Genomic DNA, 221595 nt, shown 5'->3' on the forward strand with positions numbered 1-221595 from the left:
AAATAAATTTTACATCATTATTTACAGAATCCGAAAATAAGTAGAGGAAGAGACACAAGCAAATGTCTGTGTATAAATAATTCATATCTTTATTTATTCGACATTCACTCGTTGAAGATGTATAAATATAAAGTTTAACGCTGGACACAACAAACGTCTCAAACAGGCAATATTAAATACACAATTATGTTTGTTCGTTTCTCCGTGTTTTTTTTTTTTAACAAAAACCGCTCTTATATACACATGTACAAAAATGGTCCTCTAATTTTCATATCTGCAGTGGTTATTCTCTGTAAATAATTAGGAAATAATAAAAGATGAAAGTGACAGAAAGTAGTCTCAAAAAGAAAGGGAAAAATATGGTCACATATGGCAATACTGACATTATTATATAAATAAGCTGAGTTAAGAAACTGACTTCTGTAGAGCCACGATCATAATGGAATTGGACATTTTCTAGAAAGAAAGAAAGAAAGAAAGAAAGAAAGAAAGAAAGAAAGAAAGAAAGAAAGAAAATCTAAAGCATTTTTTCTTCTGTTCTCCAACTTCTGAACAGTTTTGTGGTAGTTTGTTTTGTTTTTTCTCAGTTCATGACAGGAGTAGTAGTCCTCATAAATGGTGGCTGGTTTACATCGTCCCTCATGTTCTCTGAAATGTTGTGGATGTGTGTATGAACGCGTTTCCTCCTTCCTGTTCAGAGCACTTGATAGATGGGGTCGTGGGTCGGACCAGACGGGCTGCAGGTGTCATTTGGGGATGGTACGCTTGTGTCGGGAGAAGAGCCGGCGACTCCTTCACACAGCTCCGGCGCAGGGAGCGAGGAGGCGGCGGGAGACTCGGTGGAGATCCTCTCCACGATACTGGACAGACAGTCCAAACTCGACACCACCGGGTTCTTATTACTCCTTACATCTCCTAGAAAATCCACAATTGAGAAAAGGGTTAATATTTCATTACAGCTTATACAAACAGTTTATTTGTCAGTATTACACTGAAGGGCATTCGTGTTTGCGCATGTTTACGCATTGACCTACCATTTGGAGTTTCGTTGAAGTACGAATTGTCATAGCTGTTTCGTCTTCCGGACGGGCGAGCAGGGCCATTAAAATCCATCTAGAAGACAACATAAATCATTTTAATTCATAATTTTACAATAATCTCACAACGAGCTAAATAACCTGAATATATTAATGAGAGAAGCCGAATAAACATCTGTAAATATTCTACTGAAGGAATGTCAAAGTTGTAGAAAGTTCTTACCATGCCATCTGAGCAGTTGGACCTGGGACTGGAGGCGTCTGAATCACCGCTGTATTGTTCCAGAACCGGGTAGTAGTTCTCCTCTTGACTTCTGAGTAAGGCCTGGAGAGACTCGATGTAACTGATAGCGTTTCTCAGGATCTCCACCTTGGGCAGCCTCTGATTAGGGTTAGTAGACGTGCACCTCTTCAGGGTTTCGAAAGCATCGTTGACCTTGCTCAGGCGTCTCCTCTCTCTCATGGTTGCGGCTTTGCGCCTGTCCGCGTTGGTGGTTTTCCTCTTGCATGCTTTACACGCCCACAGGAGACACCTGCCCGCTTGGTGGTGCCCGCTCGGCGCCCGGATGTGTTCGTCCTCCATGTGGTTGTGTTCGTCCGACTTGAGCAAGCTTACGTGCACCAGCCTAGGGTCCAGGTCTTCGAAGAAGTGCATGTCGCTGGTGTTGAAGCAGGGGTCATCATAGAAATCATCGGCCGAGGGGATGGGGAAGGGAATATCCGACAGCTCCATCTTTTCTTTAAAAAACTGATTCAACTTTATGAGTAAAAAAAGATGCAGATCAGAGTTTAGCGTGCCTCTAGAGCGTCCGTCAAAGTTGAAGGTAATGTTTCGTAAGATTCTTGAAATGACAAGACAGTAAGGCCAGGTTGGCTTGAACGCACTGTTCTGTGCGGACCCTTCCAGGCACTTGTTGCTGAGGAGGTTTTCTGACACCTTATATTCTAGTCCAGCCAAATGGGGACGTGTCCTGTCACTTTCCGAATGACCAATAGAAATGTAGGCAGGGGCAGAGTGGGCGGAGCTTCGTTCTAGCTGCACGAGACCTATTGACTGTAATAACAATGAAGGTTACAGTCATAAATTCATTTCTAAGTCAAAAATCACAAATGCGTCATTATAAAAAAAGAAAGTTAATGTGAATAACACGATATAGAGCCTTTAAATGTTTAACAGATAATTTATCAGACCTAGCCTACTTCCAATGGTTTACAGATGAATTACTAAAAAAATGACTGAACCAAATGTGGAAGCAATAAAAGAAACTTTGTTGTTTGCTGTCATTAGTAAAGCTACATCTACATATTTATTTTAATACTTTAAATACTTGTGATTTATTTTGCTATTTTCTTTCTTCTTTCTTTTCTTTTTCTTTCTTTGCTATTTTCTTCAAAACAGAAGCGTAAAAATCATTCTGTTATTATGCATCTGTATATATATATATATATATATATATATATATATATATATGTATGTATGTGTGTGTGTGTGTGTGATACATTAGGTGTTTTAAATTAAATAAATTAAATAAACTCACATTTTATTATGCGACAGTTACTATACATTGTAGTGATCATCAAAAATATCCTATCATCATAATAATCCTTACCACGTAAAAAAGGTGTTTTTTTTTTGTGTGTTTGTTTTTTAAAGAAAATCCTGAAGCATCAATTCACATTAGATTACAAGTAGGAAAAAGTTTCATTTTTGGATTCATTAATTTTAACTTCAAATTTCTATAAAATGAATTTCGATTTTAATAAGTATTATCTATTATCTGAGGTAAATAAATGCTGTTGAGACTATTTCATAATGTTGCTTTGTTTTTGTTGTTGATATTTTTGTTTTTGTTGTTGTTGTTGTTTTGGGCATGTCGGTAACAAACCCAGCATGATATCAAATGGACCACTTCAGCGCTTTGGATAAGCAAATACACTCCATGAGTCAAACCCAATAAATTCATATTCATTCGCGGGACATGAGTTCGTTTGGTTCATACAATCTATTTCCACCATGTACTTTATTTAGTTTCACACAAAAATAGCCACCGCTGGAATTGAACCTACACCAACAGAGGGCAGAAAAGTGCCAAAGAGCTACGAGACTCACTTTGCCTAACTGGGCTGTGTGTGTGAGATTGTGAGCGCACGCGCATATGTATACTCATTGTCCACTTTATTAGGACCACATATACACCTGAACATTCATGCAATTATTAAATCAGCCAATCATGTGTCAGGAGTGCACTGCAAAAAATCATGCAGATACAGGTCTAGAGCCTCGTTGATAATACAGGTCAGTGGAAAATCGCAAGAGTGATTCGAGCTGCTCTTTAAAAAAGGGGCAACCAGGAAATCATCTCACAATTCACCAAACATTCAAGTATATGGGCTACAACAGCAGAAGACCACTTCAGGTTCAACTCCTTTTAGCCATGAATAGACTCTGCTATTATGAGCAACGACTCAGAAACTGAAGATTAGGGAGGAAACCTCACTGTTTCCAGGGCTTCAGATTCTTGTTCTCTGGGCTGTCAGGAGTGGAACCTGATGTGTGTTGTATGTGGTGAGATGATATTCTTCTCACCAAGAATGCTTATTTGAGATACTATATCCTTCCTGTCAGCTCAGACCTGTCTGGTCATTGTCCTCTAACAAAGTATTTTTGTGTAAACTCTAGATATTGTTGTTTGTGAAAATCCCAGGTTATCAGCAGAATCTAAAATACTCAAACCAACCAACCAAACACTCAATACTCATCACCAAGAACTATGCCACAGCTACACTCACAAAGATCACACTTACCCAAAGATTGTGACCTGTACCTGCAAGGTTTTTTTTGCATTGAGCTATGGCTGATGACTGTATAAATTAGCAGGTGTGTACAATGATCAAGACTGCTAAATAGTGCAATAAGGAAAACACTTTGACACAAAATAAACAGAGCACACATTTAATAGAAGAGAATTTCATGGTAATATACATGATAGGGTACATGGCAAAAAAAAGCGCATTAGTAACAAAGAGCAAGAACGTTCAATTCACATAACTCACATGTGTTTACATCATCAATAACTTATTATTTATTTGTATACAAAATAGAATGGCTTTGTTTAATGAAGTCACATTACCAAGTTCAAAAGCTAGAATAGAAGCCATTTCTATTCTATAATGCTGGTCAGGTTTTAATTGCATCCCAAGGGGGCTTTATTATTAGCAGAAAATTCAGCTCAGTTCCTTGTAAAGCTGGTCGATGAGATATTCTCCAAAACCTCCGGTACTGTCATTGGTGCATCCCACTCTACGAGCATTTGTCAATAAGTCACCCAAAAGCTTGATCTTTGAGACAACTGGATTGAGGAAGTGGCGTTTGACCACACTGATGGTGTGAGGGTCCTCATGCTCATGTGCTAGCTGACACAGTCCCACCATGATGGCCATCTCCTCCTTCCACTGGCCCAACATGAGCTCCAGAGAAGGGAGCAGTGCACACACCTGCTCAGTACCTGGTTTCTGCAAGCATTCATATGTACGTACACACACACACACACACACACACACAGGACAACAGATCAAACTGTAGTAACAACTGTAAACATCCAAAATATACCTAAGAAAAGAAAGAAAATATAGAATAGATATGAAGTTTGTTACCCCACTTTTGGTGTTTTGACAGTTAAATTACTTGGAAATTGATTCCCACCAATGGGTTTCTCCGATCTGAATCTACAGTAAAATAATGTGTGCATATATAATGTTCATGCTACAATCTGTTTGGAATAAATTTACGTCATTTTAAATGAAAAGTCCCAAAGTTGAAACCGAACTTGTGACATTTAATGTAACTATTTAAAAAATAAACAGAGAAAAAAACAGTTGTAAATATTTCTATAGCTATAACTAGGTTTCAGCAAGACCATGATAAGATTATTAATTTACAATTAAAGGACTGACTTGGCCGCATTTAAACATGCACATGCCTTAGTCTCCATGCATCAGCGGATAACAAGGTGTTCCAAATCGCTGCTGATGGACCCTCACCAGCCTCACTCTGGATCAATTTTACATGAGTCATAAAACTAGGGAAGAGGAGGAGGTTGAACAAAAAAGGGCAAAAAAAAAAAGAAGTCCCAGGCTAAAGTGGCAGCAGAACCAGTGCCACAGCGTACATCTGGAACTACAATTAATGCACTGTCCTTCCGCTTTCACATTAATCTCCCCAATTTTCCGGAACTCAGGGGAAACGTATACCCTGACAGGCATTAGAGAAGAGATCCCCGCAAAGCCCATAGGGGTTTTAGCTCTCTCTCTCTCTGACCCCTTCCCCCCTAAACCACTGCCCTTGCCTGCCAAGAGCCCCTCTAAAAAAAAATGAGATTTTAAAGGTATATAGGGAGACATGGATGCCTCGGGTAATACGATGAGGATATCGTTTTGGCAATAACTGCAGGCACTAAAATAGCACAAAATATCTATGAAAAATTCTCTTCCCTACAATTTGAGCCAGAGGCATATCAAACTGTACCTCTATTAGTTTAGTAACACAAGTGGGCAACACTATAATGCAATGCAGAACAGGTCTTAAGTCAACTGATGGAGATATGGCAATGTTACCTGAATAACTTTGTTGCAGTACTGTCCTCCACGATCAGACATGTACTGTAGCATGGCCTCGGCCTGCGCCTGCTCCCTTGAAGACTCCTGATGGAAAAACGCAGCTACACGGGACAAGGGCAGATCATCCTGCTCAAAGATCTTGGCCTACAAAACACAGGCACAAATCATCACTTCAAAACACCAGAAAAGGTTGTACATATTAAAAGTGAGTAACGTCTAAAACGTTCTAGTGATTAAATAGCAACTAGATTCAAAAGCCTCCAAACTGCCAAAACTTTAGGTCCTAACACCACTCAGATATTCTTTCTGATATGCATTATATCATAACAATTGATTATTTTCTGTACTTTACTGCTAATTATACAGAACATCACATACCTAATCTCAGGAAGTGCATTGTTGGTCTTTCTTCACTTATTCTGAAAAGCAAAACATTTCTAAAACCTAATCTTATACAAACCTTTGTGGTAAACCTCAATTCAAATGAACAGATTTATTATATTGCTTACACTAAGGTTTTTCTTTGAGCTAAAATTTAATAGTAAACTAATATGCTAAGGTTCAAGCAGACTGATGAAATAATATAGAGTCTATGTACAGTGCAGTATACAACAATAATGAATAACAATGCATATAAAAATGGACTACTAAGTAATACAGATAAGAGATGCTGGCTGAAGGATTTGTTGTCCAAAAGTAGGGAAACGGAAATGAATGAATTCATATGAAAACGTCTGCCCTCATGTCTGTTTGTAGATAAGACTTCAGGTTGTGCTTGAGCCCATTTGTAAAACTAATTGTGAATGATTATGCGCCATGTTTTTGTGTGATAACTCTTTACGTTTGTTTACATATACTCTGTGTGATATATATATATATATATGAGAGAGAGAGAGCGAGAGAGAGAGCTTCTTTCTCAGATCTGTCAGTTCAGTGTACATGGTTTTCTGTGACTCTTCTGTTTGGGTACACAACACATTCCTGCCTTAGACCAGTGTTTCATAAAATGGGGTCCGTGAAGCACTGTAACAATATTTCACAATTTATATTACGGTTATATTATGGTTTGAGAACCCATGCTTTAGAGAGACACAGGATTTTCTTTATTTACACTAAAAACCCAACACCACAGCAAAAACCTATTGCAATAAAGCACGAATATGGTTTACTGCTACATATGGCTCTGTACCCACGTGGTCTGCTTTATGTAACCTTATCTGTTAAAAGGTCTTATTATAGGTTATAATCTCCACAACTCACATGCACAGGCATACTTGCATGAAAATAAACACACTTACACAAATCGAACCATGTCCCTGTAAAGCATGAGGCATGTTGTAGCTTTCTATTGCGCAATATTTGGGGTTTGTTTACTTTGTAGCTACTGGATAAAGTCTTACCAACGCTTCAAGTCGGTAGGCAAACTCCATCACTGAAGTTGAAACTCCACATAAACCTTCTTCAACGGCTGTAGGGAAATTCTGCTTCGCTTTACTGCCCACCAAAACGCAGTGTGCTTTACACAAGGGTACATTAGTTTTCAGCTTCTTCCCGACTGGTTCCGACATCTTGGAGCTGAGAAGTTACAGCGAGGAAACGGTTACTCTTCCGACGCTGCCGCTTTGTTTCTGTACAGCTAGGCGCTCTTCCTCACTCATGTGCCCACAAAACGCCTAGTTTTGATCTAATAAAGCGGATTATTGTGCAGAAATAAAGTATAAAATGTCCGCGCTGTCTTCACCACACTCGACTAGGGGAAGTCGTTTCCACGTCATGCAGAAGTTCAGCTGAAACACGCAGGCGAATGAAACACTAACAGCAGATAGAAGGGGGGAAATAGTGCCTCGTTTAATTTGTGTTTTCACATAAAATAAACAAACAGGTTTCGACATACTCGTGCTAGAAATTGCAAACGCTGACATTTTCACTGATTTCTTGATAGGTAATTCCTCTTACTACTGGGGTGCCATTATTATTATTATTATTATTATTATTATTATTATTATTATTATTATTATTATACATAGGTAAAGTGTCCTGAACACAACCCACGTGCGAACTTGCCTTTCCCAGTCTAATACGATTACACTTTAGTTTAAAATATTATTATCATTAAAATATCTTTTTTTTTTTTTTTTTTTGCACAAATGTGTGACAGCTTGTGATAGAAATAATTGTGAAAAAATGTACGATTTGTCTCACACAACGTCCACTCTACCTTGTTACCTAAAGGTCACGTGTTCAACAGGAAGTTGGATCATCTGAAGATGCTTAGCTGAAGGGCCTTGGATGAGGGGATGCTTTCTGTAGTTTGTGGACACTTATGGTTCAAAACAATTTTCACCTTTTACATTATTATGTCTGGTGCAAACACGTTGTCTTGTTTTATGAATAAAACATATATTTACCTGGAAAGAAAATAAGTGAAATGTTGAAACATGACCATATAACAGCTTAAAATCAAATCAAATCAAATAATTTTTTTCTTCTTTATTTGATACATAAATGATAAAAAAAATGACTTATGCTTATGAACATAAAGAAAAGTTTGTTTGTTTGTTTACTTACTTCCGTAATGCGTAATGTCTGTCTGTACAGGATGGTTATGAATCAGTTTAGGCAAACATGATCCTTTCACTGTTTTACCCACCTGGACACAAGCCACAGTACATGGCAAATGTTGTCTAAGGTACTGGCTAAGTACCATGAGGCCAAGTACCTCCTGATCTTGTCTGAAAACTTGCTGATGACAGGAGTAACCAACAGGTGGGTTCTCCATCACTCCTGCCTCGTGACTTTTTTCTTCAGACCTGGTAAATCTATGGAACGTCACTTGACAGCAATGGATAGCTCCTAGTCACACGTCAGATTGACTTGCCCCTCATTACTTTGTGTCCTGCCATTGACAAAACAGCAGCAGGCCTTTACTTGTTTTTAATACTGCAGTAAATAATATCATTTAAAAAGGAATTGTGTGAATTTACATGGACAGAATAACATAACCTAACTGCACAGAATAACATTTTTAATAAGTTTCTTTTAAAAGCAGGGTAAGTAGTAACACAGCGTTACAGCATGCTCCCTGTGCAGAACTGAGATTCGGACCTGACTAATCAATTCTGGAGGCTATATAAGTATTCAGAGATTATGTAGGATTACAACTGAGAGATTATCAATTAATATTGTATTAAAATAGCCTGGTTTAAAATTAACAGTAAACACAGAGCTGTTGATCTTATAAAAATTGTTTGAATTTTGGTGTGATTTTTTACGCACAGTATTGGTATGGCAATCAGTGAATACAGGAAGGTTTGTCATACCAGAGTATGTGTCTCTGTGTGATATTTGACTGATGAGGACGCTTTGAAAGTACAACCCTATTACTCATATCATAGCCTGAAAATAAGTGGTCAGTCATGCCATAAGATTTGGAATTCTTACAAAGAAAAAAAACTATTTGTGTACTAATAACCAGACACTAAACAGGCCAGCCAATGAAAACAACAACAGCTGATGACAGAAACATTGGGAGCGCTGTGAGGAAAAGCCATAAAACAGCAGTCAGTGACATCAACAACAACTCCACAGGGTAGGGGTAAGTGTGTTATAATATACTGTTTCAAGAAGCCTTGTGGTGTATTGACCATACAACAAGATTCAAATCACTCATCAGCATAAGACCAGACTGTAATGTGCAAAGAAATACTGAATGAGGTAAAAAGCTGTGCTCTACCGAAGCTGAACCTCTACCAAAGTGAAAGAAAGGCCAAAGTGTGGAGAAAGAAAGGATCTGCTCATGATCCAAAATGCACTTGCTGTGTCATGACTTGGGTTTGCATGGCTGCTCTGGTACAGACTATACAGAATATTTACTGACGATGTAACTCATGATGGTAGAAGCAGGATTCATTTAGAAGTCTACAGAAACATTCTATCTGTCATATGCAGAGAAATGTATCCAGTCTAATTAGGAGGTACTTTATCAAGCAGCAGGAAAATTATTATGGAGAAAAGTGTTTGAGTCAGAAGTGTTTAAACTGGCCAAGTCAGTTACTACACCTAAATCCAACTGAGCATCATTGCATCTCCTGAACAGGAGACTGAAGGAAGAAACCCCCTAAAACAAACAACAACTGAAAGAAGCTGCAGTGCCAGCCTGAAAAGCATCACAAATGAAGAATGCAATAGTTTTCTGATGTCATTATCTTAATGCAGTTGCATTTGATATGCAACCAATTATTAGCTTACTTTAAGACTATCTGTTGCTATACTTTTGCTCACCTAAAAACTGGGTGGTCTGCCACCAAAGGTGCCATAGTCTTGTTGTTAACACATCTAGATGTGACTATCATGGCACCATTTATACAATTTCTGGAACTCTACTGGAAGGATGAATATTATTCTCCCAAAAGATTGGTGTTTTGATGGTGGCTGGAGAGTGCAGTATAACAGATCAGTCCAAAATGTCCCATAGGAGTTGAGATCTGGTGACAGGGTAGTTTATTATTTATACCATTTTCATACTTTTTACTGTTGTCTCATCCTAGAATAGACCACAGGATAGAATTTTTTTTATCATAGGATAGAGGTTATCAAATCAAATGCCTCCATATTCTTAGTCACCCGAAGAACAGTGATGACTCTTACATGCTACACTAATGCTTAATCATAAAATTTCCAATCCTATGTATGGTCATTCCCATCAATTACAATTCAGATGGCAGTTTTGTTTCTGTTCCGATTAAATCATTACTCAGTTGAGCAGTCTTTATGGCTGAACTTCCTGCCATCTGTGCACAGTAAATGCATGTGACTGTTACATAATCTTATTTTTTATGTCCCAGATTATGCTTAATGTTTTTTAACTGTCAGTTTAGTTTTTTGTCCATTACAACTTGTGCTGATCAACAATCATTCTCCTGTTTTATACTGAAAGCTGTTTCAGTAACTTCATGGTGTTCTTCATGTGTATAGATTCTAGAAATTAATGTAATGACTTTTGGAAGCTTCTGATTGGCCAGCTGTTATAATTAATTGTTAATTGTGTGGGTATAAAAGGGAATCTTTAGACTCAATACCTTATGACCTTTGATAACACTGAAAATCCATGCAACCCAGTGACAAAAAATCATCTGTGGACCTCAACAGCTCCATTTTCATTCTAGAAGTAATTTCCAAACAACTGAAGCTATAATTATGTCATCATTCATGAAAGAAGCACAAAAAACTGTAAGGGATGAACAAACTTCATGAACTGGTCCAAAACGGTTGTACTGGACCACAAGATAACAAGAACTGGTGAGGTAGTTTGAAGCATCAGGTACCAAAATATGTACGTCTACCATCCTACATCTCCATGGCACGAAGGACTGTTGTGCTAGGAAGAAGCCCCTACTCCAAGACTAGCAACAAAAAGGCAGACTAAGATCACAAGGATATGTGCCTTCTCTTTTGGTGGAGTATTCTCAAACAGTTTAGTCAACTGTTTGGTCACAGTAAAAAGAGTGAGGTTTTGGGGAGGGAGTTTTTTTGCAGTAATTTAATGGATAATGGAAACTAATTTGTCTCACAGACATTCCATAATATTATATGCATGCATCATTCTAGAGTAAAACAATTTATAATTGTTACCAATTTTGAAACATGCTATTATTGTAAAATAATTAAAGCCCCTGCTTCATATCTGGCTGCATCCCGTTATCTCACCCTCAAAGTGACCTTGTCACCCTGCTCTGCCTCCAAGAATTAGTGCCAAATATCAATAAATGGTTGTTATAATCATGAATCTTTGTTGCCATGAGTTGTCAGGCCTCATGTTTCACCAAAAAATGTCCATTCTCCCAAAGCTTGGACACACACTGATTTGAGATACAATAAGTTATAAAGGAGCACACCCTTCACCCATGATACCTAAATATAATATACTTCTGTAACACTTGCCCTAAGTTTCCTGACCGTTCCCCCAGCAGATTCCTCTCTTGTTTCAGACATGGCCCATGTCTCCTTGCTCTCCTTGGACTGGATGATGGACATGAGGGACTGGCCAGCCCCTGGGGGCCCGTTGGGTCTGGAGGGAAGAAAGGAGAACACCCAGCTTATGGTCAACCCTGGGTCACCAAGACCTGCACCCCTGACTTGACCTCTGCTCCTTTAAACACGTTTATAATCACCTTGTCCAGATTTATGTAAGTGTAACAAATTGCACACCCAATGCAGGGACACAGCTTTGATGGCTTGTTCTCAGTGAAATTAGTTAAAACATTGATAATTGGACTTAGAATACCTGAGATGACATTTCACACAAACACTATTTGTGTGTGTGTGTGTGTGTGTGTGTGTGGGTGCATGTTTGTCTGTCTTGTGGTATGCACAATTGTGTTTTTCCTAAAGAACAGAGTGACAAAGTTTGTCAAACGTTTAGGAAGCTTGCCATAGACCTCCCTATAGACCACCACCTGCCTTTTGTCCATGTTTTGTCTTTGGCTGAGCTGGAGAAGTGTGTCTCTGGGTGCAGCTGTCTAGAGATTTCTAACATTTTTAACCAGTCATTTTGGGGGGTGTTTTTTTTCACTGTAGACTCTTTCATGTTTGCAGGTTTTGGAATATTTTCAAAAGGTTGTCATATAGAAAGAAAAAGCAGTGAAGATCTAAGATAAATGAAATTCATGGACAGTATATCATGATACATGTTACGCTTGAATTAATGCTTGCTTTTAAGTGAAATGGTAAGACAAATCAAACCTTGGCATTAGGTTTTTAAAAAATTTTTTTTTAGGATTTAACATCATAAAAGTGTTATTTACATACCACTGACCATATGTGAGAAGTTTTGCACTAAAATAAAGTGGAAAATTTGTTGCATTGACCATATCAAAAGTAAAGGGCTCAATATTGCAAAATCAAAGTATTGTCTTATAAAATTATGCCATTTTTCTATTCATAGGCTTCAGTTCAGTGTTTCCTTTTGAGTCAGATTAAGAGAGACATTTTAAAATGGATTATATGCAGTATAAACTAGATAATTTGAAAGAGAGTGAGCATACAGAGGCAGATTCCTAACAGAGCTGTATTGAGGATTTGGGTTTAGGCATTAATGAGTTAATTGGCTCAACAACCCAAAAATAACCCAGGTCAGTAGAGTATACACACTGCTTTACCGTGGCTATGAGTGATGGCAAGAGTCTTTCTTCACACCTGCTTTAGGCTGTAAAGATGCAGACCCTCCTTGAAGCACCACTGTGACTACAAGCCAAGCTCTGTGCTGGAGCAGCCTGGACTCCAGATTACATTACAGTTAAGCTCTGGACAATATTGAAAAGGACATGGGGACTGCAGTGGTGTAGGGATTATTGGTCCAAGCCCAGATTTATGTTTATGCTGTTCAGGAATCAGTCAGAGGAGCTGTTTAACTTGCCTAACCTCTGCTCTGAAGGCTTGCACCGCAGAGGCCTCTGCTCACAATGTCTGCCCTGCCTAACAGAGTCACAGGATTGTCTTTTCTTATTGATAATCTGCTATGACTCATAGTGGCTAGACATCCCTTCTCTTAATGCTATCCAAACATACCCGGGTTAGACAGAGAGGCTTTGCTGCTTTTCCCTGCGGGATATACTTTTCTGTCCAATCATAAGATGCTGCCATTGAGTTTCAATGGATTTAGCCAGCTTCTGTTTGGCCATGGGCACTTTTTCGTTTTGAAAATTATTTTTCTAGCATCTGTATTGCCTTATAGTTGCAGCTTGTGACTTCAAGTACTATGAAGCCATGATAGAGTGGAAATTAACCCATTAGAATTCCAGCTTATTATTCACATATTCATTTTAAAGCATTATATTCAATAACTACTATGAGTTATTTATTAATTACAGTGAAGGAGCTATTGCTGAAAGTCACTGGTACTCTAGACAAATTAATTTTCTCTCCCAGTTCACTCACATTCACAGTTTAACCTTTTGAAAGAATGTGAGCCATATAAATATGTGACTGTAATTTGTAGCCTGTCTTCTTGGGGTTATTATTTCATTTGTTGCACTATTTTTGTCAACGTTGATTGCAGGCATCAGCGAGTGTTTGAGTGTGTACATTCTCAGTACGCCGGTGTCAGAATGTGGCCTTTTCTATTTTAATACCACCTCTTGCTGTGAGAGTCAGAAAACAAAATTTAGCTCATGCGTAAGCAGAGGCCTTTAGATCCCCTTGGTGCTCATTGATGGTGGAAACTATGAACAGTAGTTTTTATATGGGCTAGTTTCAATTGATATCTAAAATTCAATGGAATTTAGTGTCATGGTTTTGGGAGATACTTTTCAACGATTAGAAGAAACAATGTTTTGGAGAAACTGGCACGATTAGATTGAGAATAAGAGATTACATTTTAATAAGATGCTATATTTTGTCTGTGCTCTTATACCTGAGGGCACAGATGAGTGGCATTATGATGAGAACTTATAATCATTGTAAATGGTGGGAGCACAGTTGTTTATATATCTTTGTCAAGTTGACAAATCTATTAAGTAAAATTGCTACAAATCATGCACAATATGAAAAGATACTGCATATCAAGTCAGGGTCGAGCCTATGAAAGAGCACGAGAGGCCGCCCAGGGCTTACAAGCGCAGCTGGTAAATACATCAATGGGCCTTTGCTTTTACCATGACCAGCAGCTGTCTGCTAGCAATGTGCAGTAACGTCACTGGCACAACTTAACACAATCTTTAATTGCTGCCCAAACTGGGTAATGAGATGAGCAAAGGAAAATACAAAGGAGATCAAAACACAAAAAGTTGGAAAGTTGATCCCTCTCTTGAACCTTGTAGGCAGTACCTGACACCTTTGCTAGAATGATCTGCAGTGGACTGACTATGTTATTGGGTCCTTTACTGTTGTATAAGGGGATTTGGAGTGTGCCCTTCAAACTATTTATTTGGCTTTTGTAGTTCTGCTAAAGTTGTTGTTAAAGTGCTGTGAATGAGCTGTGTTACGCCTTGTTGACACCCAGCATGTGTGTAAGGGTATTCTGTGTGTGTGTGTCTGTGTGTGTATACTGGCCAGAGCACATTTGTCCCAGGCAGTGCGATTAAAAAGAAGCCCCCTGGAATGCTAGCCCTCATTAAAGGGACAAATATAGCATGCTGCTTTGGAGTATGTGTAACATAATAATGTGTTTTATGAAGCATGAATTGAAGAATGCTAAATCACAATTGTTATTGTTGATGTTGGAGGCAATGAGGTTGATAAGGTTGAAGCTACAGAATTGTTTTTAGAGTTCGGCGGAATTAGTCGTGGTTGTTTTCTGAGCAGTGTCACTTTCTCTAGAAACATTTTAATGAAATCCTTGAAATCTAATACCTAATTTCATCTAAAAAAAAAAAAAAAGTGATCTAAACCTGAGATTTTCAAAGGATCAAAAGTCTGATCAGGTTTGTTGTCCTAAGCCTGCATTCTGGTGCAATATTCAGATGTGAAATGTTTCTAATAAATAAATAAATTTTAAAAAATCCCCAAAGGTTCTACAGAGCATAAAAAAGTCAGAGGTTTTAAGCTTTTTATCCAAAATGACTGAGCTGAGCAATTAAGGGTTAAGGGCCTAACTAAGGGTTCAAGATTGGCAGCATAGTGGGTCCAAGATTCAAATTCTCCACCTTATGATTGGGAGTGCCAAGCCCTGAACACTGATCCACAACGTAAGCAGATGATGCTTAAGAGCTGATAACCATATAGTTACAAGTTCAGAGCCTTAACCACTGAGCCACCCATTAAAGAATTATATATAGTGATATACATACTTGATACTATGTAGACGAAGTGCTACATCAAGTTGGCTGTGAAACTGAACAGGAGGTTCCAGCCTCCTGATGTTGTATAAAATGTATGTCATGCCACGTGCCTGATGCTACAAAGTAGGAGAGTGCAGCAATGAGTAGACCAGGGCTGGTGTGAATGCTTGGGATGCAGTGCAGTGGCATGGCTGCCAGCTTGGGTTTCAGGTTGCTCATGTTTTCTGTCAGGGGTAGTAATGATCCTGGCAACATGCGAAAGTCAGCATGGTTTTCTTTTCAGTCTGTGTGACGACAGACTTTCCGGAACTTTCTACCACACTTCTCATGTATAGCAGTACCAGTATGAATTACCCAACTTTTACCGTTTTATTTAACTGTTTTCACTATGTGTCAACCCCTCGGCTATGAATAAGTATCAAGCCTAACCCTGTTCTTGTTTTGCAATGAAATTTCTACTTGTATTCATAATGCACATTAGTAAAATTGTACAGAAGGGTGGTTTCGAACCTGAACGCTTTCATTCTTGAATTAAAAAAAGCTATATACAGAGTCCCACCAAAGACATCCGTACATAAAAAATAATATGCGGCCAGTGTTAGTAAGAATGAAGATCTCTGTGAAAATTATGCAAGGAAAAATAACCTCTTTAATAAAGAAGAGTTTCAGTTATGACTGATTAATAAATAATAAATAATAATAAATAAGATAAATTTCAGTAAAGTCTCAAAGAGTTCATAGTTAATGTCATACTTAATAGAATAGAGATTACTACATTAAGATGTTTATTGTTTGCATGTTACACATGATTTACACAACATTGTGTTATTTTAATTTATCTAACTTATTATGAAAAAATGAATAATCGATTCTGAGAAAAAAAAAGATGTTATGTACAGTAATTAAATAATAAATTATGAGTGTAAATTACTGAAGTGTATAGAGCCAAACTAAAACAAACGAGCTGCAGTTTTCCCAATTTTCCCAATTTTCTGTAAAACTATTCTATATCTATTATTGGTTGATGGACAAGAAACAATGACAACACCATGACCACAATGACCGCAATAAGTTTTCCCTCCTAATAACAATTAGTGGCCATGACTTTATGATCTCATTTCTGCGACTTGTTGATCTATTCATTCAATGCCTTACTTATTTGTGTCCACATGTTAATTAGCAGTGGCCGTGCATTATTTTGTAAGTAGGGTTGTCACCAGTGGGGCTACGTACCTCTGAAATAATTTATATATTATTGATATTGTATAACTCCAAAGCAGTTAAATCATGATATAGTTACCAAAGTGGCTTATGGCATCAGGTATTAAAAGAAATTTGGCACCTTGGATGACAGGTGAGTATGTGAAGTTTAGCCGATATATAAAGTGTCTGTGTTTGGATCTGTGTTTTTCAGATGGTCAGAATGTGTCTCTGAGTGGACTGAGATGGGGTGATGTGGCATCTAAGAGCAATTTAAAAGGGCAATGTAATTCTATGAGATACAGACCTGAAATTGAATCCTGCATAAGAGTGAGGGTCTAAGCAGCAGGAGGCTGCTGAGGTGCACTCTTATGGGGGTGTGGTGGGGGACTTCTGCTGTGTCCACTGTGGAGGGCTTGACACTAACCACATATAAGTGTTTGTGAGTGTGTGAGAAAGAGAGAGAGAGAGAGAGAGAGAGATTGAGAGAGGGAGAAATTGAGTGCCATGGCCTGGGTCTCCCCATAAACACTTTGAAGAAGAGCCCTTTAAACCAACAAGAGCAGTCATTAAGGCACACCTTTACCCCAGCCCACCCAGTCTTAAGTCACTGTGTGTGTCACTCACATTAACATGTAATCTAAAATTTCTAATTAGTTATGAAATGTGACATCAACTATAAACATTTTTGTTAGTTTACTCATTAGTATTGATAGTCTTGTATGATTATATCTGCAAAAAACCACACCAAACAAGGTAATAGCTTTGTCTGTGTTTGCAGACATAATATGATGCTAAATCTGCCATCTCTGACATGTCTCTTTAGTCATCACTTCAATCCTGTGCAATTATTTAGAAAAAAATGGCTCCATTTTAATTTTTTTTAAATAAATGTGAAAAAATCCTAATGAGACTCAGATTACACTACAGGTTATTTAGAAGGTCAGGCAAAGTGCGGATGTGCATTTGTAAATGTGTACGTGTGTGTGTGTGTGTGTGTGAGTTGGGGGGTACTCTCTGTGTGGTCTGTTTGACTCTCATCAGTCCCAAAGCTATGGGACCTCCAACACTCTTCGCATCAGCTCCGTCAGTGAACCCCAAATGGAGCAATATATTACCACACATTTTTACCAATTATACCTACATTATCTACATGCTGGACAGAGGCACTGCAGCTGCTGTGGTGTCCATCACTTAGTTAGAGCAGCCTAACTGTTTAAGAGACAGTCTGTGTTGTGACCGAGTTGTTCCACATTTATCTGTAACTTTGGTCCTTTTGTACCTTTGACCATAGACTATTTCCAGAATTTTTAAGTCTGCATTTATGTATTCTTAGCTAGTGACCAAAATAATTTAACCTTCTGATTTTCATAATTTGTTGGCAGTCCCCAGCCGTGGTGGACCTTGTCGAAACATTGCTGATGCTTTAGCGCCTGGGGCAGGATCACAGCTCAACAACGTTATCATAGTCTTGTGGCTTTGATCTCTCTGTGTTGGCTCGCATCCTGGGGCAGGAGTTCCAGGAGGACACACACAGACACAGTCGTGTGACAACAGGACGTTAAGACACTTGCCCAGAGTTTGGGACTGTCATGGTGACGGGAGAGGCAGGTGTGAGAACCAAGTAGAAGACAAACCGACTTCTTCCAAATTTTGCTGAAATTTGGGGGTGGGGTGTGTGTGTGGAAGGGGGGGGGTCACCATAGTGTATCTTGCGTCCTGAAACCTCCCATGCGTTGTGGCTTTTGTCTTGGTGGTCCTTTTCGCTACATTTTTGTCACATGCAAATGGTCAATGTTTGAGGTGCATGGTGGCCCAAATGTAGTGTATCGTTAGTGAATGTGAAGTGTAAGGAATGTGCTCTGCCACCAATGCTTCAAGCTTGTCATCAAGCTGTCATGACTTTGAGACCCAGAAAAGAGGAATTATTTCCAAGAATAAGTCAAATAGATAAACACCATCTTAAATATAGTATAACACAGGGGTCATCAACTAGCAGAGTGTAGTTCAGATACCCAATGTATTTCAAGTGACAGATGAGCACTTGAGAAAATATTGTAAATACTATATATATGAAAACAAACTGTCTATTGTTCAGTGACTCTAGGTTTGTAATTATGAGTCAGCTTGGCATCTGTACCAAGGCTATAATCAAGTCAGAAAATGAGAATTTACTAAATTTTTCTTTTTCTTTTCTGGTCTGATTAGTTAAAAAAAAAGTCATGGTGAAATGAATTATGAGTAGTTAAGTTATGAAATGAACACAAAGGGACAAAGAAATTTTTATTTATTCTCCCAGTGTCAAATTCATAACAGACGTATATTATGTGTACAGAGTCAATGACTAGTCAAAAGTGGGTATGTGAAGCGGCACTACAAATCAAAATATAGCCCTTTTTAAACAAAACAAAATGCATAACCATAAACTAAACATTCATGATCAAGCATTTAAAAGTATCTGTTGTCTGCATTGTGTCATATTAGCTGCTTATCTGGGCCATCAAAAAGGTATTTTATAAAACAAGACCTTCATGAATTGTAGTTGAATACATCTAGATATGTAGACAATGTTTTCTTTTTATTTCATTCTGGAAAAGAGGACTGTATGTCCTAAATTCAGTAGCCTTCTGTCACGTCTTGAAATATGCTCGTTACCTAAACAATTTAGAGCATTACCACATTAAAGCTAAAGGCTATCGAGTCCTGGTGTAAAAACAGAAGGCGTTCCTTGCTAATTATACTCATTTAAGGTAATTAGTGAGGGTGCCACATGCTTTTATTCTCTGCCTGTCAACAGGCAGGATTTAAGTGCTATATTGAGGTGTTGCTGCCAGACAAAAGACCCAAAGACCCCCTGCCTCTCCAAAGACCTCCAGCCAGATTCAAGCTTTGTGAAACCTAGTGATTTAGAATGATCTGATTCATGCCATTAGTTTATACTGAGCTCCAAAACAGTAGCCTGACAATAGCCTACATTATATTACATTTAGTTTGTTTATTTGTTTGTCTGTTGAAGCAGACAAACTGTGTATTGACTTCTCTATGATAATGTTTTATCTATAAACTCTATAATATAAAGTTTATGTGATGATTTCTGTAAGTTTTAATGTTGTATAATTTATATATTATATTCTCGTGCATTTAGTTGTAAACTGAGAACTTATACAGTTAACAGTCACAGCTTTGTGTCTCCTAAATCACATCCATTTTACCTCTTAATTCCTCAGGTTCCTTCTCTTGCCCTTTCTGTGTCCATTTGACTGAGTTACTACCCCAAAATCATAATGCTAATGTGAAGCATAGCTGTGACGAAGGTGCTGGAATGTGCTGTCTGTGGACACTTAAGTGCTTACCTTGGTGTTTATAGCCAGGGTGATGCAGTTCTGTTTCTAATGGGAGGTGCCAGGAGCCCTGTAACACTGCCGGATAGAATTACACAAGAGAATGCACTGAGACCTTGACCATGGTGACCATGGTGAGAAGAAAAGTTTTGATACGAAATAGTTTTATATATATATATATATATATATATATATATATATATATATATATATATATATATATATATATATATATGTATATATATATATATATATATATATATATATATATATATATATAGAGAGAGAGAGAGAGAGAGAGAGAGAGAGAATTGGATCATGTTGAGCATTGAGCACTCATAATTCTACACAATGAAGACTAACAAGGTATGATGTTTATTTGATTTATTGAAAGTAATGTCTCTCATATAATACACATGACTACAAATCATTGTTCAGCGACATTATTTTATTCCCTGCAATTGTTTCGCATGCTACTAAAGAAACATTGGAGCACATATGGAAATTTGACCTCCTTCATGTCTTGGGCACCTAGCTAACTTTGAACCTCAGAGTTGCCATTATTGAAAGTTTTGGTGTGCATGCATGGCGTTATGGCATATGTCCTATCAGCACCTGTGTCCCTGCCAAGTTTCTCCAACTGGCTTTGGTCAAATAGGCATTTTAAAATCCTCTGTCCACCCTGCTACATTAAAGTAAAACCCCTAAACTCTAGAAGCACCGTTGGGGCTCTGAGAGACGAAATCGGAACCTTTGTTTTTCCAAAACAAAATTATCTAGAAAGGGGCAAAAGAGTGGGTTGGAAATGATGTTATTAGCATGTTGTGTTGGAGAGCTGGAGAACATGCAACCGTAGAAGGAGGTTTAGTGTAAGGGGCTTTAGGCTCTGGCCGTGAAGCATATTGGGTTCTTTGGCAGAACTACTCTGTTTCCTATGACACCACCATTTGGCTTGTCTCATGCTCTCTCCATTTCGCATAAAATGCCATGCAAAGTATCTCATCACAGCAGCTTCCCAGCAGTCCCAAGCTTCAAAACATTCTCCTTCTCTCATCAAGTTTTTTATTATCATTTCAGAATCTTTTCAAATATGTAAACATAATCCAATGCCTTCAATTAGATCGGATGTCTTACAGCACTGAGAAACATTTTAGGTTCCTCTGTTTTTATTGGTCATTTCATGCCCATGCCAGGTGCGGGTATAGCTCTCGTTCCAGGTCTGGATCTATTCCCAAGTGCTGGGCCTTAAAGAAAGTATACTACTATACTGAGCTTAAAATCCACACAAAAATTGCTTCCCGCGCCACAGCCTTTAAAGAACTATACCAAGTAATCCCAACTCCCATAGCCTTGTGAAACATTAAAGCACAGGCGCCACCCTGCCTGTCCTGCACTTAACTCCGGCACTGTGCCAGCCCCAGGGTGGGAGGTCCAAACCACTGGCACTGAGCTTGGAAAATAGGAGCATGATGTACTCAGAGAGAGGAGTGTAAGCACAAGAGATGATCAGACCCAAATGATGAGAGATAGTGAGAAGGTGTGCAAACCCCCCTTGACACTCAGCTTACTGTTTCTCTGTGATCACTGATTAACTTTTGAACCATAAACTAGTTACAGGAATAAAGCAATGGCTAGGCATATAATAATATTACATCACACTGATTAAAGACATAACCCAAAGAAATATTTACTATTACTATTATAACTTTTAATAATAATAAATGAATACATTTTATTTAATCAAATATAGTCTTGCATGGTACTTTGCTAATGACATCTTGCATTGCAATAATTAGGAAAGTAGCTGTGAACTACTGACAGTGGGCTGTCAATGCCTTGCCCAATCCCATAGTCCATGCTGCATTCATTAGCAAGTGGGATCATCACTGCCCTCTCCTGCCTCATGTCCTCCAAACACAGGCAGCTGTAGGATACTGGTCATCTTTCATCTGTGCTTATTTTATTGTATTAATTATCCAATATTAGAACACTAGCAACAGAATACTTATTTTTGGCAGAAATTTCTAGTCTGATAATTGCAATCTATTACTACATGGTAAATCTATAACCATAAAAATTTCTTCAGCATGTCCCTGTGGAAATACCAACATAGGTCCTTTATACAATCTTTAATGCTTTTGATTCCAAAAGAACCCTTAGGTTCTATTTAATATTTGAAAACAGCTAGTGTTTATGTATATTATTAACATTTGATTCAATCTGAGAGAACCCTGAAGTATCTAATTTTACAGTTTGTAATGAAGTTTAGAATTCAAAAACAGCTTTTCAGTGTGAGAGATTCCTTAGGCTCGGTAAATATTTCTACAACATAAATTAAACTTTATAATCATCACTACCTTCATTCAGAGAACCCTTCATTTCTGTTTAAAACTTTTAAAACTCTAAGAGAAAATCCACTTTAGAAAGTTAGAACCCTTAACCATTCAAATAACATATAAGAAGCCATTTTGTTCTGCTATGGTTCCCAGCATACCATTTTAATTATCACTGCTCAGACAAGAATTTGTTATGATTAACAGGAAGAAAACCTCCTCCACACTGTTTTGTTTTAAAAGTAATGTGATTCATTTTTCATTATAGTGCAAACTGACAAAACAAAATTATTCACTACAAAATAGTGTAAAGTTAACTACTAGATACTTAATACAAAGAATTAGCCCATTGTTTGCAGACTTGTGCTGGATAACAAAGCAGTGCAGTTAAATTTCAGTGGACTTAACAGCTCTGAACTGACCTGGCTGGCTGGCTAAACTGTAGCTCATATCAGATTTTATAAAAAAATAAAAAAATAAAAAAATATCTCTGCAGGTTCTGTGCTTCTAAAGAGCGTGGAATTGTGGCCTTGGCCCTTCCACTACAGGAATCAGAGCAAGTGTGAATAATTGCACTGTATCCAGGTGTATTTAGTCAATGTGGCAGACAGGGTTGTAAATTGGTTGGTCTGGGCAGTGGGGCATTCTTTGCTCTGTCCTAAGACCCATATAAAAGATGGATAAAATATCCAGATGTTGGACTATGGGGGGAAAAAAACTTGCCTGTACTGGATACACTTTTGTCTTCTTTTTTTTTTGGAAGAATTTTAAAGGGCATCTTGGTGTGAATTTTCTGCTATATCTAATTTTAAAGAATTAAATTAAATTAAAAAGCCAGAGACCACAGAAAGATTTAAATATAAAATATAGGTTATGCAATACAGGGTAAATTATGTTAAACTTTAATCAACATTTGACATTGACTTATTATCAGGCTATTATTAATACATAACCTAGTTACTATGTTGCTGAGCTAAGAGTTAGTACAAGCTGTTAGAATTCATTTCACTAAGACGACTTTTTGGCTCCAGTCATTTTGCTATCTGCTTATTGTTTTGACTTCATGTTTATCACATACCACTATGGTCTCTTTAGCAAAGGTGCTCCCAGCACCAATTATTCATTTTTAACAAATATTAGTCAAAATAATAGTCAATAGTCCAAGGTATAACATTACACCAACTCAATTATTCATCCTAATTAACCATGTCAACAGTTGGATATTGTTTTCCATAAATGTGTTCAGGGATTCCATTAGCCGTGTAAGTCAGACTGCACTCATTATTCTATATATACGCTCAATCAGTGTGACCCCGTAAAAACATAAGCATAATGCTGGAAATTGTGGAGCAGTTATTGTTACTCACATTATATACATTAAGGCTTCGCATAACTGTAACACAAAAAATACAATCATCATTAAATTCAGTTTATTTTTATTTTCTACATTTCACATGTACATTATATTGTAAGGTTATTCCTTTTTTATTCTTTTTAAAAGCTCTCAACAGTTGCCCTAATGGTGAATGCTGCTTTCAGGTTCCACACTGTAAATTATTTTCTAGAGTCAATGCATTATATTCTCATGAAGCACAACTGAAGTAATCTACCACATTGAGCTCTCTCTAAACAAATCTGTGACCCTGATTAGTGTACCCTCAGAAGCTTAGAAGTGTGTTCCCCGTGGGAGTTTATGTCCTAAGGCCTTCCCAATCCCAAAACAGCTGAATGGAGACAGCAGAGATACAATTGTTCTCTTAGTGCTGATCTAAGAACAGCTTTACAGCATTTCATATGGTGAGATTTTAGGATCTGAGCTGACCTTAGATCAGTGAGTAAGTGCAGTGTAAGTGGGGGCTCAGAGCGGACATGTACTGACATGCTGTTCCCGCCTGGGTGTTAATCACACTGGACTGTCCCCACTCTACCCAGGCTCTACAGGGGGTACGAGGAGAGGTCTGGGGGGCTTCAGTAAGGTGGAGTTAGATGTGCTTTCCAGATGATCTAGGGGGTTTCTCCCACTGTAGTCTTGTTATTCTTGCTTGGCATGGTGTAATTCATGCTAAAAGTATGCTGTCAACATGGGCAGCATGGTAAATATTGTATATTATCAGGAACATATCTAGGCGATTGATCAGTCTGTTCAGTAATATTAATTATATAATATTCATTGATCACCTACATGTGCAGTCCTCTCCTCTTCACCCTTGACCTGGAGTGTATTGTACTTTGTTTCTCACTGGAAGGCACAGTGACCTTCCTGGGCAGGTTATCCTGAAACAGGAAAAGCAAGCAGGTGGCCTGACCACTGAATGACCATCTGCAAAACACATACTGGGCACAATATAAGTAACGCAGTCCAGATTTACTATGGCATAGAATCAGTAATAGGTCACTTTTTTGATATATAGAAGACGTTTTAGTACAGCACTTCTGAATTCTCTTTTCTGTTGAAGGTGCTCAACAATTTTTCAATAACAACATGGCTGGGACTATAGTTCTGCACTGTTTATAGTAATGTGCTCACTGTAATATGTTGTCATTTCTATAGTAACAACATGCATGGCAGACCAACAACAAAAATGGAATCAAACCAGGTATAACTGTTTATATGGCAAGAAGTTTATTTACATTTTGGAACGGGGTCTCTAGTCATTAATAACAGCTAGAGGTAAAGTTATTAAATTATTAATATAAGTTATTAAGTTATATAGTTATTAAGACGGAGGGCTTTTTGTGGTTTCTCAGTCACATATCAAGCTGCATTGTTTGGGCTAAAATTCAAGATAAAGGGAAAAAAAGAAAGCCTGGTGAGGGAATGACTGCTTATATTTGCTACAACACAAGCGAATATAAGTAACAAGGGCAAACTTGTTTTGTTGATGTTCCACAACATTAAATGTAAATACAAATAGATAAATCATGACTTGTTGTTCTTTGATAAATTAAAGATGGTAATCTGTACAAAATTGCCATGGTATAAGAGAAATAAACTTTTCAGGATCTACTGGAAAATAATCAGCTTTATGCTAGTTGACACTAACTCTGCTTCATATCTAGCCACATCAGACCACCCTGTTATGATTATTTTCCTATAACAGGAAGTAACCCATCTTGTTTTGCTCCTTAAATTTTAAAGTCTGCATTACGATGTTTAACGGTTAAGTTTTGATAGCTTATCATACTTACCTATATGGCTTTATAAATAACCCCACATATAGCAGTTCTGATACAGTATACTAATGATTAACAGTAAAAGTTAAAACACAACTGAATGTGTGGTCATATATGAAGCTAATCATTTCTGTGCTCAGAGATTTTCCCCTAAATAATTTTACAGAAATTCATTTGAATAACATAAGTGCTGACTGTAGTTTAACATAAGTAACATTATGAGTAATATTGTGCTGGGATTATAAGATGCCATTTATGACACCAGAACTAAAATATCTGGCACAATGATTGCTTAACACTATTATATTACTATATGTAATGCAAGAGATCATGTGTCATAATTATTAATTATATATTGACTATTTTAGTCTTTGCCTATTATAGGTCTACTGAACAGGTGGACTTTTTGGGGTGTGAAATAGCTGAAATTGGCACTCTTTGCCTCTAAATTACACTTTTGCTTCCTGTGTCTCGACCTCCAGGTCCCTGACCCACAACTGCAATGTATTTTGTGTGACTAACAGCTGTAATTCCCCAATTATCACGCTGTGTTGTCCAACTGCGCACAGGTTTAGTTACCAGGAGGCCGCAGCCAAGAGCTGGAGCTCTGGGTGGATCTCCCACCAGGAAGAGCCGGTCTTCCTCATTGCCCCCTGCTCGCTGCCTGGTGCTCTGCTCTGCTTTATATGGATTCTTCAACCACATGTCCAGCAACAAGTGAGATAATGCTAAGAGAACTACAATATGTGGTCTACTGTAAAACTGCTTATGATCTTAAACTTATTTGTAGTGGAACATACCAATGTAAAATATTAGCATGCTCAAAATCAATTGCTGTTGTATAACTCGTAGACGTCTGCAGTAAATTCTGTGCATTTCACTGAGCTTTACATCTCATGCAATTACAGGGTTATAAATAAGAACAGATATCATTCTTAATAAGAATGTTTGATGTTTGACATTTGCGAGTGACATGTTCTCTTACTGTGTAAATGCTTATTCAATTATTTATTTAAAGCACATTATTCCATAACTATGTTATTAAATAAAGCAAATGGTGAAGTTCTGTATAGTTCAGAGGGATGAAGTATTTGAGGCTGGTCTTCAATATGTCCTGAAAGATAAGGAAGTTATTATTTTTTTAAATGAGAAACCAAATTAGTTAGTTGTGCATTATTGCTGTAGATGTTTAGTCGGACTTTTTTGTTATATGTTAATACATGTTCTAATAAAATACACATAATAATAAAACACATTATTAGAACTCTAAACTTGACAAAGCAAAAAAAAACCTTCATAACTTTTATTATATGTTTCTATAATTCTGTAAAGCTGCTTTGAGAAAATGTCCAGTGTAAAAAGCACTATACAAAAAAAGTTGAAAATCTTTTAAAAAGTGAAAAATTGTTCATTAAGTAGTTGTTCTAATTTTATACTGCACATGTCCTTAATCTGCTAATAAGACCTTCCAAAAGAGCAAACCCAGAAAGCTACACCCCTCACCCTCTTCCTCAACTTTAGACCCCTCAATCTCAGTTGTCCCCTGGGTATGACGAGAACCATGACATTACACAGCCTTCTCTCTAATTAACCAGTGACTTTCTCCAGGACATCAATCTGAGTCAGTCTAGCTCAAAACAAAAAAGCCAAAGATCCTATTAACTGTCAACGGCAAGGCTGCCCTTGGCCCTGAGCGGCTAGACACAGGAGGGCAAAATGCAGTAGAACCTGATGAAAACACCATTTACACTGCCAGCCTGCTACATATGGCTATTCCATTTTTAAGCAGGACTCTTTTAACACTTGGAACGAAGGTGTGAAAGAAAAGTTACCTTCGGAGGTACAGGACATATTATAAATAGGTCCCAGGAGTATGTTTCCAAATGATGCGGTCCAAGCCCATATTGCTTTGGGATAGGATTTTGGTGCATCTTCGTAGTTAGGGGTCTATAGTGATCTGTTGACTTTTTTTTTTTTTTTTTTTAAATGGATGGACATGACTATATCCCAATAAATATTTCATCAAACCTCACAAAAGTGCAGGTTTGTTAGTGAAAGAAATATTAGTGTGGCTAAAGTACCTATATGGGCAAAGTAATCTATTTGTAATTTTATTTTATTTATTTATTTATTTATTTATTTTTTGCTATACATAAGTGAATAGTCTGGTCTAATTAAAGTCTTTGTGTTTCTATTTGACTCTAAAAGAAGAGAAGGGATTCAAATTAACCTAGCTTAACATTACTCAGGCAAGCAACTAGGATCAGGTCAACCTTTGATATTCAAGAGCTTGATTGGTAGTGATACACTAAAATAACAGCAGTCACCCAGTCCTCAAAAAATACAAATATCAGTGGCCACAAGTCAGTTCAGAGTGATGGCAGAGATGAAATGAGGGGTCAGTCATCCTGTCAGGACCTAGACCAGCATGAAAATCTGTGTAATCTACTAGCATCCAGAGGCTTCAGGTTTGTGGTTATAGAGAGAAAGAATGAGAAGTTTAAGAGCAGCATTGAGTGTAACAAATCTTCAATTAGTCTTCATGCTCATGAGATAAAAATATTGCTGAAAATAATGTTGCAGCTCTGATGACAGGTAGACCTACTGCCTAAAAAGTGGGTGTAAAGGAAAACCATTTCCCTCTAGGAGGGATTCTGATACCTGAGTGTCTGGCTGCTGATATGCTCCTTTCTGTGTCTCACTGTTATGAATGTTTATCTTTAGGTAAGCATAGTCGTACCAAGTCTTAAGCATGAAAATCGATACGGCAGGATGATCATGGTCACTATTTACTCAACTGCTGTGCCCTAACCTTATGTCTGTGACTGGGTCTTGACATGATCCGTGCTAATACTGACAAATGACCCTCTGACTAGGAAGTTTGCAAACCATTGATATGGGGATAGCATGGTACTTGAAGGACTTGAAGGAACTGTAGTTTGACCAGAGAGAATATAGAGAGAATATAGAGCACATTACCCTGATAAATTACATTACAAGTTTATCTTTAATGTAGTAAAGTAAGGTCGCAGTTCATAAATGTGTAGACAGAAATGTAGTTTTAAGCTACAGCAGTGCTTTTCTATTTAACAAACTCAAAAGCCAGTAATAAAATGGTGGGAAACTCAGAGTCTCCCTGTGATTATGCTCTAATGCCATTGGAGTGAGAGCAGCATGGGCTTGATAACAACTCATATCATATTATTGTCAGTGATGGTGCTGTTTCAGCTGTCACGGATCATGCTATGTTTTTATTCTCCCTAAATTAAAATCACCAGTTATTGTCCTTATTACCCAAAGGATTATATAGATAAGTCCTGTATTTAGCACTATAAAATTGTATCCTCTTTCAAGAAGAAAGCTGTAGTAACTGATTGGGTGGCATGGTGTGCTTTGCCTCAGAACATTCTCTCAGATCAAGAGTATGCATAATGCAATGGCTTCCAAAATGGCCTAAGGGCTGTCTCCAAGTTCTGAGCTAAGGTGGACAATGTCTTCATATGCACACTGTATTTAAGGAAACCTTCAGTCAATTAATGGCACATATGGATCAGCTAGTATGGCTGCATTTGAGGAATAGTATACACATTTAAACCCTTTATTGTTGTGTGGGCGACACTCTTCATAGAGTGATTTTTAAATAGAGGCGAAGAATGTGCATGGGCAGACCCAAGTCCTTATATTCAAAGCATTAAATCAGCTTTGTGAAATGTTACAATGGCAGCTGGACAACCTGAGTATGTTGTAAGTAATGACTCTTCATGCAAGTAGCTATCAACTGTCCCATAAATTTACAACATTAACTGACCTTTGCCAAAACAGAAGAACAAAGCATTCATTGCACACTTCTGTCCTTCAGCTGGTCAAAGCCTTGGCATACCAAATGTAACCTTTAAAGTAGTTTAAGGACAATCGACAGTACTGAGTCTGCAAGAACAGGGCAAATGCCTTTTTCCAAAAAATGTAAGTCCTAGTAGTGATGTACTTAGTTGTAATGTAGTAGTGATTAAATGGAAAAAGCCCTGGTCTTGGTATGTAGTAAATACACAGAATAGTGCCTCAGTAAACAAAACAGCAAAATATGAGTGTGTAGTCAAAGATTGGAATTTGTCCTTTCTCAACCTTTTCTCTGTGTTTATCATTTATTTGAGTATAATTGTGCGTGTTGGCCTCAAGCCCCTCATAAGGCCCTCTCTTCCTGAATCATTAGTATTGAATTTCCCAGTCCAGCTTCCTTAATGGAGCCCCAGTTTCGGCCAGCACTCCGTGTGATGTTGGAGAAGGACCAGATGGGCTGTCTAAAGCACACTTCTGTATTGCCCTGTTCCCTAAAACCTCCATATCCAACTCATAGTGACAGAGTCTGTCATAGGCTGTCAGCACTGACAGTGGTTTAATTGCACACATCATCAGACACACATACAAAGAGCAGGGGGCCACTGTGACCTCCCACAAATGGAACCGTGATTCGGCCTCTGAAATGTATCAACAAATTCATTGCTGCAATACAGATAGGCACTTTTGTAGCATATTCAGGGCATATACTTTACAGTCACTCCAGAGCTAAGAAATGGATATACTAGTCATTAGAAAGATGGTGAAAACTAGCTAGGATCTGCCTAATTTTGCCAACTGATGATGTTTGTACTTTTGCCAACTCAATATTTCAATGAATTAAATGTGTATTGTTTTATTCTTTTTAAATATTGCAAATATGCTTGAGATCCAAAATAAACAAATTGACTATTTGTACATAAAACTAGTTCTGCAAACATCAAAAGCTTTTCCATTCACACAGATCATCATTGCCAGTTTCTCTGTCAAAGAAGTTAGTTAAGATGACCCAGACTCAAAGCAACTTCTTGTGTGGGTGTGTAAGAGGTGGCAGGTCACTTCCTCCAGAGGTAAATAGGGGACAAATGTCATGCTCTCTGGTTCCTGTCACATGGTCAATCAGAGGCTTTTCCTTCCCTTGACGCTGCATGTGCCAGCTCTATATTGCTAACTGCTGCTCATGCTAGTGTCATTAAAGAGGCTCCACCTGATTCTGACATTAGGAGGAGTTTCCCACACCTCCCCCTTGAACAGATCAACAAATAACCCCAATCAGCCATTTTTAGGGCCTGGGAAGAGGGCATGCGACAGTTAGGTCATCGTGGAGAGAAGTAGTTTTCTCGGCTACCTTAAATGTAAATAAAGTTATTAATCATTTACACCGACTCTATATGAGTCGTATTAAAGTGTTATATTTACGGAGATGCTAGTGATAAAATGCTGGCATTGCTTTGAATGATTTTTATAGCTTTGGGCCTTTAAGTAATATGAAAGGAAATACTGCATACATATACATATAAAACTAATAATGCTGACCTTTTGAGGAAGAATGTATTGTTTGTTATCACTTACATCTTTGGGCGTCTTTTACATAAGCTGTTCATTTATAGTGTACAGTTACAGCTGGATGGACCGGAGGCTCAGAAGATTTATGGAAGGTTTAGCAGCAGCGGGCCATGTCCAGCTGCTGTTATAGTCACGGGAATCAGAGGGAGCAGTGCACTCCTCTGTCTTAAACAATGGAGCAATGAGTGCCAGGGAAAAAAAAGTTAGAGAGAGAGGGGTGCTGGGATCCTGAGGCTGCAGTAAGGGTAAGAGTCCAAGGTTCAGAAGCGTCTGTGGAGTAGATCAGGCTCGGTCAGGGCGGGAGAGCTCTGCCCTTATCGTTATCGTTTAGGCAGGTGCAGGTTGTGTGTATGTGTGTGTGTGTGTGTGTGTGTGTGTGTGTGCGTGTGTCAGAGAGAGAGAGAGAGAGAGAGAGAGAGAGCTGGTGTAATGGTTTCAGTAGTGTTGTTCTCAAAGTATTGTGTTGTTCTTATAATATAGTTCCTACAGATTCTCAAGTATTTTTCTGCTAAGGCTAGCATTAAACTGTGAAGACCTTAATGTAAAATTTCTCAGGTTGCATCTTATAATAATATTTATTTAACTTATCTGAGCAAAAATTTTGGGAACTTTTTTAAGAAAATTCTTGCATGATTCACAATATCCTCTTTATGATTCATGACTCTGTTTTTTTGCTGACCCAAGCACAATTTGCTGATGTTTTTTATTTTGGTTGGATGCAAACCAACATTTTTGTTGCTATTTTCATGGTCATTGGTAGAGAAGCACCAAAGGGGATATGGCATGCAAAATCAGCTGATGGAGGATACATTTCGGTCCAAAAAACTTGCATATACTGCCATTTCCCATGATCCCCTCTTACCACAGATGCAGGGATAAGACTGCATTTTATTTCTTGGGGCATTTTTGAACACCCAGTTTCATACATAGTCACTACTTGTCACCCCTTTCTAACATAAAAAGACCCCTTCACCAGATAGCTAACTAAATACAGGCATATTAATTTTATCCCTAACCAATAAGAACAAAAAGAAAAAAAATGGGATTTAAATTCCAACACAACTCTTTTACAATTAACAAATTAATGGAAGAAATAGGGAAAAGAGGTAAAAGTGGCCAGATGAGATTTCTACTTCCTTTTCTAATTTTGGTGGTTATTTAATGATGCTGTAGCCAATATATTACTGTATCAATAAAATCTAGTCGTGGCAGTGTTAGACGACCTATACAGTGTCATTCTTCGAAAATGTGCGAAACTGTAAAACACAAATTTAGAGCATCCTAAATTTAAAATTAATATTATAGAATTTCCATAAGATTGAAATTGCAGAAATTACATACAATGCATACAGTTAGTATTTGGATTATGTATTCTATTTATGCTGAACAGAAGGGACATAAATAGTCGACATACACTAAATGGGACAGAATTTATAAACATCATTTAATTCCTGTGTCTGGGCAATTTTTGGTTTAAAAAAGTGTTGAAAATCTCATTGTTTTTAATGCCACACTACCTTCTGTGGCTCACAATTTAACCACAAAAGTAGCAAGAGAGCACAGATGCAATTAGACCAACAAAATTAGCAAAATATTAGTGCTAGCCAACAAATTATGATTAAGTTACCACAAAAATAGGGTCACTGGAATCTGATTGCTGCTGATTGTTTATTGTACTCAAGTACCTGCTGGAAAAAAACTAATTAGATTGTGTCCGTGTCCTTGTGGCTTCCATTAAATACTTTCCCAACAAGATCTAATGCTTTATATAATCTTATGTGTAAGTTAAGTTGCATTTATTTGTCACATATACATTACTGCACAATGAAATTCTTTCTTCACATATCCCATCCTTTGGGGTTGGGGTCAGAGCATAGGGTCAGCCATGACCACTGGAGCAGGGTGGGTTGGCGGCCTTGCTCAGGGGCCCAACAGTGGCAGCTTGGCAGAGCTGGGGGTTGAACCCTGATCTTCCGGTCAACGAACCAGCACCTTACCTACCACCACCCCTGTAGTTACAGAGCTGAAAACTATTGATATATCTGCCAATGCCAGTGCTATATAGATAACTATAGGTGTTCATCAGGGCTTTCCTAAATCAAAGGAAATATTACAGAGCAAATATTACAAATTTAAAACATTTACAACCATTAACCAACTGGAACCTTTTTTTCAGCAACATCCTGCATGCTTTATATGATAGTAAGCACATAGACTATAGAGAGAGCATGCTGAGGACTGACTTGGTACTTTATAAACTTTATAATCTTATACTTTTTCTACTTTTCTATGTTTTTCACTTGTGAAAAACCAAGACCAGGGTCTCCCAACTGCTGTTCTTTATATTTTATGTACTATACCTCAGGTTTAATGATCAGATATTTTTTGTTCTGACCATGAACAATGCTGACTTTAATTTTCCTCTTTTAAGCCTTACATATTCTTTTTTAAATAGTTTAAAACAAGGCTTATTGTACTGCATTTATCATAGTTTTAAGGCTGACACACAGTTTCAGTATTTCCTGATGTCATGATGACAATGGGTGTGCCCTATAACATTCACAGAAACTGAGGAAGTGCCAGGATGTATATGAGTGACATGGTGCCATGCTCTGGCTTGTCCTGCTGCAGATTCTGGAATGGTGTTTACTGTTCAAAGCCAACTGGGCCTTCCAGTTCTCGGCCACTTGATCGTGTTCAGCACAGCAAAGCTCCCCCCTCCAGAACAGCACTGCTCCTCATTGGCCACTTGTGTCGTCACGGAGACAACAGCTGTCTCTGGGATGAAGAAGCTACTTTTGGGGTGCCAGCCAGTCTGACTGCCTGCAACTGGAGAATCCCAAAGTCCCTCATGGCCTTCAAAACACACGCTCACAGGAGAGCACTTGGCATGTAGAAAGAACAGTGCCCTCTAGGGGCCTGGAAAAATACCCAAAGAGTTGTCTACTGACCACTTTCAGGATTAGAAATACGTTTTAAATATTCTATTAAAATGAGTATTATTATCAAAAATTCTTTGTCAGTATGTGTACATACCAGCCTAAATTGTATTATAACATATCCAATTAAAACTAGAATGAATTTCCTGGTTACATGATTTCGCTTTTTGACCATATAGTACACAGTTATAGTAGGGAATTATTTATAATCTGGTGTCACCCAGAGAAGTTCCTCTCAAGGTTTCTTCCTAATATCATCTTGGGTCACCTCTGGCATGCTCATTATGGATACATTTAAAATTCATAACCTGAATTTAAATATTTTCCATAAAACCGCTATGTCCATTGTTAAAAGCAGGATACAATACATCTTATGTGTATGTCCAGGTCAGTTTGTTACTGTATATGTCAGGTTGTCAGTGTGTGTGAGGCTGTGTGTGTGTCCATTCTGTGAGACAGTTGAGCTGCCCATCATACTCCATGTAGAAGACCATTCCCTAAGCTGCACCTGCTGCTTGCCCAGCAAATTAACCCAGCCGTCTGGTCCAGGCTCTGTATAAGAGTCGGCACAGCCGCCCCACTGGGGATGACACACCCTGGCCTACGGCAGGAGAGGACGCCAGCTTTCACAAAACCATGGATGTATGAACAGAATATTGAGGATTACCCTTGGAGGAGGAGGAGGAGTAGGAGAGAGAGGAGGAAAGGCCTGAGAGTCTGTGTTTGACCTCTGATTTAGATCCTGGATCATCAGTCTATTTGGATTGTATTGTTTTCAAGAAGTATGTTTTGGAAAGTAATATTGCTAATTGGATGTTTATAACTATATGAACATATAACTAAAGGTTATGATAAGTGCAAAGTTTTTGAAATAGTATATCCTATTACTAGTTTGACTATTAGTTAAATATTTTGCTATGTTTTACAGGTTTTTGCTGATCGAGTTGTAATGCAGTAGACATATAGATTTAATGTTTCAGATTTCTGGGAATTGATTTAGCAACTGCATTTACTGAGAGCTGTAATATTAGATGTCTTATAATAACACACTATACTTGTGTCGGCTTAGGTTTTTTTTCTTTCTAATTCCATCATCAGAAAAGATACTTTCATGAAGACAACCAGATATTTAAATATGTATGTATGTAAATATGTAAGTATGTAAAAAATACTATAATAAGAAAAATCAGTTATAATATGTTTCTACCCTCCTACAAACCAGCAGCCAGAGCAGGCAGGGCAGGTTATATATAAATAGACAAGCGGTTTAGGTTTCATTCCAGGTCACCATGAGACAGATCTCCAGTAAAGAAATCCAATGCAGAGTAGATATGATTTGTGTTGTCACTGTAGGCCTGAGACATGCTATGATGCTCTATTCACTTCATACTTGGGTAGGATCTCTCTCTGTGTTTCTTTCTCTCCCTCTCTGTTGATTGACAGGCAGGGCAGGTGTGGGTTGTCCCACAATCTCCTGAACTCCCCACCTGTTCACCGCACACGCTCCTCAGCCCTTGACCAGATGACCAACTTTTTTTTTTATTCCCCCAGAAGCCTGCAGCAGCAACTGTGTCCCTTCATAAATAATGACTCGTCCAAACACACTTACCTGACACAGACTCTCTCTGTATGAACGGTTAACTGCAGTTTATTATTGGTGTAGACCCTGCTCATGACCCCTGACTCCTGACATCGTATTTTAGCTCATTGAAATGTATTGGGTATGAGCATGGCTGAAAAAACACCAAGAGTTTTTGTTTTATGTCTAGAAAGAGCGACTCGTGTGCATAAATTCAACTGTGTATGCATATTCATACAGATTATCACCAATATCACGTTTAGAATCATTTGAATTTGCATGAGCTACATATAGCATGGATGCACAAGTAGTCTAATGTGGGTAATTGCTTTGTTAGTGAATATTTGACCCCACTTTAATTACTTTTTATCACTACTGTAATTAGCTTTATCATCAATGAGCTCAGTGAAAGTTGTCATTAAAACCCATATCATATTTGTCATACTTTCACTCACTTACCAGAAACCCAAGCATACCAGCTCTTTCAATAAGCCAATTGAGACACAAGCTATGATGACACATTATGGTCAGACATTAGTCATTGTAACACTGATATAGCAACGATTAATTTTAATCCCTATCTATTTCTACTCAATTAAATCGGGGACAGAAATCTTAACAGACAAACAACATACTGATGAATAAACAAAGGATGTCACCACTCAAATCGCAAATATTTATCATGATACCGAGACTAATATGTTAAGAATGTCCTGCATGCGGCACCTCTTATAGTCCTGGTGTCTGCCTACAGATTTAAGCACACAATGTGTGCCCCGGATGTAAAACAGACCCTAGGAGATAAATTTGGGTTCCCCTGAATAAACAATAGAAAACTATGAAAGTAGATCTTTGCAAACACAGCAGTGCCAGTTGGAGTCAAGTTTGGCCCTCTGAGGGTGGCCTCATTACGATTTGAGAACTAAACTGGAAAGAATGTCTCTGTTGAACAAGCCAGTTTCCTCACCGTGCAAAATCAAGTGAGGTAATTCGCACTTTAACAAGCGATGACACTATGCGCAAAGTATGAGAACAGTCATGGCCACTTTCGATGACAGGCAAAAGGGATTTTTACCCTTAGATTACAGACAGTGCTGTTCACACATTTTAAAGATGCGCCGATGCTCCGAACACTAGATCTTTTTTTTTTATTTATGTCAAAAGAATCTGACAGATTTGTGTTTTTACTATAGGGCCATCACTGTAATTTTAGAAGGTGAGGAGTTCATGAGACATCCAGTCAGGCAACAGCACAGTGCTGGATGCATACTCTCTGAATCTATGCTCAGTTTTTGAGTCAAGGCTCATTCATGCTGACATATTATACGCCATGACAAGACAGTCATGCTCTTAGTCATTTGTATCATACTGAAACTGAAGAAAGCATACTTTTAAACCAAAATATGATTTGGGCTTATTCATACATGAATGAAAATTATTAAAACAAAAATCCATATATATAAAGTAATCATTTAGAAACCTGAATTACAAAAGTACCCCATAATAAATATACTTAAGCCTCTTTGAATGCTATTTCCAGTTATAACATGCTTATTTGCTTGAAATTTGTTAACATTGTTTCAACTAAGACTTTCTTATTAGTGGTGTCAGAAATAACTTCCACAGTTTTAGACTAAAATCATGTGCAAGATTACAGGATAAAGTGGCAGTTTTCAGTAACAGACCCAGCATTTTGTGTTAGCCAGCTATATAACATGGCTAATATTAGTGATTAACAAAAAAAGATTGAGATTGTTCTATGTATAGACAGAAATAAAATGTATATATGGAAGGCACACCCACATGTACATGTGCACTACTTGATTGTATTTAGCTGTTTGGGACAATAGAGTCTGTGCAAATTGTAGATCTATGGGGCATATTTGGATTTCACAAGATTTCTCAGCATAACCTTTAAAAAAAAAAAAAAAAACTTACAATAAAACCAAGAAAAACAAGGATAGAGAGTCCCTGTTTGACTGACAGGCTTTCTTGAATTTCTTAAAAACATAAAGCAATTTGTTTAAGTTTAATGGTTAAATGAATTCTTCATATTATGTACTAACTACCTAACTACCTAATTACATTAAATTTACATTGTTTGTATTACTTAGTTTCGTTATTACTTAGTATTACTTATTACTTAGTCTTGTGTGTCTGTAAGAGAATAATAGATACTAACTGGAAATGTGTATACTAATGTTTTACTGGTATGAGCTCTGAGAGTGCATGACTCCCTGTCTATCTGGGTTTGGAGTCTGAGTCTGCCATACTGGAATTCTGTTCTTCCAACATGCCACAAAGCCTCACTACACAGGGATTATCCAGCCAGTCTGAAAAAGATGTGTGAAATTGTGATGAGCATGGAAATAATAGAGGAAAGTGTGTGTGTGCGGGGATGGGGGGTGGGGGTGGGGGGCTTGCTGTGGGTGCGTGCACGCATGTGTAACGTATGCCGGGTGTCGCACGCTAGTGTGTAAGCTGATATGTGAGTGTGTGCATGCCAGTGTCATAGGTGTAATGGTAGAGCTTCAACATGTTCCTTTTATTCCCCTGGGCTTTACTGAAAGATGCATAATAAAATGTTTTAGCTGATTAGTTCACCTATTATTTATTTATTTATTTATTTATTTTTAATAAAACTTTATAGAAGATTTAAAAAAGTGTCCTAACTGCAAGCTGATTCAGTGGGAGGTGGTGACTAGCTAATATTATTAATCAGTCTATGCACAGTATGCTAACTGGTAGACCAGTGGCTAAGGAGGCTGTGCACTCACTGCAGCCTGGATTTGATTCCTGGGTAGTGAACCAACCCTGCTACTGGGGGTTACCCAGACCAGTGTACTCTCAGTGCCAGTCCCAACCCCAGTGAGTTGCATCAAGAAGGGCATCTGGTGTAAAACCAGAGGCAAATTAAATATTTGGACTTGTGATCTGACCAATGAGCGACCCCTAATGGGAGCAGCTGAAGGAAGAACGGTCTATATGCAGTATATGTGCCTTAAAAAGCAATGAGATTTTTATAGTTGCAGAGAGAAAAGACATGTTAACATTTTAGAAGCACATATCTTAGTGTTACAAGAAACAAGTGGCATAGTGTGATAACTTTATGCCTTTCTGGTATGGTGACAGATACCAGAAAGATAGGAAACATAACATTTTCTGTGAGTAAATGAGAGGTTTTCTGTAAGCAGACATTAATTTATCATTGATAGAAGTCTCCAGCAATAGTCGGTAAGCTTTCTTTCACAGGTGGAAAACTATGCACTTTGTGGGGTTTTTTTGTGTCTTATTAACTAGGAAAAACAAGGCTACATAAAATGAAAGTGATGACTAGCTTGTTTGTTTGCAGTGAACAAAGGTTTTTACCCTTGACTATTATACTTGACCTCTTTTTCTTTGAATATTTTCTCTTGGTGTATTAAAAAGTGAATTTCTTCATGAAATATCATTTGTCACATCCTGAAAGCAGAAGCTATAGCTTCAATTTACAGTCTACACAAAGTTTTTTTTTTTTGCTTTTGTCAAAGAAACATTTCCAGAGCTGTAAAGCTGTGCTGCTGACAGATCACTGTTTAATTAAAGGAAAGCTTGATTTCGTGTGCCCATAACTACATGTCTAACACAGGATGTCCTGTACATATAGCCTTACCCTTATACCTTACCGCAGGAAGATCTGAGGGTTTCTCACACAGCTGGACTTCTTGAGAGTGGCCATTCTGCAGGCAGCTAATTGGGCTGCTGTGTGTACAATCCTCAAGTGACTTTTAATCATGACATTTTCAACTTATTTCCTCATTACATTTCAGATAGAGGACTGATGATAAAAGTAAACATCTAAATAAATAGAAAATATCCAATTATAATGCTTGTGCTCTGCATACGTGTGTGTGTTTTCTTTTAATAATTTCTGCAAATATCCTTCATTGGATAAGGACCATGTTGTGGTGTGACCTGTTAGAGCCACAGGATTAACTGTATGTGTATTTTCCTTGGTTAACCTGTCAGGACCAGTGTTTTGATCAGAGAGGCAGATTAAAGGATTGCAGTGGAATGTAAACTCTAATTGGCCTTGCAGCAGGAGGGTGAGAAAAACCTCTGGACAACAAGCTCAGTTGAAAAGAAAAATAAATAAAATGCTGTATTATAAGTGAAGCAGTTCAAAAGTAATCTAGCCTGGATGTGAATAAAGAAAAATGTGTACCAGTTTCTTAACATTCCTAGTTCAAACTGTTGTATTGTTTATAATCTTTCTGTTGAATGAATGCATGCATACACAGATATGAACACACACACACACACACACTAGGAGCTGATGCAAGTTGTTTTATTTCAAAAACCTGTCAGCAGCCACTAGAAAATCCAGTTGAACATCTGTAGCTTCTCAAACATGGCTGCTTTTTTTCCTGGGCAATAAGTCTCTCTCTCTCTCTCTCTCTCTCTCTCTCTCTCTCTCTCTCCCCTATAGTCTTCTGATGGGCCAACACAGCTTTCATTTCAAAAAGCTGGTGAAAATGGTCCCATGGTCTACAGCTGGTCCAGAGGACCTTACTTTGAAATCAGAGCTGGCTTTCGAGTTGTTTGCATACCACATGTAAGCAGTGTGCTGGTTCGAGGAACCACATTAATTAATGGACAGGATCATGCCTGTGCCCCCAAGATACCCAAACTCTCTCACTTGACTTTCTGTGAATGAACCCAAATAAGAAAAATATTCTCTGCATTTTCAGAGGAAGTTGATTATTTATTTTTTATAACAATTTTTTAACTACCTGAAGACACATAATGTAACATTTGATTTGTGTAACTGTCTTTTTTTGTGCTAACCTTTATCAGGAGAATTTTGGTTGCCCTTGTAGGCTGACTGCAAATGTATCCCTTGATCAAATGCCTCCACCAAACCAACAGTAGCTCCTGTGAATTAGAGGTGAGCGTATTCAAGGTGTGGATCCTGTTTCCCCTCTCAAGCTCCTCTGGAGTTCCTCTAACAAATGGGGCTTCCCCCTTAATCACGTATTAGTAGCTCATTAGCATCCTACTGAGAGTTCTTCACACTCTAACTTTTTCCACTTCTGATTATCTGGCATATGCCACTTATTCTTAAAGCCCACCACAAGCCCACCCTCCTTACATCCCCTAAACACTTTAGTTACTCAGTGTCAGGAGAATTAGAGGTCCTGCTCTAACAGACCAAGTGTGATATCCAACAGTTTGTCCCCCACTTTCTTTCTCTTCTTTTCTCTCTACCCCCAGAATGAGGTTAGCGTATTAAACCATTCATTCCTTCCTTTGGTTCTCTTAAAACATATTTTCATCTATTCTTCAAATCCCTTTATCATGGTTGTGCACAGGAGATTCCGCTGATCTGAAATATGTATTCACTTTTCTTTCTCATTCTCTTCTTCTATGTTTAGGACAGATGCCCAATGTCTGAAGTGTCACAACACTTCCCAGCCATCTCTCATTATCCCATGCAGATGTTAAACAGCCAGCCAGTGTGAGTATTAAATGGCCTCAAATCTAATCGATATCAAAACCCTATTAAGACTCAAGGGAAAGCCTAAGCCCTATGCTAGTTCTCATATTTCACCCACTCGTAAAATTCTAGCTTTTTTTTCTTTTTCAAAAGCCATTGCTGCACGGATCACACACTTGTCCTGACTTCAAAGCTGATTTGGCATCAGAGGGCTGTGCTTCCACGGCCTCGGACGGTCTCAGTTCCACGTATTCTCTCTGCGTTAGCATCCCTAGATAGTCTAGCTGGTCTGTGTTTGAAGTGTATAATCAAGAGAATCACGCTTTAGCTTTTATCTCACTGTGGGGCCTTTTGTTTTGGACCTCTGAAAAAAAAAAGCATTAATAAAACCCATTGGCAAACAGTGAGTCCATCACGGGAAAGTGATTCTGGACTGTTATTACAAAGGCACGGTTAAGGGGAATTGAAAGATTAAGTGATGGTTGTGTCCATAATGACTTTAAAGCAGTTAATCCTGTACATCTGGGTCTGGCAATGGTTGATCATCAGGCTTATTTGGTCTGTTATTTATGAATGGAATGGAAGGGAGAATACTTGTGGGTTTTTATTGATTTATTTATTTTATTTTGTTCTCTTTTTTGTTAGACAGAACTGCAAAGGGATGTCAAAGGATCATTTGGAGCAGACATATTAAGCTGGACAGTCAGACTCAATGTGTGATAGATAGTGAGAGAGTATGGAGATAGGGAGAGTGTTTTTCACAGCAGAGCAGAACTCTGCTGAGAGTTTATATCTGTATGAAATATGAGTATATTCCCCCTTTCAGCTTGCTTCTTTTAACACTGCTAGATCATGAATGTGTTAATTAGCCATTGTTATGATTGACCTTTCTCTGGCTTAGTTCATGGTTGAATCTAACATTCATCATACTTAATGGATCTGCAAAGTAGTCTACACAACATTCTTAAGACTTTTTCCTGTATGACTCTTGATACCAGGGTATTTCGCCGTGTGCGTCACTGCATGTGTCTCATGGCTGATGGCTCTACAAGACTCCACCTTTAGCCCATTTATATGATGGATGGGTTTATGGCTCTATTCTTGACTTCAGTGTCAGTGGGAATCCAGCCATGTAGAACTGAGTAGATGACCTTTCTTTCTTTCTCTCTGTTTGTTATTTTTAAATAGGTGACTTGTATAAGATGGCAAAGGATAAGATGACCCGCTATATTCAGTATCATTTAAAATAGCCTTTTGGCAGATTAGTCTGGTAGACTTGCCAGCAAATATAATAGTGTGCATGCTCATGGTTATTGCTTATAATTGTATATGGAAGTTGTGTCATTCTTGTTCCGTGTGATTCAAGAAATCTTGCATAGCTGTTGTAATCATTAAGAAAAAACTGATCATGCTTATTGACATTCATTTGATACATTCTGATGTATGTTTTAAATGCTTTTCATGTTTTTTTTTGTCCTCGCTGTACTTCATATGTACTTCTTACAGGTACATGACACTGTATAGAATAAAACCTGTCCACCAGAGGGCTCTGTGCAGCATCAGCAGACTGCATGTACACCTCTGAGTCTGAGAATGCTACTAAATATGCCATCTCCAGTTTTAAGTTAAAATAAAATCAACAACATGACAATAGCAGTGTGCAGGCTCAACCTGAAAGTCTAGCCAAACATCCCAAGCACTAAGAATCCACATGCATTCACATCCACAAACAAAACTATGAGCTATAAACAATAAAACAAACTTGATCCTAGAGACATTCAGTCTTCAGACAAGTGCTGACAGCAATCACTGCATGTTCAGGAGGCAAAGGCTTTAATGTTGGTGGAGTATTAACCATGTGGGGAAGAAAAAGGTGAGAGGTGACATAGTTGACCCTGTCTTGTAGTTTGCGTCCAATGAGCAGTACTGTGTTAACCTGGAAGTTATTGGCCATGCAGACCACCAAGGCCTGTGTGATGCTAAGCATTCAGAGATAATTATCTGATAATAATAATAATAATAATAATAATAATAATAATAATAATAATAATAATAATAATAATAATAATAATAATAATAGACAAATTGATTGATCTACATTACAATTAATCAATTGATTTGTCTATATAACACTAATTAAAGTTAAAAGAGCTCCCAAGAGAAATTATTAAAAGGACTAAACATTCTTAATAATAACCTTCTGAGAAACCCATATTAAGTTCCCACTCTAATAGTATATATTATATTAAAAAATAATTTAGATATTCTGCTCCATCCTTTACACATACATGTACTGGTAGGCTGTAGAGGAACGAGATTTAGTTCTGTGTGCCAGCATGAAGAAACTTGGCTCTCATAATCATCACAAGAAACTTAGCCATCACATGCTCTTTGTCTGCCATTAAATCTCTGAGGCTAAATCGTCACAGTGTGTTTTTCTTCTATTCGTTTTGGCTCTCTGCCTGTGCCGAGTAGCTAAATGCCAGTCAAGCCTCAGTCAGAACAGCAAGTTCACCTTACCACAGGTTAAAGCCGTGGACTCAAACCTACACAAGTCTAAAACATAATGCAACACTGAACAAAACCACCAAGGGAATATGAATTCAGGGCAAAATCAGAGTAAATAAACTACTATATAAAAAATCAGTAATAAATAATAAACAATAAGACTTGAAGTTGAAGTTGAAATTTAAATTTTAAATGAAGAGATTGGAATCTGTGTTCTCAATAATATAAATCCCACCTTGTTACAGATACATGCACAAAATAGATCTAGGCTTCTTAATATTTTTTTAAAACATTTGCTAACATTTTATAAAGGTTTTAGCAAAGGTTTTGTTTCTATGTGGATTGTGTTACCAAAAAGCAAAACACAGAATTATATAAATATAACAACTCAACTTGTACACTGTATTTCATTTTTTATTTTGTATATTGCTGGAACTCACAAGAAATGGCAACCCCCTGCTGTGCAAGGATCAAGTAACCGAAAGTAACAGACTTTATATAGGTAAGTAATGTGTAAATGGTTACATATAATTGGTCAAATGATTAAATTGTAGATGTTATTAAATTCTTAAATATTAAACCTACGTCATTTATGTGGTTGGATTTCTCAAAATTGTTTCAAGCCCAAAATTTTATTCATGTGAATAAGATGTAGATAAATACTGAACAATACACAGTCAAATATAATGCATTTATTAATGGAGCAGTAAACAATAAATAACAGATATTATAACTGAAACCAATATTTGTAATTAATCTATAATTGCATTTCATTTTTACATTACAATGTTTTTATCCAATATGATTTGTTAAAAAAGAATAATAATAATAATAATAATAATAATAATAAGAAGAAGAAGAAGAAGAAGAAGAAGAAGAAGTTACCATAGCCTTTCTGTCAGCTGAAACCACACTTTCCTCAAACCTTAATATTTTTCTGCTTAGAGAACTGCTGGATGGTTTTTGTTTTTTTGCACCATTCTGTGTAATCTCTAGACTGGGCATAAAAATCCCAGGAGGTCAGTAGTTTCTGAAATATTCTTTTCCTGAAATAATATTTTTCCCGGTTCTGATATTTGATGAACATTAACTGAAGCTTTTGACATGTTTCTTCATGATTTTATGCACTATGCTGCTGTCACATGATTGGCTGATATGTATTCACACTGACTGTCCACTTTAATAGGAACACTTGCACTTCTGCTCATTCATTCATTCATTCATTCATTCATTCATTCATTCATTCATCCAATTCATCCAATTATCCAATCAGCTAATCATGGTATAACAGAATAATGTTTAACAGACTGTCTTTCTTACCACACTATGAGAATTTTCAAATAAGAAAATTAATTTCTAATTTCTATTATACATGTCCTGTGTGTATTGCGGTGGTATCTGCTTTTATAACTGAAGCCCATGACAGGCCAGCTATACAGTGATACATAGCTATGACAGTATGACAATTCTTCGCTTTTCTGGCACCTGTAGCAATGAGCTGTCCTCTGCTGGTCGGGCGATTAGAAATGCTGATTAAGCATAGAGTCTCTAGGGAGAGCCACAGGCACTGTAAAGCCTCTCAGTGAACTCACACACGCACATGCACCCAGCCTGACGCCCCCATTTGCCAGTAATCCTTCACAGTTCAGCCAATGTAGGCGTTGCACGCGAAAGCCTCAACACCCCATGCCAACCACCTTTAACATCACTGACCTAAAAGCATGACACACATGCACACACACACACACACACATACACACACACACACACACACACACACACACAGACACACACACACACACCACATCACCCCATACACATGCAGGCCTTGTGTGGAGGATTTCTCTTCATCTCTCTTTTTTTCTCTCTTTTTTCATGGGGGCATCTTTTTTTTCATTTGCTCTATGACATTTGTTCATGCAGCTGAACATGTGCAGCACAATTTCTTGATTCTTCCAGGGGCAGACAGCTGCGGTGCAAATTACACTAAAGCCGTTTGCTTTGGAAGGATTAGGGCCATACAGTGTGTGTGGAGTGGAGGCAGGGGGTTCAGGCTTCCCCATGGGTCATATTAACCCCATCCAAGCCAAAAAAAACCCTCCTGCGTACTCGGCACCCTCAGTGAAGGCTGAGAGCAGGGTATGAGACTCTTACTGACCTTTATGAAGACAAGAGAATGGCCTAGATATCAATAAGTCAGTAAGATAATCAATAAATCATGATCAAATTGATTTCCTGTGACCTGCTATCTGGTATTTGCCCTCAAATATGTCTTATCTATGAATTTAACTACAAGTTTATACTGTATGGGTTTCTTGGCCCTGGAAGGGCAGATTTTCCGCTGCCACGCCACCCAAACCTTGAACATGAATCATTTTAGCACCGAAAATATATTGATTTTCACAGGAAGAAGTTAAAACCCCTGAAAAATTTTGTCGGTAATATGACGCCTTGCAGCAGAGAGAAGGGATTTTCGTTATACTAAGAGACTCTTGTGTGTATGACTCTTGCCCCCCTTCAATCTCTTCAAATTGGCAAACTGTGCCAAATAAGGAGCCTTTTATTTTGTCTTCTCATGACTGATGCATGGCCAGGAGTCTAATCCAACCGGACAAGGAGTATAATACATATGTTCTGTTGACAGACTTTGGTTAGATCTTTACTGACCTGAAAAATATGAAGAACATGTTGAAATTCTATTTTATTCCAAGTTAAATAGTGTGTATTTAATCAAAACAGTGTAGCAGATCAACCAGTTGTGTGTTTCCTGATTAAACAGTACCCCATTGAATAGAATGAATCATACAACAAATCTTTTCAAACTTTTAAAATTAAAAGATGATGTCACTATTACCAATGGTGAAGAGGTTTAAAAGCATTTGTAGTATCAAACAGATTGATATGTTTCCGTAAGTTTTACCAGGGGATATAACTCAGTCAGTAAGAATTCTTGCAGAGCACCATGTCATTGCATCTGTACGCCAATTTGGGTTTCTTCCTCTTACTAAGACTGAAAGAATTTGCTTCTCACCTATTGTAAAATAACAAAGGTCATTTTTTAGAAAATCAGTGTTAACAGACAGACTCCATGTGCTCTGGGGTCTGGGCCCTCGATTCTGTGCTTTACCAAAAGATCTTACTAGACCAGATGATGTACTTTGAAGGTCACCAACAGCCGGTACCAGATTCCTTGTGTGTGTGTAAGTACATACTTGGCCGATAAACCTGATTCTGATTCTGATGATCTGATGAAGGTTTCTGCCATTATTCAGTTGATCTCGGTCAGATTAACAAAGGTCAGTTCACATATTCTTGTTAACATTTTAAATATGTTTCTATTTATCCAAACATGTGTAGGCAGGTTGAGAAACTTCTGTGAATCTCTCACAGCTAAAGTCGTAGTGATGAATCACTACAAAACAACACTTTTCAAGAGGCTTATGGAAGATGTGTAGACAACACTTGACCTGGGCTCAAGCAGTGCGAAACCTTACACCACCTCTCTGGTGAAATGGAACCTGTTAGTACCCCATATCTGGGTCATGGCAAGTGTAGGTGGTGTGTACAGGGGTTCATGTTTGTGGTCATGTGAATGTGTGTGTTAAACCTGTATCACCTCAGTGATTAGAAAACCATCTGCAACTATCTGGGTGTCATTATTTCTTAGTGGGACTGTGCAGTTTTAAGTGGCAGTGCCCTGGCTGACACGTGAGTGTCTTTATGACCGCCCACACACGCAGATAGCTTACTCATATTTATTTGCTGTGTTTGAAGAAAGATGCCTTTCTTCATCACCTATGCTGGGATCTTTAATGATTCGCTGTCAGGGCTCAGGAATGGGAAGTATTTGGGGGAAATTAAATAAAGAAAATACATAAAACAGAAATGCAAAATAAATATGCAAAATGCTATTTGGTAATTTTGTCTTTCTTGGTTGTAAAAAGCAGAATGTAATTTGTAGTTAAAATGCTTTTTTATGTTCTGTATTTTTGTAATTTTACCATACAGAAAATGAAATGTTTGACCTTTTCATGTAATTGACGTGTATGCGATTCTGGTAGATCACTCCACAACTGCTCTATAGCAAGAATGAATTATGTGCAGCAAGTCCAGAACAGCACAGCAACCTCAAAATGTCAAAAAGTACATGGAAACGTGTTGACTTAATTGTTTCTTTTGAGCATGGCGCAAAATCCTTAACTTCTACAATTAATTTAAGTTCTGTTAGTAATAGCTATAACAGTATACATTATCCCAAAGCAACTTTACAGAAATCTAGGTCTAGATCTACACCCAATTAGCAAGCAAGAGCAAACAGAATGAGAAAGAAACCTTGAGAGGAATTAAACGCAAAAATCTTTTAAAAAGCTAATGGGGGTTTGGTAACCACAGGAAATACAATACAGGAAAAAAGGCTTACACTACTAAAAGTTAAGAATATGAACAATGTTAGGCATATTGTGCATAGGAGGCTTGACTCCAAGATAGATTTTGGTGGATTGCAATACAGTTTGTAAAAAGTGCAACACTGTAGGATACAGGTATCCATTTCAGTATGAAGGTAATGCAAATCAGGTCAGTTATCAGTAGTGTATATACACTTCAGCAGGCATCGTTATTTACAGCATAATTAAATGGAAGAAAAAGAAGAAACATCTCAATTTACCAAAACTCTTTATGCACAGAAACCACCAGCTCTTTACCTTTATATAAAAGAGGTTTTATTATATCATATTATTATATGGGGGAGCAGACTGTCTAATAAACAAGTAGACTAGACTTCAAGGCAGTAGCCAATCCCCAAAACTCAAACCTGTAAACGAACATGATATGCTCTAACTTTTGTTGTAGTATTTTGTCATGCAAAATAAAACTTCACTGGGAGCCAGGGCAGTGTCCTTAAGATGTAATCAAACCTTCTAGTTCAAGTAAAGACTCTGGTTACTGCATTCTAGACTAACCAAAAGTTCCTACTGTACCATCAGACATCAAGATATTACAATATTAACCTAGTGGTCATGAAGAAATAGAGATTTTCTTTTTGTGTTACATTTGATTTAGTGCTTTCATATTATTTTCATTAAATCTTTATCCACCAGCTTGCATATCACATTATGGTAAGTATTTAGCTATTATTATGTAACAACATTATATTTCATAGCTTCGCAAGTTTTGTGAAATGCAAAATGGCTGTCGTACTAAATGTTATCGAACAGGCAAGAGACTGGAGTCAATATGAATGTTCTCCAAACCGCAATGTATGAAGTCTGGTGTCATGAGTGAGATTTCTTTTAGTGAAGGAAGGACATTGCCATTGACCTTTACTGATAGGTGTCAGGCTGGTTTTCAGAGTGAGACACAGCGGCTGAGGGAAGCCAAACATTTCCTAACAAAGCCCCTCCACTGGGGAATTCAGCCTTCAGAGCAGCTGCAGAAACAAGAGCCCTACCTGCAGATGCACAGAACTCAATCTAGGAAAGAGCTAGCCTCTAATCCTCGAATGTTCCTTGGAGAATTGTCAACAACTTCAAACAGCACTACAAAAACCGAGGCCAGGATTTTATGTCTAGGGACTTTGTTGCCAAGATTTTTAAGGACATGCACATGCTTATGAAGTACAATAGAAGGAACAATGTCTTCAAATTGTTCTTTTAATATGTTTGTTTTCTAATTCTGTATAATATGGACATTCCTATTAGAGCCAAATCACAGTTATCAGCAGCTCAATTAATTTTCTTTCGTATTGCTTCTTAAATGTTAAGCATGAAGAGTATGTAATTAAATTTTATTAGCCATTTATAGAGTCATAAACTTGTTTTTACATAAATATTGAATGTCTGTCAGAATGATGCTAACCTACTGAAACATATCTAACCTTTAAACACAACTTTATTCCTCATGTTTAGATTTCTAACAGTTTTAGTTTGTAATCAATTTGAATGTCTATTTTAGAATTCCAAGATTTTCAGAAATTCCTAACAGCTATGAACAATATAGCCAGTGTCTATTGACACAAACACACACCTTTATTTATATTCATGGTGATCATAGATGTGCACAGCTGAGAGTGAACCAGCACCTATACGTTTATACTATAGTATAAATATTATTTACAAAACTGAAATATTATTATTAAGTCATCTACCAAAAAAAAAAGATTGTTCTGCAGTTAACACAAAATGGGTCATTTTGGGTCAAACAGTACATCCGAGTTAATGTGGGGTAGATAGTCTCCTGCTGAGGAACGGTTAGTGGTTTATGGTGTTGGAGGTGGTGGTGTGCGGCATGAAGCGTGCCATGGACAGGGCTGCAGTATCCTTGGTGACCACAGAAATGACAGCTGCAGGTGCCGACACAGGGCTTGGAGGAGAGTGGACGGCCCAGCGGCAACTGTTGGCCTAATGCTGCTGGGATAAATAATAAAACAACTGTTAGATAAGGACTCCTATTCAAGTCTAAAAAACTGGGACAGAAGCGGAGAGATGGGGGAGGTGAATGAAAGGCATAATCCATGGCAGAACCCTAAGTCTGGTCATCGCCGTTTGGCAAGAGAGATCATGGTTGAGGTTTAATTAAACAGATGTCTCGATGAATATTTCAACTTGGGAGAAACTGGATATGAAGCGAGGTGATGTAATTTACAGAGGGATCAGTAAATAAGGCCCAGAGCACGCGTAGATGGGGTGCTAAGGCTATGGTAGTGTCATGGTCCTCAGTGACCCCTTGTGTGTGTGTGTCTGTGTGTGTGTGTGTGTGTGTGTGTGTGTAGAAGAGTTTCACAAACAAATAAAACTGTCTTTAAGCAGATATTTGTGATGATAGTGTGATAATTGTGATAATTGTGTTAACACATGGAGACAGATTTATGTAAGCGAACACATATTTATGTAAGTGTGTGTAAATGACTAGTATGAGAGTGTTTATATGGATTTTTAAAGCTTTTTGTGTCATCTTAGACAATAGCTGACAATAGTTTTTAAGTAAGGTAAAGACATACACACATGCACAAACAGAGTCTGATGAGTACTATCTTTCTTGGTTTCATCAACAGACATGTATTGCTTTACATTAATAATACTATGTATAATACCACAATGACATCAAACCCAAACCTTTACCTTAGTACACTATACAATATTTTCCAATTGCTCCCTTCATCATGCAGATCTGAGGTCCCCAAAAAGAGGTAAATACATGTCCAGACAGACACTAATACTATCGCCCTCTCCTGGTTCTGAGATTGTCATGGCAAAGTCGTCGCTAGTATTAATTCAGTGTAAGAATGGTATGTGAAATAATACTTTTACTATCATTACTGCTACTACTTTTTCTACGTCTATTACTAGTATTAATACTGCTGCTAATTCTGCTAATACTTCTATTATTACTACAGTGGTACATTTACCTTCTACTGCTGCTACCTACCACTAGGGATAAGACCTTGAAGATTTTTACAAAGGCATTCAACCATGTTAGCACCAATTCCATTAAATACAGTAACCAAAAGGTACTCATGTGGTGGTGTAATGTGACCCTGTGATGTGGTGGATTCCAGAATTGTGGCAGTATCTTTCTGAACCTGTTGTAAATTTATGACCCAACTCTATGGCAGGCCAGATAAAGGAATCCTGTCTAGTCCAGTAAACATAGAGAAAATTTAGCACAGTGTTTAACATGCACCTAAATTAAGTTCTTGTTACACTTACTTCTCCTGAGTAACTGTACCTTAAATTATGATGCCCCACTTCTGGACATGAAGCTCCTCAGTGTAATTAGTGCTGTTTTTGAATAGGAAGGCAGAAACGTGATATTCTATCAGCACTCCTATTCTGAGATGTTTCGTGGCCTCAAATATTGTGTGCTGCTCTTGAAACAGTTTTGAAATGTACCTCTAAACATCTAGCCAACATGGACGAGACAGCACCAGCTCAGACTGATGAGCTTTCTCCACCTCCTCTGGGTTTCTTTCCTCGGTGGCCCAATATGCCTGGCATCCAGCGAGCTCAGCAAAGAAACTCTATCTGCTTTTTGCCTTGGGATTCTGGCCCTGAGTGTAACTTTGCCATTAACTAAAACAAATGCTGCCATATTTTTAGCCTCTGTAATTACCCTGCCTCAGCATCCTGGCTCTCAGAAGAAGCATATATATACCCTCCGCCGTCACCCTGCTAGCTTACCCCCTACCCTTGCTCGGACACATCTAACCCTCCCCGTAACATGAATCTAGAGTAAGATCATTAAAATGAAGTGGGGGCTGATGCCAATGTCCCTGCAATATAGAGGTGTGATTTTTCCACTTGGATCATATGAACATGTTCTAGGTATGATGACGATGACATATTATATAATGTCAGGTGTTTAAATTATGTGTGTTGTATGCTATGTTTGCATATTGTTATTAAAATGATTCATATAAGCATAATTTTAAATTATGTTATACAGCTGAAGTCATCTACCGATGGTCTTTAGCTTATAATGATCTGTAACATTACATCTCTAGTGTCAGAAAAGAAAGCCACACAAACAGTGCTTCAACTACACAACCGATTCATTTGAGCTGCTTCGACACAGAGCGAGCGTGTCATCCGTGTCCACTCATCTCAGAATCCCTGTGATTAAAGGCATTCTCTGTCCCTTAGAGGCCTCTTGGCACTGACAAAAGCTGTCATTCCTTTGCGAGGTCGGAGTGTGCCAGCCAACAGCTGCAAGGCTCAAGCCTATCCAGCAGAACTGCCGCCTGCCCATTAGTGCAATCCCAGCAGCCGCTGGGCCACCGGGTGGCCAGCGCCATGCAAGTGTTAGGCTCAGGAGCCTGAACCACCAGAGGCCAAACCAGTCAATACCTCCATTGTTTTCTGAGTGTGCACCCAGCTTCTGCAGCAAATCACACATTACTGAGATCCAACACATGGTACAATATTAATTTCACCATCTTATCAAAGTCAGTGAAAGCTCAGAGCCCAGTATTTACCATGATGTGATATTTAATTACATAGGGTGACTAAAGCTAGCTTGACAAAACCAGAAATGATTGATGCAAGCTGTTGGACGAAGATCTAATTAGTAAATTAAAGCACTAAATCAAAAAGATAGCTTGTCTGGTTATGTAAGGAATAAATTAAGGTTTATGCTTTTTTTTTTAGAACTTGAGAAGGTTATCTGACCACTCCAGTTAACTAATGCTTGTCACAGTATCAAGTCTAATGCAAGCAAATGCCAATGAGTCGAAGGTCTGTTGATCTTTGACCTGAAACTGACATGTGTGCAGTGCTTTAACAGAGCTTTTGTGGGTGTCACTGTGGTCCTCTGCATTAAAGACTGACAAAAGTGACATAACTCCTTCAGTTATGGTTTACAAGACATAAACTTGACAGCCATACCAAAGTAGCTATGGTATAAACTAGTTTGTAAACTATATTTTCTATTGTGTTGTCCCATAACAATTACTTATAAACAACACTCAGCGAGATTTGCTGTAGAACACCTCCCATGTTTAATGACCAGTACCCTTCTTTAAATTAATACATTTTTAGTATCACAATGACCATCTGAACATGTACTTTGTTATGCAGCGAGCTGGATGAGTGCTAAGATTTAGCATGCCATCTGATATTTCAGCTACAAGGAGCTGCTGTGAACGTGTCACTAAATACTGTAGCACACGTATCTTTACCGAGCTCTCAGTACACACATCTCCCACTCCCTTCACCCACTGCATTCTGACCTCAGAGCGAAATCAGGAAAATGCTTAATCAGTTGTCTAAAGATAACCTGGTATGGGAAAACACCTGAGACTTTTTAATTAGTATTTTTATTCATTTTTATTTTAAGATAGGTTAAGTGATCATGTTACAAAAAGTGCTTCCAAAGTATCCTGTTTAAATTTTGCTCTAAAGGTCAACAAGGTCTCATTTTTTGTAAATTTGTTACAGTTGACAACACTCACTCGGGTTAGCTTTATAAGGGTGGGATTAGAGCAGCATTGTTTTTCTTCTTTATTTGTATTTGTAAAAATAAATTCAACCAACCAACCGATCCAACAAAGCAAGGCAAACTAGTTTACTTTGAGAGAATGTGGTACATTGATATGCGAGTTCATGATTTTGGTGTAAAGGAGAGGAGTTTGAGGAATGTTATTACATTTTGAGTATTTTAGAAATCAGAAATGACTTTATTAAACATTTCCCAGTCACAGGCATTCATAAATACGGTGAATGAACATTCAATCCAGGAAAATACTGTGGAAAATACTGTTTCTTGTTGTAACTAAAATCTACACACATTTACTGACACCTAGAGGCTGAGTTCTGATTTGCAACAGTTTACAACAATGTCATTAAAAATAATTTTAAAATGACAGTATATACGCGGGGAGTGAGTAATGTTTTAACTAAAACTTAAACAATATGACATTCTTTATAATTAATGCATTTTTGATAAAACCTTTTGGATCAATAGTGACAATGTATGTGATTTACTTAGAAGTGTTGACTATCCAATAGAATAAATTCCTAATCTTGAACTCTATTTAAATAATATGAATAACTGAATTTACTGATAATGTTTTTTTTTCTTTCAGTATAGTAGGTTGTGTGTGTGTTTTGATGAGTGAGTTTATAGGATAGCATTACAGAGTGTAATCCTTCCCTGTGTACCCTGTGGGTCAATGCCCACAGCCTCCTCACCTCCCCCTAAAGCATTACACTACCAACAGCTGAATCAGCAGGGACAAGCCTGGCTGCTTTCTGTGCAAAAATGAGCACCCTGCTACACATGCACATGCTCTCTCTCTCTCTCTCTCTCTCTCACACACACACACACACACACACACAAAATAGGACTGACCTTTTATTTCTGTGTAAAGAAATAACTTTGTAGGGAAATGAAGCCAGGTTCAACGCTGCTGCTGCAAAACAATTGTTCCATGCTGCATTAAACACTCATATTCACACATGCTTACACAGACACTGTGGGTGGTCTGGGGATTTTGGTATGTCATGGTGGAAAATCTATGATAATTACATAGTCAAAACAGCTAGAAATATGTTAGAGCACACCCGGAAAAGAAGGAGATATGTTTTCAATATTCATTACAAACAATGGTTCATTTTAAAATGCAATTAAAGCCTTACTTTTACACATTTTATGCCATATTCCTTTAAAAATACATTTAGAAGATATATGATAATACTAGTGTCAAACTAACCCTTAATACTATTATTGTCCTCGACTACAGTTTTTTACATTTAAGTAAAGGAAATGTAAACTATATGCTCTGCAACATCTCCACTCAAAAATCACCATTAAAGGTATGTTTTGGGAGCCTTCTGCTTACTTGAATGTTACGTTAATATTGATATTTAATAATCTTTTGATCATTTTAAAATAAAATTTTGATTTTTGCAAAATCCAAACAAATGTGTTAATAGAAGACAATCTGTTACTGTTATACACTGTACTGAAGATGTTGCAGAAGTCCTGCATGGGTTTCTTAACATATTCAGTTAATATAATGTAGGCAAATAGGCCTACATTTACACATTCATTTATATTATTATGAGGTGTTAATTAAAACTTTTTAACTGGAACTAAAAGATATACAATCTATACAAGCTGGCAGGGACTGACCCAGACACTTTCACAGTCACTGCTCACTGCATGAAAAGAGCTGTATCCGGACAAACATGGGTATGGGAAATCCCCACTAAACTTCATGTTTGCCAGACGTATGAGGCAGAGTGCTTGGAAAGGTAGCATGCAAAAGTAAATTCCCTGAAACAACCAGATACCTTATGTATGTGGATGTATACGGAATCAGTGAAATTTCTAGGAATCCTCACTGTGAGGTGTAAAAGCCTTTTGTATGTTAATGACTAGCCGGCAGAGGTGCGGTCTTTGTTATCATAGCCGAGTGGGGGGATTAGCCATGGTGTGCCTTCTAGGACAGCACATACTTCATAATTGTACATAAAAACTGGATAAAACACCCTGTCTGTACAAATGTATTTACCAAATATGTTTATTATTAATATAGTTTAATTTGTATATTTGAGAAAATTTGTACATCATTCAAAATAACTGAAATTCAATAGACATGATTACCTTTTTTAATGTGTAAAAATTACTTTTTGTTATGTGTTCATGGATTATAGTAGTCAAGAGAAATGCAACAAACGTTGTTTCAGAATATCACAAAAAATGTTTATTGTAAAAGTTTACATTTACAGATAATGACAAAAAATAATGAAAATGCACAATAACAATATAAACAAACAAGGTTTTGTAATTACATTGGCCTAAATCTCAACCACTGTGCATAGTGGAATTACGACTGAGACCTTCTCTTTAGTGTGACCAAGTTCAGTCCATAACCTGAATATGTGCCTGGCTGTTCCAAGTAGATTATGCATTGGGTCAATGACAACAAATCTTATGGCATCATAATACTTAAGGTGAAAAAGTTCAGACCACCTGGCACCATATTGAGCTTTCAGTCTTTTTTGGGCTGCCTTTGTGGTTGCCTTCTCTGTCATTTTAGCATACAGCTTGTGCTCCTCTGAAGTGCAAGGGACCCAAGATGAGCGGTCAAAGCCAGAGAAGTCTGCCCCCCCCCAAAGGATGTTTTCTTGAATGTTTTCAGACATTTGTTACATCCTATAGAACACAAATACGACAATGAATGGATGATGTATCTTAAAAAACAGATGTACTTTTAAGTTTAAAACAACAGATGTAATGGCACAATAGCAGAAAACTAACCTCTTAAAGCTCCATGGCCCACTATGCCACCACACTTGTGTGAAACTGGAATGTCTGCTGAAAGGCACAGAAGAGCTGCTCTGTACACTTGGCACCCCAAAATTGAAGGATTAAATATGGGAACTCCATCCCAGAGCTCAGGAAGCTTATCCACCAAAGGGTCAAGATAAGTGTTAATGATGTTTTTCAGTTCTGTAGGTCCTGGTATAACTCCAACTAAAATTATGATCTCCTGAAAACGCTCCTCTCGTGGCAAATTCAAAATGGCCAGGTATATGACCCCTACTGAATTCTTGAAGGGTTGATACCAATCAACATTCATCATAAGAGCAAACCATTCCTGGCGATATGATAACACTCAGCAAGTGTATATGTGGACTTACACTTGGGACAGATAGCATATTCGCAGAAGTTGTCTCTGTTAATATTGGTCAATTTCCTTAGTGAATGTAAAGTCTTGGGAATCATATCAGCAAAACTGTTAAGTAAATCAGCAGAAAGAATATTTCCAATTACCCACATAAAGTGTCTGAGACATAGCAGCAATGCAGTGATGGCATTGTCTGATATGCTGAATACAGCTTGCCAGGTTAAAAGCATGAATGCTAGGAGCTTTACAAGTAGCTGCCTGGCGTCATCACCATTGGTTTTATCTGCTTCAGTGTTACCATCTTCTGCCAAATCCGAATCTTCATGGTCCTGCTCATCTGTAAAGACTGCCTCTTCACTGTCACTGTCATCATCTGAAGACTCTGTTTGACTGGGCTCCAGGAAAAGCCTGAGCTCATTGCTGTCTTCTTATCAAATGACAAAAAGAGAAACATTATTTTTTAAGCACAGAACAAACAAAAACAAGTGTAATAACACACTATATATATATATATATATATATATATATATATATATATATATATATATATATATATATATATATATACATACCATCAGAAACTGATGGTAAATTAAGCAGTCCTTCCGGTGAGTCTGGATTTTCATTGAAATGCATGTCTTCCTCAGGCATGCACAGATTTCCTTCTTCTAGGCTGCTAAAGTTCTCTGTAAAAAAAGATTATTTGTGTTTACAAGCTAATCAACCTAAACACCCAAGGATCACAATACCATTACAATCACAAAACCATGGTAATATGTATTGTCATGCATGACAATGTTCATCGTAGGTTACTGTTAACAGGCTTTCACTTAAATCATCTGGTAAACACCCCGCACTTCATCACTGCATTATCATATGTATGTGCTGATGGGCCATTCATAACAATAACTAAAGCTATTTGGTCAACAGCCATTACGTCTAATGGCCACATTAGCAAACCAAGATAGAAACAGTTTATTACCTAAGCATAACAGGATTCTTCTCTTTTTAACATTATTGTGCTCTTCAGTGCTCTAGATTTTATATAGTTTTATTGTACATTGTCAAATGTTGAAGATCATAACAGTTATATATTTATATAACGTATATCCTAAGTTATATAATATATACAATTTCAACAAATGGCTAATTATATATGCTATAAAAACAAGTTAACTATATTCTGAACATACACTGTTCCTAACAAAAAGAGCACATTACTGAATAAATGAAGTTCTTTTTGGGTAAGCTGTGACTCAAGCATCCTTAGGCCTACAGAAACAAACAGACTATATATCTGAATATTTTGTGCGAATTAAATCAAACATTTATAAATCATTTTGCTTGCTGACATTTTTATTTTATAAAATATATTCAATAACTTACCTAAGGGGACATCCCAGACTGCATTTTCCACTTCTGATGGATCAAGGCTTTCATCACGTGCATCTTCTAACTCAATATTTTTTTCCACTCGAGTTGTCTTGGGTTGTAGCATCTTTGATCCAAACTTCATCACGAAAAAACATTTTTTTGTGACGATAAAAATTGGCACGTGAAACAATATTGTTGCAGTGATCACAAAACCGCCGGGCTCTCTTTCTTCTCAACAGATCCACAGGCGACCTCAAACGCCCTTCCATGATGACAGGCAACATGTCCAGTATTATATTTTCCCCCAGAATAAATACAAACAATTCATTGACAGGGGTGGGCGGGGTGTCGTGGAAACCATCGAATGAGGAAGGTTGTTTTTGCAGTTCCGCGCATTATGTCGGCGACGTAAAGCGGGTGCAGCCAATGACATTACTGTGTTCTTTCACTCGCGCGAAAAAACAATTTTAATTTGTCAGCATTTTAATTTGTGCTGTTTTTTACATGCTATGTACGGGGTTTTACATAATCATTTTAAATGTAATTAATGATACTACTCTCTTTCCACACACAAAAAAAGTTCACCTCATAATCAGGCAGTGATTAAATATCTGCTGGAGGAATTAAAGACGACTTTTACAGATACAGACCCTGAGTGTATAAAGGGGAATCAGAAATTGTTACTGTAATTATTTTCATGTCCCTTTATTTTTGTCCATCTAATAATTTTAATTGTTTCTGTCACTTATCTGCATTATTATTTTTTTTTATTCAGCATGTTGCAGGACTTACTATGAGACATTGCGGAGGAAATACTCTTTGTCTCAGCCAGGAAAGTCCCAGCTAAGAGACTCCATTAAGGCAGGGGCTAAAAACCGACAAAGGAACAGAAGATTAAGTATAGAAATTCATCTATGTATTAAGTTCGGTACATGGAGTCCAGGACTGGGGTCATTCAAACAAATATAGAGAGAGAACTGTGGCAGACTGCAATGCTGGAACTGATGTCCGATGAGGAGGATGGCATGGTTTATGGAAGACTGGTGTGGGTTGTGAGGTCTCCACCTCACAGGAACCCACAATTGTTTGAGCTTTGCCAGCAGCTTCAACGCAGACTGGAGGCGGATATGCGCTACATTCTTACACCTTACTACCTTCAACGTGTAAGAGCTAATGGAACCGAGCCAGAAAGACATTCGTTTTTGGAACTCTAACATACTGGTGCATGTGTTTGTTTCAGTATTTCTTTTAATTTAATTGTAATTTGTTCATTTTTTTTTCTCATATTTTCTGTTTTTCCCTTATTCTTACTTTGCTTTTTATATTTATTAGTGTTTGGTTTAATTTTAATAAAAAATTTCTGAATCAATTCTGTTCTCATTTTTTGAAGGGTGTGGGGGATGTATAGTACAGTGGGGGGGGTGTGGATAGGGTCTATCTACATACCTGCCCAATAACCAATCAAGTCATGAAGCTATGAGGGCTTGGGTTGGGCTAAATAAAAAGTGTAATAATATAAATAAATAATATTAACAGGAAAGGGACTAGGTAATGTCCCACTAGACAACCAATCAATGTTGAGATAAAAGACCAATAGGGAATAGCAGAGTTGTGCAAAGGTGTAAAATGCAAAAGGGGTCTTGAGGTGTGAATGTCTCCTGTCAAAATCTTTAAGTGGATTACTTGCCATGGCAACAAATGGCTGTACCATGGTAGAATACCTCAGCAAGATACATCCGAATTGGTATCATTCTGGAAGTATCCTAGCTTGGTGGAATTTGATGTATACAGTCAGTGGTATTTGTAGATACTTCCGAAAATCAGTGGTGTATACAGGAGTTTCCTGGTACAGAGACACCTCTGTTCATGCAGTGGCTGAGGCTGGAGTTACTGTAAACATGACGGCTCAGCTGCTTGGTTGTTATCAGCCAGGAAGAATCTCCGAACATGACCGTAGATCATTAGTTTCATGACTAAAGCTAGGAAAGAAGGTTCACAAGTTGCTCAATATCATGTACAGGTAGACTGACCAGTGTTGAGGAAGCTACTTGACAATTGTAACTTGTCAAGCTTCCAACTATGTACAATTTAAAATATCTAAATTATTCCAGAAATAACGTTTTCACAAGAAGAAAACAAAAGAAAAAAAGCTGAAGCTACTTTTTGTTTTGGTGAAGCTTTGTCAGACTAAGAAAAAGCAACTGTGTGGTTTGTCCATTCTTTTAATGATAATGTTTTGTTCAGGATACAATGCTTAATTGAAAGGGGGAAAGTAACTGACAAAATGGTACTTGATTCTTGGTTGCTTATTCAGAGAAAAAAATCATTAATAGTTAGTGCTACATTAGTAAATCGTAGTTAGGTTAACAATCTCATGTTTGTACCATGCACACAGGCAAGAAGAAGATCCGGTGAAAAGGGCTGTATAACATTGGGTTCTTCACAAGAGGGAGCCAGAGAAGCGCTTATCATGGTGGAGCTGGAGCCTATCCCATAAACACTGGGCTTTGAGGTGGAAATCCACCCTAGATGGGATGCTAGCCTATCACAGGGCACCATGCATACACATCTGCATACTTTTTTTATTTAAAACAACACCTGATGCATTAGTACCACACTCCCTAATCTCACCCTGAAAATTAGTATATGCTCATCAAAAGAATTGCAACAAAATCTAAATCTTGCAAGATTTCTTTACATTGGTTAATAGATGTATACAAACTAGACTAAATAAAATTCAGCAATGGCCAGTTATTAATTTACTTGCTTTACTGCATTTTAGAACCAGCGATGTTTAGTTTTCCTTCCCCTAGAGTCTTAGGCATTTTCATTTTTATAATAAAATATGTAATAATGGAACAACATGTGAAGTGAGTTAATGCTATAGTGAACAAATGGAATATACTCAGAAAATAAAAAAGTAAATTAATAGTAAGGATCATGAATTGAAATACATTTTCCTTTGAAATGGTAATATGAATAAATGTAAAAAAAATTATATACACAGGAATTCCAATTACTGTTACTCCAGTTCTCATATTCATTGTGATTCTCGAATGGTTAGAAAAATTGGCTGTATGGTGATATATGTCTATTGGTTAAAGCCATTTAACTCTTCACATGCGTGGTTGAGCCACAAGGTGGAAGCATTGACTGTTGATCAAAAGTTTAAGCTAAGTTTATTACCATAGCACAATTATAAAGCCCAGGTCAATGATAAAAACTTTCCATTCTGCTAACTACAAAATGTATTCTCTTGAAAATAGTTTAGAATAGAATAAATACCACAGCGCGTTTGAATCTGGAATCTGATTGGTCAGAAGGTGTGGATTATTTTTGAATAACAGTACAGCTTGGAAAGTAGCTCCAGCTGTAAATTGAAAATAGTTTGTATTACAGATTATTATAAATGAAAGACTAATATTAATGCACTGTTTGCAATATGGTATTGTTTCTATAGTAAAAGCTCATTCACACAGACTTACACCGATCAGACATAACATTATGAGCACTGACAGGTGATTAACGCTGATTATCTCCTCATCATGGCACCTGTTAGTGGGTGGGATATATTAGGCAACAAGTGAACATTTTGTCCTCAAAGTTGATGTGTTAGAAGCAGGAAAAATGGGCAAGAGTAAGGATTTGAGGGAGTTTGACGAAGGGCCAAATTGTGATGGCTAGACGACTGGATCAGAGCATCTCCAAAACTGCAGCTCTTGTGTGATGTTCTGCAGTGGTCAGTATCTATCAAAAGTGGTCCAAGGAAGGAACAGTGGTGTACCGGTGACAGGGTCATGGGCGGCCAAGGCTCATTGATGCACGTGGGGAGGGAGTGAAGGCTGACCCATGTGATCCGATCCAACAGACGAGTTGCTCAAATTGCTGAAGACGTTAATGCTGGTTCTGATAGAAAGGTGTCAGAATACAAAGTGCATCACAGTCTGTTGTGTTTGGGCAGCAAAAGGGGGACCAACACAATATTAGGCCTGATTGGTGTATACAGGGACGAAGTAAATTATTGACGAAGTAAGTGTTTAACCAGATGGTTATAATGCACAGTTTCTATAGTAACCGCTATTATACAGGGACTTCTGTTATGGACATTTTACATAATGTAATCTAAGTGTAATTATCAGCGGAACCCCTATTTGTGGCTAAATAGAGCCCCAAACCTCATATGACCTTTACAAAGGGAAGCTTTGAACACAGTCATAACATTTGCCTAATGACAGCTCTGTGACCTTTTTCTCCATCAGGGAGTGAAATACAGCAGGAGTGTAAAGTGCAAGAGAAAGCGCCCTCTGGCCGCTGCACCTTCCGTCATTCATACCATCGAGTGAAAAACTGAAGACACACACACACACACACACACCGGAAAAACAAAAACATGGAGAGGAAAGTAGCTCGAGAATTTCGCCATAAGGTAAGTAAGTGATAGGTAAATTTTGTCTTCACAGATATTACAGTAATGTTTAGCCGATGAGGGAAAATGAGCTGTAGTTCTTTAAGAATGGCGGAAGAGTAACTGCGCACCTGATATAAGCTATCAAATGTTAAAAACGGAGCTGAAATTTGTTTCGTTGTGTACATTAGTGTAGAACGAAAGCATATTCAAATATCTTATAATTTAATGTATTTCGTGTCTTTGATATTTCCTGGCTTAACTCTGAGTTTGTGTTGGAAGTTACCGGTACACACCTTTAGCTTTACCTGAAGTCCATAACAGTCTCGTGACCGAGGATGACTTAGGTATGGTTTACAGTTGTTTTGTGTAGGTGTTTAGCTCGGTTATGACCATTTATTAAACAGTTTGAATACCACATGTCAAAATTTCTCTTAAAACTATAAGCAGGATCTCTAATGGTTAGGTAATGTGGTTTATGTCTGTTTTAGATAAGCATTTAAAGCTGATTTGTTTAATAAAAGAGTAACTATGAACATGTCATACTTTCCATAACAGGCGCATATGCACAGTATTAAGTTTAGAGGGGTTTCATTGTGAGCTGGGTGACCTATCATGTCCCATCTGCTGTGTGTGTGTGTTGTGAGACAGAGGGGGATGGATAGATGGAGTGTCAGACAAGGCCATTCAGGCGAACAGGATTGCTTCATTTTTCTTTTTCACTGTTCCTCTGAGTAGACCTGGGACCTGCAGTAAAAGCCTTCTGTCATAGTTTACTGTCTGCATGCAGATCTTCTATTCAGCTGTTGTGAATTCATCATTGTTTCCAGTGGTTATATCCATATTATTTAAAAAAAAATTCTCTAAGGACGTCGAAGACAGTAATGCACAAGTGATTCATGCTCTGAATTTCAGTTTTATTGGTTTATGGTGTCAAAGTCCAGGCTAAGGGACACATGGGGATTGTATAATACATATTTATAACACCATCAGTCCTCTCCACCCTAGCCATATCTTATCATGTACAGCTCTGATCTATTCTCTTCTACTACAATATATTGTATTAAAGTGTCAGGTCCGTCCAAATTTAATAAAAGGATATATTTGATATCAAAGATAGGAAGCTAGGAAAACCTATTCAGTTTTGTGTTAAGAAGCAAAGACTAACAGGGTTCACAGAACACTGCACCATTCATTCATTCATTCATTCATTCATTCAATCATTCATTCACTCATTTAGGCAGGAAGGCACCCTGAGTGCATCATCATTGCATCATCATCACACACACACACACACATATATATATATACACATATATATTTATTTTTATATATATATATATATATATATATATATATATATATATATATATATATATATATATATGTATGCATATAAATATTTTCTGTAGTATTAACAGCCTTTTGGGGAAAAAAATGTTGCATTTTGTATTTGACCCCTTTACCGAAAAACAGTTATACAGTTTAATTATACAATGAAAACAATTTAACATACACAAGAAAGAGAGTTATAATATTATAATGTGGACCTCACTCACAAGGTTTTAGGTTCTGTGATATTATGTCTCATATAAACAATTGTTGTGATGTACCATTGGCCATGCAAAGTCATGTAAACTGAGCCGCTCAGTGTGACAACATGGAGTGCAGGGGCATGAGCAAGTCTAGTGGAGCAGATCAGCACCCAACTATTTCCACTTGACCAAGAACAATAGCATGTGTCACATCAGTTCTCCTGGCCACTGAAACACACCTCCCACATCTCAACAGCAAAAACCTTTCTCTTTGCTGTTGTGTCTCTGAGAGAGATGTGTGGCATCATTGACTGGCCTAAACGGTTTCTTAAAATCTTTCTACAGCAGTTCAGTCACCACAAGGTGAGTATGATGGTTCCCACATTAAGCCTGATAAATGCAGGATTTTCTAATGTTTTTATGTGCTTTTTTTCTTTGCAGGTTGAGCTGCTGATTGATAATGAGGCAGAAAAGGATTACCTGTATGATGTTCTGCGCATGTATCATAAGTACGTTTCTTCATGATCTAGTGTATATCATTGATTGGTTGGCTTTCAATCTTTGGTTTTTCTATCATCCATTATAGATAGAAGAATCACATGCTTTAACACACATTAGTGTTTTGTTATTTCTCTATGATTCAGGTCCGACAGTTGTACTACACTCTAGTTTTGAACCTCTGAACATCCCTTGACATGACAGTCATTTTTCGCCTGTTTTATGCTTATGTTAATTTTCACATTTTTTGTGGAAATTTAAACAAAATGTGTCTACAACTAAATATTAGACAGAACAGTTTTAGATTTTCATAGAAATCTGTTTTTATAAGTTAATAATACATGAAAGTCGCAGAATAATGAGGTAAATTACATTGTTGCATGCAGTTGAATTATATATTGGGTTTCTTTTTATCTGAACAATAAGAACTAAATAGGTTTTTCCACTTGATCTTTGTGTGGTTGCTTTATTGGATCAGCAGCTAAAGGTTGTCCTATTGGATGGAGATCTGATAGTTTCCAATCTCCACCTGGTCACATGCAGCCATTCACAAAAGCCCCTTTGCTGCTGATATTTGAGTCAGGAGTGAAATACCGGTCATCAAAGTTTCATAGACCAGGGCAGAACACTAAATCCAAAAAGCATTATTTTTAAGGGTCAGGTGAGAAAACTAAATGCTGCAGCCAGCACAACATTTGGGAGTTCATGATTACTTTATGCCAAAATAAAACTTTAATAATGGAATGATGGCTTCAATTACTGCTCTCAGCAAATTATGTGTAGTTATGTTTTTGAGATCATCAGTATTAAAAACTATTAGAGCCTCAACAAAGTTGTTGTTTTTAATCACTAGGGGAAAGAATATTATTTAAGCTGTAGGACAGATTACTAAATTTATTTATGTTTCTGAACCGGATCATCAAGAATGTTGGTCTTGTTAATTTTTATTAAAGCATCGTTTTATATATCAAAAGGTGACCATTTTAGCTGTGCTACTTTAGACTTGCTCTATTGTCTCAAAGCCTATATAAATCCAGGTTTATGTAATAGACTTTATCCCTCTGCTTTCTATCAGGTCTATGGATCTGCCTGTCCTGGTGGGGGACTTGAAGCTGGTGATTAATGAACCAAACCGTCTGCCCCTGTTTGATGCGATCCGGCCTCTAATCCCCCTCAAACACCAGGTGGAGTATGACAACCTTACCCCAAAAAGATCCAGGTGAGAAGATGGTATAAATAAATTATTATAGATAAATGAAATGCTAACAAACAGAGAAAGAGAGAGAGGGAGGGGTGATCCACTCTGTCCTTTTACTGGGGTAATGTAATTGCTCTTTCTCAGGCTCAGTGAACCATGTCAGGAGGATGCTGGTTATAAACCCCAGGAGTGTAATCCAGTGTGACAAAGCTCTAATAAAGTAGAACCTGCTGGGTTTTCAGCTGTACTGAATACAATTATCTGAAATGTGCAGTCAAAGCTTTGAGATCTGGTGATTTGTAACTGAAATGCAACATAATGTTTGAGACAACATAATGTTTTAATTGATATTAAAATTTATATTAATTTATTTTCCAACTACCAGAGTATACATACTTATTAGTATATAGTACATAATGTACATCTTTTTTTATTATTATTTTTTATAACATATACCTCATTTCTGGCCAGCAGTGGTCAGTTGTGAGAAATGAGAACGTATCATATTAAGATTTGCATCCGTTGATCTAGTAGGTTGAATACACTATATGGGCAAAAGTTTGTGGACCCCTGGTCATCACACCCATATTTGATCTGTTGAACATCCCGTTCCAGATCTAGCCTTCCTTTGTTGTTATAATAACCTCTATTGTTTTGGGATGGCTTTCCACAAGATTTTTGGAGCGTGACTGTGAGGATTTGTTTCCATTCAGCCACAAAAGCATTAGTGAGCTCAGGCAGTGATGTCAGGCGAGGAGACCTGGTGTGCAGTCAGCGTTCCAGTTCATCCCAGAAGTTATTCAGTGAGGTCAGGGCTTTGTGCAGTTCTTCCACTCCTTGGCAAACAAAAAAAAACTTTGCTTTGTGCACAGGGGCATTGTTATGCAGGAACATATTTGGGTTCTCAACATTGCTACACTATGAATAGTTGAGCTCCTCAACAGCAATCTACCGCATGAGCTGCAGATTGTTCTCAACAGTCACGCGTTCATTGTTTACAAGCGTATGTCTGCAGGGGCAATCCAATCTTACTCAAATATAAACAGACCTTCAGAGATATTACATGTACCAAAGACCCCATTTACACTCAGTCACCTCATGGGTCTCACGTATCAGGATTATATCTGAATGGATATTATATACATGAAACTGTAAATTAATTTAATCTCAGATTTAAGATTTAACTTCAGGAGGTGGTCTGAGACACATTTTAGTCACAGACAGATACACATTTGAAAATGAAATGCCCTTCCAGTAGATGCACATGCTTCAGTGGAAGTAGTCAAATGTTAACATGCAAATCGAAAATTGATTTGCATATTAACAAGAAATCAGATTTTAGTCTGACCGCCCAGAAATTAAGTGTAATTGCTACAGTTCTTCTGTAGCAATCTTGTTGAGATGCAGTTCAAATACATACAGCTTCCTACTGTGCATACTTGACATAAATAGCTCTGGAAATCATTTGAATTCCCTGTGTGTATGCAGGAAGCTGAAGGAAGTGCGTTTAGACCGCAATCACCCTGAAGGCTTGGGCCTCAGTGTACGAGGTGGCCTTGAGTTTGGCTGTGGACTTTTCATCTCACAAATTGTAAAGGATGGACAAGCTGGAAATGTGGGCCTGCAGGTAAGAGAGAGAGAGAGAATTTATAAATCACAATATAAAGCATATCTCTCTGTAGACCCTGCATTTAAACAATAGTACAGTAATCCCCTGTTTATTGCCCACCCACAATAAACAAAAATCCACGATACACTGAAACCACCCCCAAATGCTTTTTTTTTATTGTTTAAGCCGTAAATGACCCTCCCACACTCTTTAAACACACAGACAACATTTGCAAGCATATAGTGAGATGAATGTGGAGTAAATTTGTAGGAATATCACATTTATAATGAGTACTGTATGTATGTATGTATGTTTCTTGCCAGAAGCCTTAGAAAGTGCAGAGCGTTTGGGTGATATAATAGGGCTTGCAGAAAAACCGTAAAAATACAGCATACACAGAAAAAATGAAACACTCGAGACAGTGACACGTAAAAAACTGGGATGCTGGAGAATTCTGCATCCCCTTCCCCAACTGCATGCATAGCCAGCAGCCAATCACAGCCAATTAAATGAATGGGGCATTCCGATTGGCCAGACTCGTTCCTCCAGCCGTATTGTATTTTGATTTTCAGCATCGCCGCACCACGCTTTTCTAAACAACGCTACGTGTTCTTGAGTAAATATGCTGTACAGTGTTTGATATATTAACATTTTACTTCATTTTAATTAATGTTTATATTTTTTAATTAATAATTATATTTTTTTTTAATAAATTACCTTATTCCAAAATAAAAATAGTTCACTATAAGATTTGCGGGAAACTCCGCAAAAAAAATCAGTTATGTTCCAAATAAAAATCCGCGATATACCGGGACCATGATATGTGAACTACGATATAGCAGGGGATTACTGTAACTTAATAAGAAAGACAGAATGTACAGCTGCATTGTATTGATGTAAGGACACCATCACACCACTAGGTGGAGTAAAAAACCATGAATCAGTTTTGCAAACCTTGCGGTGTTCTATTTTAATATAATTGCAGAGCTTTGAGGGTTCATAGACTATTCATGATTTTTTTTTTATGAGATTCATGAGTAATCTAGAATTTTGCATTTTTACTTACAGAAGAAGAGAGAAATTGTAATTCTCTAAGAAAAATATGTCAATTTGTATGCTGCACTGTATTCATTAAAATGTGTTTTGTATCTGTAAAAATGAATAATATTGAAGATTACTTAAACATTAATATCATTACCAGGATTTATGATTATGAAATCTAATAAAAGAAGCCAGTTAAAGCAAAATGTAAATGGACAGTCTGATCATCTGTTTAATTTTTAAATGCTAGATACTTCAGCGACTAAGCAGGAAGGAGAAGCTCCACCTTGGTAGTAATCATGCTATTTTGGCAGGTGGGAGATGAGATTGTGCGCATCAATGGCTATTCAATTTCCTCGTGCATCCATGAAGAGATTATCAGCCTTATCAAGACTAAGAAGACTGTGTCACTGAAAGTCAGACGTGAGTCAGGAGCATATGTTCTCGTAATTCATTAAATACAGCATTTAGTTTGATTTATTATTTAGTTTATACTGTATAAGTGGACTGTTTACCAGTTATATGGTTTCATTTACAGATGTGGGAATGATTCCAGTAAAGAGGTAATTTTACATGTCAGCATCTGCTTCCATGATCATGTCTTAAAACTTTAATGAACAATAGAGAGTAAGGTCTGTATTCATTACTGTTTGCTAGTAATTGGCCAGGGACATAGTTTATGTTGTTTTGGCTCTGTGCTCCAGGACACTGGATAGTTACAGAAACAGTGGATATAAAGTTAAAATGCTGCATATCAGCTTTATTCTTTTATTGAGATGTATACTGGGTGAACTTTCTTAGTTCTTAGTGAGTCATTTTTTCTATATTTTTTCTATAGTCATGTCTTTAGGAAGTGAAATGCTGGGTCGGTGGGTTTTACTTCTGATGACTAGTCAAGAATCACACAAAGAATAACTCCTTTCACAAATGATTTTTTGCTGCTACCAGCAGTCACATCCACTGCAGACAGCAAATACATCAGTTCCATTGGCAGCCTTGAGATGGAATGTTTTGGATGGTTAACCTTCCTCTTCCTGTCCCTCTGGAAACAATGCCATGAACAAAAAGACTTTTATTTCTTCTTGATCTACCCCATATGGACTTACATTATGTCAGACAGAAGAGGATTGGTGTTCTCTTTTAAGTATGGTTCCTCCCAAGTTTCTTCTTCATGCAGTATCAGTTGCTACTGTCTCCTCTGGCTTGATCATTGCAGCTCAAAGTACATCCAGATTTTACTATTGTTAAGTTAAATTGAATTGATTATACTCAAAATAAAACTGAAGTCTGCATTTTGATTTTATGTCCAGAAGTATGTGGATACCTGACAATCACACCCATAAGTGTGTGATTCCTGTCACTAAAACTAAGTGGCCCAAGCCACTAAACCACTGAAATGGAATGTTGAAAAACCACACATGAATATGATGGTCAGGTGTCCACAAACGGTTGGTATAGTGTATAGTGCCTATTCTGTGCTGGAGTACAGAACTAAAACAAATTTTGTGACACTGTTAAAAATGTAAAAATTGTTGTGCACTGATAAGATTAATAATTCCCAATGTCTATATCAGTTCCCCTGATGACCCTCTAAAGTGGCAGTTTGTGGATCAGTTTGTGTCTGAGTCAGGGGTAAGCCCTAACAATCTTTAAATCTCCTTTACTCTTAATTATGCAGTTACACAGTTATTACTGTTGATTCTCAGGAAAAGAAGAGCAGTGTTGCTGGCCTAGCATCCATTGGAGGGAAAGAGATCAAGGAGAAAAAAGTGTTCCTCAGCCTGGTTGGTACGAAAGGCATGGGCATCAGGTGAAACACAGTTTGCAATGTATCCTACAATTTTTCATTCGACAACAGGGGCAATGAAAAATTTGTTGCCAATGTTATGTAAGTGAATATAGTAACTGTTTTGTGTTATAAAGAAATCAAGAGGGCAGGAATAGGTGGTCTGTGGTCAGCAGAATGTTCTGTTTACGTTGCATGGAGCATGAAGCAGTCTTGTCTAATATATGCTAGAAGGATATGTGGTAAAGTTTTGCTGTCTGTGCCGGTTAGGGTTTCCTTGTTAGCAATGTTGACAGCTCTAGCACTAACTCTAACATTAAAAAATATGGTTTAGCAACATTTTTTATGAAGGCAGTACGTACCTCTGTTAAAGCTTCAATATAATAACTTCCTGATCTCTGTCATTTAAAATGAAGACCAAATTTATAACATGGTTACAATACTTACTGTTATTGGTGATATAATGTGTTATTAATATGGCTTTTAATGTAAATTGAGTTAATATTTCATAATGCATACTAAAGAAAGCTATAAATTCAATGAATTTTCATGAACAATTATAACAGTGTCTATAATGTCTTAGAAATTCATTTAACGTTATACGAATGTTTATAGTTATAAATATGATTGTTATACAAACTATTGCCTATGGTACTATATCAGGATATGTCAGGACATGCTAGAAAAAAAAGGCATATAAAACCCATTCATTATTGTTGTTTGCTGCAGTATCTCGAGTGGACCAACTCAAAAGCCAGGGATCTACATCAGCAATGTAAAGCCTGGCTCTCTCTCAGCAGAAGTGGGCCTGCAGGTATTCTAATCTCATTTGTTGCACAGAAGAAACCTCTTTAACAAGTCATTACTCATTTATTGTCTGAAGAGAGACACTGACAAGTTTATTGGCTTGGGGAATGTAGGTTGGTGACCAGATTGTTGAGGTCAATGGTGTGGAGTTCACTAATGTGGACCACAAGGAGGTAAGGCTTGTCAGCATGGCGTCATATCTCTCACACTAAAGTATGCTTGATTTTCATTTCTGAATTGTTAAATCAACATAAAATATTGTATTGTATTTGTAGGCAGTTCGAGTGTTGAAGAGCAGCAGGAGTCTAACTATCACAGTCCTCACCGGAGCTGTAAGTTAGTGTAATTCTGTCCACCTCAGGCACAGTTGGCTCATGCGGTTTTCTGCAGTGCTCTTTAGCACATAGCAAATCTGTAACTCGCAGAGGATTTCATTCTGCACAGTCATTCCCTACAGCTTCACACAAGGACAGGAAATTAAAGTGCCTGAGAAAGTGCTTTCTTACTCGTAGAGTTCAGGATTTGTCGAGCATTCCTGAAGACAAAGTGATAAAATCTGAGCTGTGTCCTTCTTCATTCCCTCAATGAATTGAGATGGTAGCAAGGTTATAAGGCCACCAAGGTATATTGTAGCAAGTCATGGCAGTGATTCAGGCGATAATGATTTTGTCTTTTTTCACTTTATTCTATTATGTTAATGTAATAAATCAAGCACTAATGTCAATAAATTTAAACTTTAGTTCTGATTGATAATTAAATAATTTAAAGTTACGGTAGATTTAAAAGATGAGTTTAGTAATAAATGTTTCTGTATGCATGTACGTGTTTGTGCAAGCCCTGATAAGTTATTTTATATGGATTTATTTCAGGGAAAAGAGTTGTTCATGACAGATGAGGAGAAGCTGGCAGTAGAAGCTCGGCGAGAGATTGAGCGGCAGGAGCTCATGAAACAGAAGAAAGTGGCGATGGAGACCAACAAAATCCTCAAAGAGCAACAAGAAAAAGAGCGCCTGTCAGTCAGAGAGCTTGATCATTCAGCCCACACCATCACAGTCTGCTCTAATACAGATTCATGCCAGAACTTTGCCTTAAATGACAGGAAACTGGATTTGTCAAATTTGTGATTTGTGTACCTTTATAATAGACCATAAGATTGTAATACATATAGACAAATGATATATTACATTCCTCAGAATAATCATAGGATTTCATGTTTAAAAGATAATAAATGGAGGTATAAATAATTCAGCACCCATCTGTGGCTTTAGAACACTGACGTGTGCATTTCATTTGCACATGTCTCATTTTTGACAGACTATTGGTTGGTGATCATTTCTGTTGTTTTTTTTTTTTTAATTATTATTTTATTATTTGTTCGATTGCAGAAGAAAGATGGAGATTTCACAGAAGGCTGCTGAGGAAGAGGAAAGATACAGAAAGGAGATGGAAAAGTATGTCTGCTAAGCATTAGGTTTAAGGTGCAGGCTGATTCAAGTCCTTGTTTTTATGTGTAATGTATGTGTTTTAGGATAGAGGCTGAAGAGAGAAAGCAGAACAGACAATGGGAGGAAGACTGGGGTTCCAGAGAGAAGTCAAAAAGTCCATCTCCTGTCTCTTCTTCACCTCCATCACGTTCTCCACCTCCATCAAAACCCAGGAGCTCAGGTACGATCATAGTACTGATACCCTGAAGCATGCTGATCCCTGTGTTACCATGCATGAATGTGAAGAGTGAAATCTTGCTGAAACCTTCCTCTTCTTCACTGATGATAATATGCTTACAGCATAAGTCATCTAGACATCTACTTATCTACTTACTTTACTTACCTCTCAGGATTGAATGTGCATTCAGTTTTTCTGAATGCAGTTTTCTCCTTTCTCCTTTTGTCTCTGTCTGTCTGTTTCTGCTGTTACTTGTACTCCTGACTTGTACAGCTGCAGAAGCTGACACTGATGAAGATGAAGAAAAAGAAGACGGAGAAGTGAGTGCAGCTGAACTGTTCTCTAAAGATAATGTTATGGTATATCGATTTCTGCATGGAATGGTTCTTCTTTGACAGTTCCCTCCTTTGCTTTCTTCTCTAATTCTGCATCACAGCACATAAAAGGATGCAAGCCCTTACACTTTATTTCTGTTGGTTGGGTCATTTTGGAAGCTGGTGAATTGAAATTGTATGGTTGGAACATCTCACTTCCTGTTTAATTCTTTTTTAAATCTTGATCCCATAGCTCGCAACTGGTTTTACCGCTATGAAGGAAAGTTTCCCACACTCAGAAAGGTACTTTGCGTGTTTGAATGAAGAGCAGTGTTTGTGATACAGTCCGTGTAATATCAGAAATGAGTCTTTAATTTAGTAACAGTAACGTGATGACATCATTGTGAAAACGTTCTATATAGTATCTGTTGTGTTTGGATGACAGCATGGGGTGGGTTTTTTGTGTGGTGTGCATTAAAAACCATGTAATATAGAAAAACAATCATTATAAATATTCAGAAAGGAAAAGAGACGAAGAAGAAGAAAAAGAAGATTTCCAAGACTGACACACTTCCGACAGAGAAAAAGAGCAAGAAAGAAATGGAGTTTGAGCTGAAATTGGCCAAGGAAAAGGAAGAGATACTTGAGCGAGAGAAACAGATGAAAATTAATCGACTTTTGCAAGAGGTACAATCTTTATTTAAGTGTAATTATAGTGTAATTACCAGAGTTTTATTTTGTTGTTATATTTTCCCTGATATATGTCCCTGAGGCTTGTTGTGGAAACTGTAATAGGTGAAAACAGCATTTGTCACATAAAGGGAAGCCGGTGGAATTGTCTGTTTAAGGTCTCTGAGGTGTTTCTGCAGCTCAGCATGTGTTGGTGTGAGCAGGTAACAGAGACCGAGCGGGAGGATCTGGAGGAATCAGAGAAAGTGCAATACTGGGTGGAGAGACTCTGCCAGACTAGATTGGAGCAGATTTCCTCTGTGGAGAATGACTCTCCCGAGGTAAAAGCGCAGCCTAGATGGAGATTTGCAGAGCATGTGTTGAGCTGAAGTTTATTTTGTGTGAATTTTGCAGTTACTGTGTATGAGTCTTATGAGTAGGTTGATTTGGGTTTGCAGTGCTTTTTGTGAGGTGGAGAGGTTATGATTTTTAACCAGATGAGTTGTTTTGTACAGATGAGTCCATCTCCCGTATCTACGGTGAAAAGATTTCCAGGAGGTTTTCAGCTTGCCACTACTGACCTCGATGACATCAACTTAGACGAGGTGGACCAGAGTCTAAGACAGCCTCTGAAAAAACTGGCCCCTACTCCACCCACATCCAATTTTTTTCCACCACCTTTACCTCTTCCTCCACCTTCACCCCACTTCTATCAGAAATCTGTCCCTATCCGCCCTTCTCCATCCCCGAGGCCGTCACTTACTCCCTCTTATCCTCCCCCACCATCACATCCAGCTCCACAGAGGCCACCTTCTCCCCCTGCTCCCAGAGTGCCTCCTGCTTCCATCAGTCGTGGACGGCCACCCCCTACAACCCCCAGAGCTCAGACTCAGGCCTCCTGGTCTACATCTTTCTCTCACCCCCCTCCACCACCACCTCCACCTCCTCCTCCTCCTCCACCACCTCCTCCACCACCTCCACCACCTCAACATTCAGATTGCCAAACCTTTCCTAAGAGCTACCATCGACCCCTCAACCCCTCAGAACATAGGAAGGAATGGGAGGAAAATGGCTACAGGCAGCGAGGTGGCGGCTACCATGCAAACAGCTCAAATGAACCCCCCTACCGTGGCAGTGCACAGGTAGCAATCATTGGTTCAATTAATCAAAACAAAGTGTCAGCTCCAGTTGAGTGCTCTTTGTTTGACTGGATTGTAATCTTGGTTAAGATTGTGTGTTTAATTTGCCGGTTAAAATGGCATGATTTTGGGTAGAATGATATGCTGTGTGGAGTTTGGGTGGTGTAACAGTGATGTTGATTTTGTTATATTGCTGTGTGTGCTGTTTGCGAAAAAACGATTGATTTGTTTAGAGGTGGACAAATCAGTGGACCTGGTGCCCAGTACAAGCACAGCATATGTCTGAGTAGGAGGCACAACTAGCATTACAAAATCAGTTTTCTTGCCAGTAAAATAAAACATTCTGGATGGAGAGCATTTGTATATAAAATTCTCCAGTGATTATATGAGTTATATTATGAGAGATGAAGTAGAAGCAGTCGTAGATCATGTGTACTCTACTGTCTTCACCCCCCATTGGTAGTCACTATTCAAAGTTGCTAAATATATATATAACAAATAACATATTTTCTTGAGACATGTTTTTATGAAACATATAAACATATATTTATTGAAACTCAAATTATTTATTTTCTTGAGGTCCTATGATGCACTACATAATCTTGTCAGATATCATATTAATCATAAGTGAGTTAAAGAATTTGTCCACGACGGGATTATGTTTTAATTTAGATTTGCTTCATGCTTTAAAATTTAGATTTGACCTTTTGTTAATATTATCTAGGTTATGAGAAACACTTCTAATGTTAGCAGGATATCAACCTCCAGCAGTCCTCTGGTGAGCTTGAACTATTCTTTTAAAAATCTTTTTCTAAGGACTGCTAGATGTTTGCTTTGTTTTCTCCATCCCATAGTCCCTTTTGTTTTGTGTTAATAGTGTGAAAAGCATAGGTCAAAGTTTACTTTGATTTTCACAAATTCCTTCTACACCATGATCATTCTGTAGCAAATAGCACCCAGTCCTCCTAATCAGAGGAGACAAATGAACCCAGTCATGTCGAAACCGGTCATGTTGCCCCAATCGAAGACCTCATACCGACCCATATTACGACCCGAGCCCACGGTAAGTCTGATCATATGTGTGCATGCTGATGGAAATAGCAAGGTGTTATCTAATGCTAACTGGATATTATTGTGGAGGTTACATTTCAATTCATGAGTGATGAAAGTGTGTCTGCAGGTAGTGCATCTTCTTGACTGCATTGATTTATGAGACCAGAATCTCAAAATTAGCATTTCTACCTTGAGGGAAATCAAGAGAGTAGAAGGCGGAGGGAGGGAGATCAAAACCTGTTGTGCACTTAATGAGTCTTTGCCTGCATTCTAAAGGCTGTTATTGATAGACTTTCTTGTTTCCGCCCCAGTCGCCTCATTCACACATCCACACGCCTTCCAGCTTTCTTTTATTAAATCACAGAAAAACACTACTTGCTTTGGCCTCCCTCTATTTCACCTTAGGGATTAGAGCTGTCAAACTGATAAGCCATAATATGAAAATCACTGAAAGGTCATGTGAATTACATTGATTTTCTCACTACAGTGCACATGTCAAGGGGTATAGGATATAGTAGGCAGCGAGCGAACAGTCAGTTCTCAAAATTGATGTATTGGAAGCATGAAAAATGGGCAAGCATAGAGATCTGAGTGACTTTGAGAAGGGCCAAATTAGGAAAGCGTAGACAACCGGGTCAGAGCATCTCCAAAACGACAGGTCCTGGTATGTGGTGGTTAGCACCTAGCAAAAGTGGTCCAAGGAAGGACAACCAGTGAACCCGAAACAGAGTCATTGGCATCCAAGGCTAACTGATGCATGTGGGGATCGAAGACTAGCCTGATTGGTCCAGTCCTACAGAAGAGTTACTGTATTATTAATTGCTGTAAATGTTACTGCTGGCTACGATAGAAAGGTGTCACAACACACAGTGTATCACAGCTTGCTGTGTATGGGGCTGCGTGGCTGCAGGCCAGTCAGAGTGCCCATGCTAACCCCTGGGCACCATATATAATTGCCATGTGAGCATCACAACTGGACCACTGAGCATGGTAAAAGGTGGCCTGGTTTGACAAATCATGTTTTCTGCTAAATCACGTGAATCACTGGATGTGTGTATTTTTGCTAGATACCTACATGAAATAAGAGACAGTTATAATGGTGAGCACATATTGCCCTGCGTAGTTTAATGTATTCATAGCTGCCAACATATCTGAAGTCTATCACAAATGTAAATGTAATTTAGATATTTACATCTAAATGTAATTTAGATATTTCCGAAAAAGTTAGGTATTTCCATGTTTTATACTGGATTTTCCCTACAAAGTGACATATTGAAGTGTCACTTCACAAACTGAAGTATTTTGTCTCTTTATGGTTATAGCTCTGAGGAAAATTCCATGTGTACATTTGAGTGTAAATGTGTGTGAGAGAGATTTATTTGTGTTTTTTAACACTGCTCTACATCTGGTTCTACATTGTAGTCACCACAGATGCTTAAGAGGATGGTGGTGTACAACACATCATTTAAGTCCAAGAAGAAACAAGTAATCAAAGACCAGTGACTGGTGCTTTCTCCATCCATCTGAGTGTTTCTGTGTGCTGCTTTTTGGTGTCTGGGTGATGTGTTCATAAAGACGTTTGTTTTTATATATATTTTTGTATATATATAAACTCCCTTGTACAAGATTTCGATTCTGGTTCCCTTTTATGAGGTTTCTCCTTGCCCATGTTAGCTCAAGATTGTTCATTAGCTATACAGAGCTGCTTTGCTGCAGCATATATTGTACACTCAACATAATCCAAAAAAAAAAACAATAATTAAATTGCATTCTGGGGAATCTGCTTGATTTGTACAAAGGGCTGTATTATACCAGCACTGCTTTGACTCTTTCCTGCTCATCTCTTTCTTCTTTTCTTTTTTCTTTACTGCTTTGTTTCTTTTTCTTTTTTGTTGGATTACTTACCTAACCACAGCTGAGCCTACACTATATCACTGGTGATGACCAGCTGTGGAATTTACACAGTGCAGTCTCTGTGTTGTCTTAGCACACAGAGCTATTGACCATTTGATAAATTACAGCACTCTGACTGTGTCCTGGATCAAGCTTGTAAGAAACCATTATGTTGTTAAACATTATCTCTTTGAACCCGGTAAAGACATACTAATCATGAAGCCAAGTGTCTTTCTGTCTACCGTATGGTGACAGTGATAATAAAATAGTATAAAATAGTTTATTTTATGTTTATATTTTAGAACTATTGATGCTGAATATAAAGAGCATCTCTCCTGCAAAAGGTTTTACTGAAGATTTATCATTCTATCTATTATGGGGTTTTTATTTTAAAGTTTAATATTATTAATTCCAGTAGCTTAAAGGACCTGCAGGTGACTGAGTGCTGCATTTTTATATTAACCTATACATATTTTATGTACGTAATTCAGACACCTCAGGTTTTACTGCTGTTGTTTGAAAACCCCTGTCACCTTATTTTACCTTCGAACTGTCAGTTGAAGCTTCTGTGCTGAATGTACCATCAACTGCAAAAGAAAGATTGTTGCTTACTTTTTCAGTTAAGGTATTTCTGAATTTCCTAATTTCTTCATTTTCTTTCTGAAACTCTATGTTTGTGTGAGTGTGTGTGGGTGTAATAAAACAGTTGTAATCCTTCACTGTGACAACGTGTAAATGTTACAGATTGCAGAATTCACTCTTTATTTGATGAACAGTTGTCACTGCCTTGTTCCCATTTGTGTTCCATATACCAGCACAAAGCTTCCAGTGATCCAACCAAACAAATTCCTTTAGGCTTGTTTTCCATTTTTGTCATATACTTAAAGATATTAATTGGGACATTAATCATATATAAGTACTACATTTACTTGTTTATTATAAATCTGAATCTGTGTATAATTGGTTTTAGTTTATAATAATAATAATCACTTTATTTTTTTATCTGAAAAATTAAGAGGTTTTCACTGGTGTTTCTTATTTACACTGGCTATAGACTACAACAGGCAATGCACAAACTAGGAAATTGATTAATGGGTGTGAAATGTGTTTAACCTCTAGCTTGACAATTTGTGCAGTTGAAGCAGGTGAGGAATAGTGATTAAGCAGAGGACAGACCTGTAACGTACGTGACATGTAAACTCAGAAATCAATACCCACTAGACTGTGTGTATTTTTCCTCAGGTATCCTTATGACACAGGATAATCAAGGATACCTAAACTGTTTCTTCTCTTATTTATTTAAACAGGGCTTTCAGAAATATGTGGACGACTTCGATCCCTATTCAATGGTACTGTATAGCTTTCCTGTTCTGCATAGTGTGAAAATACTGAACTGTCACTTTCATCACACTACTTACAACTCTCAATTCAGTGTCAGTTTAGAAAATATCATCCAGCAAAAGAATGAGTAATATTTGCTGAAATAATCTATTTAGAAGAAATGTCTAAGGGTTTTAGTACTATATTCTACCAGTCAAGATTTTACAATTGTATTAAACAGTGCTGCTGCTGAGCATCCTCTCAGATCTATAATTTTTAATGGTTGGAATAAAAGCCTGATGTAATTGTTATCATTTCTCTAATATAATGAGGAGATTTTGCTATTATGTTCAAAGCATTTTCCAAAGCAGCATAATGAAAGACATAAAATGAACCAGCTGTCAGATTATGTTCACTTGGTAAAAAAATATATTACATGCCATTTCTGTGCCACATGCCATTGTTCTTTTGGTGCATGCTCTGTCAACACCATTTGTGTATATGCATTACAGTTTACCCCTGAGCAGATAGAAGGAAAAGATGTGCGGTTGCTGAGAATTAAGAAGGTAACCTTATATCCTTATCAGTTTGATGCTTAACATTGCACTTGTTTATTTAAACAAGCTTCAGGAACGTGTAGATTTTTTAAACTATAATGCATTCTTGAGAGCTATCAGTAGAGAGGAAAGTGAACATGCCTTGGTACGATTTACACACTGTTATAGTACTGAACAGTACTTGGGTGATCTCTGATTTATGTTTTATGATCCAGAATATTTGTTGAAATGTGTAGAGTGTGATATTTTTAGCCAGGGTGTTTTAGATTTTCCAGGAAGGAGAGACATTATATGCTCTGGTTCTAATTTTCCATGTTGTAATCGCTAAAAAGTCTCTTGACTTATATTCAAACTAATGAACAGAAGGATGTCAGAAACTATACAGGGATGTGTCCTTCTAAGACTGAAATAATTTTCTGCTTTGTATGTTGTGTGTATTTTGTGCAGGAGGGCCCACTGGACCTTGTTGTGGAAGGGGGGATAGACTCTCCACTGGGAAAGCTTGTGGTTTCAGCCATTTATGAAGGAGGCTCAGCTGATAAGCATGGTGAGATGACTTAAATATCATTTCTGTGGTAATACGATCGGCTCCAGGTCTTCGTGCTGATCATCAGAACTTTGTTAAACGTGTGTAGTCTATTCATTGCTGTCACTAATTGCTAATTATTATGCATGGCTTTCTCAGGTGGCGTGGTGGCCGGTGATGAGATCATGGCAGTAAATGGAAAAATCCTGACAGATGTGACCCTGACTGAAGGGCAGAACTCTCTAGCTCGGGCCTGGAACAGTGGAGGGGTGAGAACCTTCAAACTTGCTGCTATAAATACTTCCCTCAAGGATATTTTGCCTACCTGTCTGGACACAAAATCTTTAAGGCCAGCTGTTTGTAGAGAAGCTTCGTACCAAACTGATTCAAAGGCTCTCCCCTGGTTGTAAACATATCATTAGTCTAGGAATGAATCAAATTAAACTTGAGAATATTTTAAATATTTACGAATGTCTAAAAATCAAGTAATAATAGTAATCTAATAATCAAGTAAATAATTTAGACATTTTTGGAATTGATTGCTAGTAATCAACTAATCAGCATTTATCAGTGGAACCAGTACAGTTCAGGAAACTTGTATAATCTATGTTGATGAGAATTGAAGCAGACACACACACACTTGTGTTCATTCAGATAAAAGCAGGTGATTGTGGGTTTATTGAATTTATGCAAATAAGTGTTATTTTACTTGTGTTTGAGGTTTTTTCTATTTATTGTAATTGGAATTGATTGAGTAGATTGAGGGAAGAAGAAATCAATAAGTTTCTCAGATTCCTCTAATGGATCCTGAGATATCATATAATATTCATTTTATTTTCAAAGTAAATAAGATAACAAGATCATATTTTTTTTACCTTGAGATATAATTATTGTTTTAATTATATTAATGTGACACTTACAAGTACATGTCTTTTTAGAAGTGTTTATTATTATAGTGTGTGTGTGTGTGTGTGTGTGTGTGTCTTCAGGACTGGATTGACCTTGTGATAGCCGTTTCTCCACCAAAAGAATATGAAGATGAAGTGTATGTACACTGTCTTTATTATTTATTCTTTCTAATGCCCCTACAGATGATTCCTCTATGAGATCTGAAACATTTAAATTTGCTTATTGAAGATCGATGAAAGCCTTTCAGATCTTCTTTGAGCCAATTTTGGTTTTACATTCTATTAGTCAATCTAATTTTTCCTCTTGCAGCGTCTTCCATGTTGCCGATCCAAAACTTTTCACTCATACTCATGTCTGTTGATAAAACCGAATTTAGCATCAAGGACAAATGTTCACAGCTTTATTGTGTGATGTAAAGCAAGCTGCCTGTAGTGTTGATGTGTCTGTGCTGAATGTGTGCCTGTCCCCTGTGCAACATGTCCAGCCCTAACGCAGCATCAGTCAGTTCTACTGCAAACAGAAAGGTTTTCCAGGGCAGTGCCTCTGTGTACAGGCAGGGCTATGTGCTACAGATGAAAACACCTCACACCACACCCTGATCACCTACACACACCTGGGTAACCCCTTTAACCCCCTTTTGAAGAGTGAGCGTATGCATCATGTACATGTGACGGTCTCTGACAGTCAAGAACACCATGTGTACCGTCCAGTTATTTCATGGTCTGTTAATAAAGCAGAAATGGTTAATGAAGCTTTCAGTCACTAATGTGCATTGTAAAGTGTGTGTGCACACCTAAAAGATCTACACACATCTTTTCATTTATTCTACAGACTAAATGATGGACCTGAATGGTCCTGTGTCCCAGCCAGGACCTTTAGCAGTCTTTCTGATTGATGTTGTTCAAAGGGACTGTTACATGTCATGACTCATACAGAAACCATAGTGTTGATGGACTGATCTCAGCCCTTGATGCAGCATGTTGCTATTTATTACTTTTAACACTAGAGAACACAAGAATCTCAAAAGAATGTAGACTCTATAACTAAAATGTAGTTTCTAGTAGAATGAATAGCTACTCGAAAATTACGATAATACGTAAAGTATGAAGATTCATCATTTCATTTAGCAACATGCTTTGCAGTTGAAGTGTTTCTATCCCTGAATCCTCTTCGGTGCCTCTGTTTTCAGAAATCTATATTTTCTTCACTGTTCTCTAAAGATGTGTGAAAGAGTGAAAAAAAACCCTCCTTATTTATAACATATTTTAACTGTAATCTGATTTCTATTTTGCAGGACATTCTTCTAAGATCCAAGCTCCAGGAAATTCTTTGAAAATCCAGTGTGCTTTTCATGCCTTTATACTCCAAGTAATTTTGTAAAATTTAATTGTATTCATAATGTTAAACCATGATGAATGAATATACAGCTAAAATATATACTGGTTAAGAAATATTGGCATAAAACATATTTTGTTCCATAAAAAGTCATCAAGCCACAAGCTACACAGTTGTGTCAAGAGAATTTCTAAGACCAATAAAAGATATAGTAATACTTGTGATTATGGTTTATCTGTCTGTTGTGTTGAAACACTTGGTTAAATGAACTGGAAAAGGCCTCAGAGATCTGCATAGAATAAGATCTGGAAGATGTTGTCTATTGTGTGAGCTATGTCTTTATGTCCTGTATCAGTAAATCACTCAATCCACTAAGGTCCTTTTTGTCTTAATCATTATGGATTTTTAAATTAGACAGTACAGTTTTCACATTGTGAGCTGTTAATAGTAGAAAAACTAAGCCATGCTTAAATATTGTATGTTGCTTTCCAGTGCATCTTAGCTGAGATAAATGATGGCTTCATAATTAATTGAAAATACCTTATCGAAGCCAAACCATCACAGGGGAGAACAGGAAGAAGGGGTTGTGAGAGGGACAATAGGTACATTTGCACCATCTACTGTCGGTACTAAAACTTTTTTTACAATTAATAATATTTTGGTGTTACTAACATTTGACTATGCATGTGTGAATAAAAGTCACAGTTAAACACCGCCTATTATGGTCCAAGGAACATGCCTAACTATACAAGAAACATTTAATGGTAATTGCCACACAACTTGAGAAAGGCTATTGATTGCAAGATTAAATTATTGATTTAATTTGTTTACATATTAAGTTTATAAATTACTCACATTCTTTCTGTTTATCTGACAATTAATCACATGCACAGTCAAATGTTTTACACTGTGCTTTACAGTCTCACCAATAAATATTTTTATTTGGATGAAAATTTTAATATCAGGCAGTGCAAATCTACATATTTTGCTGCCCACAACCCCTCCACCCTGTTCTAACCATGATGGTTTTTTTTGTTTACAAATTAAACATTGATTAAATGGTCAATGTGTCTCTTAATGGAAAAAAAAAATTAAGATCAAGCCTGAATGTCTCAGTGTTGAAGTTTTGTGCATAAAGCTGCCCAGCGATGGATACGACCATGTGAACCAGGTAAACCTCCAGGACTAGCTGTCAATCAAGTAAACCCTTACCTTAAAAAACATATCAGCCACGCCCAGACAATCATTCTATCAGTGCTCTAGTAAAAGTGGGGGCGTGGCTTCAGATGTCGATTTGCATATGGGTATTGGAAATTTTACTGTTCAACGTTATGGAAGAGCTGTATTAAATCCTTCTTGCTTTGGGTTAAATTTAGGACCTGTGAGTACTGTGTTACGAATTTTTAAATAGATTGGAATATACTTTGGAACATCAAAGTATCAACAATTTTTTCATCTAGTTCACCCTGTTCATGTTTCTGAGTTAATTGTATGGACTGTGCGTGTGGTGTACCTGACCTCATTTCCCCAGGTAGTGTTAATAAAAACAGTAAGAAAAAAAGTCATTAAATCGTTCAAAACTGTTGAAAATGTGAAAACCCATAGGATCAGAGATTATTGAAGGAAATTTATTACAAACATTACGGTTATTTATAGATTAGAAAACTGAACACGAAGGTGGATATATTGCCGCTGAGTCACCTTACAAACTGCACTACTGCACGCAGCCACTAGAGGTATTAATCGGTGCAATGTAGAGGTATCGATGCTATGCTGTCCCCTTATATACAGTCAAAATGTTAAAATCTGACTTTTTATACTTTAAATTATTAACCGCTTCGTTACTATTTAATAAACAAATACGTTACATGCTTGAGGCATAAACAATTCTGTACCCTATTCATCGCTACCTGAAGTTAGCTAGCTAAGAAAACCGACTATAAGACACACTGTTAGAGAAGCATGGTAGTCAGAAGATAATGCGAGAGGGTGGATTAGTGAATACAAATACGACAGTAGTAGTCTAAATATAATATAAATACAAAAAAGAATGGTGGCAGTGTAAAATGTATGGAAGTGCTGGTGCAGTATATCAGAAAATATTCCATTTGGAAAAAGAGCAGCGTGATAAATATTAAAGAACAACCATTTCAGCAAGAGTACACAAGAAATAACCAGGCTACTGACCAAAAAAAAAAAGTGTAATGCTATGTGTGTTTTTCCATGCATAATTCATTCACAGGTCCAGCTTTGAGATACAAACAGAAGAAGCACCACAGACACAGTTTAGTGGCGTGTCTTTCCAGCAGGTAGAAAGGTTAGAGCAACAGTAACCTGTAACTCTTTGCCTCATAAGTTTATTCATGAGCCCTCGCCTTTTTTCAGCACCATGGTCAGATCCAGCATGAACAAACACTGGCCATATGCCGCAGTAAATCTGTAACTCATGCATCATTTCGGCGCTGCTCACCTTTTCCGGTGGATAAGGGACAGTTTTATAGCCACACATCTAACAGACATCATGTAGTTAAGCTTTGTGCTTTTACGCGCTCGTTACAACTCTTGTTTTAAAAACTGCTCTGGAATAAACGAGTTTCGCTGTTAGGATGATTTCCCGCTACAGACCGGTATGTATATATATATAGATTTCTTATGCTGCTAGAGTTTAATTGTCAGTGATGAATAGCAAAACACTGTGTTTGAGATCAATCCAAACTTTTGAATGTCAGTAAGCGAGTGTGTCACAAGCTGCTCTGAGTACATTTGCCTCATTTGGCTGACTTACACTTGAGACAGAATGCTGAAGAGACTAGGTCTCTATTGTATCTTGCTTAAGTATAGAACAGTGGCATGGCCATGCTGATTTTTGAGGTCACAACCTTATGGTCTGCAGCCCAATGCTCTAAGCACTGCACCACCATTTTTGCATATTTTTGTGAATTTGATAGTTTTAACTGGATGATCATCTGTGCTGGAAATGGAGAAGGAGACGTTAGCTGAATTAATTTGTAAAGCTGTAGCTATATGGATGAGTGCTCATGGGAAGAGAGTCGTGCTTCATTGATGCACTGCCGTCAGATCAGATAATCAATTTTGCACACCAGGGCAGGGTTGCTTTCCTCATCATGCTTCATTACAGACGTGTGAGTATGTGTGCCTGTGTGAAACAATGACAGAGAGAAATTCTGAGTGAGGTTCACAACCAACAAGAAAGAAAGTAGATACAGATAGCATGCCAGATATCCAGGATGCTTCAGCTGCTCACTGGGTTTATAAATGACTCACAGTCAATCCTTCACCTTTGAACTCTAATTCCCTCTGAAGCCTAATAAAGTTCCTGTTTGGATGACACAAAGGTCATCATCCACCTCGCTCTGACACACAGGGACGTCAGAGATGGTGCTTATTGCGTAAAAGAAATCAAAGGGTTACACTTGTTTCTTTGCACTTCAACAATGTAGGATTTAATTGACATAATGACTGTGGTTTGGGAGGTTGTTTTCTTCTGGGCTTTCCATTGTTACAGCATTACTTTACCCATAATGGTGGTCAGAAGAAGAGTATTGTTTAATGATAAAAGTGACAATTGGCTGAGGTCTCACTTAACCTGATGACCAAGGAACATTAACAAGCTACTGTAAAAATAGCTTGACTGTAAAAGACTGTAGACGAGTGAAACTGGGAAGATTAGCCTATATAAAAGGAAACTGGAAGATCTCTACCACAATGTGAGAAGACCTTCTTAAAAAGCAGTTCTGACTTAAAATCACTTACACTGTTGCTTGTTCTTATTGATTATGTGGTGCAGTTATTTATAGCGTAAAGTTATCTTAAACGCTCAGATACTTCAAATGACTAAAAGCTTTCAAATCTTGTGTAAATATACTAACCATGACAAGAAGCAGGTGACTATTGTTATATAGACCGTTTCTTCACTCTGACATTCCAGTCCTTTTCATTCTATATGCTTAAAGAGAACAGGAGTAATTCATGTACTGTAATGTTTACTTAATATTGTTATAAATAACCTTGAAGCTGCTTTCTTATATGAGCATTTATTCAATGTCAAATCCGTGCATGTTTTGCAGAAATGACTGCTCCGGTAATAAAATAAATCTGACATTGTAAAACAAGGTCAGTCTCTTAAAAATGTAGGCTACAGGGAGATTGAGATTATTGAACTAAATCACTCAATCCTACTGAAAAAAATATCGAGCTTGGGATCAAAGCTGTGTTGCCATTGCCAGACAAATATAGCAGCATTGGGAGCAAATGCCATTCATTCACTGAATGAGTCATCCCAAACACAGTACATTGTGTGTATGTACCGTGTGCCTGTACCGCAAGTGTGTGTGTATGTGTATTTATATGTTACACCTCCTTCCACACTATCCTGTTACTTATACAGCTGCCTGATAGTCATGCCACTTTGTGTTAGTGTGCCTCTGTAGGAACAGTGGTTCCTATGCATGGGTTTTAGGTGCAGGACAGGAAGTGACGGGAAAGACAAGAAGAATGTGTGTGTCTGTGCACTGATTTCTGCATGGATCAGGTATACACAGACTGTAGAAATGTACTGTAAACTCGAATGAACTGTATGAACTGTTTATGTTTTAACATATTTGGTAACTCTAGTTCAGCTTACAATAAAATTTGAGAACATACAATTTGCTATATATCAACATAGCCTTAATATTAAAATTCATTGTGTGGAATTATGCATTATGGATTTACGCATAATCCATGCATTATGGAGTTAAATGGAATTATGCATTATGAAATTATGTGGACCAATCATTTAAGGGTTGCCAGTGTAGCGCTCCTATTCGGCTGTATTCTGTGTGTCCTACTTACCCAGCTCAGGAAGGGTCCACAGGGATTTGTGTAATACTTGTGTAATTTGCAGATAAGATTTTTTGGACGCTTTTCTTTTCAAACTGACAATCCTGGTTGATTCATCATGCCTGACACGTAGCACATGATGTGTGAACTGTTTTATGATGCTGGTGCTGTGTGCTCTCCCTCCCCCTCTCCTTCAGCACATGCTCTCTTTCTCTCTCTCTCTCTCTCTCTCTCTCTCTCTCTCTCTCTCTCTCTCTCACTCTCTCACTCACTCCCTCCTTCTAACCAGCCCTCCTTGTCATGTGAGCACAGACAGATGCACACACTCGAAGAGCATAGCACAGATATCCTCACAAGGTCAGCTTTGAGCTCTAATTGAAAGGAGCCCCGAGACCTGAGACATTTCTTTGTCCTTCTCAGCAAATGTGTATGTGCATCCATTTTTTTTTTTGCACTGAGGTTGAGCAGTTTTTAAAGGGATGTATTTGAGCTGTGCAGGTGCCGGGGAAATCCGATGCAGGAATGTCTCCGTGTGTATGCAGACCGTGAACTTACCTGCTCTCTGCTCTCCACCTGCAGCAAGGATGTAACAGCCTACGGATAAGATACGACACCTCCTGAGCATCTCTCCTTTCCTCCTCCCCCTCTCCCTCTGGTTCTCCTCACCCTCTCTTTCCTCTGCTGCTCCTGCAGAGCCCAGGCTCCACCATGTCCTTGTCCTTCTGTGGCAATGAGAACAACTCCGTCGCCTACAATGTGGACCGTGGCGTGCTCAATAATGGATGCTTTCTCGATGCACTCACTGTGGTGCCCCATGTCTTCCTGCTCTTCATCACATTCCCTATCCTCTTCATTGGTAAGTATTTGAAAAAAATGTGTACCAACCTTCAGACCACCTTCTGGTATAAATTTATTTTAGTGATGCAGGATATTTTTGATGTATTACGAAAGGCATGCTTTAAATTTAGTAACTAAAATTAAAACACTTACAGCTCTATGTCAAAGGTAATAAGAAGTGTGAATGTATTTTTTTAGAAATGTAACCATGTAGAAAAGGCATGAATTGACTTTAACTCTGGAATTTGAGGGACATAAGCTGAATGCATCAATGTGTGGGGCTTAGTTACAGTCTTGCTTTTAACTACAGCATGCATGGCATAGCATTATAGCGTCATACTGATCTCATCACAAATAATCAATATAGCTATCAGATTTTCAGACATCGGTGCCACAACCCAGCCAGACTAGGTTTTCTGTGTCAATGTATTACATGCTATCTATAGTAATTCATCTCATTAACAAATAATTCATTTAGAGTGATTCATATGAGAAGCAAATGTGATTAAATGAGATGAGATGACAAAGGAAGCTCTTAGAGCCTAGTAAGGCATGAGATAGAGAAGTTTCAGTTACATAGATAGACAAAGTGGAGCTGTAGTCCATGACTTACTCTCTCTAGGGTTAAACTCATCTCTTCACCTGGGAATGCCTCAGCCTTCCAATTACCATAATGTTATTGGCAGGTAAGTGGCCTTGGCACTAGAGTAAAGCATTGGCGCTCTATTCAAACATTACCAATCTAGTCAGCAGCCAAAACACAGTGAGCAATGAAGCTTTGTTCTTCAGGGACGTATCTGGATGTGATAAAGCTAAGTGACAGATGTTGTGCCCTGATGTCTGCATAATCCTGGCGTTAATATGCAAGAAAGTCTGCAAATTGCAAAATGCTATACCAGTAGGGAATCAATGCCCTGTGTATCTATTTGTAGGTTGGGGCAGCCAGAGCTCCAAGGTTCACATCCATCACAGTACATGGCTTCATTTCCCTGGACACAACCTGCGCTGGATCCTCACCTTCATCCTTCTGTTTGTGCTGGTGTGTGAGATTGCAGAGGGCATTGTCTCTGATGGGTGGGTTTTAACTCCTGACCTCCTGCTTACAGTGAAGGAAATTTAGCATAAATCCGTAACGATATGGCTAGTAAAAATCTATTGAGTCCATTAAACAATAATATTGACCGCTTTGTCCCTAGAAGCTAATCCCCATGCACCCACTCTAAATTAATTGCATTGAAGCTCTTCAGCATCAATCAGTGCTTTCTCTCAAGTGTAGGAGATCATATTGAGATACACCAGTCCATGAGGTTAAGCACATGTAGAATTAAAATGTACGTTCATTTTTAAACCAGTTTATGTGGATCGTCTGCTAGACATGTTCCTGTGAATTAACTGTTACTATAGAAACTGCATTAAAATAAATCTGTCATTTGACTTGCAGTCAGAACTGCCGTCAGAATTAATTGGCACCTTCTGACCAATCAGAGCTAAGAACTGTACAGCAGTCTGGTGTGAACTCTTATAACCCCTGTATGTTTTCTGTCACTGTCACAGGTTTACACAGTCTCTACATCTACATCTCTATATGCCTGCATCCCTGGCTTTCATGGCTGCAATCACTTCAATAATCTACTACCACAACATAGAGACCTCTAATTTTCCCAAGTTGTTGCTAGGTATATGCTTCGTTCACACCACATATCACACAATCACTTACTAGACAAAGCGAAAAAACCTCTTTATTGAATATTCTCATTTGATGCCTGCTCAGTTTCCCAGGCTGTTGATTTGACCTTATTGGACATGTGTAATGAGCCCCTAATTTGGCCAGGGTTCAGCAACAAAGCAAGCAATTGCCATCAATTGCTGTACATAGCAAGGGATTATATGGTTAGAGAGTTATTAATGCCAGTAAAAATATACATATCCTTTTCCTGTGAACTGGTGTTGTGGGGATGATTTACCACATTAGAGCAAATTCATAGTGCAGCATCTCCAATAAACATGAGCAACACTGGATAATTAGGATAATTAGATAAAAGCTGCAATAAATGATGTTTTCCATTCTGTAATATCCTTTCACCTGTATGTACATGAGTCAGCCCTGGATAATTCTGGACCATCTATGTGCAGTTTGTTATCTGTGAAAATCCCTTATAATCTATTTGAGTCAATACTGTATGTAGAACATTTATCAGTAAGTTATCATATCAGCACAATGTGTGCATAGTGCACATCGTGTATGTTTCATATCATGCATATAAGGCCACAAAATGTGTGAGATGTGGCCCTTATCCAAAAGACCAGAGAACATCTGGAGAGCTCTCATGGTGAATGCACCAAGTGGGAGGTATTAAATGGGTTTATAAATTATGCTTGGTTATCATCCCCTCATCATACTTCCAATGTTTGAAGAGTTATTTTTCATAGCTAACACTGATTAGAAAAAAAGCAGTAATTATTATTTATGGCTTAATCTGTTCGCAGCATTGCTTATTTATTGGATCTTGGCATTTGTCACTAAAACCATCAAGTTTGCCAAGTACACAGAGCATGGCATTGGAATGAGACAGTTGCGCTATTGCTTGACAGGCCTTCTCGTCCTACTCTACGGCCTGCTACTGACTGTAGAGTTCAACGTCATATTGGGGCGGGTAAGTGTTATACCAGTTCTGTTCTCTAGTAAAGAGGTTATTTTGGGCTCAAATGGCTTGACAGAGTCTTGAGCCTCTTTTTATCTAAAACTGTTATGCATACACACAGGAACATACACACACTCACAGAAAGATCATTTATAATAATAATAATAGTAATATTTAAGATCAAGCTTTCTAAGCCCATAATCATGCCTATCGGATTAACAAATAGAAAATCTGCCTTGACTATGCAACTATGCCTTCATTCTATTTAGTTTCTCCTTCAAAGGCATTTAAAAAAATTAAAAAAAAGTAATTCACCGCTTTCATGTTTATTGCAATTTTATTTAACAAGAGCCTTCTCACTCTCTAATTAAATTAGCTACAATAGATCTGTGTAACAATTAACAAATTTGTCAACAGTCTGGGCTACAAAGAAATCAGCCCCAGCCTGTACATTATATGTGTGTTTTGTTGGCTGATATTGCTATTATTGGTTTCACAAAAGTTACAAAAAAACATGAGGATGAATAGATAAGGATGAAGTTCAATAGGACGTCAAATTCTTTTTATTTCATTATTGATTGTTTCTTGAAAGATGGTATAACTAGATTCTGCTATTCATTTATTTGTAATATGTGGTTATTCTCACATTTTGGCAGCTGTCAAAAATCTGCTAAGGAGGAAAAAAATCTAGTCTCAAAGGGTCTCTAAATGAAGGGAAAATATAAATGATATGGACCTGCAAGCACAAGAATAGCCCTCTGTTTACCTGTCAGTCCTGTTTTTCACACTACAATTCAGGGGTATCTATCTTAGACAGCACACAGGTCTTTTGAGGACACAGATTTAAAGGGGCCACTCACGGCCCAGTTAGATTTGAAAGCAGTTAGATTTGACAACTAGCTATAGTGCCTATGACTGGCTGATTATATATTGGTTGACTATATATATACAGTATTTACACAGACACAAATGTGTGTGTTTGTGTGTCTGTGTGTGTTTATATCCCTTTTATCTCTCCCAGGAGTATATTTCAAAGCGTAAGTTTATTCCAGTGAGATGGACATTGTCTGTGTTTACACTGAATTCTTAGTCCTTGTGCATCTGCGTCCTCTCTGAGCGCAATCTAGCCTTTTGGCTTTTATCAACATCCTGTTTTTCCACATCAGCTCCTGGGACTCTCTCAGATTTTCCCCCTTGATTGCTCATTGCACTGATAAGTAAATGCTTCTTCTTAAGTCTTTTCCTCTAGTAAAGCCCCTAATAACATCATCTGGCATTGATGATGCACTGAAAGCTCAGCAGTTCAGATGTAATAGCATGAGTAATTACAGAGGTTGTGCTAAAGAATAGAGAATAAATGTAGACAGTGTATCTGTATACTCTAATCCAAACCCTAACACATTGCTAGATTGGGTCAAAGGTTTCCAGCACAGTAATAGTACAAAATTTCCCGAAAAGGTTTAATGGCAATACGCATCAAAAATATTCTGCTCCAGTAATGTGTACCTTTTCTAAATAGAAGTGAATGTTGCTTATGAAGTATTTTTAAGTAAGCATTTTTTGTCAGGGTTATTACTGTATTAAGGTTAGGGTTAGATATGTAGGCATAGCTGAACCACAGAAATAATTGACAGCGGAAGGTTGTTATAAGGAATGTGTGTTTAATGGGTCATATCATGGCCAACCAGCCTAAACATAATTTACAGGCACAGTCCAGGCAATAGTAGGTCAATCACAGAAATGGCAGCTGCTTAAAAATTGTATGATCTTCTGCCAGTGTATAACCTTCTAACTTCTGACTGCTGCTAGCTAAAATCAGTGATGCACACCAGAAAAGCGAAGACAGTGGAGTTTTTTGATGATAGATGGCTTCTATCTAATAGTATCATCTCTTTTTTTCCTATTCTGGCTTCTTTCATTTCTCTGTGCCTTACTGTCTTTTATCAACAGTATCATAGGTTTGTCTATAGGAGCACAGGGAAAATAAACTAGCACATCTGCTGATGTCATAGGAACATCTGTGCCTTGTTTTATTATCTCTAATGGTTTGGTTTGGTTTGGTTTGTTGACAGTATGCATAGTTTAATAGACATTGTTTATACTGCCTTCAGAAGCTATTTGCTCTTCTGTCAAACGCTGTTATATTTTGTAGACGATTTGTGTGATATTGCATAATTTGAAATATACTCAACATGCACTGTAATTCTGGTGGCTGATTAGATATTCAATGACTTCAGACTTTGGTATTTGTTCCTGCATGTCTTTTCTTATTTGTCCTGTGTTGCAGACTGATGCTCTTTCTTTGTCCTTGTGTGTACAGCGATATATGTGTTTTGCCCATCCCACTGAAGTAAAGCCTCCTGAAGACCTACAGGACCTCGGTGTGCGCTTTCTGCAGCCATTCGTCAATCTGCTGTCTAAGGGTACTTACTGGTGGATGAACACTTTTATCACCTCCGCTCACAGGCGTCCCATTGACCTGAAGGTCATCGGCAAACTGCCCATTGCCATGAGGGCACTCACTAATTATTTGAAACTGCGCAAAGCCTTTGAAGCTCAGAAGGTACCACAACTGCTGCATGTATGTCTGTCATTAATATTGAGAGGTTTATAAGGAGGATTGAATCTGAAAAAGGGCCAGTAGCTTACGTATGTCTTTGATATTGGTAATAGATGTCAGATGGTTTTAAGAGCTCACATTATAAGCTGTATGTATGAGTCATGATCGGAGGTTTTTATTTTCCATTTGCACTTTCTTCCAGTGGCTGGGAGAACAAAGATGTTGCACTGTGAATGCCTTGACATTTTGACCCTCTGTGGGGTGAAAGCACTCTGTCACTGTCTTTTCATGGGAATGAGGACGTGTGTATGTTTGTGTTAGTTTCTGTGTGAGGGAAGTGCAGGTAAATAAATGTGGCTGTGGTAATGCATCACTGCTCACATGCTTCAGGAGTAGCGTGATATGAGTCACGTTCCTGACCCTCCCCTCCCATTTTATTTATTTATTTATTTATTTGTTTGTTTTTATAAATAAATAAAATATATGTTTAAAATTCATCTTAATTTATATTATTCAGAATCTACAATCAATTATTCAGTAACAACAATAAAATAAAAGGTATTGTTCATACATACATGATTAATTATATACAGTAAAAACGATATGTTAAACCTGGGAAAGAAAATATTTTTTGAGAGCATTAATAAATTGTGAGGAATTTATAAAAAAAAAAAAACAGTAGCAAATGATTATTATTAAATTTTTTTGTAGAACAATATATTTGTAGAAGCAGTTAAGCTTGCTTATTCGTGTGGTGGAATAACAGCACAATAATGTTTTTGTATATTTATACAATATATTGATAAAGGAAATAGAAAATTTAAAACTAAAGAAGTCTTAAATATTTTAATTAATTTGTAGAGATTAATTTTTTTATGAGACTTTAATAATAATGACATAGAATTAGAGTGACTTTTATAGAATAATGAGACTATTATTCTGAATTACAATACCGCACTGTAATATTTGTATGAGACAGCGGAGAAGTAAGGGTTAAATTATATAATTTATTATTAATGCATAGTAATACTTTTCTGTGAAAATGAACAGCCTTCAGACCCATAAAAGCCTCATCTTTTATCCATATATATTATTGGCACATCTGGTGTATTTTAGGAATTTTATGGCATTCACTGCACTGTGGTACTGCATTACCAGAAAATGACTTTCTAAAGCTTTACTCATAAACCACCTTCACACCGTAGAAGCTTTTTGCACTTGTCAGGGCTCAAGCTGACTTTGTGTTTCAGTACAGCTCTGTATGAAGGTCTTCTGGGATTGCACATTGCCTGTTTCATTTTCTTTGTCTTCTTTTCCTGGTCATTCTCTGCAACAGAGGCCTGATGGCCTCCAGCCACAGGGACCTCAATGGATATGGAGGGCACTACGTGAGGCCTTTGGAAAGCCCTTAATCCTGAGCATTACCTTCCGTTTCCTGGCTGACCTGCTGGGTTTTGCTGGGCCGTTGTGCATCTCGGGTATTGTGCACCACATCAGCAAGAAGAACCACACCATCCAGGCGCCGGTAAGAGCTTCTCAACTGTATGTTCTTCAGATTGGCACACAATAGCTTTACTTACACATACTTATTTACTTACACTTAAATTATTAATCAGTGTAATTCAGTGATGCTAATTGGCCCTTTTCTTACTGAATAACCAATTCTTATTTCCTGTGCTGATTGTCCTGGTGCTGACTTCAGGGTCAAGCAATCCCCATCTTTGAGAGGGTCTTTGTAAGGTTGATTAGATTGCTGTGTCTGCTCTCATTCAGCTTGCGGGGATGCTTCGGTTCTGCATTTCACTGCCAGGACATTCTCATCCATCTTCATCAAATATTTACTTGATGAATAGAACGGTGGCAGGTTCTCAGATTTCCACCTGTTCATGCATCCAATATAATATCATGATCTATCTAGCACATTAATAATCACTTTCAATGTCTTGACAAAGGTTATGTCTCCTGCAAACTGTGATGTGTTGGGATCTTGCTCAGTATACAATGCTCACTCAGACGATTAAGACACAAATAATCTGGTACATTCCAATAATTGTTTGGTACATCTAGAACAATTAGAATAATAACTCAGACAGAAATACACCAAATGTGATTACTGCACGTTTTGAAGAATGCTGTTCTGTCAAGGTTTCTTGCTCATATGCATTTGTCTGGCAAGACACTGCAAAACAAAACAGGTCTGAATTATTAACAGCTCTACTTTCTAATTCACTTGTGGTTACTATTGTTGTCCCCTTTGCGGCTGTCCTCGCCTTCCCTCGATTATGTCTGGAGGTGGCAGGTCTTATTTAAATTGGAACCTTTGTTAAAGATCATATTTTGCATTTGAATTAAACTGCAGTTAAATCAGTTTCTTTACATTGAGGAAAGACACTCTACAGACAAAGGCATTGGCTAATTCTCTGGCAATCCTTGTTTTCTCAAATCAAGTACCCCTGCTGTTTAAAGGGATTAACTATCCATCCATCCATATTCTATAGAATGCAATAGAGTACATTCATTTCAAATCTTAGTTCAAGATTACTTTTAATGATTGTCAGTACACATGCAGTTAAAATGTGTGCCTTTAATTATTACTGTTGTAGAATAACAAACAAACAAACAAAGAAATAATTTAACAATTTAATAAATAAATAAATAAATAAATAAATAAATAAATAAATAAATAAATAAATAAATAAATAAATAAATAAATAATCTGTTTGTTTGAGCAGGAAGGCTGTGAACAGGATGACCTTGTAAAGCATTTAGTGGCACCAGGCCTATGATGCTGCATTTAACCTGAGATGTATTTTTTATCTTTTGTTTCAGGCACAGTTTTTGGGGGTTTATTTCATCTCCTCACAGGAGTTTCTTGCTAATGCCTATGTACTAGCTGTGTTGCTGTTCTTTGCCCTGCTTCTGCAGAGGACCTTTCTACAAGCCTCCTATTACTCAGCCATACAAACTGGCATCAACTTAAGAGGAGCCATCCAGGTATGTATAATTTTGTGTACTTGCAAAACATGCACTAAATAAAATAATATGTATATGGTAATCTTCCATTTCTAATCATTTATGCTAGCAGTGTGATGGCCTACATTTTTATGCATAGGTTTAGGGCACCCCTAGGCAAATCCCATAGTTTATTGATTTCTGAGGTGAAAAGAAGTAAACACCTTGGCAGCAAACTACTTTTAATGACATTTTACTGCAGATGTAAATTGACACTTACATTAGACTTGATAAACTGTATTACGTGAAAAGGAAATAAGAAGAAAAAGAAGAAAAGAAATATTTTTAATGTTTCTGAAATATTCTTAGGCTGTCTTGCATGCACTACAGGATCTACAAACAGATTTTCATTGATTTTTAAGTCAGGGGACTGGGAGGGAAATTCCAAAAGCTCCAGCTTGTCATCATGAAATGGATCGTTGTCTTGTATGCCAATCTTCTTTCAGCTTCTTTATCTTGACTGACTGTGTTGCATTTGCTACCAAAATTTGTTGATATTTTCTGGAATTCATTCTTCCATCTGTCTGTGCAAAATTTTCTGTCCCACTGGTTAGTAGAAAACCCCAAAGCATTATACATCCACCCACATGCTTAACAGTTTGTAAGATGTTCTTTTTTTTTTTATAAAATACTGCATCTTTTTTTTATACCTTTGGCAAATGTGGCCAGAGTTCAATTTTGACATCATCAGTCCACAGCATCTGATTCCAAAATACTTCTGGCTTATCTAGATATTGTTTTGATACTTCAATGTTGACCTTTGTGATTAAGCTGGAGGTAAGGTTTCTTCAGATGACAATTGCATGAGGATCATGTTTGTGCAAGCATTGCAGAATTGTAAAATGGAATATCACCCCTTCTGTGTCAGTTAAAACCTTCCTGAAGGTCCTTTGCTGTCATATTTTGCTTTGCATGGGCAGTTCTATCTGAAGGTTTTCTTAGTCATCCAGATCTTGCATGGATTTGAACTGCTATTTCTTAATGACTTTTCAAACAGTGGAAACTGTGAGATGGGAGTATTTAAATTTCTTTGTATAACCTTGCTCTGCTTTGTAGACATCAATTAGCTTAATTATTATTATTATTATTTTTTGCATCATTTAACTGCTTAGAGGAGCTCATGGTTGTTGAGTGTTGTTGAGGGTAGAGAATTGATTTATTAGTCATCAGCTAAGAATTTTTAATAGCTAATCTTGACCTGCCCAACAAGTCCTAATGAAGCAGTAAAAGCTTTTTCTTTTAAAGAGACTTTATGATAATATTTAGTAAATTTGACAAAAAAAATTATAATTATAGTTATAAAATATGTAATTTTGTGAGGGCTGCAATAGAAAGCTATAGAATGTTTGCGACAGGTTGTTGAGATGCGTCTTGAGAATGCTTCTTTTCCTTACATAGCAACATGTTGAATAATTTTTCAGTGTGGAAGATATGTAAGATAACTTTAACTTGGATTCCAATAGATTTACTCATAACTTACTTGCTTTTCTTGCCTTTGTGGTCATGTCTTCGGCAGACAAAGATTTACAATAAGATCATGCATCTGTGTACTTCAAACATGTCTATGGGAGAGATGACTGTGGGCCAAATCTGTAACTTGGTAGCCATAGACACCAACCAACTGATGTGGTTCTTCTTCCTGTGTCCCAACCTGTGGGCCATGCCAGTACAGGTATGTATGTAGTGCGTTCAAAAGAATTGCTTAAATGAAGCATTGCCTTGCTTTGTATTGACTAGTTACTCTTATTGTGTCATATCATGCACTGCAGAAACTTAACATCCCCCTATTACACTCACCTGATAAAAAAAAAAATCATTACTCTGTAGTGAACACTGGGGTCTTACTCATTTACTGCACACAGTTGAAACAAGTACTGTTACTGTTAAATAATGTTAATAAAACCCATATCAGAACTGTGAAAGATCTTTGAACAGCATATATTTTAGCATACTCTAAAACTTGACAATTTAGCCAAGGAATAGATTTGTCAATTGATAAATATTCACTGTATTATTACATATTTTGATACATTATTGATAGTTTTTTGACTGTTATCTATGTTTTTTTTTTATTTAGATCTGATCAGAAAAGGCCAAAATCTTTAGCACTCTAATTAGCCCATCACATATTTCTGTTTTACAATTAATTCTAACCCTGTCTATGAAAATTTTGTGCTTGATGGGCTTAATGTGTTTCTCTTCTAAATGAATAAAGCACTTGTTCGGTCCGATTAGGATCTGGGAGTGATAAATTCCACAGATTAATTACATAAAGATTTTGACTTTCCTTATGTAATTGCTATCCAGTATTATTTGTTTTGTCTGTGAATTTTTGGTATTTCATGTCTAACATCCTTACAAATGTAGTTGTCAGTAGAAAGGTTTATGTGTTCATTTTTATTCATTCTTATAATGTTTATTTTTATGCACTTCAGTCTATTTTCTAAGCAGAATTGAGCATTATCTTTGTTCTCCAGTCTTCTGGACTGCTTTTAAGACAACAGACTAATCAGAGTGCTTCTGTTGACTCAGTCCTGCCTTACGGCATTGGCCTTATCGCTTCTGTACTCTGTGCCTCAGTCAAATAGTTGACTTGGAGTCTTTCCTACATGGTATTACCTTTACCATTTCAAATTAGAAACAGTGCCTCAGTCAGATAGTGGATGACTTGGAGCCTTTCCTAAATGGTATTATCTATACTATTTTGACTTTGAAACATCACATAGATTATGGATAATTTATTTTATGGATATTTTATTTAATAAAATATCATTCAACACTTTTCTTAACCTTTACCTTTTATGGCTTTCTTGAATATTGGTCACAGCTACCTTCTTTGGGGTTCCAGAGAGGTGAATTGCCACAACACAACAGCAACACATTGTGGTTTATAGTTGTGCCCTCAAAGGCCTTTTAACCATCAAACGCAATTTCTCCTAATCTGGTTTCTGCTTCGCCTCCACTGAGGTTTGACAATGAAGAGTGACTGTATGCTCTTTATAATTTGAGTATAATTGTGTAAAAGTCTTACCATTTCCTCTGATTAAGCAATTACATTAACATTGATGTAGTGCGTAGCTATGTCTTACCTCCCACTTTTATAACAAGTGACTGCTGATTTGTTCTGGGAAACAAAATAGGTTTTTAGATATACATTCCAGACACAGTTATTGTTTACAAATTAAATGTTCTCTCTTGTACATTTAGAGATTTTTTAGAATTAGGCAGTGCTGTCACAGTGTTTAGGGCTTTGGGCTATTGATTGGAAGGTTGTGCATTTAAATCTTGCACTGCCTGTCTGTCAATATTAGGCCTCTCAGAAAGGTCCTTTCATCCCTTTACTTCTCATTTGTATCAAGTCACTTTGAATTAAACCATAGGCGAAATGAATAAATGTAAGTGTAAGTAATTCTCATTTTAAATTTTTATCTTATATGTCTGTATATGTAAGTTGTATTTGTAAGTTACTGCAAAGCTTCAGTAGGCAGGGAATACCACTGATGTTAGACAGGGGGCATAGTGGCTGAGAAGTTAGCCTGTTTGCCTCGCACCTCTAGGGCACCTCAAGTTTTCATGTTCTGGGGTGCTCTGGTTTCCACTGCCCAGTCCAAAGACATGGATTGTAGACTGATCAGCATCACTAAAATGACTGTACTGTGTGTAACAGTGCCATGTGAAATGTTGGCACCTCACTTTGTGAGTCTCCTGGGATAGGCTCCAGGTCTCCCTGTGACCCTGTGTAGAATTAGTACAGAAAATGGACGGATGGATGATGTTTGGCAAAATGTACAGAATCCACAAACATATAGTAAATACATGCATTGATAATATATTGACATTTATAATGTATTAGAGTTTTTCCAATGTCCAGTATATTCAGATACTTCCTTGGTGTATACCCATGTCCCTATTCCATTATTATGTAGATGATTTCAGCTAGCATGCATCTAGACCTACAGTATAATGGAAAACCTGTAGCTGCTGGAAGAATTGGTGTTTTGTAAAGAGACATTTGAGTTCTACAGTCATGTTGGTGGAGCTTTTTCTGGGTCCATGAGTGCCATGCCACCTGCTGCTCCATAATAGCCTGTTTTAACCTGCTGTCATTTATTCATTTATTAGTGCAGCATAGCAGAAAATACTCCAGGGACATGTGGGCTGGTGATAATGAAAGGAGTGGGGTGTGTCCTACAATCCATTCTAGTCATTAAGACCTTTAGTGCACTTTCTAGATAAAGAATGCATGGAAGTGAATTTCTAAAGCGGAATGGAAAATATATTTGTAACACTTTTACAGTTTTATTTCAAGATTCAGTAATAAATTATTCATAATCCCGAATGTAGCTCACACAAGTCTTTGTTAATATATTCAGAAGGATTGATAACACCATTAATCAACTCCAGTCCTAGGGAAAAGCTGTGTTTTCTTGTTTTATTTTTTGTCTTATGAAATGTTATTTAAATCAAACCTTTTTGGAAAGGTTACTCCATTATAATCCATTATTATATTAATTCACTATATAAAAGGTAGTTTAAACCTTAAGTTTTAATTTGTTCTCATTACTTGCCTGTAATTTGCTTATTACTAAACATTAAGGTATTTGGTATGTATTTCGTATGTATTTCGTATTTGGTATGTATTTCGAGTTCTCCATTATCTCAAATAAAATAATATGTATATGAACAATGTGTATTTATGGTCCTATTCTATGCAATTTTTCATTTTACAGCAGTTATGGGGGGAAAACCCATTACATAGAACAATATAAATGAGCCTCTGGGGTATCATTTGATCATGCATCATGTTCTTTTTCTTTTACTTTTCTTTGGAAATGCTACAAATATGTCTTCGAATAGAGTAGTAATCTCACTCACTAACCTTTTCTCATAATCAAATACATCAGTATAGAAATATTGTGATATTGTCTTGCAATGATTGAATCTTAACCAAACAAAGACTGAAAAATTAGATGTTTACTCTGTTTTAGATTATAGTTGGGGTGATTCTGCTCTACTACCTTCTGGGAATAAGTGCCTTGATCGGGGCAACCATCATCGCCTTCCTGGCTCCTGTGCAATACTTTGTGGCTACCAAATTGTCCCAAACACAAAAAAACACCTTGGTGAGTTATACCTACTGAACTGTCCAATTGTTGTCATTTAAATTGTAGAAATATAGAATAAATTTAAATCTAAATTCGGAAACTTAAATTATTTGTACAGGATTAGTTGTCGTTACTGAACGATATTTATAATGATAATGACCGATGTGAACAAGTGACCACAGATATGTTGCTGTGTACATAATGTACACACTGCTGGCTGAACATTTACTCACATGCCACATTTCCAGATTGTTTTGATCTTTATTTGACCTGTACAAGCTGCTTGTAGATAACAAGCATGCTATATTCTTATAGAATGTATGTAATGTATGTGCATAAGCTATTTCTCCCTGTTGTTTTATAGTGATCGATATAAAAGGTCAAAATCTAGTCAACGCAAATCTTTTATCAGCATTTAGCTTATTTTACATCCACCTAAAGATAACAACATTTACAAGTATGAGTACAGCCTTAATGCTAATCTCTGTAGGAGTACTCCAGTGAGCGGCTGAAGAAAACCAATGAGTTGTTGCGTGGTATCAAGCTGCTGAAGCTCTACTCCTGGGAGCATATCTTCTGTTCCAGTGTGGAGGAGACTAGGGGAAAAGAACTGACCAGCCTTCAGGCCTTTGCTCTCTACACCTCCATATCTAGTAAGAAAGACATTTTCTAATACAAATCCTATCCATGTGCAGGAAAAATGGAAAACACAACTCTCACTCATATTTTTTATTATTTTTCAGTATTCATGAATGCCGCTATACCAATTGCAGCAGTTCTTACAGTAAGTATGACTCTCTGGAAAGTGCTAAAAAGTCCAAAGTCCAAAAAACATTGTGGTATAAGAGGAATAAAGCACTCAAATGATATTATAGGAAAGTAATGACCTTAACATCTCAAATAAAATAATAATATGTATAAGAACATTATATCTTTACAGTGGTGTACTGTGCTACAATATAACGGGATGCATTACTGCATTTATGAAAAAATGTCATTAAAGCAATGTGAAACAGCCTCTGGGGCATCTGATAGTAGTTAAAATTTGCATAATAGAATAAGAGAGTTAAACTGTAGTTGCAGGCAAAAAAACCAAAACCATTAAAATGAAAACTGCAGCCATTTAAGTTTTAATATTTGTGTGTGTGTGTTTATAGACATTTGCAGTGCACGTGCATCTGTCAGACGATGCAGATCTATCCCCAGCTGTAGCATTCGCTTCACTCTCCCTTTTCCACATCTTGGTCACACCTCTCTTCCTCCTGTCCAGTGTGGTGCGCTCCACGGTCAAAGCCCTTGTCAGGTTAGTCGCTGACTGCCAGAGTCATATTTAACTTTTATAGTTGACCATGAAGTTTCTTTTTTCTGTGTTCCAAGTGGCAAGTTATAAAAATGTAGCAACATGATTCCATAGGTACTATATTTGGTTCTGAACATTACAGCTGTCTGTGAGGAAAATGGATTTGCTTTCAAATCATCGGGTTGTGATGGAAGTATCTATTCATTAAAGAGAAGTCAATCAGAAACATTTGCCTCTGCACATGAATTGCACCCAAAAAAAGTAATTTGGCTTATAAATGGTCAATTTATAAACATCAGTCAATATTCTCATTATTCTACCAATAATAAGAAGCAATTGGTAGCAATTCTACCATAATAAAATCTCTGAGGCTCTGGATTTACAATATTAGTGGTATTATATTATAGGGGTTAGTGTAGGGTAAAAGGAAATGGTCTTCCCATTTTTCTTTGCCAGTGTCCAGTAAATCCTTTTAGCATGCTGCTGAACATGCATTGCTGAGTGCTGATCACACATTGCTTTGAGGCCACAGGCTTCCTCTAAATAGAGAAATGGAAACCTCAAGCAGAGGTTATAGAACTTGGTTAGACCATAAATGCTATATTAGTAGCACACAGTTGCTGTTTGTAGAAAAAAAATAACCTAGCTTGTGTATCACTGATTAGATTGATGGACAGGATTTAAACTATTTTAACAAACAATTATCCGCCCTTAGGCGTAATTTGCTAATAAATATAACATTTTGAAATATATTAAAATTATGTACACATTATCCTTATTTCTTGCATGTAAATGAATAAAATAGGCCTATGCATTGTTATTCCAGCACTAGGCTGAAAGCATTAAGAACCTGCAGACCCTGTTTATTTGCCTTACAGAGAGCATATACAATACAATTGTGTTATAGTCACTGAGAGATTTATCACAATGCTCACACTGAACAATCTTTCAATCTTTGGGCCTTTATAGTGTACAATTTTAGATGTGTAATGATTTATAATGCCACTATCTGTCACCCAGAAGATTTCAGTTGTGGTTCGTCTCACAGTTTTTTTTTTTCTATGTAGTCTCAGGAAGTTTGTCATTGCCACTGTCACCTCTGGAAAGTTCATTAAAGATTTAATGAACTATCTACATTTTCTACATTTGTAAAGCTGCTTTGGGGCAATGTTTATACAAATCAAATTCAACTAAATTGAACTGAATAGTCAAAACTAAACAACGAAGCAAACAATGAAGTAAAAACACATTTAGCTTTTTTTTAAAAAAATAATATTTAATTGCATATTTTCTCTCTTACTTGCTTTGAATCCCAATGAATTTGAAATATCTGCTGTCCTTCCTTTACTCATCAGCCTAATAAAATAAAAGTATGCCATTTTCTTCCCTTATTCTCCGCTTTACACTTCATTTGTGGTGAGAAATTAGTTATTAAATTACACAGACTGACAGTAAGAGGAGCTGTAATTCCTACATGGGTGAGATATTTCACACTGTGATAAATATATAAGAAAGGACATTATGATGTACTGTTAAGTAACTAGACATGTTCTATATGACTTGCTTATAATAGGATAGGACCACATTAACTCTCCTATATGTTTTTTTTTTGGGGGGGGGATTAAAAAGTGTGCAGAAGCTAAGTGAGTTCTTCTCCAGTGATGAGATAGGAGAAGAGCAAGAGCCTAAGGCCACCGTTCCAACCATCTCCAGCAACCACAGCAATTACCAAGCACTTGTGAGGAGTCACTCTATTTCTTTCCCCGTCTTTCATTCTTAAATGATACATAACACTTTAAAAGACTCAGAGTCCTTGGTGTGTCTAAATGCACTGTATGTGTTCATAGCCACTGAAGGTTGTGAACCGTAAACGACCAGTGAGAGATGAGTGGAACAGCTTTGGGCTACAGAGTGAGCAGTGCGTAGATTCAGCTGCAGTGGAGGATGAAGATATCTGCATCAGAGTAAGTTATGATGAGCCTGAGGGATTGCTAGAATATGGATCAGCATTCATGAAGCATTTGATATCAGTGATATTTTTTTCCCATCTAAATGCCTTCATATAGAACGATATTTGAATAGCCAATAAATGACCTGATTCATTGCAACAGTTCAAGTGATGAAACCTGACTGATTTGCATTATCTATTGTTTTATTTGACAGTAAATAGACAGTAAACTACCCATAAACATAATATGTACAATCATACAGTATGTCTTTAATGATGACTGAAGTTAGTTCACAATTTTGTATAACACACAGTCAGGACTTTGATTTGCATGTCACTGTATAGACTATTTATGGATTATACATGTATGGTGGCATGTCTGTCATTCTCATCCATTCTCTGAAATAAAATCTGACTAGAATTAGACTGCTATGTATATACATTGCATTGTATTAAAGAGATGCTTTAGCATGGTAGTATTCATAAACATACAAAATATTTTATCTTGCACTTTTATCACTTTTCATGGTGTAGTTTGGGGTATGTTTCCTTGACAACACTGAAGAACAACACAAAATATGCCTATGAAGCATTTACATTTTATGCATATCTTTCACTGCTGAAGCAGAGGCAGACATCTGGAGCATTTGACTTTTTGCAACCATCATTTTTCAGCTTTGAATTTGGTCTATGATTTCTTTCCTTCAAAATCAGTCTGACTCTCTAATTGAAAACTGAAAGAGTGGTATTTTATTTGGAGTTACATATTTACACATTATCTGAACATTTTACAAAGCACATATCTTTTTCTTTTGCTTGTGCATCTGCTAAATCTCATCCTCCCTATTATCAAAGGAATAAGAATGCTTATATATCATGTAAAAATTGCATGTACAACTTTATATGAGGTAGTAATAACCCCTCCAGTGCAAATCAGCTGAAGATTTTTTTCTGTGGAATTTGCAGGACAATTTGAGTAGTTCTCATATTGTGTGAAAGAAGATGACTGTAGAAATTATCTTTAAAAGCACAAAAACCCACTAGTGAATATACTAAATGGCTTGTTACCACATGATATCCTTCTGTATATGGTTAAAGTTAAAAACCAGGATGTATATTTGTATGTATGTTTGTTTCAATTACATGAAATGAAATGTTCATCAATAACAAAATATAATGAATAACCCACTAAAATGAATTTACTGTATGTTATATCCTTTGTATAAAATATTAGAGTATTTGGGTAGTTGAGAGTAATTTTTAATTGCTTGACAGATAAGCAATGGCTATTTCAGCTGGACTGATGGTGCACCCACACTTTCCAACGTGAACATAAAGATTCCATTTGGTGAGTCTCCAATATCTATAAAATTGCAGTACAGCTGGATAATGTTTGAAATGTATGTTCTCCTTCCTTATTTGTGTGTGTGTGTGTGTGTCTGTATGTGTGTGTGTGGGGAGGGGTGGGTGGATGTGTGTGTGTGTTTTGTGTGCACATGTATGTGTGTGTGTGCATGTGTGGGTGTGTTTCCTACCAGGTCAGCTGACTATGATAGTGGGTCAGGTGGGCTGTGGAAAATCCTCTTTGCTACTGGCTACGCTGGGAGAGATGCAGAGGATCTCTGGAACTGTGACATGGAACAGGTACATATGTAGAACATAATGCTCATCAAACACATCTTGCTACAAATCAACATTTATTTCACCCTTTTGTCTTTTTGCCTATTTTGGTTACAGTCCTTCTCAAAAATGATAAACAGGACTGCATTTGTCTGTGTTTGTGCAAATGTTTATTTGAGTGCATTACACTGAGAACAGTGGTAGGCTTTATATAATTGAAATTCACAAAGATCTGCTAATTGAAAAGCAGGAATCGATGGATCTGTGACTCAGACAGGGTCGGATTCATTCAGTCGGTTCGTTTACGCGGAAAATGAAAATGAGAAATTGTGTATGCATCATTAACAACATCCGAATTTATAACTCATGTCTGCAGTATATTTTGTGCAATATTGTATTTCTTTGAGCACAGCTACATTTTAGGTGATTCATTTGCTGATATTATATTCTGCAGAGGTCTGCAAAACACCAGCTAAATATGTTTACACTGCAAAAAAATCCAAGTGAAAATGTTTAGCATATAATATAATGTAGTAACTTTCCACTATACCCCATCATGTTATAATAAATTAAATCAAATCTAAACCTTTTTTTAAAAGCTCCAAATGTTTTCTCTATTGGCAGATGAGTTTTTTTTTTTGAATAAAAGCTTAATGTAAGCAAATTTATCTACTGTAATAACACTAATATGCTGTAAATGAAGAAATCATTTATTTGATTTACAGTAATCTGATATTGATAAATAACACTATATAACACTATATTCAGTATATCTGTAACTCGCCTTATTAGTTTACAATGCAAACTACAAAAACAGGATAAAACTGGAGAATGCTTGTGCTAGACTTTTGAAGACCAACAGATTACCCGGTTCTGCAACTGCAATAACCTAAAATTCTATACAGAGAAGACTTTGTATTAAAAAAATAGCCTCTTCGTCTGATACTCAGTAGGCAACTAATTCTAAATGTTTGTATGCTTCTTCTGTGACCTTGTGGATAGTGGATATATATTTATATACTATTTAGACATACCTGTCTTGATCCTCTGAATGAGGCTTGACCTATGTAACCTGTAAAAGCTCGCATGAATTACTGCTTACATTACTAATTATTATTTATGTAATTGCAGTTCGTTTTGCAGACTCTGACTGACCTGCTTTTCCTTTGGAATTGATGAATTCAAATTGTTATATATATATATATATATATATATATAAGCTTTTTGTCTAAATATATGAGCTATATAATATCGTACTACTCACAGGCTGAAAGCTGGAAGCCTGTGAGTATTTACAGTTTGGAGCCATCCTGAGAAAATTATAACTATTCAGATGCCATTTATCTCCTTTATAATAGATTTAGAATTACTGATGTGATTATTTAATGGGTACTCAATATCCATCTGTCCTCTGATTACAGTATTCCAAATCTGGATTCCATGGGTGATGAAAGGTACACATCCCGCATTTACTCTCTAACACATATTGTATGTGTTTAAATGTTTTTGTTTTGTTGTATAGGTTTAAATGTTATATTGGAATAGGGTTTAATTTCAGTCAGCAGTATAGTACGATATTGCTGCACCCTGACAGGAAACCTCTCGTGTGTTTACATGCATGTGTGTGCATGTATTTAAGCATCATCCCCTGCAGTATGCTTCTCTCTGGAGGGTTCTAGAGGGTTGTAATCTTCTCTCTGCGATTGCATCTGCTGGTCTCTGTAATATCCTGACCCAGGTCCCAGGTCTAGTCCCACTCAAGCAGTGTATGCTCAGCTGCAGTCTTACTCCCACCTCCTCCTTTCCTGTCTATTCAGCCATACAATGTAGGATCTTAGGAAAGCTGGGCTAGTGACACCCCTAGGACTTTAGAAAATTGTTTTCTAAGCCATTTTGTCCTCTATAGTAGTATGGGTGACATCCTTGGAATGCCCTTTAAATTGTAAAAATTTTGAGATTTTCTGTTAGTACTGAAAGCTATATCTGAACTGAATTTTTGCATGGAAACAGAAGTAAAGTTATAGCATTTTAAAACATGGGGATTTTTTTTAATTACAGATTCCATTTGACCAACATTTGACAGGTTTATTCATTCATGATTCATTCATTTAGATGATTTAATTAGTTTTTTTAATAACCTCATTAAATTGGTCTACTACTAACATGACCTTGTTCAAAAATTTTGATATAGGACAGCTGTATTGATATGAAGTGCTTCAGATGTCATAAGTGGTTTAAAGCACTGGCTAAGAGCTTTGAAAATAGAATGCTAGGTTCTTTATTCATCGTGACTTCTGTGACCCTAACCTGAGACTGTACACATCCTCTCTCAGAAAGCACTGTGTGTGTGTGCACAGAAATGCCCTGTGCCTCTCACAAGTGTGTGTGTGTGTTTTGCCTTTCTCATAAACTAAGCTCTGGAACAAAAGCCAAGGACATACAGATCTTGTTATTATTAGCTGCTTTCTGGCTGTATGTCATTTTGAGGCTCAAGAGCTTCCAAACAAGGACACCTAAACAGAATGGACATTTCCTATTCATTTCAAGCCAAACCTGAACTCAGATTTTAGCTTAATGCCTACAATTTCAATATTATGCTTTAGCATAAATTATTTTGAACAATATACAGTACACTTCTTTGTAAAAAGGAAAGTACTTTTCAAATCTTAGCATTATTAATTAATCAAATTATGGCATAATGATATATATATATGTGTGTGTGTGTGTGTGTGCGTGCACTTCTGTTTGCAGTCCAGATGCATCCGGTGATGAAGAATTCCGGTATGTATACATACACTCTCACATATAAACACGTGAAAAAAAAAGTATGTGATTTTATTTATAGCCTTGAGCATCAGCTATAGATTTGAAAGGGATTTCTTCCAGTGTTATTTGATATTACTGTTTTGATTGTCAATATTTAGTGGTTATTCAGTTTGGCTGTAATTTATTAAAGAAAAAGAACATAGTTGTAAACAACTACAGTTTAGATTATATTTGTAAGTTACTGTCTGTATCTAGTTTCACATGATCTGTCTTGTCCGTGTGGGTTTCCTCTGGTTTCCTCCCATCTCCCAAAAGCAAACCAGTAGGTAGATTTGGCAAGAATAAATTGTCCTTAGGTGTGAGTGAATGGTGTCCTGGGATGTATCCCCAAATCATGCCCAGAATTCCCAGGATACAATGCAAATATGAACAGGACAAAGCAATTACCAAAGATGAATCAATCAATTGATCAATCAGTTACTCAACCAGTTAATTACTTGCATATTCTTAGTGAAATATATCCTAAATTAAAAAAAAAAAAAAAAAAGTTAAACTTGTATCATGGCTGGGTATATGCCATGAGAAGTGTGCTGCTCATCATGTATTGAAACCTAAATGATAAAATGATAATTAGCTACTAACGATAATCTGCATTGTGCTATGACAAACAATATTGACAAACAATCTCTCTCTCTCTCCCTCTCTCTCTCTCTCTTTCTCTCTCTCTCTGTCTGTCTATCTCTCTAACAGAAAAAGAGGTGCTGTTGCATACGCTTCCCAGAAGCCCTGGCTTCTAAACGCCTCTGTGGTAGAGAACATCACGTTTGAGATGCCTCTGATCAAACAAAGGTAAAGATTGCGTTAATCTCTCTAGTATGTTGGTGTAATATTTGAATGCTATTAGTGATGTCTATGTATTTTGTTCTGTAGATCTCAGACCTGACTTTGCATCACGCATATCAAATTGACAACCATATGTTGCTGTTTATCCACCTGGTTGCTGCTGGCAGGGTTTTCTCTTATCAGTCCTCCAAATGGCATTTTTAACAGACTCATTCAGGTTTATTATGGTGCTGTTACTAGCCTGTGCTTTTTAATGGCCTGTCAATCAAAAGACATTAAGCAGCTTCTGGCCTTCTGTTACTGTGGTGAAATTAAGCTAAAAGGACCAGTGTTTACCATCCCTTTCTTTCTGTCCCTTTTCCTCTTTCTGTGTCAGACTGTCTCTCTTTTTATTATTCAGTATAGGTCACTGACTCATTTCCTGTTCATCTGTAATTTGCTTTAACAATCGTGCAATCATGATTCAGAAATGCACCTGCCCCCCTTCTCTCGCTCTTCTCTTTTGTTATATATGCTAGCCTGGGCATACTTAAAAGATGTGAAAAAATCAGTCGATCATTTAAATTAAAGACTGTAACAGAACATTCAACCAGACTAATGAAACAGCAGTCCTTTACATGATTTTGATTTACATTTTTGTGTTAATATCACCAGTTTGATGCTAGTGGATTTAATGTGTGTTTCTATTAATCTTGTTTTATAATATTTTAATAGTTAGATGGAAATTCCATGCTACTCATCAGTTAACAAAATATAATGTTGAAGAAATTAAATGATTGAGTGTTGTGTTTGGTGTACAGTAGCACTGAGTGTGTTGTCTGTACAGGTATAAGACAGTGATTGAGGCATGCTCCCTGCAGCCGGATATCGACATCCTACCACAGGGGGACCAGACGGAAATTGGTGAAAGGGTGAGTGTGCTATTTATCACAACACTCTCCTACACTCTCTTATAGTAGACCATAAAACATAAGATCTAATACAAACATTTCTGTGATAGTATATATAAACAGAAATGTACAAATGTAAGCAATATGCAAATACAACATTGTTGCAGTCTCATGTTGTGTGAAAGCTTCTGTTGAGCATTGACTCCCTATTTACGGACTGCACTGTATATATTGTGTGCTCACTTGAAATTTTCAGAGGTTCATGTGTGCTTTCTCACTTGCTCAGTCTCTCACTCTCCCTTTTGCTCTATTTATCTCTGCTGTATGATTACAAAATGGGCTCACAAATAGCTGAGTTAACTGCCACTGGCCCACTCACAGAGCACTAAAGTAATCATGAAAAGAAGCCTTTGCCCTTATGAGCCTCCTTGGACAGTACTTGACAGAACTACCTTTAGCTGCAATTACAGCTGTAAGACTTCTTGGATTTGTCCGTATCAGCTATGCACATCTGGATCTTGATATTTTTGCCAAAGCATGTTTCACATCTTGCCACAGATTGTCAATCAGTTCTTCTTGGATTTGAACCACTCCAATGCACTTTTGGTTGCATGCTTAGGGTTGTTGTCTTGTTTGAAGGTGCCCCAATATCAGGTCTCAGGCAGAGTGGCTGTTCTTTTATTTCTGTTCTGTTATTTGAGCCTATTCCTCTTACCTTACCTTCAACATTGACCAGTTTCCAAGTCCCTGCTAATAACAAGCATCCTCACAACATGATGCTACCAGCAACATGCTTTACTGTGGGGATGTTGTTTTTAGGATAATTCCCAGCATTAGGTTTCCTCTGAATTTGATCCTTTGTTAAGTTAAATTTTCGTCTCACCAGACCAAAGACCTTTTTTTGCTTGTTGAGTCTCCAGGAAACATAGTGGGATACTCCAGGATACGAAAAAAAAGGTTTACTCAATATTGGCTTTTTTCTTAGCGTTTTTTTTTTTTTTAAATAAAGGTCAGCTTTGTGTAGAAATCAGGCTATTGTTACCCTGTGAGCAGTTTCTCATATCTGAATCGTGAATCTCGCCCGCACATTTAAAATATGCAGTTATAAATATATCAGACTGTCCAGCTTTTATTTTATGTGCTACACTGGAATGGACAAAAACTTTATCAGTTCAGTTGGGAAACAGATTCCAGCTTAAACAAATACCAATGCAATTCTTCCCTTTTCACTTTTGGTTAACTATACTTTAAAGTAAAAGGGAAGATGTATGATATACATTAATCTGTATTAATCTGATAGCTGTAGCATTACAATTTCCCTGCACTGAAATTTTCAGCATGACATTGCTCCTGTGCACAAAACAAGGTCCACAAAGATATTGTTAGCCAGCTTGGAGTAGAGAAACATGAGTGGACTGCACAGAACCTACTGAATAACTTTGGGATGAACTGAAAAATTGACTGCACCCCAGGTGTCCTCACTCAACATCAGTGTTGCGCTTGCTCTTGTTCTGGAATGAGCATAAAATCTCCACAGCCATGCTCCAATTTCTAATTGAAAGCCTTCCCAGAGTACAGTCTATTTTGGCCAAATGGGACAATCTGGTGGTCAGGTGTCCTCATACATTTGTCTATATAGTGTACATTAAATCAGCATGTCATACATTACAGTAATTGTCTTATGATGAACCTCTTTCCTCTCTTGTCAGGGAATCATCCTCTCAGGAGGCCAGAGGCAGCGTATCAGTGTGGCCCGTGCCCTCTATCAGACCACCAATGTAGTCTTCCTTGTGAGTCCAAACACCATTCCATGTACTCCAGTGTTAGTACAGACAGCTGCATACACCATGAGATTAGAATGGGTGAATCAACACTAAGATAGACTCCCCATAAAAGGGTTCTACTTAGAAATATCTCTGAAAGGGGAATCAGGACATTTGTTTTCAAGCTGTCACATGTTTTTCATGCTGTTGTTTGGAAATAGTGCCGTCTATATATTACTGATGGTACTAAATCCTATAATTAAAAACTCAACAATACACTCTTAGAAAACAGTAAAAATCTTTAGGGTTTCTTTAAGTGTTCTTAGCTCACTACAATGGTTTTATTCACTGATTCAGAAAAACACTGCCTTTAGGGTTTCCCCAGATGAACAACCTGAAGTACCTTATAGACTACTGGGTTTCAGACAGCATGCAGATTTGCTTTTAATCGTGGGGATTATATCGTCATGTCAGGCTAGATTTCAGTGCATTGTCATATCTTTTGCAGGACGACCCTTTCTCAGCACTGGATATCCATCTGAGTGATCACCTGATGCAGGAGGGTATTCTGAAACTGCTCCGGGAGGAGAAAAGGACTGTGGTTCTGGTCACACACAAACTGCAGTACCTGCCTCATGCAGACTGGGTATTGTCTTATCTTTGTTTATAGATGAAAATGGCTTTTATTTAGTGTTTTTTTTTTCTCAGTTTGGCTTTTCCAAGCTTGGATTGCCTCTATCCAACAAGTTCCAGACTGATAAATTAGAGGCAACACACTCTTGTTTAGTGAGTTGCATAATGAAAGGCTTGCTCCTACACTTATCTCCCTCCTTCTGTGCGTCTGATTGATGGCACTATGGCTGTTTACCGTTCCAAGAATGCCTATTACTCAGCTCTTAATTTGACACAGCAGACATCCCTTCTGATTTAGATAGATCTACATATATCACATTATATCCCATCTCTTATATATATAATAAAATAATAAGACTGTTTGATTGGGAATAAATGTGCTAACATATTGGAAATTTTCTTGGACTGTCTATAGATTATCGCAATGAAAGATGGTACGATCCAGACAGAGGGTACCCTGAAAGATATCCAGAAATCCGAACCTGAACTGTTTGAGCAGTGGAAAGCCCTCATGCATCGCCAGGATCGGGAATTTGAGAAGGTACAGCCCACAGATGAAGCAACTGCACTGTCTTAGATGAGGAAAGCTAAATGATTTGACAAGACTGGACATGTTCATTTTCAGTCCTAATGCACAAGTCTCTTCTGTTTAGCCAGCACAGCTTTCCGATTAAAGTTGGATTTAGTTTCACAAGAAGCTGATAATGGGTATAGACTCCTTCTTATGATATCTTCTGTTATATTAGTACATAGGAATAGGCACTAGGAGGGTTAGAGTTAGAGGCACAAGAGCCCCCTCATACCACTTATTGTGGTGTCTTAAAATACACTCTCAAGATAATGAAAAACCTCACAATTTCATAGTTTCAGAAAGCTAGTATTCCTGACAGAATGGTGTTCTGTTTTAAAACCCTTAACCTTAAACAGTTACCTAGCTTGTAATAATGGGTATTCCCAGATATTAAACTTGGAGATAACCCCAGAGGTGTTGGGGTAGATACAACTCTATTCAATTCTATTTAATTCAATTTGAATTATATTAATTATGGTGAATGTATGCCATAGCTCAAATTTCAATTCTGATTTGTCAGAATCTATTTTGGATTTGTATGGAACACAAACTAGTAACAAAAAATGTGCAAGTCTTTATATGGTGGCATTTTCTGTAGATATGTTTATTTAGCAGTTTTGGAAAAAGGCTCCAGTGTCAGCACTTTGCAAAAGTCAGAGGTAAAGCTGTTCCATTAAGTTTTATGGTGCTGCAAAGTATTCAGGACAGAGGATCATGTTTCTCAGTAACATTTTCTGTCTTATTAACTTCAAGAGAGAGAAAAAGAAAGTTGGTGATGGAACAACTAATTATAGCTGCTATAACATAAGTGAGAACCAGAACTAACTTATCTGTGTCTCTAATCTTATCTGCTCTGTCATGAAGCCCACATAGCCACCCACTTCCATATACACTAATTTTGCCAGCGTTTTCACTTATATGTACAAGAATATCAATAATGGTGTCTCTGCATTGTGCAAAGTGTGCATTTTCTTAGTGAATAAGAATACATGGCTGTGTTTTAGGAGACTGTAGCAGAGAGTATGACGGTATTGGAAAGGAAGAACCTGAGAAGGGCCATGTACTCCAGAGAGGCACTAAAGACAGAGGAAGAAGAGGAAGGTAGGAGGAAACACATTATAAAGTCTATACTAGCATATTTCTGTTGAACACTCCATCCCTGTGCTGTCAGCATTTGTGATATTTGTGTTTATGGTCTGCTTAAACTGGCATTGTGGTAAGACTGCATAATTTACAGAGAGCCTTGATTTAAAATGATCCGAGTAATAGTTTGCTTTCAAGTTGTCACATCTTTATTTAATGACTTCATCTCTACCCAACAGCCTGTTTAAGATTGGCCAACCTCCACATGCCCTTCTGAACTGGCATCTGCCATTACTGTTGTTACTCAATGTTGTGTTTTTGTCCTCGGTGAGGATAATGATCTTTGTGACACATCTTTAGATCAAGGACAAAATACGCTGGGTGACTGCTGGACGCCTGGCTTTCAGCCCAGCCATAGTAATCACTAATGGGGAATGTGCGACATGTCTGGGTCATAAAAAACAGGCAGAGCAATCTTTCCCCCTGAAAGATTCTTAATGCACACAGTGGAGAAAGATCTTTTAAATAAGATCTTTTCTTCAAACAGTAATAGCTGGCAGTGATTTGTCACATTCTGCCCAGGTTCTGATCCAAGCCCTGAATGTTTCTCTTTTCTACAGTGCAAAAATTATATCGAAAACGTGAAAATATTTTAAGTAAAGGAAATGTGTCTAATATTTCTCATTATGACAAAGATATTCTCATTATGACAAAGATAAGGTACAACAAATATTCAGCAAATATAAGTTAATTAAGCCTAATTATGTAAGCAGTTTACTAATTTCAAGCTTTAGATTGTCTTGTTCTATTGGCAGATCATTTTGCTTTTTTTTTTTTTATAACACTGCCAATAGAACAACTCGGAATTTGGATGGAAAATAAATCTAGAACTGTGTGTAATAACCTTATATCTATCAAATAATAAGCTCATAATGAAGCATACTGGCTATATCTGCCTTTATACAAATTATTTTCACTTGCTATTATTTTTGCAGCATTAAATAATAAGTAACACAGCTGTGTTTGCGCTTTTACACTTTAACCAGAAAACACATTATTTGTTTAAAGGTACCTGTGGTACATTGGGGTAAATAAACTCCTGACAGGCATTACATTTGGGACATTACCTATTTCCATCACTGTGGGTGAACTGCTGGAACAAATTTGACTGATTTACTGAGGCAGAACTCGGAACAACCTCATATCAGACCTCGACACGTTCATGCTACTTAAGTAGAACATTGTTTGGCCAAAGAATACTGTACGCCAGTTTACTGATCTAAATCAAATATACTATAAATATAAAAATATAAACATAAAATATGTTAAATATATAAATATAAAGTGTAATTTAATTTTGATGAAGAGAAATTGCTCTTTATATACTTATTTATTTATATTTAGATCTAGTCCATTTGGAACAGAGACTATTTTTATGCTGCCAAATGCTGTTTGCAGTATAATACAGTCCCTCTAGCTAGTTAATGAGGGATACAAACCAAAATAACCTTAGTTTGTTAATTGCTACTTTCTGACCTAGAGAAAACAACTAGAAGACTATTAGTGAATAGCATAGGTAGCTAACTAAATGTACCTTGCAAATTATTCTTAACTGCCACTCTAACCACTCCAATTGGCTAGCTTATGACAGATGCATAGATATATTCTTCAGGAACAGTGATTGCTGAATAAAAAGCTAAATAACCATGTAAAACTAATTAACATAATAGCTAATTAAATATCCGGTGCATGCTGCATACAAATAATAATACATTATCTATATTTACATTTACATTAATGGCAGATGCCTTTATCCAGAATGACTTTAGGAGTCTCTATTAATGAATGCATCGATATTGGTTCACTAGGTCATGGGCTAAGAATACCATCAGTCTAAAACACTCTTATTTGAGGTAACATATAAGGTTACTTATAACCACAATATGACTTCAAGGAGTATGCACAACTATCAACATAATATGACTATTTCATGACAATTCATATTTGTAAATGCTCGGAGTAATAGCTCCGAGCCCCGTTCATCAAAACTGAACACTGGACCACAGAACCGAACTGTAGGTGGAAAAAGATCAAATTTCCTGCAAAGCTACCCTTTACGCTGCTGTCAAATTGAGCCAAGATAAGGAACCATAGAGGTCAGCTGTCCTCCGAATGGGACAACGACAGTCTTTATCTTAAGAGCGTGTGAATGCGGCCCCAAAGTGCTGTTTTCCCAGTAGAAGGCACAAGAGTGATGGCACCACATTATTTATTCTGGGACTAGATAAAGAAAGTGGCCCCTTCACTACATGGCAGTCTGTATTAAAATGATGTTCCTCTTATATGTTGCTCATGTGGAGTGTTAGCAGGCTGTGTTCTCTGTCTCAATCTGATGAATGTTGCTGGTTCTCTGGTCTGTGTGTCCCTGCAGCACTGGGGACTGCACTCACAGGTGTGGGTGGACAATGGTTTGGTAACTGTGAATTGTGTAAAGCTTGTGTAAAGTGGTGCTGTGTGCTCTGTCAGTGGTCTTGGCTGCATGCATCCATCCATTCATGTAGAATAAAACAGCTCTTATAATATTCCACCTATAGCATGAGCAGTAAAAGCTATCTGCTTTTGTGCCACCATGAGTTTGATTATCTTTGTTTTTTGTTACGTTTATGCTTATCCACCCCCATGTATTATTTCTCTCTGTTTCCCTCCCACTCCTCTTCCAGCACTCTCTCCTATGCACTTAAAATTACAGCATGTGGTTGTGTCTAAATTTAGAATTGGGAGCGGGTAGAAGACCTTAATATGAGCACTTCTGTGCAGGTACTACTCACAGAAAGATATAAATCAACATTATATATCTGTCATGGAGTGAATGGGGACCCTGTGCCACATTGGCCCTCATTTTTAACCTCAATTTACACTCTGTTATTCATATTCTTATTTTTCCTCTGTGATTTGTTGCCAGATTTTCAGCCTGCATCCTGCTCTCCATTGTTTTTCTCTCTCTTCTTTACCCCTATATGTGACTAAACTGGCAGTTTGATTCATATAGTGTATCATTGCATCAGGGATCTGGTTCTTTATGTTGTATAGGTGATGTAGAGAGTACTAATTTATGAAATGCTGTGTATTTACAGCTTTGGAGTAGTGTGGGTGATGAGTTTTATGTAGTAAAGTTTATTCCTTGTTACTGCATAATATAAGCAGCTGTCTACAGAAAAATGCTTCTGCTGACAAGTGACAGAATCTTCATGCAGCTGGCAAAGGTAATAATAATAATAATAATAATAATAATAATAATAATAATAATAATAATAATAATACTCAATAACAATAATTATTTATTATCACCCAAAAGTCAAAAAGTTGAAAGTGCCTTAAGAGTTTAAAATATAAAACTAAATATTATTGATAAGTGATAGTTAACTGTCATTTAAAAATAATCATCAAAAGATATACAGATAAGAAGAAAAAATACCTAAAAACTATAACAACGGCAAGTTTAACAATTATATTTTTATCCTGGATTTACAAAAAAACACATATAGAGCTCACATTTCTAAACTGTTCTCTAAAATTATTCCAAAGTTTTGGCACGTTTGTGTATCATGAATCATCCGGTCAAGAATTGTTTGAAACTGCATGTCAGTGGGAGACGTGTGAATGCTGAGTGATAGCAGGCCAAGAACAAAACCATAGTGCACTTTTTGTTTCTCAAAAAAGTGCTTAGAAATTCAGTAGTTTTCATCACCAAATTAGTAATTGCTTGTAGAGACTCCTTCTAGAAAAGCTTGCTTACCCTTGCTGTATTTGCTTATTTTCATCAAGTGGCAGCCTATGCTATTCATCTTTAACAAAAAAAAACAAGCAACAGAGTCTGTGCCTCACCTCATGTTGTTGTGTACCTGCAGAGGAGTCAGTGGAGAGTGATGATGAGGAGAACCTCTCGCAGGCAATGAGGCACAGAGCCACCATCCCTTGGCGCTCATGTGGGAAGTACCTGAGCTCAGCTGGACTGCTGCTGCTGCCCCTACTGCTGCTCTCTCAGTTGCTCAAACACTCGTTCATGGTGGCCATCGATGTCTGGCTCGCTCACTGGACCTCTGATGTCATTCATGCCAAGATCAATGCTGTTCGACACAACTGCACACTAGTGCAGGTACAGAATAATTTCTTACTCTCATATTTTATATATATCCATATGTTCACATTTTCAAGAGTTTCCATATCCTTGAGTATCCTTGCACTGAAAAGTAAGATACATATTTAACACACTTTGCATGATTGATTTTGTTTATACAGATTGCTGACTGGGGATGTGGTAGCTAAGTGGTTAAGGTGTTGGATTACTGATTGGAAGGTTGTGAGGTTGAATCCCAAGTCAACCTGCCACTGCTGGGCCCTTGAGCAAGGCCCATAACCCTCAATATCTTGATTGTATAAAATGTAACTTGCATCTGCCAAATGCTGTAAATGGGCAGTTTAAATCGCCTCTAAAATTCACATTTTTTATTTGATTTTTAGTTAAAAATGAGGAAGAATCAAATTTTTTTAATTAAAGAAAAGAGTGATTCAGAGAATGTGTTGTTTGACCTTAGTTCCTAAACAAATTCACCAAATAGGTTATGGTTCTTTACTAGCCTGTAACCAAAACTGAACAGGTTTGGCTATGGTTATATACTGTGTCCACATTATATGTTATCTGTGAGAACAAGAGAGTGTGGTTAAGACAGATACTGAAATGCTTCTTGTGTCTATACAGGGGTTGGACAATGAAACTGAAACGCCTGGTTTTAGACCACAATAATTCATTAGTATGGTGTAGGGCCTCCTTTTGCAGCCAATAAAGCATCAATTCGTCTTGGGAATGACAGATACAAGTCCTGCACAGTGGCCAGAGGGATTTTGAGCCATTCTTCTTGCAGAATAGTGGCCAGGTCACTACGTGATGCTGGTGGAGGAAAACGTTTCCTGACTCGTTCCTCCAAAACACCCCAAAGTGGCTCAATAATATTTAGATCTGGTGACTGTGCAGGCCATGGGAGATGTTCAACTTCACTTTCATGTTCATCAAACCACTCTGTCACCAGTCTTGCTGTGTGTATTGGTGCATTATCATCCTGATACACGGCACCGCCTTCAGGATACAATGTTTGAACCACTGGGTGCACATGGTCCTCCAGAATGGTTCGGTAGTCCTTGGCAGTGACGCGCCATCTAGCACAAGTATTGGGCCTAGGGAATGCCATGATATTGCAGCCGAAACCATCACTAATCCACCCCCATGCTTCACTCTGGGCATGCAACAGTCTGGGTGGTACACTTCTTTGGGGCTTCTCCACACCGTAACTCTCTGGGATGTGGGCAAGACAGTAAAGGTGGACTCATCAGAGAACAATACATGTTTCACATTGTCCACAGCCCAAGATTTTCGCCGCTGGCACCATTGAAACCGACGTTTGGCATTAGCACAAGTGACCAAAGGTTTGGCTATAGCAGCCCGGCCATGTACATTGACCCTGTGGAGCTCCCGATGGACAGTTTTGGTGGAAACAGGAGAGTTGAGGTGCACATTTAATTCTGCAGTGAGTTGGGCAGCTGTGGTTTTATGTTTTTTGGATACAATCCGGGTTAGCACCCAGACATCCCTTTCAGACAGCTTCCTCTTGCGTCCACAGTTACTCCTGTTGGATGTGGTTCGTCCTTCTTGGTGGTATGCTGACATTACCCTGGATACCGTGGCTCTTGATACATCACAAAGACTTGCTGTCTTAGTCACAGATGCGCCAGCGAGACGTGTACCAACAATTTGTCCTCTTTTGAACTCTGATATGTCACCCATGTTGTGTGCAGTGCAATATTTTAAGCAAAACTGTGGTATTACTCTGCTAATTAAACCTTCACACTCTGCTCTTACTGGTGGAATGTGCAATCAATGAAGATTGGCCACCAGGCTGGTCAAATTTAGCCATGAAACCTCCAACACTAAATTGGCCAGTGTTTCAGTTTCACTGTCCAAACCCTGTATGTGACAAATATAAACTGGTAAACTAGCTATAGTTTCAGCTTGTAAGTCATACAAATAGATTTTGCTATTTTTAATGGAGTGTAAAATTGTAGAGATGTTCGAAAGCTATATTAAGTTCTTGGGCATTGAAAAATAAGCTTTCCATAACATTGAAATCACATATGCAAGAGTAAATGTAAACTGTTTATCACGAGTACTGTGTTATTCCAGCGTTCCAAAATGTCACTCAAGAGTGAAAATATTGCGAGAAAATCTTTTGAAGCTGTATCAGTGTGCATGGGTGTTACTGTGTCATTAACACATTAGAGACACAGCAGGTGGAAGGAGTTATCTGAGACTGAGGTATTCCAGTGCATCAGCTATACTAAGACATGACGGATACTGATCACATATCATGTGCTGTTGCAAGATACTTAATACAGCAAGTAGGGCCCTGTCTGACCTATTATAAGTGTGTGTGTGTGTTTGTGTGTTCCATCTCAAACTTGCATAATCCATTGCAATCCGGTGCGGTGATATAGTATTCTTTAAAAATAAATAAATAGATAAATAAAGTGTGTAAGTCCACGAGTGCAGTGTCCTTTGATCCGTCAGGCTTTTCACTTTACATGTTCACAACAAATCATTTTGATTTGTGCTCTACAGAGCAGGTGTGCTAAGAGAAAACAGAGCAAGCACTAAACTAATGGATAAACACATGCCTCAGTTAGACAGCAAGAGGTTTGTTATTGAAGCCACTAGTATGCCAATTATACAGCAAGAAAATTGAAGCTTGTGTTTTTATGACAATACTAAAAATACAAGAATGTACTGAAGAACTTAATAAAGCGATTGAAGCCATTTGCTTAAATGTTAACTGTATAGACCTGCAAATACCTGACTAATGGTTATTCAACTCATGACTAAACATTAATCCACATACATTAGCAAAAATTAAATGACATCACTTTTTTGTGTTGATATCTTATCAAACTCTGGGCTCTTATTAAGGTGTTGGTTCATGTTAGATATTGCTGAATTTTATTTGTTGGTGGTAAAAACTTTGGTTAATAGCTATACTGTTTCTTTTTTTTTTCACATGTAATTTGACCTAGTTACTTTGGTAACGTTATTTTGTATTAATGATATTAATGATATTAATGAAGTTAAGTAAGGTATAGCACATAACAGACTCTGCTGTTACACCAAATTAATCCATGCCAGGGTGGTAGGATATCCACAAAGTGGTTTGTTTTCATACAAGAGCACAGTCCAAAGTGTGTCTAAGATTACAATTTTTTACTTATTAATGAATGACACATCACAGTTTCTAACAGTTCATAGTAGCAATGAACGTTATGGAACAGCTGCAGGACAAGTTAGTTCTTGTCCCACTTACGAGCCACACGTGTTATTTCTATTAAACTTAATAAGAGAAAGATATTACAAACATAAACTCCTCTCTTCTGATGACTTCCCATGTGGGGAAATGTATTGATTACTGATTATTGTTACAGTGCAAACATCTGAGACTCCAAAAATGTTACACAGACATTTATAAGAAAGTTTGATTATATGTATTTTTTTAATTTAGTACACTATATATATGTTTCTTAATAGCCATAGATAATGTGGATCTTACAAAATATGTCCTTGTGAATGAGCTGTTTTTCATTATTATAGTTAAATATTATATTATAGTTGTTAAAAACAAAAAAAGAGGGCAATCAGTTTTAGACAAAACAGTATTCTGTATTTTAAATAAATTAATTTTTCAGAAATACTAGTCTAACCTGTTTGTGTAGCAGATTTTGCAGATATGGATGAGATTTTATTTATTTATTTATCCTACATTAGACTACATCATAAGGCCTGTGTAAATACATGCATTGATTGTTTTGGGACGTTGGCTGGATCATTAGTGCTGAGTCTTAAGCTCATTAAATTAATCCTCTACAGAGTCAGGGGTGCTTTGCTTTCATTAAAACTCTACTCTACTGATTATGCTGTTTTTCTATGTTTAAAACATTATCACAAAGTAACACAACACTACTTCACCACTCTCATTTTCTCTTAACATTCTTATTCATTCTCAGCCTTTCACATTTACACACGTTTGTAAGAAAAAAACAGATTGTATGTGCTGTCGATTGCAGGACTGCGGGTTCAGTCACTCATCATATCTGCTGGTGTTCAGTGTGCTGTGCTGCCTGGGCATTGCGTTGTGTTTGGTCACATCTGTGGCTGTGGAGTGGACAGGGCTGAGTGTGGCCAAAAAGCTGCACCATAATCTCCTTAATAACATCATACTTGCCCCCATGAGGTATGGACCTCTTCTGTTATTACTTCTCTGTTTAAGCTGTTTGAGTGAGTGTTATTGTGTTTATCTGTTTCCTTGGTGTGTGTGTGTGAGAGAGAGAGAGAGAGAGAGAAAGAGAGAGAGGAAGATGACAATAAAACCATTACCTTGTTGCATAGTCAGGCTCCACTAAGCTACTTGACTGATGACTGATGCATCCCATCTGCTTGAGCTCAGGACAGCAAACAATGCTTTTGCTTTTAGTTCCATGGCAACAGCACAGGGCTGGTGGGTAATGAGGAGGGTAATTACACACTGTGTGTGGTCAAGTGACAGATGATCTCTGACCCACTCACCCCTCATATGGTTTAGAGCCATTAGAGGTTAACCCAAGGCATTATTGCAGTGCAGATAAAGTACATTGTCATTACTCAAATCTAGGTTCAGAATGTAGAAAAATATTTGACAATGAAAAACACTTACCCCTGCTTTAGTGGCTAAATTCACTTGGACAGCTGCTGCTGTAATCATAGACTGTCTTGTGCTCATTCCCTTACTCCTATCACAATAACCTTTTTATCACATTATGTACAGTTTTCTTCTACATCTGTATACAGTAATGATTTTAAACCTACTAACAAATAAGAAAATATGTTGAAACTGAACTTTGCATTGGAAGCAGTATTTGCAAAATATATTTATTTTATGATTTTTTTTTTACCAGGCTCTTTGAGACAACTCCTTTGGGAAGCCTTCTGAACCGATTTTCAGCAGATACAAACACAATAGACCAGGTATGTTACTGGGTCACGGCTCCTGAGAGAACTTTCTCATCAAATACCATGTTGACCTTTTCTAACCAAATCCCTCTGCCTTTCTGGAACACTCAGTACTTGCCATGCAGCTGAAAACATTCGACATTTTACAGTCATTTTTGCTGTTATCTATTTTTATTTAATTCTCACTGTTTAAAACTTTCCTGTATGAATAAACCAGAACTTTGAAGGAAATTAGATTTCTCTGTTTTGACACTGTAATGCAATTGGTAAACTGAAACATGTATTTTGTTTATTGATGGCATATTTACTGAATTTATAAAATAAAAGGGGGTACAATTTAGAAACAGTGGGCATAAGATATCAAAGGATCAAATTCTTCACATCATGGACTCTTCTCAGCACAACACTGACTCTGATATGGTACTATGTGGGGCTGGTACTGGTCTCAGGCTCAGTAGTGATATTGGTAATTAATAAGCAGTGTGTATTATTATTACTGTCCATTTTATTAGGCAGACCTGCCTTGTTGGCAGTTAACTAATTTTTTTATGTACAGTGTTGATTTTCCACACACACACACATACCTTTATACATATAATACCTATTATATGGTCCCCTCTGAAAGTATTGAACCATCAAGGGCAATTCTTTTTTTTTTGTATAGTGAAGACATTTGTGAGTTCAAAAGTCACAGAGGAGGGGATAGAAAAAAAATTAAGCTTTCAGGATATTTCCTGATATTTACATCTAGATGTGTTTAAAGACTTAGAACAGGGCATCGTTGGTTGTTAGGCAAGCAAACAATTTTATAAAGCCTTAAAATAAATTAAAAATAAATATTACTTAACATTTGGTTATATATCCCTTGCTTGCAAAAGCCCAAGCTGGCAACCCAGTGACATGACCAAACATTCTACTTTTGTGATGCTTATCTTCAGCTTCTTTCAGTTGTTGTTTGTTTTGGGGGTTTTCCTCTTCAGTCTCCACTACAGTAGGTGAAATGCTTGGGTACAGGGCTGGTGATTGACTTGGCCAGTCAGTGTATTGTGTAACCATGTGTTTTGGTTCATTGTCTCACTGGATAATAAAGTTTGTTCCAATTAGACACACTAATTATTCGTAAGACAGTAGACTTCTGAATTAATTTATTCCATTGCTATAAACGTCAATAAATTTAGTGAGCCAGTTCAAAGAAGCAGCCATGCAAACCCAAGCCACAACACTAGCTACCTCTTAGACTGATGAGCTTGTATTTTTGGGTGAAAAAGGGAAGAATGCTTTTATACTTAGTGACATTAAAAGTAAACGTTCTTTACAAATTAATTTTATATGATAAATATAATCCAGACAATATGTGTTGTGCCACATGGAAGTCTGAAAGTTTATTTGGATGCAGCCCTTGGTCTGTCTGCTGGCCTTTTTATGTTATATTATTATATTATGTGGGGGTTTTTGTTTGCATTTTTAGTAGTAGTTTAAGTAAATGAGTAGATGGAAATGTCAGGCAGCCTTCTGTTACAAGCAAAAATACTCATTTTAATTTATAATCTGTAATGTCTTTTAACAAATTTACACTCACAAAAGCTAATTCTTTTTCCAGCTGGAACTCAGTCGCACCTAAAACGCTATGATTGTCCTTGGGTTTGAGCGATTTTGTGTGCTTCAGCTATTAGATAAATGGGTTTCAGTGACCTTGTTGCATCCAGATATTTCGACTATACAATAAAATGACACTGTGATTAATGTGTGTCTTTTTTTTCCTCCTTTTCCCTATCTCCCATCTCTCTCCCTCTCTAACTCTCCAGCATATTCCCACTACTTTGGAGTGTTTGATTCGCTCCACATTGCTGTGTGTGTCTGCACTGGGTGTTATCTCATATGTCACACCTGTTTTCCTCATCGCTCTCACTCCCCTCGCCATAGCCTGCTACTTCATCCAGAAATACTTCAGAGTGGCGTTCAAGTATGAGAAGCACTGCCTTTCCCATGAGATAGTCAGTATATTTATAGAAATAGAATGAAATAAAATATCAAGCTATTTAATGTTGCCATCTACTTTTAATACAACAGGGATCCATTTACAATCTAATCAGATAACATGAAAGATGAACTTAGTGATGTTCAGATATGTAAAATATTTTAATCTCAAAATGTCATATATCATTTCAATTAATCTTTAAGAAATGTTTATGTTGGATAATAGACTAAGTAATGAAAGTCGTTTAAAGGTGATCTATGTGTGTGTCCATCCAGAGATCTGCATCAGCTTGAGGACAGTACCCAACTCCCATTACTCTCTCACTTCTCTGAGACAGTAGAGGGTCTCACCACCATCCGGGCCTTCAGGTGAGGGTCCATTCCGGTGAGCTTATTACCAACAGAAGTGTCAATGAAATCACATTACTATTGTGAATAAAACAGTACAACCAGTGAAATAAATGATAATTCCTTATAACAATAATGAGTTTATCTGTATGATATACTGTAGGTATGAGGCCAGATTTCGGCAGAGACTGTTGGAGCTTACGGATGCTAATAATGTCGCATCTCTCTTCCTCACTGCTGCCAACCGTTGGCTGGAAGTCCGCATGGTGAGTTTCACTACTCACACACTCTAAGTGACCAGTAGCTTCAGCAAACATATTATCTATCAGTAATATCTTCCAGAGAGAAAACTCTGTTCAACTTTTCATCAGACTTCATTTCCTTCTGTTAGTCCATATGTAACCAATAATTACTTTTTGTGTCTATATATCATTTGTTTATGAGAACATACAGTAAATCCCAGTAAAGCTCAATCATGTAGATGTTTAGTATTGCTTATCCACCACTCTGTAAATCATTTGGGTCCAGTTTTAGTAAGAGATTGCGCCTTGTATACAATTTTAGAGAGAGGGTTACAAGTGGTGGATTGTTCAGGATTTTATATATTTTTGACTACCTCTGAAGCTGTTATTGCTTCTTTTATTTTTCTTCACTATCTCTATCAGGAGTATATTGGAGCCTGTATTGTCCTCGTAGCTGCTGTGGCCTCCATCACCAACAACCTTTACAACCATCTGTCTACTGGCCTGGTTGGGCTGGGACTAACTTACGCTCTGATGGTACACACACACACACACAAAGGACCTTCCACTGATAGAATTATTAAAGCAGCAAAATTTGCATTTTAAACAAACATTGCAATTGTTTTTTAATCATTGTAATTGTTTAAAAGGATCAGCTCCAAAACCCCTTACAAACATACATTTCAGATATTCCTATTGAAAATAGCAAATAGCAACACTCAGGTGGAGAGTAAGTGCACCCTGAGTATTTTTACTTCATCTGCCTTACCCAATAAAGGTGCCTTGTTACAAACCATGGCTTTCTATTAATAACATACTGCTGCAGTGAGAAAATCAATAAGGAAAAATCCTATCAAGTTGAATGTCAAGTTTAAACCAAAAAATGCACAGGCTTATGAAGAAAAATAATAAAGAACATATATAATATATATAGGTATAAATAAAATAATGAGATATTGAGATAAATATAAATAATGAGAACCTATGCTAAAATACATAAGAATGAAATGTCTTATAGCAGCTAACAAAATAAAAGAAATAAATGAAATAAAAACTAAATATATTATAAAAATCATAATTAAACCATAATGATTAGTCATCAGCACTGCAGTAAATTCTTTTTTTTGCATGCTTGGATTTGGGTAACAGCCCAAACTACCATTACCTATATATGTGTTGTTAGGTATCAAACTACCTTAACTGGATGGTGCGTAACCTGGCTGATATGGAGGTTCAGTTAGGAGCTGTAAAAAGGATAAACAACCTGCTGAAGACTGAGCCTGAGAACTATGAGGGGCTGCTCTGTGAGTGAAATTCCTGACACTGAGAGGCTGTTGATGCTGACTCACATCTACATCTTACACGCAGCCTACAAGCATTAACTGTTATTCACTACCTCTCACTACAAGAATACTATTACTGGCCTTATTCACACCTCTCACTCTCTTGTGAAGTATAATGCACTTTCTGTCTCTGGCCCACTTTCTTTTTTCTTTCTTCATTTTTCTTTTAATCTATCTCTGCCTTCTCCTTCTCTTCCTCTCTCTCAGCTCTGTCTCAGGTCCCTGAGGGCTGGCCACAGCGGGGTGAGATTCACATCCAGAACCTGAGTGTGAGGTACGACACCACGCTGAAGCCAGTGCTAAAGCATGCCAATGCCCACATCAAACCAGGACAAAAGGTACATGCATTCCTCTCTGGAATGGGATCAGATCCCTGCACAAACACAAGACTCAGAGTTAATCCTTGTTTAAATTTAGCCTAGCCTCTGCTCTATCAGAAATAGAGGTGTTATTGAGTGCACAGTGTGTATGTGTGTGTATACACATATACATGATACATGAGCTCAACTTCCTGTGGCTCTTTGCTGCAGGTTGGCATCTGTGGCAGGACGGGAAGTGGCAAGTCATCCTTCTCCTTAGCTTTCTTCCGCATGGTGGATGCCTTTGAGGGTACCAGTGTTGCTCACAGAATCACTTATCCTCTTTTTTTTTATCACCAAAGTGTCCACTAATGCACTCTTTTTATCCTTTCATTTAAAAGGACGGATAATCATAGATGATATTGACATAGCAAAGCTGCCCCTTCAGACACTGCGGAGCCGTTTATCCATCATCCTTCAAGATCCCATTCTCTTCAGTGGAACAATACGGTTAGAACCCATTTTTCATGGAACGAGACTAAATGATTGACATTATTCAAGGATTAATTCAGTTGAATTTCTAATTCTGGCCACAGTGAATGCAAATTGAGAGCCTTTAATCATTCTCACTCAAGTCATATACACTATGGACAAATTTTCTGTTTGTGTCCTTCAGATGACTTGGTTTATTTTAGTACTGCTCTGTTTCTTTAATGCCAAGTCCCTGGTTATGCCATATGCTATAGAAGGTTAAGGTCTCTGTGATGATCTTAGATGCATGAACAGTGAACAGGAAAGACAGCAGGTGTACTTCAATAATCACACCCCAGGCAATCTGCTACAAAATTGCTCTTTCTCCTTTAAGTATTAATCCCCCAACTGCTTCATTATGCTGCACTGTTTTCAGTAGTGTTGTTAGGACGCTTCTCATAAGAGGCTTTAAATCTTCTTCCATATTAAAACATTAAGTATCGATGACCTTGAAGGAAAGCAGGAAACCAAGCAAATTTAACTCGGTAAACATTTCTCTGAACTCATAATAAAATGCTCTAAACATCATTATTGTGTTCAGTTTTAATCTAGACCCAGAGATGAAGGCTACAGACAGCATGCTTTGGGAAGCTCTGGAAATTGCACAACTCAAACCAGTAGTACAAACCCTGCATGGGGGACTTGGTAAGTGAGATGGAAATGAATGGAAAAGACAGACTGAAATGACTTTGCTCTAGAACATAGCCAGTCGATGCATAACCAGTTAGGCTTTTAATAAAGCTTCTCTGTATTTATAAAATAAAATAAGATTATATGTAGGTCTTTTATCTATAGGCTTAACTGGTTTACCATCCAAGTACACCTTCCTAAAAAAATCACTTGTTTAAAGTCTGATGATGATGTAAGAGTTATTAGTAAAAGTTGTTTAACATTGTCCTTATTTTATTGCCATTATCTATCCTTTTAATTTCATCTGTGGCCCTAATTACTGAATAAGCTATATACTTACACTGACTATACACAGGAAGTAAAGCATCTATTTGAGATCATCCTTCAAATTTAATAAGTATAACATTTGGAAAGCCAGCAGGATTTTTAAAAAGGCATATCTTCAAGTCTATTTTTTTTATTTTTTTAAAAAAAAGCTACTATATAAACTGCCCTGAAACTTGCCATCACTATACAGAGCAGTGATAATGGCAGATATAAAACCTAAAACTGTCTTTTTTTGCTCCATTGTAGACGCCATGGTGACAGAAGGTGGGGAAAATTTCAGTCAGGGACAACGTCAGCTGTTCTGCCTGGCACGAGCGTTTGTGCGCAAAAGCAGTATTCTGATCATGGATGAGGCCACTGCCTCCATAGACATGGCAACAGTAAGAGACAGAGAACGGAAGAGATTGCATAGAGCCAGTTCTTTCACAGTGCCAATTACTCTAAGCATTTCACTATGTGCATGTGGAACATGGTTTCATTCAGTTCACTAAAGATAATTAATTGGTGGGCAAAAAAGCAGATTCACTACGAGATGTCGTGTAATATTATGAATCATCTCTATTCTTGTATTCCTTTGGACACAATGGTCTATTCAATTGATTTTACTGTCACTCATTTTAACATAAAATGTTCCCCATGAGTTAAGTAGTTTAATGGCAAATAGACCTCGAGAAATTAAAATGAATTAAAATATGGCCTCGATATATTCTTTTGTGACCACGCTTTATTAAAACATAATAGTCACTTTGTCAACCTAGTATCAATATGATTCAACATTCCTTTCATGTGTATACACAAAACAGGAAATATGCATGATTACAGTCTCTCATTTTGCACATTTGAACCTGTTTTTGCAGGAGAGTATTCTACAGAAAGTTGTAATGACGGCCTTCGCTGACAGGACGGTGGTCATTATAGCGGTGAGTGAGTAGCAATAAAGACCTTTATAACTTCAAGTGCATTTCTGATAAGCTACAATGAAAGGACTGTACAATACCTACTTACTACCACCTTATTACCAGCACTGGCAGCAAGAAAATCCTAGCAAGTGGAGAGAATAAAAACAACAAAACTCCAAAAATATGTTGGCAAATCGGCTGTATGCTAACATTAAGAATTATAAACAGTAATTTATTGCCCAGAGACCACAGTCCTAACCTTTTGGAATTCTATTGGCTCTCAAAACTGAGGTTTACAAATTCACAGGTCACATTTCACCCTGATAAAGTTATATATTATTTCTTTATATATAGAAATAATATAATATAAAGAAATGAACCAAGAAATAAAGATATACAAACATTTATGTTCTTTCCCAGTCAGTGAATGAGCTTCCACTAGGAAATTATGTTGATGTTTGGTCTGACTGATTCTTTTTTCTTATCAAAGAAAAGCATAGTTTTAATTGTTTCATGTATCACTATAGCGTGGGGTCAAAAATAAGATATGCTACTAGTAAATCATAAATTTTGCCATCTGTATATACATATTTACTGCACTGGTAGATTTCAGCTGACTTGTGCATGCTTTTAAACTCTGCAGCATCGAGTGCACACCATCCTGAATGCAGATCTGGTGATGGTGATGAAGAGGGGGGAGATTCTGGAGTTTGATAAACCTGAGGTCCTTCTCAGTTCAGAGGGAAGCGCCTTTGCCTCTTTTGTTCGGGCAGACAAATGACCACAGATGACCTTCCATTTAAAGTGCAATTGTACTATGTATTATTGTTTTATTTTTTACCATGTAACATATTTGTAAATATATAATACAATAAAAGACGGCTACTTATATATACAGATTATACATACACACTCATATTCTGAATTCTATTTGTTATATTTCTTCATATAAAAGTAACTATTTAAACAAATTTGTGCATTATAATTGCTTACACATTTTATACATTTTTTTTTAAAAGAAAAGTTGTTTATTGCAAAAACACATAGTTGAAGTAATGTAATCCACACTGCACGGACATAAATCATGAAAAAGTTATATTTTTGAATATTTTCAAAAATGAGACATTTATTTGCAATGTCACACAAGTGCAACTGATTCATCTGCAAATAAACTGGGTTAAACGCACAATGAAAAATGATCAAGATACAAAAATGTACCAAATATAGCACAAGTTGCTGCAATATGCATTACTGAAAGTTCCATCTGGAGAAAATCATTAAATCATCTGTCATAGTTTTGACAGAATTGATAGAAGATGTGAGGGAAAGTCATTCCCTAATTAAATAAGCAATGAAATAAAAAATAAAAAAAAGTTAACCAATCGCCATTGTAAATGGAAGTTATGTGATACCACTGTAATCAATATTTTACATTTATCAATATTTAGGATTTACACATCAGGGTTTTAATATTAAACAAAGTTAAGAATATGAAAAAGCACATTTTAGTACAATAAGATCTGTGTACAGTATTTTAAACTGTAACATGCTTGGAACTTATTATCTTGTGGGATTGGCTTAATAGTTAAGAAGGGTGCCATTAAATTGGATGAATGGGATGAGCCCAAGGGCCCCGAGTAACTGCAGGACAAAAGGATCTGACACATGAGGACTTTACCTGATCCATTACCTAGCAGAGGACCCATAATTCTTACTTGAGGTAGTATGTCACATTGCGATACTGTCGGGATATCTAGCTAACTAATTGGTTCATGTGGGATTTTCCTGGTAGCTGGATCTGAGCACCTTGACGGGTTTTTTTTCCAGTTCCCGTCTCAGCAAAGAGAGATCATGGATCTACTAGCTGCGTCTTCAACAACATTCCCCTCGAGCATCCCATTAAACAGAATTTTCTTGTGCGTAAAAGCGCCTTGTTTCTCTTGAGCAGCATTCTCAGTAGTGTTGAGCTCAGCGGAATACCTCAGTGGAGTGTTAGTTTGACTCCGTCCCTGGGTGAGGGTCATTGAAAGCAGGCCGTTGGAAATTAGCGCTAATCCCGGAGTTAGAGGAGACAGGAGCACACGAGTCTCGCGGTTAGTTCCCGAGCTCTCACGCGCACGTATCACAGAACACTGACGAATGGAAGCTAAAGGATGCTGGACAGAAATATCTTTTATGGAGTGATGGGCAGCACCAGCTGAGATATTGAAGGACTGTGTTGATAGGACGCCCGACTGGTTAACGAGCCCCGTGTCCGCTCCTACTTTCGTTGAGCAGAAGAAACCATGTTACAGGACATGTATGTTTTCGGATCCATTTTAATTCAATTTGGTAGGACAAAAATGTCATGGTGTTTCTAAAAAACAACTTTTGAACAGGACTGGACTGTAAATACTGAGTCCAATCTGGCAACCCAATCTCCTCGTGCCCATTGAACGCTGCGCCGTGTGTGCTTGGCAATCATCGAATGAAGTGTGGAGACAGTAGTATGGGATAGCAATGTTGTCCAGGGAAGGTATAATTCCTGACGATTATGTCCTGACCCGGTTGGCGGAGGACCTGCTGCAACCCAGATTCAAGTCGAAACAGAGGAACTCGCGCTTTGTTTCCAAGAACGGCACGTGTAATGTAGCGCACACGAACATCCGCGAACAGGGCCGCTTTCTGCAGGACGTGTTCACCACGCTGGTGGACCTAAAATGGCTTTATACGCTGATTATCTTTACCATGTCTTTCCTGTGCAGTTGGTTCCTGTTTGGCATGATCTGGTGGCTCATTGCTTTCGCGCACGGCGACCTGGACACGAACGCGGACGGATTTGTGCCATGCGTCACCGAAATACACTCATTCTCCTCAGCCTTTTTGTTCTCCATCGAAGTTCAAGTGACAATAGGTTTCGGAGGGCGCATGATTACGGAAGAGTGCGTGTCCGCTGTTATAGTTCTGATCATACAGAACATTGTGGGTCTGGTGATAAACGCGATCATGCTGGGTTGCATCTTTATGAAAACGGCGCAAGCGCGCCGCCGCGCTGAGACTCTGATCTTCAGCAAGCATGCGGTGATCTCGCTGAGGAACAGCAAGCTGTGCTTCATGGTGCGCATCGGAGACCTGCGCAAGAGCATGATCATCAGTGCTACAGTGCGCATGCAGTTGGTGCGCCGCAGAACCACGGAGGAGGGTGAAGTGATTCCGCTGGAGCAGATCGACATCCTGACAGACAACCCGGTAGGCGGAAGCAGCATCTTCCTCGTGTCACCGCTCATCATCAGCCACGTGATTGACAAGAGCAGCCCCATGTACGAGCTGTCAGCTGAGGACTTGCAGCGCGAAAACATCGAGGTGGTCGTCGTGTTGGAGGGCGTGGTGGAGACCACCGGCATCACCACACAGGCGCGCACATCCTACGTCTCAGAGGAGATCCTGTGGGGCCAGCGCTTCGTGCCCACTGTGTCCGAGGACGACGGCATATACGCCGTGGATTACTCCAAGTTCGGCAACACGGTGAGGGTACCCACGCCGACCTGCAGTGCCCGGAAGTTGGACGAGGATGAGGGCGTGGTTTGGTTTAAATCGCGAGACCTCACATCCGCCAGAGCTTCTTTGCGCAGGCGAGTAAAGCGGCAAGCGACCCATCACGATGAGTGAACCTAATTCTCGCTGGAAGATCATACTGATAGGGCTCCTACTTGCAATTCTTTTCTTTTTTTATCCTAGATTAATTCGGCTTGAGACTGATTTCATATTTTCGTTAACATTGGGATTTTGTATTGGCTTTTAATTCTATACAAATTATGCAGAAATGGAGTTAGGCAATAAGTGACAGACTGTGTAAAAGCATTACGACATACTATACGTGTCAGTAAATGATTATATACATGCACGATTGCATGGTATTTTTCTCAGGGGTTTCAATGTTCACATAATAGTATGCTATAGATAAATGCCCCCCCCCATACTGGCCTTGACATGCAAATAAACTGGATTGTTTTCATGACCTCTACTGCTCCTGTCCATTTTTACACATCACAGTGAAGGACATTGGAATGTGTACTGCAGTACATGCTACAGCTACAGCACTGTCAGTCCAGATGCAGATCAGTAAACTCCAGCAGCAGTGACAAAACCTCTAATACCATTAATCAACCATTTATTTAAAACAGCCTTAAAAGCTTTTTCTAAGCTTATCTAAGCTGGGTAGAGTGTGCTTTCTACATTCTGTTCCATGTTGAAATTTATGGCATTTTTATATTCTAGCATACCCTATTAATATAAATTATAAGCATCTGGAACATGTCTGTCTGCATACAAATTTTTGAAAACAGCAAGCCAAATCCTTTTATAAACCCTGCACCACGATGTAACATTTAATGGTTAAAGAATTATACATTTCATTTTAGTTTACTGATTTATATACTTACGTTTTTAGTCTATTAAAAACATTCAGTTAATTATTTTTGGAAAATGTCTTTGCGTTACTGTATTTATATGTGCTTAAGTCTTTTGCTCAGTAATACTTTTATACATCATAATCAATTCCTGATTTTCTTCATTTCTTATTTACTTCAGCAGGCAGTGGTTCAACATAGATCATTTAAAGATTTTTAACTGCTAAGCACAAACATACGATAAAGGTCTAGCACAACATTGTTTTCTTTTACAAGATCAGTGAAATGTTAAGACAGACGCATTGGAATCAGGTTGGCATTTTCATGTTTTATTAGATTATAATTTGCAGAGCTTAAAATAATAAATTGTTTTAACTTAGATCATTAAAATACATAAAAGGAAAGCCAGAACTTAGGAACCCTGCAAATAAACAGTCAAAATAAATAAAATGAAGGGGAATCAAAATCCCCCTCCCTGGAGGCGCTATTTTGACGTAACCCACCTGCGATTTCTTTATATAGTTATAATCTATTTTAATAAAAATGCAAGCAGAATGTGCATGTGCTACACACGTGTAGGCTGATATAATTTTAATGACCTCTGATAGCATAAGAAAAAAAGATTTTAAAAAACCCTGGAGGATGCATCCTCGGTATGATACAGCATATCGATTGCTTCCGTAATGGTGAACTCTGTTGAGATATTCTGTGCAGGCCTGTACCGTCTACATGCACATCAACAGTCTCACCAATAGCAACATCCTACAGCATCAAGCTGGACATTCATTTCTGCTGTTTAATTATTGCATGACCTCTCAAAAAAAGTGTAACTAAGGACAAGAGGAACTAAGAACAGGAGAACAGAATAGAAGGATACAAGGAGGTGCACATGAACAGAACTGGTCACAATGTGGAGCCAGGTCCCGGTCACGAAGTACTAAATGTCCATGCAGGACAGCTGGCACCTTTTTCAGAATATGTCTCTCCACATGGGGGCACTGGGGTACAAGACATTTCTTTACAACAGTCTAATATCAGGTGACTATGCTTTAGTCTCATGTATTAGACATTAAGGGCCAAATCAAACTCCCTGTTAAAAAAAAAAAAAAAAAAACCCAAAAAACAAAAAAAACATCCTTTAAGAATGTGAGCAAAAATAAATACAAATAAAAAGCAAAACATTAAAAAAAAATTGTTCTTAGACTGCAAAGAAGGTAGGTGGGGCTATTTTTCTCCCCACTAGTGCGTGCTGAACGGAGGCACTGCCATCCCCTCGGTTCCCCTTTGACTAGTTCTTATGGTGGTTAAATAATCACACATCAAAGGGTGCGTGAGTCCTGCAAGCAGCTCTGGCCCTCCTGAGGGCCGTCATTCTCAATTCATCCTCCTCTTCCTCACTCGGGGCTCATTGGCTGTGGCTCATCTCTCAGTCACGTGGTTCTGTTGGGGGGAGGAGGGCAGGGGAGCACACAGCACCTCAGACAGGTCGTCCATGATGCACATCTCCTTGGGGTCAACCAGATTGAATTCCCTCACAAAGACGATGAAATGTGTGTACAGCGTGTTTAAGTGTCCATGAAGATCTAAAACCACCGTCTCCTTAAAGTGCGCCCAGTAGATGTGTGCCAGCACATGAAACAGGTACCGGCAGATCTTCTTTACCAGAGACTCAAACGAGTTGGGGAACTCTTTACCTGCAGGAAGGGGACAGTGGAGATGACATTTTATTACATCTAGGACTGTTTGTTTGTTGTTTTCTTATGTCGTTTTTCATGTAAAGCTGCTTTGAGACAATGCTCTTTGTTAAAAGCGCTATACAAATAAATTGAATTGAAATTTCAACTCACTCTGGGTAAGAGAGGAATTCACATTGTATTTAGACAATATAGTGTTAAATAATTATTAGTAAGAGTGTATTGACAAGATGCTGACTCAAGATTCTTGCTCTGCTATAGCCACCAACTACGGCTATCAAAAGTTTCCAACGCTCAAATAAACTGGAGAACATTGCATTCATCAAACACTAGCAGGTGCTACTGTCCCCATGATTGGACAAGGAGGAAAAAAAATCAGTTTCCAGTCATGACCACAAGATGGCACTGATGTCCACTTACCATATTTTGTTGGGAAGATTTCTTCATCTGTGACAAGTTTCTGTGCTAGACTCATGACGAAGTCGACATACTGAGGTGCTGTACACTTGCTCTTCTTCCCCTTCTCATCATACCAGTAGTATATTCTGTGTGGGAAAAAAAAGCAAGACAAGGACTTTTTACATGATGGCAAATCAGCCAACACCTTTCCCTTTCTGCCAAGTTTCAGATTCAAAGAAACTGTTCGGCATTTTCTTTATGATCATGTGTCTAAAGAGGTAGGAACCACTGACTACTATCAAACACAACCATCCTCCCATCACCACACAGTCTGGGTGTTAAAAAAATGCAGTCTGCTAAGGAAGGTTCAGCTGAAATAATTATCAGCACTGAAAGGAAGAGGGAAGCTGCTAGTGCATAAACAATGCCCTCAGACTGAGACCTGCTGAACAGGCTGAACTACTGGCTTAAGTCCAGAAAATTTTTTCCAACTGCCATCTTCACACCTACACACAATCCTGACAGCGTCATCCAGAGCGTAACAATGCACCAATCTTATGTGCTGCTGAAAATAGATAGTGACAATAAATGATGTATTTCCTAAGAACACAATCCTGAGCTTGCATGTTATCTGAAAAGTTTGGCACAAAAAAAAAAAACACTTGGCAAATTTGTGCATTTCAGAAGCCTGAAGCTGAGATGTGATCATGTAATTGGATTTAATTATTTTCCTCACAAAATTCAGTGGAGAAAAACTGGACATTAATAATAAAAAAGCCTTTATTAGACAGATTTTGGAATCATGTCCCTTTTGTTTGCTTTTTTTTTTTTTTTTTTTTTTTTTACAGGAGTACCTTCATAAAAGTTCAGGAAAACTAAATAATTGCTGGCATAAATGAAGTGATACAAAAAAATTCCCCTATACCTCATGACAACATGTAAAAATGAAGCACTTGTTAAACTATTTCAAAAGATGTTAAAGTGTGTCACTGTATTACAAATCACTGACGGTATATGACTGGTCTATAAATATATATTAAACCACATTACGTTGTTATGAGTAAATGAGTCTTTGCCAGAAGTTGAGTTTTCTGAAGGACTAAAAGTGAAGCGGGGGTTTCAGTGGGAGATCAGGTTCTACAGGTGTGGTGATGAATCACCTTTACCTGCCATACAGGTATATGCTCAATACACAACGCCTTAAACACTAACACACAACACACAAAGCCTTTAACCCCAACAGTCTTGTTCTACCCAGACAGGGCCAACAAGTTAGGTGATGAATCTGAAAGTAGAAAAATCCAGCATCCACCAAGCTTTGCAGTTTACTGACATTTTTAGTGTAGAACATTTTTCCCCCAATGCCAAAACATTATTAATTATAAGCAATGTTCCAACATAAAGAATCAAAGACTAACGATCAGGATTATCTGGGTTTTTGATCTAAGGTTCAGAAAATTTCAGCAATAACATTGCTGACAAAGGCTGTAATCATTGGAATCCGGCTCCCCACCCGTCCGACCTCAAAAACACGTGACTTCAAACATAACCTGCCACTTCTGGTATTGCTTAATGATATGTGGAGGTGAATTTTTAGCAAATGTTCCATTACGAGATTTTCCCCAAAAAAGGTCTAGAGATTTTGAAAGTGGTGATGTGTACTATACACCCAGGACCTCTAAATGACCTCTAAAATGTTTTTTTTCTAAAACACAACTACATTTCTGACTTCTCAGATAGACCGTGAACACTATGGGAGCACGTCATAAGCAAAGCCAACAGGTCAGACATTAGTGCTGGGATTTTGTGGACAAATGGCAGAATAGGACTAATTTACATACATGCGAAGTTTAATAAGTAATAACAGTATTTAGTTATGAATTACACTATTGACGAAAGTACTGATGTCAGGTACTCACGTGTTACATGCTGTCATGGCTTGACATGTGTCACCAGTGCAAAACTCAGAGATTGTGCTATACTGCAGGTTGATGAGATTGAAGAATGTTGTTGCTGTGGAAGACAAAATTGAGAGTTTGGGGTAAACAATGAAGACCATGTAACCACCAACATTATCATGCAGCTGTTTTGCTAGTCATACTAGACAAGACCAGGCTGCTATCTACGTAAACAGAGAGTCTACTCTAAAAACCCAAAGCAGATCAATAAATAATTTAAAAAAAAATGATTTTAGATCACTGGAGAGATAAATGTAGATCATTTGTAGTCTTTGGCTCCAATAAGGCTAAAACATTTTCTAGGTTTCTCCAGTTACTGCACATACACCTTGCTCCACAAAATGCATGGCAGAGCCTTGACACCTTCAATTTTATTTACAGCAGTTTCTATAGAACCAATGATCATCAGCCCAGCAAAAAATAATTGTTAATTCTCAATCACCGACATATTTATGGACAATGGCTTGTGTATCCTATATGGCCAGAATGAAGCCATTTATGATTAACCCAGTGGTTCATTATTTAGTTTATTAAACTTGGACCTTAAATGTTTGTTAAAGTTCATAATCATCAGTCATGCTCATGATCTAAGCCAATATGAATTTAAACTGCTGCTGTTGTATACATTATGGAATAGGGAGCTCACATGTGGTCTGTTTTTACAGATAGCTAATTCACAACAAACTATATGCCTCTGTATTATCTTTATCATATCAAGCTGAGCTGTGAAGTTTAACTGCTTCTTTGGGCATGAAAAGAATATGATCGGAAAATGTGTCAATTATGAAAAGTTTCAGAACATTAATCAAAAACCAGTCTGGACCATCATAGAGACAGGCATCAGTGTGGGAATTTAACAGACCTGCCATTTTCCCAACAAGGCAACTGGCTCATAAATATAGCCATCGTGCTGAGTTACATGCTGTCTAATTCATATTTAAAGCAGTCTCTACTTTTTAAAGGATCTATCTGGACATCATGCAATATGCAAAAATGTTGAAGCCTTCTGGCTGTAATATTCCCTGTGATTATAAATGTGTTTGTTTATTGTTCTTTTAATGCCATACCAACATCAATGGCTATTTTCAGGACATGTAGGTAGGTCAAGGTAGGTAAAGCGAGATATTTTAGTTGTTGTTATAATATTACAACAAAATCTTACAGTATTTCCCCCCAGAGACTGGAAAAAATTTTGCACATAAGGAAGCTGGGTTTATCGGAAAGGTATTTCCTTCTTATCATAAGCAACCAAGGAAGCACCAGCTACCTAAAATAGTTTCATTTCAGCACTACCTGAGAAAAAAGAAACCAAACAACTAGAGTATTCAGTAACTCGCTTCCCAGAAAGCTGTTTGCTTATTAACTTGGCCAAATAAAAACTCAAAAAGACAAACAAATATTCCTGACTACTTTAAAGTGAGAACATACTGGGATCTGTTTATATGGTAGATCAGATAGGTGGGGTTTACTCACTGTTGCTGGCCAGCCATTCGTTAAGATCTATCTCTCTGGGCAGCACCACCAGGTCTTTAAGGTCAAAGTCCACCACCCGCACTTTAGTGTACTCTGGGTCCAGATAGTGCTTCTTCTCCTCGGCAGGAGGTTTCTTTCCATTAGGCTTCGTTTTGGACTTCCTGGAAAACACAGAAACGATCAAATTTTAAAACTCTGAACAAATAGGTAGACAGACAAATAGATAGGCTCTACACATTGCACCCCCAACGCTTGTTTGGCCTACAGTGGCATCTACAAGAGGAAAACGCATTCCATGCTATTTAAACCTCAAGTGTGAAAACAGCTTTATGCTTCCAGTGCTAGTTTTAAAGTGTAATGTTAAAACCACACAGTCATGGCAGTTCCCAGCCATAAACCAGAAAGTTGTGGGGGGTTTGTGACCGAGGGTTATATGGAAAGGTGTTAACAGGCTAATAAAGCGAAAGCAGATGTACAGTACTATAGAGAAACATGTAAAGAGCCAGTGAAACGAATGATCACTTTACATTGCTTAAATAGTACCATGTGTTGAGGCAAAAATAGTTTACTTTTGCATACTACTTATTACCAAGGCTTTGCACTCTTTGACCAGATTTTCAATTCCTTGTGAAAACACAGCCAAACAAAGGAAGTTCAGTGTACTGTATTTATCTACCGCTCCCACTGGTGACCTTAATTTCTGGCTTTTCAGTGTGTAAACGCCTATTTACCAACTCAGCCCTGCCCTCCTACTCTTCCTCCCTTTCTAAGAGGAACAGTTTGCACCAGAAATTTAACTTTTCTTATAATTATAAGTCCACAAATGGCTTATTGAAGTGGTGGCCAACACAAAGGAACCGTGCAGCGACTCACTATTATTCAACTTTGTGTATTATGAGTCTACAGTAAACTGGTCATGCTTTTAAGAGCGTAGAAGGAGTTTCTGCTATGCTCTGATGGAAAGGAGATGGACTGAGTGAATCCGTTAAAAGCTCTCTATAGTCTGTTAATTCTCCTAAAACAAGCTGACATCACCTGCTATGATGCTGAATCAGCCTATGAGTTCTGTGGAAGGCCAACAGAGTGGAGCATCCTGGCTACAGCCACTGTAACACAAGAAGTCTCTTCCTCTCTCCTCACAAGCTCAGCATACAGAAATCCTACCCTTGACCATTAGTATGGCTGATCTCACATCAGTCAGGACAGTGTCCAGTGAAAGGCAGGAAGTCAACTGTCGCATGCAGCTGGTGCCTGTGTTCACTGAGCCTGAATGAGTCTCTGAATGATCAGCACAGCTGAGGGCACAGCAAAGATAACCTAAGCAGGCATTAGAAATTTCTAAAACAATAGTTAAATGTGCAACCATGGTGCAATCACCACCTCAGCTAGCATGTGCCAAATCCAATTTTTGCAATGATTAAAAAAAATGTTCATAAAAAGTCTTACAGTGATCCTGTGAAAATACTCATACTTTGCATCAGTAACTATAACAAAAAAAAAAAAAAAAAAAGAGTAGAGAACAAGCCATGGCTATGTGGCTACTGTTTTCTGGTCAAAACTCTCTGGTCTGGACTGGAAGCAATGGTACAATACCTTTTATGGCAAAGAAATGTGAAGAGCACATGGACCTTTGAGAGAGTATTTAAGTAAGAAACAATTCACCAAGCAAGCAAGGACAATAACAGCTGGCAGTTAGATGTTTTCATTCTCCTAAAATAACTAGCTAATGTCTTAAGAATTTGCCTTGCTCAATGTAATTGACAAACAGAACTGCTTCCCAGAAGTGTACAAAAAAAGGAAACGGCTAAATGAAAAAAACGTGTGTTACAAAAAACAGGCATGGCGCACACAAATTGTTCTGTGTTCCCCGAAAACACAAAGGTAGTGAGTGGTCATGCATACAAACCACATTTTCCAGCCATGTGTGCATTTGTGTGTGTATGCTTGTATGATTCTGCTTTATTTGGGAAGAGTTTTCTGAAAATGAGATCTGCATACCGAGTATGCGGAAGTGTTCAGGAGTGTCACAGAAACAAAACTAGAAAACAAGGGCGGATGTCATTCATTTAGTTAATCAGGTTATTAAACATACTTTACAAATCTCAAACACCACAGCAAAATGTCACAGAAAGTGAAGCTAAACAATACTGTTTCCAAACTCAAAGACAATTGAAGGGAGATAAGCAGCAACTTCTTCGGCACCATATGGTTGGCATTAAATTAAGCAACTAAACAGGCACAGACATCCAACCATAACAGCAAACAAGCTGTCTTTAGATCCACTCAGGACATCTGCTGCGTTTATCAAGATATGATGGATATCAAAGTAAAAACATGGCTTATCCACATGCTGTTTTTTGTATATAAAACAAACTTGTCATGCTTTTCATTCAGAGGCCAAATTACTTAAATCAAATAAGGCGCTTCATGCAAAGTCTTAAGCATTCAAACCTATATTCAAAACTATTTGCACATACCTCACTGCTTCATTTACATAATAACGAGTTCTTTTTTTTATTAGTACACTACACATGTGATCAACAGTGGAAATGTCTAATATGAGTTGCAGTAGTTTGTGCGAATCCTGCCTAACGAAGGCCAAAAACACTACTTCTTTAGTTCTGAAGTCGAGGATCAATGTAAGGAATAGTTGACTGGCCTATATTACACTGGCACTGGTTTCTGGGTTATTGATACAGATAAGTTATACGAACTCTGAGTTCAAAGGATAAGCACAATCCTTAAGTGACAAAAAAATTAAGCTACACTTCCGTCTACACTTCCAGCTTTATAGAAGCATTTAGGCCGCCATGATTCTCAAAGTGGGGACTGTAGTGCCTTTAAAAAAAATCAAAAAATCACAAACATTATGGAGATTACTATTAGTTATAACAGCTGTAAGCTTAACTGACCAGTCACCAAATCCTAAACAAATGTGTAAATAATCATAACTTTAACTGCAAACAAATCTACATCTTGAGCTCTCGAATAAAAATCACTAATATGGTATGCACTGGGTATTGCTGTGTTGTGATCATAAGTGTTTTATTTCAGAAAAACTTCAAAAATCTTGCAAACCCTTACCTTTGACAAGCTATATGAAGTTTACGGAATGAGATCAAAATAGGTGTCTTGACAAACTGGATCTGGTTCACTCTACAGTACAGGAAACTGCATTCATCAAGACAATTTTATGTTAAGTGCCTATCAGCATCACAACAGTCCTGACAGAAAGCCAGGATACGAACAACCCCCTACAACCCACACAACCCCCCCCTTCACCCCCATAAATTTTACAATCCCTCTTCCAACTCAGCAAAATTAAGGAACACACACCTGTGTGTGAGTGCAATAAACATGGGACAAAGTGAAAGTGCCATTAGTGCTGTGTGTGTTTTTGTTTTTTTACTATAATGAAGGTGTCATGCAAAATAGATTATAAAGAAACCCCCATCCACCACCAAAAAATACAGCATCTTGAATTAAATCCAGGGTGTAAAAGTTTTATTTCTCCTTTCCTTCCTGTTTTTTTATTTATTTGGAGACAACTCTATAACCGTATTTTCCCCCATTAACAGTGTGTGTGTGTGCGTGAGAGCGCATTTACATCTGAGTGCACCCGCAAAGAAAGACTTTACGCAGAACGAGAGAAAAGAATACAAGCTATCGCTCCTCAGAGAAAAGGGCTACTATTAAATGATCAACCATCAGTATATTTGCCCAAGAAGCATGAACTAAAGGAAAAACGTTGATCTCAACACTTCATATGAAGAAATCGTAAAGGTCCATCAACACTGAGCCACAACGCAGCCGACACACTCAATGCAGTAAATATTACGTCGAAAGAGATTTAGCCATGCTTTAGTACAGTGCCGTTTAAATTAGAGAAAAGATACTTTACCTAAGGACTTTGCCTACAGCTTGAAGGACCATTTTGCACTTTAACCCGCTTTTTGAAGTTTTCTGAGGGTGCATATCCAGTATGCCACGATCACAGATCAAACCTTGACTCAAAGCACGGAAATCCGTTCCCGCTCCTCTGCAGTCTCGCGCGTCCTCACTCCCTGTGCCGCGAGTACACGAGGACAAAAGTTTGGAGTCAGTCAAAGCACCTCCCAGCCAAACAACCAATGAGAAGGCAGGGGGCGGGGTTTAGAGTAGAGACAACGCGGTTTGGTACACTCCAGAGGATCCTTAAACGTTCTGTATCCAGAAATCTCCCTTCACGGAGCATTTACCAAAAATCAGACCCATTTAAGTATTTATCAAATACAAGGGGTATTAGACAAATAGTATTTATTTGTTGGAACCCACAGAAACCAAACCGTTAAAGAATGAAAGCAATTTTCCATACAAGTAACACCATTGTGACTGCTGATTTATTTGACCAATTATACATAATATTCTTAGTTGTGAAAAGTGATGTACAAAACGCACACAAGCTCCAAATGTTTTATAGTTTAAGTGTAGATATTTGATAAAGCATAAGCCATTCAAACACCGCCAATGTTTTCTGCATCTATACACTGATTCATTTGCATACCACAATTCCTAGCTCTAAAAAAAGCTTCCCGAAGAAAATCCTTACAGTTGATCAATAGGCAGTCTACACACAGCTTTACATTTAATAGGCAACTACTTAATGCTTATACCATACTGCCTTTATTCACTATGTTATTAACAAAGTAATAAAAGCATTAAAATGTTCCAGGGAATGCAGAGGGTTGCTGTGAAAAGAATCTGATAGCAGTGCAGGATCAAGCTTTGAACATATCAGGCACCCGCACTGTCTCCTAGTGAAGTATTTGCTAAAACCATGGTTCGAAAGCATGTTCAGACAACTGAAACAACACTCATGACAGTGAACAGTGAACCTTGCCTGAAGCCCAACTCCACAGATGACTGTCCAAGGCAAAGGAGGAAGCACCTCTTTACTCAACTCTGATGGGGAACATCAAAGTGAAAAAGAAAGAGGTAAACGGCAACACCTGAACCAAAGTAAATGAAATGAAGGGAGTTAAAAGGACAATGGATAGGCAAATGGGTCACAACCTCACTATATACACACACCATTGAATACTTGGATCAGATTGGTACAAAGGCATGGATAATGGCACTATATTGTCAAGTCATCCATCCCACACTCAGGAAAAAAGGACACAGTATTTTTCCTTGTTACATGAATTGTAACCTCAAGAGTACATCTGTTTTACCATAAGTGTGTATCTTTTTCATGGCAAAGTAAATATAATATACCTTTATACCTTTAAGAGGGGCTATAGATACACAGTAAAAGGTACAAAAGATGAACCCTTGACAGTAGCGTAGGTATAGCTTTGTACTTTCTTTTTTGAGTGTGTGTAATTGAACATTAAAACATGCATACTGGGAAAATAAATAGATGGAACCATATAGACCAGGCTACAGTTTAGTCTCATATCTGTATCATTGATTCACTGGACTGCTGCATGTCAACCCGTGTTCTGCTGAGAGAACAGAGCTATGATAATCTGTGGTAGACAGTTTGCTCTAGTTCTAGCAGATAAACATTATGTTCAAATGAACTCAACATCCCATTTGAAATTACATAAACATTACCTCTTATGATTGCAGATTGAGGCTTTATAGTTATGTTATTTAGTCATGGCTAATCATTTAGTTATATCCTTATATCCTCTAGATTACAGTGATCTTATAATTCAATAAACTTAACATCAACATAAATACCAAAGTTTATGGTATTTGGTGGACAAGGTTGTTCATATACATCTATGATTTTACTGCTGTAATGTATTATATAACTTTGGATATTAAGCCCAAACAGCATCCTAATAATTCATTTGCAAACATTTGATTAAAATGTTTGCAAATGAATTATTAGGATGCTGTTTGGGCTGTATACTGTTGACATGCTTGCTTCTAATCCAATCAAATAATTAGCTAGTTTGTGTGTGTGTGTGGGGGGGATTAACATTATATATAGATATATATAAAATCTTTATATGAATGATGAAAATCTTGCGTCATCACACTGTCGTTTGGGCAGAGCTGAATTCTTATGCTTTATCAGTGTGCAAAATCTTGCTATTCTCAAAAATGTCGAATGAAAATGTGACAAGATTTGGAAAATAACGTCAATGTTGGTTAAAAATAGAAAACACCTACAGGCAGTGTCAACAAGGGGACTGAATTTTTGCTTGACTTACATCAGTGGAATCTCACACAATTGCTGTTGAATACATGTACCAGAAATGGTTTTTACTCACTCACCATTTATTTATTCACCAACTGATTTACTAAGTGAACACAGCGACACAAACACACACTAGTTGCATTCCTCGTGTGTCATGACTATGTTTCCGGGAAGTTTCAAAGATTTTAATTTAGAAATTTTGTACTGAGGTAAGTGACATGAAAAATGATGGTGTGATGAAGGTCATTCTAGTCTTGACTTAGTCACAGACTCTTAAGCACACAAGCAAACACAGAAACAAGCTGTACACTGATGATTAAAAAAACATTTACCTACGTCACTGAAAAATTAACCATAATTACATGGCGTTGTGTGGCAGCCCGGGAAAACCCTTCACAGGGTGAAGCAGACAAATTCTATTATCTATATTCAGGAACACTACAAGTTTCCTGACCACAAATATGCCTGTATCTCAACAAGTTCTCACACATTAAAATTTGGTTAACCCTAAAAGTGAAAACTTTTATTTATTCTAACTGTAGTCAAACACACACACAGACAGTCACAAAGCAAACATGGAGTCATTCTGTATTTGAAAGTTTTAGATTATTAAAAATTATTATATTAACATCATGAAACATTTTGAGTCTTTAGTAACTTCTTATCCATTATTTCAGTCTTATCTAATGCCACTGAGCTGATTATGCCTATGTTTATTTTACTATGACGATGGTCATCATGATGAAGGATGACAAACTACTATTGCAGAAAGAAACCCTAAAAAAGATTAATTAAAAATGAATATGAAATAAAATGAAAAACTACAATAAAATAAAATGAAAAACTACAAATAAGTAAATGAAACATATAAACATTGTTTAGGTGAAATATATTTATGGTTTCTGACACTTGATATAGATTGTGAACCAAAAAACTATTTTCTTTTCCAGGTTTGGCTGTTTTGGTGAGAATTCATCCACCGTGACATCAGATGGATTTTTCCACCTGATAGTCACATATTTTTACCCGACGTGTGATATCAGCCCTGTTTATGCAACCTCATTACGCATTTGTGAGGAGTAACCTCAGCATTCTAGCTGTTGCACGCAATACGCGAATTATGAATTATGCTCAAAGCTTTTTTTTTTTTTTAAACCTTTTAATTCTTACATTAGTCATTGGACAGTCTACTAGTGATTAAATGAGGTATTTGTCCACCTAATGGCTCTCACGGCTAATTTGGTGCAATGCATTAAATGTGTTATCTACGGCTAATCCTAATTGCTTGAAACTAACAAATAAAATATCTGGGCCTCAGATTGAACTGTAGATTGGTCTCATCACTTAACAGCCAATTTTGAAAGCAAAAAGCCCAAAAGACGTTTACTTTAAATGTAATTTAAAGCACAATCCATGTTTGTATGTAGAAGATGCGTTTAAACTAAACAATGACAACTGCATTGGAAATATAAGACATACATCTCCCCATCTCTTTCTTTCTCTTTTTTGAGTGTTATATCTGTCTGTCTGTCTGTCTGTCTGTCTCTCTCTCTCTCTCTCCCTTGCTGCCCTGGAGCTCAGCTGGAAGAAGGCCATGGTTAAACCAGTCCTGTATCTGTCTGCATTCCAGGAGGGGTTAGGGCCTGCAGGCACCAGCACGCTCTGTTGCCTGCTAACAAAACACACATACACACAAACTGAAAGTCAGACAGACAGCTGGACAGAACTGCTTCAGTTGCAAGTGCTGGCATCAGTATTATGTTATGGGTCTAATCTTGCAAGGAAGCAGAGTTTTCAAAACAAGCCTGATCAAGCTGCATCCAGATGTTTTTGCCCCACTCTGGCGTTTGGGTCAACATAATGTTTTCAGCTTTTTAGTGCATCAAAATTTAGCCATTTCTTGGCAATATTCAAATTAGGTCAGAAAAAGCACAGGAGATGCAGACATGCATAGTGCATAACACCAATAATATGGAAGAAGAGGCCAGTTGTGGCATGTTCACAGAGTTGTGCCAAACTCCCTGCATTCCTATGGTTGGAAACTATCTGCGTGGCACTGGGTTGCACCTGATAAAACAAGTGACTGTTTTGAGCCAAACATCTCTACCATCTACAGCATCTGCTTCATTAACAGCTCGTGTGACCATGTGTTGTTGGTGTAACATGATTTGAGACCAGATTTGGTGTGAGAATAAGAATTTGGCAAGGAAACAGTGCTCCAACTTTTATCCACATCGATTTTAAAATGAACACACAATCCCAATCCCAATTTGCTCATCTGTTCTAGAGAGCACAGTTACAGAATCAACATCTGCATAATCATGCCATCAACTAATCATTCATTGATGTGGCAGCAGCACAGTGCATAAACCCAGGTCAAGAGCTTCAGTTAATGTTCATATCAGATATACAATGAAGAAAAAGTGTGATCTCTATGACTTTGATAAGAGCACAGATTGTTGTACCAACAAGGCTAATTGAGAGTTTCTCTAGAGTTTACCCAGAATGGTGCAAAAATATCCTGTGAGCAACATTTCTGTGGGTGGTTGATCAGAAATGTCAGAGGAAAATGGCCAGATTGGTTTCAGCTTCCATTATTTCAGGATGGAGTAACTCAATCACTCTTTACAGCCAATATGAGCAAAAAATCATCTCAGCACCCACAAAACATCAATCCATCAGGTGGATGAGCCAAAACAGTAGAAGGTTCCACTACTGTCAGCCAAGAACAAGAATCTGAGTCTACAGTGGACACAGACGTACCCAAAGAGGACGGTTGAAAATTAGAACACACACACACACACACACACAGGAAACATATCCCACAAAACCTTCATAAATAGCAAAGTATTAGTAATGACTCTTTACTGCATTTGAAGGCATACTTTCAAAACACTATCTATGGTATAAAAACTTTTCCTGTCTGTATCACCCAAAGACATTTATTATGCAACCAATAACTGGCTCTCAGTTCTTATCTCAGTCAACACAGCTAGTCTAAACACTATGAGCTTTATCATACAGTTTATCAGACTGGTTGTAGAAAGTGTACAGCTACAGCTCTACTGTACACTCTACTCGGGACAAACATCAAACATAACTAGAAGGATGCAGGATGGGAGGGGGTGTTGGCTGAGCGAAATAAAGGCTCACCAGTGCCGCAGTGTGGATGACAAACAAAAAATGGCGCTGACTGGTTGAAGCTCAAACATGAAGCAATGCTACACACTCCAAGCGTGCACACAGATCTCCATCTTATGGCATCTTATGGCACATAGCGCTCAACCTATTTATGGCTCTTTGTGTTAAAACATATCAGATTTCCCTCCCATAGCCCAAGCAGAGGATTCATACAGCAAAGGTTGTAGACAGTAGCAGAAAAAGAAACCCATCAGAACACAGATCACAAGTTATTTTTCCATAGACTGAATTCTCTAGATCACGGTCCTACAGGTAAATCTATGATCAAAACAACTGATCTGTAACTGCGCATAGTTCTGATCATTAGCTAGGAGATAAAGTGTAAAAAAAAAAAAAAAAGTATTGGGGGAAAAAAACAACCCACACACCATGTTGCCTCCTAGTGGTTGCCCACTGAAAAACAAACAGAACAAAAACACTGGAACTGAACACTAAAACAAATTTTGCTGACAGCATCAAAATTTGTATAACATTATTTATAACAAATACCCTTTTAAATGTATCTGTTTATTTAAGCAAAAATGCCCGTTTTCATCTATGGCCAGTATTTATTCCAGGATTATAGCAAACAGAGGCCCTGTTTAAACAAAGAGAAACGTTCCTCATCATTAGGTGAAAGGGTACACACGATAAGGGCTGAGTGTTGTAAACAAAGAGTGTTCATAACATGAGGGCCAAAAGGAGTTGAACTCAGGCCTTGTGCGAGTGTGCGAGTGATGTGAAAGGAAGGACAGAGAAGGACTTTGTGTGTATGAAGGGACAGAGCTCTACCACAGACCACAGTTGGCCATGTCTTTACAAGACCGAGCAAGAGGAGGGAGAGAGGCCAAGAAATCAGAGCCAAGTGTGGTGCACACAAAGAGAGTGCGAGAGATTGATGACTATGGTCAGCTTTGTTGTCTACAATAAACTTCATCAAACCTCAGAGACCTTGGAAGGCTTTGTGGAAGCTAAAGAAGCTAGTAGCTACATAAATAAAACTGTGTGCAAAATAAGCATGTAATTCAGGATGAATTCGCTTTAGGATTGAGCTCACATTTCTCACTTACAATTCCCTGAGCAATTTTGTATGAACCAGTGTATATACTATTAATCCAATTCTTACATTACTAAAACAGACTGTGGTATATTTTCTAGCCAAAGTCTTTTGAAACTGTTTGTAATAGGATACTTAATATTGGCAATGTTTCTGTTCAGCCGAGAGCAACTCATTTTCTTGGTAAGTTTTTAGCCAAGACTTACGGGTTGTAGCCATGATTCACACTCCACATTCATTAATTTCATATATTTGGACAAAATGTTTGCATTTTTAAAATATATTTGTATATTATAAATGTGTTCTCCTGATTTGGGGTAATTTAGGTCATTTGAAAAATAAAAGAGCTTTTAGATGTTGTTTCTCCCCTTTTTGTTCTGTAGACTTGCCATGCCTCAGGTGATGCATCATGTGGTACAACAGAAATAAGGGCGAGTGGCAGCATTGCATGAAGGGGTTGCCCAAGGGTAAATGCAGAACAGCTGATACTGGTCTTTGCCCCAAAAAACAAATCAAAATGGATTTATTTTTTACTTTTGGTCGGTGCCATTCAAAAATGCATTCGAGCAGAACATGATTCAGCAAAACAAAGCTGAACCTGAACCACTGAAATGTTCCTAGTATATTTTTATACCTGTAGTAAATCTAAATTCATCCAGACTTCTAGAACTGTAACCCAACACAGGTCACACAGTTGTTTACCAAAAATATTTTGAAAATGTTTTCCCAGCCAAATTCCAACCCTACAGAGGAGGAACAGGAGGCAGGATGCACATTCATAATCTCAATAACATATGCAATTCATCATCTACAAAACGCACTGAAGTAAGGTCACATAAACCAAAAACTAAGTTTCAGTGGTACAGCCTGGTGCCCTCCATTTTGGGGAGGATTTCACACATTCCTTAGCATACTGCAGGGCTGATAATTACACGTTGCTCACCAACAAAAAAAAGATCAGTAGGAGACTAGGATACCAAGGGATACAAACACGACCGTTTACACCAAACACACCTAAATAACAAGGAACATTAGTGATTTCTCAGCCCTGGCCAAACACTAGCAAAACGCATGAAAACAACTGATTATCAGCTTATTGCTGCTGAGAAATATCTGAAAAACAACTGCACTCTGGTGGGCTGGGTTTTATACATTCACTCGGATTGGCTGCAGAAACCACAAGAGTGGCCAGGTTCAGGTGAGGCTGGTGGAAAGTGTTGTTTGTAATCATCTTACAGAGCCGCTAGGAGACAGAACACTAGAGAATAAGTCAAGGTGAGTCTCTGCAGAACTGAGTTCACAACAACAGCATGTCATGCTAAATGCCCCAATCCCAGTGAGGGATAGAGTTCTGATTGTGTTCAATGCTTAACAGATTAAACAATCATAGTTCTTAATGGTTAATCATTTTATATACAGCTCTGGAAGAAAATAAGAGACCACTGCCCAATCTCCAGATTTGAACCCTATTGAAAACCTCTGGAATGTTATCAAGAGGAAGTTGGATAGTCACAAACTATCAAGCAAATCTGAGCTGTTTGCTTTTTTGCAATAAAAGAGTGGTTTAAAGTTAACCAACAGCAAAAAAAAAAAAAAAAAAAAAGAATGTGAAAAACTGGGAGAGCATGGAGCCAAAACGCATGCAAATCGGGGTTATTCCACCAAGTACTGATTTCTTAATGTTATTTAGCCAAAGCATTAACACATTACAAATTATTTGCATTTTGTTTAATTCGAGTTATTAAAGCTCTGCAAATACTGCATGATCTTGGGTTATTTTGATGTGTTGTCATTTCCTTTAAATATACACTAACAATTGTTATATTTTGAATTTAGGAAAAATATTGTCAGCAGTTCACAAAAAATGAAACCAAACTGTTCATCTCACCAATACATGCACCTATATATTATATATATATAAAATATATATATAAATATATATATATATATATATATATATATATATATATATATATATATATATATATATATATATATATATAAAAAAAAAAAAAATATATATATATATATATATATATAAAAAAAAATATATATATATATATATATATATATATATATATATATATATATATATATATATATATATAGGTGAACATATATTTGAACACCCACTTGTACATAAACACAACATCTGAACACCGAGATATGCTTAAATAAAATCCTGTATATTTTCTCCGCAGTCTATGTTATTAGTTAACTAAAGCTGCGAGATGGCAAGTCCATGTTAGAAACCTACACATGTTAAGTGGGCTTCTTCCAGGTTCTCAAGTTTCCTCCCACCTCCCAAATACATGCCTGCAGGTGTATTTAAAGTGGACTGACTACAATGTGTGTGTGTGTTCATGCCTGGTGGTCTACGATGAATTAACAATAAATCAGTAGTGTATTTCCACCTCATGCACAGTGGTATGTTCCTGGTACAGACTTTGAATCCACTGTTACGCTGACCAAGATAAACCATTTAATGAAGCTTCCATTAAAATTTGTTTACAATAAAGGAATGCTTGAAGGACTATATGCATTTTGTATTGTCTTTATAGATCTTTATATTGACAAATCTTCATTTGTCAATGCTTAATCAAAATTATGCAACCCTAGCGAGACTAGTAGAAATTTGCTAATTGTGTGTTATTTGTTTGATGAGGTCCACACAAGTCAATCCACTGTGCAAAGAACTGCTGCTCTGCTGTTTTGATGCTCTCACACACCTGAGTAAATTCAACAGTGAATAAGCAAGCTCATCATGAACAGAGACTGAGCAGGGCATGGAAAACAGGCAACGATGCAGTACAAAGTCCTGTCTGTGTACTTTCAATAAGCTGTGCACATTCTGTCCTGTATAGCTTCCCAACGCATCACTTTACTTCTTTTAGTGACAGAGATTTGGTGTCCTGTAACTTGTACAAAGAAACATGCTTCAGTGAGCAATACCTTGTCCTTCCTTCTGCCTCTCCATCTGACAAGTTGCTCTGTGATATATATAGAAAAGCCTGACACCACAAAAGAAAAAAGATCATTTCCACTTTGAATGTCACTTAGCCTAAACAGAAAGACAAGATGGCGTGTTTAGGAGTCTAGCCATAAATTCTGCAATATGCCCAATTGCCCAAAAACAAATTGAAGGAAGAACATCTGCCAAGCTCTGAAGTAATCAGGCAGCTATGTGCTGGCAGGGCCGGAGTGGGAGAGCTCTTCTCTGCTGCCAGGCACCGATTGAATGGACTGACCTTGGGAGCTGACGCTGAGTGATTGTGCAGTATTCTTGTTTGAGTTACATCGCGTGCTTACTGCAGCTTTGAATGCAGAGAGAGAGATAGACACATGATAAACTGCACAGCAGACACAGGGGGTCTATTACACAACTCCCCTGACTGGGAGACAAAGTGAGAGGAAAGTCCTAGGGAACAGGAGACAGAACACCTAGTGATGCAGTTTAAAACAAACAGCTACAGTCCAGCTTATAACACAAAAATGCTAACTTTGGGATTCAGGCTTAGTTTGAAGCACAATCAAGTACACATACAGAAATCCTTAAATTCATCGCAGAATAACACTTTTTCAAAAGAGATGTTTCCTGCTCCACAGCTCCCCCTAACGGCTCAAACTCTCACCTACAACCGTAACCCATTACATTATGAATATAGTGACAGGACAATTTGTCATTAACAATAATCTAAACATTCAATATTACTTTTTATTTTGAATGTACAAGTACTGCACAATGACCTTGGCTGTTGATATACAAGTAAATTAGATTTAGTGGATGCACTTACAATAGTATTTAAAGTATACAAGTTTACAGTGATGGTCTCTGTAAATTACAGCAGATTAATCAGTCATTCTACATAACCATAGACTGTATGTGATTATGATTTTTTTTTTTAAATTAAGCCATATAAATGTTTACTTTAATTTTATTTGCACACACTGCATCCTGCCTAAATGGTCTTTAGGCTATTATATAACTGCATTAAAATGTGTGCAGTCTGCAATTTGATATCAACCAGTTATAATAAAGGAGCAGAAAGTACTATTCATTTCTACAAGGAAGGTAACACATCGTGGAAAGAACAAAAAATCCCTGCGTGGGTTAATTCTTATCATGTAAATGTTAATGCCAAGGATAAATCAAAGTCTAGCAAAGGGAGTTCAGTATTCCAACTTGAGACATGACCCTTTACTACAGAATCTCTGAAGCTAGGACGAATTCAGCCAGCTAGGAACTGATACACATCGGACAAAATAGAGGCTCGGTCAGATGACAAAGCAGATAATACTTGTTCCAAAAATAGGTTAAACACTTTAAATGTACCATTACATCCTACTGTGATTGCTTTGGGTCGCATGTAATTAAGCATTTGCTTATTTTAAAGACAGTAGTGATTGCAGCAGGATGAAATCAGAAGCTCATAAACTCAGCCAATACTTTGTTTACATTATTCCAAACAGGAAATGGTTTTGGGATGGTGCAAGTTGTTGAAATGTACCACCCTTCAAGATGGCTGTTTATACTTAAAGCAGTTAGTATGAGCAGTTCATTTGAGCCTACTGTAAGTTTTTCCATTCATTGATTTCTTTATTGACTTGTGTGTGGCACCGACTTACTGAAATAGAAGGGCAGGGAATAATAAATAAACTAGCACACTGAATGTCATTATAATTAACAAAAGGAACAGGACTACCAAGATCCTTATTCTGAAAGCCTGCTAAACTCTGCAGTTTGATGGACAGTGGTGATAAGGAAGTGGTCATTTTATCACCTCGGGTAAACTAGGGTCCCAAAGCAAGGTATCTCTGCTGAGGAGGGCCGAACACAACCTACTGCAAGCACACAAAGGCCAGGCTGTTCCTCCAAGTGCGTATATTAGAAAGGAAAGAGGAGGAAAGAAGCATGAATCACTACAGTCTGATGCTTTTAACCAGATACAGATGTGACTCTTTACTCTTGGCGAGCATCATCAAGAACCCTGGAGCTGCAGCAAACAGTTATATATAGAACCTTTCTGCAGTGGGTATAAAACCTCAACCACATGGGAAAGGAAAAATTCAGTTTTATCCACACTCCACATATAAGCACATGCTTGCACTGACCTGATTACACTCTGAAAACTTTTTATTATAACAAACCAATCAGAAGCATAGAGCCGCCACTATCCTCTAAACAGGGTGAAGCATGCCCTTGGTACTAGGGGGTGGAGGAGCTAAATGACAACAATGACAATCCAAACAGGCATTGCCCTCAACTTTAAAAAAAAGAAAAGCCATCATGGCCCATGATGACAAAACTCAAGCCAAGGTCCCTGGACGCCCTTAAATGCATCTTACTACACAACCCCAAACAACAGCAGCAACAGAGGAGAGGTGAGAAGCAGAGCAGGAAACTTAACATGCCTGCAGGCTCAAAGTAAACAGCAAGAGAAAGAGGTGGAAAAATCTGGTACCTATAAAAGAAGCAGTCACAGCACACTAGAACCCCCATGCAGCTGGTGTTGCGGTCGGTCTCGGCCAAGGTCCAAAAAGTCCTCCCCTTATTCCCTAGCGCTCGCCCTCCAGATGCGAGAGACTACAGGTGAGGGAGAGGACTGTTACAGCTTTGGCATGGCTGTCTGCAAAGTTCTGCAGCGGCAATCTGGCCACGTCACTCCGTCTCTCGATCCCAGTACAGAGGAAGGCACCGTTAGCTTCAGACGGTTTCCCCTTGGCACAACTCAGTCAGCAAACAAACAGCAGTGTCCGCAGTAGGCGAGCGCTGCCGGTCTCGCGCGATCACTCAGCAATTATGTGTTCCGCGCTGCTGCTATTGCCAGCCTCTCACTCCCTCCCTTCCTCCTTTCTTCCCTCCCTCCCTCCCTCCCTCCCTCCCTCCCTCCCTCCCTTTTTCCTCCCCTCTCTCTCCCCCTCCCTCTCTCTCTCTCTCTCCCTCTCTTGACTCTGCCTCAGTGTCTTAGCATAACTCTCTCTCTCAAAATTTACGTGTGTCCAACCCCTCTTCATTTCTGTTCTTCTTTCCACATCTTTCTCTCTTGCTGACTCAGACAATTGAGTGAGACCATTAAGACAGCAAATAACATTTGCAGCAAATTGCTGGTTGGTCACCACAGGAAGGGCTCAGGCCAGGCATTTTACCAGATTATTACTGTCTATTTTGGTGCTTCTTGCAAATTTTTCCTCCCCTTCTTAGTGTGTTTCCCCATCAGATTCTACACTAGCACAATTTTAAAACATCACACAAATATGAAAGGCAAGAACAAACATTAAAAGCAAGAAATAAACATTAGCATACACAATAGATTAGTATGAAATACTAATACACGTCTGTGCAAACTGAAATCAAAACACTGCATATTGCTGCAGCAGAAAGCTATACAGAATGACATTAGGTTAGAAGCTCTAAACACTGACATATCTGTAAAAACATGCCTGCTTGCAGTTTGCAGCAGTGATGCAGCACTCTCCAGAGATTTCTAAGCTTAACTACTGGGAAAACCACCTCAGGGTGCATCCTGAAAGTGCAAATCATTTTGTAGGACATACATAAATATAATATAAATGCATCATATCATGCACTATGAGACGGAACACACAAGTGAACACAGACCCAAGCCATCACAGACTTTCCTAAATTAAAAATACTAAAGGGAGCATTAACTGCAAAATTATCCTTTTTAATAGATGGAACACCTTAGCATTGATTACATTTCTAAAGTGGGGGAGAGTGGGGTCAGTCAATTGATAAAATCATAAACAAGCTACACTGGTGTCACTCTGCACAAAGGTACACCATTTTAAAAGGTGTTCGTCATGCATCACACTGTGCCATCACAATGTTTTAACAACAGAAAGCACTTTATCTGGTGCCTACTGTGTATAACATCATAAGACATATCTCCCCCAGTTTTAATGTACTGAGATGTTAGAACCAACACCACCCATCATGTGTCAAAAACTTGTCACAATGTCCCCCACTACTCTCCCTTGGTGATCTCATTAAGCATTCTTACTCAAGGCAACAGAAAATTCCCAGACCATAAAGAAATCTCCAGCTCCCATGCATTTGAAAGATGCTCCACCTTCAATGCAGAGCAGAATGATTACAGCTTTTTGCTGCTGCTGCTCCAGCCTGGAGATTAGGGCTGAGGATGACATCATAGTCTGAACAGCAGCGTTTTATCTCAACTGATAAACCACTTTCCATACATAGTAAGATGTGTGCTAATAATACACAAAGACATCTTTGAGCCCAATACACTGATTATTTTCTTTTCTTAACTGTAACCAGGCACCTTTGTCATATCTTACAGAGACAAAATTAAAAATAGAATTGAAACAGGAACACTACTAGGCTTTATTTAAAAAAATAAATAAATAAATAAATAAATGTTCTCATCACATGGGCGGGACATGTGAAAAAGATTTAACAAGACGATGGTTATCAAACAAGAAAGGAAAAGAAAAGAAATGGAGAGAATAGTGAAGTCGGGCAGCACTTGTGTTTTAAAGATATGAGAATGAATGGCCTTAAATCGGTTTGAGGTCTGGACAAGAAAACCTGAGAGAAACATGATGAATGATGATGGATGTATTTATTTAATTTATTTAATTTCAAATAGTAAAACAGTCAAAGTAAGACTTGCAAAGTGTATATAATATGTATTAAAATCACCAATAACTAGTGATTGCATGCAAAACATGCGCATGCTCACGTGAAGTAACAGATTTAAAAAAACAACAACTAGGTTTTAAAAAAAAAAAAAAAAAAAAACCTCAACATAATTTAGAGCTTTGTTCTCTGCCAGAAATACTTAAGTAAGTCATTTATCACTCTAATGAAGCTTCTTGTCTCTGTGTGTGTGTGTGTGTGTGTGTGTTTCAATTCGACGCGCGCGTAAACGTTACAAATACAACAAACACCGCTGAGTGAACGCGCCACGATCTCACTTATAAAAATATATACATCTAATGAGTCAGAGTTCACGGGTGTAAAAACAACGTGACCGTGCCCTCGTGAGACTGCTCGAACTCCTGAGTGAATAAAGAAGACGTCTCTTACCGATTCAGAGTGTACGAGCCGTTTCGTTTGAACCTCATGATGAAGCACGGCTTCAGGACGCTGATGTTCACGAAGCTCGGCGTCTCGCTTTGTTTCTCCGCGCAGCCGAGCAGCTTGTTCGCTGTTAGCGGATAAAACAAAGAGCAAGCAGGCTTTTGTGCAGCCTCTTTTTCCATGTGTGGGTCCAAGACCGCCTCCCCTGATAGCCGTGCTTCCGCAGGGCAGGGTTACACCGAGTCTGGGGGAGAACGTGCTCTCAGAAGGGCGGAAAGAATCCAAGGGCTTCGTCCCAAACCGCAATAAGTAGTAGTGAAAATATAGGACACTACCGACACTCTCGCTCTCACAGGTGGTCCTAGTAACAAATCAAATCAAAGATGGGATGCTATTTTGTGACATACTTCAATTATTTGGAGGATGATGATGATCTAACATTTTATTTCCTAGACCTGAGTGGGTACTGTGAACCTATATTAGGAGTGCTAGCCTATGTAGTATCAGAGCTAGGTGGTACCTGAGGTTCATAACTGATTGATCATTCATTCATATTCAGTATTAATTTTAATATTCATTTTTTTCCAGGTCATTGTGGAGGTGGACCCAAGTCCCATGCCCCAAAGGTGTGAGGCAAACACACTAACCAATAAGTCACCGTGTCCTAAAAATCTAAATCAACAATTTGAACAGGATGTAAAATAAACAATAATAAATAAAATAACATTTTTCTAAAACATTCAGTGTGTGAATTCGGCATTCGGAATTCGATTTTTTTACTTCTCACACTGCATGAGATGATTCTAATAAAATCTTGGCCTGGATTCTGTAACAGACCGTGTGATAACATGTCCTCCATTTCAGATTATGCAATAAAGATCCTCTAATGATAGACCAACTGTAAAGAAAATGACTACATACTACAACATTCTTCAAAAGTGAGCTTGCTGATTTGTTTTCTGTCAATTAGCGTGCTTCATTTTTCATTCATGTTCTCCCTTGAGGTTTATGTAATCATGCCATTGTTCTTACAGAAGAGGATCATGGCAGCAGTCACACACTGAGATTTCTTAACAAGAACCTCAGACAGTGACTTTATATAATCATCTTTGTTATCACACCAAACTGGATGCCAGTGTGCATGTCACATCATGCATGTTTAGATAGTAATTCAAACCTAAAGGATTATTTTGTTATTTCTTAATTTATTATAGCAAAATCAGGCAACAAACAGTATATATCCAGCCTTTTAGTACTAGAATTCCACTTGCTGTGGTAAAAAATGCAGTCCAGCAGGATGAGTAATATAATATGCATTTAGCAAACACTATCACATCCAAGAAAAGTGAGATGCAGAAGATGAAAACACACTAAGCCAACTGTCTGCCGTGAGATGCAGCACTTTAGTGGGTAGTGATACATCCTGCACCGCTGGCACTAGTTGGCCCAACTGAGCATGTTAAATCAGAAACTATTCTTTTTAGGAGAAGGGAAACCAAAACAAACAAAAACAAGCATAAGACACTATCCACAGGGCACACACCCAGAGTAGGTTAGTTTTCAACTTCTACTAATCTTCTTGTTGTACTGCTCCCTGTTTGAGGTCACCACAGTGGATCACCTGCACTGCATATGTGATTTTTACACAAGTTTTATCCTGTATGCCTGTCCTGATGCAACCCTCCCATGTATCTGCATCAAAATGGCCAAGCAAGATTCATAGTTGTGTGAAACTTGTATCTATGCCAGTTCGTTTGGCTAAAGTTCTACAAATCTAGGTTGTACTGTTTACTTTTTTGGATTATAAACACAGAATACTGTCACCTCCTGGTATAAAATCTTTGATTCCAGCTTCGTGTGTCAAGACAATTTATGTTCCCCTTTCTGCCCTTCCCAAAATTAGCTCATAATTAAATATATACTTAAATATATACAAGCTATATGAGCAAAAAGAAAACAAAAAAACCCAAGCAGTGGTCACATGGTGGTTTCTCTTAAAGTAACCCTGCATTAAGATTCTGGTAAAAACAGAAATAAGCCCCTGGGTGAACTCTGATGAATGGGAGCCAAGATCTACTGCATCTACTGTTACTCACCCAGATACTGTGAATATAAAGACTCTGCAAAGGCAAAAATATCTAAAGAAAATCTTCACCTTGCCAAAGAGTATTGTAAAATGTCTGCATTTCATTTAGCCTCTCCTGATCCTCTAAATCCTAATTTTATTTAATTACATTATGATTGGTTGAATCAGACAAGCAGATCAACTAACCAGCACATGAACAGGAATAACTTGACTAGGAATAATTGATGCAATCCAGAGCTTTTATTCTGTTCTTTAATGCTATTTTTTAACATTAATCAAGAATCATTTTGTGTTTCTTTCCCATGTTATAGGAACTGGAATAAAACCAGAAGGTCTTTTCATTGCTTACATAAGAAGTCAGGAGTACTTTTAGGTTCATTCATGTGGAGGACTGACTGCAGAAGATGCAGATGATAAATGACTCTCTCTGGCTCCCTCTCTCTGGTTCACCAGCTCCTGGGCCATTCATTAGAACATCAGTTTGCTGGCTGGCCTTTTGGATTGATCTGCTACTGCAGAATGGGAGGTTACGCAATCCCCTCTGAGGCCCAGCAGTTATACCAGGTCCTTGGCTGCTGCAGGAACACACTGTGCTAGGACACATTTGCTGAAAAGAAAACAGCATGAACTGTGTTCACAATACGGTTTTTGCTCCTCCTTTCTCATCTTATATGAGCTAGGAATCTTAATGAGGCTGGCTGTTTGCAAACAGTCCTATAACTTTATAAACTGTTGTAAACTGTAGATTTGTAGTTGAAAGGTCAATATACAGACACATAAAAGGAAGATTAATCCCAGCAAATAAGCATAATTTCCAGATTTTTAAAAACACATTGTGCTAACCCATTAAGGAATAATGAGTCATCAGTCTTTTGCATAGAAAATGTTTAAAAAGTACCACTTTGGAAAGATGTTGTATTTTTTACATCCATTTTCATTTCTGAATGTGTTGATAAGGCAACACATGCACTGAATTTATAGAATAACACTGATCCTATAAGAAAACTGGTCTTCAGCTCTAAATGAATTTAACCTGCATCTCTGAACAACTACAGCTTTTCTTTTTTTTTCAGCTTAAGGCTTTGAGTCTATCAGAAGCAGCCTTTTAGAGAGATGCTTGCCAAAAATTACAACACAGGGATGTGTCTTTGACAAGAACCATCCATCAAAAGGTTAGACATTAAGCGCTGGGTACTGGAACATGATGCAGAGCCAAGTTTGGAACACAGTAGAGATTAAAGTCCAAACTTTCCAACTTACATATATTAAACTCTCCAGAGTACAAAATCTATGCAAGCTCTCAAATGCAATATGTAAAAAACATAGACTGTATTAATAAAGTCAAAAGGCTTTTATTGCACGTTCCCTACAGCTTGTGTTGTGACTAGAGAAACACAGAGCAGGGTTAACATAGACCATGTGGTACAAGTGACGTGAGTGGAGCCTGAAACATGACAGACCCCCTGATACACACTCTACCTACATAATCAAATCAATCAGCAGCAGTGAGACCATACAAAGGACAGAGCCACCACAACTACATCACCACCTCTATTTAAAAATCGTTTTGTTGTTTTCTTGATCTGTTCCAGACTCTGCAACTGTGGAGATGTTGGAGTTTGCTGCTCTGGATATGAACATGATACCATATCCAGGATACAGATAAAAGTGGAATGCACAATAGGCTAGAGAAGAGACAGGACAGAAATCATGAATCAAAATTATCAACTAGTCCTAACCTGAGCCAAGATTTGTTCAGACTTGTGCCCATATGCAGTGATGAAGAGAAGTCCAAACATCATAAACTACATGGCTCTGACTAATGTACTTAAAAACCTAGGTAGCATTTCTAAATAAGGCTATGTGTGTTGGTATTCAGTACAGAGGGTTGTGGTCTTTGAGTTGTGAAGTTGCCCCTATGAAAGACTGCACAATGTCACTGTTCTAGACTGTATCCTCTGTCTTTTTTGGTCCCCATGTCTCTATTAATCTTAATTTTCACCATGCACAAACGTCTACTGCACCAATACATCTTTGGGTTCTCACGGCAACATTTCAATAAAACCCAAGGTACAAAAGAATTACAGTCCAAACATCCATTAACATAAAGCTTGTACTTAATCATGTATCCAAACCTTATAAGTAGACACATTTTATTTAAGACTACTCTAAAGACAAATCCTGTTTGATAATTCCTCTTATTAATGTGAAAAATATCTGAATATTAAACCTCCAGGTCATTCCCCCATTCCCACATGTCCAGTGAACTTCCACTGCCACTTAGTCAGTTTACACCTTATTAAAGTTATCAAAATGCAATAGTTTGTCTTTTTTTGCACTAATCAACTTATTTTTCCAGTTACTAGTATTGCTCTGTGTCTTATAATGTGGCAGGAATATTACCTAAATCCCCTTAAGCTTTTCATGTCTTAACATATTTTGCAAATGATAAATAAACTTACCTTGATGTCATGTATTTCATTCAGATAGAAACACATGTAACTTGTGTTTATTAATATTATTATTATTATTAATAATAATAATAATAATATTACTACTACTACTGCATATAATTATAATAATATCAATATTAATATTAACAATAATAATAATAATAATAATTATCATAATACTACTATCTAATTATAAACTCAATTAGTGTGGTCCTCTGTCTAAAACAAACTTTTATATTTATGTTGAGATTCTATTGTTATAAATATGTTTGAACAAATATGTGGAAAAAAATTTTGTAAACTGCAGTAAAAATGGTCACTGGACCAAGGTATATGGTGTATGAGGGGGAAAGCTGTGCAAGGAAAGTACAGGACTGTAACACTACTGCCCTCTAATGAATATCTGAAAATATACATGCTCACTTGACATTGGGATGGGACAACGTTGTATACAATCCTTACATTTAAGGAATCTAACTTGCTTTGGGCTGGCAGCTGGCTGATATCACCCAGATGTAACTTTAATTCTGGGTGCATGTGCATCAAAATGTTTCCTATTATGGATATAATTATAAATAATAATTAAGCCAATTAAGGAACAAAATAGTCTTGTTTCACTGTATTATCTTAATAGAATAACATTTTATCTTAATAGCTTTTATCTCATATTACACATCATAAGCCTATATTCTTTCAAGCATTCTTCCCATATTCCCCCCATGTTCTTCTATTTTTGTTGTTCCTGGGATAGGCTCCAGATCCACATTAACCGTGATAAGGTTTAATAAGCCTTTAATAAACATGCATTAAAGGGGAAAAATTAATCATAATTAAAATACAATTCATGCAGCCCTAATATCAACTTTCACTGCTACAACTTACCCAGGAAATGAAGCAGAACTGATTCAGCTATTTCAGACCATGAGACATCCATTCAGTCATGGTGATTCAGAGAAAATATCAATGACCTGATTATGCATCTATTTCCAAACACTTATTCTGAACAGTCATCACCAAATCACTGTGCTGCTGAAAAATCTCCTCTACTTCAAGTGGAACCCAAATCTAATCTGTATGAGCAGCTCTACACGGTTCCCTGCTTCATTTTTGTTCTGCACTCTTGGGAGAACAAGACTCTGTATTTGGTCCTGTGAGATCTGCAAGGCCACATCTGTAGATGCTGAACATATAACAGTGCCGAGTATCAGCTCCACTGCAGGCAGCTGCTTCCCTCTGTACACAACACTGAGATGGGGGTATTATGTTCTGTACATAATTCCCATTGGCCTGCCTCACATCACTCTCACTGGAACAAACTGATCCCTAAAGAAAACACCACACAATCTTTCAAAAGAGCTAAATTTCTCAGGACTGCATTCTTGCTATTTGTTAGCTTTGGACATGTGCTGATAATCAGTTACATGATTTAGGCTCACCAATCAATTTAATAGGAATATCTGTAATTATCCAAATAATTTACCAGCAGTATGATGTATAATGTGACTACAATATCAATATCAATACAATATACAATATCATATATAATGATAATACAATACAATATCATACAATACAATATAATACAATATCATATATAATGATTAAAAAATATATATGAAATGTCTGCACATGTCTGGTTCAATTAAAGATTTGGGTTTGATTTTAAGGAATAATATGGACAACCCCACTGTAAATCCATACAGTAATAAACCCACATAAATAACAAGCAATTATGGCTAGCACTAACTGTACTGACTTAAAAAAACTGCTCTAAAGCTTTAAAATGCTAATTAGTAGTAATACCGTAGTAATACCGATATACAGGAGAGTTATATGGCGAGTCGATTTCTTCATCTCTTTTTTTCCTCCACTCCCTTTCTGTGGATGTGTACTGTATAAGACTTCCTGTTTTTCTTTTCTGGTTGTTTTTTCTTGCTCTCTTTCAAGGCCTGAACATTCATTATCAACATCCAAGCAACCAACCCTTAATTCAATTCAGTGGCCTACTGTACAGCACACTGAATAGCCTTTTATTGTATTCGGTAGTCTTTGCTGAAAGAGAAAATAATACTTGATGAAATTGGGCCAAAAGGATTCTGCATAATACACTGAGGCAGTCTTTAGACTGCACATATGAAAGCTATGAAGACAATGGTATCATGGTCCTGCCCCTATTACACCCATTTCATAGGCTTTAAAGGCAAGCATCGATGTGTAAATACACTAATATTAAGAATTGAGCATTTAATAATAGCATATATGTTTAATATGTTTAAATGATTAAAAAACAAAAAAGGCATTCAGGAATATAACATCATAAATAATGCAAGGATCTTTGAATAGGATGCATGTTGTCTCACAAACACCCTACCTAATGACTTAAGAGAAGCCAAGATTAGCATTGTTTGACTAATTTCTGTACAGTTTTACACTGACTAGATAAAAAATTCTGTTTTCAGTGGAAACATTTGTGGCAGAAAATGTAACACTAAAGGCAAGTGAGCAGAAAACAAAACCCAAAACAGAGCATTCCATCAAGTGGTTCAAGAAAATATTAAGTGCTTTTCATACTGTTGCATAATAATATATTTGCTTTCAATGCTTTTGAAAAATAAAAAGCATTTATTAAAAAAATGTATTCTTAATTGGAAAACCTACAAGATGATAACCTTTCTACAGGGATGGTATTTCAAAAACCAGGATAAAACAAATAACTATTATTATTAGTATAAACTATAACTATTATAATACTATTACATACACTCTGCACCAGGAGTGGGATGTTTTAAAAAGTGCTCAGTTCCTGAAATTAGACCAACAATTCTCAGTCCCTGTCTGATTCCCATACAATGCTGGTTTAGTCAGCAGCATTAAAGCATTTTTCCTTCTTTGAATACACCTGACCTCACCGGTTTTGTGGGAGCAGGGAGACACAAAGACGTGCAGTACTTGACTAGTGATAACGTCACCCTGCATTCAGAATTATGTTTAACTAGTTTTAAATTCATTTTCATTTTCACATATATTCATTTGGAGGACCTTTATGAAAAGCAGTTCAGTCTCTTAGGCAAAACAATCCAAGGATACAGCTTTGAGCAGGTGCTCAAAGTCCCAGCAGTGACTCTGTGCCAGATATTGGATCTCACTCACAGCATTTCAGTCAATAGTGCAGAACCACAACTGCTGAGATGACATTGCCCTCACTGCCCTTGTTTTAAGGGATTTTTGCTTTTTTTTTTTTACACTGCCAAGAGCTCTCTATGTTTTCCGTCTAAGAATTCACCAGTCCCAACACTATATGTGACTTAATCCTGTTTCATATTAGATTCTAGTGACCCAAAATCATGACTTAGGTGTACATGTAATTTTATACACATGACATCAGTGTCTTTGCAACCTGCATCTTTAAACCAAATGTACATAGAGTATACAACAAAACATTAAGTTCAAAGTTAGACAGTAATAAAAGCTGTTTGTTAAACAATTGCACTGGCAAGGTTGAAAAAAATGTTTAAAGTAATGCCAATCATCAGTGTCACACCGTAGATTTACCAGATTTAGGGGCAGTGGTGGCTCAAGTAGTTCCTGCTCTGGGTTGTTGATCAGAGGGTTGTCAATCTGCCACTGTTGGGCCCTTGACCCTCTCTGCTCCAAGGGTGCTGTATCATACCTGCCCCTGCACTCTGACCCAAACCTCCTCAGCTGGGATATGCAAAGAAAGGAATTCCACTGTGCTGTAATGTATGTGTGGCGATAATAAAGGCTTCTTCAGTTTAACATACAAATCATATCACAATCACAATGGTCAAAGATCATGTGACCACAAATATAAAATGCTGCTGATGAAACTGTGATAAATATTTGCTTCTTTTAATTAGAGTGAACAAAAATAAAGGCTATAGAAGTGAAGCTCTCTTTCTTTCGGTCATTAAATGACAATCAATACTGCAGTCTGGTGACTGAAAGCTCTGTAGATCAGAGCAGTTGTTCACAATGAGAACATAAATCTGCAAATGGCAGAACAGCAAAAAATAACACTTTCTTTTTCTTAAGCGATTCAAACTAATAATCTTGCAACTCATAAAAGAGAAGAATAAGCATAGGGTATATTTGTCTCATCCAGTAGCAGACGGGTCTGCTGATGTTATGAAACTTGTTTTAAAGCTAAATTGGTTGCTAAAATGAGAGCAGTTCTTGTATTTCACTGTTTTGCTTTCAGTTCTGGAAATCTGGGCTTAATGCAGCTCTGATCACATGCCATCTGTGCAGGAATGGAAAGCAAGCTGGACTTCCTTTCCACAAACAGGTATTGAAGAAACAGGAATTTGATAACGTTGTTATATCTAATGATAATAATGCTGTTATCTAGTCTTACCAGAGAATCATCAAGCAGCCTACATGTCCTGTTTTCATGGCCAATCTAATGACAATGTTTACAGGAGCTGGTCACAAGATTATAAGTGCCACTTCTGCATTTGTTTCTCTTTATTTGGATCATATTATGAGAGCAGTAATTGTATTATTATATTAGTCAGTATTCAAAAGTCAGTCAATATATTAATCAATATCCAAAAATCAATATTCAATAGTTATAATAAGCAAATTCTAGTACAACAACAACTAGTACAAAACACTACTCATAAATCAGTCTATGTTACTACAATTTAACATAAAGCTCAAGCTGTCACAATTCAGGTCTTGACCTGTGTGACCGCTATACCATGCTCTTACAACTTTTCACACCATCAAATCCTCTCAACAGTTACTGCCGTGCAGCGATTAAACAGAAAGATTCAAACACAACGTTCTAAATGCCATTAATCCTGTGAAGCAGCAATAACTCCTCAGTGTTTGGACACCCACTTCCTTAATAGGTTTGAGAGTGTGACTTGAACTCAATCTAGGAGGAAGAGAAAGGAAATCTTTATGTGTTTCATGGTTCTCTCTGTCAAAGCAGAACCAGAAATGTGTCGACCCCTTTATAAATATATCTGGCTCACATGAAATCTTCCAGTATAGACATCGGAAAACTTGGGCTCTACATCCATTTATACGTGTCAAACATTTCTTATTATATACATTAATCTAAACCTAAACTTAAACCTAACATCTGAAAAACAGAGCAGAACTGTTGGCCTCAAACATCAGAAGAGAGCCTCCCCGGAGTTCACTGACAGCAGGAAATCCAGCAGACTTACTGGGGGATGATTAATTATCCACTCTTTAAACTCTTTAATCTAAACATGTGCTCTCATATATCCCACAGATCAGGTTCAAACACAGACTGGGATGTGTACAGGTTTTATACATTGCTGCAAACAGTGTAAGTGGGGATGGCCGCCAGTGCAGCTACTGTATATCTAGCCTGAGTAAACATGGAGGAAATGAGATATACAACATATCCCTAGATTATGTAGCAGAACCAAGTCCTATCAGCAGAGCATCCAGTGCTAAATTTACAGTAGTTTTGGGACACACTCTACACTCATTGCAGTGGTGGCTCAGTGATGATGGTTGTAGCATTTAGTCCATTTGAATCGAACCCTGGTGCATATTCCTACAGTATGGTTTGTTTGAGCAGGTGAGAACATAGCAATCACAAAAAAAACTGTATCAATTTGACAAACAAAACAAAGAAAATAAAAGCTGCAGTATACAAATCATAACTAGTTTTTTCTAAAGTTAACTTTATCTTTTATTTAACCCTGCCTCCATGTTCTCCATTTTTGTTATTTCTATGCACACAAGGCAAAAGTTTGTCAGTGACTTATACTGTCTCTGTATTTCTGACCAATGAAATAAGAGTCTTACAGTCACGATTTCATCCCAAGAGGCCTCATTCAATGTTTTCAGCTTTTTTTTCATGAACTAAAATTATCAGTTAAACTCTTGAGTCAGCCAAAGAAAACAGACTAATGGGTGTGAAAGTGCTCTAAAACTTTGAGCTCGCAATCAGACAGCCAGAAAGCCACTGTTAGGCCCTTAGCCCTCAAATACTCAAGTCAAATGGATGTCACTTAATGTGAAAGGAAAATGGTTCTCAACCCCAGTGCTGGAGCTCATTTACACACAGCTCATTTATTCCCCTGAATCAGCTCTCAATGGACTTGATAATCAGCTAATAAGCTGAGCACGGCAAGTTTCAGGGTACAGCAGTGAAAATTAAATTCATCACAGGTCTCAGGACTGGACCTGAGAGCCACAGTTCTAGTCTGAAGAGGTGTTTGTGCCTCAATACTCCAGGTTTAGAGTTTTAAAGAACTTCAGGTTCTGTTTGTGCAGAGTGTAACATTTTCTTTCTATATGCATAGTGTTTTTTCCCTACCTCAAAAAACAAGCTGGTGGAGCAATGGATATTGTAAAATTCCTGCTAGATGTCACTGTGTGAGTGTGTGTGACTCAAGGACTGGTGTCCAGGTTGCATTTTCTCCTTGTGAAGAGTTAAACTCCAGAGACTCCAAACAAGATACAGCAGTTACTCAAGATGGATAAATGAATGCTGTAGCCTGTGCAAATGTAACAGTCGCAACTGTTAGGTGTTTTTATTCTAGGTTCTGAAAACATTATAATGCGTCTATTTAAAGCCGACAAGCTCTTACTTGAACAAATGCATATTGAGTTATACATGGATAGCTAATGATATGCTTCCTTGCTCCATTCCAGACCTTGTTCTACCTTCGGGAACAAACAGAGCATGTAAACATCACAACGTGAGGCTTCCATGCTGAGAGAACATTGACGCATTTAGAAAAGCTGAATCATGGTGTAAACACTGAAGGCAGAAGACATACTGTACGCAACAAGAGCCTAATCGAGTTAGATGAAAGACGAGGCAGAAGGCATGAGCCTAAAAGCTGTTTACTGACCAGAAATCACACATTCCACTCAATCACATGCCAAATACACAAAATGGAAAAGCAGCTCTTTGATAGCAGCCAGTTAATTAATTGCATTTGCTACATCTACTCTTATTTATTGTTTGGCCAGATTATTTTAATGAAAGCAACTTGAAGTAAAGCAAAATATAATGTCAGAACACAGCCAAGTATTAGGAGTCTTGCTCAAAAGGCCCAAAAGTGAATCTGTAACAGTGCTGAGATTTCAATGTAGGCATTTAAGCACTATCTAGAACAAAAATGATTAAACACTCTGGTATATTTGCAGAAACAGATGATTAAAACAGCTAGAATCATTTAAGAAAAACTCAATTTGGCTTTAAGGTGAAAATTATCAATAAGGGGAATCTTGCAATAAACCATGATTAAATATTTTTTTCCAGAATTTTCATGATGCACTGTTTCTATAACAAACCAACAAAATAAACCAGTTAGAAGGATGCTAGAAAGTAGAGGCAAGAACTTTTACAGTAAATAACAGAAAATAAGCTGATGTACACACTTGGTAAGTATGTCTAGAAATAGGGTTAATAATAATATATTCATAATATTCCAATTATAAGAAAGATCATTTTGATTATAATCTTAATCTTAATTATAGTCTTTAAAAGTGATATTTCCAGTGTAACTTCAGTCAGTAGCTGAAGAGTTGATCTGACTCTTGTATCCACACTGGGTGTAGCTCTCCTAGAGTTTATTCAGACGGTTCATATTATACATAGTAGAATCACATATCCGGTGCTTTCCCATCATCTAGCTGAGTCATTCATTCATCTATCTTCTATTACTGCTTTATCCTGATCAGGGTTGAGGTGGTAGCAGCTCACATCACTGGGTGAGAGGTCCTGTCCAGCAGAGGGGAACTTGCATACAAATAGTTATTCACAGGGGACAATTTACCATACCAGCATATATTTGGGAGGTGGAAGGAAACCAGTGAGCCACAGAGGAAACCCACACAGACATGAAGAACACTATAAACTATAAAAACACTTACCTGTACTCGGGATCAAACCCGAGATCTTGTGGCTGTGAAGAAGCAAAGCTACCTGCCACTAACAAGCTGTAGTGTATGTACATGCACATGTACATACTCATGTACATACTATAAAAATGACAAATACAACAACAGAAAGTGCTGCATTGTTAACCAGAGTGCCTTATAAATTCAAAGCCTGAAGATATATGTAATACTTGTCAACTTGAAAAATAATGGATGCTAACCTGTAACACTCTAGGCAGACTCTCTGCACTGACCATCTTTCCCCAAACTGAATTTAACCAACTACTTTAACAGCAAAAGCAAAACAACATCTCAACACAAACAGTGACATATAAGCTGCAGTGTCTGAATTGGAGGCTTGTTGGCCATCATTGCTTCATAGCTCATACGCTCAAGAACAATAACACCACACGGGCCATCGCTGCAATAAAACAGGCTTTTAGAACCTAATTTATCCATTTGCGAGTGACAGTTATACTGCTGCTCTTACACTCAAGCGGCTCTTAGTTTAAAGAGGCCGTTGTGGTTAAGCAGTCAAGCTACAGCGCAAACTGAACTCTGATCTCTGCAGATTAAACAGCTGTTATATTCAGTAGCACTGGCAGGTTCTTTTTATTAGGACTAGACAGTAGTAGATGGCTGTGATTGACAGTTATTAATCAGGCTTCAGATATTGGCAAATTAAACAAACAACATACTGAAAATTAAAGTCATTTGGGATGATGTGGGGAAAAAATATAGGCTTTATGAGAGAACACAGAGCTTAGTATTTTTAAGTTATGCTTATTTTTGAATCTGCTGGCATTGCAAGTTCCCTACAGAGCAGTTTTGTACGGAATAGCAAACTCTGGATGAGAACAGCAATGCCAAGGAAAACATGTACAGAGTGCAAGGACAGGACGACACCTCTGCTGCAGTAGAACGTCAAACACTGCAGTCCATCCGAAATGTTCCCTCCACCCACTGCAGGCCAGAAACAACATATCAAACAAACCCAAAGAGTTTTTCTAAAGTGATAAAGCTCGCTTATTTATGCAAACTATCTAGAAAGAATCACAATCTGTACCTAACATAATTGTACATAAGAGTAACAAATGTATTATGAGGCCTAAGAATGAACTCTTCAAATTATTGACCTGGTTTGTTAAGCTTGCTTTGACTTTACACAGTAAAACTGCACTATATTTGACACACTCGCACTGACGCAGTGGCCTGACGTAATTCTAGACCATCAAAACCGATGAGTCAGATTAGCTTTCAGACCTTCAGGGAATAAAGCAGAGTACTGCTACACTAGTAATCAACTGTCCATCAGCAAAATTCTATTCATAAAAGACATAAGTTATAGTTAGGCTGAAGTAAAAAAAAGACAGTATTTCCTTAACAAATGCCATGGCCATTGAAGGAGTTGACACGGTGCCCTTAAGGTACGGTTTTGAGAACAATAGCGTTCCTCCACCCAGTCAAGAGTGTTTCCTTCCCTTGGCCTCAACGTCATCTCTTTATTTTTGCCTACAAGATAAAACGCTGTGCTGTGTTGAACGAATCTTCCAGCACTTTCAAGCCTACATTTCATCAGTAAGTTTCACAAACTGATTATCATGCATAAATGAGGTATAGGAATAGTTGAACAAGAGCAAAACCACTAGGTTGTTCTTTCAGAGGATGAAAAGAGATTTTTACCATGCATTTCCACCACTAAATGCACCACAGGCTGCAGCACACGGAAGATGCTGAGTGTGTAATGGGAAAAGAATGTGGATGTGTCATGATGAAATAAACCCATGAGAATCCTTAACAATACCTGACCTTGCCATTATCACCAGAGGTTAATGGCACATGCAGCTTTTTCCCCTGAAAGACCTGCACAGATTTTTTTAAATGAATTTCTTATAAGCATCAACCAGTATACTTCAAATTACACAATGCAACAAACACGCACTGGAGTGAATTACACAATTAAGCCCTGCGGCAAAATTCAACCCTTTTCCGTCTGGCTGTTGTGGCATAACATTCCCCTGCAAGCAAATGTCCAAGTACATTACTGTCCTGCAGCTTTACTACGTAATGTGCTCCCTGGAAAACAAACAAACGATTAAAAGGCACAGCTGGCTCTGCACTGATCCTAAAAAATATTACTAATGCTGGATACTAATAACATGCCCTTAATAATATGGTTTACATTTCACTTGTAGGATGAGTTCACCAAGATTACACTGCTGCTTCTTAATAAACAGAAAGTGAGCAACATATAAGTGCAAATACCTCAGAGCACACACGGATATGTGAGTAAGGCCTCATTCTCCAACCTTTACTTTGGCAAAATTTCAGACAAACACAAGAAAATCACATCTATTCCGGTTCATCCAAATTCAGATGGAGTTACGTTATTAACATGACACAATGTTTAGGATCAAAATCTTTTGCATTAGTCTTTTTGAAGATGCACATTCATAAAATTACACCACAGGACTACATTCTGGTGATGAAGTGTAAAATGACTGTGTTCAGTACAATGTTGCTGACTTTCTCACATCAGGACTTTTAGTTTAACTGAGCTTGCAACCATCACTACAACGCCTCTAAGACAAACATCCTCATGTATTACAGTGACATAACAAACATTTGTAATAGCCTCTAGCCTACTTTGACATGAACAGCCATTGTTTTAAAGCAGGGGATTAAACATCTGTCCTCTGGGTGGAAACAGTTGAGCAGAAAAAATACATTTTTTCATCCATGTATCCACTTGATGATGTAACACTCTGTGTGTGCAGATCATACAGCTTGTGTGAGATGTTTGTGAAACTCTTTGTGTGAGACATGAAAAACAGCCACCATGGCCACATCCTGCGCCAGAGATACATGAAAATTCAGTTATAGGAAAAAGAAAAAAAAAAACACGAGACATGTACAGCAAATGCTAAAACGTCAGATCTGAGAGAATCCTCACTTGTTCCACATGTTTGTAATTTTGCACTTGGTTAACTTGTGTACTTCAACCTTCTCGTGATTAGGATTATGTGGGCTACTAAGGTCACATACAAACAGCCCATTGACACATACTAAGAACTATGTAAACAGCTGAATATTTCTACTAGTATATTAAACTGACTGCTCAAATGGATGGAATATTATAATGTATAATAATATTATAACAAAGAAGAAAGTCAGCCAACTTTTCTCTAACGTGCCGCAGCATTCTCAAAAGCATCAGTAATCGCCAGGCTTTTATACGATGATCAAGAGATCTGACATCCTATACCTCTATAGTGGTGCTGTGAAGCGATACAATCACCTCAGGAGCAAGACTAATTGCATCACAACATCAGAATGAAGCCTGAGAGACAAAGAACATCACAGGGTTCCATCCATGTAATACACAATGATTATTACAGAAATAGTTACACAATACCACATTATCACAAAAATCTCTTAATAGCATTGCAACCTCTGTCTTTCCAAATATGAGGCCTTTTTGCAGTAGGAGGAGGAGAAATGGCCTCTTGTCATTTGAAGAGGTCATATGAGGTCAGCAACACACAAACACACATGCACATACACACACACACTTACTTTGATACACAGTTAATCAATTTAACAATTTTACATTCCATTATATCAACTGTACAATCTTAATCAGTAAGTGGAACTAGACATGGTGCCACCCCAATGAGGAGTTTATTTACTTTAAAACCCCACTTTATTCCTTTTTCTGACCATGCTGGCTAATAGAGTTCAAGTACAGTCCTTATAGATCAGGCAATAAAAAAGTTTTCCACATTTTTTAAATATAAATTAACTAAAGATAGCCAGGACTGAGGGGTTAACTCTCTGTGTCAGTTTCAAGCCCGAATAACATGGGGAGGGTTGCGTCAGGAAGGGCATGAGACATAAAAACCCTTGCCAAAATCAAATATGTGGATCAGATGATCCACTGTGGTGACTCAGAACAGGGAGAAGCTGAAAGACAACAACAGCAACAACTTTAGAAAGCGAGGGGGGTATTAGGGAAAAATCACTGGAATTTTAAGAACTGCACTGCACACTTTCCATAGTTTGCAAAGAAAATAGTTTCCAAGATTCTCATCAAGATTAAAGATTTTGATTTTAAGAATTAGAATTGAGGTAGTATCCTGGGAGCCTGTTCTGGCACTGGGCGTGAGGGGGGAATACACCCTGAATGGAACATCAGTCCAACACAGGACACACATACTCACAGCAATATACAATTTAGCATAGCCAATCCACCTCAATGGAGATCTGAAGAACCCAGGTGAAATCGTCAATGACCGCTGGAAGAACATGCACAGGAACTCTGGACAGAGCAGAACCAGAGCTCTGGTTCAAACCAGGGACCCTGGAGCTACATGTTGCTGGCTCTACCTCCTGTGCCACCATGCATGCCACACAAACACAAGCTGCATTTAAACATAATTCCACTTCAATCAGAAAAACAAGCTTTTAATTGCATGTGTAATACAGGGATTAAGCATGAAGCAGTCAATAGTTAAGACACAGAAACAGAATTATATGTCTTCAGCAGGGCGGTCAAAGCATTAATTACTAGATATATCACATCATGTTCTTTGTGTGACCTCAGCACAACTATACGTTGCGACACATATCAATTACTGTGATGCACTTGAGTATCATAACATGATATTTTCGGCGATGTCACTGAACAGTTCAGAGTTTCTCTGCTCAGACTCACCAATCAAACCCTAGGTGAGGATGAGATTACAGTGATAGAGTGGCTTAGCACTAAACTGTGCTGCTCAAGAGTGGAAAAACTTTTCAGACCACAATGTGGCAACAACAACAAAAAAAAAGTAGCACATGTGTATGGAGCACAATACAATGTAATATGTAATACAACATTTAGTATTGCCATTTGAGATTAAAATGTTGCCAATCCTGAGCAGCACAGTTTACTGAAACACACCAATCAAATCCCTTCGTCAGGTTTAACTACCTAAAACATCAGACACGTAGGCAGGAGACAGACTTTCATCACCTATAAAAGACTAATGTAAACAGTCAGAAAGTGTACTATTATTAGGTAGCTTGGTTAAACACCAGTTTAGCTTTCAAAATCTGACACGTTTATAAATGGCGCCTGGTGTTATTGAACGGACAACAAACTCAGTCCATTATTGATAACTCAGAGCAATATGAAGCAGCTTAATATTTAGCTGTAAGTTTCTTTAAGCGTTTTATTCAGCCATCGCTATCTGCATTTTATATATATATATATATATATATATATATATATATATATATATATATATAGTTTTCAACCGGATGTCCTGCAGATGAGACTAAATAGTAGATCGACATAGCCCGGTTTCATGGGACATAACTCCACAACTCCACGGCTTTTGATAAACAAATACAACTCTAGAGTTTTTTTGTTTTGTTTGTTTTTTAACGCAGTCTGTCACCCGGACAGGTGAATAACTTTCATGAATTGAGAATATAGTTTACTTGACTCTGTTTGACTTGTATCACTGCCAGTAAATATCGTCTTATCTCCAGCCGTCCGTAAACACAATGAGACGTGATGAGCAGTGAATATTGAACTCACCCCATTAGCCAGTCCATGTTGTTGCTGATGCCAGCGGGAGATGTTCAGCCGAGCTCCCGTTAAGCCTCGCTTTATCTCACAGGACAACACACACCGGGTGAGTGTGCACTCGTCCTTGCTGCCTCCAACACTTGCAAAATGTCACTGTGTCAATTCAGAGCACGATCAAGCCGAGGGAGAGATGTGACAGTGTAGATCCGTGAAGGCGGAGGAGATGAGAATCAGGCTGCATGGACTTATGGAGTGAAAGACGCCGAAATCGCACGAAACCCGATTAGCGATATCCCGTAAGTGACAAAACTACTGTGAAGTGTTTGCTCGGGTTCCGGTGCGTCTATGTGCTGCTGTCCCGTATGCTATCGTCAACTCCCGAGCCCCTGCCGCTGCAGCAACATTTTCTGCCCCTCCGCTTCACAGGGAATCCGGAAGTAACCAAGGCACCGACCCTGTCACTAGCCGATCCGCGTCCCCTGCCCGATTTGCAGTGCGCACGCGCACTATTTTCACACATGCGCACATAGGTCTGGTAGTGACAGCTCTTGGGTTGTGTGCTTGAATCTTAGGCGAGTCTGCGTGTAGGAACCAGAGTCCTATACAGTATATATAAAACTAAGCAACTTTTATTTAATAGGTAGCTGTAGACACTGATCCAAAAGCTTAATTAAAACAAAAACCTGTTATTATCGTGCGGTAGCGTGTATACAGTATAATACATGACTTCAAATGAGCACGCTGTTTGAGGGCGTTTCTGTGAAGTTTCTTTTCCTGTGTTTAATGTTTGCGTCTCACAAAGCGATGAAATCTTATGAATTTATTATAGAAAAATGAATTTAGATTATTTTTTCCTAAAGTAGGAGGCACAGCTTGTTCATAAATCAAAGAGTAGGTTTGTGTAAGACTAAAATGCTCAAATCAGCACTAAATGAAAATTCTCAGTGTTTTCAAGAGGAATATATACGATAAGGGTAACAACTACAAAGGATCATATTATCCTATGATACCTTGAAAAATTAATAATGTCCTTAATTGGACGTACGTTTAATCCAACTTTGTAATAAGTGATCGGAAATAGTGGCTAAATAAATGCGTGATCAGACATGTTCGAGTGACTGAAAAAATCCAACCACAAGATGGTGCTGTAGCAGAACACAAATGTCTTCAGGATAAACTGAACTGCATACTGTAGCTGACAAAGATTACATTACTGTACATTGTCTAACTGTGTGGAGTAGAAGTATAATATAAAAACACTGGGTATATTTCAGACTAGTCTTTCAGTTATAGCTGTTCTATTTTTTTATTTTTATTTTTTTTTTTGAAGATAATGTAAATGCATATTGATGAGATGATTCAGTGGCACTTCAGGGCTCACAGTATTGAATTTATTCAGTCACGTCCTGAAAGCCATGTGCCCAGGGCATTCAGTAAATAAATACCATCTACTTCAACAACTGCCATGTTTTCCTCAGAAGGAATATATATATATATATATATACCGATCAGGCATAACATTATAAGCAGTGAGAGGTGAAGTGAATAACACTGATTATCTCCTCATCATGGCACCTGTTAGTGGGTGATATATTAGGCAGCAAGTGAATATTTTGTCCTTAATGTTGATGTGTTAGAAGCAGGACAAATAGGCAAGCGTAAGGATTTGTTTTGACAAGGGCCAAATTGAGATGGCTAGATGACTGGACCAGAGCATCTCCAAAACTGCAGCTCTTGTGGGGTGTTCCCGGTCTACAGTGGTCAGTAAATATCAAAAGTGGTCTAAGGAAGGAACATTGGTGAACCGGTGACAGGGTCATGGGCAGCCAAGGCTCATTGATGCACGTGGGGAGCAAAGGCTGGGCTGTGTGGTCCGATCCAACAGAGGAGCTACTGTTGTTAACAAACACAAAGAGAGGATGTTATATGGGAAGCTATACACACTTCGGCCAAGACTTCTGCACATGATTGCCATATGACAAATGGTACCAGAGCATGAATTCCACTAACCCAAGCCCTAACTCTTTTTTCTGATTTCATCCTATTACCTTTATTATCACTTTATAAACATTCATTGGACTTCAATAAGCTATTTGCAATGACTGTTGTCTAATGCACATGACTATATCTGTGTTAGCTTCATAGTTTTGACAACATACCACTTTTTGTGTCATATAATCTGTTACACATTAATTGCTGTCTTATAATTGTTGTTTTAGATGGTGCATGAAAGCAGACATTGTGAGTGTTTATGCTTCTGCTATTTCTTAAAATGTCATTATGATATCCAAAAATGACATTATTATAGTAGCATATAATAAATATATTGTAGTGTATTGACTGTATGTCACTGGTTATCTTATAATCTGATTATATATTATTTAATCCCAAAGATAAATCGTGTTTAATCTAATATGTAAGTATGATTTAAGTATGACTAATTGTAAGCAATAGAGGGCAGCATCAGCTCAGTTAAAGTCAATTTGTTTCATTGCAGATTAATGTGGTGTTAATTTGAATAATTTAGGATACATAATAAATTAGGAAAATAATAATTCAATAAGGAAAATGTTATGGTTGTATTAAGGTGGGGGACCCATTGCTGTTATTTTAATTCAGCCTGCTAAATTACTGATAATAAGAAAAAACTACACAAAAAATGTCATTGATAGAGCTGCAAATTAAATTGTGTATATAAAACACTATTGCAGAGCTCTTCCATGGGATTTTGGCAAACCACTGCCTACAACAAGCCCTTCTGTTTTTATCTTTGATTAATAAATTGTTTTAGGCACTCACCATTTATGGAGAGTTAATTTGAGGAGAGAGTCAAGAAGAAAAAGAACAGATGTAGCTCTGATGTAACTCAAAGTTTCCATATATAAACTATGGGAATCAAGATGAGCCTGGAACACCACATGGCTACGGCTGGGAACAATCACCCCCTCTGGAACACACACACACACACACACACTTGCTTCCATTTCCGAAATTAATAATCCACCTAAAACTAATGCAAATCTTAAACTTAGTAATCAAAAGAAAATTAGTTTTCACACCTTTTGGTTGTTTTATTAAAGAAAAGAGCTGCAAAAAAAAAAAGTTTTCCTCATGGGAACCAGTCAACATGTCACGACAAGGTCAATACTGCCAATCCCCCACCAAGATATATAAACAAATAACAAACACATCTATAAATTAGTAGTGTGCTATTATTATTATTTCAATGTCTTATCAGGTGACGAGCATTAAATACGCAAACAAACAGGGTGAGAACACATCAGAGATGATCTCAGTGTCAGTGGGGATTTTGGTGCTGAAATAGCTAAGAAACAGAGGAATCTGTTGTGTTTCAATGGCACCGTGTCATCATGCAGTCATAGTCAGCTGCCCTTCAGTTATCATAGACTTACACAAGCACTAGTCATCATTCTCCCTGCATAAAAACATCTATACAGAGGCAAACAGAAAGTATACAGATTTTTTTATATAGAGGTTAGACATGAGCACAGACAGTGGTGGAAAAACGATACTTGAGGGTTGAGTTGTTCTGTCAAAATCTTACTCATGTAGTAAGTCAAAAATCTAGCATTTAAGTAAAAGGTAAATAATTTAAACACTGCTCAGAATCAGAGACTCGGTCACTAATAAAGGATGTATGAAGATTAATGTTAGAGTTAGCTTTTCTTATTAGTTGTATGAAATCAAACAAATTCCAACAACTGTCATTTGATCAAGGTCATATGAAATTTTCATATTTTCTTTTTACTTTCATATATAGTTAATAAATAAAATTAACAAAATTTAGTTCATAAATAAAATTAACAAGCACTAAAACTTAACGAGGTTTGTTTGTTTATTTGTTTGTTTATTCTTCATTGTTATTATCTGGTAAAGTACAAACCCCCTTAAATGATACTTGGATAAAATAGAGAAGTTGAATTATTGAAGTATTTTCCAGGCCAGATAAGCAAGATGGAGGTTTGCTTAGGGAACTAAACAAGGTGAAGAGTGAGAAAAAGATCCCTAGTACTGAGGGAGAATAAAAAAGTTTCCACAGTGGGAAGAGGGGAATTTCTCCCTTCATATTCCCACCAGACTGAGAGTGCCCCTGGGCACAGAGCAGGCTTTCTCAACTGCTGGGTATCACCTTGACCTCCAGCTCTCACTGTACTGTTTGTGGCTGAGTATGACCTCAGCCCTGGTGTTGTGTGGCATTCACCAGTATAACAGTGCCTTTTGCCACAAACTTCATCTACCCTTTCAGTAAAAACTCTTGTCATAGAAGACCTATATAAAGAAGAACCAAAAAGCAGATGTGAGAAGCAAAACAGTACTTTGTTACCGTACTTAAGTCTATCTATAAATTGTCTGTAGTGTACGAATGGGTGTGTGAATTGGTGTTTGATTGTACCCTGCGATAGGTTGGCAACTTGTTCGCTTTTTCGGGTTCGCTCAGAGAAGAAGCCTGAGTCTCGCTGCTGCCGCTACTTCTACTGATATCAAGGAAGCTTTTTGCCAACATGCAGAGACAATGATTGAATACCAAAACTTTAAAATTTACTGAGATAAACAGTAAACAGTAGTATTTATACAGAAGAAAGGTGTGATATTTAATGTTATCTATAGGTAAATAAAACAAAAAAGGGCAGAGCTTGCAGAGATATATTCAGAATATATCACAGAGTTTCCCCTCCCTTGTGTCTTTAGGCTCCCCGTGACCCTGTGTAGCATAAGAAGTGGATAGATGGATGGATGGATGGATGGATGGATGTACTCAAGTCTGGTATCTGTATAATCTCTATGATCATATATTTTTAATGTCATGCGGTGACTGTAGCATCACATAGATTCAAAAGGGGATCTCAATTCCTAGCAAACTAAAACTTTAATAAATGTAACAGCATGAATGAGAGCTAACCCCCAAAAATGTAATCATGCTGTTGCTATGTATGATTTCTATATCAAAGCAGTTTTTATTGTAATAACAAAACTTTTTTGTAATAATTTGGTTAGGTTTTACTACATTCCTTGTTGAAAAGGCAGTAATTTTCTGTCAGTAACTAAAATCAGTGTGGGACTTGAGGAAATTTAGTTCACATCTGTCTTTAACTTGATTGAAAACTTTGTAGCTTCAAATTTACCTACATTATTTTTTTATATTAATTTAGAAAAAGTAATTGCACTTTACATGAATATGGTATTTGGCTACATTTACCATCTTTGTCAAAATATATGTGCTATGTATACAATTGCTCCAAAGACTTACAGAGCATATAAAACATTATTTTCTTCAGATCACCTTACTCAGTGCCACTCCCTTTCCTCTACAGAATAACAACTATATTTAAATTGTTCAAAAGTTTGATACTTCTCCTAAAATGATGATTTAAGGTTATAAATACAGCATGTTTGTAAAAGTACAGTTACTATTTGACACTCAAAACATATTCGTATTAGTGGAGTTTAAACCCAGTCGTGTATGAACTTTGGTAGTATATTATTACAAGGATAATCTGAAGGCAATGCCTAAGCTCTCACCTTGGCAGGGACGGTTGAAGATTAGTCAGTTAAGCCTCAGCCAGCTCATTTACCCAGTCACACACCTGCTCCTGGTCTTATCCAGGTAACCAAAACCCATGACATGCTGCATTATCTCTTCACAGCACAGTAGTTTCTTACCATGCAGTTAAGATATTTTTGAAATTAGGTATCGAATCCTAATACAAAATAATCTGAGTACATGTTTTAACACCTGGATCAGGAATTGCTGCAGTAGTTTCATCTACAGACTTCACTACTGCAAACTCCTGGTTACTATACTGTAGTAACATACATAAACATATTCCCTTGGTTTGGATATTAATTTATCATTTATTTGACTTGTCAGATGGCTCCTTCTAAAAGACCACTGCAACAAAGGTCTAATCTAATGTGATAATATTTTGCATATAGACAAATTCATTTTATATGGAAATTCATTTCCTTATTAGGAAATTAAGACTAAGTTCTTGCCATTTTTTTTTTTTACAACATTCAAGCTTGAAATGGTACACGGGCAAGCAATGCTGTTTATTTCTACAAATTTATTTTGAGATGTTAAGTATGGATAAAGGAGGCACTCACACCAGCTCATACTTTATGACGTTTGTATTTTTGTTTCATCTTCACAAAACAGGTACAGGGGAGGAAAAAGCCATTGAATAGAACCTGAGGTATTTTGCGTCAAGCAGCCTAAGGTATTAGGATTTTCTCTGAAAAAGTTCCCTATTTCAATTATTCTTCTAGATACGTTGCTATTTACACAACATAATAATAATAATAATAATAATAATAATAATAATAATAATAATAATAATAATGTAGCCAATAATTAAACAATTTCAGCAAAAGGACAGCCTGCATCTTTTCATTACATGTCTTAAATAATGATAACAATATGTTTAAAAATATAAAGGTGATGAAATAAAAGGAAATACAGGTAATGTTTCACACAAGGAAAGAAAAAAGAACAAACAGCAGCACAAGTACAAGGACAAGGGTTTGTCATACAGAATAGCTAACTGAGAATACATCCATAAATAAATAACCAATCATCCCACGGCCAAGGGGCAACACCATGCACATGTACAGACATAAGAGACCCTTTAAGTGGGATTTCCTTAAACCTTTGGAACAAATAAGAAATAAGAGAAAGAGTAAATTACTTAGAAATTTTGCATGTAGATGTGAAAGAGAGTGAGACAGAGAAAATCAAAGAGCAAATAAGATAAAGAGAGAGGATGAGAGTTGTGCAGGTACCCAGAGCTCAGAGATGGGACTTGTGTGCACTTCCCCTGAGCTGAACTGGAGCATCATGTGCCATCATTCTACCACACCACATCAAAGTTGCCTTCATTTAACCCAAAACAAACCTTTCTAAAAGTAGAGATAACTGAGACTATATGACTGGTGGTAGGCACAGCTAATGAATTGAGCTAATACCATAATTTTATAACAACAAATCTTCTACGTTAATTTTAATATCACCTGCAGGTAAAAGTGAAGGAAAGCAAGATTGACCTCATTCAAAAATACTCATCTGTTTGATGGTTTGGGTTCAAAAAGGTCCACTCTCATTAGTCACTCACACTTCATCCATAAACAGGCCCAACCTCACAATAAATAATATAAATAGTAATAGAAAAGGGGGGGCAAACACAAATCATTTCGAGTTTCTCAACATTTTCACATATGTGCTTATAGATAAAAAGCTCAATTCCTCAACTTGAGGAAGCCAGGATATCATATGAATCTTTTCTTAGTATTTTAGATTATACATGCTTACAGGCTTATTTTATTTCAGAGCTAAAAAGTTGGACAAATTCTAAACTGAAACAATCCCAGCATGTTCAGGACAGGTGTAATGTAATGCAGTAGGGTTTGTAAAAGATTTGTAGTACCCTTATGATGACACGTTTCATGATCTCGTTCTTAAAGCAACAGAAAGTGCATTACAAATTACCATATAAACTCATTTTAACAATCGCTCTCCCTTACAGTTGAAAACGAAGACAAAAGGTTAAGAAAAGAGAATATATTGCTTGTAGTTGTGTATCAGTTTTGTGAATGAGTTCATAAATACCTTGTAATCAAAAACTGAGGTCAACACCAAAAAAAAAAGAAGGATCCACAATCATTATATTATTTCTCATTACCAGAATGAACAGATAAAATAAATTAAAACTATAAGAACCAAAAAAATGTCCATTGAGAGAGCTATGCATGGTGTGTATTATATTCATCTGTAGGGAAACCAGCAGCCTCATATACGGCAGCATGCTCAGTGTGAGAAAGGTGGGCGGTAGTTCCTTTTGTGCCCACCAGTTGTACAGTGTGTGGGGGGCTGAAATCAGGGAAAAGGTAAAGAACAAACACAGAGAAGAAAAAACAGTAGGCACTGCAGGAAAACTTCCACAATGCGTTTTTTCCATAACATTCCTGCATCCTCCTCCAGGATTATTTACTGGCATACAGGAGCAGGGGGGAACAAAAGCAGTGCACAAAGAAGCCTTCATCTGTTCTGCACAAGTCTATACCAAGGCTTCAAGTGTGTCAGTAGAGGCCCCTTGAGCTGTAGATGTGCGAGTCCACCGAGTCTGTGTGAGAGTAATACCAGATGCAAGTGTGACCAGAGGACACTGAGCCATGCTTTAATCTCAATACACTGTGAGGCTGGTAAAGCTTTTTGTTGGAGACGGAAATGTCATGTACACTTTACAGTTGGATTTTGAAATCAAATACAACAGTTCTGTCCTTATTCCTCCCAAAATGTTCTGGGATGGTGATGGCTTATAAACAGCGGAGACAGCGTAAAGTCTGCCTGCATCCAGCTCAACTGGCTCTGAGTCTCAGAGACAAACACAAAAATCCATAATTAATTTCTCACAGTCCTACACACTAAAACAAATGCTCCTAAATTCAGGAATCAGTCAGCTGTTGCTGTTCTGTCCCTCAGTCCTTCCTCACCTGTAAGTGGCACCTGCCCACCTCTATGCCAGACAGTTCCATGGTGCACTGCATCTGTCAGGACACCTCAATGATCTCCATACTGCCTGAGAAGCTGGACTGCTTACCAATCTTGCCAAGCTCCTCCCTCGAACGTGTGTCCGAGATTCCATCTTCAAACTCCATCTGACAACTGCGTCGCTTGAACTGTTTGTCAGTACCAGCAGCAGAGCCAGATGTATCTTCATGCCAGCTCGCTCGGGACTCCCGTACATCTCCTGCCTTTTGACGTAACCGCACAGCCTCACACGGACCTGGGAGTGCACTGCAGCCCAGTGGAGCAAAATGTACTGAGGATGACCCACCCCCTGTACTAGTCAGTGACTCATAGAACCATGGGGCATCGCCTGTTGGTGTGACTGGTGTGGTAGCCTGTGAAGTGTCCCGGTGTTTGGTCCACATGGGGCCAGTGCCAGCTACAGGAAGTCCAAGCAGCATTGCAGACTTGAGGTTCTCGTCCAGGCTTGGGCTTTTGTGCCCGGACAATGAACGACCAAAACTCAGGCTCAGAGACTGCACAGGTGAGCTGGCTCCACTGTGCTTGTTTTTCCTGCGCAAACGAACCTTCGCACTGTTCTCAGCTACCGGGCTTGGTGAATCGACTGAGCTGGGGCTGTCTGAACATGGAGACAACTGACAAACACCATTTGAGGACCCTGGACTAGGGCTGTCTAGTTTGCAGAGCTTGGGGACATCCTCAGCATGATTAGGCATGAGGTGGGGACACTGGTTGGGTGTGTAGACAGACTTGATGTCCAAAGAGAAGGAGCGCTTGAGACGGTTAGTGTCCAGAATGCGCTCAGCCGACAGATTGAGACCATTGAAGCCCTGTTGGAGTGATGTGGGAGATGGCAGCTTGGTGTCTGCCCCTGAGATCTCTGACTCGCCATCTAGTCGAACTTTCTCTGGTTTGGAGGTGGTTTCTCTTTTTGGTTCCTCTGCCTTGCTGGGCTGCTCATTCTTCTCCTGACCCGAAGATAGTGCCTTCAGCAGACGGAGACCTTTTTCAAACTCAAGCAGCTGGCCCAGGAAGTTAAAATTTGGTGATATTGAAGGTCTGCGATCTTTTACAAACCTGGCACAAGAGAAAGAAGAACTTTTCTAGTCCCACCTTTTTTCCCAGATAAATTGCAATTCTTTTGTGAAATATTTAGTGTCTAGGCATTACTGTTTACAAATCTCTATGTGACTCATTCTTCTGACTGAGGAAACATCTAATGTTACTCCATCTTTTAAATAACATGCAATTTAAGCAGCAGAGAGTCATAGGTAGTTTACCTGTATGCCTCATCCGATGACAAGCCCATTGTCTTCATGATGTAAGCAATGGCAATAGTAGCAGACCTGGAGATGCCAGCTAAACAATGGACAATGACTCTGCAGTTGGAAACCTTGGCTTTGTCTAAAAAGGTGGAGGAAAACAAATGTGAGTGACAAACACAGAAGACAACCAAACACCATACTGACAGGCCAAAAGAAAAGTACATCTAATCTGCAGAAAAGCCTCTGTAAAACAATCGTGTTTCCGGGTACGTCCTCAGGGCAAGTTGCTCATTTTTCTTGTCAGCTCTCCACATTCTAGACAACATGGTTTTTTTAAGCTCTGATACAAGATCAGTTTTACTTAGTGTACTCCTAACCCTAGGTGAAATAAATCCTAATCAAAGATATACCAGCTATGTTCAGATTCTTACCAATGAACTCATTAGTTTTGTCGAGCCAGGGTAGGAGTTTCTCACAATAGTTGTCATTGACAGGAATGCGCATGAAGTGGCTCTCAGAGATGAACTCAGGTTTTGGACATGTGTTGCTGGCATTAAGCACATACGTGATGCCATTCTGGGCCATCAGATCCTGGAACAACGGAAAATATGTCAGCATTAATATATAATCTTAAAAACCACATGAAACAAATTGTTGATCACTGTTAAGATGCCACACCAAAGAACTGGTCTTGTAGTTAGAAGTTCAAGCAACAAGTCAAATTAATGAAGCCACTTAAATCAGTGGCAAAATGTTTCAAATCATAAATCCAGGTTTAAAGGTATAGGTATAGGTATAGGTATAGGTATATAATCTGTGTGAAAACCTTCTATTCTCCCAACAACAGTAATGCTCTGTCTCACCTTGTTAAGCACGTCTTTCTGGGAACCTAGATAGAGATGGGGCAGGATGCGCGTGGGGCCCACATTGGCCACCGGCAGGCAGGGTTGAGACAGGCTCATGGGTAGTGTGGCCACTGGCTTTCCTTCACATAGACCTGGGAAGCAGGAGGAAAATGCTGCAAAGCCACCTGCCAAGAAAAACAGAGTACAAGAAAAAAAAAAACACGTCAGGGACAGAGTGATCTGACAAAACAAAACTAAGTGGCAATGGATGTAAAACATTTTGAATGAGCTGAGATGTTTGGACCATTATCAGCAATGCCACTGACAGGTTCTAGAGCAACACTTAAACCAAACAACAATTTGTTAAGTGTGATGTGGCTCAAACAAAAGCAGGAAAGGCTTTTTTAAATCAACCCCATGCAACATATGATCAAGACACAACATTCCACCTTCATGAAAAGCACATTATTATTAACGTCAGCCGGGTCTCATGAAAGAGCAGAGGCTATGCTGAGATCACATGAATGCTCCCATCATGTGAAGTGGAGTATAAAAGCGTGCTGTCTCTTTAAGAGCCAGGCAGTCCCAGTTGTGTCTCTCGCAGCTCTGTTTCCTGAATGACCTAATATCCTCTACTGAACAATCACGTCAGTACTGGAGAATGAGGGAAGCTACAGGTGTAGGCTATGCACTGAGGCCCCTGAATCAGAAGTGGCTGCAGATAGAGTGCCTCTGACAGCCACATTCACTCACACTTACAGCATATGCAGAGACATTGTAGACACATGCAAATGTTTAATAAAAGGTTGTGTAATGCATTTTGGCACTGGATGGAGGGATAAAAAGGAAAGCATTTGTGTGATAAAAGGAACACATGAGCCTAATCTCAGAGGAGGTACATGAGAATCTGGGACATGTTAACCCTGGGAGTGTAAGCACATTTGTGCACACACACACACACTCAGAGCACAGCAGTCAGCCAGAGAACCATGACATCACTGTGTCTGCACAGCCAGGAAACAGAGCAAAGAGCAAAAGCCATAGTACAGAGAAGAAGGGAGGGAGAGAGGGGGGAGGGCGAGAAATACAGAGAAGTAAAATGAGTCAAGGCAAATAAAGCCAGAGCTGATAAGCAGGTTTTTAACAAAGAGTCAGCATGGAGTGGCAGAGTATGACATCATCCAGCCTGCACATTTGACTGACTAACCGCAGTTCAACAAACAGCAGCCAACAGCCACGGGCATTTCCAGCTAACGGCCATGCCGAGCACCTGTCTCCTCCACTCTGTATCCAGACATCGTTTCTGATGCCTGGCCCTTTAAGATGTTGAGTGGCAGCCTGTCTGTTTCCAGCTATTAATGGCAACTGCTAGGTCGATGACATCAGCACAACAGAAGGGGGTTTCGCATGTCAGGCAGAACGAGGCAGGCCTTGGAGGCTTGATTTGCTCTCGAAAGCCCTGCTGAGGGCTTGAATGACTGCTGCCCAAATTTTCCACGACCCCCACCCTGTGTTGAACCTCCTGTTCACCTCTGTTCCCCAGTCTGGTCCCTCCCCCATCATTCGCTCCTGTTCATAACCTCACTTGCCAGGAGGGTGAAATGACATCATTGCTTGCATGGGTTGGTCGCTATGTCAACATCTGTCAGTAATACCCATGAGCATGAACTTTCATCTTTTCACCCCCCCCCCCATTTGCCAAATACTTTCCCGTGAACTAATAACAGTTTCAATCATCTCACAATCTGCCATGGCAAGGCAAGGATGTAGGATGTTCCTCCAAAGCAGGAATGTAACATTCCTCATCCTCCCACACACAGAGAAACAGCCTTCAGTCTGAGAGCAGGATGTGTAAGTCCATAACGCAGATCAGGACCATAGAGCACAGAATAGGAAAACAGCAGGAAACAGGAAGGATCTCTTCGACAGAGAGTTCCAATGGCCTCCTTCCTCACTTTTACAGCGTATGTCTGATCTCCTGCTTTGAGTCATTCCTAGATAAGCTTTATATAGCAACCTTAAGAAAAACATGTTCCTGGACAAAGAAAAAAAACAACTCAGAAAAAGATTCAGCTCCAAAGACACTTGAGCTCTGGGAAACGCTAAAAAGAGGAAAAATACTGGGAAGTGGTCCATGCATGATGAAGGCAATGGTAGCAGTGTTTGAGATCACAGGGGTCCCAAATGTGAAATGGTAGTCACTCAACCTACATTTAGCAATTGCAATTTAGGGGCTTTTATGGTCCAGTGATAAGGTGCAATGGTCTCAGCATGCACTTTATCACTGGACCATTAAAAACTTCTTTCTATGCATATTAGCCCTCATCTTTTTAGTTTGTTGATGTGTGGGAGTGCTCCTTATCATAATGACCTGGTTATGCATGCGGGAATGAAATCCCACATTGTCTTTAGTCATTCTGGAAAAACCCAAGCAGTCCACAGTGGCATCATCCACAAATTAGGCATCAAACATATTACGCATTTGGAAAACACATTACACATACAGAGAAAAAAAAACATTCACTATCCTAATTCCACCCATAAACCCAACCTTCCACAGGTGACATCATTTCTGTCATGTGTATGCACTATATAATTGTGTGCAAAGCAGGGGTGGGGGCTGCCGAGTGATATACGCCAGCACCGGGCCTGAACCGGTCCTGCTGAGCTGTGAGCCATTCACACACACTTCCTCTCCACCCTCTGTCTCTGCCAACTTTTCTCTCGAGTGCCCATCAGTCCTTGGCATTTTAGGCTGCACTGTGTTGATTACAGGCAGGTGCAGGGCTTTCTATAACACTGCACTAGTAACACGGTAGGCAAATCTGTATCTTTGAGATCTGTATCTGTGATTTTTAAATAATTTCCTACATTTATCATTTTCTGAGCATTGGATACCTGGTTTATGGGCCTGAAATGTTTTAATATACATTTAAGGGCAATTTAAATCAACAGCAAATATGAATTTGAGTAAATCTCAGTTCTATAACCAATAATTATACCACAAATAGATGTTATCCTTTGTTAACATAACATACAGAGTGTAAAGGAAGCATTTACACACAGAGTGCATTAACCTCGGTGCCTGACATCAGTCTACTCACCCCACGGCACAAGACCTCCAACACTAGAAGCCTTTCAGTGTGTATCTTTTCAGGCAAACTCTAAAGGCCTTTACTCTCACACACACACTCCCATTCACCAGCTCCAATCCAAAAGCATTGATGGAGCTGAATGGAGCTCACAGACACACACGCACACACACACACACACACACACACTCACCCCCACCCCCGGCTCTTCAGCCTCCAGATGCAGAAGACATGACGCCATTGAGAAGCAGCCTCCATCTGTCCCTCTCCATCTTCATGCGCTTGTACACACACACACACACTCACACACTCTTAATTTCCATCTCAATGAGGCCGGTATGACATCATAGCACACATGCATGCTGCACAATGAGGAACATTAAGAGCAGCAGGGCTCGCCTCTGGTGTTCTGTGTCACGCTTCACAGATTAGGAGAGTATAAAGCCCCAAGGCCTCACATAACCAAACCATTAACTATTAGTTCTGTTACTATTATAGGCATTCTTCCTAAAAGCATTTCTGCCACCTTAAGTGTAACAAACCTCCAAAAAAAAAATTAACGACTTGATAACAGCAACCGTTTAACCGTCGCTCTGTGACAAAGCACAATGCAAATACAGTGAGTCATATAGGCACACATGCTGCTGTTTGCACAAAGACACACACACACACACTCACTCACATTTACACGATGTCATAGTGCAAGACACATTGCATGTGGTGCCCTTATCAGTTTTGTGATAATTTATCAGCATACGTAATTTCTCCACTGTGGCTGTTTGGTTAAAGGCCAACTAGACTTCACACTGTTTACAACTTTATACGTGTAATGTTCAATCCGGCAGAACCGTCATTTCAGTACAGCATAAAAAGCATTTAAATACTTCCATGATTCTAAAGTAAAAAAAAAAAAAAAAACAATATAAAAGAGTAAAAAATATAAGAATGAAAATATATAAGAATGACAAGTTAAAAGAAATATTACAATAAAGATAAAGAAAGAAAGACTAATGAAGAATAGAAAAAAATGAAGAGCAATATTATAAAAGGTGAATAAATGAATAAATGAATGAATGAATGAATGAATAAATGAATAAATAAATAAATAAATAAGACAAAGTAAAAGAAAAAAAAGGCAAGCAAAAAAGCCATAAGGAAATATAATGATCACAAAAATAAGTAAACAACAGCAAGTAATGAATTACAGAAGGAATGACAACAAGAGTACAAGGAGATCAGACAAGCGAGTGCAAAGCCGGTCGGCTCAAGTGTTCCCCATACACACCTCGCAGCTCCCGAGCCTCCTTCATCCTGCGCACTCTGATCTTCAACCTCATGCCGGTGTGAGGAGTGGGGGAGCAGAAACACTTCTCTGGCGAGGATATGACCACTTCCAGAGACATGCACACCTCCACACGCCGAGCTCAGCAAAGTACAGCAGCTCACCACATACAAGGCATGAGAGGGAAAACGGGAGAGTCCTCACAAATCCGTGCAAAAAAAAGGAAAGCAGCTGTGGGTGCTGACTTAGCAGGGAGATGGAGGAGAAGCGAGTAACAGCCGGAGAATCAGGCTTTTGATGGCAGGTCCTCACTGCTCACTGCCGACACACACAGCGGATCCTTCAGCAATCGTCCTATGTGTGGCAACTGAAAGTAGAGCTCCCTATTGTTGTACAGCCTGCGCTCACTCACTCAATCGCTCACTCTCTCTCATCAACTGGCTTTCCCCTCCCACCCTCTCGCTCTCTTTCTCTCTCTCCTCCCTGTGACCTAAGAGTGAATGAGCTCATGTGCTATGAGCACAGGCTTGCTTCTCTCTCTCTCTCTCTCTCTCTCTCTCTCCCTCTCTGAGTAGAATCCTGGCTCATGTGTGAGGCATGCAAACCACATTCCTTACTCAACCAGCAAATATGCAGCCACCTTAGAGGCCCCCTTTCAGAAAAACTCACTTTTCATCGCAGACCACCAAGCTGTGTTAGTCATGTTAAAATTTTGGATCAGAGGAGTCCAGATTTTTAATGACACCAGATTCGCAATAGTGGTCTGGATTGCATAAAATGCAATGTTAAAGGCTGTAGTGATTTGAGGGACATAATCCCCAGCTGCAGCCTGCTCTCATCCGCTTCATCCATGCCAGAAAAATGACACTTCTTTATATCCTTTGGCTAGAATGAGTGTTGTTTCCGTCGCCCTTGCTCATTTCCAAGAAACTATTACAGCATATTAGCTAGTTCCTGCTATCCCAGCAGTTAAATTTAGCATCATGGGAGCTCTAGTTTATATGCTGATTAAGGTTGATCTTTGTTGTCTTAGCCTGCTTGGACTAAGTTATAAAGGCCTATTTGCAACTGGAATGGATTACAAGCCACTAAAAACTGCCCAGAGAGATGCTATCATTTGTACTTGGCAAACGCTTTAAATAGGGAGGCTAGTCATTCTTTCCATGTGGCCAATTTGCACAAATGGCCGCAAACGCACGCTTTCAAGAACGGCAGTCGTGCGTCAGCACACTTCTGCAAGAAACCTCCCTTTTAATATGAGCACTTAAGGGAGCGAAGGAGGCAACACCATTTACAACACGCAGCTAATCTGTGTGTTGTCTGACATCAGCCCTGCATGTCGGCCTAGTAAAAGTATGATAGAAGCATATGGCAGTGTGCTGAGGCAGACACAATGCCGCAAGCTTCCTTGGCTCATATCCGGCCCCCCACGCGCTGCTCAATTATCCACAGACGCAGAATTGACTATCATCGCTTTGGAATGTGAGGTACTAAATGAACACGAATAATATATGCATTTTCTGATTATTCCCATGGAACGATTTAATTTTACGCTTGATGCATCCTCCTGGATAGTCATCAGCTGCACATCATGCCCTCTGATTCTTTTTCCTTTAGTCTGTGCATAGTACCTGCATACACAATACGGGAAGCCAAGATGAGTTTTGGGAGCCAAAGTAAACCACAGCAGCATTTGAAAAGCATTAAATGATTGTTGGCTGCAAACATGGACCTCCTGCTGGTGTGCGTGTGTTTGTGTGTGTGTGTGTGGAGCTTATGGATTGTAATTGCAATAGGATGTTATGGTGCATTATAATGCATTGTGATAGCCTGCTCTAGAGACATGTGTGTGTGTGTGAATGGGGGTGTTCAGCATTGATATTGCCAGTTGTGAGCAAATCCCATATGTGATTGGCGGCTGGATTAGAGGATGACGTAATGGCAGTGGAGGCCCCAGCTGTCATGCCTGAGGTGTGAGCTAGTCTTCAGTGGGGGAGCAAAATCTCATGCCGGCCTCGCGGCTCCCATCACTCAATATGAGCCTCAGGGGGTGTGTACAGGGTGTGTGCACCTGTTTTTCTGTGTGTCTGTGCTCATATGTGAATATGATTCCAATCACAAGAAATAAGAACCGGTAATTAGTTACACCAGCTAAACTTATTCTCCACCGTTCTTTGAATGCAAGCCGAGCTGAAAGTCAATGGCCATTATGATTGAGTTTACAAACTACTAAAAATAAACATTTGCACCAGGTGACATTGTTTCAATGAAGCCTTAAGTTATAACATAGATATAATATTCAAAAAAACGAAGCAACATTTGCCATAAAAGCACCTCAGTTATTCTGTTCAAAGTAAAGAATGCTGCAATTTGCAGAGTAATTTATATTTACAAATCCATTTTGTTTTCTTTAAGATGATTTCATCATGTGGATATGGCTTATGATCACTGTTCATATACACTTCACAGGAATACAGTGTCTGTAACAGCAAATATAACCAGTAGGGTTTTTAAGAGTACAAATAGGTAAAAATTTATATCATCCTCCATAGTAGGGCCACTCCTTGGGTTAAATTAAATGAGATATACTTCACTCATCATGTATGGTTTAGGATAGATTTTTTATCCTGACTTATGTAACTGTCTGCAGGCTACTAGGCATGTTTAAAAAATTTGTCATTGATATCAGCACTGCAAATAAACATCAGTTATTCGACCATACATTTGACATGTCATTTATATAACCTTGAGCACAGAGGAGTAAGAGTACTCTCCTTTTCAGAGCTTTGTAAGATTCACCACTCAGGATCACAGCTCAAACCAATAATACACCGTGGAACTACACTTCAGCGTCTGGCTGCCTTATGTACACAAAGACGTGAGCAGGCTGCCAGATGAAGTCATGGAAAGAGAGAAACAGGAGCTTTGTGTGTGTGTAGTAGACAGAGGGGCTATCATTTTTCTTCCTGCAAACTGACGTAGAGATTCAGCACATGACAGAGCTATTAGATTAAAAAAATTGGGCTTTGGTGCACAGTTCCTTTTTAAACAAAAATGGCAGTTTAAAGTCAACATCCTGAAGCTGTACAGGCGACCACCTGCTAACAGCATTCAATCTAGGACATCTGCCTGCACAAATGCACTAGTTTCATGTGCCAATTCTTTCATCATCTTACTCATCTTCCACATGATAATCTGCAACATTAAAAATGCCAATCAGACCCTCTCAGTACATATGACACTAATAACACGCATATTAGCAACAGCATGAGGTCACTCCGCTTACGTCTGACATTAGGATTGCATTTTCAAAACCTTCTGCACATGCTTCTAATTGATTAAGTACTAAACAAAGGCCAGAATCATGACAACAAAAGACAACTGCTGAAATGAAACTGACGCCAAGTTGCTCCATTTCAGAGAGCTTAAACCTAGATATCAAATTTTATCCAAATTTTCCTCACCCTGTAAAAGGGATGTTGAAATTTCTCAGACAGATGGCCTGTCTGTCACGTTACATTCTAATGACCTGAAGAACACTGCTCAGGCAAACCAGAACTGACAGCAGAATTACTCCCTGCTTCCTCGTCTGCTATCAGCTCCTCATTAATTAGCCACCCGTCACTCTGTTCTCGCTCGGATGCCAGGCCACCGCTAAGACCAGTGATGTGGTCTCATATCAGATTTATTTACTTGGTTTTTCCTTCTATTTTCTCCACAATTCGGTCACCTGCCAATTCCAACCACATACCCAGCTCTATGCCCTATCACAGAACAGCTTTCAGCCAGGAGAGGCTAACACGTGCTTCCTCAAAGATTTGTGAAGCCAAACATTTTAGTTTTTTTCTTGCTGCAACACAGGGCTGCATAACACACAGAGTACTTAGCTATATGACTCACAAACGCACATGATTGGGTAGTGTTGTAGTAATTGATAGGGATATTCCCTTCTGAGAGCACAGTCAGTTTTCCCCCCTTGTGTTTTGGTGTTTCAGGGATTCAAACAAGTGACCCCTAATGCCATGCTACCTATTTAAATATTTCCAGGTTTCCTTATTAGAAGTAGCAATGTGCACATACATCTATATTTTTTCAGTTTATTATGCAGTTATTCTAGTGGTTCTCAAACATTTGGTCCAAACAACCCCTAAATGGACATCATGAATTTTCCAGCCCTACATACCTTGAACACAGAATATTTTTTAATTCCAGATTTATTATACAGGACTAATTTTAACATTGAAATGTTACATGTAAATGATTAAAACCCAAAGGAATATTCCTTGCACTGACTTATCAGTCTAGTGGGATGTGTTGTGTTGTTATAGGAAAATGTCCCATGCTGGGGTGGTGTGATATGTCCCGGCATGTAGCAGAGGCTGGTTTACACTTGGTGCATGACTATCAAGTTGTATTGTTCACACACAGTCACTACATATATTATGTACATTCCGAAGATATAAAAACAACATTAAATAGATAGCACATCAGAGCCAAAACAACCAGTCATTGCATAAAACGTAATGTTAAACACAGTGACAAGCTCTGCTTCTCTCCAAGATTTTCTGCTGCTGTCATGATAGTCATCATGGGCTTATCTTAAATCAAAAATTCTTTCTCTGACTTTAAAAGTATTCACTAATCTAGAAAATCCAGAAGCACAATTAATTCAAATTTATTGTGAAACACAATCAATGCTTTTGGTAGGAGCTAGTTTGTTTAGTGAAGGTAGGTCGACATGCTTGACAGACATCTATGTTCTGCAAATAAAATTCTACTTCCTAGTTTGAAAAGGTTACTAAAGTACATTATATTTTAAGATGAAAAACTAAAATGAATACTAAAAATAAAACTAAATGCTTTATGAAACATAAAACTAAATGATTACAAAACACTGGTAATAAGCTGCCCATAAATCTGTCAGACTTTACTATATTTAACAAAATAAAAAAGATAAATATGAATTAAGTTAAGTATTTTTATCTGGATCCAGACAGAACGTCTTATGTTTATCAAAAACATAATCAGTGTTATGATTAGTGCATGGGATGTCGTGTTTACTCAAAACATAACCCATTAGTCAGACACTTGCACATTTACAGCTATATGTATACAGTTCTTATCTGCCCTATCTCTAGATCCTTGAAATCATAGAGTGACTATTTGTGGCAGCTGACGTTTTAACCGAATTACTAACCCTTCTGTATATTTTTAGGTACTTCCCAAAAAAGGACGGGTGAACGAAAATTACAGTTCCCAGTTCAGCTCAGACTGCTTTAAGCTATCTCTCTAAATAAAGAATATGAGCATTCACAGAGCAAGCTGTCATACAGTTCCCAAGCTGGTAAAGTCTCAGACAAGCTGTACCTGTGACTAATAGTCACTGATACACATCATCACTCCTATGTGTCATACTGTAACTTTTGATGTGTGAGTCAGAAACAAGTTCCACATTTTCATTTAGAAAAACCCAAAACAGTTGTGCATATATATAGTATAAAGACGTTGACAAGTAATTGTGAAAGGTACAGTATTTATCACCAATCTATCCCATGTTAATAATAACAGCTTCATTCATTTTCTATACTTAAATAAAGCTTAACGTGCTTTCCAAATGAAAACATAAAAAGAACTGAAATGATCTGTATGAGAGATAAAGACAATGAATGAAACCAAAAATAAAAACAACAGAAATGCAAATCCCAAAAACAATTTTACTTGTAAAACAACATTTTTACAAGTAACAATTTTACTTGTAAAATTTTTGTTTGTAAAATGACTGATAGATGTACATCTTGAGGAGTAAGTTTTATGTACATCCTCAAATATTTTGAACACTAAGAGACTTAAGCAGTTCTTTTGTTTTCTGTTGATGGGACTGTGTGTTTGAAGATTAACCATAACTGTGACCCCAATTCAGGCCTTTTTTATATGCATGTAGCTGTACTTCTGTACAACTTTTGTTGTACTGGATGTAACTTGTCTGTGCTATTTTTGGGTAAGACAGTGAACAGTGAACATTACAAAAACCCAGATGGAAGAAAATAAATCAACTTCTTGGCATTGTGCAGCATGAGGTAAGGTCTGTAGCTCACAATGTGTCTAAAGAGAAAAAAAAAATGCTGTTTTACTAACACTGTCAGTAGGAGAATTAAAACTGAGGTCAGAATCAAGAATAACAGCCAGGCATTTCAGACTGTAAATAAATTCCAGGGTTCCCTTTTTGTTGTTGTTTAATCAGAACTTTTTAAACAAATTTTTGCCCTCTTTTATTTGTAAGTAATGATGTTTTCTAATTAGAGGTTTTCAACAACACTCATTTCATAAAGTGCAACAAATGTAGCTGCGTCCTGTCTGAAGAGACATAAAAGCTGACCCCATGTTCATTAAACAGCAAATATAAGGAAAATTAAAGTTGCCCAACCATAGGCCCTTGATGTACTCCAAATTTAAGGTCATGTTATACATGTCTGCCAAGGGGGAGAAAATACTGTTTATTGCTTAAATATATATAAAAATGACCGGAAATTTTCACGTGTCTTTGATAACATTTAAAGGTGGGACAAAGACATTGATGAAAAACCAAAAATTTGATCTTTTTATTATTTATTAATATATGAAAGATTCTTGGAGATTAAATTTCGACTTTTATGAATTTGACCTCTGGAATACTGAATAAAACCTAGACAATAAAACCTAACAATTCAAACTGTTTATGTTTGTTAGCATAAAACGTAGACGCTAAAAGAACCTTGTCATTGCTTGTGACATGCGAGCTTTTGTGGCTGATAAATAATTAATATTGGTATTGATGGCTGACTCTATACTAGGAGTGCTAGAGTAACAATAATCAAATAATTAATTAATACACTTTTTATTTTTTCCCCCTTAATTCCAGTAGCACAGACAAAAATGAATTTCCAAGAGAAGATGGGGTCAATAAAATCTCAATATGTACTGTGTTATTCAGATGAAAACTGCACCATGATTTTGTATTTTAGGAATACCAGAGCAGTAGTAGTAGTAATAGTAGTTGTAGTAGTAGTTATGTCATAGTCCTGCCATATTTATACATTTGGCATAAAATACATTTATGACAATTCCACTGAAACTGATTCAAATAACATCTAATAAACCAGATCACCTTGTCTTCTTCTTCTTCTTGTGCAGTAATACTCAGTGTATAGTCAGTTTCAAACCAAAGCGGGAAAATGGTATATCCCAATTAGTTAATCCTGTTTCTCCACATAGTATCTGGAGGAATTGTAATAATGATGTTTTTGAACTGACTTTGAACTGTGTAATTATTGTGCAATAACTGCACAAAAACAATCACACTTTAGATATACTGTACATAATCAGCTACACTGAAACCAGCCACAAATAAGCATATAGCAATCATAAAATATTTTAAGGGGGGTTCAAACCTGATACTCAAACATCTACACCTCTGATGTAGTCCACTTAAGAGAACAATTTTTCAACGTTCTCAGTGAACAAAATATTTGACATTAGAGCTGTTAAAATTTCATTTAATTCCTGAGAGTCCACCAAGTTAAGCAAATGACTGAAAACAAGCAGAGTGGTCTCAGCTGGAGCAGAAGGATGATGATGACATCATTGAGAAGTCACATGTGGTAACACATATCACATGACAGCACTGTCATTTTCTGGCCAAATCCAGACACGTTATTGACTCTCACAGTTAAGCTTGATTCTTTTTAAAAAGAATATAATATCGTTTATCTTTTCAAAACTCAGTTGATAAGACCAAGAGAAATATTTTGTACATTTATAGATGCTGTGACTTTTCTGCAGAATGTATTTACACTTGTTATTCAGCTGAGCAGCTGGGCTCATTTGTTGGTTTTAAAGTCAAGCAGATAGAAGAGCGAAACATCCTGCTACCACTAGAGAGCCATGATGTCATGTGGAGCAGAAGACAAGTCTCCAGAGTGTTACACAACTGGGAGGATGTGCGAGTTGAGGGGAGGAGGAATCCTATCGGGAAGACTCTAAATGATGACAAAGTCTGCATTCTTCACACAGGGGCCTTGGGCCAGAGTGGAAAGTCCAAATTTAGCTGAGGATGGAATGGAAAGATCTCTTATCAGGAAATAAGTGCGGGGTTACATCAACAGTTCAGTGTGTTTCAGTGGCAGCGAATGCATGTATGTGTGCACAAGTGTGTATTCCTGTGTTTTGCTGTACTTTTCCTGGAATTCACTGATTGTTTGAAGATTTGTTTGACTTCCAAACAATGTTGCTGTGATACCACTGTAGCTTTAGAAGACAAAGGTAAACAAGGAGTTGCAAAACATGGTACAATCTTATCTTAATTAAAACAATATCCCCATCCTCAAGTGCTCTCATCACAATTCTTATGCATGTAAATATTCTCATTATTAATCTACACCCAGAAAAATGTGGTAAGATCCATATAGCTTTTTTGCATAAGTTAAGACATATACACACCTAAACATGACCAGTGCAAAGGCTTCCTAATATACAAGAACCTTTATGCAAAAAACATTCTAAAGACATGAATGAATTTTTCAGGGAAAGCCAGAGGGTTCCTGCTATTCTGAAAAAAAGCCAAGTTTCCTTCAGCAAAATTAAAGTATGAGGACGGTGACCACCCTAAAAAGTGGAAAAAGGGCCAGTGTGTGCTCACACAGTTCTGTACCTGCTGGAATCTTATGAAAGGCAGTAGCACAGGAAAAGAAGAGCTGAATTTGGCAAAATGGAGAAAAATGGAAGAGCTCTGAACATAAGTGAAGAAAGAAGTGGAAAAGAAAGGAGTGCGGTGGGTTCACGTCATGCTGAAAGAATTTGGCAGCACCAGCTGCTCTGACATTTATTTAGTTCTTTATTTAGTTTCTGGGAATTGACATAAGACATATAATTTGAGGCCAATGAGCGTGCAGAGAAAAAATGAAAAACCCAAGAAAACACGAGGGCAAATGTAGGGCGAAGACTGGACATTTCTGTAGACCACTAACTGTGTGCATCTGCAGTGTGTTTTAGTGTGCATGTCAAAATGCATGCAAGATGCTTGAAAGGTTCAGTGTAGGAACCAGACTGAAAGGTCGTATACCCTTTGACCTTTGCAGAACTTTAGACAGACTGAGGGCAAGTAAGGAAAACCAGTTGAGAACACTCTTGTGCACAAACTGTCCATCAGGCGCCAGATGTGATGACCACAGAGGTTTGGACTAAAAATAGAGCAGTGTTTTCAGCACAGAAAGAGAGAGTGAGTGTGTGTGTTCACAATAACACAGCATGAGATCCTCTTGGGAGCTTACCTCACCACCCTAATGGCACCAGTGGCTCCTTCTCAATGAAATCATTGAACGGACCACACAGCACTGGGGCAGTAATGGATAGTGGCTTACGTAGACGCAGGAAGTCAGAGAAAGAGACAGAGGTCTAGAAGCTTCCCTTCCAACAAGAGTGCTTGAGCAAGGCTCTGAAACCCAAACTAGATCCCTATAGTGTGATAATAAACTACAATCACACTGAACTAAAATCACATTGTATTATTGATACAGTAACGGATGATTCATTCCTAATCTACTCAAGGCTGCCTACAATAAGGACACAGATACAGGTCTAAAAACAAGCTTTATTCCACTGCACAAATTACAAGAACTTCTGCCACCTAAAAGCATAACCCCTTATTTTTCTATTGGCCACTTTCTGTACAGCATATCCTTCACAGGGTCAAGAGGAACCTAGAGCCCAATGATAAATCACAATGACCAACCATGCTACACCTTCCACACAAATAAACACATCATTAAAAAAATAGAGAATAAGAAAAAAAAAAACTTTCTGGTTCATTGGTACTGTTTATGTCATCAAAATGATCTCTCACTGCTTCTCAGAATGACTAAATTTCTTTCTTTTAAGAGCCATAAAATCACAGCGGTTTTTGTAGTACAAACATATGACAGTTTTTTTTAATCCTATCATTTCATCTTATTGTAATTTTTTAGAATGCATTGGATGGCTAGTAGTTGAATGAGTTTCCAGCAATTAAAAAAAAAAAACCACCACATAGAATTGAGGTGTCATAGAAGTTTCTGTCTACATGTCAGTTGTCACATTTTCTCCTCATTACTAGCCACTGACTCTGTGTTACACATTTACATAGGAGTCGCTGGTTGCTTTGTCGCTTGCTAGTGTGAACACAGGGTTACTGTTGCTGTTGTCAGAGATCTAGTTGTTTCTCAAGTTGGTGGAAAATAAACAGCCCCAGGATCTGCTGGTTCCTGTTTGGGCCTGTTTTTGTTCATGAATGTGCTACAGTGCAACACCATTTTATAAAGAGTACGCAATGACATGCAGTGACCATGATACTGTGGCTGTTAGGAAATAGCATTGTTTTACAGAGCATCAACATCTCATGTGAAAAAATGCACACACTATGAACTAGAAACAGCCTATAAAAGGTTTAGTGGAATTACACAAAATTGCATTGAACCCTACAAGAGAACAATGAAAAACAGAGAGTGAGAGAAGAAAAACGGTCCAGATTTAACACCCAGCCTCATCAAAGTGAAATTCCACTTTCAACTTGAATCATATATAATCTTCAGTCATCTTTCCACGTTTCTTCTGTTAACCATTAAGTGGGTGTGACATCAGGAGGGTCTGCTGTAATGCAGAAATGCCTTAAACCCCGCTGCAGAGTGAACAGGATCACGATACAGGCATATGGGTCAAAAACAGTAGCCATACAACTCAGTATATAACAATACAGCCAAGTTAATGTGACACATACACACTCAGATGAGGATGGGTTCCCGTTTGAGTCTGGTTCCTCTTAAGGTTTTTTTATCCAGAATTTTTTAGATCCTGAATTTATATATTTCTGTAAAACTGCTTTGTGATAATGTCCATTATTAAAAGCACTACACAAATACAGTTTAATTGAATTGAATATACACACAGTTAGACACTCCAGCAGAATCCAGGCACAAAAACACAAGCAGATGGTAAGAGAGTGGAGGAGATTAAAAACAGTCAGTGCACATCTGTAGGATATACACACCTACACTTGCTACACACACACACACACACACACACACACACACACACACACACGCACAGGACCTCTATGGAAGGTCGCACAGATTTAATTAAATTCCTTCTGAGCGAGGTGTGAAGTGCAGGACTGTGATTTCCAGTATGCACAGCGTGAGTATGGATATGCATATGTTCACATGTTTGTGGGTGTGTGTGTGTGTGTCCATTACTACTACATTGTTTAAGGAATAAAAAAAGAAACATAGCAGGTACGTTGAAACAGCACCCCAAATTTAAAAATGCAGTTTTATCAGTTTAATGTAGGCAGAAAATAACATAACAATTTCACTGGGGACAGAAAGAACAAGTTCACATGCAGTTTTACTACAGCTAATTACCAGCCTGAGAGGAGCGCTCAGCTACTCAGGCTTCGTAAGGCCTCAACTGTAGCCAAAGTGCACAACTGGAAAATGTCAGTGCTGTCAAAAATATTATACCAGTGTTTATTCTGCAATTTATCACCTTCAGGTCAAAACTGCAATGTAAACTGGGCAGAAGTCATGTTACACTGCAATTATTTTAATCTGATCTGCAATACGTGGAATGACTTGTGTTAGCAATTCCATACAAAAATGTTTTAATTTTGTATTTTTAATGAATTTTTTTATGAAACAGTTTCTCTAAATAACTAGTTTTCATTCAGAACACAGGAAAACCAGCAAGGAGTTCTTATTTGAGAAAGTGTGTTTCTGTGTAAAGCTCCCATGAAGAAGCTTGGAAAGATCCTTGGAAAGATCTTTATCTCATTTCAAGACATTGTACTTTGACACTGGGTTTGACATGAGTTTGGTAGCTTTGGCCTACAATTTTATCTAAACAAGCACTAGTGAAATAAAAGCAGACCAGGAGCTCTGTGATATGGTAAATGTTTACCAGCCTGCAGCTTCTGATGATGTCATTATTACATTATTACACCTACATGTGTACAGTGTGTGTCCAACATAGATGCTTAAGAGAGTTTGTGTTTCAATCTTATGTTTTGCATATGTATATACATTAGGAATATAAATCTAAATCCTGATTTATATATAAATGGCATTTGAATAGATAATTCACCTTTATACCACTTAAAAGAGCAAAACAGATTCAATACGCATTCTCTAACTTAATGTACTAATGAAGATGATGACCAGCCCAGCAGAAGGTAGCTTCTCCACAGACTCAGCTCCACTCAGGATATTTCATCAGCTAACAGGCTGACGTGAACTATGGGTTGGCAACAGAAGAAGGCAGTGAGACTATGCTGTCTTCACACACTTGTGTGTGTTCTATGACGTGAGTTCATACCAGCAGGTGTGTGTCTGGAGCCTTGATACAGACACAGGCCACAGTACTGGCCAAAGTAGTTATGGCCAGCAGACATGGTGTGAACCATGGCTGAACATTAACAAAGCATTAACATATTTGAGCAATTAAATAAAAAATGTGTGGTCTTTTGGTTCATAACAGCAATAATCACAACAGTCATGACCTATTCCTCGAGTACTGATGAACAGCCCAGTCTGGAGGACGAGACAGTGGCTAAAAACAACATGGCTGCCAGACGGAGCTCTATGAGAACCAGGCATGTTGTTTCCACATAATATTAATACAGAGCATACACAAGCCCACAAACAGTGGACTGAACCAATTCCCTGGGATTACATCATCTTTCCTTTCAAGCTCACATCAAAGACGCTCAAGAGGTGTTCATGATGCGGGCGGCCTTAACATGGCCCTAATGAAATCAACATGCTCCCGCTGAGTCTAGCTTTTAAAAGGGTTGGGAGGGTCGGGGGGCTTTGGGATTAGATAAACGGCCAAAAACCAGGGCACATCCTGTTCAATTCAGGCCAGGGGCTTCCCTCCTCATGAGCAAACTGTCACACAAAACCAAGCCAGTTTAAAGTGGTTACCGGCTGCCCTTCACTCCATACTCCCCCAAAAATGCCCACAGCTGTAAGCCAACTCAGTCTCCCATTAACTTCCATTGACCTCATTTTTTCCGGAGGCTTCCGCGGCGCCCCGTCCTGCTGGCTCTCACTTCTAGAGATTATCGTTCTCTGTTGGCATGGAAACAGCAGCCATTGGAATGGAATAAGTGCAATTCCACTCTGTACTGTGTCTTACTGTAGACCGGAGACACACAGCATGGGAATAAAACAGGATAGAGACTGAGAAAGAGCAGGCTTAGGGTATTAAGCATGGCAAATTAAGAATCGGTGAGTTTCAAGGGAGCTTTGTGAAAAGAAATGCATGTGCATCATTATGGCTGACTGACTTCCGAGACTTAATCCCCAAACTGAGAAAGACAGGGCAGAAGGTGAGCACACATAATCAAAGATTAACACAGGAACAGCTTTGCAATTTGCAAAATTTCTTCAAATTCTGACTTAACTGTCTTTGGGTTACTATTCAGTTGTGACATATTTGTAGCAGGGTTTGGAGAACGCAAATGGCTTTAAGATTTAGAAAGGAAATTACAGGTTTGAGTGGATAGGTTCCGTACAGTTCAGTTGAATATTCACAGCTGTGACACAATACATTACTGTACCACCCATAGTAGAGACAATTATAGTCTAAAATAATTATATAGCTTTTTCAGTCCTGCACAGTTTAATGATGTGTTGATACTAAATGTGGAAATTAATTGGTGAATTTAATCATGTGCCTCTGAGTGAGAAACTGCCAAAGTTCAATGGACAGTGCCCATCTAGCAGTGTCCCTCTTTGGACAGCACTGAATGGCAGAAATATTCTTTGCAGCAATCAAACTTGACTATCAAAAATGTTCACGCTCATCCCCAAGTGGAGTATGTGTGTGTCCTCATTTCCATGTTATAAATTTCACCATCAGCTCTAGCCAGTACTTACCCTTTGTGCTAGCAAACATGTAACACTGAAGCAGACAGTTAGCATAAAGTGGTCACATTTTTCAGATATTAAATAATAAACAATCACTGTAATAAACAAATCACTGTTACTGATCAGTGAACTACCTGTGAGTCTGATTTCACCAATGTTAAATTGAACAAATGTAAACATCATTAGAAGACTCTGCTATTATGTTATAAGGTTACAGAAAGCACTAAATGCAAGGGGTGCCAATAATTGTCCCGTAAATGGTTTTGTTAAAACACATGCCCTGATAGGCTTCTAATTTGACTTTAAATTAAGGTTAGATTTCTCTCTAACCTTTAATTAATAGGAATTTTTTTAACAGGCATAACTTTTAAAACCATTTTCACTAAGGGTGATAATTTTGCAGTTGACTATAAGCACTCATTTATAGATTGCTGTTGTTATGGTGTTTTATTATGTCTAAACTGATACCAGAACAAATAATGCTATTAGGAATGTTCAATAGATTACACTGCAACTGCAGTTTTCTGTAAGAGGGCTTCCAGAATACTTCCAAACACAAATCCTTATTTGCTGCACTAGTCTCAAGGCACTTGCTTTTTTGCAGTGACTCCATTTGACACATGGCGGTACCAGGAGCAGGCCTCTGGGTCAATGTGTATTCTTAGATAGTGCTGACATCAGAAGTGTCATGTCATACTAGTGTTACTAGATGAACCACAGAAAGTTCAAAGGGTGAAAGCAAGGGCACATCTTTCTATCGAATACATGTTAGGAATAATTACCAAGGCCTCAAATCAGTCACCAATGTGTGAAGGCTGTGTGCACAAGAACGGTGAGGGGAGGGTAGAGATGGACAGCCAAAGTGCAGAGAGCTACGGGAAGTGATAAAACGAGAAAACTGAGTGAGAGCACTTGAGGACTTCATGTACAAAAGGAAAAAAAAGAGCAAGAGGAAGAGAAATATCAGATTGTGAAAGTCTATACAAGATGATGCAAGTAGCACCCTCTGTTGGTAAAGTGGCTCCATACTGTTGTCAGGTAAATACGAACATCTCTGGTACTGTTAAATTAAATAAAAAACTACATTGCTGCATCTTTACCTGTAAGCAGGGACACTTTGTGGAATGTCCCATCCAGCTTGCTCAGGAGAATGTGCACAAAGCCGTCTTTGGAAAGTTGACCAGCGTCCTTAGTGCTCTGGTCATACACCACCACCTCATGTCTCCTGCTCAGATCAACCTGCACACACGTACACACACAAAGGGCATTAACGAGAAGTGCTAAAAATAAAAACAGGAAGAATTAAAAAAAAAAAAAGAGAAGCAAGGGCTGGAAAAAAGAAAAGCAACCTTCATCTGTGGTACTATATAGATTTTTTTTTTTGTCATTTGCTATCACAACAGTGGTGCCATTGGAGAGTCTAACAATCCACAGTGTTTCATTCAGGAAGAATGCTGAGGCTTAAAATAAGATTGAGTGAGTCGATAAAATAATGAAAATACAAATAATTTTGGTCTAATTAATGCAAGTCAATATTTAATGAGTGAATTCACAGGTCCATCAGTTGATGCTAATACCCTGCAAGGTGTGCTGAGTCAATCAATCTACTATTTTTATCCATATCATGCAGCTCTACTTTGAGGAATGGAAGTATGCAGTATAATTATAGGTTCTAATGCTAATATTAAACACAATGCTAATTAGATGGCAAGGGAGTAGCATATACACAGTATGTGTATGTGTGAGTGTGTGTAGTGCTAGCACTAAGCTGTGTGTGGCTGCACGCTAACCCAGCTGCGTCGATGTTGTCAGGCAGTTTTTAATCACGTGACCATCAAGCAGCGCTGCTGTAGAGTGACTCAGTATAATACAGGCAACGGAGAGGAGACAAGATGAGAGGAGAGGAGAGGAGAGGAGAGGAGAGGAGAGGAGAGGAGAGGAGAGGAGAGGAGAGGAGAGGAGAGGAGAGGAGAGGAGAGGAAAGAAGGAATGCATAATAAAAAATGTACTTAAAAAAATTACCCAATTAATTAAATAATAATATTTTTTTTTTTTCATTTCATTGTCTGTACCGCTTATCTGATCTATCTCAGGCGTCATCGGGCATCAAGGCAGGATGGCCTGGACGGAGTGCCAACCCATCGCAGGGCACACACACACTCATTCACTCACGCAATCACACACTACGGGCAATTTAGAGACTTCAATCAGCCTAGAAGCATGTCTTTGGACTGTGGGAGGAAACCGGAGTACCCGGAGGAAACCCACGTAGGCACGGGGAGAACATGCAAACTCCACACAGAAAGGCCCTTGCCTGTTCGAACCCGGGATTCGAACCCAGGACTTTCTTGCTGTGAGGCAACAGTGCTAACAGTGCTGCTCATAATATATTATTATTATTATTATAATATATTATATAAAACTATAACCCAAGGGCATTTTACAGTTTTGGAAAAGAAACACAAAATAATGAGTGAATAATGACTGATGATGAAGAAACAGAATGGATTAGGGATACCATACAAAACGAGGGAAGATTGACAGATGATGAAGCAAGCCAAGATGAAACAAAGGGTGGAAAATGGGGAATGCAGCATATGGAACCTTAATTTCTAGTGCACTTTGAATGTACTGAATTGCCTTCCATGTCCATATCCTGTAATAATCAGCTGACACCCAGTCATGCTCACAAATCACTGTGAGGGTGTGTCTGACTAGTAAATACGAACTGAGTGTGTGCTTATGCTTACGCAGCAGCCCTACTAGCTGCAGACTGGCAGAGCGCCCCCAACTGACATCATCAGCCCAAGGTCAGGCACAGGTGCCAGATTTCCAAGCTGCCCTTGCTTAACCACACAGCCATGACTACAGAAGGCATAATAAAGTACCATTTAGAACAACCTTGTTTACATTTCATATTTCTCATCACTGTGAACTATGTGAGGGACTAAAGATCAACTCTGTGGATTGAAATGGAAGAGGTTTTCAAATTGAATTAGTAACAGAGTGATAATATAAAAGGCAGTGTGCTACACCTATTTGTCATCTCTTCACACTTCTACTCTCCACCCACTTCCCCGCTGGCCGAACAAGGTGTTCCACCTTAATTGGATGAGAGCTAAATCGGCTGGGTGACATCATCATCACCTGGGGATTACAGTCTCTCTCTGTGTGGCTTGGCCTCCTGCCTGATCCTGGTTTACATAAGCAAAAAGTTTGAAGTAAATCCTTATAGATGTTATCTAAAAAATTTTTGTCAAACCACAGAATGAACAACTGTAGTGTTTCACAACCTGAGAATTACTGCATTGCATATAATGACGTCTCTTTATTTAATTTGGCATCCACAGTGATTAACTAGCTCACTCCTTCCTTATGACACACCCTGTAATGCTGCTTTCTCACACAGAGCAGCTTATTGACATCAGCACAATTTGTTCATTATGAACCTGACCAATTTAACAGAATGCTAACATAATCCCTACATTTACAAGAGCTGGCAAATGCTGTCTGAAGGAAATGATGTGAGGAGGTATCAGTCATGCTAACTCTTATGCTCCTTTAGCACACAGGTCCATAAATGGCCTCACTCTGCAGGAGAGATGTGTGCATTATTCAGAGAGCCTCCCTGAAAACAAGCTCACATCACACAGGTCATGGCCTTTGGCTCTTCACTACTATCAGCTCTGACCATCAGCTGTGCAGCAAGATGCAGGAGTACAACACACACTGCTCACAGGTACCCTCAATACCATAGAGAAGCCACTAGCACACAAACCTGGAACGTACAACAAGCGTATAAAAATAGAAAGTGTTCTCAGGATGATCAGCCTCATCAGTAAATTGTGGAATATTACACATTGGAGATAAAAGAACAAACCACGATCAGATGGCTTCTGTCCATTTTTAAGACTTACTGTCTAAAATATGCTAACCCTTCCTCAAATTGCATTTCAGTGTCCTGCCCTCTATAGCTGCAGGAAAACAAGGGCTGTAAGACCAGTAAGTCATATAGTATTCTGGTGTGTGTACATTTCTGGTCACTCGTCGCAAATTCCAAAATGTAAACCTATGCATGAATACTGGCTTCACAGATCAAGTAGGAGACCATGACCATAACGTAGGTTAATAAGTCAATTGATAACACATCAATGAATGTACTCTCTAGAAATATGATTCAAGTTCAGATCATTCAGGTTCCATGTTCCTGTTAAGTGATAATGATTTTATAACAGCTCATAGCTCTGAGCGGGTAGGCAGCATGCAACTGGGAAGCTTCAGTAAGCAAGAATTCAACTGGCTGTTTGTATTTCCATGTAAAAACCACAAGGTCACCAATGTTATCCATTTTATATTAAGCATGTACTGTTGCAATGACAGTACTACTAAAAGACAAATTTGACTTTTAAATATAAAGACCTGCTAGTGCTAAAATAGTGACAGCATGAAGACATATTGTTAAGTAGGCAGCACACACAAATTGTGTAATTTGGGTCTCACAGGTTATGTTGGTTACATTTTAACTTGACAGCCTGCATCCTTTTCCTCTACTGTGTACATGGAGGACAGGTTAACAAATCCTAACCAGTAAACAGGTGCCAAACTTCATCTCAGAGGCAGGAAAAGCTGGTAAGTTTGGGCCTGGGAGTTTGCTTTAACTGATAACAAGAGGGGATTTATTTTGTTTTTTCTGCAACAAAGTGATCACAAGTGTGTAAAGTCTTGATGTGATATTTATTTATATTTCTTTGCATATTTTAGATAATAGGAATTTAATGTGATTTAATCCTGAAGCCAATGTGAATGGCATGGAGTCAAGATATGATTTTTACAATAAAAGCAAATGAAGTATCATTTTAAGTTTCTGGGGGTGCTTTCACAGTCCATTTGCTGAGTCCTAGTGAAATTGATACTTTTGGTTCATTTATTGTTTGGTTTGGTTCAAACTGCACTAAATTAAATGAACCATAAAACAAAATGTTGTCCAATGGGCATGTAGGGCTGAAAAATATAATCATAAAATTCTTACATTCATTAGTCAGAAATACAGCAAGAGAAAAAAGGGAAAAAACATTTGCCATTTCTAGGCACACAAACAAGTGCTTCTAAAATTCAAACAGATGATGACAAACATGAAGTCGGTGCTAAATAAATGTTTAGATAGTTTGTTTAAATAACTAGCTTAAAATACTTGGTGTATCCATTTTTCCAGTCCATATATCCAGAACACATGGCATCTCTGTCCCATGGCTCAGTTTAGCAGGTTTGTAACACAGTCATTGAAGAACCAGGCCAGGACCACCTTGCTTAGACAATCTTGGATAAGTTGTTTTGGTCTGCACTTTAGATTGATAGTTATGTTCTTAACTGGCTCCAGGAAAATCACACATCTCCAATTCTAATACAATAAATGCTGTATATGTGAAAATCGCTGTATTTGTTAGTAAAAGCACAGCTGAAACTAGTTCTCTATATTCTAGAAATGTATTTGCATTCATGCACATGGAGGAGGAAATGGTTATATTAACACCATGATATCAAACGGAATAGAGTAGGGTAGTTCCTGTTTCTGAAAAACACATTACAGGCATTTTTGCTCCAGATATATTAATCTGCAGGCAATAGTGATACACATTCCTACTCATTACTCTCTTGTATCCACTGCTCAGCTAAAAGCTTTTTCCTCATACGCTATAGTCACTATATCCTCCAGGCCATCCTCTCAGTCTGTCCTCACCATGGGCAACCACAGAACCATCTGTCAGTAGCAACTCAATGGAACATTTGGCGGCAGGGATTAGCATAAGCCTAGAAATGGCCTCGTTTGTCACTGCATATAAAGTCCTATTATTGCCCTTTACTACTTGCCTGGTCTAGCTACTGTACTCTACACTGAGGTGGTTCAAAAGCTTTTTATATTTGCTAAACATATAGACAATTTGAACATGATTAGTCAGTGTGAGAATATTTAACAGTATCAACAGTGTGCAACCCATATATTTACTGTACCTAAAAGTGGTAACAATAAGTGCAATGTGTGTTATAGTAGGTATGATCCTAACATGGAACTGGACTACTGCACACTGTAATCTATTAAAGTCCATAATAGCACATTATAAAGCGATACATGCAGAGTAAGTAGGGATATAGCACATAAATACCAAGTCCAGCGGGTCAGTAATTCTTGATCATCAATTTTACTGTAAGTTGTTGGGACAAAATATGTTGAATGTTGCTTTCAATGAGTCTTGCTTTTGACCTGGTGTGCTCTAACATCCTTGTATCTAAAAAGCCCTAGATGGCATGTAGTGGGATTTTCTAAAACTGGTAAATTCCTGGGTGTTCCAGGGACCAATGGAGATCTTCCCATGTCTCTTCCTAGCCCTGAAGTCATGCAGCTTCCTAAATGGGGCCAACCAGCCATAAGACAAACACAGGTTCAATTAAACCACTGGATATTTTTAAAAGTGGATAGGCTAGGATGATGATTTATTGTGACTCAACAGAAATGACATGAATGGTTGGGGGATTTTGAGCTGTCATAAAAAGAATGAGGGTATTTAACAGTAGAATTGATATTCTCCCTTTTGAGACTGCTGAAAATTTTTGAGTTTGGCTCTAGTCATGGTTTTCTGAGCACTATTGGGCAACCTTATTTTATTGCCAATGGTTGTTTACAAAATTGATCAATTCAATTCGAAAGAGGAATCACTGGAGGCACATTCACTGGTATACAGTGAGCATAGAATAAGCAAGAGAGATCAGGTGAATAGTCACATGTTCCAGCCAATGATTAATTTACTCATAAAAGTTCACAAACTGCGTGCTACACTCTATAAAAATGCTTCTAAAAATCTAGCATTTTCACTCTGTACCTTGATGGAACCATTAAAGGTTATATGTAATATATATTCAAAACCTATTCACTTTGAAACCATTTTTGTGCAGCATAAGTACATGCATGATTCAGATGTTTGAAACTGATGAAAACTGGTGACTAAAGCTGTCCGCATCCTCTAGTTCTAATGACAATTTGCTTATAGGCAAGTTGTAGCAGATCACCAAGAGGGCCAGTAACGAAATAATAATGAAGTAACAGCAACAATGCAAATTGAGAAATGCTTGCCACAGATGAAATCCAAAATAGATTAAGCATTGCTCCAAGAGGGACTTTACCACTATCTATGTGGAGATGAATTCAGTTCATCCATTAATGCCCCCTTTCACTTCCTTCCTTTATGCACCCTTACAATGAACTACAGTGGTGGCCTTTGCTTGCTTTGCTTTCACATTAAGGCCACTGCCTCAGGCCTTGCCAGGAGTCTTGAGCAGTGTTTGCATGTAGGGAAGGCTTGATCAGGAGCCTGAGCTGACTATACAGACACACTGCACGTGCCTAGCCTGCACTTTGTCAGTGGCTACACAAAAGACGATGATGTCATGCTTAGCCAATAACAAAGAGTCTCTAGTGTCCACCCGGTCCTGCCTCTCCTGCTATGCCCAGTTTCCATCTTTATCCAGACTATGCATTAATCACAAGCATTATACCCTTTTTTTCTGAGTGACATAATACAGCACCAGTGCAGGGTTACATTGACTTGTTATATTAATGGACATTCTGCTGGAAGATCTGGTCCAAAGACACAATTACAATATATCTTATATCTTTGGGAACATAAAAGCAAACAAAATACTAGTGGCAACACACTACAATTATGCAACAAGCAGGATCGCTGATCCAAATTGTGTTATGTTCAAAATGACAGCTCACAATCTGAAGATGTGCTGAAAGTGATATTATAATGTTTAGCGCTGAATTATGAATGAGGTATACATTTGGTTCAGTCCACACAAACATGTTAAAATCGTACTTTTCTACAGTCTATTGAGACTTTTTTTTCCCTAGTCTCTGAAATATCTGGTATGGTATCTGTCTGCATCAGTGATGAGATGGAGCAAGAGGAACCACAAAAAGAATATGAGAATACCAGAGAAGCATGAGGTAGACTGCATGCATGACAGGTCAGGCATTCATGCCTGAAATTCAATATGAGGAACTAGAAAAATTAGTTTTATGAACTGCCAATCAAATAGACAAGTCACACCTGCACCATCTTAAGGTCTGGGTCATGCAGGGTCACGTACCACAAAAATATCCCTGGATGATGAAGCCAATGGATATTACTATTTATATTAAAGATACTATTAATTGCATGAAGAATCAATATATCTACATATATTTGTGATTTAGAAAGTTTATTATACCATATACACATTATAACTTGGGCACCCTTTTGATGTGCTTCACATGGGTTTCCCCACCAACTTCTTTTAGTTTTACCTTGTGCCTAAAAATAGGTCATGCTAGTTTGCTGAGATGGAAAAAATGATGTCATATTCAATGCAGATGTCATGGAAAGTGCAAGTGTCCAATTTCTGCATCAGTGATAAGCAATAAACTTACAGTGGTCATCCAAATATAGTGTGCTTGGAAAATCAAGTGCAGCTTCTAGGCAGATGATCAGTCTTCTCATCACTTCTCCTTTTACATCTCAAAGCACTTGTTGATTATTACGCTTAAAAAACCAAACTTCTAACAAGAGGCAGTGTCAAATACTGCATGTGCATAAGAACTTGGCCATGTCCCACTGCAAGTGGGTGCCACAGTGGTGGCTCTTTAATGACTGTTCGCAAGCAAATATTAACTCAGTGTAATATTGTAAAGTAAAAAAGTCAATTAGTGTATAAAACTGTAGAGGTACAGAATGAATACTTTTATAAAAAAAAATGCACTTCTCAAATTCAATGGCATTGCAATGTACCTTGACCTTGCCGTTGGGCTGCAGGAGCTCCGTGATTGAAACTTTGTCCTGCTGCAGTCTCCTCTTGACAAGTTTGGAGCAGCAGACGTTTACAGCTCCGTGCACATGCGAAGCATTGTACTCGGAGAAGGTGCGGCTGTCGATGACAAGAAGGCGGCCGGCTCCACGCTGCAGGAGCCCTGCTAGGCGCTTAATATCCATGGCACTGCGACGACCCTTCTCCCCTGCCATGAAGGAGCCGCTCTAGATAGGGCGAGGACCACAGCACAGATGCACACTGGGTAGGGGCTGAAAGGGTCAGATCAGCCAAGTAGCTTCAAGACAGACCTCATGACTGCCATGTTTCCTAAGGAGAGAAGGGGGACATTTTAATGAATAAAACTAAACAAGACTTAGAATACCAGTCTGCTGATTATTGGTTCCATGAGTGGAACACTTATGCTTGTCATCAGACCACATTGACAACATTGTCATCATCAGACATGCACTGCAATGCAAGAGTACTCATCAAGTGAGAGATTTTACTCCATAGCACTGTCAGTGTGATGTTGGCTGTCAGATTTAGAATAGCTTTTGTTCACTCATGAAACAGGAACCAGGCCGAGCTGGCCTAAATTAAGCTCAGAGAACTTTAAAGCTGGCACACTCAATGATGAGTATGCTGCACTGTTATATTAACAGCTTCACTTCAATTATTTCATCTAACCCCATAATAATGCTAATCCTTAGTACTGCAGCAGTCCTTACATAAAAACTAGACAGGGTAACTGCAAATAATCCACAAAGACACACACACTATTAAGGTGTGTTTAAAATGTTATTGATTTATCGAGTACAAATTACCAAAGTTATCACAGTCTTTTATTAGTATGTAACATAACATTACATTGTTATTTGCCAGTGGTCACCTGACATCATCACTGACATCATCTACACTGGGGAGCCACATATTTTTATATTTGGGTTATGTCTGGGTTTCATAAATAAAATATCAATGGTATAATATATTACAATCAGGAAAACATACTCAAAAACATACTCATACTCAATTGCTATCATAAGATGTCAGGGCCTTTAAAACCTTATAATTAGGCACTGTATGCTTTTTGTAAAAGCAAAACCACTTAAAATGAACTGACGTTAGATTTCAACAACCAAGCAGTTAGCATTTAATGAAAATGGAAATGAACCCAGAAGCCTGTAGCTCATAGTCAGGCTAATGGCTGTTTGTCAAATCAGGCTAGTTAAAACTCACAGGGTATCAGCAACTCTGAAGAAATCCTGAAATGATAAATTGATGGTTTAAAAAATAAGCAGAATTCACTGATGAGCCAATGCCAACAGTGAGATGAATCTTGGCTGGAAATGAAAGAACTGATTTCTTATGATCTTCTTGAGAAATGCAAATATGAACTTTTTGAGTCTCGCAGCTCACACTCTCAGAATATGTATGTTAATTTGCGCTATGTAAAACGAGCAAGTTGGCTGTAGCAGCCTTCATGCAAACCCGCTTGTCTGTGGTCATGCTGTCTGATCACTTAACCAAGTACAATCACGTTTGGCTTTCCTGGAGGATCCGCCAGCACTCTGCCCACTCCTCATGATGCCACTTCATTCCACTGAGTCATTCAGATAGAGGAGGACACAAGTGCACTTACATCTTATGAGTGATCCTGCCCAGTTCCCCCCCAAAAAGTGGTAAGAGGTAACCTCTTATTCATAAAGTGTCTTTTATTCACAAATTTCTGAGTAGAAGAAGCACAAATATAACACACAGGGGTCAATTCTGTGTGTGTAGTAAGCAGACCTAGATTAGAACAAAATTAAAACTAGATGAAGTTTCGTTTGCAAATCACTCAGATGGAGTAAATTCAGTTTCTGTGGTTGGAGTAAATTAACAAATGGATGATTCTTACTGGTACTTTAGGAGACCTAGTGTCACTCCAAAAGAAAACAAAATATAAAAGACAACTGAAAAAAGGCAGCTCATTATAAAGCCATCATGCATAACTGATAACAAATTGTATAAAGAAAATTATGAAAATATGTATCCCATGGATTTAAGTAATACTTAGGGTTTAGCCCCCTAACTGTAAAGAGTTAAATAACACCCACAGTTAAAACAGATATTGAAAACAATGATAGTTCCTATAAAATCATACAGGTCTCACATTGGTACTGCTGAGAGAAGTCAGATTTTCTCTCCTAAATCCCAGTTTAACCCCTGCCTCCCATCCAATGTGGCCTTCAATCAGAAAGTGCACTTGCCTGCAGTGTTGCTCTCATATCACCTCTAACACACCAGTCATGAAAAATATATGCCTTGGCTAGCTTTGCCCTTCTCTCCCTTCCAAGCAGAGACTTAAACACAGGTAGAGAGAAAGTGGAAAGAGCTAAACTTTCACTGGCATCAGGCAGAAATTTCACACATACATACATATATACATACATACAAACATATACCCACCCAGACCCACAACACACAGACAGACACTAAAAACCTGATTGGAACTAAAAATAATAAACAACTACATATGGTTTCTTTATGCATCAGATCTGTGTGTGACAAGGCAGGCATGTCTGACCAAAAACAAGCACTCTAGTGCAATCGAGTTGCTGGCTAAGCAAAAGCTACGGCCAAGACAAGGAACTTTGCATCCAGATCAGCATCCTGGCAGTCCATCAGAACACAAACATTCTCTCTCTCTCTCTCTCTCTCTCTCTCTCTCCGCAGAGTGTATGATGGGATGGTGCAACAAGAATGTCTTTTCTGCCATGCAGACTGTTATAGAGTGGAAATGAGAATTGGTTTGAATAATCAATGACGCATTGAGCCAGCATGCACAAGTATATAAGTATGCAGTTACAAATATTTCCACATCTTGCAAAACAGACATATGCGCAATCAATAACAAATGCCAAAAATAGACAGACAGACAAGCAGATAGATAGATAGATAGATAGATAGATAGATAGATAGATAGATAGATAGATAGATAGATAGATAGATAGATAGATAATATCAGTCAAAAGTCAAGAGTTTGCTTTATATCATTAAATTGTTATATCCTATCAAACTCATTACCTTTAAATCTTTATATAGATGTGTGTAGCCTTTAACAATTATGCTCCATTTCCTAATTCTAAAAGTGCAGCATAGTGACTTCTGTATCAGATCACTGTAAACAAGAGCCATTCTATAAGCCCAGTCTCTTCTCTCCTGATCTGCAGCAGCACACAGAACTGCCTAGTAACCAGACTCACAAAAACAGCATCAATATGGATGCACACGCTGCGCCACTCACATCGATCAACCATCTGCTGTGTCTGATTCAAACAAATCAGCCAAATACACATGCACAGTTATCAATCCTTCAGGCACACTGCAATATTTACTCATAAATGACAAGCCATTAAAAAAAAAACAAATCGCACCAGCCTTCCTCTCGTCATCACACGGGTGATGTGCATCCTCGTTTCAGCCTATAGTCCATTCTGGCACGGCTAGGCTTTCTGTTCATTGGATCGATGCATTGACGAGCACACCTGCAGTGTATTTGTGTGTCTGTGTCTGTGAATACACACTGGAGCCGGCGGGATGTGAAGGAGCTGCCTCTGCATGCATCTAATGGCGCTGCCTCTGCTTGACAACACAGCCGGTGTGAGGAGGAAAAAGAGTAAGGGGGGGGCTCAGCTCTAGGCAGGGCTGTGCACTGCAGTTCAGGATGTGAGAGAGCAGGAAGAGAGATGCTTTCGACCGCACACAGATCATGGACTGCATTTTTAACCAGACACACACTAACGCACAGCAATGAACTTATTTGGCATCATCAAAGTCACATCTGTTAGCTTCCACTGCTGGCCAAGAAGTAATGCTCATAGCATCAACACTGCTGCTGAAAGACTTTGGTAAAAGCTGGTGCAGATGCTAAGATACCGATTGGCTGAGATGTTCTCATTGCTATGGCAACAGAGTGAACTCAAAACAGTGACTGGGCACAGAGCAAAGCTGCAGCTTACTCTGGCATCACAAAAAGCAACAAAGCGCCCAGAGAAGCTGCTTTATTGATTGTTTGGAATTTACTGATATTTATGAATACTTTGCCTTTGCCAAGGATTACAGTAGAACACAATAATCACATCCTTAGCTCCAAGAAGCAGAAACAAAAAAGAGCTCATGCAGTGAAAAAACACACCATTTGGAGATGGTCTGCATTTAAATCATTAGCAGTTGCTTTACACAATGACATATTGCGCACATCAGAGAACGAGAGCAAATATTAATAATAAACATTGTGAGAAGGTTCCTAATGAAGCGTGTTACATCATTTGTTTGACTCTGCCTTTTGTGATTTTTGAGCCAGATATACATGTTATCAGTGGTCATTAGTACAGCTCACTGAGAAACACAGGTCTCTGTTAATAATAGAGCAGTGACAAATCTGGCTACAAGTCTGCTTATATTAAGATGAATGCAGCTGCAGTTGAATGTTTCTCTTGGAACAACAGGCCTAGCTCTAGTGTTATTGAGAAATTTCAAATGATGCTCTCCTACCTTACAGTGATCTCATAGATAAACAGATAGACAAACTAGATAGATAGATAGATAGATAGATAGATAGATAGATAGATAGATAGATAGATAGATAGATAGATAGATAGATAGATAGATAGATAGATAGATTAATTTCTCTGTGGATTATCAGCATCTGAGGATGAGAATGTATTATATTTCTGTCCTGCATTTCTAGGATTGACTCCAAGTACTGCAACACCATGTCTTCTGAATCTAAAATCTAAACCAGGGTACTAAAACAGGCACAGATTACGCAACTAATATAAGAAAGGCACAATATAAACAACACATCACAAATTTGTATCCCAGCAGGATCTGACAATGCACAGTGTGTGGCCAGTCACACTGACACACTGCTATATCATACCAAGTAATATCACTATCATAATCTTATATATTTTTCTCTCACACACACACACTTATTTATTCTAGTTATCCAATAAAACACTAGAATTCCACACAAAAATATCATGGTCATTTTTCATTTTTAAACTCAAGTGTGAAAATATTTCCCCCTAAAGCCAAGTGGAGACAATATCTTCCCACAGACCAAGCTCACATTAAGTGTAATCAAGTATAATGGGAATATAAACATTGTTATACAACCCACAAATTTTAAAAAAGAAGAAGAAGACTTAATTTATCACATATACATTACAGCAGAGTGAATTTATTTTCTATGCATATTAGTTAGGAAGTTGGGGTGAAAGCAGGGTCAGCCAGGATACTGCATGCCTGGAGCAGAAAGGGTTATAGACTTTGCTCCCAGGCCCAACATTGTTCAGCTTGGTACTGATGAGGCTTGAACCTGCAACCTTTTGATCATTAACCCAGAGCCTTAACCACTTCAATTTAACCATTCGTGGCTAAAAGGACAGAAGCCTAAGCACCATAAAGACTATTATATAACATTATATTAGATTATAAAAGCAGGTGACTCAGGAAAAAAAAGCTGAATTGGTAAATAGCACAGAGTTTACAATCAAGGCTTTCTCACAGTCATGGGCTGAGGTGTGATAATAGATAGAGACAACACAGGCCTATTAGTTTGACACACTTTCTTTAGTAAGGTAGTAGGGTAAGCAGTTCAGGATGTAAGCAGCTTGTAGAACGCTGCTGCCATGCATCCTTTTGTATACATAAACTCGGGATCCAATTTATGATGTACAACGCACACCTTTTTGTGTTCACAAAGACTGGCCTGAACAAGAAAACATTTTACTATTCACAATGTGTTAACCCTATCCATCTATGGAAATTAAAGCATGAGTAATGATGAGTGACAAAAAGAAACCATCAAGTACCATGAGAATGAAGGATTTCTCCTTTCCTGTGTCATGACACTCCAACAGCAACATGAACATATCATTAATGGCATGTCTATTTACATTGATAGCTGGTGTTATGAAGTGAGAAATACCCTATGAACTCTTATTTGAACGAATGTTTTGCCAAGAGCAGTTAAAGCTTTAGAAGCACTTAGATTTAAGATTTTAATATTATTCTATATTTTTTATTTTATATTATGATATTATCTTGTATTATATTCTATTGTATGGGATCAATACGTGTTTATGTTGATAAGGATGTGATTATGAGAATCCCTAGGCAGCCAGAGTGGAATTTGACAGCTGCGAATGATTGATGGTTATAAACATGCGGACATCAGAATAGGGAAAAAAAAACAACTCACCACCAAGATGACACCAAATAAAAACTGGTCAATTTGTTATGATTAGTCGTGCTTCTGCATCCATTTTCATTTCTCCGACTACACACAACGCATTTTGGATGGCGCTCGAATTAACAGCCCCAGTGGAAACAGCGCGAGCTCGTTCTCAGATAATTGTATGATATGCCGCATGCGCATTTGAGCGGTCAAACGCGTTGTTATACGTACCGTACAGTCCCCGGTCTCCCCAAAAGCACGTTATTTTGCTCAGCTCGTCTCCATAAGACGCAGAAGCCGCTCGCCATTAACACGCAGTGTTTACTGATCCAGCCAGCTCGTGGACGAGCTCAAAACACTAGTGTCACTGAGCATTGAGCATGCGGATAAAAAAAAAAAAAAAAAAAACACGACCGACTCCTGCAATACATTTCACTCTTATCCTTTTGTATTTCGGCCGGCGACTACGACTAGTGACTGGTCAGGTGAAGTGATTTGTAAATTGCAAATCTATTAGCCATTCGGGTTAAAAATAAATAAATAAAAACACAGAGAGAAGGTGCACTTTGGCACTAAAAATTAACTAAGGATGAGGTCATGGTTCAGGAGGGGGAAAAATGCAGCTGACGTCATTTTCAGCCAATAGGAAGCCAAGGCTCAGGTTTAGTTGACGTCAGCGTCGTGATCGGTAGATTAAAGGGCCACAGGGATTTAAAAGAGCAGCGCGGCGGAAAGCCGGGAGCGCGCGCCTGTAGGTTACACAGTGTACATGCACGCTCAGAGCCAGACGCTTCATAATGGCAAAAAAAAACCCATACCAATCGATAGTGATTATACTGACTACAACAGAGCATTTATAGCACAATGGTTCGTGCTGTAAATGCGTCATAAATTATGTCTTTATAGTTTA

At 38.0% G+C, this 221595-nt stretch overlaps 7 protein-coding genes and 1 long non-coding RNA gene across 23 annotated transcripts; 4 read left to right on the plus strand and 4 right to left on the minus strand.

The window, feature by feature from the left end:
- Positions 1-74: 74 nt before the first annotated feature.
- Positions 75-1940, minus strand: myod1 (myogenic differentiation 1). Its single transcript, XM_058407634.1, has 3 exons — positions 1261-1940; positions 1035-1113; positions 75-915 (listed from the first exon to the last, which is right to left on the minus strand). Exons 1-3 carry the CDS (start codon positions 1768-1770, stop codon positions 695-697), a joined length of 810 nt encoding a protein of 269 aa, XP_058263617.1. The 5' UTR covers positions 1771-1940; the 3' UTR covers positions 75-694.
- A 2042-nt stretch (positions 1941-3982) lies between these two features.
- Positions 3983-7457, minus strand: zgc:172145 (Ferritin light chain, oocyte isoform-like). Its single transcript, XM_058407500.1, has 3 exons — positions 7055-7457; positions 5652-5798; positions 3983-4550 (listed from the first exon to the last, which is right to left on the minus strand). Exons 1-3 carry the CDS (start codon positions 7220-7222, stop codon positions 4263-4265), a joined length of 603 nt encoding a protein of 200 aa, XP_058263483.1. The 5' UTR covers positions 7223-7457; the 3' UTR covers positions 3983-4262.
- A 54716-nt stretch (positions 7458-62173) lies between these two features.
- Positions 62174-82514, plus strand: ush1c (Usher syndrome 1C). 4 transcript variants are annotated; one of them, XM_058407402.1, is made up of 22 exons: positions 62174-62309; positions 64265-64332; positions 65397-65540; positions 67008-67146; positions 68484-68592; positions 68708-68732; positions 69744-69801; positions 69876-69979; positions 70685-70769; positions 70876-70935; positions 71038-71094; positions 71632-71774; positions 72148-72213; positions 72291-72427; positions 72698-72744; positions 76301-76312; positions 78800-78841; positions 79325-79378; positions 79817-79916; positions 80055-80164; positions 80885-80940; positions 81289-82081. In XM_058407402.1, the coding sequence occupies exons 1-22, from the start codon at positions 62274-62276 to the stop codon at positions 81401-81403; spliced, it is 1767 nt and encodes a 588-aa protein (XP_058263385.1). In that variant the 5' UTR covers positions 62174-62273; the 3' UTR covers positions 81404-82081. The 4 variants fall into 4 exon arrangements, with proteins under 4 accessions (XP_058263385.1, XP_058263383.1, XP_058263386.1 ...); XM_058407400.1 differs by lacking the exons at positions 76301-76312; positions 81289-82081 and adding an exon at positions 82099-82514; XM_058407403.1 differs by lacking the exon at positions 76301-76312.
- A 1996-nt stretch (positions 82515-84510) lies between these two features.
- On the plus strand, positions 84511-131203 carry abcc8 (ATP-binding cassette, sub-family C (CFTR/MRP), member 8). 7 transcript variants are annotated; one of them, XM_058408362.1, is made up of 41 exons: positions 84511-84766; positions 87675-87837; positions 88751-88892; positions 89373-89494; positions 90306-90472; positions 92781-93023; positions 94357-94545; positions 95850-96014; positions 97549-97704; positions 101021-101155; positions 101628-101790; positions 101881-101921; positions 102295-102440; positions 104067-104175; positions 104285-104401; positions 105661-105733; positions 105924-106029; positions 107427-107459; positions 108757-108786; positions 109522-109620; positions 110441-110525; positions 112214-112294; positions 112776-112913; positions 113316-113441; positions 114479-114572; positions 116986-117006; positions 118463-118710; positions 122715-122881; positions 123582-123651; positions 125442-125599; positions 125890-125982; positions 126125-126227; positions 126627-126740; positions 127387-127507; positions 127754-127884; positions 128077-128155; positions 128247-128355; positions 128918-129021; positions 129580-129713; positions 130191-130253; positions 130876-131203. In XM_058408362.1, the coding sequence occupies exons 1-41, from the start codon at positions 84746-84748 to the stop codon at positions 131011-131013; spliced, it is 4797 nt and encodes a 1598-aa protein (XP_058264345.1). In that variant the 5' UTR covers positions 84511-84745; the 3' UTR covers positions 131014-131203. The 7 variants fall into 7 exon arrangements, with proteins under 7 accessions (XP_058264345.1, XP_058264347.1, XP_058264348.1 ...); XM_058408365.1 differs by having other exon boundaries at positions 84515-84766; positions 87561-87837; positions 114476-114572; XM_058408361.1 differs by having other exon boundaries at positions 84515-84766; positions 114476-114572.
- A 431-nt stretch (positions 131204-131634) lies between these two features.
- Positions 131635-134622, plus strand: kcnj11 (potassium inwardly rectifying channel subfamily J member 11). Its single transcript, XM_058408372.1, has one exon. It carries the CDS (start codon positions 132732-132734, stop codon positions 133878-133880), a length of 1149 nt encoding a protein of 382 aa, XP_058264355.1. The 5' UTR covers positions 131635-132731; the 3' UTR covers positions 133881-134622.
- Positions 134623-134928: 306 nt separating this feature from the next.
- Positions 134929-177115, minus strand: mob2a (MOB kinase activator 2a). Of its 4 annotated transcripts, none has more exons than XM_058408376.1 (5): positions 176665-177115; positions 140145-140305; positions 138633-138726; positions 136735-136859; positions 134929-136314 (listed from the first exon to the last, which is right to left on the minus strand). In XM_058408376.1, the coding sequence occupies exons 1-5, from the start codon at positions 176679-176681 to the stop codon at positions 136040-136042; spliced, it is 672 nt and encodes a 223-aa protein (XP_058264359.1). In that variant the 5' UTR covers positions 176682-177115; the 3' UTR covers positions 134929-136039. The 4 variants fall into 4 exon arrangements, with proteins under 4 accessions (XP_058264359.1, XP_058264356.1, XP_058264358.1 ...); XM_058408373.1 differs by lacking the exon at positions 176665-177115 and adding an exon at positions 158646-158836; XM_058408375.1 differs by lacking the exon at positions 176665-177115 and adding an exon at positions 156037-156373.
- LOC131364907 (uncharacterized) lies at positions 176383-210210 on the plus strand. Its single transcript, XR_009206540.1, has 3 exons — positions 176383-176761; positions 178875-178896; positions 209184-210210. It is a non-coding gene; the product is annotated as an uncharacterized LOC131364907 (long non-coding RNA).
- dusp8a (dual specificity phosphatase 8a) lies at positions 184240-221235 on the minus strand. 4 transcript variants are annotated; one of them, XM_058408368.1, is made up of 7 exons: positions 220917-221235; positions 214441-214786; positions 206719-206857; positions 187329-187495; positions 186897-187056; positions 186481-186604; positions 184240-186277 (listed from the first exon to the last, which is right to left on the minus strand). In XM_058408368.1, exons 2-7 carry the CDS (start codon positions 214669-214671, stop codon positions 185221-185223), a joined length of 1878 nt encoding a protein of 625 aa, XP_058264351.1. In that variant the 5' UTR covers positions 214672-214786; positions 220917-221235; the 3' UTR covers positions 184240-185220. The 4 variants fall into 4 exon arrangements, with proteins under 4 accessions (XP_058264351.1, XP_058264353.1, XP_058264352.1 ...); XM_058408370.1 differs by lacking the exon at positions 220917-221235 and adding an exon at positions 220710-220848; XM_058408369.1 differs by lacking the exon at positions 220917-221235 and adding an exon at positions 217876-218061.
- Positions 221236-221595: the final 360 nt, after the last annotated feature.

The sequence above is a fragment of the Hemibagrus wyckioides genome, linkage group LG14 (genome assembly GCF_019097595.1).
Source record: "Hemibagrus wyckioides isolate EC202008001 linkage group LG14, SWU_Hwy_1.0, whole genome shotgun sequence".
NCBI lineage: Eukaryota > Metazoa > Chordata > Actinopteri > Siluriformes > Bagridae > Hemibagrus > Hemibagrus wyckioides.

Excerpts from the sequence above, each read along its gene's own strand:
- abcc8 (XM_058408361.1), top strand. The coding sequence starts at position 84,746 with ATGATTTCCCGCTACAGACCG. Across the intron at positions 97,705-101,020 it reads TGTGGGCCATGCCAGTACAG|ATTATAGTTGGGGTGATTCT; the intron begins GTATGTATGTAG and ends ACTCTGTTTTAG. Across the intron at positions 110,526-112,213 it reads AGACGGAAATTGGTGAAAGG|GGAATCATCCTCTCAGGAGG; the intron begins GTGAGTGTGCTA and ends CTCTCTTGTCAG.
- mob2a (XM_058408373.1), bottom strand. The coding sequence starts at position 158,821 with ATGGAAAAAGAGGCTGCACAAAAGCCTGCTTGCTCTTTGTTTTATCCG. Across the intron at positions 140,306-158,645 it reads GGCTCGTACACTCTGAATCG|GAAGTCCAAAACGAAGCCTA; the intron begins GTAAGAGACGTC and ends TGTGTTTTCCAG. Across the intron at positions 138,727-140,144 it reads CGAATGGCTGGCCAGCAACA|CAACAACATTCTTCAATCTC; the intron begins GTGAGTAAACCC and ends TGTCTTCCACAG.
- zgc:172145 (XM_058407500.1), bottom strand. The coding sequence starts at position 7,222 with ATGTCGGAACCAGTCGGGAAGAAGCTGAAAACTAATGTACCCTTGTGT. Across the intron at positions 5,799-7,054 it reads CCTACCGACTTGAAGCGTTG|GCCAAGATCTTTGAGCAGGA; the intron begins GTAAGACTTTAT and ends TGTGTTTTGTAG. Across the intron at positions 4,551-5,651 it reads ACTGCAACAAAGTTATTCAG|AAACCAGGTACTGAGCAGGT; the intron begins GTAACATTGCCA and ends GAATGCTTGCAG.
- kcnj11 (XM_058408372.1), top strand. The coding sequence starts at position 132,732 with ATGTTGTCCAGGGAAGGTATAATTCCTGACGATTATGTCCTGACCCGG.
- dusp8a (XM_058408368.1), bottom strand. The coding sequence starts at position 214,671 with ATGGCAGGGGAGAAGGGTCGTCGCAGTGCCATGGATATTAAGCGCCTA. Across the intron at positions 187,496-206,718 it reads CAAAGTGTCCCTGCTTACAG|GTGGCTTTGCAGCATTTTCC; the intron begins GTAAAGATGCAG and ends TTTTCTTGGCAG. Across the intron at positions 186,605-186,896 it reads CAAAACTAATGAGTTCATTG|ACAAAGCCAAGGTTTCCAAC; the intron begins GTAAGAATCTGA and ends CCACCTTTTTAG.
- ush1c (XM_058407402.1), top strand. The coding sequence starts at position 62,274 with ATGGAGAGGAAAGTAGCTCGAGAATTTCGCCATAAG. Across the intron at positions 68,593-68,707 it reads TGTGTCACTGAAAGTCAGAC|ATGTGGGAATGATTCCAGTA; the intron begins GTGAGTCAGGAG and ends TTTCATTTACAG. Across the intron at positions 72,214-72,290 it reads TACAGAAAGGAGATGGAAAA|GATAGAGGCTGAAGAGAGAA; the intron begins GTATGTCTGCTA and ends TATGTGTTTTAG.
- myod1 (XM_058407634.1), bottom strand. The coding sequence starts at position 1,770 with ATGGAGCTGTCGGATATTCCCTTCCCCATCCCCTCGGCCGATGATTTC. Across the intron at positions 1,114-1,260 it reads CCAACTGCTCAGATGGCATG|ATGGATTTTAATGGCCCTGC; the intron begins GTAAGAACTTTC and ends GTTGTCTTCTAG. Across the intron at positions 916-1,034 it reads CTTCAACGAAACTCCAAATG|GAGATGTAAGGAGTAATAAG; the intron begins GTAGGTCAATGC and ends TGGATTTTCTAG.